At 40.2% G+C, this 288358-nt stretch overlaps 4 protein-coding genes across 4 annotated transcripts; 3 read left to right on the plus strand and 1 right to left on the minus strand.

Moving 5' to 3' along the window:
* Window positions 1-13929: 13929 nt before the first annotated feature.
* On the plus strand, window positions 13930-167277 carry ADCY1 (adenylate cyclase 1). The gene is made up of 20 exons (XM_075705746.1): window positions 13930-14598; window positions 58985-59134; window positions 78346-78464; window positions 89988-90099; window positions 106016-106143; window positions 117289-117447; window positions 118900-119041; window positions 131976-132131; window positions 135872-136066; window positions 137525-137622; window positions 140080-140164; window positions 145218-145307; window positions 148210-148466; window positions 149088-149214; window positions 158325-158441; window positions 159581-159727; window positions 160115-160213; window positions 164218-164332; window positions 165947-166071; window positions 166939-167277. The coding sequence occupies exons 1-20, from the start codon at window positions 13930-13932 to the stop codon at window positions 167275-167277; spliced, it is 3429 nt and encodes a 1142-aa protein (XP_075561861.1).
* A 17224-nt stretch (window positions 167278-184501) lies between these two features.
* On the plus strand, window positions 184502-189679 carry CCDC201 (coiled-coil domain containing 201). The gene is made up of 3 exons (XM_075705020.1): window positions 184502-184508; window positions 188083-188651; window positions 189593-189679. The coding sequence occupies exons 1-3, from the start codon at window positions 184502-184504 to the stop codon at window positions 189677-189679; spliced, it is 663 nt and encodes a 220-aa protein (XP_075561135.1).
* A 12913-nt stretch (window positions 189680-202592) lies between these two features.
* On the plus strand, window positions 202593-208573 carry IGFBP1 (insulin like growth factor binding protein 1). Its single transcript, XM_075706203.1, has 4 exons — window positions 202593-202971; window positions 204642-204820; window positions 207144-207272; window positions 208442-208573. Exons 1-4 carry the CDS (start codon window positions 202593-202595, stop codon window positions 208571-208573), a joined length of 819 nt encoding a protein of 272 aa, XP_075562318.1.
* Window positions 208574-219618: 11045 nt separating this feature from the next.
* On the minus strand, window positions 219619-233271 carry IGFBP3 (insulin like growth factor binding protein 3). Its single transcript, XM_075706297.1, has 4 exons — window positions 232887-233271; window positions 228813-229042; window positions 226037-226156; window positions 219619-219744 (listed from the first exon to the last, which is right to left on the minus strand). Exons 1-4 carry the CDS (start codon window positions 233269-233271, stop codon window positions 219619-219621), a joined length of 861 nt encoding a protein of 286 aa, XP_075562412.1.
* Between the last annotated feature and the right edge of the window lie 55087 nt (window positions 233272-288358).

The raw sequence follows: 288358 nt of genomic DNA on the forward strand, positions 1-288358 counted from the left end.
TAACTGAAAGGCTCCTCAACTCATGTCCTCTATTATTGTCTCAGGAAAAATTATGTTTTACAATTAATCTAGCCAGATGAAGTTTACAAATACAAGAAAAAAGGAAGAGCAAGGTCTAATACTGAATACTACTTTTGGACAAATAGAAAAGGAAGTCCTTTTGGAGCAATCTACTTGACTCAGCATTTCTATATATATTCACATATCCCTCCACACAATTCTGCCATGGTTCAGTATCCCATGTATGCCTGTTTTTCTCACCCATGGACACAGGGTACAGAATTTGATATTATCTTTGCTGATTAGAATCATCAGCTGGAACACAGAATCACAAAGTCAGAGAATAGTTTGGGTTGGAAGGAACCATCAAAGATCATCTATCTCCTGCCATGGGCAGGAACATCTTTCACTAGATCAGGGTGATCAAAGCCATGTCCAAGACTGCATCTTGGTTGCAGTCTCCTGGGAGATGTGGTATGTACATATTATCACATAAACTGTGTTTACGGGCGTACTCTTCACTGGGTAAAAAACTGGTTGGGATGCCGAGCCCAGAGAGTAGTGATAAATGGAATTAAGTCCGGCTGGCAGCCGGTCACGACTGGTGTTCCCCAGGGCTCCATTTTGGGGCCAGTCTCATTTAATATCTTTATCAACAATCTGGATGAGGGGATTGAGTGCGCCCTCAGTAAGTTTGCAGATGACACCAAAATGGGTGGGAGTGTCAATCTGCTCGAGGGTAGGATGGCCCTGCAGAGGGACCTGGACAGGCTGGATTGATGGGCCGAGGCCAACTGGATGAGGTTTAACAAGGCCAAGTGCCTGGTCCTGCACTTGAGTCACAACAACCCCATGCAACGTTACAGGCTTGGGGAAGAGTGGCTGGAAAGCTGCCTGGCTGAAAAGGACCTGGGGGTGCTGGTTGACAGCCGGCTGAACATGATCCAGCAGTGTGCCCAGGTGGCCAAGAAGGCCAACAGCATCCTGGCTTGTATCAGGAATGCTGTGGCCAGCAGGAGCAGGGAGGTGATTGTCCCCCTGTACTCAGCACTGGTGAGGCCGCACCTCAAGTACTGTGTCCAGTTTTGGGCCCCTCAATACAAGAAAGACATTGAGGTGCTGGAGCATGTTCAGAGAAGGGCAACAAAGCTGGTGAAGGGTCTGGAGCACAGGCCTTATGAGGAGCAGCTGAGGGAACTGGGGTTGTTTAGCCTGGAGAAGAGGAGGCTGAGGGGAGACCTTATCACTCTCTACAACTACCTGGAAGGAGGTTGTAGTGAGGTGGGTGTTGGGCTCTTCTCCCAAGTAGCTAGTGATAGGATGAGAGGAAATGGGCTCCAGCTGCACCAGGGGAGGTTTAGATTGGATATTAGGAAAAATTTCTTCACGGAAGGGGTAGTCAAGCATTGGAACAGGCTGCCCAGAGAGGTGGTGGAGTCACCATCCCTGGAAGCGTTCAAAAAACAGGTAGACATGGCACTTTGGGACATGGTTTAGTGAGCATGGTGGTGTTGGGTTGATGATTGGACTGATGATCTTCGAGGTCCTTTCCAATCTTAATGATTCCTAGTTTTTATGTTCATTATAAATAATGCAGCCACCAAGCCAGGAAACATGAACTTGCTACTGTACCCTTAATTGGTTTAGTGGTGGACTTGGTAATGTTAGGTTAATGGTTGGACTGGATGACCTTAAAGGTCTTTTCCAACCTAAACGATTCTATGATTCTACACTGTAGGAGAAAAACTTGTTCCAAACTAGAAGTGACTAAGCTGATCTAGTCAAATTATGTTAAAAATTCAGTGAAGAAAAGACATCCTAGGTTCTTATTCTAATTATCTCTAAACCTGAGTTTAACCTGCTAACTCAAAATAAAGCCAAAGTGTCTAATCTTCACTGCTATTTTAACCAAGTTTATCTAGATGAAGATCACATAGCATTTCTCTTTTTTTAATGTGTCTACTAGAATACCCCTAGCCTACACTGTAGGTGTGCCAGCTTTTAAATATTTATGAAACTAATACCAGCTGAATTGCTTTGTATTATGACAGGCATAATAGCTTGTACTCATTACCATAAATGTATGCATAAAACTCCTTAGGTTAAAAGAAGTTCCCCTTGATGATAAATAGGTTTTGAAAATCTATTCAAAAGCCAGGTTGATCCATTTCAAATACTGAAATTTTAGAAGGGCATTTCATCTACTGCATGTAATTGAAATACTGTATAAGGTGAAGAGAAACATTAAATGTAAAGGGGTCTGTGAAGAGTTTTACTGAAATCATAAGGACACAATAATATGAGGCACACACAAGGATGCTACTGAACCAAAACAAATGCTGTTCAGATATGGTGGATGGATAGTATCTCATGCTATTCACATTTCCTTTCTTTTAATTGTTTGGTAGTTTAGTCATGTGAATGATTAAAGATGGGGGAAAAAATAATACCGTGAATCTGTAAGTTCCATAAATCACAATATATTTAAAAGAGGAAATAATACTTCTGTGCAAAATGCAAAGGCTACAAAATCAGATCATAACACATGATAACTTTTGAAAGCTATGCTATGGAATAATTTCCAGACAGAATATTTCAAAGTTTGTGAAGAAGGTCAGCTTGATAGTGCACAGTCTTCTTATTTCTCTGCTTATGCACACAAATACTCACACTCTAGGTCAGATCCCATGAGTGATCTAGGCAACCAAAATAAGAACCTAAACACAAATTACAGTTCTCAAATCTCCCATTCAACTGCTGCATAAAACTGGAGTGCTAAAATAATGTTTCCATACCTCTTTTCTTTTGGCATATTTTCTAGGGACCTGGGATTTTCACCTGTTTTCTCAGAACTACCCCAGTTTTGGCAGAGTTGAGGGTTTTTCTCTGTCACCCAAGTCAGGGGTATGCCTAACTAGCATCTCTAAAGTAATTGTTCCTTTAATTGTTCTGCAATCCCATGAGAAGCTTGCAATACATCTAACCCCTGCAGAATCAGGTGTATTAGAAAATGCAGTTATAATTTGTATTTTGCAATCATCAGATATGTTTCTTAGGGCAAATCTTACGTTATCCAATGGTCTTTTTCTTTGACAGACTGAATAATTTTTATTTTTATTTTTTAACATAATGTAGAAAATGGAGGACACAGTTCCTGCATGTAAAATATCCTGCCACTTGGAGTTGGGTTGCACCAGAGTGGTTTTCAGCCCCCTCCCCACACATATCACAGAATTGCAGCATCACAGAAGGGTTGAGATTGGAAGAGAACTCTGGAGGTCACTTAGTCCAACCCCATTGCTCCAGCAGGGCCACCTAGAGCTGGTTACCCAAGACCGTGTCTAGATGGCTTTTGATTATCTCTAAGGATGGCAACTCCACATTCTCTTTGGGCAACCTGTGGCAGTCCTCAGTCACCCTCACAATAAAAAAGTGTTTCCTGATGTTCAGAGGGAACCTCCTGTGTTTCAGTTTGTGCCCATTGCCTCTGGTCCTGTCACTGGGCACCACTGAAAAGACCCTGGCTCCCTCTTCTTTGCACCCTCCCTTCAGGTATTTATACATAAGATTCCACCTAAGCCTTCTCTTCTCCAGGCTGAACAGTCCCAGCTCTCTCAGCCTTTCCTCACAGAATAGATCTCCAGTCCCTTAATCATCTTTGTGGCTCTTCACTGGACTCTATTCTGTACATCCATATCTCTCTTGTACTATGGAGCCCAGAACTGGACACAGTACTCCAGGTGTGGCCTCACCGCTGCTGAGCAGAGGAAAAGGATTATCTCCCTTGACCTGCTGGCAGAACTTCTCCCACTGCATCCCAGGATACCACTAGCCTTCATTGCCACAAGGCCACATCACTGGCTTATGCTCAACTTGGTGTCCACCAGGACCCCGAAATCCATTTCTGCCAAGTTGCTTTCCAGCTGGGTGGCCCCCAGCATATACTGGTGTGTGAGATAGTGCATGGGATCCATGCACCATCAGGGATGGTACCTGAGTTTCCTACATCAGAAAGTGCTCTCATCACTTTTTGGATTATTGCTGCTACCTCTTCGCATCAGGTCCTTGGAGAAAGTCCCCTGGGGCTCTTGGGGAAAAAGAAAAATTACCTACAGGTGAGAATTTTGAATGCTTAGTCAATAAGGCATTTCTCTTCAGTATTTGCTTGGTGAGTAAGTCTGTCTTGTGGACATACAGACCTCCAGAAGCACCTTGCTGACTGCAGGGGCTGTTGCAAATGTCAGTCACACATGTATCTTGAATGTAAAGGCCCAAAAGTTACAAGCCAGGCATAAAACCGTGTAGAGCTGACAGAAAATATCCAGTCGACTTCCTTAACCTCTGGATTCAGCCCTGTAGGATATGTTTCTACTGAAATCAGTCACCCAGAATTTTTCTTAGGTGGTGGGATGAGCAGAGCTGCCCACCATGAGGCAGAATTCATCACTGGGCACCACAGAGTGGCACTTGTGGCTAAAGGGAGTGGGAGGTCCCCCCCAGCTTTTGGTGAGTTCGGTGCAGGTCCAAAGAGTATGTCGGTGCTGGATAAAACTCTAAAACCTACTCACAAAAATAAACACAGGTTTCATCACTGCAATGGTAGCTGAATATTCCTACAGATTTTTTATTCTAATGTTATTATTGCCTTGCCTTCCCTAAAATCCTTTGGAAATCCTTTAGGAAATCCTTTAGGAAAATGCATTTGCCCTTTAGCATCACCTGACACCTTTGGAGTAATCTTGCAGTGACCTTTCTCCCACTTAACCGGAATATTTAAACTGCCCAGACTACCACGTTGTCTGGCTAAGCAGGATTAGGGGAAGAAAAATAGCACTTAACCTTGTTTAGAGAAGTGAGATATATTTCAGACTAGAGGATGAGACCCAATCTATAATAGATGTAGTCAGGCTTGTACATACTCAGTCTAGAGTTAAAAACAACGGTAAGCTCTCCTTAGAGTAATGCATCTCTGCTTTAAAGTGCTATCAGCGCTGAGGAGGGGAAGCACTCTCAGGAATTAACTGCTAAGGTGCTACAGAAATAGCTGTACCAAATATACAATTAATTTTTTAGGCAAGCAGACCTATATTTAAACTAGTGTATTTTTTATGATTTTTGCAAACAAAACTTGTGAGAAAAAATGCCTACTTTTAAATAAAATTTAAGGATAATTTTTATTTTGTTTCAAAAAAATGAGGTGATCTTTATGAATCTCTTCCAACTGCAGATATTCTATGAGATTTTTAATTTCACCTGTAGGTTTTTAAAGAAAGAACCTAATTTTCAACTGTAATCTTGACTGATAAGCAAACAGGTTGTTGAGCAAATAAATGAAAACACAAAAAACAAAGGAAGACTGTGTGAAAGTATGAGATGTAGTGTTAGTAACATCACCATCTGACTACATAACTCTCAACTTGTCTCACATGAGGAAAAATGTAAAATGTTTCCTTTTTTTGTCTTTAGAAAAAAACAAGAAAAAAATCCTTCTTCTCTACATTTACAAACATACACACTCATATGCATACACACATGTGTGTACACACACATATATAGGAACCCCTGTAATATTTGGGGATGTTTTTAAGGCTGCTACTTTTATGTCAGCTCAGAAAATTATGTGTTTCCCCTAATCATTAATAAGAACAATAACATCTCTTAAAATTCCTTTTGAGTACGCAATCTCTTTTTTACACCTTCACGCACACAAACACATGGACAGCATATAAGCAGGAAGAAAGAATGAGACGAGAAAAGAATTAAGTTGCTTTACTAAGCTGAATTTCCAGTTCATCTATTTATAGTAACAGTGGGGCATAAGCTAAATACTATTATGCAGGTTTATGCAGTTGTTTAGGATGAAAGGGGAGCACAGGTGACAAAAAACAAATATAGCACTGAAGGCTACCGGAAATCTGTCTTAACGTTGAGCAATGGTCAGACTAAAGGAATAGTAAACACAGCACAACATAGAGTTGTCTTTTTACTTTTAACGCCCAGCAGTTGTTACCTTAAAGAGGGTAGCTCCATCTTGAGGGTTTAAACTCAAAATAGATCCAGTAACATATGTGCTGTTAATTTGACCTAATTAATTGTTGCTAGTTGCAGGACTTACATGAAGAATCTCGTTACATAGATGAGATATAAAATAGAGGGAATCTTGGCCCTTGGTGGAGATAAAGTGGAACAGCAGTTTAATATCTGATACATGCTGTTTCTGGGTACTCTGGTCTTTGCAAGGGGGTGTTAGAGGACGTGAATCTCTAGTAAGTGTCTTCTGCGACTTAGCCTTCTGTAACAAGCTTATCTTTCTATTTGAAAAGCATCATTAAGATTTTTATTTAAAATTCCACTGGTTTGGGGGATTGTTTCCTTGGGTTTATGAAAAAAGCAAAGGACTATATCTGTATTCACTTCAGTGATGAAGTGCAAGTACTAATTGGCAGGGAACACACTGTTTGTCTGTAGTATGCTATGTCTTGAAACTATTGTTAGCTTCATAGTTGTCATCAGAAAACACTAACATTAGTATAAAAGAGCAATTTTTTCCCGCAGTGGGAACGGACTACAAATATATCACTTTTTGTTGTTAAATTCATACTGTCAGTGTATTTTTCACTCTTTGACAGGAGGCTCTGCAAATGAAAATGTGCAGGCTTTTAGAACACTTACTCAAGAAAAACTCCCAAATGAAATCAGTGTGGAGTTCTGCCCAAATCAGAAGTCCAGAAGGGAGCCTCAGGTCTGGCACTTGAAGAAGCTATTTACGGAACTGCTAATGAGTGCACTGTGATGGAAAGTCATAGCAAAGCACATCCTGAATATTACCAAGAGTGAAAACTTCACATAACGAAAACATATATGGAATAAAAAAAAATCTTAAGCAACTGATAATCTTCATTTAAAACAAAAAAAACAAAAAAAAAGAAAAAAAGAAAAAAACCTGTTTACGAAACTTCCAGTTCATAAATAATACTACCATGATTTAGCATAACTGATCCAAGAATATGTGTGCAGTACAACTTAGAGATGAGCAAAATAGAAGGAGACTAGATCTGGTGAATATGAATTACTATTTAATGTATATTTTTTAAAAATGGATGTATCAGACATATGGCTAGGAGTGAACCGTGGAATTCAGCTATAATTTCTGTCTTTATTTTTGCTTACATCTTGGCTTTTCCTTTTCAAGAGATTCAAGGGATTACACTAAGCAAAATGCTTGTCCTTACACACACTCTGAAATACATCTGAACTACATTTCATTAGGCAAACAAGAACACTATAGGCTCTGAATGGAGACATGCTCTTACCTTAGAAAATGGCAATATGAATATAAAAAGGAACAGAAACCTTCCTTGGGAAATAGGCATGGTTATAACATCAGGGATAATACAGCTGCAGCGAATATGAAAACTTCCCTTGATTTCATGGAACAGGATCAGAGATGTGTAATGTTGTCAAACACTGCCAGCACCCTGATGCTACGCATTTGCAGAACTCCTAAAATGAGAATTGAATGCTTGGCATGGAAGCAAGAGGAATTAAAAATATTTTCTTCCAAGTGGTCTCAATTTTACTGAGTATGTTTTTACAGCCAAGGGATTTTTAAGAATGCCTTGGTCAATCAGATCACCCACATAACAGAAATTGCTACCAAATCTGCTAATTGGTTTGGGAAATCTTCATTGTCTTGTTGCATGGACAAGTACTGAGATGTTGGGGGAGAAGGGTTGGGTTTGTTTTCCTTTCTTTGTTTTTCTGAAAGAATTTGCAAAAGGAAACTCGTGGGAACTCAAAAATACTTGTATTTTGCCCGAGAACTGATCCACCTTTATATAATCGCATTTTTTGTGAGACTGTGGAGGTGGCTCAGAAAAAATCTGTAAACCAAGCTGACGAGGAAAGATAAAATAATAGCTTTACTGGAGCAAACAATCAAACACAACTGCTCAGGCTATATCCTGGCCTTGGATGAGAAAGTGATTCTGAAGATACCAATGTATTGAAAGATCTGCCTTACTGAAAGGAAAGAAGGGAAAAGGTTGTCAGCTGCTGCAGGCTAACGTGATATTTCTAGTCTCCAGACTGCAGTGCAAAGATCCCAAGGCAGACCTGAACAAGCTGTCTCCAGACCTGGTTACTGCAGAACCACATAAACACAGTATGAAGCCTGAGCTGGTAAGCTCTGACACAAGTGCAAGGCTGTATAACATGCAGCTACATGGGTTTCAGTAACTGACCTGGTACCTCTGCATGGAGCTTCGTAGCACCATGAGTGTGTACCAGAACATTGATAGCCAACTGAGAGTAGCTGCATCATACCCTCTTGCACACTATTCTCCACTGAAAAAGAGTAGGCTCTAACTTACACATCTAAAAGGAAATAATGAAAACAGATTGTGCAAGTGCTGTGTAGGTTTTGCAGGTGGTTTGTGATTTCTTGTTTTGCTGTTGGGTTTTTTAATCAGTATATATCATTGTTGTATACCCCTTGGCAAAGTATGCAGCAAAGTGTTTTGAAGAAGCTTTGAAACCTTTCCTGTGTCATTTCCATGCTGTTACCATCCACAAGCTCATGTTCCCTGAGGTAACAGGGAGGATGCAGTGGGGAGTGGTGACACAGAAGCGTGGCCAGATGGGGTGGGGTATTTGGGGAAGCTCCTGAGAACTGTGGCTTACTAGAGGTCATAAAAGAAACAGTCAATTAATTCCTCATAAAAATGCACCAAGCCCCTTTACTGAAATTTTGCCTATATAATAGTCTTTAGGTGACTCTAATTTTAGATAAAGAATAGATAAATCAGAGTTGATGCAGTACTGATGGAGGAAATGAATGACTTGTCAAAAGCTGGAAGGATCCAGCTGACCTGCTATAAATCCATGCTGGCTGAAAAGCACGTTGCTTGCTCACTGGAGAGATTAATTAGTATTAATATAGAAGTTCAGTAGGTCACAGAAGTCTCATGCTCTCCTGGAAGGCTTAGAATAGAAGAGAGGGGTAAAGGATTCAAATGCTCTTAATGTCTGTACTCTCTGCTCAGCAGAGGACTGGAGAAAACCCATCCCCATTCTCTGCTGGCAAATTAGCCACTTTAACTATATTATTTTTCAGTCAAATCTCCTAATTGCTTCAGCAGCAGTCTTGTCTGACAAGTGACTTGAGGTCAAGGTCATAATGTAATTTTTTTTTTTCCTCCAATAGATTACACAATTAAATAGACTTCTATACAGATAGAATTGTGATTAAAATAGTCTGAGTACAAAACCACTGTATGGCCCAAAGGAAACTGAGTGAGCAAAAGTGCTGCTGTTAGACCTGAGCAGAAACTAAGGCACAGGTTTTTCACTGAGTGACTAGTTATAGAACCTAAATTTACCCTTGAAGGACTCAGCTCTGCTCTGGGTGCCTTAGGTAATTGCTCATCTCTTAAAACTGGTTCTTGTATGAAGAACCAAGTTGTTTTGGAGAACAGTGTTGAGGTTAAACACTAATGTTTCCTAACAACTGGACCTGCTGTCACTGGGCAAAGTTTATTTCAGCTCTGTAGTAGAAACTCTCTAGTTAGGTGAATACGGACTTGCAGCTAAAGTTGTTTAAATGTGGAAGTGGTATATATCAGAACTATCTGTTTCATTTGTTCATCAGAATGTATGCAACATAAATCAAACTTTAAAAGCACAATTAATTTTAAGGAACAGTTATTATGATGCTCATGAGATCCATCAAACAGTATTTCAGTAGCCTTACAGAAATCTAGTCCATATTTCTTGAAACAGAAATGTGAATGGAGTCCCATATTGATTCCAAATGAAATCTGTGCATGACCTGGAAAAACATACTTTCACTTTTTTCAAACCTTGGCTTTCCTCAAAATCTAGAAAAAACGGTCAATATATTTCAGAGATCCATGAGAGGAGGAAAACACTCTGTTGAATTTTTATGTTTAAGCCTGGCCATTCCTACCATTTTCTGTAGGACCTCTTCTGTCCTGCCCACGTCACTGCTCTTCTCTCGCTAGACACATTTCTGTGGTGGTATTAACAAGCTGTGCCTGCTAGAATGAGTCTGCAGAAATTTCCCAGTAGCTTTATGCAGAGTCCTTACTCTTACTGTCAGAGGGGGTGAGAAGTAAAAAGATTTCTATCCCTGTCTCAGATGAGAATGGCATTCTGTTACAAGTAGGCAATACTAAATACGGATAAAAGATTAAGATCTTTGCAATTCTTACTCAGATAAAAATTAACCTAAGACAAAAATTCTATTGATGCCAAACTTTGATTATGCTTAATTCTAAAATTGTGATGAATCTGAAAAGCTCTAGTTCTATGAAAAGTATTGCTTCCAAAGATGATCTCCAGCCAATGCATCAGGCAGTGAATGCTTGAAACTGTTGGAGGTGAGGAGATACAAAAAGCAAGTACCAAGTTCAGTAAAGTAAAACAAGATGGACAGTGAAAAATAAGTATTAAATGGATAATCTATATGCACAAAGTAAATAAAAATAGATGTTCTGAAACTCTGAGTAGCCCTTTAATTCAAGACCACTCCTAATGTCCAGTACAAGGTAGAGAGACTTCTGCTTAGTGTAACCTAGATCCATATACTGCCCAACTCTCCATGAAGAAATGTTTTCCACTTCTGGTGACTCGAACAACCAAGTCAGCTTGCCTCTTAGGAAAAGGCTGAAAAAACAGATAGGTTTTGCAATGCAAAAGGTGATAAAGCCAGGCTCTAATCACCCTTTCCTGTCAACACTACATTTATTCCTAGAGTAGTTTCTAGTTACAAATGCAAGGGCATTCAACAGGAAGAGTTGGCTTGGATCTGGCCAACATCCAGAACTTTGAGGGTATTATGTATCAAAACCAACCACGTACCTTCTTAGAAATGAGCCAGAAGTGTACTACAGACCACAAAGTGGTGTTCATAGTTCACAAAACCCCCAACCAGGCTGCTGTCATCTGCAGCAGGTAAGTTTGGTCAGAAAATACAGCACTGTGTCAAGTGCATTCCAGCAGTTTTATTGCTGGTTATTTGCTTTAATAAGATGCCTGTTTCAGAGAAAGGTTCTGAGGTTCTTTCTTTGTCACATCAGGTAGTAAAACTGGGCTCTTCACTATGCAGGGTAAGGTAAAGTATTTGCCCTGTGATGTGAAAGTGTATAAAGGATGGAAGAGCTTCACTAATCACTGTGTGGCATTTCCATATTCCTGCAGTGTCTAAGGAAGATGAAGCTTCAAAAGTTCACTGCTTCCCCTTGACCTAATAAGAACAGAGATGTGTATGTCTCATACATATGGGCCTTCTCTGCTGTCTGTATGTACTAACTAACCCAACCTGAGGTTGTAAGATGCAGGAAAATAATCTGAACCACAGGGTGCCTTGTAGGGAATTATTCACCTTCCATTTTCCCAGCAGCAAGCTGAGAGCCAGAAGAAAGAAATCATAACTGCTAGCATGACAACCCTTTCAGTGGATTGCTCCTAGGGCTGGGCAGCTAGGTGCCACCTCTTATGCAGTGCGAGAAGTGAAATATTAATTTATCCCTCAGGATATATGAGCTCAGAAAAAAGCTGAGGACAGGTGAAAATATAACAGTGTTTATCTGTCTAATATATGCGTGACTGAAGTGAATTTAGGCACCAAAGTGAACAAGGAGATGAATTTTATTAGCTTTCCAAACATACTAGAGATACTGCAAAACAAAGGAAGCTTTTTTTCGTTAGATTTAATTTCATTTCAGCTAAATATCTCTTGCTGTTTCCAGCACTCGGGTCGGCAAATCCAACCCTTTTACTTTCTTCCTGAAGGACATTACAGAAATCTAAATACTGGCTATCTTTACAGTTCTGCAGTGTTTGAGGGCCTAAGTCACAGTCGAGGAAACCACCATGAGTGGCGTCACATCAACACAGAATAAGTAACAGTCATTGTCTCAAGTGTGAAGTTTTTTGAATCTGTAACACACAAATTCCAGCAATGTTGATTCATTCCCTTTTCCTAATGAGGTCTGTACAGGTTCAAAAGAATGACTGCATACTGAGTCTGGAGGGCTAAGACTAACATAAGATACTAAAATATTAACGTAAAAAACTATGTTGCTTTAGATCACATAGCAGAGATTTTTTTCAGAGCTACTTTACTATCCAGAAGTGAAGTACCAACATCGTTCACAGCTGTGGCACATCTTAAAGAATCCCTGCCTGCTGTTGATCTTAAGGCTCTTCAGCCCAAATCCAGAGCTCGAATCTGGCATCACTGACACAAAAATCAGCAATTAGATCTTCAACACACCCATGATAGTAGGACTCTGCTTTGATTCTGGAAAGTATTCCTGCACTACCTTTGAAAAGCCAAATGTTTGTATCTATTAAAGTCTTCTATTTCGACATTTTCCTAGCCCTGATTCTTACAAAAGCTTGATCCAAAGCCAAAAGAAACCTTGGAGTCCTTTCTCTAGTCTTTGGTGAGTTTGGTATCAGTCTCATAATCACAAAATTAGATGAAATGGCTACAGAAAATAATATTGTATTGTAGACTCTGGTGGCAGCTTGGTAATAGTGGTATGCGGTATCAGCATTATAGGCAGAACTGGAAGGTTTTTTTCAAAAACAACACACAGACTCGCAACTCAAGTTTTTGATGAGGCACTGAGTGCAATTTTGTGTGGGATGATCATTCATTCCTGTCACAAGAGTAGCCCTCCACAGCCACTGACTGATTGTACTCCCAGACAGGCAGAAGTGTGCACAGAAACGTGTTTTCTTGAAAATTTTCTCATTCGCTGCACTTTTCCCAACTGCTTCAGAGTCTCGGAGGCAAAAAGGGTAAAATCAGCATCTTTATTCAGGCAAGATGAGCCTTTCTGTCTCAAAGGAAGCAGGATTCGCCTATGTGTAGGAATTTACATATATTTACAGATGTATGTATATCTACATGCATTCCTATGTCTTTATATATAGATTTGGTATATTTATATGTGTTTAAAGAGGTGTAAAGGCGGGCGGGTCCCCCAGGGCAGCCAGGCAGCCGCCGCCGCGTGTGGCCGGGAGGCCGGCGGGCCCGGGCGCCCTGCGCGGGACGTGTCCGGCTTCCCGGGCCGCCGGCGCCTCCCGCCCCGGCCCCGGTGAGATGCTCCCCGCCCCGGCCCCGGTGAGATGCTCCCCGCCCCGGCCCCGGTGAGATGCTCCCCGCCCCGGCCCCGGTGAGATGCTCTCGGACGTGGGAAGGGGATCACCCTGCCCCTCCCTGCCCCCTGCCTTCTCTCCGGCCCCTCTGCCCCACTTTTCCTCCTCTTAGACCAGTCCCCTGGCTCGGTTTAATTTTTTTCCTTGTCGTGTTTTTTTTTTTTTTTTTAAATGTTGCCCACTCCCCGGGAGCCCGTTTGCCGCCCGCTCTCCGTAGCTCCTGCTCCTCCAAACAGCGGTGTCTGAAGGGAGACCCGCCTGTTGATTATCCCCCACTCCCCTTCTCTCCGCTTCCACCCACCCTCTGCCCCCACCCCTCCCTCCGCTTGATTTCAAACCTTTGGATGGTGTTTTGGTGTCATTAGGAGATTAACATCCCCGGAGCACCAGGGGAGGAGGAGGAGGAGGGTGGAGGGGGGAGAGAGAGAGAGAGAGACAGCAGGCAGGAAGGAAGGAAGGAAGGTTGGCATATTAACACGAGTGAGGCTCTCCTCCCGCCGTCCCAGCCATCCCCGGCTCCTTGGCGGCAGCGGAGGGGGGCGTTTGCCGGAGCCGCGGGTTGCGGCCGGCGGCTGGCGGGCTGCGCCCGGTGCCCGCGTCCGCGGAGCTGCGGCGGCGGGGGCTGCCGGCGGGCGTGCGGCCGCGGCTCCTGCTTGCAGCCCCCCTCTCTTTTATGAGCAGCGAGGCGGAGGAGCGGCAGCGGGGGACACCAGGAGGAGCATTTCTTCCCCGGGGTTTATGAATGGCACTGACATGGAGGAAATACCGTTTCAGAAAGTCAAGACCAAGAGGAAGAAATGCTGCCACTGCTGCTGCTCCCCGCCGGCTGCCGCGGCGGCGGGAGCGGGAGCCGGGCTGCGGGACCCCCCTCCCTTGCTGCTGCTGGATGCCATCGCCTGCGAGGACGAGTTTGACTGCAAGGAGCTGGAGGCTCTCTTCCAGAGCTACAACCTGAAGCTGGAGCAGACGTCCACCCTCAAGGCGCTGGCCGTCCTCATCGTGCTCACCGCCAGCCTGGCCCTGGTGGAGCTGCTCTCCGGCCCCAGCCTGACCATCTCTAAAGGCTCGCACCCGGTACACTGCATCATCTTCCTCTCCCTCTTCATCGTCACCAATGTCAAGTACCTGCAGGTCACCCAGCTGCAGCAGATCGTCAAGCTCACCTTGCTCTTCAGCTTCACCTTCTCCTTCCTCTGCTGCCCCTTCTCGCTCGGCGCCTACGGCATGGAGCCCCCCAGCGCCCCCGAGCAGGGCATGTGGCAGCTCATGCTGGTCACCTTCGTCTCCTACTCGCTGCTGCCCGTCCGGACCCTGCTGGCTATCGTCTTCGGGCTGGTGGTGTCCGTCTCCCACCTCATCGTCACCGCCACCTCCGTCAGTGCCAAGCGGCAGAGGCTCTGGAGGACGGTGAGAGAGGGCCGGGCCGGGCCGGGCCGGGCACTGCAGCGCTGCACAGCCGCGGGGTGCGTGCCCGGCGGGCGGGCGGGGAAGCGCGGAGCGGCGCGGAGCGCGCCCCGGGGAGCGGCGGAGGCTGCTCGCCGCCCCCGCCCAGCCAGCCGGGGTGGCGGCGGCGCCAGGCGGTGGCTGGGGAGTGCCCGGCGGATCCCCGGCGGGGAAGGGGCGAGCACGCACCTGTGCTTCAGGCGGTGTCTGCAATTCCCGAAAGTTTCCGGGAGGCCAGGGGGGATAGGGCGGCTCTTGGGAGACGGGACCTCTCGGCTTTGTCTCTCGAAGGAAAACTGAGGAGAGGTTCGGGGAGCCAGCGGTACCGTTTCCGCGCTGGGGCAGGTTCAGGGGCACCGCATGCACAGTCGGTGCAAATCCAGTGTGTATAAATAACACCGCTTGACTCGGTACAAACTTGGCATAGGCAATAAGCTGCGTGTGCTAATAACACTCGATCGAGCTGGTTCGTACCCGCGCTGTCTCTCTCAGCCGTGGACCCGTCGTGCCCACAGCCCATCTCAGGGGGGCTCTGCAGAAACGATCTGAAATCGGTGGGACACTCAAGGGGGGAAACCCACATCGCTGTTCTCGCAGCGAGCGAGGCATTCCCCCTTCAGCTTCCCCAGGGCAGCTGCTGCCCCCTCTCCACAGACATTACCTGCTATGTCAGTGAACTTCCTAGCGGTTCCCTTTCCCCTCTGAATTAATCCACCAAAACCTCCCTCTGCAGCAAGCACCTTTGGAAACGTGCTGCTGCACTCTTCCCCCTCCCCCGAGTAGCTATTTATAGCCCTGCAGGGCTTTCTCCGGCTCCCGTGGCCTGATGGGCCGCACTGGCAGGGGGAGGAGGAGGAGGAGATGCGCGTATGGGAAACGCTGGGGCTGCGAGTCGGGGTTTGCTGCTTAAGGCTCCGTTTTGTGGTGCTTCTGAACCACTGGGAAGAGAAATCGAAAAATTTGTGTCCTCCCTCGTATTGCATTGATTATGTCTGCCCTCAGGGGAAGCACGCGGGTTCTGGGGTCTAGATTGGTGTTAAACAACAATTTAATGCATAATTGAAGTACTTAGTACATTACTTCTGCTGATTCCTGGTATTGTTCTCCATGGCTGTGTAAGGCTGTGTAGTGATACTAGGATGCACACAGTTGGCGTGGGCATAAACACTGCCATAAACAGAATTGTACACCTTTGTGCCCAGAAGTGTGCATTCCTTCTTCCTCCTTAAATGCTCACACAGACACAGACACCCCAGCGTGACTTACGTGCACATAATGGAGATACACAGGGACAATCAAAAGAGTGGGGTTACTGAGACAAATAGGATTAATCATGGCTTCACTCTGCTGAGCTGGTGGACAAAATAAATTGTATATATTTTGAAGGGGAAGAGACAGATAAGCTGAGCTTTATGATTTACCCAGATAATCTGATGGTCTATTTTTAAATGTGTGATTTAGAATTTCCATGAGAGGAAGAGCTGATGAAATGCAGGAGCACTGAGAGGAGCTTTCCTTAAAAGCATCCAAAAGGATGCTAAAAACACTAGAATATTTGAGTAGGGCTGAAGATAGCTATTTTTACTGGAGTACCAATTAGTCCTTATGGGAGTCCAGCCTATCCTGGCTGCCCTGACACAGAGGCAGATTTTCCTTGATGCCAAGTTGCAGCTCAGTGTGGCACCTGCTGTTCTAGACAAACAACATAAAGAAACTGACAATAACGACAATAATGTTATCTAACCAAGGGCTTGAATGTGAAACATTCTGAAGAGAGGAAATCTGCTAACTTACTTCTTTCACATTAGTTTAACTCAGTTATTCAACAGGCAAGAAGCTGGCTTAAAAATACATAGAAATAGTTGACTAGCGGCTGATGTAACACACGTATGTTTCTTCTTCATCACCCTCTCCCCACCCCCCCCAAAGCAATTTCAGTAATTTGTATGCAGTCCCCAGAGCAGTATGCTTTGCTGATAACAGGAGGCAAAAACCAGCTCTGAGTCAAGCAAAATAACTGGTCTGTGAACTTGTGTCGCACAGAAATGCACACTGATTTGTTGCATATTTGCAAGCAAAAAGTCTTCTGATTTGAAGACTATCTCTGTGTATGGAAGGGACTTACAAAGACGCTGTTTTTTTCTTTTCCAAAGAACAATTTCACAATGGTTGGAAATTTAAAGCTGTATAAAGGCCACATCATCTGAATTTTATTTGCCTGGACTGAGAGTAGCCCAGCCTTTTTTGTAAAGGCTAGATAGAATGGATCCTTGCTCGCAGTCCGGATCTGCTTCCCAGCCACTGGATTTTATCATGACTGTCCCAGTGCTTGTAGACACAGCATTCAGTCAGCCTGTCAGGGAGGCTGGACTGCTCTATGCAGCAGAGCTGCAATAGCGTGAATGGCTGTTCTTTCTCCCAACCCCTTGCCCTCTAGCCCCAAGCAAACAGGTGAATTTAAATCTTTAAATAGAAATCTGCTGTATCCAGAAATGCAGAAGCACCTGCCACAACCATTGAGGCCAGTGTTCTATTAAAGAAGCCTCTGATTTTTGGGTGATTCAGGCAGGGAACCAATTTTATTTTTGTTTAGCCTGAGCTTAAGAGAGTGCAGATCTAGTAACTTCCTTGAAGTTAAACTGGGAAGTTAAACTGTCAGCAAGACCAAGCCTTTCGTGTTATTTCAAGTTCAACCCATTAAAAAACGGGCATAGCCAAGTTAAGGGGTTTGTTCTGAAGTGGGCTTTTGGATGCACATCTTCTATTCCATGCTATCTGAGGAATCACCACATGCAAATCTTTGAATGCCAAAAGCCTCACTGACTTCAACAGTGCTGAATCAGACCCTGAGTAGGTCCCATGGCATCCTTAAAATTTGCATTTGTATAAATGTACAAACACTTCAGCATATTAAAATCAATATCAGCTCGTTGTGGGAGGAGTTTGTTATGAGGTCTACACAGTAAAGCACATTTAATTTGCAAGTGATCGTTTTCTGACCGTACAGTGTTGTCTGCAGGTGGACTGTGGAGATCACAGGCTCACTTCTTCCCGCTCTCTCCTCCATTAGATGCCATGCCATGGCATGCCATGCCACATCATGTCAGAGTTGAGACACAGGTATGTGTAAAAGCAAGAGGAGAGGAGGAATGCAAGTGCAGGGAGGCAAAGAGAGCTGGGGGAGTAATGTGGCAGAACTTGAGCTTCATCTTTCCACCTAGTAGCTGTTTTTTCATCAAAAGAAAGATTCCAGTCTGCTAATCTGTCCTGCTCATTTCTTAGGAGAAATGTAGTATTAGATAAAATATAGACATGAGTAAGTGGAATATTAAAAATGCGCAAAGAACTTGTAGGCAACCTTGACCCCATTTGGACTAAGTTCATGGCAAAAGGCATACTGACTTCACAGCTGGTTTTCCATGTCTTATTTGACACTGTGATAAGGATGTAAATAGTGTATATAACCAATAGCATATTGGTCATGTTGGTCAGACCCTTTCACTTCCTTTGGAGTCATGAAACAAAACGCTTATGCCATATAATGTGACAAGGTATCTACAGGTGGCTGAACATGAAGTTTTAACAGCTTGGACTCTAGTCTTATTTTCCCCCCCCTACAGCTTCCAGATGTATGTTAGGTGCTTCAGAGCAGTTACAGAAATACAGAACCCCGCCCCAAGGAGCTTAGTCTAATTTTTGTTGTGATGCAGTGCGTGGGTGTGAGACACATTAAGGCCAGATGGGGTGAGGAAGGCAAAGGCTGCTTGCAGAAATTACTCATTGGTGGCATGTGCACAGTTTTATGACTTACTGTTAAATAACTTCTTTTGTCCCTCCAAATATTTCTGTCCCCTTGTTCTTTTAAAAAAATGTATGCTTATTTCCAGAAAAATCAAATGCAAATCATACACCAACAAAGTGCCCTCACACATCACAGAAATCTTTGTGAAAGAGCAAATCTTTTGTGAAAACCATAGTTCCAACATGAGTAACAAAGAGCAGAAGAAAGAAAGGTGCTATCATAAATTAGTGGGGGAAAAAAAAATTTCAGCAGTGTGGTGACATAAATGTTGTAGTATTTTTCTGGCTGTATTTGAAACTGGGTTTATACATGTACTTATTAATTTGTATGATTAGCACTTTTATTGATTCAGCAAGTACCAAAATTGTAGCAGGGAATGGGTAGACTATGAAAAGAATAATGTGGAGAAACTGGTAGCAGTTATTTAAAATAATTTATTTAATACTTACAATTTTATTTTATCTTAACTGTTTGCAGGTTAGTGTGAGAGTAGTCTGGAATATCACGAGGAATTATCATTATCATGCCAAAGTTAATCTTCTGCTAGTGTTTAAAATGTAATTAATGAACACATCACTGACAGAACTGTTAATCCCCACACCTTTGTCTCTCACACAGAAGGTAGAGTCTAGCAGCCTGCTAAAGAGGGTTGCAAGTCAAAGACAGCTCGGCTCCATTGTTGTTATTATTCGGCGCAGAGCTCAGGTTTTCTCCTTCATGCATATAAAGTACTGCTGAGGGACTGTACTAGTTCATTCTCTGTGGTGCTTTTCAAATATTAGTATCAAGAATATCTCTAGTATTGCAAACATACCTGTGCACTAATAATCTGTTTGAATTCACTGTTTTCCTCTCTTTCCAAGATTGGGACCACTGTTCTTAGAGATTCTCATTAAGTTGACATTTAGTCCATACTAAAAGATTGGTAAAACTTCCCCCCACCCCACCCCTAGTTAAAGTGGGATTTTAATCTTCATTTGTGGCATGGGGATTGCCAGGTATTGACCACAGTCCTTTTACCTAGGAGCTGAAGTATAGGATTTTCTATGGAGTGTAGACCTCGGTGTCTTTTTCCACATAGAGATTAATATGATCTTGGCTTCCTGAGTCTGCAAGCTGCTGACACTGCTACTCTTCATGGGTTTCCAAACAATAACAGCATGCTGATGGTTCTGCACGCTTGAGAAACAAGAAGCCTTTGGGAAACTGGCAAGAGTCATACAGACTTGGAGAAATAGTAAATAACACATAATTTATCTGATAAGTTTAGTTGTTTTTCTCCTATTTAACAGCTTGGGGAGAATGCAGCTTCCGTGCAATGACTGTGACCATATTCACAATTTTATAAGAATTTGATTTTTTTGGTAGCAGTTCTTTGCAATGATTTGTCATATGACCTTTGTATGGACACCTGTGGCTAGTGTATTACTGTTTGTATTGCAATAATACCTCTGGGTCCCCATGATGGACCAGATGCCTGTTAACTAGCCCAGTGAATAAATACATGCCAAAAGGACAGACTTTCTCTTTGGTTCCACCTCCTCCTCTTCCCATTCTGTACTTTTCCTTTGGAAAAAACTTCCCATGGAAATGTATATTGAATTTGCTAATGGTAAGCTCTGAATGACTTGTCAAACATCTAACATATCTTAGTCTTGTTATGCTCAAAATCTTGTTTATGGACAAAGAGGGAAGCATCTTACATAAAGTTAGGAATTTTTTTTTTTTTTTAGTGTAATTGAAATCTTAACTGGCTAATCAAAGAATTGTTAATAGGCTAGATGCCATTATTACCGAAGAAAAAATGGGCTTCTATGCAGAAAATGTTTTAATAATGATAAAGCAGCTAACACTGTTACATACTCACTTGGTTTCTACCCTCTTTCCTTGATGTCATGCTCACCCTTCCCCTGCTTCTCCAAGTCTTAAGGTTGGTGGTGTTACCTGTGCTGGCAGCATCTGGAGTCCTTCACTGGTAGGAAGGGGATGTTCATGTTAATGGTTTCTTCTTTGCTCTAGGGTCCACCTGGGGACATTTTTATAAGTTTGCTAACATGCATTTCTCTTTCTTTATTGGTCTACAGCTCCATGTTGCATCAAAATTTACTATATATGGTTCCTTTGATGTATGTCAGATACTTGTTCTTTGTTCTCTTTGTTACACCTAAACCCAGTTTTGTCCATCTTCAGGCCCGCATTTCTTTAACTGACCATTGTTGAGTCTTTGTTACAGCTATGCGTGTGTTGTCTTCACTACCAAGCCTATGCCCCATCTTTTGTAATCCCATGCCTGTACTCCTCTACACCATCTCCGTGTCTCCGCTTCTCAAGGCCTCTGCTATGTTTCCATAGGTCTATATTTCTGCATACTACATCATCATGTTATAGTCATAAAACTGTTGTGCTAGCATACAAAGATAAGCAAAAGACACAAATTAGCTGCAGACATCTGGTCAAGCAGAAAAAATCGCTGCTATGTCTAAATGAGGTAAAATAAAGTGCAGGGAGGTAAAAAAAAGTGTAGCCTGAGAAGCTAAACTTTTAGCCCAGAGCAAGCCTGACATGCCTCAGTCCAGAGGTCTTGCAAAATCAGTACAAAGCTTATGGTTTTCTATATAGCAATGGCAATACAGTAATAGCAATGGCAGTACAGTATTACAGGGCTACATGGTTGCAGTCCTTGATAATATGTGTGTAGTTTAGACTGTCTCCATGTGTCTTATTATTGCTTTCATTTTAATGCTCACAAAGTGGGCCAAATGGTGGCTTCGTTTCAAAATGGTAATTTTATTGTCTAGACCCTGGTTAACAGAAAAAACATCACATGTAATGTTAGTAATTGGAGACTGTACTTAATTTACATACTGACTGCATGAAAAAGCAGTTTTCATGTGTTTGTGCCGCTCTAAGCTCCGGGGTTCCCAATTTGTGTTTAAAGATCTTTGATATGGGATAAGTTATTGAGGGTTTATATTTCTTCCTCCCTGTCCCTCCCTGTCCCTCCCTTTCTCTCCCTTCCCCTCCCTTTCTCTCCCTTGTCCGTCCCGTCCCCGCCCCCCCCCCAGTAATTTTGGATATATTCAGTGCTAAACTCGTATCAGAAAATTTTGGGAATAGTTGTCCTTGATGTCCTTGATTTGCCATTTCTTCTGGATTCAAACTTCTAAATTTTTTTTTTCCATCTTGTTTTCCCCATATATTATTATAGTGCAGTGCCTTGCTGGACAGAACCAGTGTAATACAACATCTAGTTAGTGCAGGTTTCAATTTATTTTCATCTACTTTAAACACAGCCCTGAATGTCTGCATGTCTATATTAGATGGCCCTTACTAACTAGAGCAGAAATTTTCTTTCTAGCTTTTTCTTCTCTTATTCTGTCAGTTTAGAATCATTGCATTCTTACATGCTAAATTCTGCTGTTGCCATTTCAGAAAACATGCAGCTAGCATAAAATAATGGTTTCTGTCTATCACAGTTTTTGTCTTGTACTTTCTTAGATTCAAAAGGCCATATACTCCTGTCTTCCCTACAGGAATAAAGTAGTACAAAACATAACTAAATGAGGATGACATGTGTGGAAAGAGGGGGATGAGCCAGAATAGCATTGTTCCTTGTTGCTTGTAAGCTCTTGGTTGTGCTAATATGGAATAATTGTTAGAAAGTCTTTTTTATCAGTGTGGCAAAGGGATGGCATGGTTTCATGCAGGTTTCATGTTCTGATTAATTCATCATATGTTATAAGGAAATTTCATCTAGGACTTATAATGTTCATGGTTTACAACTCTTGAACACTGCTGACAGTAGGAAGTCAGGCAGTATTAATTCCTGCAAGACCTTTGGTATTGGGAAGGGGAGGAAACAGTGCAAGTGCAAGAAGCTGGTTCAAGCTTGGGGCTGAGCTCTGTCTTTGGCTTGCTATGATGGATGGGTCTGAGAGACCGTCAAAGAGTATAATGTAACCCATATGTTTTGCTTAAAAATTGCTGAAGTATGTAATTTCCTTTACGAATTTCTTCCTCTGGGAAACTTCTCATAGAAGAAATTGGCTTTGCTTCAAATTTTTAAGGTACGTACCTGGAGGAATTTGAGGAAACAACATAGTTACTACTCTGTCCACCTGTTTGTTCTGTATTTGGAATAACCAAAGACAATAGCATTACCTTTCATTTACTCAAGTGTAATTTGGGCGGAGCACTTTCCTTCAATGCAGGTTAATATATACAATTTAATTCATATAAATGTACGATAAATATAATACAGGAATATTTATTCTGTATTAACTTTGCACATGAGCTGATTCCTGAAAGAAATAAATTCACCAAAGACATTATATATACAGAAAAGGTGTCTTCTCCAGCAGGATTTGAAATAGTGAAAAAACTCAGAAATGTGGATCTAGTGTGGCTCTAAGGCAGGCAATAAAGTGTAAAAAAGATGTAAGAAATGTAGTTATTTCTTTAGTTGTGGTTCAGGAATAACAGAAGTCCATTCCCATCCAAAGATGCATGTTGCAAGAAATCATCTAAGTGTGGCTAATATGAAAATCGTTATAGAACCATATTCCACTATAACACCACCTTTCAGATGTTTGTTCTGGAGCAAGGTGTTTGTTATTGGATTCAGTAACAAGTCGTTGTGCATCGTCGTATACAACTTTATAGAAGTAAACATAACTAACTGTTCTTTACAGTGGTTAGCACATAAAATTAAGGGGTGCTTATAGCCAACCTGATAGTTTTTGCTTTTTGCATGGGTTGGTCATTCATACAGTACAATAGCAGAGAAATATTTTTTGATTTCCATAAATCTACTTATGATTCTTTCTTAGATGAAAGTAATTATCCACCCACACAAAATTAGGAAATGATACAATACTAATAAACACAGTTGTAAAAGAGATTTACATGAAATATATCCTTAATTTGAAGTATCACCAGCCTGAAAAAGAATATTGTGCTTGAGTAGAATTTGTGAAATTTGTTCATATGAAGTTCAGAATAGGCCTATGCCTTCTGAGTAAAGAATGTCTTTCTTTCTGTACAGAGTTTGAGTTAATCTGTATAAAATACAGTGTGGCAAAATGAAGCTTTGAGGTAAATTGATCAATGTTCATCCAAAGGTGAAGGATATAGGCCTGAGCCTCATTTCACTTTTAAAGACCAAAAACCATCTCACAGCGCTTTGGGGAGATTTACGTGATGTGCCAGAAATTCTTGCCTGTAATAATTTAATCCCAGAATGATTTAACTAAAAGGGCACACCATTTAATGTGAACTATGTAGGAAGTCAAGATCTGTTTGTTTACCTCATGACATGAAAGTAGTAATGGCGGTGGAAAGGAACCTCTCCTTTTGGGCAAACAGGGGCGTAAGAGAGAGCAGCTATATCAGTATCAAATTCCCACTGTTGTAGGTTGTCTCTGGAGTCTGCTCTGCAGACTCCTGGTCACTGCTGTCATGGCTGTCAAAGGTTTGGATGCTACTCCTCACCTGGGATTATGGATCACAGAGCTTAGATGCTGTGCTCTGGAAATTGAGGATGACCCTTCATGGATGTCCTGTGTGATTCCGGGTGCTGGGCTCTGCAACTGTTGTGCAGATGTCTGTGCTGATCCATGCTGGTTCAATGTAAATCAGCTGTAGCAAGTCTGTGGGAGTTGAAGAAGCCTAGTTTTTAAGTCCATGGTTGGATTAGCTATGATGAGTGCTCTATCTGTCATTCATCTGTGCTTTGAAATATAAGAAATAATGATGCTTTTCAAAACAGAGAAAAAAACTGTTATCTACATGTTCACTATGTGAGTTTCCTCTTCCCACCCCCAGTTGTGTAAATGACAGTGGTTAATGATAGCTGCTTGTGTTCCCCGAGATGGAAAGTTTACATTAGCCTATTTGGCCTTCTCCATGCAGCCCTCTCTCTATTTTAGGCAGCAGTAGATTGAGGACATCGCAGCCAAATTAATTTGCCTCATCTGTTAGTCAAAATAAACTGCTTTATCAGTAGTCCATTTCTTCTTGCTTACACTGGTAAAAAGATTAGTCTGATTTTTCCTTTTGAAGAGACCACAGCCTGAAGAGGGAATTCCTATTCTAAACTGCACTTCACAATATCGGTTAATACTAACACAATGGCTGAAACAGCTTTGGTAGGAGGGTAATGTGCTTTTCTACCTGAGAGCTCATGCTCTTCTTATAACAGCTTCTAGAATATCCTTCACTGAAAAGGATGATGATGATGTTTAAGAGGAGAGAGCAAACTTCATTTGCTGGGCTGTTAATAATTTCTATTGCTATTGCTGAATTCGAAATCTAGAAGAGGGTGGTTGATAGGATTGTTTGGCATGGCTTTTTTATCTCAACAGCATTATTTCTAAGCCTTATTTGATGTCTGACAGAAACATTAAGGGAATCGTGAATGCGTTCCTGAATACCCGCTGACTATTTAGTGCAAATAATGTGTATTTATTTGCTGGGCAATGTATAGGGTAAGCTATAGGATTTTCTTAACTTGTCTATGGGCAAAGGACATGAAAAATGCACCTTTCTTACTCATGGGTCTTAGGAAAAAAAGCTGAAAAATTTTACATTTGGTATTTACAGTTGGTATTTTACAGTTAGGATGAACACAAGTACTCAGATGGGCAATGACCACTTGCAGAGATATGAATTATCCTCTATCCTTAACGGATATTTTTGTAGCATTGCTAGTTTATCATCAGAGGACCTAATAACTTAAAAAAATATTTTGCTTGCTTGTTTTTTTTCTTTTTCTGCTGCTGCTTTTGTGGAACGAGTCCCTGTCAGTTTTGTGCTGACTACTGAAGTTCTTGGTGCAGTGACCTCTACTGAACTTCCCCCAAAAGAGAACATCAACCAGATGCAAAAGAGGGAACATTCTCCTGGGATGGGGATGACTGCAGAAAGGAGGTTGATCTTTCCTAATTTCCCTAAGGGTGCACAACATTCAGTCGTAGGACTTCATCTGTCTTGTCAGTCAGTCTATGCTCATGAACCTTAGTCCCAAATCTCTATGGCATCATTTGCAAAAGCCCCATTTCTCCAGCATGATCACATACTGAAGAACTGAGCTTGGCTACTGATCATAATGATTTTTTCTTCTCTTGGGCAAAGGATGTAATACCTAAACTAGGGAGAAATTGTCTTTCTTACAAAATGTCTTACATGACTCTGAAGTTGTCTTTTGAAGTTTACTTACTGTTGCTGGTCCTCTGTAAAGGTAAGGATTTGACACGTATATAATCCGTTATCTAACATTCTCAAAGAAATTCTCTTCACAAGGAGATATCAGGTGCTACCTTGGCTTCTTTTCCCTTGTGTATGATAGTTGCTGCCATTCCACTCATAAAAAAAGAAAAGACTGAAAAATCAAAGACTTGTAACTACTTTGTACAGGACAGTTGAAAACATTTTTCTGAAGTTGTAATTAAAAAAAAAAAGTAATCCTAAAGCTGATATATCAGGCACTGCTGAGTTACAGTAATCTTACTCTGCACAGTCCTAAATGTAGATGGTTTTATTCAATGGTACAAACCTTAGAAAAGAGATATATATGTATGTATTTCCTTATTGCAGCTAAAGGGTTTAAGAGTGGAGCTGTATGAGGGAAAGGTCTTTTCTTCCTTAGAGTCACAGTTCAAATTTAGATATCCAAAGTTCAAGTTTCTTTACTATCTAAAGTATATTTTGATGACCTACCAAAATGTGTAAGGAAGACTGATGCCGATAGTCCAGTTTCTGAGATACAAATGTGAGGTTTTATATAGCATCACTGTCAGTAACTCAGCAAGCCCAGCAAACTTAAAGTTGTTTTCTTACTCTGTAGGCAAACACGAGTGTTGTTTTGCTAAGATTACTTATGAGGTAATATGTGTGTCTTACATGGAATTGTAATGAAAGTTCACACGGCCTCTGCATCAGTGGTATTAACATGTATAACAACAGAATGTGAGGCAAACATCCTTGGGGTATTACAGAGTCTGCTGCTGTGTTTGACTTTTAACATGTTGGGTAAATACCATGATTCTTACTGTGGCAAAGGTCACATTGACCCTAAATCAGTCCCAAGGGAGAACCGAGGGCTTTGACTTGTCAGCAAATGACAGTGGTGCAACATTTAAGTAGACATTGGCTACAGCATGAGCTCATTCTGTGGCATACTGCAATGAATGCGAAGTATTCTGAGGGTGTGGGTTTTTTCCTTTAAGAAACCTTTAAGTCATCTGGAAACTACTGGGTACAGTAGTTCAAAAGCTGGCATGCAGCAAGCTGTCTTCGAGTAGCTGAAGAAGGGAAACCATTAGGGGTCAGGTTACTCATCCTCAGGAGAAATACTTCTCTCTCTAGCATGTGGAGATCTCACAGTTGTTTTCAGAGTTGCTTAAACTATCTTCTGTTGGAACGTTTCTAGGGATCAGTGTAGATGTCAATGGTCTACTGGTGGCCTAGATGTAATACAGTATCACTCTATTACATACCTATATGTAATATAATCAACAACTGTAGGTGTTGATTGGTATTATCAGTCTGTAGACTGAGCAGTTTCTGGGTTAAGTTCTTTTGAGGAGTTTCATGTGACAAAGGAGAACTATAGGGAAAATAGCATCTAGTTAGCTTTGTCAGTCTTTGTCCAGTAGGTACAATGCTTCATGCCGTATACCTCTCCTGGCCCTTCTTCAGGCATGAATTTCTAATCTGGCACACAATTCCCTGAGCGTTATGAAGAATGGAGGAAGGTTTTTTTCAAGATAAAATTACTGAGATGTAGACAGGTACTAGATGTCCTTTCAACAATTAAAAACACCAGAGGTTTGGTTCCATCTTCCATTTTATGGATTAATTTAGTCCTTATTAAACTGATGGACACAGAATACTGTCAGTGTCAGTCAAACATAATGCCAAAGACAAGAAGCAAACTGCTCTTTGCACCAGCCTGTTGATGATTACCTTGGGGTCTGAAGCACACCGTTCCAGCGTGGGGTGCTCCATGTACAAATCCTAACTCATGTTTGTGCCAGCTGTATAATGTATGCAAACAGAACAGGAACTCCAGCTGATACGTTTTCTCCTCTGACTCAAGGAAACTGCAACACAAGTCTTTGTATTCAGAAGAGGAGAGCCTTGGTGACACACCTTGGTGCATTCACTTTCTGTGCTATGGAGTCAATCCTTCCATTCTAGGTCAGTTGCGCCTGTGCCTTTGGTAAGGGCGGGTAGCACTCCATACTGTCCCACCTGAGGCATGCTTTTGGGAATCTGTCCGTCGAGCTTAGTTGCATGAGCTTACAAACTCTGTCACACAGCCAGGTTCACTTTGGCAATACAGCCTTCTCTGTTGTAGTCTCATCTCTGTGTGGATCATAAAGTGGCATAAAAATGCTAACAAACAGGTCAGATAACAGGAGAGTAACAAAGCCTGGTGATAACTGGTGATATCATCACATCTGCTGTTTATGTACTGAATAGTAAACCTGGAGACCATTAGCAGGTGTGATGATGTGTGATGCTCAAGTAATGCCCACTGAACAGGAATCAGAAATCTCTAGTATTGAAAGGCAGTGCCTAGACTTTGGTTGGATTCCAAGAACATGGTCTATCCAGAGACTAGTAGGAAGGAAGTCTCATAGATGAGTGATTAGGGTTAGACAATAAAAATGCCAGGTTTTTCTTTCTGGGTTTCCTAAAGCAGCTATTAATGGCCTATTTTTACTATCAGGCCATCATTTAAGTCATCATTACCACTGAAAAAAGTAATCCCATGGATGTGGGTGTGCACTTCTGTTCACCCATTTTCACCACCGAAACACAGTTGAAGCCCTGCACTGAATGGACTAGGGAGCTAATGAATGTTAGAACCAGCCTGGTAGGTTGGGCTCCTGGGTGGATGAGTTCGCTAGTCCTGTTCACACCTGCATGGGCTTCTGTGCTGGCATGAAGAGGCTGGGAACAGGAATGAGCAACCAGTGTGAAAAAAGAGGGCAGAAATGCTTTTTTTTTTACTGTTCTGTCAGTTTATGTCCTCGTGTTATAACAGCAGCCATGTTGTCTTCACTGCTGTGTGAACTTCAGTGGGAATAGCAATTAGCCCAATGACATCTTTTGTAAATGCAGCCTAACTTTTCACTTTATAGCTAATCATATGTGCATTAATTTAGATATGGATGTTTGGACAATACGTAAATCAGGTGATATGACTAAAGGTTGGGTTGATTTAGTATAGCCGCTAAAAGTGTTTTTCGTTGATGGATCCTGGAACAGCTTTCAGCATAGGTGCCAAACCTTTATATGCAATTTGTAAACATAAATTACTGTTAAGGACCGACAATCATATTTTCTTATATTTCAAAACCCCTTTAAAAGTAATTCCAGGATCCCCACTTAAGCCATTCATACAGAGGGACTAGTTTGTTAAATGGTGCCAAAAGAAGGAAGTGACTTTTAAAAATGGCTAGAAGTAAATAAAATTTGTTTAAAGACTTTGAATTCCTATAAGGTGCCATTTTAGGCATCTTTAAATGCCCCAAAACTTTAAAAATTGGCTTGGTGTCCATAAAGATGTTTAATATTTATAACTAGTAGAGTGGACTTAAGGAGTAAGTCATGGAACCCGTTAATTCTGGAGCAGGTAATGATGTGTCTGGTGTCACATATAGAAGATACTGTATGGGATTTTGATATGGAACAGCAACAGGCTTTGCATGTTAGCATAGAAATGTTATGTGAATATGTTATTTCTTTCAGAATGGACAGAAACCATTTTCTGTGCATACAAAACAGGCAGTTTCTATCTTATACTATTACTTTGGCTATATTTGGTTCTGAATACCTGATTTACAAAGCATCCACTGAAAAAAACCCTTAGTTTTGGTAGCAAAGATGATACCCTGTAATAATCTGTGCTTTTCAGCACTGCTGCATCCAGTCACAGTCAAGAGCAGAAGGAGATTCACAATATATTTAAATTTGTCTTGCAGTGTCTTTCAGGAAGAGGCCTTGCATAGTACTGTAGTTGCATGAATTCAAATAAAGATGTCTTGCAGCAAATGCACTGAAAACACAAAAGAGCGCTTGCTGAAAATTAATGATGCAGTGCTATAAAATACACTAGTTGTATATCCTGAAACCAGTCTCACTTTGCAGTAGTGTCTCAGGGAAGCACTGCTTGCTTAAGATGCTTCTTTTTCAATGACTGTTTTCTCATTGCAGCTGAGAAAACAGTAATGCAAAGCGAACAAGGGATTGCTCATGAACCTTACATATCAAATTCTAGGCTGAAATTCAGCTTGTCTTAGTATTATTTACCATTGATTTTATTGTAATGCCTACAGGTGTCAATTTTGATTAGCTTCTCAACTCACTGCTTGCTGTACAAGTGCACAAATAACAGGCAATCCATTGTGCTCTGCTAGACATGGCAAAGAACAGAAAAAAGACTAGAGATAGAGAAGCAAGATGATTTTCCAAAACTCAGAGGTCAATCAGAATAGATTGTGAGTCTCCTGACTCCAGCTGCAGTTGTCTGGGACAAGAATTTCATAAAGTAAAGACTTCATCTTAAGCATCATAAAGCCCTAAGGAATAGTTTAAAATATTTCCATTTACTCTGGGCTAAGCCATACTGTCATGTTTTCTTCTTTTCAATTACTTTGAGATGAACCTTTTCCTCTGGCCTGCATGACTGGGGGCAGGATGTTCATAAAAGAGTGAGGCGTTTCATGTTACAGTTAAATGGAGCATGTTTATGAGCCACTTAAACTTTTTTCCAATGTATTTGCCTCAGTGACTTTGTTATTAACTGCGTAAGATGCAGATGAAATGTTGGTTTTGTTTACCCAAAGCAATGACATGAATGTATGCAACCAAGAATAGCTATTCATCTATATAGTTTCCAATAATAGTTGGAATTGTTTCACTTCATTTTTTTTTCTCTTGGGCAAAGTGAAGCCACAAATATGTTTTTGAATAATTTTCCATCACGTTTTAGAAGAAACCAGACATAATTTGTACATTTTAATGGCTACTCATTATAATTCTCTATCCCAGATATAATGTTGAGATAAAGATGAATGGAGTTATGCCAGAGCATATCGTATTTTAATTCTGATAATGGTAAGAAACTAACACTAAGCAATGTGAAATCTGGAAAAACAAACATGGTCCTTAAATGCTGTTTTCTATAAAGATTATTTTATTTTCTGTCTGGCATTTCTAAAGAAATACTAACAGGCTTTCTGGAGGCAGTACAGTGGTTTACCTGTGGAGGATTTTGGCTTCTTTTGGTTCCATGACATAAGAGATAGATGAAAGGTATGTGTACTTTGCCAGGTTGAGAGGAAGCTTGAGGGAGTCAGTGGTTAGTTAAACAAAAAAAAAGACGGAAGCTGTCCTGTAATGCATTGCTAACTGACGATAGTAACCAGGAACAGCTTCACAATATTCTGAGTTAGAAAAATCTTGCCATGCACACTATGGACTTTTGCCTGTAGCTGTATGTTTGACAGCACATGGTTGAAGCATACTTTAGCAGAACAAATCAAAATGATCAAAGAATAGATAAAAAGTTTATGATGTGAGGAATATAAGTGGCTTTGTTTTATAAAGTATTGTGAAAAATATTCCCTCCTCTTGTCTGCTTTCACTTGTGAAACTTTCATGGTGCTTGTTTTTTGCTATTTGAGTATTACATTTGAATATTGCCAGTGCTAGTTAAAGTATACAATTGCCTACACAAAGATAGAGCAGATTTATTCTGAAAGTTATTGAAACAAGTATCCTGCCTGTTTTCTATTTTTTCTCTTTCCTCATTCAGTTTTTCCCTCCCAAAGGAAATGAGTCAGAGGACTCTTAATTTCTCGTTCTGTCTCTTCCTCGTTAGTGTTCTTGCACAGACCTCTCAGATTTTCCCTCAACTCATCTCTAAGTATCTCTATGACTAGGGGATGGTATCTTTTGTTCATATCTTTTCTAAATTATTTTATTACACAGGCCATAAATATAAATTTCTGCATCTTGTCCTCAACTCCTGCTTGTGCAAGACCTTCAAAAGATTAATTCATCTTGGTGCAGCTTCCATTCCTTACACTTTTCAAGAGCAGAAATTGATGCAGAAATGAGAAAAAAGGTATCTCTTTGACTGTTCTGCTTCATCCTAGAATAAGCAATTCACCCAGTGACTTCAGTGGTGGGTTTGCTGGAGTATGAGCATCTCCTCTGTAGACTTTTTCAGTATCTAAGTTCAGAAAACAGTAGGAAGTGTATTGGCTCTTTCTGCACAGGGTTTTGTACAACTTAAATTTGCAAACCTCTGACAGTAGCTGAAGGGTTGGGTTTTTTTCGAGTTCCTGGAAAAAATAAAGCTTTCCCTGCTCCTCAAATTAAGAGCATTTTGTCAGTTAAGTATTTGAACTGAACTCAAGTTTTCCTGCCTGCTTAATTTTAGCTTTCTGCATTTTACACTTTTTCTAAGGAGATCTCCTTTACTTTATGATTACAGAGTAGGTCCTAATCTGATGGAGGTTTCTGGATGCAACCTCAGGCTTATTACTGAACAGTGGTAAACAGAAAATGCTGACCATACTTAAACTGTTGATGTTCCTTTTTATGATTTTTTTTTTTTTGCCTTCGATTTGGTTAGAAGTTCTCTGTGTAACCCTGACCAGCAATTGTAACATCGTAAGCGTGTTGTTCTTGACTTTTTGTAAACACATCACAAAAGTACAACTTCATGGGTTTTTTTGGTTTGCTTCTTGAAAGATCATTTATCATCAGCCAGGGAAAAAAAATACACCACTCAACCCTCTTAAAGTGAAGTTTGCCTTATTTTTAATGAATGCCCACTGACAGTTCTCATCTTCTGAAGCTTTGATGCAAATGTTAAAAGCCTCTGGGACAATATAAATTGTGGCCCTTTACAAATATAGTTTCCAGGGCAACTAAAGGGCCTGCTGTTTCATAAACACTGTGCTTTCAAGCAGAAGCATTTGTCTGTCTGCTGGAAGATTATTTTACATTTAAAATCATATTCCCCCTGTGAAAAAATACCTCTATTGTCCTCATTCAGGTCTGGACTATTTGAAAATAAGGCATGGAAATATATTTACAACTGCACTTGTAAGTGAGGTTTGGGCTGTAAATATGGCTAGTGTCATATAAGAAAGCTGGCAGATTGCCTCATGTGCTGCAGCAGTATTCTTCCTCCACCACCCAGCCAGGGACTGAACTAACACGCAGCCCCCTCTCAATGCGGTGTGCTTTGCCGCTCCTGTCTGTTGGAAGATCACTGTTAAATCCCAGGTGAGGCTTTTATTGCCATTCAGGTGTGGAAAGGGTGATTTTTTTGGTTGACAGTATATATTTGGGTTGTGGCTATGAAAAAGTGTATACATTGCTATTGACTTCAACACATGTACTTCCTGTGTGAAAAAAGTGATTGTGTTAATGAGCTTGTTTCAGAAACTCCATATGCACTCATGTACCACTTGACTAACATCTTCCTTGAACAATTTAATCGTTTGCAATGACCAGCACCATTTTCAGCCTTTAGGCTCTGAATCAAATCCTTTGTTGTTGTTCTGCTTTTTTGTGATATACTACTCCATGTGATCACAGCATTACAAGCTTGGCTTTTGCATGCCCCATTTCTGTATCAATGTAGGACTAACAGACAGTATGTAAACCCTACCGTTCTTATATGGTGTAATCAATGTAGTATATGAACAGCTAATTAATTGACTTGGCTGGACTTAAATGACTTGTTGATAAACCAGAAGTCAAGTGTAAAATAAAGATATAAGAAATCATTTGAGTGCCCTTCTAATTGTGCTTTGGTAATGTATTTTCAGTATTTGCAGTGTGCTTAGTCTTTGTGAGATTTAGAGAACATGGTAAATACTGTGGTAATATTAGTTAATTTTTTTGTGCAGCTAAAGAGGTGTTTTAGGTTACAGTAATTTTGGAAAACGAAGCAGATCTTGTCCTCAGCTATATTTGCATAACTCTTCCTGATTTCTGCACCAAATGCGTTCATGCATATCCGGGTACTATACAAAACAATGACCTAGATTAGAAGCTTGTTTTAATTATGTATACTCAATTTAGTACATTTAAAAGAGTTACTCCATTATTTTACTAATTTTAAGTGAGATGAAGTCTTGTGCTTATTTGTTAAGACATCTGTTTCCAGTGAAGTTAGTTCACACAGGTTTAGAGACTCCATTATTTCCTATTTTTTTATCTATTTGCCTGTCCATCCATTTCTTTCTTTCTTTTGTTCTTTCTTTTTTGTTTCTTTTTTCCCCTTCATGCTTTTTTGTTATTCTTCTTTCATTCTTTTTCTTTCTCTCTCTTTCTCTTTCTTTCTCTTGTCCCCTCTTTCCTTCTCTCTTTCATTCCATCTTACTTTGATTCCCTCTTTCTCTCTTGCCATCTCCCCCCCCCCCCCCTTCTCTCTTTCTTAGGTGATAGGAGAAAGGAAATAAACGCTATTTATTTTCTTCATTTATTTTATTCCCTCAGGTACAAATGTTGACTTCTCTCTGTTCATTCAGATTGCTCAGATGATGATTAACAAAGACTAGCACACTGGAAAATCTGTAGAGAATGGTACAGGGTTAGAGCCTGTGACCTTCTGTAAGAATGTGTTCTGTGTCTGACTTCACCAGAGATTTTGACTAGAAAAGCCTAAGGAAAAGTAAAGCACCAGTTTCAAGATTTGCTCTTCTGGATTCTTGTCATCTTTCATGGATTGAAGTATTTTGACTTCTGAGGCTTGAAACAAATTCTTAGGGTTTTTTGCACAGAGCAGCAGTGACCTGCTCGGGTGTCATGACCAAACTGGTCAGTAAACGTAAAAACATTTAAGCATAAATTTGTAAACGTATCTTCTGCTCACTGTTATGAAGGCTAAATATCCCTTTAGAAATAATTTAAGACATGGTGGTGACTATATGATATATTGAATACTACATTATCCATATATTCTATGAGACTTGAACTGTGGGGCACAGGTCCTCACAAGTATTTATGTCTCAGAGCCCCTAGGTTGATTTTAGAGACAATTAGGCACGTAAATACATGTGTGGGTTTGAAACTAAGTCAACCTGTCGCTGACTGCTTTCAGCTGCCTCATAGTAATTTCTCCACAACCAGGCCTTTACTAGCAGACACCTTGAAAACCTTGGATGCTGATGGAGGCTCTGGTTCACATGGAAGCAAGTGCTAAGAATAGGCAGGAAATCACTTTTTTTACCAGTAGGGCTTAGTCTGATGGATGTGAACTCAGGAGTCACTTGCCATTTGTCATATTCCACATCAGGAGGGACACATAAAAGCTGTGAAGTACAAATGAATGCACATAGAACGGTTCAGTGTATCCCTATTACCTTGGGCATTTACTGGGCACAGCAAAGCAAAGGTGGTTAAACTCTCATAAATGGCTTTAAATGCCTTTCCTCTGCCAACGGAGGTCCGACTCTCCCTGTTCCATGACAGAACACCTTGGGCTTCCAGCTTGGGCCTGAGGTAGATATGCCTGATGACTTTTGCTGGAGAAGCTGTGTTACAATAATGCTCCAGCTGTGCCAGGAGTACTTGCTTAACACCTTTCAGGACTGCGTACTGAAAATGTCTTAGCTGTTGAATTCAATCTGGACTGAAACATCTGAAAAGTACCTAGTCATGCAACTCCCCATGATCTCAGTAGAATTAAACCTCTAGCTCTAGGAATTGGTTCTTGCAACTGGATAGAGCAGTGCAGGAAGAACTTTATAAGCCTGCGCTCTTGTTTTTTGTAGGAAGTTTGTGGCAGCTTCACAGGACTGAGTTCCTACTGCATGGCCATTTGAGTCACACTGTGGTCCCCATGGGCATCTGGGTTAGGTCAGTTGGTTAGAACATGGTGCTAATAACGCCAAGTTCACAGGTTCAATCCCTGTTTACTGCAGGGGGGTTGGGCTCGATGATCTCTCAAGGTCCCTTCCAACCCAAAGCATTCTATGATTCTATGATCTCGATGAGCACCACAGGTTGGTGATTCCCTAAATGTGCACATGAACACTGGCTGCGTGCTGCACAACTAGTCAGTTTGTGATTGGCCTTTGTTAATTATTAGACTGTAGTAAGACGTTGTGTTTCAAAGGTCAAGATAGGAACCACTAGTACCAAACAGACAATCAAAATTGCATACTAAAATGTGCAACTGTTTGCTCAGGCACTGGCATTAAAAACATAGTGATAGGTGCTTCATTAATTATGAGAGCCTATCCAAATAGGAGAGAGAGGTTTATTTATATGTTCCACAGTTAAGAATCAAACTTTATTCCCTGATCCAGAGTATACTTACCACCATAGCTCCAGTGACTTTAGCTTATATAAACTGAAAATCTATCCCCTGATGTTTTTTGCTTTGTTAATTCTGTGTTTGTTTATAACTATTTATCAAATAACCCCAGAATATATTCACCATCATTGAATTAGTACTCTGAAAATATTTTAGAAGAGGCATTTTAAGACTTTTCTTGTGGCCATATGCTCAGTAACAGGAATAATATAGTTTGCTATGATAAGATCATACACAGAGGAGAAAGAAAGATATGAACAGACAGAATCACACAGATAAGTGCTATCTGTGTTACCAGGAGGGATCATGGCTGGGCTATCATGTGGTTGTAACTGCACAGCTTAGGTTTTTGTTCTTAATCACACTTATGAGCACAAGCAATACACCATCAGGGCTGGGGATTTCCAGAGCATTAGCAATCACTGAAGACAGAGCATATGAGAAGCACATGCTAAGTTTTCATGCTAAGAAGTCTGACAAATCTGTGGGAACTGGAGGTCTGGATGAGTTAAGTTGGTATGAAGATGTTTTCCCTTTAGAAAAAGAATAAAAAATATTCTTAGAATTTTCATTGGCTCTACTTAAAAGCAGCATTATGGCCTGTATACTCCTGAAAGGGGAAGGTTTCTTAAGCTATGATACAGGAAAGGCAGCATGGCATGTAGGTTATCTTAGAATAGAGGCTGTTCTTTAGTTGCCTCCCACTCAACTGTCAGAGTATATAGCACCACCCCTCGTATTAGTAACCCCTATGAAAATGAATGCCATGCAGAGAAATAAAAGGGGAAGGGAGGGTCAGGCCGAGCTTAATCAGACAGGCAAATCAACGCCAAAAAACCTTCCACTCTCCTTTCTCCAATACCTCTTTAAGCACTTTTGCCCAGAAAACTAAAGTTAATAAAATAAATTTTAAAAAATCCCCCAGCAACATTGTGCATGAGGATTTTGTTGAACTGGGTGGTGTGTTAGTGCAAAACAGAAAGATGGTCCCTGATTCCTCCCAAATAACTGTATTATTATTGTGCTTGATAGTAAACAGTAAATATTCAGGCACTGAAGTAGGATAACAGATTATCATAGTAATCGTATCATTAATGCACCCATGTTGCCTTAAGGTACATGTATATACATTTTGAAAGAAGCTGATTTCAGGGAAGGTAAGGAACTGTCCCATCTGTTCAAAAGCTTCCTGTGCGTTCTGGAAAGAATTCTTTCTGCCTTTATTACCAGTCGCTGTGACACCATGTCCCTTACCTTCCTCTGAAGGTATGCTTTTGGTAGTGACCACTCCAGCAGAGCACTGCTAGTCTTGTTGAAGGGTTTGCTGCGTGTGTATGTCTACAGCAATGATCTCTTTCAGGAAAAGAGTTTCTTCTTGTGGCTCAAGGAATGGTCACACCTGTCTGTCATAAACACAGAGATTTATACAGCAGAAAGTGAGGTCAAATAGAGTGTAAAAGGATTGTAGCAGAGAGAGGGAAAGCTGAGCTCAAACTGAGAGTGGTATAAGGGAAGTATCCAAGAAACCAGCTGAATTAGAGGAGGACTGCAGCTCTGCTGTTTTTCTGCTTGGGCTGAAGTAAGCCTCACCTCAGGTATTTGCTCTGTGTACAACAACAAAGGGAGATCTTTACTCATTTCTTACAGAAGAGGAATCTCTCTGTGCTTTCTGTGTGTGTCAGTGTAGCTACTCTGGATACATGTCTGGATATCTAGACTTTTGTATCACAGTTACCTTCATGGAGATTATAGTCAAGAATATGGTACATTTAATTATCAAAGAAACTCTTCTTTTATGGCCTGTTACCTACTTAAAATTTTATGGTCGCTTCACTGTGTGCCTGGGGCACATTCAGTGATGTTCTTAGTAAAGCTTTTTCCTAGAGATTTTACTGATGCCCATACTGTTGGTAGCAGGTTTTGGAAATTGCTTCCCACTCCCTTATTTTTTTCTCTCTGTTCCCCTTTTCTCTACATGTAAAGTTAATCCAGGCCTTTGGATTATGTCAGGCTGTGGGAAACCATGCACTGTGATCTACAAGGGTAACAAAAATTAGATGCAGTTATAGTTCTGCATATCTGATAGTAAGAAATGACTGATTTAGTGATAATCTTGCCCATAATCATCACACAGTTACCACTCACTGGCCATTCAGTCCAGTAATTAAAATGAACTGGCATTCCCCTTCAAGACTGACCACACTGGTGCTGGTACCGTCAGGGAGAGTGGGGCAGAGCATGACTTGGATGGGCGTACTCTTTGCTGGGTAAAAAACTGGTTGGGTGTCCGAGCCCAGAGAGTAGTGGTGAACGGAGTTAAGTCCAGTTGGTGGCTGGTCACGACTGGTGTTCCCCAGGGCTCTGTTTAGGGGCCAGCCTTGTTTAATAACTTTATCAACAATCTGGATGAGGGGATTGAGTGCGCCCTCAGTAAGTTTGCAGATGACACCAAAATGGGTGGGAGTGTCAATCTGCTCGAGGGTAGGATGGCCCTGCAGAGGGACCTGGACAGGCTGGACCGATGGGCCGAGGCCAACTGGATGAGGTTCAACAAGGCCAAGTGCCCGGTCCTGCACTTTGGTCACAACAACCCCATGCAACGTTACAGGCTTGGGGAAGAGTGGCTGGAAAGCTGCCTGGCTGAAAAGGACCTGGGGGTGCTGGTTGACAGCCGGCTGAACGTGAGCCAGCAGTGTGCCCAGGTGGCCAAGAAGGCCAACAGCATCCTGGCTTGTATCAGGAATAGTGTGGCCAGCAGGACAAGGGAAGTGATTGTCCCCCTGTACTCAGAGCTGGTGAGGCCACACCTCAAGTACTGTGTCCAGTTTTGGGCCCCTCAATACAAGAAAGACATTGAGGTGCTGGAGCATGTTCAGAGAAGGGCAACGAAGCTGGTGAAGGTTCTGGAGCACAGGCCTTATGAGGAGCAGCTGAGGGAACTGGGGTTGTTTAGCCTGGAGAAGAGGAGGCTGAGGGGAGACCTTATCACTCTCTACAACTACCTGAAAGGAGGTTGTAGTGAGGTGGGTGTTGGGCTCTTCTCCCAAGTAGTTAGTGATAGGACAAGAGGAAATGGCCTCAAGCTGCGCCAGGGGAGGTTTAGATTGGATATTAGGAAACATTTCTTCACGGAAAGAGTAGTCAAGCATTGGAACAGGCTGCCCAGAGAGGTGGTGGAGTCACCATCCCTGGAAGTGTTCAAGAAACGGGTAGACGTGGCACTTTGGGACATGGTTTAGTCTAGTCTACCCTTAATTGTTTTAGTGTGGACTTGGTAATGTTAGATTAATGGTTGGACTGGATGATCTTAAAGGTCTTTTCCAACCTAAACGCTTCTATGATTCTATTCTATGATTCTATGACCATCAGACCCATGGTGCCAGGTTGCTCGCCACAGTTGTTGCTGCACCTCAGATGGAGGTCAATGGTGGGGCAGATACTGTCTGCGTCCTGTGGTGGCTCAGCTTGAAGGACTACCAAACCAGCTGTGAACGTGCTGTGAACATCACCTTTTTTTGCACTGTGGATTGTATTCTCTTCCAATTCACAAGAAGTCCTTGGAAGGGCCAACACCTAAGCACAAGAAACTCAAACTGGTGAGTCCACTGCAGACGATGGTGCAATGCTGCTCTCTTTACTCTGACTTGAAGTCCTCTGGTTTCCAGTGTTAGAAGCAAGGGTAGGACTTAGAGTCAGGGTTCATTTGAGTGAGCGGATAGTTGCTGTAAAAAAATTGGACCTTATTTAATGATAAGTACATCGTAAATCACTTGGCAATGGGTATATCTTGAGTAACTGTTTAAAGCAGAATTGCTTGAAAATTGTAAATTCACATTACTTCTGGTTCTAGTTTGGCATACACTGCCCTTATTCCACCTATTTTTTATTAATACTTAGTAAAGAAGCCTGTTGATGAAAATGTTAAATCCCTCTTGTAAACATTTAGGTCCTTTCTGATAATTAATACCATCTGCATTTGGGAGGTAGGAGGTTTGCATGTGTATTTCCAGGAAGGTGGGAGTCATTTGTAGGAGCGGAGAAGCATGATGTTCGCTCACAAAGTTACATGTGTCCATATTGCTGTGTGGGTTGGCTAAGCACTTAATTAGAAAAACAAATAAAGAATGTCAAGGGGTATTTTCTATGGAATTACATCAGAGCATTAGCATCTCTTGCTTGCTTGCTGTGAAATATTGCAACAGGCCAACAGCATCCTGACTTGTATCAGGAATAGTGTGGCCAGCAGGACAAAGGAAGTGATCGTCCCCCTGTACTTGGCACTAGTGAGGCTGCACCTTGAATACTGTGTTCAGTTTTGGGCCCCTCAGTACGAAGGACATTGAGTTGCTGGAGCGTGTCCAGAGAAGGGCAGCAAAGCTGGTGAAGGGTCTGGAGAACAAGTCTTATGAGGAGCAGCTGAGGGAACTGGGGTTGTTTAGCCTAGAGAAGAGGAGGCTGAAGGGAGACCTTGTCGCTCTCTACAGCTACCTGAAAGGAGGTTGTAGTGAGGTGGGTGTTGGGCTCTTCTCCCAAGTAGTTAGCGATAGGACAAGAGGAAATGGGCTCAAGCTGCGTCAGGGGAGGTTTAGATTGGATATTAGGAGAAATTTCTTTACTGAAAGAGTGGTCAAGCATTGGAACAGGCTGCCCAGAGAGGTGGTGGAGTCATCATCCCCGGAGGTGTTCAAAAAACATGTAGATGTGGCACTTTGGGACATGGTTTAGTGAGCATGGTGGTGTTGGGTTGATGATTGGACTGATGATCTTAAAGGTCCTTTCCAACCTTAATGATTCCTAGTTTTACTTTCATTAAAAATAATGCAGCCACCAAGCCAGGAAACATGAAATTGCTACTCTACCCTTAACTGGTTTAGTGGAGGACTTGGTAGTGTTAGGTTAATGGTTGGACTGGGTGATCTTAAAGGTCTTTTCCAACCAAAATGATTCTATGATTCTATGATTCTATTCTATGATTCTGTGATTGGCTACATGAAGTGAGAGTGAGCAATATGGCAGGGCAGCATGAAAATTTGGGTTGAGTTGTAATTAGAAGTAATCAAGGTCTATTGTGTTGATGTTTTATATTTTGTATGTTTTGATTTTATGATAATATTTGGGATTACTTTTTCAGACATTCTAAATTGGAATTAGGAACATATATGTGTAGATATATATACATATATAAAACATATATATAAAAAACATATAGAGATGTCACACATATATATATACACACACATGTATAATTTTGCAATGGATAATTTTGGAAATAAGTTTAAATTTAAACTCCTTTAAGTAGGTTAACGTATTCCAGTTATCTGATCAGTGGAATACAGTCACTGACCTACATTTGTGAGGAAATAATTTTTTCTGAAAATGCTGTTGTAGCTTCAAAACAGATCATTAATGGAACATATCTGGCAGCCTAATTTGCATTTTAGATAACTCAGAATTATTAATTATCATGTTATACCCAGGCAAACTTCTAATTTCTGCAGAGAAGTATCTAGGCCTTTACAGCTTGAAAGGAGATAGCCAAAACCAACTATGTAACAAGGGATAACTGTACGGGATGAAAGGGATTTGCTCTCCTATGGATTTCTTACTGGGCTATTTCGAATCTCTTGACAGGGTTACAGGGTTAGCCTCTTCTTTCTCCCTGGTCTATTTTTGGTTTTGGTCTTGGTCCTTTGCCATGTAGTGTCTCACAGTGGAGTTTTGGGATTCTTTCATATATTTGGATATATACATAAAATATCTCCACAGTGAAAACATCAGGTTGGCTGTATAAAACACTGTGAAAACAAACCTGTTTTTTTCAGAGCTAGTGTCTCACACCTCTTCATTGCAGTGCTTTGTGCAGTGACACACAGGCAGGGATGTGCCTAGCTGCCTGGTGTGCATCAGCCACTTTTCGCACCACCAGATTAACCAAGGTCCCTTTCCCATATCCCGTTGCTCTGTGAATGGCTTCTCTTTTAGGTGATGAGAACAGAAGCGACCTTGTATTTTTCCACAGATTATTCTTCCAACTTAATTATTGTGCAGAGTACGGCATGCCGCTGTTCCCAGCAATTGCTTGTGAGAGCCTGGAGAGTGCTCTGCCTGGCTCTGTTTGGTTCAGTCTGTCCCATGGGTCATTTGGTTTGGTTCATTTTTTCTCACTCAGCAGAACTGTTGAGCAGGGGCTGTGCAACACAGAAAACCAAATGGGACGACCTATCACTTGAGCTGCAAGATCCATTCAGTTTTGTCACCAGTGCTGTGGTGCCTGTGTCCTTCTTGGAGGCTAGGGTGAAAAAACTGTCTCATCCCATATCAGGAGTCAAGTGCATAATCATGTTTTGGATAAAGGCATAAATACAAAGTTCTTGCATGTATCCCTGGTCATATTTCATCATAGGTCCCATCAACTACTTTTAACTGCATGTGACAAAATAAAAGCTTGTTCAGTAGTTTCAATGCCACAGCTGGTGCGTTTCACATTAGCTTTCTTTAATGGTTCCAAGCTGTTGTGGTTTAACCCAGTAGGCAGCTAAACACCACACAGCCATTTGCTCACTCCCTGCCTCCCCAGTGGGATGGAGGAGAGAATTGGAAAAAAAAAAAGTAAAATTTGTGGGTTGAGATAAAGACAATTTAATAAGACAGAAAAGGAAGGGAAAATAATAATAATAGTAGTAGTAGTAGTAGTAGTAGTATACAAAATAAGTGATGCACAATGCAATTGCTCGCCACCCGCTGACTGATACCCAGATGGTTCCCGAGTTTGGGTCAGCTGTCTTGGCTGTGCCCCTTCCCAGTGTCTTGTGCACCTGGCAGAGCATGGGAAGCTGAAAAAGTCCTTGACTAGTGAAAGCACTACTTAGCAACAACTAAACCATCAGTGTGTTATCAACATTATTCTCATATTAAATCCAAAACACAGCACTATCCAGCTACTAGGGAGAAAATTAAACTCTATCCCAGCTGAAACCAGGACACAAGACAGGCTCTGTCTCACAGCACATCTGCATTCCTCGCCAGGTTTTCCAGGGTGCCATTGTGGGGTAAAAATTTCCAGAGCAAACTGCTGTTTGACAAAGAAAGCCAGTGGTGTGGAAAAAGGTGTGTTTTTTTTTAATAAAAGGAGTTGTGCAGCGGTTGAATTAAATATTGCTGAATTGGAACTGTATGACATATCTTTGCAAGAGACATTTGATATTTGTACTCCTCTCCTGGGGTGCTTACTTAAATTAAAAAAATATTATCAAAATACTGCACGATCCTTATAACCTTCAGCAACTGCTGAAAACATTGATTTTGAGCTTTGATCTTTTGTGAAGAATTACTCTGTCTGGGAACTGCAGGTTTGGCTGTCTCAGTTCTTAACTCTTCACGTGATCTCTGTGGTGGGTGGCCATCTGTTCACTAGGTACTGCAGTAGCTGGTTCATCCCTTGGTCTTCTGTTTGGTTCTGGTAGCCCTAGAAAGTCATAGCTGACTTGCCTTATTTCCTAGCTGGCTGCTACCAATACCATTTCCATCATCCATAATGGATGGTTGATTTGTGGTTCTTGAATTTTGGTTATCTGATTGGGTTTTTCAAATGAACACTAGCTAACTGGCAGTATTGCTTTTGTCCGTCTGTCTTTAGGCCTTAAAAGTAGGCAGGCTGTCTAATGCTTGTCTGCCTATCTATGCTTAGCGCATGGACATGAACATTTCTTTGTTTGCAGCTGTCTCTTTTACTTCTTTACGTGTGGGTTCATGATGGCAGACTTGATGGTAGTCTCTGTAGCTTTCAAATACTTGTGTCTGTAATTCCTGCACCTTTAATATTTTTTCACTGAACATGTAAACATCATCATGAATATTATATTATGGGCCACCTTTATTAGAATGGCACTTCATGTGTATATACATTACAACAATAATGGTATGAAATATTTAAGAGTCTATGAAAAAATAAAATATTACCTGGTACCTTTATTTCTTCTTTGGGCCCAACCATATTCTCCCTTGTAATCCAGTAATGAAATTTCCTCTGCTTTCAGCTGGGGGTAAAAAACCGCACAAAACAATCAAAAAAAACCCAACCGATTGAAAAACCTAACATCTTTTCTCTGAGCTTTCTTCCCTGAAGCATCTACCTTTTTTCAAGGAAATACTCTTCAGTTTTTCTCTCTTGTCCTCTAATTCTGTGCAATTTCCCAAAGCTTTCTGCTGTAGCCCTTGGCACCTTCATACTGCACCTCTGATAAAAACTGTTCTTTCTCCTTGTAGTGAACTATTTTGCTGCATATTTAGGACCTTTCAGGAGAGCCTTTAGCACCTTTCGGAGCATGGTTCCAGTGCAGCGGATGCCAAACTTTTCCAGTCCATAGACAACAAAGTGGCAGTAGGCAATTACTGTACTTAGTCCGTAGCTGGTCTCCGTTTGGAGGCTGGAGGTATTTACCCGCCATACCTCCTTCTACGTGGGCAGCATGGATGAGAGCTGTGTGGTTGTGGAACCAGTTCTCTAAGAAATCACTGTCAGGTTCAGAATGTGGGTTTATTATTGATCAAAGACAGCCTAGACTATTCTCCTGAAGTGGATGTTCTTGACAGAGCTGAGGCTTAGCAAAGAGTATTGGTTCCGTCTTACTGTTTTGTACCTCTTCTGTTAAATAACAGAAGTTGCTTGAAGTCCTTTTCTAGGTTCTTTTGCTGCTGTAACTAACTTAAATGCACTATGCATCTTCAAAGTCAGCACCTTCATAATTGTCACTAGCCTCCCTGTGGAAATAACCAGCGCCAATATTTTATGACTTAATACAAATATCTGTGGCATCTTGGTTTATTAATTTTGTTCAGCTAGAACAAGTTTCCATGCAGTGGTGCATTTCATGTTGCTTACTGTTGAAAAACATGTGATCTCTCAAGGGGCACAATTTTGAAAAATATGATTATTTGTAGAGAGTGGGTTATTTTTGGCCAGGTGAGTTCCCCGAGCCAGTTAAACATGTGACTGCTGGCACAGGATAGGAACAAGAGTCAGCAGAAGGGAAAGTAGCATCAGGGCAGTCTCTGCTTCAGCTGGCTCAAGCTGCCTTGGTGCCCCCTGCCTCCCACTCCCCATTTAATGCGTATGTAGTAGCACTAATGAGGACATAGTGCAGAGCTTACGGAGTCCATTCAAGCACTGAAACCAGAAGCAATATGGCCACAATAGCACAGCATTCTCTTAAAGGAGAGTTTCAAGTCTGTCAGGCAGAGAGACTGCACTGTTGTGGATAGACAGTTTTCAGAGCTCAGCTGGTGGTGTCTTTGCAGCACTGTGCTGTGCTCAGGAGACGTACAAGCACTAGTCAACCTTAGGACATGTGCCTTTGAAGGATATTAGGTGACTGGCTTTCTATTTGGACTGTGCAAAGAAGTCTTAACTCTCTAAATAAACTGACTTATTAAATTATGCAATGTCTTTTGCCAGAAAGTTGCATTGCTAGATGAAATTATTGATCCACTTGTATCCTACTCCTATCAGTAGTCTTGTCTTGACTCCTCAAAATGCTATGCCATATTGTGCATTCACTACTTACTAAAAAATACCCTGGGAACCGATGGTTTTCCCTGCCAGTAACTCAAAGGACTGCAGTGATGAGCTCTAAAACACAGAGTTGTTGCTGCATAATGTTGTATTACTGGAGACAGCAACAGATAGGTTTCATTAATTGTGCAATTGTACAGATGATAAGTTAGATTTTTACATATACTGGTCCATTCGAAAGCACGGTGAGACTTTACAGACTTAGAGGAATTATTTGGCCTACTGCATTGCTGAAAAGTCGCTGCTCGAGGTGAAACACAGTGGCTGCTTAACAGCTGGCAGATTCCTATAATAAGCTGAACCTACAGGGGTAATTTAGACAGACAAAAACACAATTACTTGGTATATTTCCTACACTGAACTAATTAGGCAGTGCCTTACACTGGAAAAATGTCTCACTCAATGTCCCTATCAGCACAGGTCTCTAAGAGTAGAATTGTATATAATTTATATAATCTGAACACAATTCCAAACATATATTAACATGTATAAAGTTATTTCTACAACTTTAATCTGAGTCCTTGCATGAGTTCTTGTACTTAATTATGACTATAAAAATAGACACTTTAGTTACTCAATATGAAAATCTGCCTATTTTAATGTTTTTTTTCAACCTGCAAAAGCAAGGCCATGTAGCAAATGCAACAGTACACAACACAGAATTTAAAATAAATTTCAAAATATTAGAGATATGTAGATAGGCTGGCAATAGTGACATAGCTGCAATAACTAAGTCTTTACATTACAGCGTGGAAGCCTAAGCTATTAAGGCAGAAAGCATGCTATCATTCTGACTTCCATGTCGATGTGCAAGTGAACCAGATTGTGTGAAGTGACTACTGGCAGAATGTAGTCCACTGATTATAGACTATGCATTTGGGAGTTTAGAGGTAGTCACAATAATTGCACTGGGGCCATTGTTATGTCTCAATGTAAAGAGTAGGGTTGTATCTCTAAAGTTGTCAGAACTTTGAATGAACGTCATGGATTTTCTCTCTTACTAGTGTTTTAGCTGGCATTTGGACTTACTGAAAAATATGGCTAGAAGTTGCTGGAGACCCCTAAATAAGAACAGAAGTAGTGTTCCTCTGATTGGTGCTTATGTTAGTTCAGATTAATTTTTAAGTAAAAATACCTACTGAGACAGACTTCATGTTCACAAGACATACCTTTCCTGTAAAAGCACTGTATTCACTTTTCCTTGACTGTGTTTTTTTCTGCAGATTCTGTTGTTTTTCATAGTTTTTGCCACTTTGCCCAATATAAAAGCAATAGTTTGGTAATGTCACACTGGAGTTCTGTAGCAATGGCTAGCAGAATAAGGCCTGGTCCTAGCAATCTGATCCCTCTCATTTAGGGATTTGTTTTAGAACCTGTTTTATGGATGATTCAAGCTAAGAGAGATTCCCTGATATGTTCCTTATAAAAAAACAATAGTCCCTCTGTCTGAAATCAAACACTACTGTAGATTTTCTGTTTGTTTTGTTTTGTGGGGGTTTCTTTTCCTCTTTTTTCTTTTTCCCCTGCAAGGGTATCTCTAGGTACTTTGTGCTTACCTGTACTTTGATGGTTACATTTTCAACCAGATGTTAAGAAAGAGGTCAGAAAAACGTTCAGGAGTGCTTTTCCTCATTTAGCTGCTTCAGGAAGCAGTCATTTATGGGATTTAAAAGTTTGCCTTAGTTTCATGGTCCAGTGTAACAGTTACTGAGTCTGCGTGGGAATGATGGGACTCTCCCTTTAGTCTATATTCTGCAGCAACAGCCTCTCTGAGAGCTCCCAAGTGAACCATACGCCCTCTTTGCATCCTCCTTAGGCTGTGATAGTATTGCTCTGTTAATATGCTTTCCCTACATAAGTGTGAAATTTTAATCCATGGAGATTCTGTTACATCTCAATACAGTTAATCACCTGGTTGCGCTGCATGCTTCCTTTAATGCACAGCACCACTCCAGTGACATCGCCTCTTGTTTTTTCCCCATGTATTTTGCACCTTGGAAATTCAGCGTTCCACTGATTATTTTCTTTCTAGTATCCTTCTAATACGGTATTTCTCATTCAGTATTCAGTTTCAATTCATCCCAGTTCCCCCTTCTGTATTGGCATAGAAGCACATACCCATTTGGTCTGACTACCTACTTTTTACGCTCTGTTTAGATGGGACTTGACTGGTTCAAGCTGTTCTTTGTTGTTTCTCCGTGCAGCTGTCCTTAGTCTAAGTAATCTTTTGTTACTTCACCTGCAAAGGATGTGTACTCTTGAACTGTGTGATCTTCCACCTTGTCAAAACTCCTCAGTTTTTAGTTTTGTTTTGACCCATTTTTTATTTCTATGAAGTTCATCCTGTTTGCAAAAACTCATCCTGTTCTAAAATTACTAATTCAACACCTCCATTTTTTTAAAGGTCTTCACTGAACTTCTGCTATCACCTCAACTTTCAGTGTTCTTTTAAGAAGCATTTCAGATTACTTCACTGAGGGAATTAGGATCAGATAACTGGTATTTAGTTCTGAAGGCAGGAGAACTTATCCCTAATGAATCTGTTTGTGTAAGTTAGGATTTCATACAAAAGAGTTGGTGAACAGCTAAGGTGGATACTTTATCAGAGCATTTGGGGCAATCACTCAAGAAATACTCAGCGCCTCAGAACCTGGCCAAGAAAATTTTTGAAGGATTTGACATAAAAGGGTTTTTTTCATTTTATTATTATCTTCACATCAGAAACATACGTAAAAAGAGTGTAATAATGATAACAGTAAAGCAAACTCTTCATTAGCATAATCTAATATGTACAATTCTTTACAGAGTCATAAAAATGAGTATAACTAGTATTATGCTGTTGTTGCAAGAATGTATGTTTCACATCTATTTTTATTCTTAAGTACAGAAAGAAGAGAAAAGGAGAAAAACTGAGAAGTTGTAGTGTACTGTGAAATTATATTTTCTTAATTACATTTCTGGTCTAAAAAAATTCTAAATATCTGCAGAGTTATTATGAAGCTTTAATTCAATACCACATATCTCATTTTAAATCCCCTCTTATAGACTTGTAATTTCTAGGATTGTTTCTGACATCATCCTATAATGATCTAGGAATTACTTATTTCAGGAGACTACTATTGTCAGGAGACATTAGAAAATACTAAAATGGTTGACAAGTTATTGAATAAATAGGTGATTAATATTTTAATCTTTCTGTAGGCAGCAAAGCTTTGCCATAAGCATCTGCCAGACTTTTGTGTATATTGTAGCTTACTATATACATATAGTATAATCAACAGTGCTATATTTGCTTTTATTATGAGCCCCTTTTATACACATTTATGCTTAGCATGATTCAGCACGTATCTCTGTGATGTAGGTGCCATCTTTTCCTGTACCTCTGCCATCTTTATGATACAACTCCTTTGAGACTTACAGGGTAGTGGATCATTTAAAAAAAAAAAAAAATCTCTATTTTTTGCTGTATTGGGGGGAAAAAAAGAAAAAGCCTGAATCTCTTGTCTGTGTTCTGGCAATGCATCTTGTGCCTTTAAGAGATTCCAGTGGAAAGTGGGCTAACTGGTGTTCAGTCCACAGGACCAAGCTGGAGCTGATCCAAAGTAACTTCTCCCAAAATGCACGTAGCGTGGGCATCCTGAGCACCAACTCTTTCCAGCTGCAAGTCCATACCTGTTGGGCATTTTTCTTGCTATTGGAAACAGTCAAATACAGTCCTTGATTTATCTTGCATCTTTGGGGTCAGACAAAGAACACACAGAGCCCGTTCCAGAATAAAGCAAAAATACAGCAGCATAGAAGACTACATGTCCTATTCCATACTCATTATTTCTTTATTCCTTTGTGCAAAAAAAGAGTGCAGTCAGCAAACCCTTAAGAGGGGATTTGTGTATATTTAAGAAAGATGTAGTGTGACATAATATGACATATTACAGTAGTTGCAATTGACTCTTATTATTTTTTTATCAGTGAACAGCTTGCTTTGGGGCTTAACATATTGTCTCCCCTGTCTCATTTGTTTTGAAGCAGAATAAGAAATTACTGATGTATTTTGTTTTTGTAATTTTCAGAATTCTCAATCACTCAGTTAAATCCCACTCTTGTCTTTTCCAGGGCATAAAATTCTGCTGTTTGCAATCTCTTATAATGTGTACATGGAAACAGCACCATTTCTCTTAAGATTGCACTTTCTTAATTTGATGGACAGCCTTAAGCTAACCAGAACTGACAAGACATTCAAAGCAGAAAATCGACCCACCAGACAATTTGTAGGAAGGAGGACTTTCATTGTTTAAATGAAAGTTGGGATGAGTATATTGGTAGCTATAGGAGAAAAAGAATCACAGGAAGGAACCTCATTCACAATTCAAAGAATAGCAGTCCATGTTCCTTACCTATCATCTCTTTCATTCAAAAAATCCCCCCAAAACAACCCCCCTCTAATGAGGCAGAACAAAATATGAAATTGGCAAAAGAAAAAAAAAAAATAGCAGTCTTCAAGATTGTGCTAAATTTTCTCTAAATTTGGCCCCCTTATTATTCTTCTGCTCTTCTTTTCTGCTCAGAGTAGTCATGTTTGAGTTCCACTTTTATAATTATTTTCCTTCTTTTTTTATTTTCCCTTTACCCCCATTTATTCCTCCTCTTCCAAAAACATACTTGATTTATGTCCTGTTATCTCTTACCCTCCTCCAGGTTTGCGATTTAACACTTCGATTTATTTCTGCAGTTCAGCTCAGTGTTTCTAAATGGTTGGCATTCACGATATTGTGACTTTTTTTCCCAAAATCTTTTTTTTTCGTGTTGTTCAAATGATGTTACATTAAAATAGAACCAGAAAACCTACACGCAACAAGAAGATCATATAACCCAAGAAGTTATTAGTCATGTGCTCTCATGATGTGTCTTTAAAAGCATCCTGTTGCTCACAAAATTGGCATATTGTTCTTTCTAAGGTCCTGATCCAGCAGTGAGGTTTGTATGAATCAGTTTGGAACAGTACCCGAATTCCCAACCATGGAATCATGCCTCCATTTTTTAGCACACTCAGACTATTTCTAATCATACAGCATACAGATTCTAACAACAAACTTGATTTTTAGGATCACTAACTGAAAATGAATAGAGTTTGGTCCTTTGGTCCTAAATCTTTACAGTTTCTTTGGCTTCTCTTGAAATCATTGACTGATGAATTCAATTATTAAATAGAACATTAAACAGAGGTATATCCTCTTGTTTCCCTACTAAGTCTCTCGAGTGCAAATGTGACTGGAAATATTTTTTTTAAATCTGCCATCAATTTCTTTTTTGATCAGTTGCTTAGTGACACACTGTATAGCTGGTTTCTATTTGCAAAAATAATTTTCAAAGTTGAACAAGAAAATGGCTAGCATTCTCTCTCTTCTGCTTAAATTGCTCCTTTGCAACTTTGACAGTATTAAAGCTCGCAAGTGCCAACGCTGACAGAAGGTACCATAGCTTAAATGACCCTGCAGAGTGAAAATCTTATTATCTGCAGAGACAGCTCTTGCAAGTTGTAAAGCACAATAAGAGAAAGTAAACAGGCTCCCTGTAATAGAACATAGTTTCCTCAAGGCGAACACTTTCATCTTTTCAGGACATTTGACCAGAAGTGACATCATTCACCAACCGCTTCAAATACCCACATGGAGAGGAAAAAAGGAGGAGAGAGATACAAGAGGACATTTGTCAGGTCTAGCAGGCAATCCTTCTGGTGGAAAGGGAAACCGACTGAGATCAGTTTAGTCCTAATGCAGTCATGTTTTCACTTAGCAGTACACAGGCAGCCAGAGCAACAGCATATGCACTTTTTCCTCTCTTTGTCTCCAGCTGCCTTCATTCATCTGGAAAAGGACCAGGTGTTTTGGCAGTGAGTGAGAATCAAGGCCTCACAGTTTAGTCATTCAATTTAATTTGCAGGTGACTTGTTAGAAGACTTCTGTATACTCCTTGACATTTTGGGGGCAAACTTTCATAGCGGCATAAAATAAATATGAGGTCCCTTGCTTGATATGAAAAATGTGTACCTGACACTGCTTGGGTCACCAAAAATGACTTGAATTTACGATATAGGACCTTAAGTAATGCATTTCAGCATGATTTCCTAACAATGAGTTCATTACAGTGTAATATTTGGATAGCTGCTTGAACTTAACCTATGTTTATTTGCTCATCTGGGATATGCCTGTGATCATACAGAACTGACATACGCTGACTTGGGAACCTGGTTGAATCTATGGCTGTCTCCCAGATCTTGAGAAAGTCCCCTGAAGTTAAATTCAAAAAAGGCACTTAGATGTTTTCAGCATGGGTGGTACATTTCCTAGGTTTTATGCACCCAACCTTCCAGGAGCAAAATTCAAGCTCTCTTTGGAAGTAGCCTGTGTACAGCACAGGAGAGCACCGTTTCAGTACCAAAGAGATGGTGCAGTGCCTGTGCAGCATGTGTAATAAGCCCTGGGGATAGTACTTCATCCCCAGCTGCACAGTTCCTAGGCTTGACAAGACCGAGCCTGAACTGCTGGAGAACAGAACCAGGACTTGGAAGACCCATGTTTTGTCACCAGCTCCATCACTGGCCAGCAGAATGAGCCCTCTGCCCCAGCACTGTTTATTGGCAAAGCTTTGTAGAGCACTTTCGAGTTTTTACAGAAAACACTTTGACAACTAAACTAAAGCTGACAAGTGAGAGATCCTGAGTGAAAAGCTGGAAGTGTGTTCCAGCTGCCAAAACATGCAGGAGCTCAGTGCATAGGTGTCAGTCTTCAGTAAGCCAGCTCCCATAAGAGGCACATTGTGGGGTATGTTTCATGGATGTAACCAAATCATGCCACAGGAGCATGAGACAACACTGAGTTCACTCAGCCGGTGGCACATAGCGGGCTGCAAAAGGGGCACAGCTGGGAGCCTGGGGAGGCTTCCTCCTGGGTTGTTACAGGAGCAATCTCAAAATGTGGCACCCCTTGCTGAACTGAAGCCACAGCCTCATTTTGTGTCTCTGTAGTGTATGAGCTGTACATTAGATAAGAAATGCTTCCTGTCTGCAGCAGCCAGGCGCCAGACTGAGGCTGCTACATGCTGTTTCACAGCCACACGCAGGACTCAAATGAAGAAAAATTGCATTTAAGATCTGAAGGTCCAGTCACCTGTCCAGTCACATTTAATTACTACAGCTTTAAAAAAAAAGTATTAAGATGTTCAGATGGATTCTTGTGGGGGAACAAGTACTGGAAAGGAACCATGTGTTGCATACAGCAAATGCAAACAAATTTTGGACAACAGAGTACTGTACTATGCTCTAATTGCACAACACGGCATTATACTAACTAACAGGAAAAGGGGAGAAAGCTGCAGATTTTTGGCTGATGTAGAACAGCTTCAGGGGCTGATCACCTGGAGTCCATCAAGCAAGTAAATAACAGGCACAAATAAATAGAAATAAATTCTATAGAAATCATTTCAAGTGGCTTTGGCAACATATTCTAAGTCTTTTGTGATAGATAGCAGCTATTCATAATGCTTGGGAACAATGCAATGTCCAAAAAACCCCAAACCATAACAACCCACCCCAAAAGCACAGAACTGAGGGTTTATTTGTTCTATAGTGACTTACAAAACACTGTAAAAGAATGCAACAGCTAAATCAGGAAAGAAACGTAAGTAACATTTGCCTCTCTCTTCTCAGCACAAAGAAATTTGTGGGATGTGTCATGTAAGCCAGTTAGCAAGAATATTTTGACTTTTTTCTGGGTAGCTCATTGTGTCAGCTTTCCACAGATGGAAGTGACTGAGACCATATTATTATGTTTAAGGTGTGTGTTCTGTTCTCCCAGTGCATGTTTCCAAGTTAAAAGGACATGTCCTTCTGCAAAAGATGCAACAAATGAACTTTTTAACACTAGGGAGCTCTATGGGTCTTGATGACTCTACTTTTGTAGGGGGCATTTTTTAGAAAGGTTTATGGCAGGTATTTTAAACAGTGGTTATAAACTGTCTTGTACTTTTGGTCAAACAGGTATGCAAACAGAGGGAGAGACACAGAGTGGATTTCTGCAATTACACATTGTGCCATGTACACTTCAAAAAAACTGGCTGTGGTTAATGGACATAGCATCCTAGATATCCAAAAAGTCTCTCTTCACTTGTATGGTTATAGACACCCCAGTGCTGCTGTCTTTTCCTCAGCGGTGCCATCTGCTCTCAATCAACACATTATCACTGAAACAACTAGTCACTAGTCCCCTCCTAGAATATGCTGTAGATTTAGGAGGGGTGCAAATGAAGACAGAAACCACAGAGAATAGCACAGCAGAACAATATTTTCTTAGTAAGTGGCATAAACCAGTTAGGCCAAAAACTAACAAAAATAAGAGAGGGGCATTTATTTAAAATGGGAAAATGTTTATTTAATCTGGAGAAAATTTGTTTGGCTGCCTTCTCTGGTAGGAGGGTGTGCTTTTTTGATGCAGTCAGGAACTAAGGGGAAGTTCTCTGCTCCTGTGTTATACCACTTCAGCAAACAGAGGGAGCAGATGTAGTAATTAAGTGTTCTCAAAAGGTCACAAAGTGAGTTGATTAAGTGAATTACTGAACTTAACAAAACCATGTCAGAATCAAGAGGCAATTGTGCATTCTCTTTTATGCAGTCTTGTGCTGTAAATAAAGCACTGCTCTAATGGTAACATTTTCTGTAACAGGAAAAAGATAAATGATTTTTGTTTAAACTTGTAAAAGGTCTTGTTCATGATATCAAAAATTTTCATAAACAGCACAGTCTTGCCTTGCTCTTCAAGAGTTCTAATGGTTGAAGCACTGACTCATTTTGGTAAGCTGTTCATGACTCTTTCCTTAGAGGCATGCCTCACAATAGATATTCATATTTTACAATAATGCATTTCATTGCCATATCTCAAAGTATTTTGACAGAATGAGTAAATGTTACATTGTCTGCATAACAGGAACAACAGTAGTGACACAGAAATTGCTTGCAGTAAAATTCAATTAAGAGAGAAAACTGGAAGTAGAATTCAGGCCCTCCATACCTCTCGTCTTACCAGGTATCTGAGGGTTAAGACATACATGAACTCCATTGGTCTTGTCTTTTCTGCAAATTTCAACCTTCCGCTGGAAATGCTGGCCATATTTCCTACATATCCCACTCTTCTCTACTTCATGGGATATTGTGAGAACTCATGCTGCTGAGACTAAATCAAATATTGATATTAGCCACTGAATTATAATCCTGGGAGTGGTAATGGTTGAAATCTGTTCTCAGTCCCATTCACACTACAAGCCCAGGTTTTAGAAAGCACAATGAAGTTCTGAGAGAGTCTCCTGAATTTTTCTTCTCTGGTAATTTGTATTTCTCATTTAGTCTACTTCAGTTGGGTATTTCAGTATCCATCCACATGAATGCTACTGTGTAAAAAAGTCTTTGAGTGATCCAGAAGTCATTTACATTTTTGTGAAATAGCCACATTTTTGTATGAGGCAATTTTGTGAGACACACAGAAAGCTACTCTGCAATAAAAACTAGCCTCAGGTTTGAACCATCTACTATGCAACTGTTTACCTGATAGCAGAATTAGTCTGCTGAGTAAGCTGAGTCCTCTCAAAAGGCAAATAATAACATGTAGAATAATTTTTCACCATTTATTTCAGAGAGAGCAAGTGCATGCATGAATGCAGACATGAGGATTCTTACTTTGAAGGAAAAAGAAGTGGAGAATAAAACCTATCTGAAATAGAGAGAAAAGTTTCGAGAGACTCTTCAAAGAGTCTCTCAACTAATCCCAAGGGATACTGAAGAAGTGGGAGATCATTCTGGGGAAAAAAAAGGAGATCTTGAATTGAACTCTTCACACCCTGCCTGTGTGTGTGCATGTTACCATGCTTCTTACCTCCAGAATTATTTGCTCACTCCTTGATGGGCATTGCTGTATTGTGCAATTTGGAGTTCCCTACCAAAATTAACTTGAGACCCAAGAAAGTCAATGGAGAAAAAAACAGGAGAGACAGAAATTTGGTTGAAATACCTGCTGGAGCTGCCAGTCCCCCTTCACTGACCAGGCAGCCCACAAGAACTAGCTCTCTGTATTGGAAGTCTGCCTTTGGTAACCCCCTCTAGAGCCAGCACAAGGAACCGTGCCAGAGTTCATCCAGTGATAGAAGTGTATCCTACTAAGAACTATACAAGCTTAAAACTCAGGATGTTGGTACTGAAGTGCAGCAGATATGCAGAATGCACAATATAAGATTCAGTGGTGACAATAAATTAAAAAAAATTTTTAAAAAAGGCTTTCACAACCTTGATGCCCTTTTTTCTTTCTGGCTGACCAGTAATCTCATTACAGAATGCGTGAATAACATTGTTTGAAAGAGGTTGCAGCACAAAAATGTCTTTAAGTAATTTTGTGTTGCATTAAATAAATTGTTTGGTAGTTCTGTAAATAGAAGGTGATGGTGAAGCCTGAAGAGCACTCTTTTTGCTACTAAGCAGTAGTATAGTGAATAATGTAGGAATGATTTAAAATTAAATTCCTTGATATTTCAGCAGTTCTGGATGCCTCAGTACCTCTTCAAAGATGCTTAGTTTTAACAGCAAGTCTCTCAATCTTTCCTGCAGTTACAGCACATAATGTGTTTAAGTTATATATGTATGTATGTGTGTATATAGAGGTACATAGTTACATATTGAAATGAAAGGGACCAGGAAACGGCATGCGTTTTAGAAACCTAGAGAGAGAGGTGTATGTAGTTTGCAATTGGGGAAAAAATAGTAATTAAGCAGAAAAGGGGCTGTGGAGGGAAGGAACTCTTACCTCAGGAGACAATCTGCCCTACTTTCTTTTCTCACATTTTGAAATCTATGAATCTTTTACTTGCTTTATCACTTTTCCTGATTCCCTGCAGGCCAGAGCTGACAGCTAAGCCTCCGTTTTATCTTAAACTGTTCAAAGCATGTCAGAAAATTACTTACCCTGCTGAGTCTGAAAGTGGCAGCATGATTCCAGGAACCCACCTACTGGTTACCCCCAGTCCAGGTGATCACCATTGCTTGAGTGAAATCATAATGATAGTCCCAGAACAGCTAGCAGATTGTTACAATATATGGTCTTTTACAGCTTCCAACTGAAGACCAGAAACTGAGTTGACTCTTTTTTTAATTTTCTCTCGAAGTAATTATTTATGTCTTGGGCCACTCTGATACCAGCACATAAAGATAGTATTAGTTTTTCACCCTGTGTTATTAACAGCTGTTTTGTATATTATGTGGACAGGGTCAAGCAGTTGCACTGTCTGTAACTGTCTTGACTGTTTATTCTGTGGGCTCTCTATACTGCCTTTGAATACGGCCTTTACAAATCCTTTCTATTTTTATCCCATTGCGCTTCTAAGAATTAGCTTTAAAATACACTCTTGTCACTACACTTCAGCATGATAAAATGCAGGGATAAGGTGAGTGCGGCCACATTCATGTCTCTAAAAATAGGATTCTACTGGAATTTCTACAGTAATTTCATTTTAGTAAGCTTTAACTTGTGCTGAAAATTTATATACTTCAAATAGTTCTCTGTGATGAAGCAAAATAAAGCAGGATAGGAATTGCAGACTGTTCATGCTCAGCTTGTATCATGAAATTATATGCTCGTGTACTGCTTTTCATCTTCAAAGTTTTACCATCTGTATTACCATCTCTGAAAAGTGACATGTAAGTAGCTGGCATATGAGATTCTTAGGTTGAATTTCTTCTGACTGATGACACCTGAACTTGCATTTTGCAGTTCTCAGGAGGAAGCTATAACACCATTCTTTGTTGGTGTTAGCACTTGTGAGCTGTTTCTTTTTGGATATCTGATAAGAAAGAAAACACTAATGCTAGGCACAGCTCCCTTTATTGTCACAGTGTATCTTTTGATTTTGCACTGATGAGAATGTTTGCAGGGAAGTTGGTGGTGGTGTCCTGTTAACTGGTAACCTGTTAACAACCAGGTATGAAAGTGAAAGTTAGAGGACTTGTGAATCCGTGAAGGTCTGGAGACCCACCCAGAATGAATCTTTCAGTTCTCCCCACTATACTGAGATCACAGGAGTTAGAGATGTGTACTACCATTAGTTACACACATCAGAAACTTTCTCATTTTTGTAGGGTGAAACATTTCCCAAAGGCTCTCCGAAATCAGCAGGGAGTTTCTGGATGTCATTTTGCATCTTTGCTTACCATATTGGCTGAATTCAAGCCTTCAACCCTAGTCCCATTAGTCAGTAAGCATTCCTGACAATGATGTCAGTGATTTTATTTCTTTTAAAATTTGACTGTGTTGTTGGCACAGCTGGACTCACTATGCAGTGCAAACAAGGGCAGTGGTCTCCAATTTACACTAGCTGATTATGCAACAACAGAGATGTACTAGCTTGAAATGTATACCTTGAATTAAGAAATAAATGTCAGTTATATGGCCTTTATGAACTATTTTAGGTGCACAGGAATTTAACATGAATCATGTTGCTTGCTGTAATGTCTTTCTTTGCTTTTATTATACCGAATCTTGGCCAATTTATGTGCCAATTGATTTCTGAAATTTTGGAATTTATGAGTCCCGTGAAACCTTATCGTGATGCTGTGGTAGTGACTAGTGTAAGTGTGGAGAATAAGACTGAAAAGATACCGGGTAACAGGCCTTATTGCCTCCTTGTTACACAAACATTGCACTGCAGAATTTACCATCTGAAGATGTTCCAGGCATCAGAGATGCAGTGAGAGACTTGGACAGGATTATCTTAGATAGGAAGGTTGTATGCAAGCCACTGTTGCATTATTTAGGTTAGTTAACTGACTTTATCACATATTATAAAAACGATAAAAAAACCCAGAAGGGCAATTGGGTCATTTATGTGTCCTTCATCAAAGCACAGTTCATAGAAGTAATTCCAAAATAATTCATTGTCCCCTCTTAGAGCATTGCGATGTGGTTTGGTTTGTGCCATCAAACAATCAACAGTATTTTGGATGATTTCTCCAAAAATACAGTATAGTCACTAATAGTATAGATACAGGAAGAGAAGCAGATTTTCCAAGTGCAAACTGCACAATATGAAAGCTTGGGGTACCCAGGCACACATTTTCATTTAGAGACAGATTTTGTCAGTGCTTTGCTTCTCAACTGTAAAAAGGGGACAATAATATCCCTACTTTATGAACACACAGGAAAACAATATCGGTCTTCCAGGCACCTCACAACTGAACAAATGATGAAGAATCTGCTCTCCTTATTAGATGGACAGATCTGCCAATGGGCTGATGAAAGAACCAATGCTGAATGAAAGTGATAAGCTACAGATCATTGTAAGAGAAATTAACTTCAGCAGATGCGAAGTTCTGTATTATGCAATATTGCTTGCCCAGACTTGTGGTAGCTGCTATAACTGTTTCGCTGCAGTTGGGTTGTGTGGGAAGGGGTATCAATGACATGGCTAGCGAGGCAGAATTTTTAAAGACGGTGCTTTTTTTTTTGTGCTTTTTTTTTTAAATTTTGCTGAGTAGAAATGTAAAATAAAAATCTGTATTTTAAAATACTCATTTGTTTTTCTTTCTTTCTTACAGCTTGTGGCCAATGCAATTCTTTTTGTCAGTGTAAATTTGTATGGTGTCTTTGTGAGGATTTTGACAGAAAGGGCTCAGAGGAAGGCGTTCCTTCAGGCCAGGAACTGCATTGAGGACAGGCTGAGGCTGGAGGATGAAAATGAAAAACAGGTCAGTTTCTAAGCCTTATTTCTTTCTCTCTGTTTCTTCTGAGATGACTGTAGTTATATGAACTGCAGGTCAGGACATTGCTGCTGAGTGCATGACAGGGCATGTATGTGTTTCCATTGCAAAGGAAGGGTGCTGTCTCCCCCCACCTGTTTCAGCTCTTCCTCCCCAGTGCATGCACACTCTTTGCTCTTCATCTGCAGCGCGCACAGAAGGCACAGGCTGACCCCACGGCTACTGTCAGTTCCAGCACCACAGGGGATGCATTTTAGGGCTGAGGCAAAGCTAACGTAATATTGCAATCTAAAATCCTGGGGTTTTTTTTCTGCATGGATGTTTTTGGGTGGGTGTTAGATATGCTGTAAATACTTCTCTTCTGGCTGTGTGTGCTATAACCTGTTTGCATTCATGACACCTATAAACGAAAGTCTATATTTTGGGGAGAGGGGGCTGCACTGATATACATTAATAACTGTGATAACCATCTATTCTTTTTCTCAAAAGCCACCTTAGTAGTTTGATGGTTTATTTCACACAATCTTCCAAGCAGATTTAGGAACAATGAGAAAAAACGCTATATTGTGGAGCTTGCTGTTGTTATTCACAGGTCTGAATCTTAAACCTAGTAAGATCTGTAAGGTTTGGACTATATTTTTCTTTCTTTCTAGGTGATAATAGAGGGTCATTCTGGAATACATAGGTATAACTCCATTGACCTGTGTGGAATGATGGTAACTTATGCCAATAAAGAACTTAAGCGGTATTCAGACCTTGCTATACAAAATTTTGGGGTCCTTAAAGCTTGTGTACCTCACAGTTTTACTTCCCTTCACTTGCAATTTCTCTAGCAAGTCTATTCCTGTGTGAAATAACGCAGGTCCTTAAGTACTTTCTGTTATGAATTGAGTGAATGCATTTTTATGACCTGAACATACTCTGCAATAAGTAGACAACTTCTTGGAACAACTGCATATCTTTGCTGGCTGTGTAACAATGGTATTAGGATCAAAGCCTTTAGGTTTCATTCTGGTCTTTTGTAATCCAAAGCCACAGATTTTCAAAGGCATAAATGTGCCGTAAGTGAATTTCCATGGGATTTAGGCAACCCTGCCATTTGTGCCTTTGAAAGCCCGCTTCTGTGATCCAACATGAAAATAATACTGATTTTTGTGTTTCTCTAGTTATCACATTAGCAACCTGTCTTATTTTATATTTTATCCATGCATATAGAAACACAAGAAAGCAAATTACACATAAGTACCATTATTATTGATAGTATACCTGGAGAATCCTGCAAATGTTTTTCCGATGCAGTATACAGGTCAGTGAAGAGAATGCACTTTTTTCCTACACTTGTGAAATTAACATTATGCAACAGTGTAAAACTCAATACAGTGGTGAAATATGCTAATTAGCTGTCAAAAGTACCACCAAAATACTTCCTGTGGCTGCTCTCACATTACATTAGAATACCTCTAAAACCAGGGTGAGAATTAAGACATGATTACAGGCCACAAAATTATTCTGCAGTTGCTGTGGGATAACATAGCCCAAGTTTCCAGCTGGGAACACTCAAGAGCATTTGAGAGGAAAAGAGACATTGCTGACCTAGTTCAATTTTTGTGATCATTCCTGTATTTTTGTTCTCTGAAGTACCAACATTACATGTTAAAAAGGACTGAATTTTTCATCAGACTTTCTTGTCTCATTCAAATGCTCTGACCTAAATACTGTAGCCCTTTTACATAGAGAATTGTAATCCAAAATGCTAAAACCTTTCCCTGGTATTTCTGTGCAAGTCTCTAATGGGAAAGGAAAGAACATGCTTTTGGCTTTTGAACATACACAGGCTTCTGGAGTTAAAGTGTTGACTCTGTGAAACAGATACCACAGCTGAAACTGTAAGTGAGATTTCTTCCTCTGTGTCCTATTTACAGTGATTCTCCTCATATGGGATTCATTTGTAGTAACAGTCCCATGTGATAATTTTGATAAATCTATTTTTATGAGCAAGAGCAAAGATCTCATGTTGTAGCATTTTTGGAGTCATCGTGCAGGAGTTTTCAAGTAGACTGTGAAAGTGTTGCTTGGGGAGAAGGGGAGCAGACGGGCTCTGTTTATTTTAAAATTCAGTGTAATGTTCACCTTGTTATCTGTTCTCTGTGGTCATAACAAGTAACTGGCCTTGATGCTGGCATCATCCATTTATGTTGCTGAATGTTAGACTACAGTTCCAGAGTAACACCAGATGTGAAGGCCAAGAACTAAGTAAGTTTTAGACCATGAGCAAATAATTCTAATCATTCACTTGGGATAAGCTGCTGCTTCTCATGTTGTCTATAAATCTCAGCACCAAGACCATCCTCTGCAGAGCAAGCAGTTAAGAATAAATATTGTGAGGTGGGTTCTGTTGCCTGGAACTGTGCTTGTTCTGTTCCTCTTAGTCAGAGCACCTGAGCACTTCCCCTTTATTCCCACTGCACCATCTCTCTGTGTCCATTAATTCCAGATCATCCTTTGCCCATACAGCAAGCAAGGCATTGTCACCCTGTTCCCTGGAGGACTCCCAGCATTAGATGTCCCTACTGATCCTGAGAGCAGCCTCTAAGCACTGCTTCACCCCTTCCCAAGTGAGCAAGAAAAAAGGGGCAATCAGGGATGGGGCAAGAGGGTTGTGTTCAGCGTAGAGGAAGAAGTAATCTGCTGCTGATTGAGTCTGCTTGCCATCTGATTCAGAGGGGAAACCAGTAAGGAAGTTGTGGCTTACCATGTATTAATTCCCAGCATGGCAGCTCCTGAAGTGGTGTCGTGCTCCAAGGAAGTGGTAGCATTGTAATTCTGAGGCCATCTTAATTTGAAGTGCAGCTGGACCACCGTATTTAAAGGCCTGTAGACTCCCATTTTCCACTTCTCTAGTCTCTCTTTCAGCATGCGTACAGTTTAGTTTTATCCTCCCCACAGTTTTGTGATGGTGAATTTCACTCTAATTATGTGCTCCGTGAAACAGAACTTCCTTTTATTTGTCGTAGACTTGTTGTCTGATGACTTGATTGAGTGCTCTCCAGCTCTTGTTTTGTGATAAAGTATGAGTAATCATTCTACAGTAACTTTTTCCATGCCACTCACAACACTGTAGACTTGTCTCATAACCCTGCTCATCTCTCCTTCCAAGCTGAAGAACTGTAGCCTGTTTAGTCTCCTGATGTGTGGAAGCTATTTCCTACCCCAATCTTGCCAACTTTGTAACAAATCTTACTCATGTTCCTCCCCCCCGACAATAAGAATATTTTAATGCATATTCATGCACTGGATTTGGAGATAAAGCGTATAACTTCCATCAGTGAAATGCACTTGTTGCAGCACAGGCTGATATGAAGAGTGCCTATTGTTTTCTTCTGAGGAAGGCTGGAAAAATGTTTGACTTCATGCAAACCTCCAAAGCCCACAAAACCAGCTTAGATATCTTCACTGATTTTTAATTGTGTAAGTACATGCAAATATGTTTGCAAAATAAAGACCATCTTTCAAGCACCTTCTTTATTTAGATCTTTCCTTCCCTCCTAAATGGTATTTTTGTACTTGCTTGCAACTACAACATGATGGTGGGAAAACAACTGGAGGACAGCAAAATCTCCAGAATGGGGGATTGGCTATCTTAAAAACTATTCATGAATTCACATTTAGCCTGTCAAACCATTGGGACTGGAGAAGTGTATTTAGTGGTGGCACCCATCCTTCATGAAATAGTTGTGTACTCCACTACAATGCATGAAATTTAAGTTTATTACAGGCTTTAACATAAGAAGCTGAAGGAAGCATTAAAAACTACAGGGAGTTAAGCACTGGGCTGAGACAGCGAGCTCTGTGGCTAGCTTCAGGGCTAGTCTAATTAGTTTTGCTGAGAGGTAGGGTTGTTCCCTTTGCTCATACACCACCATGCTACTGCAGTAATGCTGGTTCTGGGAGACAGACTAGCACCTCGATGTTGCTCTGCAGTGCTTCCATACATATTCACCGGATCATTTGAAGCTGGTTACATTCTCTTTATGCAATGCTGAATTGTGCATACAAAGGTCTGCATATATATGTGTATGCATTCCAAGTGTCTGCTGCATTTTTAGGGCAATATCCTTAACATTCCATATAGTAACTGGGACATCACTGAGTGAGAGATTTGATTAATAACTATTCATGGAAAATGAAACAGTGTCAGCGAAAGATACCACGTGTCTCAGTGCAGAATACTTTGAACTGCTGCTTAGAGCGTTTTCGATTCAAATTCCCTGCTGCGTTCAGATCCCCCTTCAAAACAATTTAATCTAGGTATTATACATTTTGGATATGTGTACTACCTCCTGTACCTTTGGGTAAAAGGATGGCACCCGTAGGCAGCCCTCCAGTGGTTTTGTCTGTTATGTTTAATTTCAAGCGTTTATGAAAAGAGGAGAAAAAATACAACATTATGTTTGAACAAAGCAAACCATGTTGGACTTTCATTTTGGTAATGGATAACAGGTTGCTGGGGTTTTTTTCTTCCAATTCAGCAACCAAACTGAAGAATTAGTTATTTACACAGCCTCAGGCAGAATTAATTTCTAGGGTGCCTGACAGCATGCTTATCAATGGATAATCAGGTTCTCCTCATGTTTCCCATAGTTTTTATTCTTGGAATCTTGCATCTTTTTTCATTGCAGTGCAGAAGAAAATACGAAATTTATCATTAAAACACAAGCCCTGTTTCCATAATCATTCGTACTGGCTCTGTGCATCAGCAAATCGCCCTGCAGCAAAAATTTCATCTGGATCATGTGTGGGCACAAAAACATGTTCTTGTCAAATTATCTAGTGTGCAACAGGGAGGTGATCCTGTTTTTACACAAATTGCAGGGCGAGAGATGATACCCGATCCTCTGCAAAAGTTAGCCAGTGAAATCTTTGAAAAACGTAGGTGGACTGACTAATTTTAGCTGACAGGGTAAGCCTGTACCACATTAGTGCTGTGTTCTGTGTTACAAGGAGGCTTAAAATTGAATTTATTGTGTCATCAAACCACAACCTTACATGGGAAACTCCACCTTCAAATATCTATTTGTTCTTTTCTAGGATCAGGGAAAAGAGAAAGTAAGGAGTGTTACAATTTCAGGCTCTCAGTTTGAACTGCTGGGCTTCACGCCCACTCATGCAGGCTGGCCAGCAATGCCTCTTAGCCAAATAGCAGCAGCAGCAGAGATGGGAACTTGTCTTGCTCTCTGCTTCATTTGCCACCTTTGGCGACTCGGATCCTTACACAGAGCTGAGATGAACTGTTGTCTATCTTTATCCTGCTACATGGCACCCCTGATCTGTCTTTCACCTTTCTGAGGTAAAAGGAGTTGTGAAGAGGCACGTTTCTCTCTCCCACACAGCAATAATTGCCCAGAAGCTTTCCACTGACAAGCATCTGTTAGTCCTCAGCCCTGCAATAGTCATGCATGTGTCTATCCTTAATACAGCAAACAATATACCTAAGGGCTACTCAGGTTAAATGCAAATCTTCAGGTGGAAGGCTTCAGCTTCTACCTGAAGCCATTAGGAACTGCTTGTTAGCCCTTGCAAGGCAGGGTATAGCAAACAAATAAATGTATTCTAATTTTACAGCTCTATTGCACCTCTTTTTATGCAGAATAAACATTACATCTGAATGCGGTTAGTGCCAGAAGCTGCGTTGTTTGGCATACCATTGGGATGATTCTTACCTAATTTTGGCCAAGTAAAAGTGAGGCTTGTAGATCTAACATTTTAACCTATAGGCAGTAATCCTTAGTAGTAATAGACACAGACAAATGTAGTTAGTCCCTTCTATCCTGAACACCTTGCTGAAAATTAGATGAGATTTTTCCCTGGGAGTGGTTACAGGGGGACACCTAAGCTTAGGTCTACGCAGCTGTATGATGAGAGGGAGAGGTGCCTTGCAACTGGACTTGAAATGTCAAAGTGTAGAAACTCAGTAACACAGCAGAAACTACACAGAGTTGTAAATCATACAAAGTATGTATATTTTAATTGTGTTCTAATTGTATTACTCTACCCACATGCCTTTAATTTGCAAAATGAAACGTATGGTATTATAGAAAAATATATAAAAGCCTTTAAAAACCCACACTTAAAACAGCAGGCCAGATTGGTACTATTACATAGAATCATAGAATCGTTTAGGATATTGGAAAAGACCTTTAAGATCATCCAGTACAACCATTAACCTAATATTACCAAGTCCACCACTAAACCAATTAAGGGTAAAGTAGCAAGTTCATGTTTCCTGGCTTGGTGGCTGCATTATTTTTAATGAAAGTAAAAACTAGGAATCATTAAGATTGGAAAGGACCTCGAAGATCATCAGTCCAATCATCAACCCAACACCACCATGCCCACTAAACCGTGTCCCAGAGTGCCATGTCTACATGTTTTTTGAACACCTCCAGGGATGGTGACTCCACCACCTCTCTGGGCAGCCTGTTCCAATGCTTGACTACCCCTTCCATGAAGAAATTTTTCCTAATATCCAATCTAAACCTCCCCTGGCGCAGCTTGAGCCCATTTCCTCTTGTCCTATCGCTAATTACTTGGGAGAAGAGCCCAACACCCACCTCACTACAACCTCCTTTCAGGTAGTTGTAGAGAGTGATAAGGTCTCCCTTCAGCCTCCACTTCTCTAGGCTAAACAACCCCAGTTCCCTCTCATAAGACTTGTTCTCCAGACCCTTCACCAGCTTTGTTGCCCTTCTCTGGACACGCTCCAGCACCTCAATGTCTTTCTTGTATTGAGGGGCCCAAAACTGGACACAGTATTCAAGGTGCGGCCTCACCAGTGCCGAGTAGAGGGGGACAATCAGCTCCCTGCTCCTGCTGGCCACACTATTCCTGATACAAGCCAGGATGCTGTTGACCTTCTTGGCCACCTGGGCACACTGCTGGCTCATGTTCAGCCAGCTGTCAACCAGCACCCCCAGGTCCTTTTCAGCCAGGCAGCTTTCCAGCCACTCTTCCCCAAGCCTGTAGCATTGCATGGGATTGTTGTGACCCAAGTGCAGGACCCAACACTTGGCCTTGTTGAACCTCATCCAGTTGGCCTCGGCCCATCGATCCAGCCTGTCCAGGTCCCTCTGCAGGGCCATCCTACCCTCGAGCAGATTGACACTCCCACCCATTTTGGTGTCATCTGCAAACTTACTGAGGGCGCACTCAATCCCCTTTTTATTTTATTCTTTTTTTTAAAAAAAAAAAAACAAAACACCAAAAGCTTGTGTCGAGGGCTGATTCTCAATAGATTGCAGCGAGGGAGCTGCTCTGCTACATATGAAACCCTGACCCAGAATCAGGTCATCTACAAACGATTTAGCGCCAGGTGCCCCACGATCATGCGGTATGTGACGGGGGAGAGGCGGCGCCACATCTGTCCACCCCTCTGGTCCCGACCACGAGCGGCGCTCCACACTGGGCCCGGTGGTGCTGCGGTATCGCTATGTCTAGGTGGGATTCAGACTTAGAGGCGTTCAGTCATAAGCCCGCAGATGGTTGGCTCGTGCCAGTGGCTCCTCCACCAAGTGCACGCACCAGGGGTCTGAACCTGCGGTTCCTCTTGTAGTGAGCAGGATTGCTATTGCAACAACACATCATCGGTAGGGTAAAACAAAACAATTTGGTTTAACTTTATTTCACCCCCTGAAAGCTTCCTGATGTCAATTAAGTCAGTTATCAGCCATTGCATTTTTTGACACAGGGTGTGAACTATGGCAACTGAACAGATTTTTAGAGAAGAAAATAGGACATATGAACTTTGCTTTTTAGTATAAGTCTGTGTAGTCACTCATGGTCTAACGGGGATGTCTTGGACTGCTGTTTTTTGCAGTTTGTTTTTTTCTCATAGATGTATGCATGACATATAGTCATATACCACCTACGTTAAGCTCTTATATGTTGTAATGGATGCTGGCTTACATTGAGTAGAGTTGACACATAAATATATAAGTTAAAAAATGGTAGTTGTGTCATTCTAAAACCTGTTGGTACTTTGGCTGTTAGGAGTTTTGAAATAAATATTGGGAAATTTTGACTATGTTCTGCTTCAAACAGCTGTCAATTAAATATGCTGGTGGTGTTTGACTGCGAATATTTCAGTTTATTTTTCCCATTTGCTCCGTGTATTTTCCATTAGAGACAATGGAGGAGGAGGGACAAATAAGAGCACACAAACCTGTCATTAGGTGATTAAAAATACACTACCGTACAGTTTTCAACAGGTAACATTGTGGATAACTGTTGCTAAGGCAAAGTATCTTAGGTAAGAACACTGGCTATAGTGCATCAGATCCTTAAGTTAAATAGTAAGACAGATACTTCCAAAGTGCTTTCTTATGGCTGATTTCTAAATTTAGAGCAATATCCATGACAGCAGTGCTGTGTAGACACTCATGCAATATTTTTCTGTGTTTTAGTAGGATGCCACAGTATAAAGTAATGCAATCTTAGGAGTGATTCCTGATGCTCTTTCCTCAGCAGTAGGAATTCATAGGGAGCTTTAAAATGTCATTAGGAAAGTTCTCTTACATGTATTTTTATGCTTGTCCACAGAATTGGTTTCACTTCTAGAAGTGTCTTAACTATAACAAAAAGCTAGCTAATGCTTTAACACAAGCTCTACACAACTTTCCCTGTGCCACTCTTCAAGTGCAAGGTGGTTCCACCATAGACCAGCAGCTCTGCCACATAGGTGCTTCATATTACAGCAGCTGGCCTAGCCACATGTGCAGTTTGCCAGATAGTTCCTGAATTGCTATGTTACTGCTTAAGCACAAATTATCTCCATGATCAGGATACTGAGCTGGGCACTTTGCTTTCATTCCAGTGTGTGACAGTATATGCTGTTGGAACACACGTACTGTCATAGACGTTTTGCCTATTCCTTTTGGTCAACCTTCTGTGAAGGAAAAGAGCTAGACCACATCCCATTAACTGGCAAAAAAATACATTCTAAGTTAAATTTTTTTTTCAGGTTTGCCATTCTAGAGTGAACTTCCGTCTGTCATGTAATCTAAATTCTTTCTAAGGTTTCAGTTCCCCATTACCTCTTCAATGTAAACTGATTTCATTTGGAGTGTAGCTTCCCTTCAGGCACATTTGATTAGGAATTTCCCAGTTTGACAAGGTAATAATGAACTAAATCTGAGTCACACTTTTTATTTTAAGTGAATGAATACACTCATTGCTTCCTAGCATGTTCATGGTTGGTCCTTGTTTTTCATCTTTGGAAGGCAATGAGATTTTCTGCTGATGGGTTAGGCTCGCTTCCCTGATCTGTGAAGACAAAATGAGGATAAGTAGCAAAGGGACAAAGGCTTTTAGATTTTTCTAATCTCGATTAGAAAAGTTTTAGATTTTTCAAAGCAAAGTATTATATCATAGTCTCCAGAGATTTTGGCATCTATTCCATTTTACTGTTTTGCGCTGTGATTTGCTTTCATACTGCTATATTAAAGGCATCTGTGGTTTTTGAAAAAGGAAATGCTAGCTGCTTACCACTTAATATGTCTTACTTAGGTTCTCAAATTACTGCTTCTGACTTGAGCTTCCTGGTTTTTTAAAATCCTTAGTCTGCTTACACCCACTACTGAGCTCAGTTTCTATCACAAGCAATCAAAAAGTTTATCTTTAATGAAGAGTTTTTGCTTGTTCCACCAACAGCAAAAATCTGTAATAAGAAAGTGCATATACTGATATTGAGTGGCTACTGCAGCTCTAAATGTATGTTGTGTCAGACAATAGCAATGTTGTGAAGCACCGGTACTAGTGCAGCAGTGTATCCTTAATGTTCCTCTGATTCTTCTGACTGTCAGCTGCAGAGTGTGTCTGCTCCAGCAGTGAGGAAAGAGGACTGGAGATGTCTGTGGCCTTTCTCCCCCCACTTCCCTACACTGGCCCCATTTCTCAGCAAGGTGCCAGAGCAGACCACAGCAGGTTTGCCACATATCTACGTGGAGCTGGTAGAGATATCTGGGTTTTGGAGGAGTGTGGTGAGGGAGGATGTCATATCTCATGGGGCAGAGGAAAAGCAGAGTGCCACAGTCCCAGTACCATCTCAAGCTGTAACATGTAGCATGTTCTTTGAGAAAAATCCCACTAGCTGGGGACTGGAGGATTAGTGAGGGCAGAAGAGGGGGATGCATCTACCTTGCTGAAGGTTGAGCGCTGTGACTTTCACTTCCTGAGGAATACACACTAGCCCAAGTATTCAGAGTTAAATTGGTGGAACAAACCAGACATGGCTGTGGACTGGAAGGAGATGAACCTGTAACTGTAGAGGAGACTTAGTACAGCAGGGGTAAGCCAGTGAAGCTCTGTCTGCTCTTTCATTTACCCTGGAAGGGGGTAGCATCGGGGAAGCTGATGCTACTTGTGATGCCGTCTTCCTAGCATCTTCAGAAGAAAAGAAGAGAGGGAGAGACAATGACAGGATTGTTGTCCCAGTCCTGTTTACAGCGGGACACATCGCTCTGTGCAGCACTTCAACCTCTAGCAAACCTGAGCTTACGTGTGTCTCAGCCGCAGGCTTGCCTAGGAATTGCATTAGCACTTCTGTGTTCCCTCTGATCACGACATTGGCAGATGATTGGTACTCTTTCTGGTCATTTTTAAGTCCCCTCTTTATTTGAATCAGAAAAGCCTTTTTACAAAGAAATTAAGTTTTTGGAACTTGTGCTTTAAGTGTGTCTTTTTGTTTTTAACATATATACTCAATGCATATGCATACTGTCAGTGCTGCTATGAGGTGATCATTTCACTGAAAGATGAAAATTGGCCTTCCTGACTCTGCAAGAGAATGGGCAAAATGTTTTCTTTCCACAAAGGAAGATTTAGAATGCTATGTTCAGTGGCTTTTCTGTGCCAAAAAAAGTTTCATCTTCATTGATATACCCTCAAGAACCTGCTTATTAAGGTCCTACTGGAGCTTGATAGATAGAAACAAGGACATTTATTAAACTAACATTTAATAAATAAGAAAAACTTCGAAAACTCCCATTTGACTTTTTTTTTGTTTTCCTAGCAGATATTTTCAAGTATACCTTACTACTGTTTTCCCTTACCCACTAACCTTGTCTAAATGTTTCCATGGTTGGTAGCATGTCTTCGCTGACCCATATATCTTTTGAACAGAACAGTGAACAAGACTAAAATAAGGAATTTGTGTTGAGAATATATGCTTTACCTCCTAACACCAATTCCTCAAGAGAAGAGCACCAAGTTGGAGTATATTTGAAATGTGTGTTTTAAGGATATGATTCCATAATTGCTGATCATTCTGTCACTGGTGGTTGCACCCAGGGAATTTTTCAGACCTCTCTTTACCTTCCCCCTGTTCATTGCAGAAAGGCAAAGAGTTTTGCCACTGCTTTGGTTTTTTCCGTCTTGTTTTGTTTTCCTCCATCTGTTTCTGCCTTCACTAAGCAGAAGAGACAAACAATGTGGTGTTCCACACCTAGTTTGAAGGGGTCACTTTGAAGAGAGAATCACTGCTGGAGTCGAGAAATACCTATCTCTAGCAGTGTACTGCAGAAATACTATTCCTTCTTCCCAGCCAAGTATAAGGAGGGTTTCAAGTTATCTGCTCTAGAGAATGGTCCGATTATATCTGTATGGCTACTTGCCTGCACTATAGTGAGGCAAAGATGTGGCACTCTGGGACATGATTTAATCTATTCTACCCTTGACTGGTTTATCCTCATAGCCTTTCTCTGTTCTTGTTCCTGTTTGGACAAGATTTGTGGAGCTGATCTCAAGTTATCCTACTAGCAATCTTCCAGTCCATTCTGGAATCACACTTGACTTTTTAGGGTAGTGTCACATAAATACTCCATAGTCATTCAGTGGTCAGTGGGTATCTGGGGCTTTTTTACATGCTTTTCCAACTTGTTTTATCTCATGTGTTTTTGTGGATGGTACCAAAAGGCACAATGTACTGCTGAGTTTTTCTCATTCTTCCCATTCCACTTCTTGTATACTGTCCTGTGAACTTTGTACCTTCGAGCAGTTTTATGGTCTCTTTATGCCCACTCTCCAGCCCGATGCTTCTGCACACCATGCTCCCCATTGCTCTCTCTGTTTTAGCCAAGACTTCATCCTCCCGTAATTCTTTTGCAAAGTCTTACCTTCTCCATCGTAACTAATAATCTTCCATGTGGAACCTATCAATGCCTCATTAAACACTATGCTGATGATATGTACTGCCTTTCCTTTATTTAAACAAAATTAAGAAGTTAACCATAGCAAGATGACAAACTGGACTCATCCTGAATCCATCTTGCAGTTAATACATAGTGTATTGATCATCTACCATAACTGTATGTTGTTAGCCATCCTCTTACTACTCAAAATCTGTGCATTAGATGGCATCTTTATGGATGGTCTTTTATGATTATGATTATAATAATGACTTACTGATAAATATTTTTCAAGAAATCTCAGGAACATTCTGAAACATTGCCACCTTGTGGCTTTTAAAAAATCACCATCTTTAACAACCTTTTTCTTATACTTAGTTGGAAGAAAGGGTGTAGCATAGTTTAATTTAAAATAATTCACTCATGAAATTTTCTGTCTTTGTTTTCCAGCTTACCAGAAGTGAATAAATGAATCTTAGTAGTTTTACACAAAGTTGTTCTTCCATGCAGCTAGGCTTCTTTTCTCTCTCACTTTTTGTTTTCCTTACAGGGAATTAACATGGCTGTGCAGTGTAATATAAGGATGACAGAGACCATAAACCCGCTAAGCAGTAGCTTTTAAAATTACGGAAGAATGAATTTATCAAGGTATAATTAGGTATCAGGTGGTAATATTTAGGATGCACTTTGGAATCCCAGCTGACTAAGTAGAAGCTGAATCTCAAAATTATATAGATGAATTGACTTTGCAGCAGTCTTATTAATATTTTATATGCATGCCTGATGCTTGTCTTCTCCAGGAAAAAAATGTTTTTTAAATATGGTGGCACTTTCCATTTAAGTATAGTAATAACAAAAGAAGATCTGTGGTAGACTGCAAAAATTGATGGGTTAGGTTTCATGTTTTGTATTGTAAAAAAACTTGTAGAGTACATGATCAAAATGCTCCTTTCTTTTGTGAGCTCCTTTTCCTGTTTGTCATCATTGTTGGAGTGTTACTGTAACAAACAAAAATATTAATATTTTATCAGCCAGGAAACAAAGGTGCCAAACCTGTTTTTTTTACCTGCTTCTTTTTTCTTTCTTTCTTTCTAATGAGAAATGCAAAAAGCAGTGGACCATGGGCCTGCAGTCTATCCTGAATAATGTGGTTCAGTGCCAGGGAGTGTGAGAAAGGACCAAGATCTGGAGTGCCATCCAGAGTTACTGCTTTCCCCAGCATGAGCTTGGGAACCTCTGAGCCCCATTTTGAGCAAGCTCCACAAGACAGAGCTCTCTGCCAAGCCAGACATAGGGTCCAGGCTCCCTGGTGGGTGAGGGCAGCAGTGCCAGCAGGCTGGCTGTAAGCAGCATTTCAGGAGGAACCCAGCAAAGCTGACTAAAAGAGGCTGAACATCGATTACAGTCCTGTTCTCATGGGATTGAAAAACATGCAAAGCAGTAAATTTTTCTGCATGGCCCTTCAGTAGGTCCAGACTGTAACATCATTCTCAAAATGTGTTCCACTAGATGTGCATATACAGTAACATGAGAGGAAAAGGAGCAATGAGATTCAAAGAACCAGAGGGCCCACAGCTTTGAGGTGGTGCTACAATTCCTCTGATTGCTTCTCTTCTGTATCTCAGAAAAATGGCAACTGTTTCCTTTGATAAAATAGTGTGCACTGAAAATAAGATTTCCATTTTGTTTTCTATTTACCTCATATGATAATCTACAGGAATACAATTTAGCATGGAGAAGCACAGCAAGTGCTTCCAGTTTATGGGTAGAAAGTTGTGAGGGGCCAACCAACTGCACAGCAGGCAATGGGAAAGAAAGGCGAGGATGCTGCCTGGGAACATTAAGACATTTTTCTGCATTTCAGTCTTCTTTTCTGATGAAGGGAGAGTAGGTTCATAAATGATTTACAACTTGCTGAAGGAATTTGAAAATGTATCACAGTCATTTCCCATACAGATGTCAAAATAAATCATTTTGTACAATAGGAATAGAATGTGGTATTGGACTGGGTAGTATAGTTTGGGGAGCTGCATGAAATGATTATAAATCAAGGTGAAAATTTCAAAGGGACTCTGAGAAAGTCGTAAGTGTTTGGAAGAAGCAGTAAAATAAGAAAGACAATGATTTTCAAAATGGGAAGGGAAGGGCATCTTCATTTGGAGACAGGTGCAAGAAATGTATTAGGAACCTGCACTGGGGACTCCCAAAAAAGCAGAGCCAGGGTGTGGGTGGGACAAGCTGTCCAGGCAAGGAATGGGGATGGGAGAAGGAGTTGTGCTGAGAAGCCTCCAAATTGGTGAAAGCTGAAGAGAGTGTTGGGGCAGAATAGAGCGTGCAGGTGATGGAAACTGTTGCTTCTGCAGTCTCTGTTGTCTGCTTGCTTCTTTCTGCTTCCCCTCTCAAGAAAGAGAAATCATACTACTGCTAGAGAGTGCTGAGCCTTGAGCTACCCTACTATTTCAGAAACCACACTTTTAAGGTGGCAGGACGGCTTCAGGCCTCCCCAGGAAGCCACAGGCTCTCTCCACTCCTGAGCCTTGTGGTGTTGTCCCCCTTGGTACACAACAGTCAGAAGGGACCTCTGGAGATCATCCAGTCCAACCACCCCATCAAAGCAGGACTGCCAGCAACACCAGGTCTGGTCAACAGTGGCTTTGTCTAGCCAAGCCTTGAATAACTGCAAGACTACTGAAGTTCTTCCACAGGTCCAACGCAGAGTGAGAATTGCAGTACAGGAGTATAGGGTTGAGAATGTTCAGAAAAAACAAGTAGTAATACAAGGCCTTTTTGACCACTAACAATGGGAAACAATTTTTTTTTTTTTCCTTTCTCTGCCTTTGCATATTTTCCTTCTTTGTAATGTGCATAATGGTGCTAGTTGTTGAACAGTGCCAAGGTAACACTAAGCAATTCCTAATTGACTTGGTATGCATCTTTTGACTTGCCTTGGAGTCAAATGAATGTTTGTTCCTTCTCTTATTTCTATCTTCATTGCTGTGGAGAAAGAAATCTGGATGTTTTTCTAAATCGAGTGTCCTTTTCAAAATTAACTAAGTCTTCATTAATGGTGCAGAAATCCTCATTAATGAGAATAAGACAGTTGGCAGAGGCAGCCCAGTTTGGCATTCCAAATCCCAGGCTAGGACTGGCAATTTAAAATACAAATTTAATGAAAATTGCTGTGAATGAAGGAGATATAGGTCCTCATCTGTCATTTTCTTTTCTTAGTGAGATTTGTGCAGGGAATGCAAAATCATTGACAGACAATTACAGTTGCTGAAAAGAATCTTTTTTTCAGCATGTGATTTCACTTTAGACCATGCTAATGCTGAGTGAAGATTTACAGCAGGAGGAGAGAGTACAAATTCCTAAAATAGCACATTGGTCATAAGGCCAAGATTTAATTTTCTGGGTAGAAACCAGCTGTAATAAGCCTAAACAGCATTGTGGATCAGGGAGAAAGGTGAAAATGTGGAAACATTTTTCTCTCTACTAGGTCCTGTTTTGGAATATGCCACATGTTGAGGCTACCTCAATACAACATCATTTGTCACCAACAAGGTCTGCAGCATGAGTGTTATTTTATTCTAGTCAAAGTTGTTGCTAATTGATTAGTGCTCGCTGTCTCACTCTTTCAATTTTTTTCTGTCACCACCCATCCCTGTCAGAGGCAACAATCACTCAAGCATGAATGTCACCACAAATGTGACCGGCCTTGCTTCAGTGCCGTCACTTGTTCCATTCGATGCACTATGCAGCCATGCACATCTAGTTTCCTTTTTAGTCTGGTTTTCAGATTATTTTTATAATCAGATCAGCTATACAGGAGCAAATCAAAAAATCAGACAAAGATGGTAGGGCTTGCTGGATAGAGATCCAGGCGGAGCCCTTTCCCAAACCTTCCAACAGCTGTATTTGGTGTACATGAATTCACTCTTGCAGCTCTGAACCTCTGAGTCCTTGATCATTCCATAGGCTGACCTGAAGGGCAATACTGCTTTGCTTGACATTTTTGCTTGAGATTTTGCCCAACGTAAAAGGGACTTAAATTTTTTCTAGAGAGCTAGATGCTGGTTTTCCTTTATTTTCAGTGCTTCAATACTTTCCATTGTGGGGTTGTTCCTTACATTTTCCAGTCTCTCCTCCAGTGACAATTCTTTACAGCCGCGATGCTTCTTCCCTTCTTGGTCTGAAAGGTCAGCAGTGGCTGCCCTTTGAGAAAGCCGTAAGTGAGTCTTTCTCTTTCCTCACTTGGTGAGTCTGAGGCTGCTAACCCTCTTTGTAAAGACTCTACAATTCTTCCTCAGTCATCCTTTTTTTTTTTTTTTTCTTCTCTAATGAAAAAAGCAAGCCATCACAATTTGATACAGGATTTTCATAAGCTCCCTTCAGTTCTTGTAATAGTCAAGCTAATGTGTGTGGGAATCACCATTTTGGTAGCCTCCCTTAATACATCTGACATGTGCAGGTTTCAGTGCTGTCCAGTGCTGCATCCTGCAGCTCTCCAATGCTATTCATGGTAATGATTGTTATTATTTCCCTGGCTTTTGTGTTGTTTGCCATGCACTGCAGAACTTATATGTGAGTTTTTTATTCACATCTTGTATTGTAATTGTGTTTACAGGCCATAAAGAACTATTCAGTCAACAGTGGTCTCTGTAAGAGTCTGTCAGTATTTTTGGTTGGTTGGTTGATTGTTCTAGTCTGACTTCTAGGAAACAGAAGCTGAAACTCCACTCTTTCTCCATAACAGCTTTGGAATTTACTTAACCATTTCAGCAAAATGGCAAAGATCTTGTTTAATATGCTCACTTAAAGAGAAGCTACAGTGAACACATTTAGTCCTTATCAGACATCATAAAATTGGTATCCAGGATAATACTTATGAAATTCCAGCATCTTTTGGAGTTTATACCATCTTAAGCACCAGAGAATTTAACTATCAGTCCAAACTTCTCTCTTGTGTGGATTCTCTATTGTCTGTAGGTGGTCAGCTCATTTTACAACCTCAGTATGTTTCAGTTAAAACAGTAAATCAACTGCAAGGCACAAATAGTGGGCGATAGAGCTTCGTAAGGTCCACTGTTGATGAAACTATTTGTTTTGGATTTTAACCCAAATTTTGGGTTACCCAAATATAATTCTGCTGCAGAGATATAACCATGCTTAATTCAATTAACATAAAAATTATAGTAATTAACCATTTTCTACCAAGATGTGAGACTGTTTGGTTAATCTGAAATTGATATATGCATGAACTGTCAACAAATATTTTATTCCATCATATTCTTTGCAATATTCTTAGTATAAATATGACAACAATAGGAAATAGACTAAGTTAATGATCCTTAGCCTCAAGTCCACATGAACTACCACAAACATATGAAGGAGCTTTAGTCTAAAGTAAGTACCAGGGCATTTCTGCAAAGTTTAATTTATTCCTTGGTGACAAAAATATTCAATGTATCTTCTTCCAGAAGAAACTAAAATTAGAAACCCTTTGAGTATTATTTGGTGGTTTTGGCTGGTGAATGTGTGCATGTGAGCAACACAAAGCACTTGCCTGTGCAGATACCCTCTTCTCAGTGTTAATTGTTGCTTCTTATTTATTTAACATCATTTAAATAAAAGGAGGATGTGGTCTGCACAAGATCTGCACTTCTGTGATGTCTCGCAGCTGCCATTATGGTGGGTCTCGATCATCAGATAACAGAATGACAGAATAGTTGAGGTGGGAAGGGAACTCTGGACGTCATCTGGTCCAACCACCCTGGTTTCCAGGATGAGCAGCTCCATCACTTTTCCAGGACTCAAGGTGAAACTGACTGGCCTGTAGTTCCCTGGGTCCTCCTTCTTGCCCTTCTTGAAGACAGGAGTGACAGTTTCTTTCCTGCAGTCTTCAGGCACTTCTCCCAGTCACCATGTTTGATCAAAGATTACCGAGAGTGGCTTTGCAATGACATCTGCCAGCTCCCTCAGTGCTTGTGGGTGCGTCCCATCAGGGCCCATAGACTTATGTATGTCTAGTTTGCTTAAATATTCCCTGACCTGCTCTTCCACCAAGGGTACGTCTTACTTGCTACAGCCTTTCCCTGTGTTCTCTGGAACCTGGGATTCCTGAGTCAGATGAGATGTGATTATGTGAATTCGTTCTTCAGACTGTTGCCATGACTGAAGCTAGCAGGTCTGATGGATAAGCTTGGAACTGCATTTTAAATTGAAAGTGTTTTTTATGTGAAAACAACATAAGTAGGTATCTAAGGACACCTTACAACACCTACGAACACCTGCTGCAAGTTTTCCAGGTGGTACCTGTGAATGCGGCAGAATATGTGGAAAAACTACATAAGCCTTTATAGTCAATACTGACAAGATCCAAAACATTAGAGGTCCTTTTTATGCAGGTCAGTGACCTATGCTAAAAATCTGTGGATATGGCAAGAAGAGATGTGTTTAACCAGGGGTTTGTACTGATGCATTCCGTTACTGAGCTGACTGGAACAGACATTGCCCACTGGATACGAAGCCATTAAAGCTATACCTTTATTACTGTTCTGCTGATTCAGACTGTGGATAAATCTATCATCCATTCTCACTGCTTAATAACCAGCTGTCACAGTCCTTGTAATGTAACACTTTCATTATATTGAGAAATAGGACACACAAAAGGATAGCAAATGATCCTGGGAAGTCTTTCCCAGACAGATAAATGCTACTAACAATAAAATAAGTTATTATTAGCATTGTGATGTTAATGAAAATTATGGACAATTATCTGGTCTTGAAGCTGGCTCTTCCCTTTCTGTATAGTTTTTTGCGTTTTTTTCTGCAGAAGACTTAAAAAAGACACCCACACCGGCTGCAGACGTTCGAGAGAAATGGTTCATACTATTTATGCAGTGGAAATTCTCAGGAAACAGACTAGATCAGGAAAAGATTGTCTAGTTTGCTAGTTTAAAACTTTTGAATAATGGTCACACACTATACCACAAAACTGATGTTGATTACATTTTCTTTTAGGAACGTCTCTTGATGAGTCTTTTGCCCAGGAATGTTGCAATGGAAATGAAGGAAGATTTCCTGAAGCCTCCTGAAAGGATTTTCCACAAGATTTACATTCAAAGGCATGACAATGTTAGGTAAGATACATGTAGCCCATGAAATAATTTAAAGCAGAGAATATTTAGTACAAATACAGTGACGTGCAATTGCAGTCAGGTCTTAGAGGAAAAAACCAAGCAGTACAGTGAAGATTTGTTGTTTATGCAGAGGGGGAGAATGGGACCACTAGGAAGACTTAATAGTCTTCTCAGAAGAAAATGGTGAATCAATAAATGGCTTAGAATAGTAGTGCTGGGAGGCAGACAACTTTTTTCAAATGAATAGTCATTCTTTTTGTACTGTATTATGTTTTGGGTGAATAAAAGTATTTATTTTGCATGGTAACTTTTACACATTTATATTTTCCTGATAGTAGGAGGGATTACTTTTAATGCAATAGATTTTCTGGGTAATAGCATGGACATACAGAAAGAATGTGTGATGTAAACTTAAAAATTATGTATCTGTCCCCATCATATGAGCATTCCTCCTCAGAGGTTATTGACTGAGGCTCAATTCTACTTCTTGCTCTTGTTCAGTAACAGGCTGTTGTGCAAGTGCCCTTGTTTATACTGGTTGTTGTTAAAGTGTATTCTCATTTGCTATTCTTCTCTGCCCCCCCCCAACAAATTCCTTAAAGGCCTTGACTGAATGGTGTTGTTTTATGATACTGTGATCAAAGATTACCGAGAGTGGATTTGAAATGACATCTGCCAGCTCCCTCAGTGCTTGTGGGTGCGTCTTGTGGGTAGCGTCTAGCTACTTTTTCTGCAAGTGCCTTGCTTCCACACCAAAAAAAGGGTCAGAGGTTTACTTGGTGCCGCCCTTGCACTAAGCAGGGTGCAGGCTTAATAAGTGATGCTGCAGAGCTGCCTTGATTTGCACCATGTACTCATGTGGCAAAGGAGTAAACTCCCTTAGCACCTTCTCCTCTCCCTCATCCACTGGTAAGTTCCTTCTCTTGGGGTTCAGTCTATCTCCAATGGAGACGACTCTAATATTTGCAAGGACCACTTCCTAGTGACTAAGCTGTTGCAACTAATAGCATTTATGTCAGTGAGGGAATCAGAGATGGCTGTGATGGGAGTGTTTAGAAGACTGACAAATTAGGTCAGTTCTACACTGTAAAATTAAACATTACTGAATTTATTCATTAGCAGCTCACTTCTTGCTAATGGTTAAATCTAACATAAAGTTGATCATCATCACTATGTGTAGCAAACTCTTGGTCTTTAACAATCAATTTAAAGTTAGCTCTAAGTGTACCCCAGAGCTAATGCTGTGAAGTTAGCATTGTTGGTTACAGTCTTTGATGGTTCTCAATTGCCAAAGTCAGGCTTGAGAGTTCCTGAAGGAGAGAATTCAAGATCAAAGTGGGCTGTCTTCCTTCTTCTCCAATTTTCCTTGTTTATGCCTCATGCTTTTATGCTGTTGTTCCCCCACGAACACCATTCGTCTTTTTTTCTTTTTCTTGCCCATCTTCTATCTTTGGATGATGTCCTGTCTATTTGTAGTCACTTATGCTTATCTTGTCTGCTGCCTGCCAGATTTTTGTTGCTTGGGTGCCTTCTACTATATTTCTTTGTCCCTTTGGTGATCACATTGCTTATATACTTATAAAAATTGTGTCTACTTATGCCATCACAAGTGCTATGAAATACATGTATACTACTTTGGTTGCACTTATATTCAGGTTCAAGGCAAGCCAACGATAATTATATCCTGATTAGTACGCTTATATCTTGTATGTGTCACAGGTCTGCATTAGTTACAGTGTGGCTAGTCTTCTTGAATGGCATTGCTTTGCAGCTGGACTGGTTGATTATCATGCTTCTGAGTTCTCTCTTGTGCTTAGATCTTTTTGAAGTATCTCGGGAGTACCCTTTTTTTTTTTTCTACATGAAATGGTGTTTCACATAACCACTAAGGCTGCTGTGGCTTACTCACTGCTTCTATGTGGAGCTCATAAAAGATTTTGAACCTGAGTACCCTGTCTGGAGAGGTGAATGAGTTCTCTGACATTAAGAGGGTACTTTTGGGGCAAATGGAAGCAAAGTAAGATGGTCTCATTTTAATGTCAAAGGAAAGATCCTCAGGGAAGAGAACTGAAAACAGGAGACCTCCCCTCACCATCTGTACTATAAGAAACTGTATTACCTTTTATATCAGCAGTGCAACTACTGTATTAAAATAAAAAGATAAAGGGGGGCATAGTGTCCCAGTGAATACCCAGCAAGCTGTTGCTAGCAGGTCCTGGTAGGCCAGAGTTTCACCGCAGGAGCTGTGTGACTGCAGATCTGAACGACATGGGGGACCTCCCTGCAGGTGCCACTCTGACACCAGTGTGGAGGACAGCACTACAGCATCCCTCCGGGAAGTGCTGCTGTTGGTCAGTGCCAATAATAAGATGTGTGCTTTATCTTTTTAAGGAGATGAAAACAACTTTTTTTTCTTTTGAGTAGTGGCAGTTCAGTGCTACACCAGGCAGACCTAAGAGACCACTCCCCTATTCTCACCACTTGTCCTCTTCAAACCAAGCATTCTGTAAAACACCACTATTAAAACAAACAAACAAACAAAAAGCCCCTCTATTGTCCTAAATTCCTGGAGATTTTAACCCCAAAGCTGCACAGTGGAAAATAGAAAACGAGCTGCACTTTTTACCTTTCCTATTCTAACACTGTCTTTTTCTCCCAGCAAATATCTGGAAGTGTCAGAGCATTATCCTCCAGAAAGGATAGGCTGGAGGAGGTAGGCATGCAAGTAGTAACTGCATGATTTTTCCATTCCTCACCTATTAAAAAAAAAACAAACAAAAAACCCCAACAACAAAAAACCTCACCAGCAAAAAACCCCATCTGTTTCAGTCTTCTAAATATCTGCCTGAAAAAAACAGGGTCTTTAAGCACTAGATCTTGTATGTGAAAAATAAGGGATTCATACAGCTACCTTCTTTACCTTCTCCCAGAAAAACACAGGGGGATACATTACAGTGGATATATGTATACACCCCTGTAAGAAGAGAATGATGGACAGGGAAAAGATACTGGCATATTTCAGATATACCATGGCAACAGCCCTGGTTTATCAATTAGTTGGTAAGTATTTTACCAACTATCAAATAGTTGTTTAATGGCTGCCTTCAGAAGGGAATGGAAACATGCCTCTCCATGTTGAGGGCAGAGCCCTCAGTGTTGTGTTACGCTTCGATGAGCTCTTCCCAGATCTGTAGTAAAGACAGGAATTTATTTTGCTCACAGATAACTCTCTTCAGTTAGAAATCACTTCAGACCTCCACCTTAGTACCCAAGATTTTATTTTTCTTTCTGCAGCACAAAGCACTAAATTCCTTCAACAACAATTGAAGATTTCTGTGGGGAGGGGGGGCTAGTTTAAAACTTACTTTATATTTCTATTTGAGACTGTTCTAAGGGCATTAATGAATACGGCCCATAAAAGAACACTGAATAGATGGCTTCCTATGCAGAACTACAGTGCCATCAAAGGAACTTGCAGGGGCCCTGGGGAACTGTAGTCGTTTGTTGGCAAAAACCCTTTTCTCCTCCAAAATGCTCACATTCAGCAAATAAAAAGTTCCTGCTAAGACAGACACGTGCAAGCTTCGTAACTTGGGGAAGATCTGTTATATAACTTTACTGAAAGTGTCAGAAGGGCAGAAGGCGGCTGAAAGCTTGAACCCTCAAATGTTCCTCCAATTGCAGAGCTTGAACTTTTATAATTTAGTTCCAATAGAAGCAGATCCTTTGCACAATGCTCATGCTTACTGCTTGAGCTTTGCAGAAACAAATACTGACAGTCCACAGTCTGAAATGTTGTTTGGCTACTTGAGATAATTTCTTTCCTTGTTCTGTAACTCTTTATTTTTCATTTAGCTTTTATATTTTTAAATTAATTGCTCTGAATATTTTGTTTATGTCAACTTTTTATCACCTTTATTTGCATTTTTTCCCCTTCCTTTTATTTGGCTTCTCCTAATGCAGTTTTGTGGTGGTTCTGCTATTTTTTTTGCATTATTTGAAGATTAAGTGAAAGATACAGAAAGAACTGCTTTTTTTCTCCTCTCTCACAATCCATTAACTGTTAACTTTTGAAGAGCATCAAAGCTCTCTGTTCAGAAGCAGTTTCGTATCAAAAGAGAAAGATCACTAGGCCCAAATTCACCTTACTTTTGGAAGTGAGATAATGGTACAAGAAAAGGTTATTACCCATTCCAACCCCCTGTACATATTTGTGCCTGTGCAAAAAGGAACAAGAACTCTTTCCCGGGCAAGTTATATTATTTCCTGTGTACACTGTGTAAAGGGTAGTGGTTAGAAGAGAATATATTTATCTATGGAACCTTCCCAAAGAAGAGGTCAAAAGGAATTGTCACAAGTTGATGAAAATCAGTCCTTTGCCAACAAATTCTTAACTCTACAGATATGCTGCTGCTTTTCCTATTTTTTGTGTGGAATACCTGAATATTACCCAATAATCTTGAAGGAGATATGACTTTTTTTGTCAAAGAGGAAGAAATGAGGCTTTTTGTGTATCTGTTACCTCATGAAGTTTTTGAGCAGAATTGCTGTAAAGTAGGAAATGAGTGCATGTGTTTTAAATGGAAACAAACAACTTAATGCAAATGCAATATGCAAAACAAGACATGCACATCCAAAATTATTATAGTGTGAACCCAGTAAAGACACTAAAGTCAAGCATCAGGAATGTAAAATAATTGCAACCAGTATAATATTGATGCTTCATGAGAAGGAAATAGTCCATATACAGTTCAGGAGCCATTTCAACACAGTATAGGTGTTATCTTACTGGGGTGACCCCAGCCAAGGTTACAATGAAGGATGTGAGGACCAGATGTCAGCTTATATGTGAAGACTCCCCAACAGAACAGCTCTTCTGTGATGCTCAGGAGTATTGTTTGTAATATACAAGAGACAGCTCTTTCCTAAGATTAGGATAAGTAATGTAGGATTTATATTTCTATTTCTTATCCCTTGTCTGGCCCTACAGGGTTGAGGAATTTACAAATTATATATATATGTACAGTGGCTACACTACTCCTGGCTGAATTTCTTCCTGCAGCTGTAAGTCAATTAAGTAATTTCAAGTTGTGTTTCAGCTACAATATATGCCCTGTATGGAGCCCTCGACACCTTTTGTTGTTTGTCTCTTTTGAAATGGACTTTTCCCACTCCATCAGATACTAATGAAACTGTTTCAACACACGCATGGATGAGGATATGACTGACTTGGTCTGTTAACAGACAACTCACTGTGCTCTGTAACTGAAATAATGTTCAAGAGAGAAACAAAGTGAACACTGAACTGCTACCAATTTGTTGAGCCTCTGGTACAGCAATTTCATTTAGCCTAATTTTTACAAGTGTAAAATAAAACTGGCTGCTTTGTAAGAAGAGGTATTAATTTCAGGCAACACACTGCCTAATTCAAAGCTACCAATAAAAAGATTCCTCGTGGCCATTTAGAGGCTGTTGTGACCCAGTCTGAGGCCAGAGCACAGTCTGCAGCTATTTATACGCAAATATTTCTGATCTGTCCTGTCTTCTAGAAAGCATGAGAACTCAAAAAATTTTTTAATTTAACTTACCCATTCCAAAGTTTTAAAAAGCCATGATCATGATGCCTATGGTCAGGCTTTTGTATGTAGGCTTTCTGAGCTCGTAAGACTTCACAGTCAACTAATTTTCATTAATTATTATTTTGTAAAAAAAACCCTCCCTTTGTTTTTAGTTTTAACAGCCCTCTTTAATTTGTGTCTTCATCACTGCAGTGAGTTATAGAAAAAAAATATTAATAATTTTCTCTTATCGTTGATCTTTAAGGAAAAAAAACCCCACCCTACAGGTTCCTTTCTGAGGCAGCATGTGCCATTAAAATATCATTCTTATTGTAAGTTGTACTCTAATTAAACAAATGACCCAAGTGGAAGGAAAAAACAGGGCATACAACCCCTCCTTATTTTGCTTATTATTTGTTTATACAAGTGGCTCCACTGAAATCAGCAGGACTATTCAAGTGCACAACGCACATGAATGAATGCTGTTAAAAGTGAACATTTACCACCTGCAAGCTCCTAAATGTCTTGTGTAACTTGGCAGTATTTCTCCTTCTGAACTTCCCATAGAGTGACATAGAAAAGGATTGCTCTGTCAATACTCACAGTTGGGAAGCAGCTTAAATCTCTTCAACCAAGCCACAGGCTTTCTACGCTGGGTTTTAGCAGGTGCAGCAGCTTCCTGCAGTGCTGCGGGAGGGCTGCAGAGTCACCGGGCAGGTGCTGGCTATGCCTGCCTGCAGGGATCACAGGGGAGGAAACAGGAATACAGAACGTCCTGGAGGGGTGACTCAGGGCTTGTCAACACAGAAATGGTCCAGATAGTCAAGGAGTATGAGATAATGAGGTATGTAACTTGTAGGTCTGTGCTGAACCAGCTCAACTCCTTGTTTGTGACAGAGATGAGAGAAATGGCTGTTTATAATGCTTTCTTTCTTGAGGTTGCTCACTGCAGTGTGGCTTTGCTTTTATTCAGAATTTTTACACCAGAAGCAGTTAGAAATAGCTATTTGCATATCAAATCAAATACTCCAGGTAACTTTAAAAAAAGTCCATAGGAAACCTCCATTAAAAATAGAATCATGGAATCATAGAATGGTTTGGGTTGGAAGGGTTGCAGATCATCTAGTCCAATCCCCTGTCATGGTCAGGGACATCTTCCACTAGATCAGGTTGCTAAAAACCCTCAACAACCTGATCTTGAATATTTCCAGGGATGGGGCATCCACAGCTTCTCTGGGAAACCTGTTCCACCCTCATAGTAAAGAATTTCTTCCTTGTGTCAAGTCTAAATCTACGCTCTTTTAGGTTAAAACTGTTACTCCTTGTCCTGTCACTACAGACCCTGGAAAAAGTCTCTCTTCATGTTTCTTATAAGCCCCATTTATATACTGAAAGGCCGCAGTAAAGTCTCTCTGGAGCCTTCTCTTCTCCAGGCTGAACAATCCCAACTCTCTCAGCCTTTTTTCACAGGAGAGGTGTTCCAGCCCTCTGATCATTTTTGTGGCCCTCATCTGGACCCGCTCTATCAAGTCCATGTCTTTCTTGGCCTGGGGGCCCTAGAGCTGGATGCAGAGCTTACCCACAGGAAATGTTCTGTAGCAAACTAAACTCCTTTAAATAAATTTATTGAGAAGTTTGGTGATTTTTGCAGTTGCAAATAACTTCTTGAAATTATGTATATTTTGAAATGTTTTGGACATAATGGTTGTAAGTTCATTTAGTATTATTGGTAAATAAACCAAGCCATTTAGTATAACATATTATATTTGGTAGCTTTCTGTTAGAAATAAGCTAATTTTCCTCTCAAATGTAGAAAGGTGTCTATGTAAATGTTAGAAAGGCAGGCTGTGTTTTCAGTGGAGAGTATTTAAGCTACACTCTAACAATCACTACATTTTAAAAAAATGTTAAAACTAAAATATTATTACACAAAACCCCAAATAGTTTAAAGCTTATTTTACTAAATGAGAGTAAGACCAGTCAAAAGTTTCAGAAAATAGCCACAGAAAAGCTAGAGTCAAAACTGGGTTTTAGCCTTGCTCTAGGAGCTCTGCAAGAAGAAAGGCAATACTAACCCAGGTGCAGCTGCACCAACAAGCAGTTACTAGCCATGAGCAGAAGGTATTACAGGAGCAATGGGGGTTTTAAGTCATGGAAAGGATAACCATAGCTGTTACTTTGAGAGAGAAAACCAATAGCAAAAGTGTGCCAAATAAAGCCATCAGAAGGAAAGATTTCAAACTAGTCTCCTGCTGCTGCTGTCTTGCACTTTAGTAATACTCAGTATATGTTCCTCATCTTTTGTAAGCAAGTAGGCAGCGTTAGGAGCAAGCAAACCTCTAGCCCAGGACAGCACTGCTCCTGCAACACACTGGCGTCACGCAGACTTTAAAATCAAGAGCAGAATAGAAGTTTGACAAAGCACTGCTCAATAATTGATTATTTTTCCCCCTAGGATTTAATTAGAATATTGACATGCTGTTGTAACTTATGACACTAATAACTTGTCTGTCTAAAAGTCAGAGTGATTTAAGTTTTTACCAGATTAGACAAACTTCCTGATCCTGTGAACTTACTGGTAAAATCTTGGTATGACTGAAAACTACAGGACAAATGCTGATTATCTCAAAGAGATAATAGGATTGTAGAGTTTTTGGTATAGCCCACAAGCAAAGAGAATGATAGCTCCTTGGGGTCCCTTTGCTCAGTTGTGGGACAGAGGAGTAAGAGCATTGCTGAGCCCCTGGGCAATGAGGCAACACCAGGCTTAGCATTGTAATAACTACTTAGCCTTGCTAACCATCACATTTACACCACTTGTCATGGAGAGTGGTGTTTGAATCATGTGCAAGCTATGCTGTTGAACAACCAGAAGTAACCTTTGTCCTTTGTTTTCACTTTCTTTCCACTTTCATTTCTCTTCTTTCTTTAATAGTTGCAGTTTAATTGAGATTGGGTTTTTTGGTTTTTCACTGGAGTGCCCCAACGGCATTGTTAAGATTTCTGTGGAATTAAAGCAGGGAGAGTCATATCCCTGAATGGTATTTAAGAGAAACAATTGTTAATGGGTAGCTTCTCACTTCTTGTTTCTATATATGCTAATATATATTTTTTTAAATAAAATTACTTGGCAATCACTGTGAAGTGTTCCTTTGTACACCATACCATTATGAGGACTCTTTCATGCATAAATAAGGTAGCCCCAGTTTACTCTAGTTTAATCTTCTCTGAGGATGTGAACCTCCAGGGCAATTAGCAATTAAGTTACAGTGAACCAAGGCTACTTTGGTCTTGAATGAGTGCATCTACAGGAGTGATTAATGTGCCTTAACATTGAGGTCACTCTGTAGTTGCTTTGTCTTAACTTTTCCAAGTATATCAATGTTAGACATGGCCTATGTTTAAGACTCTCATTATTTTTGTGTGAATAATATATCCAAATCAAAGGAAAGGGAATTTCAGTGTTAATTTGTGTTTTGCTGAGAAACAAGTGGGGACTTAGACTTTGAAAATATTTTAATATATTTGAAAATAAGGTTTGGCCCTGGAAACACTAAAGGCGTATCACTGGAATTCTGGCACTGTACATCTTATTGTTTCTCTCTTTAGTACCCTCATAATTTTAATGGCTGTAGCAAGAATTATAATCTCTTTTCTGTTCTCACTCCCTGTGGCCGATTTTGCCACCTCCTTATAAAGGCTTCCTGTGTCCTTTACACTCCAAAAAAAACTGAGCAGGATGTAACAGGGGAAAAAAAGTTTATTGCATCAGATGGGTGATTTGACTCCATAGTCAAAACCCCATGTCTCAGACCAAGATGCTGCCCTAATTTGTTTTAGACATTGTACAATAAAGAATAAGTGTTGGCGCTGCCCCACAACACTCGTAGTCCAAGTCATAAAGGAAGAGGCAACAGGTGGGCACAGACAGGTGAAGAAGTGCAAGAGATAATATTGATCAGCGCACTAGCTAAAATAAAATGTACTGGCTAATGAGTTTCAATGTCATTTTTAGAGTATCAGAGCTCCATGTGTGTGAGAGGAAAAAATAAAAACAAAATGTAGAATGTGTGAAGGATGAGATGTAAAATGGCAGAGAAGCTAGCAGAAGCTGCTGTTATAAAATAACATCTACACTCCCCCTCCATACCAACTAAAACCTGGAAACTGCATGACATGTTGGTTTGCAACAATTGTAGTTGTTTTTTCCTGTGTCTTTTTCAACTGTATGAATTCTGATATGAATTTAGGTCATAAAGCAAATGAGTCTTAAAGTAAACTGTATGAAAGACCTTGATGCACATTTAAGTACATTTTAAAATCTTCAAGGACTTTAGGAGGATGGTTTGATATTAACTGATGAATTTCCAGAAAGACCATCCTAGGGCTGCCAAACAACAAGGATGTCAGTCCAGAATTAAGAGAATAAGTAGATCTTCATGGGCAAATATGCAGAGCACTTTGCTGGCGTTATTGTACTCTGTTAATGCCTTTTACCTTACCCATCACTTGGCTGGTTCACATTCATGATAGCAGAGTCACAAACCAGTAAAATTGACTAAATGCTGAATGTTTGATTTTAAGAAGCCTTTTTGTTGTGTTTAAACATCATAGGAATGGAATAGCTATTGTTTCCCTGAACCGGGGCCATCTTGAGCAATGTTCTCATAAAGCATGGTCAAAGGAGAAGAGAGTGGGGAGACTGCCCCAAGGATTAACATGACAACATAGAGGTTTTGTTTGTAGATTAAAGCCGTTGAATTTTGGATGAGTCGTTTTTGTGCTGGGATATGTTACCTAGCTTGCTCTGGTGGACAAGAAATTTTAGCAACTGGGTTAAATGAAATTATAGAAAACAGGGGCTGAGTCAGGAGTTGTATTTGCTCTTTTTTGTAGCTTCATGGGAGAGTTCAGACTTGATTATGGTGAACGGGAAACAGTAGACTTGTTAGTCCTGCTTTTCTAGCATCTGCTATTTTATCTACAGAGTGAAGGTTTGTTGAGAGAAAGAGGAGTACATAATGCTTAATTTAACTTACCATTTGGAAGCTAAGTTTTACGCTGTGTCACGTATACCTAGGACATGTAGCACGGAACTGTTTGTTAGCATTTGCATAAATAAAGACTTGTTTGACATTTATAGTCTGGGTGTTGGAGATAAATGCGTTAGGTTTCTGCAGCGGGCTCTGGGCCTCTGCCAACAGATGAAGCCATCAAAATAATTAAAAGGATCACAGCTCCATACTCTCAAGTTTCAGGATCTGCACAAGAAATTTTATTCTCTCTATCACAGTGGTATCTGTGCTTCTTTCAACTATATCCCCTTATCATCACAGATGTGTAGGGATTGTTAAGGCAGATTAAACTGTTGGACATCAAACCTTGCTAACATTGATGAAAGCTGGACACTTACCTGAGAGACACAGCACAGTACAGAGAAGGCTGGCCTGACACTGTGGATGCTAGCTCCTCATGAGGAGCAGTAAATCCACATCATGGAGCTACTGTACACAAGTTATTAACTGCTGTCTTCCAGTACTTAGTAAACCTCATGCAAGGTTTATCATTTTGGCTGTGGAACTCTACCAGTGCCAAACCTGCTTTTGAAACCAATCGAGCTGAGAAGATCTCAGCTGTAAAGAGGAGAAGCAATTATGCTTCTGGAGTGCTCATGGGGGAACTTCATAAATGAGGTGCTTTGCCATATGTACACCGGATGGGTATACAGGATAGGTATATAGGCACTGAAAGTGTCCCAGGGTTATCTGCAACAGTTGACAGCACCAGACTGTTGCCTGTTTGTCTGAAACTTTGACATTTTTGTTCCAACTAGCGCTTTATTGATAGCACTTCAAGGCTTGTTTGAGTTTGTGCTTTGGATCATATACATGCTATAAAAGAAGACAATGAGAATTTGAAGATGTCTTCTGTACTGATATCTCTGTGTCTTTCTCGTTCTTTACAGCATTTTGTTTGCAGACATTGTGGGCTTCACTAGTTTGGCATCACAGTGTACTGCCCAAGAGCTGGTGAAGCTGCTGAATGAGCTCTTTGGCAAATTTGATGAACTAGCCACAGTAAGTACAACATTCTTATTTCAATTTAATTTGTATTCCCTTCTGGAAAATGATGCATGAGCTACACATGTTCAAAATCTGTAATAGACTGATTTATCCCCACGTGTCACGAATTTTTATAGCTTCCATTTTTTATTAATATTCTGGAGAGAAAACAATATTTTAATTGTTTAGGAAAGCAGCTTAAGCTGCTATTTTCAAATATATTTTTCTTTCCCCTCCTTGGACGCCATTGGTGTTCTTCATTGGTTTTGTTTGCGCAGAATAGAGAAAATATTTCAATATTTACATTTCTGTCCTGCATGGAAAAAATCTGGATAATGGAAAATATGAATATTGGCAGTGTGGCGTAAACTACTTTCTGTGATAATAAGAAGCTACAGAGTAAAATTAGTTCTTCACAGAGAGCATTCCTTGTCACAGAAATGATGGTAGCTTTTCAGAGAGGCAAAATGGGATCCCTATCATAGCTGAGGCTTATGTTTTGGTCATTGCACTTACATTGTGCCAGATTCCCCAAGGAAAAAGAAAATGAGAGAAATGTTCCTTGCCTATAACTCCTAGCAGTCTAATGGTACCACAAGCTTTTGACAAGAAATGAGAGCAATGGAGGTGCCTGAAAAAGCCACACACCTTGTTTCAAATTACAATATGCTGAAAATGTGTTTTCCCCTTGAACAAAGCACAACTTCATCAAATCTATCTTGTTTGCCAGCCATGTCCTCAGAGCCTTCATTTCTGAGAAGTATCACCTGCACATAAATTATGCTCCTCCACTATCTAGCTACTTTGTCTTCAGACTCTGTGCAGCAGCCTAGAAAACATATTTCATTGGGTCCCCAACATAAACAGCAAACATAACAACAATAAAACATAAATGTATTTTTTCAGTCCAAACTCACTTCTTGACGTAGTCTTCCACATGAGACATCTGAAGCCTATGGACACTTTGCATCTATGGCTCCCTCTTGATAAACAGCTGTCAAGGACCCCAAGGAGAAAGAAATCTGCTCCACAAGATGACAGGGTTGAGGAAGACCTATTCTTAGCTAAATGGGTTATCATTTGCTCAAGTTCTGTGTCCTGATTTGCACTAGATCTTCTGTTCAAGTCAGAACAGAGGAACTATTGTGTATTCCCTTTTTCAAGAAAAACAGAAGATTAACTTAGATGCTGCGTAGAGATGCAACGGATGTGCTGGTTGTTGGTATGAATTTGTAACACACTCATAAGCCTTTGTGTAACCCATTCATCACTGGAACTACTGGCAGTGCCTCATAGAGAGCACAGGTCCCCAGCCCAGAGTACTTCAGAGATGTATGCTTTAGAAATAAAAGAGACTGCCATGTAGATGATCACTGGCAAGAGTGTAAATGGCTTAAAAAAGAGTTTAAATGGCTTAAAAAGTTCAAATAGGCTCCTTACTTTCATTTCATTACTGAATTTCATCCTTTAAATGTCAACCTGCCATCTAATAAGCTCTTTTAAAACTTAGAGTGATATAATTTGTGGAGTAGTCATAGCCATGAAACACAAGGCAATGTAATAACATGGGCATACTGTGACATAACACGAGATCCCACATGTGCACACAGAAATGCAGATGGCTGACATGTGACATGGCGTTAAAGCCAGGGAGATGGCTACTGCACCATGCTTGCTCCCTTAGCAGTGGCCAGGTGCAGCCAACTGGAGGTGTCAGTGACACCTGAAGCCAGGGTATCAGGCAGATGCCAGCTTTTGGTGCAGGGTCAGTTGTTTGTCAGGGAAGAAGCAGATCAGAGATAGCAGAAGAGCTAAAAAGCCTTAGCTTTTCTGTTCAGCCTGCATGCATTCTTCTTCCAAATTTGAAAATAAATCTCATGGCTTCTTTCAGCTATGTGAGGAAGATTTGTTATTTACTTGTTCTTCTAGTTCAGACTGTGCTGCATTGGGGTGTGATTAAGGACAGAACGTATGAGCTTTCCTTGGCGCCTTCTGATGTAGTAAAGGAAGACTTGTTATTGTGTCTCCTGCAGTCAGAAGAAATGTGCTGAAAAGTGTAATTTTTTGGAAGGATTCTGATTTTTTATTAAAACAACTTCTAGATATTCATTATTAGGACAAAACAGAGGACTGGGCTGATTTTAAAACAGTGCTATACTTTAGTATTCAGAATCATGAAGGAGGAAACTGCAGGGACTTTAAAGAAAAATGTATTGGTGATAGGTATGGTCCCTATGGCTACTAAAGTCTGATTTGTGAGTGTGCATGCTGTGTGCTGCTGCTTCTTAGGAAGCAATGTCAACTGAAAGGGGCAGTTTACGCCAACCCTTGTTAAAACAATTGTCCTGTCTTAAAACTCTAATGCTTAAAAAAAATCCCTGTCACCACTGTGGGAAGTGTAGTAAGTGTAAGGGAGTCTCATGAAAAGTCTTGGCATTTTGGCACACTGACACATTGTAGGAAAAGTGAGTCTTTGCTTTTTGACAGTATAGTTCTGAAGCTGACCAGAACCCCATGCTTCAGATAAACATAAAAAATTCTTTTTGAGAGATCTGGGACAATTTAGTCCTAAAGTTTGTCCTTCTGACATTTAGAAGCTGGTTTATGCTTTTTAGCATTAGATTTTTCTCTCTTTCTATATGGTGTGTGTTTGATTTTTTTGGTAAGGCAAATAGTTTTGCTCTTTCTGAAATGCTACGCCTTTTTTTAAATCAGAGTAGCTTCAAATATAGTTACAGCTCATGATAGGGAGTTCTGAAGGTGAACCTTATGTTTCAATTTGTTGTCATTCAACTCCTTTGAAAGTTTGCTTGTGCGTTCTGTTAATAGAGAGGGAAGAAAATTCTTACTCCCTACTGGAAATTATTTGTACTTTTATCATGTCCTTTCTTTTTTATTCACCTCTAGAGAAAACATGTTTTTCAAACACTTATCTTATACAGGATATTTTACCTTGTAAATCACTGAGTCTTTGAACTCTGTTAGGAGAATAGGTGATCAGAATACAGTACTTAAAATCCTGGCATGTTTTCTGTTTTCACAATAGCACTGTTTGGTTTCTTAAAGAAACAATCTTAGGTAGTCGTATTTTATATAGGACTTTGAGCCAACGTCAGTCACTTTGAAGAAAGGAAAGTGACTCTCAAAAATATAAAGCTAAACAAAAATGAGTGACAATATTAGTATCCTTGCGGGAGTGTAACTTCATCCTAGACAGACATCGGAGAATCCACATGGAGAGGCACTGTTATGAATGCCTCAGGGTTCATTTGTATGTCTGGTTACTGAAGTACTTGTAATGTCACAGTCTTTAGGCACCCTGACTTTCTGTATGCATTTTGGATAAGTTTGCCTATTCTGCAGAGGTTCCCTTGGGTTTCTACACAACAAGAGCAAGCCACCTTCCTGAACGTAATGCAGTTAGTTAAATTTCTCATAAGGCCTATGAATAGTTCAAATAGAAAGAATGATTTTGCATTAATTTCCATTGGATTTTATCTGCTGTTCAGGCTTAGTTTACTTACTTCAGGCTGTTACTTCTGAAGTTTCTCCGTTTCTTCCAGTTTTGGTTAAGCAGAGTAGCTTTGTGCAGTCTCAGATTTTGCCCTGATAGTCATTCTGCATTACATATTATCAATGAATGCTTTGAACAACTGATCCTTGCATAAGGTCTTCAGATGCCTTAGAATTCACCTTCAATACTATCGCTAGCTTCCAGTTAGTCATTCTTCAACTTACTTGTAAGAGTGACAAATTTTAATGAGATACAGTCATTTGCATCGTGTTGTTTTTATGTTCCCAAGTAATTCTTGGATGCATGACACTTAGGCTCAGTGCCTTGTTGCTTTAATACACTGTATATTTCAGTGCATTTTCTCTTCATGCGTTAGCCATGGCATGGATTTACTGTGAATGAGAGAGGTTCTCAAGTCTGCAGTTACCTAAGCAACGTCACAGAGAATTGCACATGCCCCTGCTCAGGTACTGTCATGCTCACAGCTCCACTATCATGTGATACAGTGCAGCTATATGCAAAATATTTTGCCTGTAATAAATCATCTTAATAGAAAAGAGGAGGCATTTCTCCAGCATCCTGCATCATAGTGAAACAGCTTTGCTTTTTAGAGAAGTTTTGATCTTCTTTAATTGTTCTTTTCTTTGATACATTTTTCTCACATATTTTCTGCATCTAATCTACGTGGCGAATTAATTGTTTGTGTTTACAGATTCAATTATTTCCCTTTCAACTTCCATGTAACTGCATCTTGGACTTCTAAGACTTTCCATTTACAGGTCGATAAGGACAAATGAAGTTTAGGCTCTGTTCAATGGACATCACTAGAAGAGGATTTTGATACTCTGAATGAAAGATCTTACTTGTTCGTGCCACTTTTGGCATCTCAACTATTAGCCTGACTGACACACACCACTTCCTTGTTCTTTCCATTTGCAGTTATGTATACCTTCAGGCTTTGTCAGTATTTGTAGTCTGAGCCTATTTTTTTCTTGCCATTTTAATTTAGTATCCTTTCCTGATTACCTTCTTAGCTTTTAACAATTTTTACTTTCCAAATTTCAGTGTTACTGAAGTGGCTTTTTGCACCTGTTCAGCCTCAAAGATATTGAACTTAGCAATGTAGCTGCTGAGCTTCTGTGTTGTTTTAACTGTGTCGAGCAGTCAATCCTTTGTGTGCTGTGAACTAGCTGTTCCTAGAAGCAATCACTTTAAGAAATTGATTCTATTGAATCTATAGAATGCTTTTAGTTTATATGAAGATAATTATGATGTATTTTTAAAATACAAAATAAACAAAGTTTTGTGGGCTGGTTAAGATGGGAAAGTTAGTGCTGGAAAACATAAATATAAACTTACAGCATGTAACCCTTCTTTATGGAAATTGGTAAGTGTGCACTAGAGGGGGACATGTACAAAGGCTAATTTTAAGGATACTTTTCTCCCCAGGTTTCCTTGATAGTGCAGACATAGGATGCCATTTGGGCAGATCATGCACGTAAGCTTGCATCCAGTTCTGAACAGCCATCTGGAGAGGTCTCCTAGAGAGACCTAAGGAAGGAAGCTTTCTTAAGTTAAAGTGGTCTTAATGAATATGCCTGCAACTCTATAGGATCAGGGACTAATGATGTGTGTATGGTGTGAAGCTAAAGTAAGTGTCTGTGGGACAGTTTTCCAGGAAGGAAGTTAATGTCACACACTTTAAGTATTGTAGGAACATATAAATGGGCAGGTACCACAGAGGTCAGATCTTGCCTAACCTGCTTTATGGTACTTTTTAGGTAAGAGGATGCTGTGCTTGGTATGCCAGTTCTCTGTCATAACTCTTGTCATGATTTGCATGCTTGTGGTAAATTACCAAATTCTTCCTGAGTTTGTATTCTGCAAATCTGAGATTTGCATCTTTGTATAGGACTGTGTTGGATTATTCTTATCAGCTTCAGATGCTTGCAGCGTGGGCGTTGGTACTGAAAGTAATTGTTTTGACTCCTTGTGCAGTTAGCATAGAGAAGGGTATTTCTGGAGTTCAGAGTGTATCATCCAAGGAGGATGTCTAATTGCACTCCAGAAGCTCCTGTTTCACTTCATTGTGGTAGCGTCTGTTTGACTGATAACCCAGGTGCATATTTTAGCTGTCTCATGTACTCTGCGTACACAGTCCTACCTGGAGTCCTTTGCCCATGTGCAGATCTGTTATGTGGGGCATAGCAGTGTATCAGGGCAACAGCCATCAGGACCTCTTCTCAGCCTCGGGGGGACCATGTCTCCTGCACTGGAGTCCAGAAACACTACCCTCAGAGCAGCCAGATTTGCTCTTCTCAAGCCAACTTTTTATCTTCTTGAAGTCTCTGGAAATCTTTTTGGAAACTACTTTCTTTATAGCCAGATGAATACAATATCGTGCTCGTTCTTCTCATGCCATCATTTTTCAGTAATTCTGCCAAGCGGAGGGGAATGGCCATTTCCAGCGATTAGGTCTTGAAGATTTCCTATGCTTTTTTGTTTGGAGCAGGACTAAATTTCATGCTTGTGTTGGTGCACAAATTTGACAGTTTTTTAAATCCTCTCTATTGTGTTGTTTCCAGAAGAATCTGGAAAAATATTCATTTTCTAAAATTTAGAGCTTAGTTTTCTCAACATTTTATGGTGTATTTGTTTCAGACTGGTTTCTCCTGGGATATCCTTCTTCATAAAAAGACAGTATCTTAAAGGATGCTTAATGAAAGGTGGGAAGGAGACAGGCATGCATATCAGTCATGATGATTGTGTAAAATATTCTTGCTAAGGTCCTTTTTCATTTCCAAGTAAATTAACATATATGACTGTTAAATAGATTCTCACTCTCCAGGACTAAAACCATTTGAAAGTCTAGTTTTGTAAAATTACTCTCCATGTGGAGTAGGGAAGGAATTTATTGTGAGAATGGGAATGGACAGAAAAGGTAGGCCAAGAACCAGTAAGGTTGTTGCAGGTCAACATGTATAATTGCCAGTAAAATTGAGGGAAAGCATTTGAAGCAAAATATCTTCCTTTTTGTAGCTATCCTGAATAATTCTACACTTGTTCATGCATGATATGGCTCCCATGATGGTAGATTTGTCATGACTTCACGAATACGTTACTAAATTACAAGCTTACATATGTTTACCTGGAGATGGCCAGCTTTCCTCAATCAGAGCCTACAAAGCCGTTTTCTTTGGTACTTCCTATACTGTAACCACGTTTGTTTTTCTTTCCTATTATTTCTGCCACTCTGTAGAAGCTCTTCTTGTTAAGTCTATACTAACTGTTACTGCTATGAGTATGTCTCCATTACCCTGCTAAATTGAACTCTATGGAGTATTGCAGTTAGCTCATTCTCAAGTTGTTTTTTTATGCTGGGACTAGCAGGTGGCAATAACTAGTGTAGATTGGTAAAGTTACTATTTACAGGCATTACTCCATTAAAAGGTTATCAAAATAGTTGTTTCAATTTTTAAACCCACAGTTCAAAACCTGGGTGAAAAGAAATATTAAAGTGTGTGCAGTAATTGACAGGATTCAATGAAATTTTCTAAGGGCTGGACAGTTTTCAAAAGCATATTATCCCTATTGGCAAACACTGCAATGTAATGGAGCTGGTTGTAATTTCCATGTCACTTAGTACACTCAGGATTTGACTATGAAGTTTATCTGATAAGCTGACTCCAATAATCTCTCACACGTTGTGGCCCACATTCAGCATAGTTATTAAAATAGATTTGGTTACTACACAGAGAAACCATGTTGGTAAATCTTTTTGTCTTACTGAAAAAAAATTTAAATGACAAGTGAAATTACTGTTTGTCATTAAGGAAAGTTGCAGATGGAGTGGGTAAGCTCTGCGTGCAGCTCTGGGGCCCCCAGCACAAGAAAGACATGGACTTGGTAGAGTGGGTCCAGATGAGGGCCACAAAAATGATCAGAGGGCTGGAACACCTCTCCTATGAAGAAAGGCTAAGAGAATGGGAGTGGTTCAGCCTGGAGAAGAGAAGGATCTAGGGAGACATTATTGCGGCCTTTCAATATATAAAGGAGGCTTATAAGAAAGTCAGCAAGAGACTTTTTACCAGATTCTATAGTGATAGGACAAGGGGCAAAGGTTTTAAACTGAAAGAGAGTAGATTTAGATGAGCTATAAGGAAGAAATTCTTTCTGATTAGGGTGGTAAGACACTGGAACAGGTTTCCCAGAGAAGTGGATACCCCATCTCTGGAAGTTTTCAAGATCAGGCTGGTGAGGGTTTTGAGCAGCCTAATCTAGTGGAAGATGTTTCTGCCTATGACAGAGGGGGTTGAAACTAGATGATCTTTAAAGGTCCTTTCCAACCCAAGCCATTCTATGGTTCTGTGATTCTATGATTTTCACAGATTTAGCTCTTAGAAGTTAGCCCAAGTAGGCTCACTTTTCATCGGCACAGAAAGAGGGCCCTTTCAAAGGGGATTCAAAGTAGGGTTCTAAGGAGTATTTTGCATGTGAATCTAAAACCATTTCTTCATCTTTTTCTGCACCTAGGTGCATCTTTTGTGGGTGCTGCTGCAGTCTAAGAGACTTTCAGTGGGTTGTCCTTCCCATGGAATGTTTTTGGTTTTGTTTTTCTCTAAAGCTCTTTGGTGCACCAAACACAATTATGGAGCTGAGGGAAAAAAATATAAAGATCTTTTATGTTTTGTTTAATTTTAGAAGGAAATTAAATATAATAGGAAAGTGTAAATATCAAAAATGTAAACTGATCTCTTACAAAGGATCTTTGCCTCTCACCATGCACTGAACTTAATATGGTATTGCTTGGTTGCGCTGTACAGCCTTCCGACTAACTCCATCCAATTCACTGCCTTTTCTTTTATGACCCTGAATGAGGGTGGCTTGTCCTTCACCATTTCAAAAGCCATCTGGATGTGTTCCTGGGCCACCACCTCTAAGTGGTCCTGCTTGAGCAGGGGGATTGGACCAGATGACCTCCAGAAGTCCCTTCCAACCTCAGCCATTCTGTGATTCTGTGATTTCCTTAACAGCAGAACACTGTACTGTGCCCTTCCAAAGGCGCTTGGAGCACTAAGGCATTCACTATACCTCCGTGTAAGGGAAGGAGTGGACTAGAAATGCCGGGAACAGGTATCCCAGATATCTTCTACCAGTCTGTGTTCAAATCTGTTGAAAGAGGGTGGCTCAAAACTGGTGTCTGGCCCATAACTGTCAGGCTGAGCCACCTTGCTTAGTGTATCAGTACAGAGGATGAATATTAAAATTTGCATTTATCATATATGCTGTGTATATATGCAAGAGAGTGTAGGTAAATTTGAAGAACTGTGTGTCTGTGCATGTTGTACATGCACAAATATATGTATGGTTGCATATATTTATATAGCATGATAGCCAAAACACAGGTTTTTCCCACTTCTGTTCCAATCTAATGGGCAAATTTAATGAAATTAAATAGAGATGTCATTCCAGCTTTAGAAGATGTAGTAGAAAATACTATTCTTTCTGCAAGTCTTTTTTGTGTCTCTGTACACATCTGTAATACAGATAAATTTATGTTAACTTGTAGAGTGATTCAAACCTTTCTAATGCAATTTTCTATTGAGATTAATAGCACTTTGGCATAAAGTGCTATAAATGTTAAATATGCTGCACGTGCTAAATACATTGAAAATAAACTACAGTGGTAACAGTGGTGAATCCTATCCTGTCCTCTCACAAGACCTCTTTGGCAGCAGAATGAAGTTCTAGGTTTGTGACGAGAGATGAATAGGGAATGCATTTTATTGCTATTTTACTTCTTTGGGGAGTTTTGGAGGTGCTTTGCATTTTTTTCCCCAATAGTCATTTTATACTGTAATAACTAAGAAAGGACTGTAACTGTGATGTGGTTAGTCTGGATTATTGTATTACGGCTTGTGTCCCTGAGGATTAGAGGGACAGCTGGTATAAATTAGTGTAGTTCCCCTAAAACCTATGATGCCATGCTGATTAATATGAACTGAAAATTTGATCCCCTTTGCCTACCTGATACAAACAGTTCAGCTCTGAGCACAGCAGGCTGCTCAGAGGAAGTTGTTGGAATGGGTCTTTCCAAAAGAAAATGACTGATAATCCAAGAAGGAAAGAAAACAAGAGGGAAAATATGAAGGGGTATAAAACACAAAAGTAATTCTGTGATGGGTTCTTTCCTCGGGGTCACTGATGCTTCTTTTGACTCATTGAATGTCTGTAAGGGAGAGTGACCATGCCCCTCTGTGGCACTGCCTGGCCCCAGTGATGAAGCTCTTGACAGCAGTGGCAGGGCCAGGAGAGTAGTGTATTTTCCTTCTTCAGCCTTCTTAGTTCATCACTATCCACCCAGAATTAATTCTACTCTCAGTGAAAACTGAGCCATCGGAGATTTGCATTCTGATGGTTTCCCTCTACCCAAGACATTTGAAAACATACCCAGATATGTGAAGAAAACATTTAGCTAACTGGTTTTTTCAGGGAGTAGGGCAATGGGTTTTTTCCCCTACAGAGTCAAACAGTTTCAGGCAGTGAATGGATGGGGGAGGCATGAAGGGGTTTTGTGCTACCTGTGCTGCCAGTGCATCTCCTTCCACTCCTGTGCTGCATGCAGTGTTGGTCTTGTACTAATTTGTAGTCCTGCAGGCACAATACCCAGAGGTCTCACTAATGCTGATGTCTGAGGTTTGGTGAGGATGCCAAAGCCTTCCGCTGAGAGAGTAAAGCCTTCAGTCTAAGTCCAGGCTTAATAGGTCTCCTTCCTTTTACCCCAACACTTAAATAGCTGAACCTGGACATGTGTTGGTTTGGGTTTTCTCTTTTTTCTTTTTTTTTAAGACTCGTAACTCTGCAATCACTAATCATCGTAGGTAGTGACCAAACTCTTGTTCACATTTTTCTAGCCTAAACAAAACTAAATGTTATTACTGCTCATGTCCAAGAACATTCTAGGAGAGCGTTAAGTCTGGTAGGGTCTGATTTAGGGGAAATGGGAATCACTGCTTATGCATTTTTTTGTAGGCCTAACTAATCTTTTCTCTTACTCTGCACAGTGTAACTAAATCCAAATTGGCTGAATATGGTAAAGAATCTTTTTATGTACCTTAGCTGATGCAGTTTTTAATAGTAGGAACAGCAAAAAAAATGTCTTTCTAATTTATGGGTAAATAAAATCCTTCCTTCTCATAGGCTGTGATTCCAGGAGGGTAGGACAGTAAAAGTCTGAAGACCACACCTGCAAATCAGGTTGTTAGCAGGCTTGCAGCAAAAGAAATGGATGTATATAGTAAGCATAAAATATATTGTAATTAAGTCACACAGGGTCAGACCTATACTTCGTGTTAATTCCACTGCAGTTAGTGGAATTACGAGAGAGAGAAGTTCAATATTTAGCTTTTAAAATCTTGCTTTTTAAAACTGTAGTCTATCTGACCTTCCTTTTCGGCTCACTTTGATAGGTGCTTACATACCACAGTGACACATGAGTATGTAGAAATATATAGATTGTTGCAGTGACAGAAGGAAAAGCAGGGACTCTCTTCTGCATTAACATCTGCCATCTCTAAAATAAATAAAAGCTTTAAAGAGGCTCTTCTCCTACCAGATAGTGTTACAAGAAACAAAAACAATGTTCTGAGCATCCCTGACTTTGGATCTGTTCATTTAACAATTAGTTACTTGGATAGACTATCCAAAAAAAAAAAAAAAAAACAAAGCAAAAAAACCCGGAAAAAACGCAGCAGCAACAATAAGAATTGTTGCAATCTGACATGTGAGAAAGATCCTCCTTTAAAATACTTTGCACTCATCCAGTACAATCTCTGTATTCAAGACAACACCTAGCTGTGTGCTTAGGTATTCTGCTGGGAGAGGTCTGAAAACGCCTTAGACTTTGTTATCTGAGACAATCTTTTTTGAGATTTATATATTTTTTACAAACTGTAAATTCTTTTCCCTTTACTTTTTTTTTTTTAAAAAAAAACCTTATCCTGAGTATACAAAACATTATTTGACTTATATAGTACAAGAATATGGAGTTAATGGTCCGAATTTCCAGTTTTGCAGTCTTATGTTGGCAGACTTCACTCTTGCTGCAAAATACATTTAAATAAAGAACTACAACAACAAAAAGCCGGAGTTGTTTGAAACAGAAGCCCCTCCCCCTGCCCCGTTCTACCTAACAGATCAGTAGAATGAACTGCTTTATAAAGTGCTTGTCTGAAAGTGTAAGGAAAGCTCTAAGCAACTGAAGTATCCTCTGCTTCCCGAGCTGGGCTTCCACTTAGCACTGACAAACCCTGTGACTGACAGTTGTGCCAGAGGGAATTCTGCAGATCCGCTTTGAAACATCTCAGTAAGGCACCGCAGGTGGGCAAGCTGCCTGGCTAATGCAGTGCTAGCAATCTCTGGTGCTTTTTATCATGTGCATAAAACCAAATTATCAGCTGTTTCTAAACAGACATTGCTTGTATCAACTGTGACTAGAATTTGTAACTATCACACTTGAATACATCACTGCCACAAATGTGAAAAATATTGCCGAGTCAAGGGCTTCTTTGGAAGTTGCTGAGGAAACAAAACAAAGAGAGGGAAAGGGTTTGTTTTGTTAATTTGCATATCAATCCTTAAAAAGATTGCTCTTACAAAGCTGCACTGTGTCTCCTTCCTGGAAGTCTGCCTCACATGTCGAGAAAAAGAAAACAAACAATTTTGCTAGAGATTACTGTATATTAATTGATTATTATAAATAAGGACAGTGAGGATAACATAAGGAACAGAGTGGTGGTTTCAAAAGCAGCAGGTGATTTAGCCATATGTCTTCCATCAAAATCAGTTTCTCTCCAGAAAATGCTGTAGTCCTTATTTTCTTTTTCTTTTATTTTTCTCCTGCACAAGCAATAAACTGACTCGGAAAAGTGGTAATGGATCAAGCTCTGTTCTGGTTTTTTTCTTTCTTAAACTATCTACCAGGCTGCTAGACTGTGCTGTGCCAGTCTGACAGTAATTTTGTATATCCCATTATAAAACGTGCAGTACTGCTGTATAGCACAGTAAGCTCTCTAAGAAAACCAAGTCATTAGAAATGAGCCATTTTGGAGATAGACACTGAATAGGAGAGAACACTGATTGATTAACACATATGTATTGTCCACCCCACATTACTGAAATGGCTTTTCTGAATAACTTTCGACAGGGTCAAATAGTTATTGCCTGGCCACAAATCATGCATACCAAATTTGAAGATGAAAAGGGCTTTATAGACGATTGTAAGGTGTGGGCCAAGACTGGATTTATTTTGGAAAGTAGGTTCCAGCTTTAACTACTGAGTACCCTCTACTGGTTCAAGATTTGCCCACAATTTAAAAAAAAAAAGGCTTATTTTGGCAGTATAATTTAGTGGTTTCTACTAAAAAACTTAGTGGTTTCTATTAAAAAACTTAGTGGTTTCTGTCCAAAAATCTTGAGTTGGAAGGCCTGTTTTGTGTCAGGACAGATTTTGAGGTCTGCATATTACTTTGTGTGCATCAGTAATTATTTCACTCATATAATACCATTTAGCCAAGGATCTCAAAATACCCAGTTAAAACTCTTAAGTAGAATTGGTGAGGCATTTTGTGGCTATAGGCTGCAGGAACACTCTAAGGCCTCGATGATTAACGCTTCTAGAATAATTATGCTCATATTCATTAAAATATATGGTAGCAATGATAAATAGTGGTATATTTAAAATCCTGCTGTATGGCAGAAGAAATGTTAAGTAGTCACTCTTAGAAAAGCCTGTTCTACTAGTTAAGCATACCCAGAAAGATAGCTCTCTTGATTCAAGATCTGATTTACTGCTTAATTTATAAAAAGAAGTAGACAAACCAGTTTTCCCAAACAGTGTTAGCATGACTTCTTCCATGCTTGAACAGAGGTAGTTCTCATTTTCCAATTTTTGTTCAATACTCAGAAACATTTACAAAGACAGGCATGGGAATGCCTACAGCTGGAAGAGTGTGTAATAACAAGCCCCGAATGCTGGTGTGTGATATGTGAGAGAGAAAGGGATCACTGTAGGCACAACTATCGCTTCTGAGCTGGAATATGGGTAATCATGTGGAGATTCATGTGATCAACTCAGGAGGGCTTTGATTCTTGTAGGTAGCTGAACCAGTATGATTAGATAATTTTTTTTCAGAAATTTTAAACTCCCCCACCAAGCCCCCCCCTTTTTTTTTCCCTTTCTGTGCCACTGAAGTCAAGTCTACATAGCACGCTGCTGGGGGAGCACTCAGATTTTTGTTAATCCTCTCTCATCATATTCACAACAGCTAATTTTGCACGGTGCTTACTGGCATAGTCACAGCTGTGTAAGTTGGACTCATTTAATCGGGTTATTTACTTTTCTGTGCCATATTCTAAATGGGTAGAAGTTGCCATAGTCTAGCTGCAAGGGATACCATCTGTATTGGGTTTGCGTGGCAACGTTTTGGTAGCGGGGCGGGGGTATGGGGGTGGCTTCTGTGAGAAGCTGCTAGAAGCTTCCACCATGTCCGATAGAGCCAATGCCACCCGGCTCCAAGACGGACCTGTTGCTGGCCAAGGCCGAACCAATCAGCGACGGTGGTAGTGCCTCTGGGATAACATATTTAAGAAGAGGGGGAAAGAAAGAACCTGGCACAAACTGCAGCTGGAATGAGGAGTGAAAATATGTGAGAGGAACAACTCTTGATGTCTGCATCAAGGTCAGCGAGGAAGGAGTGGGAGGAGGTGCTCCAGGCACCGGAGCAGAGATTCCCCTGCAGCCCGTGGTGAAGACCATGGTGAGGCGGGCTGTGCCCCTGCAGCCCATGGAGGTTAACAGTGGAGCAGATATCCACCTGCAGCCCGGGGAGGACCCCACGCCGGAGCAGGTAGAAGTGCCCGAAGGAGGCTGTGACCCTGTGGGAAGCCCATGCTGGAGCAGGCTCCTGGCAGGACCTGTGGCCCCATGGAGAAAGGAGCCCACGCTGGAGCAGGTTTGCTGGCAGGACTTGTGACCCCATGGGGGACCCACACTGGAGCAGTCTGCTCCTGAAGGACTGCACCCTGTGGAAGGGTCCTGCACTGGAGCAGTTCATGAAGAACTGCAGCCCGTGGGAAGGACTCACATTGGAGAAGTTTACAGAGGACTGTCTCCCATGGGAGGGACCCCATGCTGGAGCAGGGGAAGAGTGTGAGGAGTCCTCTCCCCTTGAGGAGGAAGGAGCGTCGGAAACATGTGATGAACTGACCACAACCCCCATTCCCCATCCCCCTGTGCCACCTGGGGGGAGGAGGTAGAGAAAATTGGGAGTGAAGTGGAGCCTGGGAAGAAGGGAGGGGTGGGGGAAAGTGTTTTAAGGTTTGGTTTTATTTCTCATTATCCTACTCTGGTTTGATTTGTAAAAAATTAAACCAATTTTCCCCAAGTCGAGTCTGTTTTGCCTGTGATGGTAATTGCTGAGTGACCTCCCTGTCCTTATCTTGACCCATGAGCTTTTCATTATGTTTTCTCTCCCCTGTCCAGTTGAGAAGGGGAGTGATAGAGCAGCTTTGGTGGGCACCTGGCTTCCAGCCAGGGGCAACCCACCACACCATCATCTCTTCATGTCTCCTCATAGCTTATTAGTTAAAGACACTTCTTCATTAAAGGCATTTTTTAATGTGGTCTTTGTTTAGGAATAAACTTTCTGCTGAGACCGATGTAGCAATCATCACATGCTATCATTGGCTATTCACAATGGGAGAGATTTAGCGAGATCTCTTTGGCTGTAGAAAGTAAACTGTATGCAAACGAGATAAATTCAATGGTAATGCAAACTGCCTGTATCTTCTGATCTGCAAGTGTGTCATATTTACACTGATCATGCTGTATTGTAAATCGTGATTTATGAATTGGTCATGCACAGATGTGTTACCTTTACAGATAAATACATCATCTTTCTTGGTAAGTTGGAACTGAATTTGAAATAAAAGCTTCTCAGAATAAAAACATTTCCTGGTATTCAGTGGTTGTTTGGCTTCAGTCCTTTGGTTCGGATTCATACACAAATGAAGTCTCACTGCAAATCTTGGATTCATACTGACCTAATGTGAGGGCAGGGGAATAATATTTGTTCAGAACTATAGTTTTAAGCAGTGTTACCTCATGTGCATTGAACAGTGTGGGGCTGATCTCCAGTATATATGTGTGTATTTATACAGAAATAAATAAATAAAAACAGATATGTGTCTGTCAGCTGTTCTGTATAGGGAACCCAGATTTCATGAACTGCAGATTACTTAATTTGACCACAAAAGGATTGCCTGAACGATTGCATAGTTTTGGAGAAGATTTTATCCTGTAAATATTGGAATATTTATATGAAAAGTAAAACTTTTCCCATTCTGTTTTTATTAAAGGAAAACCACTGCAGAAGAATAAAAATCCTAGGGGACTGTTACTACTGTGTATCAGGATTGACCCAGCCCAAAACAGATCATGCTCATTGCTGTGTTGAAATGGGACTGGATATGATTGACACCATCACGTAAGTACTGTGCACAATGAACCCGGACAGGAGTGCTACGACAACTTCTCGGTGGCATTCAGGAAGTGTGTTCTCAGAAAAACAGCAGTGTCTGCTAGCAGTGCCCACCTAGCAATTCAAACTGTTGCATTCAGGTCACAGTATACTGGTTTTAGGAAGGGTCATTGTAGACATCAATTTTCCACTCCATTTAATCACTGTGAGGAAAAAAGTGCATGAGTATGTAGAGACACATACATGTACTGATTAGGGGACAGAAAGATACTGGGAAATAAGAAGGTATTCCTATGTCCATTTGCCACAAAGAAAGGAGTCCAATTTCTTATTTTACAGGGATAAATACTGCTCATTTTGCACACCAGTATGTGTGCAACTCAAAGCCAGTCCTGATGTATGCATGTTGTATATGTGTTTGTATTCTCAAAATGATCACTTGCTGATTTCTCCTTTCTGTATGTCATGTTTAAATCCTTAATTTATTCTGCTTTTCAGAAATGTAATGTGAAATTCACTTTGCTGATCAGAAGAATTTTTTTATGCTGAGAGCTCTGCACTGATCATTATTTTTACTGAGGCAAAAAATGTGAATGTGAGAGAACTGTGAATGAACTTTTAGCGAGAGCTGAAGATCTATTTCATTACATAGGAGGGAAGGGATAAAGATGGGAAACGTCTTCACTACTGTATTGCTCTGTGTGTGTGTGCGTGCGTGTGCGTGTGTTCTACAGGGAGGCTATAGGAGGGAGTGCACACCTGTATTAATTCTGTATATAAATAAACACTGGTCAGCACAGTGCTGTTACCTTTGGAATGAGCTTGCACAAGTGTGTCACATTAGGGGCCTTAGCCTGTTCTATAGGGGAAAGTGTTTGGCCACTGTTTCTAGTAGCCAGTTATTCTTTCTCTCTGTTGTCAGCTGGGCTGTTGGGAATATGGCATTGACTCAAGTTTCTGCTTCCCCTCACTTAATCCCCAAGTTTTTGTATTGTTACAGAGAGAATACCTGCCTACTCTGTGAAGGTGAATAGACCACAGTGTAATCTCAATTTTAAACTATTAAATAAAGAAAAGAAATTACAGAATAAGTAAACATAAGGCTTATGAATTCAAGTTATGCATTTTTGATTTGGAACATTTCACCTTTTTATTGTTTCTAATAAAGCTTTTGCCACGTCGTATATTTCATGTCTCCCATTTGTATGTGAAGATGTTTATGTGCATATATGCACACAAAGAAGTTGTTTTTCCAAAACTAAATTGTGCTCATTTGTTGGGAGTCTTGGTGTTGTAGAAGAATGTATTATGATCCTCTCACAGAGTTCACTGTAAGTTTTGCTCAAGAGAGTTGGGTTTATCTCTAAGGAAGTAATGGCTAGTTGTTCAAACCTTGCTAATGCCTTAGGGGAACATGGACATCACCGCACATTGTTGTTGTTTCATATCAACCTTAAACTTTTCCATGAACCTCTGTTCATTGAGCTTTCTTTGCAGAGGACTTGAAAGCATAGAAAAAATGAGAGAAGTACTTAAAGCAGTTGAAGGCTGATTCTCATTTCTGGCTCAGTCTATGTGTTTTTACTATAATGTTCATTTATAAAATCTCTCAGAATGTGAAGAGCTGAGTAAATTAGTCCCTGTTCTCCCTCTCATTCAATGCAAGTTCGTCATCTTTGTAAAAATTTTAAAATTTATAAACACTTTGAAATCTGTGATAATATATGATAGTCTGTGATACTATAAAATCCTAAGAGAATATCCTAAGTCTGCAAATTATGTATATGTGCATTCTTCCAGCAGTCTATGGATACTCCATTTATAAGGAAGCCTTGGCCTTTAGAAGCATAGTTAGATATACAGGCCTTATACACATTTTCAGAGTCTTTTTTTTTTAAATCCCTGGAAAGCAGTAGCTGATGCTCTCATCCTCTTTTAAACCTAGCATTAATCTATAATTCATTAGTTGTGCTGTGTTTCATGTATACAAATAAGGTAGTGATGTAACTGTCTGGTCTTTCCTTTTTTGAATGTTTCCATTTTACTAATACTAGAAATTAAACATGTTTCCTTTTTATGTTGTCATTTATTGGGTGCTGTCATGATAATGTAAACTTGAAAAAGAAGTTGAATTAAAAAGGGAGGAATGAACTGGGGCTGTTCAGGCTGAAGAAGAGAAGACTCAGGGGGAATCTTACCAGTGCATACAGATACCTGTTGGGAGGGTGTAAAGAGGACAAAGCCAAACCTTACTCAGTGGCATCCAGTGTCAGGGCAAAAGGAAATGGGCACAGGCTGAAATACAAGAAATTCTATTTAAATATAAGAAAAATTTTTTTTACTGCAGAGATCATCAGATACTGGAGAGGTTGCACTGGAAGGTTATGGACTTTGCATCCTTGGAGAGATTTAAAACCCAGCTGGACACAGTCGTGGGCATCCTTCTGTAGCTGACCCTGCTCTGGGCAAGGGGGTTGGTCTAGATGGTTTCCAGAGGCCCCTTCCAGCATAAGCAACTCCATGATTCTAAGCGGATGGGCTGTAGTGTGTTATCTAGACATGTTTAGTCAGAGGCTGTGGTAGAAGATAACTGACAATTTCAACGTTTTATTTTTTAAACAATTCATAACTTCTAAGTCTTTAGAGTATGTAGTCAGTAGTCAGAGCATGATGAGAGGGCAAGATGGGGAAGAGGCAAGGTTATAAGAGAGTGCCAGATTTATTTGGGGTTGTTGAAAGGCTAGACACCTATTCTGCATCCCTTGTACATAAGCACAATAAATTAATCAATTTTTTCTTTTTTTTCAGTGAGGAATTAGTAGTGTGAGTAAGGACTGTAAGATCCAGGCTCAACGCATATTTCTTCTGTTAGTTAAATGTATTTGCCTGTTCTGCTTAAGTTAGGAAACAGGAAGATGGTACATTCCAAGTACCATTGCCCTTGATGGCTGTCCTGGTTTCAGCTGGGATAGAGTTAATTCCACCCCACCTCCCCTCCCCAGTAGCTGGTATAGTGCTGTGGTTTGGATTTAGTATGAGAATAATGTTGATAACACACTGATGTTTTAGTTGTTGCTAAGCAGTGCTTACACTAGTCAAGGACTTTTTCAGCTTCCCATGCTCTGCCAGGTGCCCAAGAAGCTGGGAGGGGGCACAGCCAAGACAGCTGATCCAAAATGGCCAAAGGGATATTCCATACCATATGATGTCATGCGCAGTGTATAAACTGGGGGGAGTTGGACCGGGGAGCAGGATCGCTGCTTGGGGACTGGCTGGGCATCAGTCAGCAGGTGGTGAGCAATTGCATTGTGCATCACTTATTTTGTATATTATTGTTGTTGTTATTATTATTATTACTATTATTCCTTCCTTTTCTGTCCTATTAAACTGTCTTTATCTCAACCCATGAATCTTACTTCTTTTTTTCCCGATTCTCTCTGCCATCCCACTGGGGATGGGGAGAGGGAGCGAACTGTGTGGTGTTTAGCTGCCTGCTGGGTTAAACTACAACAATGGCAGTACTGTTTTTTTCTTTTACTGCAAGCGGAGCATCATCTTTTCCGATATTGTTGGATTCTGGGTGAGGTTCTTTTGGTGACAGAAGCACACAGCTAAGCCAACTGCACAAAGAGCTCCAAACCAGGAAAATAGGTTCTGCTGAAGATTAGGAAAAAACTCTTCACTCCTTCACAGAGACCAAAGTTAGAAGACAGATTCTCCAGATTAATTTGTTTGAAAATATATTGAGCAAATGAAAAGGAGAAGTGAAGGGCTTATGATGGTAAAGCTGGAATGCAACATTTTATTTTCTGTTGGTATGTTTATTAGGTGATGTTGTTATCCATCCCATGAGATGCAGAGTCACTTTTGGTCTTAAAATGCCCCCTTTCATCCAGAGTTGGAAGCCAGCTGGTAGTCTTCTAAAAGTCTTTTCACTTTACTGCAGAAATCAGGTCTTGGCATTGGAAATTTATGCTTGGAAGTCATCATCCATTGTCAGGTTTCTCATGTTACCGGGCATAAATAAATAAGTAAAATCACTTGAATTGTGATTCAGCTGATGGAGCTGTGAAAACTATGGGTCCCAGAGATATGTACCACCAAGATGTCATTTTTCCAGGAAATCAAGGAACAGAAGCTTCTAGTGGCTGGTTGATGGATCTGTGATTTGGCTGAGCTGAATGTTATAATGAATTCATATAAATTTAAACTTTCTATTCTCTTCATGTTCTGTGTCACTTTTATTTAACTATCCTAGAATATGGTGTTGCATTACATTTAGATTGAAATTTTCAGGGTAATTTTCAAAGAATATTATAAAATACTTAAAATTTTCACACTTTCCTCTGCCTTCTACAAAGTATTTTTTTCAAGGGCACAGTTAAAGTCAGACCAGAATCACCAGAATCATTACTTCTCCCAAGTAACAAGCAATAGGACAAGAGGAAACGGCCTCAAGTTGTGCCAGGGGAGGTTTAGATTGGATATTAGGAAAAATTTTTTCATCGAGAGGGTTGTCAAGCATCGGAACAGGCTGCACAGGGAAGTGGTTGAGTCCCCATAGCTGGAGGTATTTAAAAGACATGTAGATGTGGTGCTTAGGGACATGGTTTAGTGGTGGACTTGGCAGTGCTAGGTTAATGGTTGGACTTGATGATCTTAAAGGTCTTTTCCAACCTAAATGATTCTATGATTCTATGATTATGGAGGGATCTTTTTTTTCTTAAAAATACCAACAAAACAGATAATGTTAAATTCTTTTTCTATTCTGAAAGAATTTCTGCTGCCAATGAGTTTTGTGTCAGTGCCTCAGTAGAGGCCACGTGTTTGTTCTACTTCAGAGTCACTTAAACCATCATGGCAGTATTTACGTGGGAGTTAAGTGTTGGATACCACTGGTCTTGCTTTCATCAGGTGAGTTTTAACTGTCAGATTTTCGTTAGTAATGTAATTAAAATTGTCATGTTCATTAGCGCCTCTAATGTGCCAGATGTTGTTGTAATGTGCCAGATGTTGTCCTCACCTCAGTTTTGAACAGTGTGTTAGGCCACGTATGCTCTTCACCTTACTTAAATTGCTTGTCTTTGAAGGTTCCACTCTATTTACTACAGTATTTTACTTTCTAAATAGATATATTTATTAGCTAATTGCCATGTAAAGAAGTTTTGCCCAGCTATCCAAGCTCTTCCCTCTCTCCCCCATAAACTGGCTAGAGTTCTGGTTTAAGCTAGCGTTACAGCAGCAATTTTATACATTCTTAATAATAGTTTGTCTTTCCTTACAGAGCACTTCATCAACTGATACAAATTATATTAAACAATTCTTTGGCTCAGTCACGAAACGTAGCCTTCTAGGAGATGAAATATGATGAAATGAGGGAGTTATTTAAATGCACTCAATAACATCATAGGGCAAGAAGCGAACTGTAATGTTTCCAATTAAAAATGAGGAGGGAATTTGGGTGAGCAGGATATAAATACTAGATTTAGGACTGGGACAGAATACAGGGGTTAACATTCATAAACTTGTCAAAGGTGTAATGGGATCTTATAATCATTCATGTTGTCACATAAACAGTACATTTTCACGATACTTGTTCCCTTGACATCTTACTAGGATGCCATCTTCGTACTCGGTCAGAGAGAATTGCACCACTAGCTGCATCACTGGCTATGTCTACATTAGCAGGTAGCATGGCACAGTAGGAGCACATCTGTAGATCACAGCAGGTGGTGGTGACTACTTCAGTTTAACCTATACATATTACTGGGAGAGGAGGGAGCAGGGTTACTTAGAATAAGTCTCACCTGCCTCCCTGTGTTGAATGTTCCTACTGCAAGTGGAGTTTGAAGAGGTCTGAAGGAAAGTGTCCATGAACCTTTGCTTCTTGAAATCTGGGCACGCCAGTAGGGTCTATCAGGAGATAGATTAGCTGTTCCCTGTGTCGCATAGGTGAGTTTATCCCATATGGATGACTCCACCTAATATGGATGACTCCATCAGTTATCCATGTAATATCTCACAAATGGAAGTTGGGCTTACTTTGCACCTGCACATCGTGTTGCTTCTTGGGTGCATGGGACATTGTGGAGGTTGATGCTTGAACTGTCTTCTTCCTATGGGTTTGGTCATCAGCTGACCAAAGGCACTGGGGAAAGGGAGACAAGCTACAGCAGACAGTTTGAGGAAGCCCAACTGAAATGTCAAGTTTTCCTGTGTGATCTTTTGTCTGAGGAGGAAGACAGAAACACTAACTTTCCTGATGTTGATACTTTTCCCCTGGTCCTCCAGAGGTCCAGGACCTGGGAAAGTTTGGGCTGGCAGGAGTCAGTTGACCTTGAATTCTGGGACTTGAAAATGCAGCAACTGCTGGAGAAAGCTGTCTACCATGAGCTGACTTCACCACCATTGGTGAAAGCTTAGTCAGCTTTCATCTCTGTTAAAGTGAGCCTCTTGACTGCTGAAGCCATCAGAACTTCACAGTCCAGGCTCTCTGCCTTAGGTCTCTGCTGCCATGCTCCAGGTGAGGAACGTACTGGAAGCATGCAACTCTGGTCAATATTAAAAAAAAACCAAAACACCACAAACAAACCAAAAAACCTGGACCTGACCTGGAGAAACAGCTGCCGAAAAGGGACAGAAAAGTTTTCAAACAGCAAAATTTAATTGCCTGAGAGGACTAACATGGCCCCTGCCTTGTGCAAAGACAAATCGGAGAGGGCAAGGGGGCCTCGCATACAGGTGTTACTTGGTACTCTAGATCATGGCCTGCAGCCTCTCCTCCCATGGCCTGCTGGGCTGACAGAGCAGTTCACAGAAAGATAGTCTTTGTCATTAACATCCAAGAACTAACCAATTCCTGGTGGTGTTGAAATGGAAGTGACACAGAAATATTTAGGGAGACGTGCAAAATTAAAGGGCACCCTTATCTTAGAACTGTGCATATATAAAAAGCAAATGTATGTAACTGAACCAAAAATCTTGTCTATGCCTTTAACCGGGAAACATCTATTTCTATGCAGATGTTTTTGGACCTGAAGAAAAGCCCTAAATAACTTATAAGAAATGGGATGCAGAGGTTTTTTTTTTTCCTTCAAATGCAGCACAAGTCTGGAGCTGTTCTGCAGATCATCTAAATGACTTTGATGGTTTGTAGCAGCACATGAAATATTTGTAGCTAAGGAGAGAACTAAAATTTAAAGGCTTGGTAGGATACTTAAGCTGTCAGGGTAGATGGTTATCTTATTAGTTACTTCCATAGACTCTGCATGCTTCTAGTTTAAAAAGAAAATGTTTTTCAATTCCCATTATTTCTGGGCCTACTTTTGTGATAACATTTGGAAGACTTTTGAGTATATTATATCTGAACCTAGGAAAGAATAAGTTATAATGAATAATTTATTTGCGAAACTTCTTTTCTTTTTCCTATTCATGGCTTGTTTGTGAAGTGCTGGTATTTTTTCAGAAATGTATTTATAATTTGAAATGCATCATTGGACACTTTTGTGATATTTTAGTGCAGAAACGTTGATGTTTGGGAATACGATTGTGGTATTGCTCTGATTTTATATTTGAAGCCTATTTTTTATATATTGCTTAACATTCCTCATTTTTGGTAATTCAGTGGGGTATATTTATGGAAATTAACTGCATAAAGGGCACACGGGTCTTCAGGGTAAATTTTAAAAGTTTTATGAACTTTTCATGAGCTTTTTTTCCTACTCAAATTTAATAATGGCGAAAGCACCCTTGAAACACACTGTAGTTTCTGGGGAAAATGTAGAAATGTGTTCTCAATTTAGATTTTTTACTAATTGACTATTTCTAGAAATCTTTTGTTCAAACCATACAGTATTTTCAGATTCTGCTGTATGGTTCATTATACAGTCCATCTTATTTGACAAGGAGTGTGATCAGCCATGTTGTATTTCTTTGTTCATTTCTTACCATTTACATTTTGTTATGCTATTCAAGTTCCTAAAAGCAGATGAAATTTCCCCCTCTCTCTCAAGCCAGTTGGGACAAAGCGAGGTCACAGGTCTGGAGTGGTCTTTATCAATGTTTAAATTTCACTGTCTTTCGACTTACATTTCGCCTAAGGTTTTATATACTGTTTTAAATGGGGAAGAAAAAAAAATCATTTGCAAACAGAGAAACTCACACACTTGCAGGTTCACCAGTGAAGATAATTACATAGGTACTTAGTTATGCAGAAGAACACAGAGAGGCAAGGAAGGTGTAATCCTGAAGGGCTTTGGCTTGCAGGGTATGGTCTTGGTATAAGGTCTGTCTGTTAATGTTGTTAATGGCCCAATACACATGCACAGGTGAAGATAGAAAGGTTAGGTTATCATTAGGTGGCTTATATTATTAGCTCCTTTCATTTCCTCAAGGCTTTGTCAAGCAGACAGTGTGCACAACAAGCCCTGTAATGCTCAAGTCCTTTTAGGACTCCTTGGAGTAATTTTTGAGGTTTGGCTGGGAACAGATACTGAATAAAGGAAAGCTGACTTGTAGTGAGTAGAAATAGGACAAGGAAATACTTAATCTTTCAGAAAGCTGTGCATAAGCCTTTCTGTGCTGTTGCATAAAATATGACTGAAAAATGTGGTATGCCCAGATCCCCTATGGGGACAAAAGAGATCTCCATGTTACTCACATTAGTGATGGCTGAGATAGTATATACTTCAGTACTTCATGGCTGCAGAGTTCCTTACTTAAATTGAGGCCAGGTATCTTGTGCTGCTCACCCCACATCTTGACCTAAGCTGCCCTTTCTGTTAATTGTATTTAAACAAGTACAACTATACAAGAGACAAATACAGTGACTACTCCTGAAATAGTTGAAAAGTCCTCCTAAAGACATCTCTGCCAAATCCAGTGTAGCTGGATGATACTTTAAAAAATATAGTGGTCAATGAAGATCAAGAGGAAATTATAGCCAGAGCCTCTGTTTAAGGTGTCCTATTAAATGCATTGGAAAATTTAAATTTAAAAACCTGATGAAAATCAAGTCTTAAACGGATTAGTCAGTTTATTTATTCACTGATAGTATCTCTTTTTGGACTGCAACTTAAGTGTGGAATGCCAGGTGTCTCTGTAACAGAAAAAGCTGCAAAGATTTATGCACAGTGTTATCTCTGCATGTAATGTGTAAAACTATTAGCTTCAAGGCTCCTTTTCAGTGTTCACAAGTCAGTGCAGGGTGCGAGTTATAGCATGTCCTGCATTCACAAAAATGAAGACTCCCTCCTTACTCTGGCACCAAAATTAAAAATGGTTTTAATAATGACTTTGCCAATTAATTCCTCCTTTGCCAGCTACACAATGAAAATCTCCGAAGGTTAGATTTAATTTCCAGGCGCAAGTCCATAGTTACAGCTGGTTTCTGTGCCACTCTTGCAAGAACTTTGGAAAGATATTAGTGTTTATAATCACTCTTCATCTGCTGTTCTTATTGGTTTCATCATTTTCTTTGTCCTGTACTCCTGTAACTGGGTAATTGAACTGATCAGAACATAGTAGAGTGGAGTCATTTGCCTTCTCAACTAGTACCTCTTCATAGCTCTTTACTCATAGAAATTGTAAGAGCATTTAAATATAAGTCTCTGCCCTTTCAGTCTCACCATAGGAAATTATGCTTAGCTGAGCATACCATAAAGGTAAAGTAATCTGTCTGATTACTAGCAGTTGCAACAGTTTTCTAGCAGTAGCATAGGGTGAAAATATCAGTTGAAAAAAAATCATGAAATATTAAATATCATCCAAGAAGACTGACAGTCTGAGACACTTAGGAAAAAAAATGTTAATTTTAAAAACTAACAGTATGTTTTCATTCAAGTGGAATTTTAATTAAATGGTGCATTTATAGAACAGCACAAATCTAAACTGTGACAACATAAATGAGACAATAACTTTTTTAAAAATTATTTTTAACCCTCTGTGCTGCATAGAGAGGAATTGTTGGGGTCCACACTCTGCTCTTTTTCCAGATTATATTATTTTAATTACAAATCAAATGTTTTACACTATTACCTTGAGATTAAGCTACTGCAAACAGAAGAAGTAAGGAAAAGAAAGTATTATCAGAAAAATAAATAGAAAAAGAAAAAGCAAGTATTATAACTCAAGTTTATATTTTACTCACAAGACCAATCTTTTCCTTAATGTTTAATATTAAACTCCTTCATGACGAAATTCAGGTAGCCCATATAGGATCAAGCATGATCTTTATATGAGTGAGTTATGGGGGTAAAAAAAGAATTAAGAGAGAGAAAAATCCACCAACCAATAAACCCAAGGCTAGGATAAAGAGAAATATTAACAGAGATTTTTGGTAAAAAGAAGGAGCCAGGTAGCCCATTTTAATACTGAGTTGAGAGCAGTCTGGAGTAACGGTAGAATTGAAACAGGTTTGCTTACTTACATGTCAGGTTAAAATTAAGCCTAATATTGTTTCAAAAATCTTCTTTTGATTCCACCCACATTGTGGTTGCTTGTCATCCTGCTGAAATAAATATGCATTGGGAAAAAGGAGCTTTTATGACAAAAAAAGTAAATATATGTGAGACACAAGCTAAAAAGGAAAGTGCAGGAGTTAAGCTGTCTGTCTCTGAGTTATTTGAGTTACAGCCAGAAAGTTATTTGTTTATCTCCCAGGAAAATATCTAAGTTTCTGTAGGACCGTGATAGCAAATACTGCAAAAGTAGCAAATAAAATCTAAAAGTTATAGTCTTAGGGAAGTGACAGAGCCATTTACTACACTTGCTCTATTGTGTGTGTGTCCCCTTCTTTTTTTTTTCTTTTTTTTTTGTTTTATTAATTGTAACAAAACATAACATTTTCTGGATTTCCTTGAAACCTGGAAAATTAAATTTTAATGTATTAGGTCAAGAAATTTAGAAATACTGATATTTTGGTTCAACAGTAATTAAAAGATGACCAAGAAAATTATTTCTTTGGAATTACAATTGGGGCTTGGAAACTAGTGAAGGAAAAGAACAGTACCTGAATATATAATTTGAGATATTTAAAAGATCCTGTCTATTCAGTCATGTATATATATGTTAACTTTGGGGGAAGGAGAGAAAAAGAAAATCAAGAGCAGTGTCATTGTCTGGAGACTCATATTCGGATGCTCTCTATTCCAGATCTGTTGCAGAAGCCACAGAGGTTGATCTCAACATGAGAGTTGGACTGCATACAGGCAGGGTGCTTTGTGGAGTCCTGGGTCTCCGAAAATGGCAATATGATGTCTGGTCAAATGATGTGACTTTAGCTAATGTAATGGAAGCTGGAGGACTGCCTGGGTAAGTCTGAGAAAGAACCATAGAAAAACAAACAGAAACCTGCGTGGGTGAAGAATTTATTTCCTTCTTTGAGACATTCGCAATGGAATTACTATTTGATAAGAAAGATTGTATTCTGTAAGAGCAATCAATGTATTATGTGATTTATCCTGTAGATTTCTCCAAATGAGCTTGATATTTATGTTAGTAAGAGGTTAGATTAGAAGCAAAACATTTCTAAATGAAATCCTTATTAGAAGCTGCCAGATATAAAGAGTAGGAATGAGGCAATGCTAGGAATGTAGGAATGATAGACTTTCACCATTTCAAGTAAAACTCTCTAGTTATTCCAGGAAATTTTTACCCTTGCACCTCTACACATGGGAGGGGGAGTGTGCCTTACTCCATTTACTTGGCAAGATTTCCAACTCCAGCAGTGTGCTATAGAAAAAAAATACCTGTTTATGGCCTCAAATTATCGATACCGTGTGTGCAAATGATATGGTAGCACATAAACCTGCAGCCAGCCCATGGGGCATGCCTGGAATTTCAAGTACTCCTTGGACAGCCTTGGACCCAATTTAAATGCACACAGTGCACTTTTGCAAAGGTGCATGGGTGTGTTCCTCTGTGTAACTCACATTTGGACTGGGACCTACCATCTTCTGTTGGATTTTTACAAGATCATGATTTGCTGAACAGGGGGACAATGCAACCTCTTAATTTTTGTGGTTGAGTGGATTTCTGTTTGTTACCTATGTCTGCCTTTTAGACCATTTTGGCCCTGTATATATATAAGGTAACCCTTCCTTACCTTAAGGGTTTCCAGCGAAAAAAATCTGAACACGTGTTTAATAGAGGAAAGCAGTAATAGCTTTTCAGATATCTTCTGTGAAGACATTTCAAATATAAGGGGTCTTTTGGGAGAAAATGTGAAGACAGTTTTCAGGATAAAAAACCTCACAAATAGCGTCAAAGATGGCTGTGCTGCCAAAACAAAGTGAATTAGAAAGCTGCTTACAAAACAGAGTGAGTAAATGAAACAAATCAGAGACGTGAAGGGGAACAGAAAAAGAAGTTTCTCCTTTATGCACAGGAGAGATTCAGAGTGTGAAGTCACAAGTTTCAAACAGCAGGATGTTTTCCCAAGCAGGGCGTGAGGTAAACACTTAAGAAAGCCACACAATGTGGAAGATGATGTGCAGACTTTCACTTTCTACAAATGAACAAATCTGCAAGTGTTTGGACAGTCAACAATTATCTTTCTGCTCAAGTTTAGAAAATGCATGTAATGGAAATATTTCTATGTTCTATTTGGCTGAAAAGACAAAACAATATTTTTACATCAAAAAAGGGGTTTTGCACCTAATTTCACCTCTTTATTATCTTCTGCACAGGAGTGTATTTCAATAGCAACTAGCTCATAATGTATCTTCTTTGCTTTAAACAACAATGTCCAATTTTTCTCTCCAGGAAAGTTCACATTACAAAGACCACCTTAGAGTGCCTAAATGGGGACTACGAGGTAGAACCAGGATATGGTCATGAAAGGAATAGTTTCTTGAAAAAGCATAATATTGAAACATATTTTATTGTGCCATCCCATCGTAGGAAGGTAAGCTCCACAAATTCTGTCTTATTCTGTGATATGTTTTCGTAATTTAACAACTGTTCTGTGATATCCTGAAAGCAGAGGCAATACTGGTATTTCTGATTTCTAAAGGCTCTTTACACACTCTTGAAATTAGATCTGATTTTGACTGAGGCAGGAATGCTAAAAAACCTAACCTTGAACGTTACATAGAGAAGATGATCAATTTACTTTTGAAGTTTAAAAATAAAACCTTTCTTCCCTTTACCCTCCAAAAAAGAAAATTGTTGTTTTGTTCAGATTCTGTAATCGTTCTATCACAAATTATATGATATGTTATTCCAAAAATGTAATTCACTCTTCCCTTCCTCCTCCCTTCAGAAGGGTTTTTCAGAATATTAATACTCACAGCTTGGCTGTTTTTCTTCTAGTTTTCTTCACTCTCTCATTCCCATATTCCCATGCCATTTTACTCATGCTTTCCTAACCCTTTCTACAACCACTTGTGATACTGGTGGCTCTTTTACTGGGCCTGGCGGATTCCCCAATGAATAGACACAGAAAAAGTAGTATTTACAGACATGTCATGACCACAGCAGAAAAGTTAGTGAAATGAATTCAGCAGTGATTGAACTAACATCCCCTGGAAGTCTGGAAAAGCTGTACAACAAGCCCTTTTATCCAGGTCAGAAGAAGAGGCTGTAGTCAACCATCCTGCTTTTGAATGTATATACAACTGTACCACAGTTCAGGTATTTATGCTGAAGCTGAGTAAATTTTCCAAGGTTATTGCAACAAATAATATATTCTCTGTCCGAAACATGCATGTTTTTTCTCCTGCTACATTGACCTGCTCATGACAAATCCAATGTTTTCTTTGCTTGCTTTGCCACCTCAGACTCCCACAATGATTTTGGTCATCCCTTTCTTATCTTAGCTGACCTTCCCTCCAAATTTTCTTAAGCTCCCCTGTCCCTTCAGCTTCTTCCTTTTGTCAGACCCCTGGAGATGTACTGGGGAAAGAGGAGTAAGTCAGCAGTGCTATTGAGGGACAATAACGTTTTCTGCTCTTTTCTTCTTTTTGGTGGAGAACAGGAAATGGGAAGTGTGGGAAGAATAAGATAAGAGAAGATTTTAGCTCATTTGAGCAGGAACTTAATTTCTTAGATGTTGCTCAGGATTTAGCCACCCCTGATGGAGGTGGATGTGACTCCTTGTTCTAGCCATATATTCAGGATAAGGAGAACAGAGGCCCAGCAGTGCGATGGTAATATCTTGAGTCTCAGCATGCAGTGAAGGTGGTGACAGTGGTTTTCCAACAGGTTCATTTATAGTCACACCTTTCTTCCTCAACCAGTTACTGAGTTTAGGGCAGCCTTTTGTTCTGCTATAAAATGTTTTGTGACTTCAGTAAGAGTCTTGGAAGTCCATAATCAACATTTAAGCACATTCAGTTTGTTCCCGCCTTTTCCACCTCAAATGAGGCTTATCTTAGGAGTTACCTGCCATAACATGTTTACAGGCCAAGAAGAAATTTATTGCTCTTTATCTCAGCCAGACAACTCAGGATACAGACTTTTGAACCCTTATCTTCTGAGACTCTGCCCAAACAAGTTTCATTCATGTGTTTGACCTTTAGAGGGAAAATGATAATGTCCAATTCTGAAAGTAAGTATAAAAACAATACAGATGAGGTTTTAAAGTGATGTCAAAGCTCGGTGCTTGAGGGTGTTAGCCAACGGGTGCTTGACAAAAATGTAAAGAGGAAAAACAGGTGATCTTGAATTCCATGCCCGCAGTTGGTTCCGTGGTCTGAATTTGATGACTCGGGGAGTTTTTATGGAAATGCTGGGGGTCCAGTCACCAGGGGAATTTGATTCTGGGAGTGAAAGCTACTGTTATTTTATCCCAGAAAGGCTGCTGCAAGGGTGTTTTTTTATGCACTTCCTCTAAAACATCTTGTTATTAGAGAGATGGAGTGTTCTCATCTGCTGCAAAAATCATGCAATCTCATGTTTTGTTATTCTGCTGGTATATATGATTAGATTCAGTTTTAGGTAGTGTGAAAGAAAACAGGTGGAAAAACAGCGGGCTAGATTCTGTTTTGGCAGTCAGTGAGAGATTTTTCTGGTGGCTTTCTTGAAACCAGAATTAGTTCCTAAGTTAATCAAACCCAATACAGAAGAAAAAGTAAGGGAGGGTTTAATTAAATTAGGTGTGTTGCTTATTGCTGCTAGATTTGTTTGTCTTGGTTTTCTGCTGTTTTCATTCCTACAGCTTTATGTGTAATTTCATTTCCTATGTTATTATGTATCAGGTTTCATTTCATATTGAGAGGAGAAATAGCTGAATTTCAGGAAATTGTTGATAGGTTGGTGCACAGAGGCAAGTAGAAAGAAAAGGGGATAAATATGGCTATTAAATATAGAAACTGTATTGTGTTAACTCCACTGCATAAACCAGTGATTGAGGAACAGAAGCTTGACATTCACATATTAAAGTAAACCAGGTCAATGCACGTTTAATGTGCAAGGATGAGAGCCTACTACTGTGTAAGCACACCTTTCTTCATCTTTGCAAGATTGCTGAGAAACTACTCGTGACTGCTGAGAAACAACCGATCGACCTGTCATCAGCTACATAAACCAAATGCCATCTTACCCATGGGTGTCACTGATGGGTTTGTGGAAGTGGCAGATGCTGTGGTACAGCTTGGCTAATGACATTAGGTCTCCAGCATGCATCAATGGCATGTCAGCCAAACTGGCAGAAAGAAACACTTCATGAATTTTACTGGTATTGACAGCTTCTCCACTGGGCTCACAGATTCATCAGCATGTCACTTCACTGTTTGTCACAGTACATCACAACCGTCCCCAGTCTTCGTACACTTGCATACCCATCATTGGACTATGAGCTACATGATAGTATGTTTACCCTCAAAATAAACACCTGCTGTCCCCTCCTACCCTGATTCAGCCATTAACTCTTCAGAGACCTAGAAACTGAAGACTACCCATGAAGCATAGACAAGACAGAGTTTCTTTAGGTGAATTCAGGTATCTGGTTGTTCAATATTGTATTCCTTCCTCCAGAGCCTCAGTAGCTGAAATGCAGACACATATTTTATTCTTTATGCATCATCTCTGACATTAATATGAACTGACTTTAGCAGGTATGATGCCAAGAGGAATGAAAATCAATGTTATGAGCAACAGATGGCCAAGAATCTGTTGAATTTGAAAGGTAAATAGGCCCACTTAGTTTTTTAAAATTATTTATTTATTTATTTAGAAGACACATCCCCCACATTCTTCCATATTTGGTCTGACAGGAAGATCTTTCATCACGAATATAGCCCAAAGTATGAGAATAACAAAAGTATGAGAATAACAGTATAAGACAACTCATTCATGTGCCAGTTACATTTTAAATGTGAGCAAATTATAAAGTATTCCCAGTTTTTTTAATCTTTTATTGAATCAGCTAACAACGACAATTTTGTGATCTGATCTGATTGCTAGTTTGACGTATAAGCTAATATGTGTGAGAGCACTTCTAAGTGGCCACTGAGGGAATTACTTTTCTTTTTGTTTTGTTACAATTTTGATTTTGGTAGAGATTATATTAGTCTATTATTGTTGTTGTTGTTGTTGTTATTATTATTAATAATAAGCAATAAATATGCATGTTTGACTGGATAACTTTCAGCTTCTAAACAGACTTAAATAATTAATCTGATTTCCAAAGGCATTCAGAAATTTTTTTATTTAAATAAAATTTTTTTGCTGGCCATCATAGTTAAAAACTTATGCAAGTATGCTTTTTAAATATAATACACCATGTTATAATGCCCTGACAAAGTTTCTAGTTCTGAAAATGCTAACACATTTCTTTTAAGTAAGGTTTAATTATGTCTTCATGATATTTTATATTGATACTAAAACTTACAGTGATGTGACCAAAATACTGCACTGGGATGAGATTTGAAAAGTTTGGTTAATGTAACTAGCCGCAAGTCTGATCACATACATTAATATCTTGGACTTGTAAAACAGGTCTGATCCAGTTAGAAAAACAGAAAAACAGATCTCTTTCTAATGTATTAACTATTCACAGGATGCATACTCTATGCTTTAGACACATGGACATTCTCTTAGTTTCAAAATGTCCTAGCTTTCTGAAGTATTGTAAATGTTACTGTACATGGATGATATTTCAGGAAAAAAAAAATCTACGCCAAATCTGTTAATCTCAGAGCCCCTTACAAGAACTTTATAACTCTGCTTAGACCCAGCTAAATAACTTTTTCCATTAATGATTTCTCGGTAATCTACCTGACTAATCCTGTTCTGAATTTCAAACTGCATGCTTAAAATTTAATTTAATTTTTTTTAATAGAGTGGATCTGGCTTTCATCAGAATCCTTTGTTCTTTCATTGTCAGCACTGACGCTAGTCAAAGTATCTTTGCCTCAGTTTTACAGCTGGCATAGCTGGCTCACAGAAGCACAGCAGAGGTAGTGAGTTTAGCTGGACTGTCTACTTCACTTCTATGGTTGCTCTAGAATGTATGATTCCCCTGCAGTGTAACACCTCCTAAGGTTTGACCACAACCTCATTGATAACCAGGTGGTTGGGTACTTGGGCTTACTTCTTTGTATTTGTTGCAGCAATTCACTCTCTGATGGCACCTCTCTAGTTTTGAAAAGGCTCATTAATTTCACCAGCTGAGAAAACAGCCCAGCACAGACAATTAAGCGAAATTCCTAAGGTACATTTACAGATAGCCAAGCAGTGGTCAGAAGTGAACAAGTCTTTGTGAAGGGAAAGATTTCTCAGAATGTGTTAGTTTTTGCATTTACAGAAGTGGGCCTGCCATCACTGTTACTCATTACCACCTTAAGGGAACCTGCTTCACTGAGTAATTTTGCCAAGTCCAGAGCTAAGGCAAAGACAAATAATGCTATAGACCATTAACAGGAAGCAATAGAGTTGTGTCCAGGAAGGGGGGTCATAAAAATTATAAAAATCCTAGGGAAACACTATAGATACAACTTATAAATGATTCCTATATATTCATAAGTGTCTCATGGATTTCACAACATACCTCAAATATTGTCAATAAATAGCTTCCAATAGATTGCTGATCACCATCTGCAAATTTTCAACTAATGTACTAGTGAGTTATTCACCAACTAATGGCATATTCAAAGATATTAGTTATCTTTTATTTGTGGGAATGTAAATCACATGGTATCTGCATCTACTGTTTGAATAGCGCACAGTGATGGACATTCATGAAAAGTCCATGAAAGTGAATACCACATCTGTTTGCCCTTTGAAAACTAGCTGTTTCTCTAAAAAGGCTGACACTTTTCTTTCCTACCTTAACATGTACGTACAAAGCCATACCAGGCAGCCTCAGAAAGTCCGTTCTGTACCTTGGACAGCCCTGCTCTATTATCTGAAGTAATGCTATGACCATCCTGAAAACCCCAGGTGAAAGGGTCTAACGTTTTTTTTCTGAATCCTTGTTTAGTTATCCAGCCTGAAGGAAGCAGATGCTGGTTAGAGGTACAACGCTCTGTCTTCTCCCTGGTTTGATGTGTTGAATCATGCCCTAAACATTCCAACGCAGGCGGCTAAAATGTCGATTTTATTTTTTTTCCAAAAAATAATTAGAGCCAAACCAAAATACCAGCAGTCTATTTGAAGAGAAGTTAAAGCAATAGTTGAGGAAGAGGAGAGCACTTTTTTCAGTCTTATGTTTTCAGGAAAACTCAGTTGAAAGCCTGAAGGTTCAAGAATACTCTCAATAAGCAAACACAGCTCAGGAGCATCCTTTGGAAAATAGTATTTGAAATGTAAAAACTCTTGCAAATGTCAGAAATATCTAGAGCAATTATCTATGCTACACACCTGTAGCATAATTTACTGTGAATGCAGATGGATTTAACAGCTCAAAAGGTTGATCAGTTAATTTGTTTGATTCATGATCGAATAGGCAGAAATTCAGCAACCTGAGATTCATTCTAACTTGCATGACAATAGCTGCTAGAAAAGTGGCAAAGGCTGTCACATCACTTTCATGTGTTGTTGTTTCACCTAGCATAAACAGATGTGATTTTAAACTTATTGCGTTGCAGTCCTGTCACCAAGGAGTAGCAGCAAAATAAACAAATTTTCTATCACTCTGCTTCTAGAAAAGGAAGTATTTTTTGACTTGGAGTACAACATCCTCCTTTACTGTTAATCAGCATAGCTTTGTTGCATGAAGCAGATGATCTGCCTTCTATGTTAAAATAAATTACTAGGCTCCATATCTTTCTACCACCAACCAATGAGTTTTTTCTGCTTATATCTTTCCTGTGGCTGATTTGATTTTTTCCCCCCACCGTGGCATGAACTCTGTGCAATATAGCAGAGAGAAAACAACATAGATTCATGATGGCTTTTTTGCTTTGTATAGATGAAATACAAAGTAACCACATGTGCTTGCCTATTGACTTTATTGATGAATCACTTTTGCCTGTGAATCGTTGTTAGCAACTATCACATTTTGCAAATATAACTGCTCATATACACTCTTGAGATGCTTTCTGTCATGTCTTAATAATACTTTCATCTAACTTTTTAAAGTGAAGCAATTTGATGTATATGATCCATGTATTACTAGGATTTTTGATAGCAGGTTGTTGGATTTTGTCTGACCTGATTAAAAGATGTCATCTTGGCATCATCATGTGAACAATAACAAAAGAAAAAGAAGCCTACAGTAGGAAAAAAGTAAACTGAGTGAAACAATAGGTCTAAAATGACTGCACTTAATTCTTTTGAATTTATTATTTCCATTCACATTGAAGTTCCATCTATATTTGCAGTAAATTTCCTTCTCTGCAAAGTTAATTTGATTTAATCACTCAGGTTAGGTCTACATGAACATGCCACGCTGTTCTCAGATTCTCTTTTTTTTTCCAAACATGTAAAATTTGTGTTTTCCACAGAGCACTTTTGGCCCAATAAATCCATCCATATGGCTAGCAGCTCCCTAGGATTTTTTTTGCATCTGACCTCTAAAAATATCCAGTTTACTTTGTCTCAAGAAAGTTTTCATGGTCATTGTAAGTTATCAGCTTTCTGGACTAATTCATTCTGAGGATATTTTTACTCAAGTGACCATATGCTTACCAGCCTTTGTGGAGTGCCAGCTCTGACTCCTAAAATCTATGCAGTAACAGAAGAGAGCTTTACAGTTAATGCAAGGCATGTGAAAACTTTTCCAACTACTCAGACAAATTCTCTCATTTGCAAGCGCACAGCAAGCAAAAATGTGTTTGACAAAATTGTTGTAATTTGAAATGCCCCAAGTTAGGCATCTGAATCCATAGGTGGGCACACACTTACGATTTCTGCTTTCAAATTGATGACTAACTGCAGCTACTGCAGCTGCCATGCCTAGGAGAGTCCAGGGTGGTCTTTGCTCTCAATGGCTGACAGCTCCTACCAAGGAACTTAACTAGAGATCTGAATGCGTAACTTGGGCATTTCAGGTTTTAACACCTCAGATATACCTTAGGAGATCAGATTTAACAAAGAGACACACAGCCTTTTGATGGAAGCTCTAGCTTGTGTCTGGACAGGGGCTGATCTGTGCCTGAGACGTTGCATTGCACAAGTTGTTGGAATATACGCACCCCAACACTGGAAGTAGACTGCTTGTGTTACTACCCAGCAGGCAGAGGAATGACGCTTGTGTTGCAGAGTGTTGCTCTACATCTTCAGGATTGTTTCTGCAGTTGCTGTGAAGCTGCTAGTGCATCATCGTCAATGTGGCAGCCTGCAGTTGGGCTGTCAATGATGGTGGAATTAGCTATGTGCTCTAACATCCTTCTCCTCTCTTCTTTTTCCTCCTCCAGAAATGGGGAATCTGTAGAAGGGAGAAACGTAGGGCAGTGGTATAAGATTTTCTCTGTTATTGATCTCCTAAGAGATTGTTTTAGTCTTCACAGTCGCTAAAACCTTTTTCTACATCTCTGTCAAGAAAGTGGCCACACCATTCTGAATGTCAAGAGTTTGTCTTATAGAAGCTGTATTATTTACTGGTAAAAATCACTAATATACTTTCCTGACAGGCAGCTGAGGTATGATAAGCAAAATGTATCATAAGGGCATTAGAAAAGGATGAAAAAGGAAATGTCTGATGATTTTAACTGTAAGAAGGAAAAAAAACAAATCAGATTTGCTCACCTGTCTCAGGACAAAATGGCTTGCAGATAGTAATGGAACAAATACTACTACCAAGAGGCATGGTCCTGCCTGCCTATAGATAGAAAGCACAGACAGACATAGTGCTACAGCATTTATGGTTTCTGTAAGTGTGTTTTGAATGTCATTAGTCTCTTCTTTCCCATGCCATTTTAAGCACTGCGGTTGAATATAGTCAGGGGAACAACAGTCTGCTGCTGTTTCTGAGAATCCCAGATAAGCACCAGTGAATCCCTTAGCAGAGTATTACATGAGATTCAAACACTGGGGTGTTTTCCCAGAATTTTAATCAGCACTTGTTTGTTTTCCGCGTACTTAAAGACACTCACAAAGCTGTAGATAGTCTGGCTGCTTCCAGAGTGCTCTGTTAGAAAATCCCAGCTCTTAACCTCATTTGCCAGCTGTGTTGCAGCAAACAACCCTTTCCTAAAATTATGAAGCAAATGAATAGTGAACAGAATAAGAGATGATCCCAAGGGTCACAAAGAAGTGTGAAAGTAAAATGCATTGACAAAATGAGCTGGAATAAGAATGCTGCAGTCCAGCTTTCCTGTAATGCTGGCCTGGAGCAAGTTCAGAGAAAAGGCAGAATGAAAGACATTGGGGTTGGGTTTTTTGTTTCGTTGGTGTTTTTTTTTTTTTTTTTTTAAGTGTGTTTTAACAGAACGTACTGCATTTCTTGGCTTTATCAGAGGCTTGCAGCAGAAGGTGAGATTACTTAAATATTCCACTCAGAAGTTCACTGTGTCAAAAGTGTTGTTCTGCTGTAAAAGTAATAATAAAAAAGTGACATGATTTATGAGATGAAAGTGGGAGAGAATTCCTTTGTATTTTTGATATTGTGTATATATAATAGTAGAATGGCAAATGCTCAGTCCCAGTGCAGAATCTATATGTCCTGCAAACACTAGATTAAAAAAAAAAAAAAGAAAGAAAAAGTTATATATAAAATTATACATGACCTGAGAACTGCCAAGTGTGCCCTACTTGTCTGTATTGCAATGTCCTTTGAGTGGTTAGGTTCTTGGTCAGCCATGAAGAACAGTAGCTGTATGTGTTCCACACGTTTTCATAGCATCACACAGTAGCTGAATTTGGAAGGGACCTTTGGAGGTCATGTGGTCGACAGGGCAGCAGGGCCTGCTTCGCAGTTAGATCCACTTTTGAAATTACACGGTGCTCGGGGCAACTCGTCTGAGTGAGTGCTGAGCATTTCCCTGGCTGGAGATTTGGCAGCTTCTCGGGGCAGCCTGCTCCTCAAGCTGCATCAGGGGAGGTTTAGATTAGATATTAGGAAAAATTTCTTCAAGGAAAGGGTAGTCAAGCATTGGAACAGGCTACCCAGAGAGGTGGTGGAGTCACTATCCCTGGGGGTGTTCAAAAAATGGGTAGATGTGACACTTTGGGACATGGTTTAGTGGGCATGGTGGTGTTGAGTTGATGGTTGGGCTGATGATCTTAAAGATCCTTTCCAACCTTAATGATTCCTAGTTTTTACTTTCATTAAAAAATAATCCAGCCACCAAGCCAGGAAACATGAAATTATTACTCTACCCTTAATTGGTTTAGTGGTGGACTTGGTAGTGTTAGGTTAATGGTTGGACTGGATGATCTTAAAGGTCTTTTCCAACCTAAATGATTGTATGGTTCTATGATTCTATGATCAATCCTCATGGTTAAAAATTCTGTTCTTTGTATTGAATAGGAATTCCCCTTGGTCCAGCCTATGTTCACTGCCTCTTGTGATTTTTCTGAGCATTTTTGGGATGAGTCTAGCTCTGTCTTCTAACTACTTAGGTGGCTGAAGACAGCAATTAGATCCCTCCTTAGACTTCCCTTCTTCCAGGTGAATGAACGGAATTCCCTCAGGTTCTTTTCATATGTTGTATACTTTAGAACCCTAATTGTTTTTGTGAACGTTTGCTGAACTCACTCCGGTTTGTCACTGTTTTTCTTGTACTGGGGAACCCAGAAGTAGACACACTGCTCCATTTTTTTCAATGACCTGAGTTGAAAAACTTCTATTTGACTCCAAGACAGCTGGAAAACTCCCCTGTATTTCCTACATACAAAGGGTATATATTATATATTATACATATATATATAGAGAGAGAAAGATTATCTGCTGATAAGATTTATAAACAACAAGAGCAGTTGATGATATGATCTAAAAATGTTCTACCTAGTTCTTTGAAGATATAGTCAGGAAACTGCATGAAAATATGTTTGAGGAAAAGTCATGCTGGTGGCAGGGCCACACTGCCTGAGCCAAACTGTATCTATTCCAAGTTTTCAAGTTGCAGGTTGTTCTCAGAAACACATCTATTATAAGTTTGCTTTGAGGAAAGTCTAAATTCTTCTCTTTTCATAGGACTTCAAATCCTTATAGGAGGATATAGTCATGCCCATGTGCTCACCTTTCTCAGTCATGCCTTCTTCAATCTTTTGCTAACAAAATGTTCTACGTATTCTTTGTCACTCTTGCACCTTTACTGTGGCATTTTCATAATGAAGGCTGTCAGGCAGCTTCTGTAGCTCTGTACTTATTTAAGAGCGTCTTTTCCAGCCAATCTAATGGAGACCTAAAACCACAGTTGTTGACCTAGTTAATGCAATGTCCACAGTAAAAGGTTTGAGCAAAGAAAGAGCTAATAATCTCTTGAGATATGGTCCACCTGTAAACTTCTGTGTATTCCCTTTTTATCTCTGTGCCTTAAAAAAATGAAGCAAAACGCAAAACTGGAGGGAGTTTCAAGGAAGTTGCTCATTTTTGTTGTATCAAAAGGTTGATAGGGAGACTGAGTAAAATATATAATACTTCTAGAGGAATTATGGCTAAATTAGGAAAATTTGTAAGTGGAGTACCTGTCCAAAAAGTACATTTTAGCTGTTGAGAATGGGAGCTCAAAAGCTGATCATATCTGCCATACTCAAGCCTAACATCTATCTACTTGGTGTCCTTAGGAATACCTAAAGGATGATTAGTATGTGAATATCCTTGTGCAGTATCTTCTATGCAGTTATTGCAATACAGCAGTAAGTCTTCTGCCAGAAAGCCGTCAAAAGAAAGGGTTCATATTGGGACTCTCTCTTCATGGAGACTTCTGTCAACCTATCACTTAAACAAGTGATTACACACTAGATACACTAGTGTCCTTTTAGATTCCAGCTGATGACCATGCAGTACAGTGCTGTTAATGCTGGCTGGCTTCAGTGAGACTTTCAGTGCCCAGTAAAGCACATGTGCATACCTAGGCACCTTTCCACATTTGAAACATCTCATATGTTTATAATGTAGCCATCTGCTAACAAAAAATGGCAACTATTTATACACAAGTAATTTTTGTGTTTCATAGCCACAGAGTAACTGACTAAACAGAGTATTGGTAGATCAATAGGATATACCCTTGATTCTCCAGAAAATGCAAGTACATAGCAGTATGCGTTAAACAGCATAGCAAACCAATACCTGAGATGTCATTCAGAATATAAGCAGTGTCACTTGCCCTGTGCCTCTAAATTTGGGTATCCATGAAAACATGCATTAAACAAATGCTTCCAGTTTACTTCCTTTTTCATTCCTTGAGCATTGAAGTAATGATGTAAACTGGTCTAGTAAATCATAGTATTGTAAAAACTGGACAGGAAATCCTCATTGCCCTTTGCGGGTTTTAGAGCATTTGAATGAAGTTTTTGGATTGTGATTTGCTCTGTCTTTTGTATGTAGGAACACTAGGGACCAAATCCTCTGTGCTGCTTTATTTTGCTGTTCCAGAAAAGATTAATTTCACAAGTTTAAATTCCCATACTGTGGTGGCATGGGGTCCTTCCACATGTCCCTTGAACACTGCTTTATACGTTCCACATGCCAGAAGCATGAATAAGATTGGTGTAAATACTGAGGGTAGAATAAAGGATCACTCTTATTCTGATCTGTGAAAGCATCTGAACATGTGCTAGGGGTTTACTAAAATCAGCAAGAGTTAAATACATGCTTAAGAGCTAACCAAGAAAATATTTGTCCTTGCTGGACTGGAAGCTCCGTGCTAAAAGGCATAGGTTATACCCAACCCTTTGAGAATATTTCTCTGTGGTATAACACTTCTTGCTTTGAAGAAATAAAATGTAAGATATAACCTCAGTGCCTCACAGCCTCCTTTTAGGGCATGTATATAAGTGTATCTTCAAAGCAAAAGCTATCCTCTTCTGATTTTAATGGGCTTACCAGTGGCTGAAATAACAAAATGAGGAAATAAGAAAAAGACTGAAATTGTATTTTTTAACATCAATTAATAAAAATGCTAATTTACTCCTTATTTTTTCCTGTATTTTTCCAGAATTTATTTTAAGGTTAAAGAAATACAAATATTGCCTCTTTTACGAGTTTGTCATTAATATGCTTTTTTTATAGTCTACATTTCTATGTAGAAAACAGTTCCTAAAATGTTAAGTATGTGTTTAAATACTGTCTGTTCAATAGATTCTCAGGTTAAGAAAAGATGAAGTAATCTTCATATGCATGATGATGCATATGTTTATCATATCATATACATATGTTTATCAAAATGCATTGCTTCTTGATTAGAATATTGCTTTGTTCTGACCACTAGATGGTGTAAATGTCTGCAGGTATGTATGTCCACATGCGAATGCAATGACACAGTTATAAATATTATTTTTCCGACCAACAGATATTTCCTGGACTAATTCTCTCAGACATTAAGCCTGCCAAAAGAATGAAGTTCAAGACAGTCTGCTACCTGCTTGTTCAGCTCATGCACTGTCGTAAGATGTTCAAAGCGGAGATCCCTTTCTCCAATGTTATGACGTGTGAAGATGATGATAAGGTAATCCATGTGGGCTCTTTGGGCATCGGTTCCAGAGCCACATAAAGCAGGCCTGCTCTGAGAACATATGGGGTGACCTAACCAACTGATAGAGGAGTTTCTGGTGTTCCTGCTGGAGCTAGAGCTATCTAATGGCCACCACCTTCTCACAGTAAAGACAAAACTTAATTATAACAGGCCTCAAATTTGGAGCTCCTCTTGAACAAGCCAGCACAGGTGGCCTATGTGGCTTCTATTAAGGGCTTCCTTCACAGGAGTTAGAGTTTCTGAGGCTTTCTCCGCAATTACCAAGAGTTGTTCTTTTGCATGATGAGTCCATCACAGTCTGCAGCTGATGGCAGCAGATGCAAAATAACAGAATAATTTTGTATCTCTAGGTGGTTCTCTAAAAAACGAAAGGCAACTGATTAGCCAAAAAGACCTCTTAGTCCCTAATACAAATCCTAAATACAAAAGTCCCTAATACTGCTTTCTTGAATGGTTTGTAATGCCATAACTCAAATTTGCTTTACATAGTAGTAGCCTGGTTTACTTCCTTTTCTGTGTGTGGATCTACCCAGAAATTTATGGAGGAAAAACTTGAAGAGTTGCTCATTCCATTTTCTTTGCCAGCAGGTGGCAATATTACATAGGTCACTCCACCAGTGCTCCAAAGCAGGGCGTTAGCACCATGCTCTAACCAGCTGAGCTAACCCGGCTGGTCCATGTGTGCATTGGAATCAGTAATCTTGACTGATTGCTCCACCTTTTTTTTTTTTTTTTAAATAATGTACATTTATTGATGATTCAGTCTAAATCTTACTTTCAGAAAGCATTCGTTTATATTTTGGATTTTATATGTGCTTGTGTTTCTTCTGTGGAAAAAGAGGAGAAAAGTCTGTTAGTTCCTTTAAAACACAGTTTCGGCGATGACTTTCAGAAACTCCAGATTTTACTTTGAAATTGGCCATGTACAAGGCCTTCCAACTGTGAATTAGTACTGTTCTTTGGGTATTTAAAAAAAGTAACCCACACATTCCTTTACAATACTTTACAATGCTTTACAATGTGTCTTGTGTATATGTATGTATAAATACGGTAGTATACGCAGCAAGTCCTGGTATGGGTTTGCTGGGGATCAGATGAAAATTTTCTCATGTCAGAACACTTGCAGTGAAGTTCTACAATGCTATCTTTAACTGAACCAGCTGTTCTGAGCTTTTGTACCTAATATGTAACATTTATTGTGGAGCATGATATATGACTTCTAATATAAATACACTGTGTTGCAATGCAGGGTTTCTTCAGAGGTATCAGTCCTCAAATCATGTAAAAGAAGCTATGGCCAAAAGGCTTTGAAGCCAGCCCATTACTGTAGCATGCATTTATTTATTTAATTTCTGAGAATTATAAATACTGGCTCTTGATCGCATGTAAGACATAATGTAAATCTACTGTGTGAAATAATAACAGAGATAAAAATAAGAGACCTAGTGAAAATAATTTTGCTTAAGCACACTAACTTTAACCCTATTTCAAAAAGGCAGAACAGATAATATAATTTATTCCACATATCAGAATAACTCCCATTTTCTACCATCATTCCAGATTTTATAACAAAGAAACATTTTCTTTTTCTTAAAAAATGGTTTTGCTCACCCCTATTATTATGTTATAGGCTTAAATTTGGATTATAAAAAAATCCCCAGAGATGCTGCACCGTAGGCAATACATGTGCTAAATAATTGTTGTTTATCTTTATGAAGAGCAAAATTGTATATTCCTGACAATATTCCTAAAAGCACTCAGTTTCCCTACAAATCTGTGGGTCAAATGTCTTCTGCAAGAGAACAACTTTATCTCTGTTTAGAAACATTTAGAATAGTTGTTTGGCTGGCAATTTAAGGCTTCTGTTATGGCTAACAGAACCCAGAAGATCGGATTTGAAAGCTCTAATCCATGTATGTCCACAAGATTATTTTTCATGTTGAAACAATTAGTTCTTACACCACAGACAACTTAACAAGTAATGGGATCTGATAGTTTGAAGAAAAATGTTTCAAGTAGCCTCACAATTGTTTGATGCTGGTATAACCTGGTCTCTACATATAAAGCCAGCAAAACAGGACTTGGAAAGTTATTTTATCTTTGCTAAGGTCCATTCTTCTTTACAATCAGAAAACTAAGGTATCAGTCAGCAGTTAACCCTTCCCAGCATTCATAAGTATTCAGGTGTAATATACATACAACATCTACTATGTAAGCTAATGGACTGCTGTAGTCCACTGTTTGTTCACTGATGAGGATCTCATGAGAACTACTTCTTGTGGAACAAGACAGGAAACTGCCATTCCTGCAGAATTACTTAAATAGCAATCACCACCTCTTTTCACCATCTGGTTTAAAAGGAAATTTTGTTGTACAGCCTTTAAAGCTTGGGCTCTTAAGTACCAACTGCTCTGAAGAGAGAAATTTTGTGTGCTTTTGTAACAGCTTGCTGACACAGTCTACTGATTATATCGTGAGCCAACGTTGTCCTTATCCCTGAGCAGATTTGTCATTTCAAAATGTTTCAAATTGTCTTCCTGAACTCTGCAGATGTTAGATGAAAAAGTATTCTTTTAACTGTATAAAAATAGTACAACTTGCCTGAGCTTGGTTGTCAAAACTCTTCTGGGAAGTAAGGCTTGACCCCTTTTGAGGTGAAGATTATATTCAGTTGATGTCTCTTCCTGCTTAGTGTGCTAACCATTAGGTGACTCTTTTTTGTTTTACAAGATTGGCCTAAATCTTTCTCACTCTGTGTTTAAAAAACGCCACATCTACAAGAATATTTTGTGAAGGCCCCAATCCTTTCAGTGTGCTGGGGCATGGGCAGTCATACTAGTACAGATCTAGCTATAATGGTTTAGATTACAGTGCCCGCAACTGAAGTGTAGCACCAGTGTGGCTGAGATGCTGCTCACCATCTTCTCCAGGCTCTCTGAAAAGTGAGCCAGACTGTCCAAAATCCCTTTCAGATACACTCTGTGATAAACCTTTTGCACTGAAAAGGACTATGAGCGATCATCTTGCCAGTTGTGCTATCTCAGCCATGGAGGAATTAACCCCATTGAGGCACAGGTTAGCTCTGGTAATTTATTGGACTGCTCCATCTGGATCTGCAAGTGCACTTAAGGCATACCCAAGAGGTCTTAACAAGAGAGCCACTTGGGTGAGTTAAAGATAGGAACACTTGAGATTTCAGACCATCTGAAGTCACATATGGTATTGTGCAAGAGGTTAAGGAAAATTATCTTTTCAAAATATATATTGTTACCTAGACAGTCTTGGACAGTAGGACTTTTCTTGTATCATGAAGAGCCTGGTTATCTTGTCTTCAACATGTCCAGGGATCCGTGTCTTCCATCAAGAAAAAAATTCTAATTATTTTTCTAGGTAAAGTCACACTGATTGGGATCAAACTGATTGTTTCCTCAGTGGCAGAGAAGTGTCAGGGCAGTATGTGATAAGAATTTCTGCAGATGAGGTTTGAAATCCTGGAATGCAGTGGGGAGTTTCTCATTGATTTTAATGAGATTGGGATTTCAGCTAAGGAGTTTTTAAAATATAGCAATCACAGGGAGATAAGATCTCTGTCTTCTGTAGTTGCTCTGCTTAATGAATTCCTCATCCTGGCTGTGAACTTGAGACAATATGAACAGCAATGAAAAATTTCAATGTTAATAAAATCTATGCTTCTTTCTTCATCTGTGCTACAGAGGAGAGCATTAAGGACAGCCTCTGAAAAACTCAGGAATCGTTCCTCTTTTTCTACCAATGTTGTATACAACACTCCAGGAACTCGAGTAAACAGATACATCAGCCGTTTGATAGAGGCCCGGCAAACTGAGTCTGAGATGGCTGACTTGAACTTCATTACCCTGAAGTATAAGCAAATTGAGCGTGAAAATAAAGTAAGGGATTTTAAAATTATTTTTACTGATTTCACTGACCATGAGCCAACTAGCATTGTTTTTTTATTTGTTTTTAGACAATATTTAAATTCTACTCACTATCTTTAAATAATCCTCTGGACTGTCTCTCAGTTAAGAGGGAGACATTATCTCCACCTTCTATGGAAGCACTTGGAGGGGGATTAAAAAAAAAAGATCAGTACCTTTCTACTCATCAAGATCCTCCCCCACAAAGTTACACAACCTATGTTTTGGCCTTCCTTTTGCTTCTCCAAACTGCCTGACCTGTGTCACCTGTTTGTCTTGTGGCAATGTGGCTGCCTACTAACTCATCTGCTCTTGAGAAGCATTAATGACAGGAGGATGCTTCCCTCTGCATATGTAGCCTGATAAGTATTGATCCCATCAATCCTGGAAAATATAAAAAAATCTTAAATCTCTGGGCAAGGTTGTGATATTATGCCAGTGTGACTGCGCTGAAAGCAGTGGACTTACTCCAGACTTAGAAGCATGCATATAAACTAACGAAGTAGAGCTGTTTGTTGCTAACTTGTATGGGTTCGGTTTGTAAATACAAATTGTTTTAATCGAAAAAAACCAAAAGCCTTTGGTTTAATGTGTTTGAAAAAGCAAAAGTGATATGATTTTGCATTCGTTTGGTAGCAGCATTTATTTTTCCACTGTAAGTCACTTCATAGTCTGAGATTTCATATCACTACTGTTTCAAGTCAGAAGGTTGTGTGCCACATTGGACTCAATTTTTTTTAAAGTCTTGAGCATTAACTTTGATTTCAAGTTTCCACAGTGATTTATTATTTAATTGTAATTGTTTTATTTCAAAATAAGAAAGTCTTTTGGTGTAAATGAGATTGAAATTTGGATCTTTCTGAGAAAACACTCATGCGTTTCCACCCCTGAAAAGTGTTCTGTTGTCAGGACTGTGGCTTAGTGGAATCAGGGACAGTAACTGCTCAAAACTGAGCCCATGTCTCTCATTAGCAGCTGCCTCCAGCCCACCCATTAGTGTCCTGTCCTGAGCAGCTGAGATAACAGGACCCTTTGAAGGCAGCACCAAGGTGGTTTTGGCCTTTTCTGGGGACGAATAAGTGGAGAGGAGGGAGTGCCACCTCCTCCTGGTTCAAAATGGCTGAATCCTTTTTCTCTGAAAGATAAACTTATGTCTGAGCCTAACCCAGATTTGACTAGTTACAGGGTGAAAGCTAAACAGCTAGGCCAACAGGAGCAGCTGAAACAGAAGGTTGTCAAGGAAAATGTTGTGTAGACTTGGCTCATCTTTTTTTTCATGTGAATTAGGCAATGATTATTTGTATATTTGTAGAATGGGTAGGGGCTTGTTTTATTTTAGGCTATAGTTCTTTCTTACTGAGAATGGACAAGTGTGGGTGGCTGGGTGTGTATAAAATGCTCACTGTCTTCATTTCTTCCTTTCTTTAACAGTACCACCAGCTTCAGGATGAGTACTTCACCAGTGCTGTAGTTCTCTCACTAATTCTAGCTGCCTTATTTGGCCTTGTCTACCTTCTAATAATACCACAGTAAGTTTCTGTCTTTTGCCATTATAATTTGAAGAGGAACATCTTCAAGCATCCTGCACAGGTTAAAACATTAATGTCTTTGGAATGGGAATCGTCACGCCAGTCAGTATCTTCTCAAACAGGAGATTCTCTGTTGGTATACCCGCAGTCTAACTGTTATTGCTTCCACTTGTCCAAAGGAGACACATTTTGCTATCTTATTTAAAACAATTTCTTCCCTGTTCTCTCTCTCTATTTTTTTTCTTTTGTAGAAGGATGCACTTAGAAGACAAAAACACTGAAATCTGCTAAATTTATTTAAAGCATTACAAACAAAGGTGTTACTGCAGCTTTTCTAAATGTATTTGTGCTGGCCTTCGATGAGGTACTTCAGGTATTGATAGCAACATAGATACAACTATACAGAGCTTAACAGGAACTAAGTGCTGAAGTATCCAATCAGCTTTTCAACCTAAATTTATAGCCTGAATTGAGGTTTTTGGTATCGATCCTATCACTACGCAAACTGCCTAGTGTGTAGTTTGGCCATTCCCACATGAGTTGCAGTCAGACCTTGGCTACACTAAAGCAGACATAACCAAATACTCATGATGTATTTGTGGAGTGTCTGATGTCTATTGTTGAGTGATATAGTTTAGTGATTACTTCAGATTTTGTCAATTCTATGTGAATGTTTACTAAATAAAAAAATAATTAGACTTCACTTTCAAATCTAGGGGTTCTAATAAGTAGATACAATTGTGTTCAAGGTATAAAAATGATTAGTAATAACCTTTTTCAGATGAGAATATCAAAACATACAAAATAAGCTTCACTCACCTTTACTAATTATTAGGATTTCAATGGGAATAGGACTGGCCACAGGATAAATGCTTTGAAAATCCCGTTTTGAATTCTGGTCTTTTCTATTCACAAATCCCCAGTCAGAATAATACTTACTCCTCTATTCTATTATTTCTAATTGAAAGTTTGAGAAAGACCTTTTTTACTTTAATAATAATCATCGTCATGTAAATTTGTTATATAATACCTTTCATCTGAAGAATTCAAAGTCACTTGCAAAAATCATCTAATTTCCAGACTAATGACCTCTGTTGACTAATTGGAGCATAGTTAAGAAGTTTTTCACCTACTTCTGAAGTAAAGCCCAGCTGCAGTATATGGCAATTTAGAACAAGGAGAGACAAAGAGTATTAGTGTAGTTGAAGCTAGAATGAATTTCCAGTAATCATATGGTATGGTAGTTGGTAACCTTTCCAAAAAGTACTGTCGTTTAAAAAACAGCTGGACAGAGATTCAGTTTAAGGTCTGATCTGACAGACACACAAGCTCTAGCAGAACGTGACCACTGAAGGCCATGAAGATGCACTGTTTCATCACTGGGTTAGAGAAGCCACGCACTGAATGGTCTTAAGTTCCCTCTTTCAGTGTCTGTTGGTGGTAGCTTCATACAACCAAATTACTAGTCTTCTTGGGCTCTTCGCTGCTGTGACACAGATGCAACCATGAGGTAGACTAAAACTTTGGCAGTATTGGAAAATTTCCCCTATCCACAGAACTTGGAGCTTTCAGTTGCTCTTTAGATTGCTAAAGCAGTTGTTAAGTATGACAGGAGAATGCAAAAGCCAAGACAAGAAGTGTAATCTGTTACTATAATGAGAGAAGTGATAATAATGGTGTTTGACATGTATCACAATATTCCAAGGAGGAGGTTCAGAATCTAGAGGAAAGAAAACATTGCAAGAAAGCTAGTTTCTGCGTAAGTACTCAGAAAGCAGTGGGCATGACATTCTCCCAATTCCTATGATCATCTGAGAAAAACAGCGTCTCGTCTAAAGACATATTTTATATCCCCAGATGGAGTTGGTGAAAGTAAGGCTATGTTCCTGTCAACCTAAGCTGTCCAATTATGGAGGCACACATGCAGCATAGCCACTAAAAGCCCTTATGAGGGAGTTGCTCTGTTTCTTTAGAACAAGGGATCACAGTCTGGTCTGATTTTATTTGACTTGATAAGTGACTGAGTTGACCTCTGATTTCTGAATCTTTGAGGAGAGATTAGAAGGGAAATGCATCTGGTAACTGTCACACAGCTGCCAAAGCCAAGTAATTGGGTTACACACACCACTTATAAGAGTCATCGCACTGAATATTCTGCATTAGCCTACAATTAGAAAGTGTTTCTCCTGACACACCATACAGTAGAATTTTCTAGATGCTTTGATCTTGCTGAGGTCAGAGTGGGCACCATATACAACAGCATTTACTGATTTCTCATTCTTGAGAGCAGTGCATTTCACTGTGAAATTTCCTCTGTGATGGCTAGTATTACAGCATGGGTGAGGGGGAGATCCTCCACCATTCATCCAACATACCATTTCAGAAGGACCCCTGTGCTGTTTGTTCTCATCTGCTACTGAGCTGTATTGCTTTACTTCTATTGTCTTTTGATTCTAGGAGTACCGTAGTTCTTGTTCTCCTGGTGTTCTGCATATGCTTCCTAGTGGCTTGTATTATGTACCTACATGTCACACGAGTACAAGTAAGTGATTTAAGATTTTATGACTATTCTTACTTTTGGTGGCTATGCTTTGTTTGTCCTTTGGAATATGAAGCCATCAGTGCATGCTTCACAGATTCATAGAGTCTGAAATCTATGTGCTTTTCAAGTTCATTGCTAAATAATGTATTAGGCACTTCAAAAACGAAGATGGTTCACCTGAAAGTAGACTTTTTACATGAATAATCATTACAGCAGTGTAGCATTCAGTGCCATTAATGCTGTGCTTTTTGTCTTTTTTGCTACTTCTTCCCTGAATACCTACCACTAGCTACTGAATCATTCCCGTGTTCAGATAAACAGCTGCTTTAACATGACTTTTTCTCCTTTCTGACTATGGAGCACACTGGTTCTCCCTTTCATTCTGACTGGTATCTGGGTGTAAAGTCCTGCTAACTTCCCCTCTGTTTTCAAAACTTTTCCTGCCAAAGCTGCAGCTGTTTTGATGGTCAAGCACAATGTTTTGCACATGCAACCCTTGGCCTTTTCAAAACCTTTAGTAATGATTAATTGTCCTGCATTACATTTCCACAACAGTAGTGATGCAGAAGGGCATTTGGTTGTTGTGGGAGAGAACTAGGTCTCCCAGATCAGAATAAAGCATCTACAGACTAATTTTCTGATGAAAGAAAGTGGCTTAATCTAAATTCAGTCTTTTCAGACAAATATCAGGAGAAAACACCTACACAGTTAGTCAGCTTTGTTGATTAGCAGACACTAATTTTTAGTTAAGAAAAAATGCCCTTTGGCAGGAGGAAAGTAATTATTTTCATGGAAACATAAGTAGTATATTAGCAGAGTATCTGGTACACAGCAGATCTTTATTTATAAACTTACACAATTATTTGGGAGTAATTTTGATGATCTCTTGTTTCATAAAGGCACAGTAGTTTATCATCTGTTGTTCTGGCTACGGACGGTAGAAACACAGGTGAAGTTTGTAGGAAATTGCTCCTCTTTATGCCATTTCCCTGGGGCTCGTGCAAACTTAAGGATTGTTCCAGCTGTTTTGGCAGTCAACAGAATTTCAGTTTTTCCAGGTTACTCTAGAGATTCAGTACCTTACAGGATTAAATCCAGTATTAGAAAAATAAAGAAATATAAAAACTCAGAATATTGCAGTTTGAAATTTTGTGGTGAAAATTTTTCCTATATAATAAATAAAAGATAATGAATATGTAATGTATAATGGCTATAGAACTGTAAACCGGTCATTCCCCTATTTTAGTCAGTCTTCTGGCATTATTTGCTATTTTACACTGGACAAGTGACTCAAGTTCTCCATGCTTTAGCACCAAATGCTTCACTCATAAGACCACTCTAATAATCATAGAATCGTATAGGTTGGAAAAGACCTTTAACAACATCCAGTCCAACCATTAACCTAACATTACCAAGTCCACCACTAAACCAATTAAGGGTAGAGTAATAATTTCATGTTTCCTGGTTTGATGGCTGCATTATTTTTAATGAAAGTAAAAACTAGGAATCATTAAGGTTGGAAAGGATCTCTAAGATCATCAGTCCAACACCACCATGCCCACTAAACCATGTCCCAAAGTGTCACATCTGCCTGTTTTTTGAACACTTCCAGGGATGGTGACTCCACCACCTCTCTGGGCAGCCTGTTCCAATGCTTGACTACCCTTTCTGTGAAGAAATTTTTCCTAATACCCAATCTAAACTTCCCCTGACGCAGTTTGAGGTCATTTCGTCTCATCCTATCGCTAACTACTTGGGAGAAGAGCCCAACACCCACCTCACTACAACCTCCTTCCAGGTAGTTGTAGAGAGCAATAAGGTCTCCCCTCAGCCTCCTCTTCTCCAGGCTAAACAATCCCAGTTCCCTCAGCCGCTCCTCATAAGGTTTTACTGTACCAGTCACCTAGCATTTTGGGGATCTGACAGTACTTATTTAGTTAATAAAAATTCCACAAATAAAAGAAAACAAAGAAAATGAAACCCAAAATGCTATGCTGTCATAAAACAGCAGATGCAATCTTAGAATGACCAAAAGTCGGAAGTATAAATCTGTTAAATGTCAGTCAGAGTTTTAATTAGACATGTCTCATACCTTACCTTTTAAAGGTTTATTTTCCTTTTTCACCCAATAGCCTAGCATGTCAACATTTAGAACATATATGTACCACACACAAAAAAAAAGTCGGTGCAAAGTGTCAGGACATATTGTCTTCAAATCTACATTTTGCTTTGTCACTATTAACCATGCACCATTGTCTTTGAACTATGGGGATTCTCTCTTTAACAAGCAGTAGATAGCTTATTTGGTTGCAAACTGAATTAATGGAATATATATATTTCCATCAAACAAAATTATTGTTTTGTATTTTATTTCTATGGATAAAAACACACAAGTTCCACCTCTTGTGTTCATAGGATTTTGATCTAGTTGGGTGGACAACTTGATGGGTGAAAAACCGTCTGGATGATTATACTCAGAGCATAGCAGTTTATGGTCGTACACTGCCTGGAATAAGTGGAGTACCACAGGAGTTTATCCTGGGACCTGTCCCGTTAAACATTTTTATCAATGACCTGGAGAAGGACATGGAGTATACTCATGTCAAGTTTTCAGGTGACTCCAATTTCAGGGTAACAGCCAACACACTGGCAGGATGACCGTTGAGGGGGACCTAGATAGGTTGGCAGAATGGGCCAACAGGAATCTTATGAAATATGGTATGGATAAACGCAAAGTCCAGGCCCTGAGAAGCAAGAACCCCCTGCAATGACACAGGCTGGGGACTGACCAGCTCTGCAGAAATGGCCCTGGGGGTCAAGGCAGACGGTACTTTTGGGCCCCTTGAGGTCCCTTCCAACCTGAACTGTATGATAATGATAAATAAATGCAGAAGTAGTCTATCTCTTTTTTTTCATACTGTAATTTTCGACACTGCTATATCCCCTCCCTTGAGACACAGCTTTTCAATGTGAGATTCTTACAATTTGAGGGTTTTGTTCTACAATATGCTCACTGTTTTATTAAAGGTGATATACCTTGGGTATCCCAATATATGTTATTGATGATGACTAATAGTTAAACTGGTTTCTGGTGTAGCCAATTAACTCAGGTCCATAATATGCTTATATAAATCTACTATTGATATTACGTTGGTTGTTCCCCATCTATATTTACATGGACTTAATCCATACTGAAGCCAGAATGTATTTGCAGATCACACATTTTTTGAAATTTTTTCTGTAATTGCTGTATTCTCATGTTTCACAGCCCAGATGAAGTTAATTCCCCTATAACTATCTCAAACTTTTAATTCATGGTCACACATACGGGGAAAATGTCTCTGCAGATGTGAAAGGAAAGGGAGGAGTTTCAATACATGATATCTATTGTGCCAAGGCCACAGAAGCCCCTCTCTATGGCTACTTTGCTGCCTGCTGGAAGCTATGCTTTTGATGTTGATGACACCCATGAAGTGAACAGCTTTTCTTCAGGACTGGTGACTTTTGTCCAAAAATTACGTGTTTGCTTGTTCCATTTGATCTTAACTCAAAACCAGCCTTGAAAAGTCTGAGCCTGCTCCTTTTAAAGGAAAAAAGGATTGTTCCCCCTTTAAATATGATCATTTCCTGGCATTGATTCTTGCCCCTTGAAGTCACCGGAAGAAGTCCTGTGGTGTCGTGGTTTAGCCCCAGCCAGCAACTAAGCACCACACAGCCGCTCGCTCACTCCCCCTACCCCGATGGGATGGGGGAGAGAATCGGAGGAGTAAGAGTGAGAAACACTCCTGGGTTGAGATAAGAACAGTTTAATAATTGAAATAAAATAAAGTAAAATAATAATAACAACAATATAATAATGATAATAATAATAACAATATACAAAGCAAGTGATGCACAATGCAATTGCTCACCACCCACTGACCGATACCCAGACAGTTTCCCGAGCAGCGATCGCTCCTCCCTGGCCAACCCCCCCCAGTTTATATACTGAGCATGACATCATATGGTATGGAATAGCCCTTTGGTCAGTTTGGATCAACTATCCTGGCTGTGCCCCCTCCCAGTTTCTTGTGTACCTGGCAGAGCATGGGAAGCTGAAAAGTCCTTGACTAGCATGAGCAGTACTTAGCAACAACTAAAAACATTAGTGTGTTATCAACATTCTTCTCCTACTAAATCGAAAACACAGCACTGTGCCTGCTACTAGGAAGAAAATTAACTCTATCCCAGCCAAAACCAGGACATGTGGTCTGAAAGATGTATCATTGATCCAGTAGATAATAGATGCCCCAAACATTCTTAATGCCATGGGAAAAGAAGGAAAGCAGCTTTCCCTGAAACTAGAGTAGATCTGTATGACTGGAACAAGCACAAGTACTAGAGCCTGACAGACTTATCCTTCCTCTCTCACCTTCTGTCACTGGCTTCATATATGCTCACAGCAGCAAGCACTTCACACTTCACAGTGATGGAATCAGAATAAAAATGGAGATGAGCAAGAGATTCACAGGAGTCCATTCCACCAAACATTTTTGTTCTCTTCTGCTCAAACATTTTTGTTCTTTTCTGCTCTGACAAATTCAATATTTTTAATGAGTCCTGATAATTAAAGCTACCCTGGCATTTAATGTGATTATTACAGCAGAAGACACAAATACCACTCCAAAATTCTATGCTACCACAGTATGTTCTCTTGGATCACTATTAGTAGCTGATAATGTGCAAGGCAAAAGATGCTTTGGGTATTTTCCTCATGGGAATAAAATCAAATGCCATCCTAATTTATTATTTGCATTATGAGCAGATATCCTACTAACCTTTCAGAGTTTTAATTATAGTGAGAAATAATGTATAGTAATAATAATTTCACATTTATTACCCCCAAAAATGCAATTACTATTAAAACACATGTACACAATAATAACTGCATGCTTGTTTCATAATTTGCAGTGCAGGCAATTCCATATCCCTTATTCACTACTAAAAAATAACCACCCCACTCTAAAAAGTACTTTTAAACCTTTATCTATAAATCTTTGTTTTTCTTCCTTAGTGTTTTCCAGGGTGCCTGACAATACAAATTCGTACCATTTTGTGTATTTTTATTGTGATCTTAATATACTCCGTGGCTCAAGGATGTGTGGTGAGTATTTAAGTCAAGTATAGAATAATTTAGCATTCTGTTTGAAGAACAACCTGCTACGGATCCATTAAACACATACCGTATTCATGCATTCCTACTCTTTTTATTAATCATACTTGCAGAACATGTTTCTTCCAAATTAAAGCCCTTTGGTATAATTTGGACTTTCACTGCCCTGAGTCAGGGTGTTGAATTAGGAATGGCAAAGCTATTAGCAAATTACACAGATAATACCTAGTCAACTCCTGTAGAAATTTTTATATCAAACCTTAGTATCACATAGTCTGCTGATGTAGTGTGCTTTATGAGAAAACTGTTTCTAAATGTTCAACTTGCTTACTAGTTCATTGGCTAATATTTTGTGAGAGACAAGGCATGGTGTCAAACATTACTTATTTCTATGTGGCAACTTACAGAACGTATTTCTGTATAATAATGGGGATACTGTTAGTCCAGACAGATCAGAAAAGATAATGAGGTCTTAAAATATGGACAGTATTGCATAACGAGAAGAGGTGCTTGCACTGTGCTACTTACATGATCCATTCGCATCTAATGTCTAGGAAGCTTCTCTTGTATGAAGTGAACTTGCTCAATACTTCTGAAAATTGAGCTTTTTTTACTGTAGATTAGCAGCTAGTTCTACATGGTGGACTTGAATGTCAAATGGGATTTAAACTTCCACCTGATTATTTGGCATGTAGTTGCCTTGTCAAATTCCTAGCATTCAATTTCAGCATTTTGGCTGCTAATGCTAATGAATTAAACATGTTAGGGTACCCAAAGGAAAGAATCCACACAAAAATAGCACACTAAACACAACTGGAAATGCTGAGAAGGCAGATGTCTCAAATCGTGCCTCTCTCTGGGATTTAGGCAATGAGTTCTGGCCAACAGGAAGACACTGATTTCATGAGCAATTCACAGTGCTAACTGAGACGCCAAGCCTTATTTTGTATTTTGTGTATTCACTCGTCCCTGGACCTGCCCTGAGAACATCTACCAAGCTGATCCCCATTAACTGAATGGGCAGAGGATCCCTTGTCTGTGAATTCCAATGTCCTGAGAGGTACCAAGAATTACTGATGTTCAGACATTTCTGGGAATTCCTGAACATCAGCTGTGTGAGTAACAAACAGCCCTAACAGCACAGAGATATATATGTGGTTCTTAATGTGCATATAAGCCCAAAATGCATAGAGATGTGCAGCACCTCCAGGCTAGCTAGCATCTCAGCAAGTTCTGTGTATCTGACTTTGGGACTGAGATGAATATTATGACAGCTGGAACCTTTGTGGATCATCCCCTGCAGATCTGACACTTACTTTGACCAAATGAAACAAGCACCATTGTTGTCACTTAATGATGATGAAAATGTGAAACAGACATCATAAGGCCTAAGGCAACACTGAACATCGGTGAAAGAAGGCAGATTAGAATACAGAAGTTCTGGCCTCCAACAAGGCAGCGATTATTCAGTTACAACCTAGAATAGGTCACAAATATAACTTTATCCTTTATCAAAGTAAAAATAGCCTGTAACCATTGAAATGCTTAGGAAAAATGTTTAATCAATAGAAATTATTAGTTCCTGCAAAGTAATGCCTCTAGAATTCTCAGCTAGCAGAGGAGCTAGGTGTTGAGGTTTCACTCTTTAGTTGTAGAGCAGATAGTGTTTTCCTGGATGGATTGCACATCATTTATGAAGCCCTCATGCATGCTTATGTTTTTGGATGAGTTTAGTATGATCAGCATTTTTAAGGCTGTTGAACAAAATCACATTAAACGGATTTTTCACTTCACTCTTTCTCATCTCATTTCATAATGTTAGCCATTATGAGTTTAACTCACATTTTATCTGTTATGTTTCATCTTTTTAAATGACTACAACCCCCTGTAAAATATATTGCTTAATCACCTTTCAGGTTGTCAGTTATTTTACAGCATGCTATAAAATTTCATTATCTGTGGTTAGGATGAAATAAAAAGGTCTAGTAACACACTTCAAAAGAGAAGCTTAAGTACAGGGCAGGGCTTATGTGGCAGTGCCTGTTAAAATCAATTTCACACTACCATCCCACTCTCCCCTTTTATGCTAACTCTTACCCTCTCCCTTCTTAAGGGGTGAAGGTTGGAGCGCAATTAAAACTGGAGCTGTAGGGACTTGCACTGTTTGCCAGAAATTCCTCCCTTCCTTGGGTAACAACTCTGAGATGTGCACATGGCATTGCCTTTGGAAGAAGCAGGTTAAATTTCCTCAAATTTCCCATAGGAAATTCACGAAAACATTTTTTATATTTCCCAGTCTAGGGAGGAAGTGGAACTCCTTGGATAACTGACATGGCAGGGATACGTAAAGATGAGGCCTTGTATTTAAATCATATGTGATAGCAGAAGTAGCTTTGAAGTGGACAAAAGATATTCATGTTTAGCTTTTCAATCAAAGATTAAAATATGATTTATTTTATATTTGATTAATTGAAATTGATACAATTTACATAGTCAATAAACCAAACACATTTCCTTCTGTGCTCTGTGCAAGAACCTTTCTCACCTGCATGGCCACATAAAATGTTCACTGAAGTTCCTTAATTTTGCAGGAATATGTTGGCCTGAGAACCTCTTGGTTTTGAGCACTGAGAGGGAAACTATTCAACTAAGCCCAGACTTTAATTGGTTGGCCTTACTGGCATCTAATGAACAAGGAGTGTCTCCCACCCAAAATTGAGTAAACTGTTACTGGAAAAGGAGAGAGATTTTATTAGAGCAGCAAGCTGGGTGGGAACTCCACAGCCGTATTTTCACAATTAGAAACGAACTACAGTCAGCCCCCATAGCAGCTGCATTCCTGTTTATTTTATATTTAACTTTCTCCCTTTCTCACCTCTCCTGTCTTTTCTAGGTTGGCTGTATGCCTTGGGTTTGGAATACCAATTCCAGTAGTTCAATAGTTATCATTTCTCCTGGTGGAACAAATAAAACAATGAATGAACTTCCATGTGACACAGCCCACTATGCTTTCCTTTCCTGTGTAGTGGGGACTCTCACCTTGGCAATATTTCTACGTGTATCTTCCTTGCCAAAAATGATTCTCCTGCTTTTTGTTACAATTTTGTACATAGTTATTCTGGAACTCAGTGGCTACAGAAAAGCAGTGGGGTAGGTATCTTGGAAAGTCAAAGCAATGGGTATTTGTGTATAGTCACAACATTGACTACTCATCTGTGAATTGTCCTCTAGCATTCAGTACTGCTTAGGGCTATATACTCAGTAGAGCATAAGAAATACTTAAGCCATCCTCTCCCCAGCAATTGCAGGATCTAGTAACATCCATCAACAGGAGATCAGGTTTTGGGAACTAGCAAGTGTTACCCTATTATTCTGTAGTTTTATACTAACATACCTCAGCTGAACACACTGCACTTTAATTATAATATGAAATAGAACACTATTAAAAATTTCACTTCCATATTTCAGCAGCCCTCCACCAATTCCAATTTCATTTAAGCTTTTGAACTTTTAAGTGTTTTTATATTTCCTAATTAAAAGCATGCACACACATTGCAATAATGCTTATCATAAAATCCTCAAGAAGTTGAATGTTGGTGTGATGCAATGATCAGATTTACTGTCACCCATCTCCCTGTCCATATGAGCCTCTTCAGAAAAGGCTAGTGATTAGGGGGTACCCACATGTTCTAAAGATCTGATATTAAAAATATGCAGTGTTAGGTATTAGAAAACCTGGAATAACCCATTTCCTTTCCTTTTATTTTTAAGGGGTGGCTCCTTTTATATGCGTGGCTATGAACCAATACTAGCCATTTTGCTATTTTCTTGTGCTTTGGCACTGCATTCCAGACAGGTGGACTTGAAGCTGCGTCTGGACTACCTCTGGGCTGTGCAGGTAAGTCATAGGACTTTTCTTTCTAGTATCCATGCACACAAAATGATAACCTGACTTTCTGAATTGGCTTGCGCATACTTTCAGAACAAGTTATTTGGACTAAGTTTCAAAAGTGTTCATGTCTGTTGGGGTTTACAGAGAAAAATTATTAGAGCTTTCTTTCCACAGACCTATAAAATTCATTTGCTCTGGAGAAGTAATTTTTGGTTTGTCTGTTTGTAGTTGTTCCATAACAGTACATCATTGATGAAGTAATATATTTATATCTAAGGTGCATTATGAATAGAGAAAATTTCAAACATGGGAAATTGACTGGTAGCAATATAAACTTGAGATAAAGAAACTAAATCCATGGGTTTTTTTCATATTATAATACAAAAAGGTGTGAAAATAAGTTGATGTTCAGGTAAACTTAAAAGAAGCAAACAAAACTGGTAAAAGGAAATACTTACACCTGTATCATGCAATGAAACTATGGAACTCTTTCCCAAAGGAAGATCAGAAATTTATTTAGATAGCAAGTACATGGCCTTTTTTTTGGAAATGTATGTCCTAACTATCATAATCACAGCAAAACCTATAGAAATTATATTAGCCATAAGCAGGGGAATCAGGAAATGTCTACCTCCTTTCACACCTCTCAGCAGTCCTATTCCCCACCCCCCAAAGTGTTTCACACTGGCCCCTGAGGGAAGGAGAAAGTTGAAGAAGATGTAAGTTTGTTTTGGTGGAATTTGGAAGTTGGCTTTCTGATAAATCTTATACTCTTACACTCTTGTAGTTCACAGAGGTCACATCCTGTTCTCACCTACACCCTGTTAACTGTGTTGTTAAGAGGACTGTATAAATTGTTGCAGTGCTTGCTTTTGCATGTAAGATCAAGACTGGAACACATGGGTTAAACACATCCCTGACTCTACTGTGTTACCTAGAATGGAGAAATCAGGAATGACTTAGCTCTATTATCTTGCACTCTTAAAGTTTTTCAACCTAACAGTTAAGCTCTGTTGGGATTATTTGTCTTGATGTCCAAGAACATGTCCACCTCCTTTATGATTTAAGTTTATCTTGTTCTATAATTTCTGTGGACTCTGTGCTGTTTAACTGAGTCAACAACGCGTGATCACTTCATTTAATTTTTGTCCTATGACCTGCAGTATTGATAGGCGCTGTGCCTGTCAGCCTCAGAAGTTTGTTTTGGACAAACTGATAATAGTTTCCACATACTGTGGTGCCAAATATATTTTTCAGGTGGAAAAAAAAAAAATCCCCTGATTTTGAAACTCAGAGAAACACATGAACACATGACTAGCTGTGTAGTGGCTATCTTTATATAGACTGGCAGATGGTGGAAGTATGTGAGTGCCATATGATCCATGAATACAAGACCTTCTGTAGGTTATTCCTAGCCATGAAATAGAGTAGCAAGCAGGAAGATACTGTTTTGCTATCCTGTGGCCTTTCAACAGGTCAAGAGTGAGTTCCAGCATCTTAAATGCTTTTCATCATTCCAGCTACTATGATTTGCACAGTGAATTGTGCATCCCTAAGGAATGTACTGCTTAAAGATACTTAGTTTTAAGTTGGCTTTTAATTAGCAATCAATTAGTTTTAAAAGTTCAAGTACAGGGAACTAATGGGATGCTTGCCTGCTGAAAGACCAGAACTGGACAATAGTAAAGGAAGAAATATAAACATTTTCTGTTTTCTTGGGGCCAGGTTTTACAGAAATTACCTAGCCATCTACCACTATTGTTAAAACCATTGTGCACTTACTTCAAAGGACAATAAGGGGAGTAAAGACATGTGGATGCCTATCAAATTTCAGTAATGTCCAGCGGCATCTTCAGGTACCATTTCAAAAAGTGCTTTCCATCTGAGAAGATCAAATGCCATTTTCAGATCTTTTCAATTGCAAATCAGGTACTTACATGGTACCATCTTGTCTGTGAGATTTGCATGATAATGATCAGAAAGGAAAAAAAATCATTGGAGGTAGAAAATTCAGAAATTAGGGATCAACATAAGTACCATACTTTGAAATCAGTATGCTGGGTAGATGCTTGGCCTCTTTGATGATCTGGGCATATACCCTTGTTGTTCTCGATTCCACGTGGAAGATCTATTCTCTGTACAGTAAATAATAGTGGGTAACATGTTGTAAGAAATGTTGTCCTGGTTTCCACTCTGTGTATTAGTTGTAAATTATATTGAATACAAGGGCTAATTAACAACATGCAGAAGTACCATCGTGATGGATGTTACAGAAGTGCTTATGGTGCTTACCTATTCAAATATATAAGTAAAAAAAACATTATCTTTTTATTTATGAGGCTCTTTGGCATAGTAAAAATCTGAGTGTTAACAGCTCTGGGAAGACCGTTGGTTGGAAATATCTGTATGTTAAAACTGCCATTGAATAGTTAGCAAACCCCAAGCTACTAATTGTTTAACAAACTTTAAGAGGAGACAGGGTAAAAGTCATCTTCCTGAGTGACAGTTTTCTCTAGATGTGGGACTGCAGGAGCCCTGTATGTGGTTAAATAACATTCTTGGTAATGTTTCTCTACAGACGCAATACGACTTACCATTGAACCATGTTGGCTTAACTTGGTTACATTCTTGGTAGCAGATGTTTTAGAAAGACCATTGACTTAGTGCACAGGGACTTTCTTGGAGATTTTCTTCTGTTTTACAGAGTGTGCTGGTTCTTTGTGCAAACACTGAATTGCATGAACCACTGCTGGAGTTGGAGACTCACATCTCCCGGTAGCCAGCTGCTGCTGTGTGAAAGATGTGCCAACATGGTACAACATGTATTTTTAGGAAGCTTCTCAGTTGTTGGCTTACAACTGGGAGAATTTCAGACTCAAGGGCTATTCTGGAAGTTATAAACACTTTGTTTGCATACTTTCAGTAAAGCTCATTGTGGGGCTAATCCTGTAAAAATGTTCTGATATGAATAAAACACTTGTGGCATAAGTTGCAATAAAAAGGATTTCATAGATATTTTCATTTACTTCATCATGAACAACAATCTAGTACTAACTAAATGATATTTTAAACACTGAACATATCCTGCAATTAATACAATTATTAATAAGAATATATAGATAGATGCTCAGTGGTCTATGCTAAGGTCTGAGGAAAACCCATTTCCTTAGATTTTGTCTGCCACATCAGGAAGAAAATGTGTTTTGAGGAAAAGCAGATTTCAAACAAGAAAGACAAATTTAGAAAAATGATACAGTTTCAAGAAAAGTTAATCTAATTTTCATGCATCTAGGTTACGTAACCAGAACAGAGATAATACAGTACGATTTATGTACATTATGTGGGAAAAAATAGATTATTCTGATTGATTATAAGTTGATGAAACATTTGTATTTGTACTTACTGTTCACACGTCAATGGTGTTACAAGTTCGTGTTGATTTTGCTAGGTTTTTTCCTGTGCCAAATTTAACCTTTCTGTATATCACAGTATTTCCGGAAAATATCTGTTGGGTTTTTTTTAAACAGGCAGTGGGAGAAGAATTTAATTTTCTACATAACATTGTTGAGTAACTCTGTGTGCCTCATATGACAATAACTGTGAATAGCAAATATAGGTACATTTTACTTATTTGTGACTGCTAACCACTTTTGCTTATGCAAATTATTCAACAAAACTGAGAAAAAAAAGGACAAATAAATACAAGCAATACATTTATGAAGAAGCTAAAACTGCCAAAAAAATGGGAGTTGCTCACTCACCCAGGATTTGTCAGGGGAGGAAAAGAAGAATAATACAATGATATGACTGATTGTTGCATTCTTTAGGGAATACTAGAATATCATTCAGGTGTCTTTTCTAATCTGTGACACTTGTAAGAAATACGTATTTTACAGTCGGGAAGCAAGACTTGCCAGGTGTACTTGCACTTCCTCTTGGAAGGTTAATGGTTTCTTCTCCCTTCTCAGTGTCTGTTTTGCCTGGGAAAGGGTGATGCCTACACATCCTTTTATCTCAGCTGCTCAAAGAGTAGGCACTAGGAGTTCATGAGTCACAAGGAGGAAAGAGTTTTCTTTGCAATCCCCTGAAGAGCAGAAAACAGGAAGCTGGAAAAAGGTCCAGAAAATATCAGTAATTGGTTTACTTCTGTCCCTGTTGAAGTAGCATGATGGGTCTCTTCCCTGTGGTTTTAGTGCCACCTTCAGGTACAAAGATGATGTTTCTGTGGCACCGGTGCCCAGCTTCTTTTTAGCTGTATCCTGAAACAGTGAATTTTCATGTGGTAACTCTTCAGTCAGTAACATTGCTACACCATTTTTATGCTTATTAAACAGTCACCTGATAGTTCAGGTGATACAACAGCTCAGACCACTTCCTGAACAGAGGATGTGTAACCAGTTACGAGCATTGTAAAAACTGTGGGATGCTGTGCAACTTTGTAAAATTAAATAGCTGTTAATTACATTGATGTCAAAAGCCACAGTACCAAAGAACATTTTAAATTTTGTCACCGAGTCTGAAGCAAAAACAAAGCCTGCTTTTAAAACTGCAGCTTTGCAAATACAGTTAAGTTCTGCAAAATGGCCTAGCTGCCACAAATACCAAACAGGTGTAAGTAAAAAGCAGAATGTGAAGAATTACGTTGTTCATGCCTATGTATTGTCTGTCTTGTTTATTTTCACAATAATCTGCCTTGTTTTTTGAGCCAGCAGCTATTGCATAAATATCATGCTGGCAGCTTTCCTTAATTAACCAATAGGAATAGGGGCAAATAGATGAAAGTTTGGATGCTATTTAGCTGTCTGGATAATATTTCCACCAGAAATGAAAATACCTGTGACCTGTGCTATTTTAATCCTCTTTCCCCAGCCCCAAGTATTTCTTCTCCTTTCTCAGTGTCTGTTTTGCCTGGGAAAGGGTGATGCCTACACATCCTTTTATCTCAGCTGCTCAAAGAGTAGGCACTAGGAGTTCATGAGTCACAAGGAGGAAAGAGTTTTCTTTGCAATCCCCTGAAGAGCAGAAAACAGGAAGCTGGAAAAAGGTCCAGAAAATATCAGTAATTGGTTTACTTCACTCCCCATAGAGTCGTGTGATGGGACAGTTTGAGAGTCCTCACTGGTGAATGTGACCAAGCCTGTCTTTACCTCATCTTCACTCCTTATGTTCCCTTGCAAGAGGCACAAGGACATCTTTCCTCTTTCCCCAGGCAGCTCATGAGGAGTTGCATATATGAGAGCTGTCTTAGGCAGTGCAGGGTAAGAGAATCACAGAATGATAGAAGCATTTAGGTTGGAAAAGACCTTCAAGTTCATTGAGTTCAACCATTAACCTAACACTACCAAGTCCATCACTAAACCATATACCTAAGTGCCACATCTACACGTCTTTTAAATACCTCCAGGGATGGGGACTCAACCATTTCCCCAGGCAGCCTGTTCCAGTGCTTAACAACCCTTTTGGTGAAGAAATTTTTCCTGATATCCAATGTAAACTTCCCTTCATGCAACTTGAGGCCATTTCCTCTCGTCCTATCACTTGTTAGTTGAAAGGATGGATACTCAAACTCTATGCAGTAGTAGCAGAGAAGGTACACTTCAGTTCAAATTCCTAAAAGATCACTTTAATAAAGGGAGGATGTTAGACATTTGGTATATCTGGATGGTGTCAGAGCAGTCCATGCAGAGACTCCAGCTAGGGTACCAGCAACAATATAGCAGTATTAACCCAGTGTGTGGTCTAAGCTAATATACCTTGCTTTTCAACACAACTAAGTAGCTCAGAAGGAGTGCTACGCTAATTCCATGAACATTCTGCTTCTAGATCTGGGGCTAGGTCAGGCAGAGCTAATGCATCTTATTCTTCATGGCACTGCATTGCGCCACATAGGCATTGCCAGTGCAAATGTGTCCCTGAACCACAGGGAGAGAGTGCACTCCGCTCTCCCTGTTGGCTAGGAAGTGCCTGACCTGAAATAGGCCAGGGCACAAAAAGCTAAGAGCACTTCACCTACATTCCTTTCATTCCGCTGTTTGCATAATTTGTCTCTATTTAGGGATTGCTACCATTACCCACCATGGTATTATTCAAGGGCCTTCCGTGGCCTTAATGGCTTTCATCTCATTTCTGGCAACTGAACCTTCTCAGAATCAAAACTGTAGTTAAAAGTTTTGCATCCAAAGAGGGGAGGAGGTGCTTGCTAGGTGCGTTGGAAATGTAGCATTCTGCTGTGTTTCTTAGCAATGGTGACATCCTCGATGCCTTTCCCTGCTCTTAGAGGATTCTGCCACCCCTTCAGTCATGACTTTGGTGGTTTGTTTTGAGCCACTAGCTATTCACTCAAGAGCTCAGTTCTCAGCCTCTTAATCATGGCTGTGGTCCCATCATTGTGAACATTGTCACACCCATACCTGCACACACAGTAGTGTCACTGTCATTTCTCTCCCAGTAGTTTCATGACCATATTGAGGGGAGACAGAAAGGAGGAGAAAAGCCATCACATGCCTTAAAGTTCTGTCAGAAGGGAACAACCAGAAAACCAACAGGCTAGTGTCGTCTCTCATTTATTTTATCTGGGTGTATTAGAATTGTCTTTTATTTCTATGCATCAAAGGCTGGACAGAAGTCCAGCAACATGACCAAGGTCACAAGGGTCTGCTTCAGTGCTGGCAGCTTTGTCCTTATTCAGTGGCTTGCCCTGACACCTTTGTTGTGAATCATACACAATGGTAGGACACACTACATACTGCTGAAGAACCTTCTCAGTCATGTCTTTCAAAATGAACACTTTGGTCCATGACTGGCCAAGGCAGAGGAATCTGATCACACATTTCTAGATCAGAAATGAACAGCAGCTGCCAGTGATTGAGAAACATCACTATCCATGCAATGCGTCCAATTGATTACTTCACTTACCTACTGCTGCTGGATTACTTTGACTTGTCCAGAAATCTCTACGCACTGGCCCAATGGTGTATTGCTCTTTAGGCTGCTATTCTGCCCCATATTGTATTGGCAGCTTAACTAAGAACCTTATACATTCCTAGGAAGAAAGTAACAAAAAAATCATATTCAAAAAATACAGGAAAGGAGAAGCAAGCCCCAAATGGACTTTTTATTCAGAGCATGAATTCAGTTTTGCAAATCTCTCTGTTGTTGTCAGAGTAAAATTTCCCATACGCCAGTATGATGTAAAAATGGAGTTGTAAGCTTGGTTTGGATTTTCAGCTGAAAAAAGCTTTTTATTTTTACTATTAGAACATTTAAATTCCAACAGTCAGACTAAACGCAAGAAGCCATTACGCATGTTTATATACAACAATAAGTCAGAGACAGAGTTATACCACCAAAACAGGGGAAGGACATTTTAAGAAAACAGCATATGAAATTTAAACAGCAAAAACAGTGTCAGGAAAACAGCTCACAAACAGGAAATAGATACTTGCTTAGAATAAAAATTTCAGGTACGTTTCTTGCAGAGCTTAACTGCTATTTAACATTTACTGGTATTTCACGTCTGGAATAAATTCTGATTCTTATTACACAAATTAGAGGAGGAGCTGAGAATTTATTTCAAAAGGAAATGATTCCTGAAGAAGTTATGTTTATAAAACCTGTTCTTTTTCAGCGTTCTTTCTACTTATAAAGAAATTTAAGAATTACGGAAGTAAACTGCAAGGCAAAGTGGACTGTGTGATTTGAATAAAAAGTTTGTTTCCTAAGTTTTGTCACAGAGAGCAAAAATCTGGCTTCCTGAAAAAGAAAATCACATGAAAATAATATTGTGAGACTATACAAAGGCAAGAGGTGACTGGTTTTCTCCTACTTAGACAGGACTGGATAATGAGAAAAGTATGTGGACTTTGTAATAGATCAGGATAGCAAATTCTAGATACAAAAGGGACACCAACAAAGATTATAGCAGATTCTTCAGTGGTTTATGTGATTGTAGTTTCTCAACAATGCCTGAGAATTTGGCCTTCCAGTCTTCTGCTGACTGCAACTAGATAAACAAAATCATACTGGGATCACAGCAGAAGATTTGTGTTACAGTTCTGTGAGTGTGATTGAAGAGCAAAGAATAAGCTGTGATTTCTGTGAGATTAATTATATGGTACTGATCAAATGTTTTCTAACTGAAATCAGAATGTGATGCCAAAAGTCACTCTAACAACAAGGAGCAAATTCCAGAGAAGTAATTTTGCAGAAGAGTCTACTAAGGAGTAGGCTGGAATTTGCAAACCTAGGAGTCCCAAATGAGATCCCTAGATATTCAGTATTTTTCCAATAAAGGGTCTGATTTTTAGAATTGTTTCCTAATGCATGATTCCTTCTAACTCCTGTGAGTCAAGACACTTGTAATAAGATACCAGTATCTTGGGTTAAGGACCTCAGCTGTGTTAACTCCTGGGCACTCTTTCTGAACGCTGACATTCACAGGAATGATAGAATTTCTGTTGCTCTTGTGCACAGAAATTTCTGTGTGCAGGAACTGTATATGTTTTCATGACAAATACTAGAGTAATTAAAACCAACTCGAGAAATGCTAATTATTTTTATATTATTTTTTTAAATTGCATATAATTCTTAAGGATGTTCAATTTTAAAACCTTTTTCTCCATTGAAGTTACAGTCTTACCAGGTCTGTAGCCATTTTACGGCAAAATGACGTAGGTTTGCTTTAAACACTGGTAATTCTCCAGGCTTCTCTTTTTTGAAAGGTGGATCAAATACTGTTGTCACTGTCTCCACCTACTTGGGAAGTAATTGGCCTCCAAGGCCAATGTGACTTAAGTGGGATTATTCTACTTTTTTACTGTGTGAAAATATCAAGGGCCTATTTAAAAGAACAGAGAACTACAGAAGACTCCAACACACTTACCTGATCAAGCCCTGAAAGTAGTCATCAGCCCAGAGACTTTAGCTTGAATTACTAAGGACTTAAAGGGATTTTGCCCCGATGTAAAAGCATGGTATAGGAGAACTGTTCCCACTCTACTTTGCAGGCATTATTTTGCTCAGCTTAATTTCAAAGGATGAATTAATAGAAGCTATTTGATGGCTTCAGCTAATTTTTTGCTTTTTGGAAAGATTTTTCTTTTCCTCTATCCCCACAGGCAGAAGAAGAGAGAGATGATATGGAGAGAGTCAAGCTGGATAATAAAAGAATTCTCTTCAACCTCTTGCCAGCACATGTTGCACAGCACTTTCTTATGTCTAATCCAAGAAATATGGTAAACCAAGATAAAATTTAAATACATGGTGATGTTGTATAGGTGTTACCTTGTGTGGCTTGGGTTATCTTTCAACTGTATGTTTTCAAGAGAGGCTTGAACTTATACAATTTCATTCATGTTAAAAGGAGTGTAAGAACTTGTGTTCAGGAATTAGATTGGGTTTATTTCTTTCACTGTAGTGTCCTCCTTCTCTAAAGAATTTTAATAAAAAGCAGGATACAGGAATGTTATGTCATTCAATGTCAATGCAGCCAAGTGTCTGCATGCAAATGACTTTTTTTTTTCAATCAATTTAGAATATTGGGATTTATCACAGTATTTCATGAGCTCAGTTTGGTTCTGAATGGTGAAGTATATGAACTGTCAGACACTTCCATATGAACCACTCTAGTTCTAGAAATACATTGCCATTATCAAACCCGTCCATTTGAAGTTAAAACCAGAGAATTGTAAACACCCAAGGAAGACACAGTAGCTTTTAACATCAAAGGCTGCAGTGATTAAATAAAGTGGTTCAGGAAGCCCTTACCAGAGTCCTTCCAGTGCAGCTGCAATACCTGCAGCACTAGAGCAGCCGTAATGATACTGCTCTTGAGAGTTTGGATCAATGTATTTGAAACACAGAAGAGTCGTTTTACTTTCTGTGAGCCCTCTGAATTCTTAAGCAGAAACCTTACCATGCAGAACAGCATTATATGTTATTATGAATAGAGGACTCTGCAACTCAGGGAAAGACATGAAGGAGCGAGGCTGGTTTTATGCTGCAGGGTAAATTGTTCCGTCTCCTGTTTTAGTTATAAAACAAAATTGAGAAAATGCAATTATATTTCTCATACAATAAAAGTTCAACAACTGTTAAGACTTTCTACAGAATTTTTACTCACTGCTTCCATGTCTAAACAGAGAAAAAGACTAATTTTTTTTAAATGGGTTTAATGGCTTAGGTATTAATTTGCTATTGTGTTTTTGAATGGAGAGATCCTTCAACAGTTTTTTAATAAGGCTGGCTTTCTCTCTACCAAAAATGATGGCTTTTGTCCTAGCTATTGCTTAGCAGTAGAATAGATATTATAATAGTGATGCCTGGTTTAGATTAATCTTTTAAAATAAAAATTATATCTGCTCATGAACTGCAGGACCTTTATTACCAGTCCTATTCACAAGTGGGAGTGATGTTTGCTTCCATCCCAAATTTCAATGATTTCTACATCGAATTGGACGGCAATAATATGGGAGTGGAATGTTTACGCCTGTTAAATGAAATTATTGCTGATTTTGATGAGGTAAGGTCTAAACACTTTGTCTTTTGACCGTATCAGTCCTACCAAATTACTATCAACGGAGACTATCTATAGCAACTCAGTGTATCTTGAATTGCCTAATAAAACAGTATTGTAAACTTCCTATTTAATTGTAGTTGGTGTCCACTGGACTTCTCCAAAGTGCCCAGTTTGTACTTTTAGGTACATGAGTCTGACCTCAAACTCCTCTAATATAGGAAGAGTATTAAAAGGCAAGTTAATGGTAGTTTTTTCAATGACCTCAAAGTGGGCAAGCCTCAACTTACCAAAAATAATATGGTTTAATCAACTTGCACATATTATCTGATAACTATGGTTACTTGTCTAAAATATTATGTAATATTTAACAGTTTTATGTTTTAAACAAAGCTTATGGACAAAGAATATTATAAGGACATAGAAAAGATCAAGACAATTGGAAGTACATATATGGCAGCTGTGGGACTCGTACCTACTTCAGGAACTAAGGTAAGATTTTACATGACGGTCATTTGTGGAGGAACCATTCTCCTTCAATTTCAGAGGAACATCAGAAACACAATTAACTCTGTGTGATTATAGGTAACTTGCATTACTTCTTTACAACAATTTAAATCTGAAATTCAAAGAACAACTGTAGCCTGAAAAGAAAAAGTTCTATCCTAGCAGTTGCTCATGTGGCTTCATTTGGGATTTCATTGTCTGCAGCTCTGGATTCTCTGCAAATTGGCATATGAAGCTCCTAAGCCAGAGTGGTAGTGTTTTAAACACGGTATCTTAGATGACCTTGTAAGATGCAGAGAAGGGGAGACTCTACGTGTAATGAATTGCTGCAAAACTAACACAAGAATATTAAAATGTTACTTTTTTTGCTTTTTTCTATTGAAATCCTACAATCAAAACAAACAGCCTCTCCCAGCCCCCAACATGGACAGGAACATAGTGCTAGGTACATTGCTGCACTTTACCCTGGTCCCTCCAAATCAGCTCTTCTTTGTCTCTTACTGCTAGCATTCCTTTCGCCCCTTTAATTAATTACTCAGCAATAAAAAAGTCAAAGTCATTTCAGACCCACTAGTTCTGGGGCACAGTTCTTCTTCTGTATCCTCATTACTACTCCTGAGTGTGTTTCTACCTTAAGTTTGTGTCTTGGGACAGAGATTTCCTAGATTTGCATGCAGCATCTGGAAAAGCAGAGAACCCTGTGAACAGTATACTGAGTACATCGTATACAGAGTACTATGCACATTAGTAATTATATTAATAAAATTAATATATGAAAATTAAGAAAATTAATAATATGAGGGATATAATTAAAATGAAAGCAATCCATACACCTAGTCTGCTCAGAATTTCCAGGCACCTCTCCCCTTTTCTGATATGCATGTACGTATGTTGTAGAGGTACATTCATGCATACAGTTTAGCACTGCAAAATAACACCAAGTTAGAGGGCAAAAGCAAAAAGGGCCAGAAGATGGCCTGTGAACTTTCTAGCAACAATTATCCTTGTTAAGTAAATAAAAAACAAGGCCACATTGAAATCAACTGTTAGAATCAGGTTGGAGTATATCACATGCAACTAATTTTCTGGTCTGCAGGGTATTTACAAGTGATGCCTTCCTTTGTATCATTCCTAGAAATCTACACATTACAAAAAGGTATTTTTGAAACTCTGTTTATGCTGAAATGTTTGACTCCTGGATCCTGAGACAGGCAAAAAAATTGATCCTTTGAATTTTGTTTGGTGTGATCTCAGGCAAACAAGCAACAGCATACTAGTGTGTCTGCTATAAATGCTCTTTGAACTATAATCCTGAAAACAAGTGTGTTATTGGGTAACTTTGACAGCATATGTTCCAAAACCTAAACATGTTTATCTCTTGTATTTTATAGTTGCTAATTGAAGGGTCAGCTGAGTTAGCCCTGTACTGAAGTTACCACTCTGAGCTTATGATAGTAATACATTTTAAATCACTGCAGAAGGTCTTGTACAGGACTCTGCCTTTCTCTGAAATCTTGGGGCAAATTTTGATCTTTTCTGTACAGGTTGAATTTATTTAACATTCTGTATTCCAGAAAACCTAAAGATCTTGTATGAAACAGCCAATATTACTTTAACTTGAGGTTTCAGCTCTTCTGTGATCTCTTCCCACTGCTCATGTGATGCAAATGAGTAGCAATTATTCTTTGGCAGTTTCCCACTAGGTCTTCAGCACGCAGCTATGTATTAGTAGTCCGATGATCCTGGGTAGCCCATCATGCGCAGACGATCACTGCCAGCTGTCCCACAGTCCCTGGGCTGCCCTATGGAGTCATATGTGTCCATGAGGCCGTAAGAGACTCAAGTGCTTCTGGTCTCCCCTCTGCCAGGAGTGTCCCAGCTTCATCAGAAAATCTGGCACAGCCTCTGATTGTGAGCCACCAATTTCATACTAGGATTTGCACATGAGCAGAAAGCAGTGGATGGGGTTAACTGTGCTCTTAACTGAGGATATTTACACACATAAGAACCCAGTACCCTGATGAAGTTAAATGTTTAAATCCCATACTTTACAGGACTGTTGTTTCTGCAGCTTGACTTCAGCAGGTGACTAATAAATGCACATTGCCTCTTTCAGAGTGGTTTTGTTGTGATGCTCTGGGCAGTCTTTCCAGTAACTATTCCTCTGATGTTTAAATAAATAATGGCTTGCCAGTTACGCCATCAGGGCAGCACACAAACCAAGCTTTTTGTAGATCTTTTGCACAATATAAGTTCATTTTGTGTGTGGAGGCCTTTGAAATTACGTCTGTGATTTCACCAGGGTCCTAACTTTGTGGTGTTCTTCAGTGCAGGTTCAAAAGAGTTTGCCAGTAATCCTTTTGAGAGGCATCTGTCACCTGCAACGCATCCAGTATTTGTCACCAGTCCTCTGTTCCGCAACCCTAAAGGGCATTGCAGGAAATCAAAGCATTCATCGTGTAGCAAAGAAAGGAAGGATAAGGAATACAAAGAAGATTAGAGGATTAAACAAAACTATAGACCCTTCCCTCCCTCCTCCAGACATTCAATTTTCTTCTCCTCTCTGTTGGAAGTGTAGCCATCAGCTCTTTAAACTTAAGTCTTGTTCTTCCTTCGTCTTGGTGAGGCTCGAAAAGAGTAGAGCTAGTTGACATTGCAAGAAGCAGAATGACAGAGACTCAGGCAGGTAAATAAAAATATCCTTCCTAAAAATTGGGAGTGGCCCAAGGATGACTTTCATAATTTTTTGTTAAAACTTTGCTCTAATTTTTGTAAATTTCCCAGCCACGTGAAGGAGCCCTTTCAAACTGAACCGAATAAAGCAAATAGAAACCTGTTTCTCAGGTTTCTCAGCCACTATCAAGTACTCCATTTATACAATCTCGCTATCATGACAAAAACCCAGGGAGCTCTCATCTCATGCCAGCTGCCACAGCCCTGTTGTGCAACACCCTACTGAAGCTAGACTGCCACTGACCCTGCATTTCTTTCACCATATCCTACCTTTAGTCCACTTTCACTTTGAAAATCTGTTCAAGAATTCATATTTATTATTCAAATAAGAGCACAATATAAGAGCAACCATACTGAGTCAGGTCAAAGGTCTGTTCTAGTAACCTATCTTTAACTAGCCAATGGTAGACCCTGGGGGAAGGGCATGAGTTATAGGACAAACATGCAAACCTCTCTTTTCCACTTTCTAATGATATGCTGATTAAGAAATTCTAGAGCTACAGATAATATCTCTTTACTACTTTGTAGCAAATATTTCTTCCATGAGTTTGGGTAATTATGTTTGAATCTAGCTAACTTTTGGAATCCACAATATCTTCTGAAAACGGTTCCACAGTTTAATTAGACTGAAGTTGTAAAATTACTTCTTATGCTTTCGGTTTTTTTTTACAAGTTGATACTTCAGCATTGCATTTGATGCTGTCTGGTTCTTTTGCTTTAGTTCATCTAAATACATTTTATAACAACTCATTTCAGCTTGCCTGGAAAGGAAAGGAAATAGGGGTGTTCTGCATCTCATAGGTTTAAACCTAGCAGGAATTTTGTCAATGGGAACAGCATGCACCCCATGGAGCTGGGAGCTAGCAAAAACCCCAAAGGGAGAAGAGGGCAGAAACTATAGTTATTAATAATCATCAGGCAAAGCAGTTTTGTAAGAAAGCAGGTTATATTCCCTGCCACGCTCACAACAAACATCTGCAGCTCTCTAGCAACAGAACCACTTTACCACGGGAACTTTGCTTTCCATTCTTCCCAGAAATCGAAAAGAGAGAGAGAAGGGGGGGGGGAAATCAGTACTTGAGAAAAGAATGCATGTGCTGTAGCCACCATCAAAAGTTTATTTTCACAAACAGCAAAATGGGTTAGATTCTTTTCCTAAGCTGTCCAGTCTGAGCTTTTCATTGTTTTTCACTTCGGTAGTTCACCTGCCTCTCAGTACCATACAAATCTAATCTGCAATACTATTTTGTTTCTAGGCTAAAAAATCAATTTATTCCCATCTGAGTACACTGGCAGATTTTGCAATAGAGATGTTTGACGTTCTTGATGAAATCAACTATCAGTCTTACAACGACTTTGTCCTGCGCGTTGGTAAGTCATGTTTCTACAATTATCACACAAGCAAAACATTGTTGTTTGTTGGCTTTCCCTGTGCTGTCTGCAAAGGATTATCTGTCATGCAGTCATGATTAAAACTGAAAAGCCTCCTTTAGCGGAAGTGTCACATCCATGTTTCTACATGGATCAGCAGGCTGGATGGTGAGCAGCAGTATTAAGGAATTATAAATGTGTCCAATTGTGTTTACTTAATCTACACACCTGCAAAAGGAAACTGCACCAATAACTTTATACAATATACAGTATTATTAGTGTACCCAGTCTTGGTACTGCTTTGCATTGCTAAACTGCTGAAAACTGGGTCTGACAGTACTTAGCTATTAAGTTGCATCTCCAAAAGCTTTGTTGGCATTAAAAGTGTGATGGGAGCTTTTTGTCCACAGATGCCAAATCACCTCAACCAGTCCTGTTTTCTCCAGCAAATCAAATCCTCTGGTCTTCACAACACAAACCTTCCCATGCAATCCTTTACATGTTATTACATGTCTTACCTCTCAGAGTCCTTTCTCCCAGCCTTCTTAGAGAGCAAGTTCCCCTCTTCCCTTCCTTCCCTGCATCCCGCTCCTCTCCAATGGTACTTCCACTGCTGTTCTCATTTCATTGCATATTCTAACACAGATAGTTTTCTCCAGCTTCTTTCTCTGTATATTTTCATGTCTGAATTGTGAGAATGGGCTGGACAAGGGGAAAAGTGAGGTTGCTAGCAGTGGAAGATTGAGAAAGACCAAAGACATCAAGGGTAGCAATATACCTCTTATATACATCTTTGCCCTCCTGTACATCCTAATAATTATAAACCCCTAATTCTCTTTGAACTCTGTTATAACTGGTCTTTCCAAGTTCACAATGGGGCAGAAGACAAATATCAAACCCCCATTCTTCTGCATAACTTGCCTGGGAAAGGCCTTGCATAGAACCTCATGCAGGGTTTAGCATCTGCAGCCCTGCATCAGGGCACTCAGGAGAAGGAACATCCTCTTCCATCTTCCAAAGTGTCGAAATCAGTGAGAGATGTAGAATCGAGCCCTGTGGCTTCCCAAAAAAGATGCTTGAGCAATTTTCACATACTCTTGTCTTCTTCCAGTGTCTCCCTGATCTGAATTGTCTAGTACTGACAACCAATGTGGCACGCTTCCCTTACCCCAATCCTCCTGTCTTCCAGGCCACTATTTCTGTTCCACTTGGAAAACTTCCATGAAGAGGCTTTATATGAGCAACTACAGTGGAAGTCATAGCAAACAATTAAAGATCTTTAACAGTTTGTCCTGAATTGTTCTACAGCTAAACTCTGCACTACCACTGCTTTTCTTCTTTTCTTAAAAAAAAACAAACAAAAAAAATCCATAGATGAGCCAAATTTTTATGTTGTCTGTCATATTGCATTTCCAGTAAGGTATCTCTGTGTATGTCTTTGTTTCTAAAGCTCTTACAAATACAGAAGTCCAGTTGGCATTAATTCAACACATATTATGTCTTATGACCAGAAGAATTCTAAGGCACCTGTGTGGAATCTATTTTGCAGGATTTATGTTTCCCTTGGATTATATGCTGTAGTCTTTGAAACCAAACTCATTGTTTTGATTTTAGGTATTAATGTTGGGCCGGTAGTGGCTGGAGTCATTGGAGCCAGAAGACCGCAGTATGATATCTGGGGGAACACTGTAAATGTTGCCAGCCGGATGGATAGTACTGGAGTGCAGGGGAAAATTCAGGTGAGTGCATTCTGAGACAATTTTGCAAACTTTACATACCTCCAATTTTATATGTGGTTACATTTTCAAGACCACTTAGAAAACACCTCACTTGATCTTGTGGTTCTTGTGAAAAGGGCAACATTCTCCAGATGATTCAAGCATCAGAGGTATAGTTGTTTTCCATTATATTCACTTCACTACTTGGAGGCAACGAAATCCTCAAATAAATCATTTCCCATCAGAAGAAACAGAGTTCTCTGCTGCCTTGCACACAGTTGGAGGCAAGCCTGGGAATGCTGACACTGTCCTCGTGCTGTAGGAATTTTGCCTGAATAAGGACTACAAGGAAAGGATCTACGTCCATTTGCATCATGCTGCATTTTATGTAGCTTTAAAAATTCCTTGGATACTTTGGATTGGAGAGACTACACAGACAGAGAACATTGTTGTTCTACTAGAGCTTGGCTAGAAGCTATGCTACACCTCTCAAAATCTCAATGAACTCTTGCAGTCCTTTATCCAAACTACCTGTCTAGTCTCCAGGGATCAAAAGTTCTTCTGGAGTAAATTAACATCACTGGAACTGATCCAGCTTACAACAGTGGGCAATTTGGTTACACATTTGTGTTGGACGGAGCTTAACCTGGCTGTGTAATTATTCAGCTCAAGACCAGAAGTTCTGCTTCTCAGATTCCAGTTTGGTCAGTGATTTTTAATTCCTTAAGAAAATTCTAAGTGAGCCCGAGAGCAGCAGTAGGTGCTAATTCATTCTGCTTATGCATATTTCATGACAGAGAAGTAAAATGGAGCAGGCTGGGCAGTTCTAGGATTAACCTTATATGAACAGGAAAAACTAATAGGTTTTTTTTTTTTTTCTGTCTTCAGGTGACAGAAGAAGTTCAGCGGATATTAAAAAGGTGCAGTTATGAATTTGTGTGCAGGGGTAAAGTCAGTGTAAAGGGAAAAGGCGAAATGTTGACCTATTTCCTGGAAGGAAAGGCTGATGGAAACAATTCACAAACACGGTCTTTAAACTTAGAGCGAAAAATGTACCCTTACGGGAGAGCAAACATTCAAACAAAACTGGGCACCAGCTGTCTGTCGGTATCCTCAGTTGCTAGCTTTACTGTAAAAGCTGGGCTTGGAGCAGGTCAAGCACCTGCCACTCACACAAATCAAACACTGCATTATCTTCCTTCTGTGCCAGCTGTGAAGGAGACATAGAGCAAAGGAGATTTGGTTGTGCCATTTGCAATGAATTTGGAGAGCAATGGTTGCCTGAATTTTTACCAAGAGGTCAGAGGTCATAGGCCATGGCACTAACCAAGGACCATTACAACCCAACCAAAGAGAACTTGGGGACTGTGTAACGAACTCTTGGAATGGAACATATAAGGGCTAGCAATTCTGTTAGGAAAAGTCAAAACCTGATTTTCTGGAAATGAGGAATATTTTCTTGGCATTTTTAAAAGGTAAATGAAAAAAAAAATGAGATAAACGTGCAAGCAATTATTTATGTGTGTGTGTGTATATATATGTTTTAATCTATATATGCACATATACAAAGTCCTGTGTAGTCTTAATAGAGATTTATAGAGATTAACATAAAAATATGTATTTATTTACACATCCACCTGCAATGACACAGCAAAGAGATTTCTCTTTCTGTCATAACCAGCATTGTTGGTTCTGGGATTAGCAAAGCTGCATTTAACCGTGGAGTGTGGGGCAGCTGGAGACTCTCCAGGGCTACAGCAAGAGTTAGAGAAACTGTGCTCCCAGTGCATGAGTTAAAGCAATGAGAACAGTGTTCATTGTGCTGTCAATGGCAGATTAACGAAGGCTGGATTCAGCTATTTGCTAAACCCTATGTATTTTTTAAAATTCTCCTTGCATGCTCCAAAAACTTGAAAAAAGTTCCAATTCAAACCATAACACTAGGTTATGAAGTAGGTAAACCACAGAGCTTAAAGGTTTGGCAGAAGAACAATATATATTCTTTCCATTAAAAAGAAAAAAAAAAGGATGGTAGAGTTTAGAAGTTGCTGCCTCTTCACAGGTCTGTCTCTGTGCAAGACAGAGGAGCACCCTGCAAGCACAGCAATATGCTTATGCAATATAGAAACATTCCTTTATGTATAGTGCTGATTTTATTGAAGAGCAGAAGGATGGTATTATTTCAGGCTTTTACAAACAGCACAGGTCCTGTGGCTCAGTTCCAGGATTTAGCTTTACCTTTCTAAACAGCTCAGAGAATAGTCTTGTACTGGTGACAAACATGCTGTTGCTAGCTTGCCAACATAGTCTTACGTCTTAACTGATTTTTAAATTTATGCCACAGTTTTATTATATCTTGATTCTACCCAGGCTCACTTTTCAAAGCTGTACAATTATAGAAAGCTATAATTCTGAGAAACAAGCACAGTCAAACTTTGCCCAAATGAGGAGCACATTGGTAAACGTGCCAGGAGAGAGGGGCCTGCTCTTAATCTGCATAAAAGGGAACATTTTGACTGCTTTTTTGTTTAATGCAACCCACATTGTATTGTTTGTGGTTTCATCTTGAAACACTGATCCGGATGTGAAGTGTGGAGTGCAGCTCTGTACTCGAGGTGGGGGCAGCTGGAGGTCATCCTGCTGAGTGACATGTGCTCTGTGGACAGGTGCCATACTGTCCTGATGGGGATGCACAAGCTAACCAGCCTCACTGCTTTCCAAAAGAGAAGCAAAACTTTACGTTGTCTGAAAACATGCAAAACTGCCTTTTAACTAACCCCCCCTGCCCAAAAAAAGCCCCAAAAAACATACCCAAAAAACCCACCCAAGACTGCAGAAGTTGTCCAGACTGTAAGTAGAAGTGGAAAACTTGCATGTACTACATGTCACATTTCCCTTTGGTGGGCCTATTTTGTTACTGATTTCAGTGGAAAGAAAACTCTGAGCAATTCTCCTGCAATCAGCTTTTGCTTTGGAGCGGTCACCGGTTGTGTTAAACACTTTTATGGACAAATACTGGGTCAACAGATGCAAATATCAACAAAAGAAATGCTGCAGGAGTTTCTGTTCTCCATGTAGCCATATCAGGTTGCTGTGGGACTCCAGTGGTGTTCAGCAGGTGTTCAGCATTTTAATTAATTTTTATGTACCCTGTCAGCTAGGTGCTTCAGTACAAAGCTAGCAAAATTAGTGACTAGAAAAAACTGAGAATTGCTTCCTAACTGTTCTAGATGTATGCACACTGGCTGATCTGTGGAACATCACTGCATTTCTTTATCTCCCTAACAGCTATCCAGTTCACACGTATTCTTCTACAATAATTTACTTCTGGTTTTGAGGCATTCAAAGCCATTTAAATAAATATATGTAGAGAATACAGATTTAAAAGAACAGGTATTTACATAATTAAACTGAATAAGTCGTATCCATGTAAAGTACACTGCATATTTATGTTTTCTAATAGGTTTGTAAGAACTACATCATCACACAGGTAAGTTAAATATTTAACCAAAATGGACAGCATTATGTGCAATAGCATTAATCACTCAGTTCCACTCACAAAGAGCCCAAGTTACATGATTTTTGAATCAGTGAATTTGGTATAATTTCACCATTAATAATAAAAAATTCTTTTTACATGTTGTATTATTAAAAGCATCTTCAGATCCTAGCAGTAGATCTGGTAGTACATGAACACATAGACCAAATACAGCCATTGACCCACACCAAAAGCTTACAATGAAATAATTTTGTTGTTACTTTTTTAATAGGTCCAAGATATAGGCATATTACCATTGTTTTAAACAGACAGTGAGCAGAAATTATTTGTCCCCTGTGCTAATATTTTTGGGACTGCTGTCATTCCCAGACTCATTCCCAGCCTAGTCCTGGAGTAATGTCAGTGGAAGATCATGTAGCAAGGTAAATTTGGATTATTTATTTTAATATTTTAAAAGATTAGCAGGTGCTAGTATAATTACTCCAAAGTTTTTCTAAGCCTGATACTCCTTTCCAACAGTCAAATGAGGCACGTGACTTGTAAGCATGTTTTCCATGTTGAATGGAAAGAACCAGACAGGCACAGTCCATCATCAGCTTCTCATTTGGCCCTTTTGCAGGAGGTGTGTGCCTTCGGAGCAGGTTGAGTGGACCAGGATGGCTTCTTGGTGCTGCAGCCAGTACAGCTTGCATGTGCTAGCTTACAGCATCAAAGACAGTGTATTTGGGGTCAGTTTCCAGACTTTGCTTGAGTCATACCGTTAACAGTTTTTGTATTTTTTTGTGGTTGTTGTTGCTGGTTTTACTATGGGGAAAACTATGTTTTTCTATGTAGTCCTGGACTGAGCAGTACAGAATCATGAAGAAAGTTCAGCCAAGGCACAAATTAGGAAAAAGCCATGTGAAAATGATAGGCAGTGTTCAGTAGGCATTCCAACAGGGAAAATGTTGAAATCATGATATAATGAAGCTATGCTCCTGCTTTTATGCTTTCCCTCCTTGTTCATATAATTTTTCCCCATCTTCCTTTTCTGTGTACATTTGTTTTATTTCAGCTCTCATGTGATAGCTTTAAATGACAGATTTAATCTCTCTGCTCTTCTGTGTTCTTTGATATGTTCAGTAAGTTTAACACATGGAAAGAGGTAGTAGTAATACTTCTGATAACCCCACAAATGCACATCTTCTGCCAAATGAGAGAAGCTTGTCATCAAATTTTTATTGGCAATTGGTTGAAGATAGTATGTGGCCCACTCCAATATCCCTGAAAATCATCAGAAGGATTTCCTTGGATTTCTGTGGGATTTGGGTTGTGTGCACCTTAATGCATGCAGTTGTATTTCCTATCTTGCATTTATTAATTTTCAGGTCAAGCTCTCTAACTTTTGCCTGGGTGACCTTGCTGTAGCCCCAGCAAGGAGTCAGTTCTGCCCCACAGTACCCAAAAGTCCCTCACATTTAACCGAGGATAGTAACTTGTTGCATTGTGGGCAGAATAGCCTCCTGCACTTCTGTTCACTGTTTTGTGCAGCTGTTAGCTTGAAACAATTAACAGATATGAGCCCTACAACAAAGTGATGCCATTTTGGCATGTCGATGTCTGTCAATAGCAAGCACAATATTTCACATCAGTTTGCACGTTTTCTCTTTCAGATAATAGTAATAATCAAAGTCTTTTGTTCTTTTTATAAAGAGATAAGTATCAGAGATCTTCAGACTTCACTATCTTGGGAGCTAATTTCAAAGTGTTCCTATGCTACCTTTATCTTTAAATGATTTTTTTAATTATTATTCTCTGCTGAGATTACAAACTGGCATTCAGTTGAATTACTGGCTAGATATTTCCAAACATTTTCCATTTGCATTGACTAGAAAGCTATTTTATCCAGCCTGTATAAAATGCATTGGTTTTTGTAGCTGCTTCCCGCTGTGGCAAGTCGCACTCCCTTGTCTTCACTAAAACACATGCAAATTCTCCCTTGCTTTCTCTAGGTGAGACTGAGAGCCAAAAGCTTCAGCCCATTAGGGCTGAATCTGCATCCTTTATGTACCCACAAGGCCTGCAGAAATCACCAGGAGTTTAGCACGCTTATGAAGGTCAGGAGTTGAGCTTCTGTAGGCCAAGTTCTGCTTTGGGTTACAGCGATGTCTCGCATCATTACTGAACTGAGTATTTTACAACACTGTAACCAAGAGTAGGTCATGCGCCTAAATCTCTTTCACGCTTTTGCCTATAATTTATCTGTAAGGCAAAAGAAAGTACTTGGGAGTCACTGTTTGAAGGGAAACAGTATATGACCTGTGCCATTTCAGTGCTTTGAGGAGTCTGAATACATTAGTAAGTAGCGTGAATCATTTTTCATGTGTTGAATTCCTGCTTGTAGCAGAAACAAAGCGTTTTCTTTACATCAGCAAGTCCAGATTCCGTATGTGTTCTGCCCAGGCAGGAGGACTATTTAGCCATAATGTTCTTTCAAGTTAGAGTTTTGTATTACAGTGAAAACCAACATTTTTTAATTTGTGATAAACCTGTATTATAATGCCTTATTTATTTTTAATCTGTACAGTGTTACAAAACAACAGAAAACATTGGCCTTTCATGTATTATTCACTTTAAAAGATGTATTGTATTATGAAATTTTGTAAATAGTTTTAGCTCAGACAGGTACTTGCATGTACACTTGTATAAAAAGAGGCAAAAAGGCACACTTTTAACAAATGTTAACGATTTTTGTAAGACATTTTACATGTGCATGGAGGTTATAAATCCTTTGGAAATGGATGTTCTTTTGCTTTTCCTTGCAATCTATTGCATGCCACTCATGCCTGACTTCAGTAAAACAAAACAAACCAGTAAGTTTTCCTAAATGTTTTTGACATATCACTTCTGGCACAGAGTTAGATCCACTAGTTGCATGTGCGTTCAGCAAAGCAAAATCAAAATGCAAACAGCAAATAAAGAAGAAAAATAATTTAATGATTGTGATCTGCCAACCTCAGTGTTCCAAGATCCATAATACAGTATATGAAAAGTGTTATCAACATCTATGCTGTCTTCGTAAGGTACCTTCTGGTCATTAGAAGCAATAAACTCTACTTACTGTAATATAAAAAGCAAGCAGATATTCTAGTTCATAATGGTGTAATATCTGACATTCAATGGGTATTCTCTGATACTGCATTTGATGTAGTATTGTCATCAAGAAGGACCAAGTGTCAAATCCATCATTGCTGTATGCAGGTGCAACACTATGGAAGGTAAAGGAGGTGAATTTGGCCCATTGACGTTACCCAGACTATATTTCTAATGTGGTAATAAGTTATTGTATGTGAAAATGCAAATAGATTGTTTTCCTAGATACATACATATGTATATATATGTATGTATATATATAAAAATTAATTTTGTTGCCTTATTTTTGTTAGTTTTTTTGACTCAGTTTCCGAATTTTCTATTGCTAAGCAGAAAGTATTTAACAGAACTATTAGGAGAAGGTTCACTGGGTTCTCTGGCTTTGAGCCATCTGGGTTCTGCGCTGACGCTAGTCCTGCTCCCACTAAAACCATGCTTGCAGGGATGCCTTCCTTAGGCATCACAGCCTAACCCACAACTTGAGGCCCATGTCAGTTAGTGACATAGGAATAAGAAATAACTATCCAATACTCTAGCTGATTTTTCTCATATTGCTACTGAACAAAACTTTAAATTCTGGAGGGATTTTGCTTATATCATTTTTAAAGTTTTCATGTCTGTGTCACTACAGCTTGGGACTACTTCTCAAATTACTTACATAATTGCTGTATGATAAGTGAGGAGTATTGTAGGAGCATAACACTGAGGTTGATGGCAGAGGGAAAAGGGTGTGGACTGTGAATACTTTCTACTATGGATTAATAAGGACTTCTTGTAGTTTACAGATTTGAGCTAGTTTTATCATAGGGCTTTGAAATCCATTCATTTGTTTGTTTAATCAGGTGACTGTGGGGTTAACTAAGCAGTACAGCTTCTGCAAGTATTTCTGTCATCATAAGTTAAGATGTAGATTCATACAAGATATCCCAGTTGCCTGCATGCAAGAACCACTACCTTGTACTGATGATTGGCTTTATACAGCAGTTAAGGGTTTCTAACAGTCATAAACTAACTCATCTCAAATTCAGTGGGTTTTACATGTCAGTGTGGCATAATTGTTGTGACTAATGACAATCTGGACTCTGCTTCTCTACCCCAACCCTGTTTATGATTGGCTTTTTCCAGAATTCTGTATAGGCTTTTTTTAGCTCTTCGTTCTTTTAATCCCATCTCTCACTGAGTTTTCAGGCCAAATCTAAATAATGAATAAATATGTAAATGTAAATAAATGGAAAAAAGTACACATAAGGGGGGGCTGCCTGTTTCTCTTTAATTACTCTTAAAAATGTCATGCTGCTTGGGTGGCCTGGTGTGACATAATCTGATCAGTGTAAGGACAAAAACAGGAAAAGAAGGGAAAAAAAAGCGCAAAGTTAGCAGGAGTACAAAATAACAAACTTTTCTATGAGATAGCAGTTGCTGAAAGGAAGAGGTGAAAAGCTAGTACTCCTGAAGTCAGTGGTAAAGCTCTCAGTGACATAGGACAGGTCTTGAGTATCTGAGCTGGCGGAGTACTCAACCAGATTCCTAGTGCAACAAAAATAAGGCTTGTGTTTAACTGCACGGCCAGATCTGTTTCTGAGTTTTCGTGTCTGTTCACATTCACAGTGTTCAAGATCTCTTGGTGAACTGCTTTCAGAATTTCAGAAGGAATTGTTAGAAATGGTTACGGGTTGTCACCTTTAATGCCTATTTTCTGATCATGAGGAAGCACCTTGAAATTTGAATTAGCATTGGTTAACGTACATAGCCTATGTGCTGAAAGGACTTGGTTTTGCTTGTGCCTTATCGCATGCTGGAGGATCTGCTTCTTTATATTAGGATCCCCGTTTTATGCCTTCTGTGGCATCAGACATGCATAAAACTGCATAAAACTGAAGGAACAAACAGTGCTGCATCACTGTGAAGCTTTTTTACTACTTCCTTTTCTACTTTGGTTTACTACCAGCACAGCTATGTGGGTGCAAGGAATGCTCCACGTGTTTATGGAGGGAGGCCATACACAGGTATATGTGGGTCCAAGATAAGAACAGATTTCCTAGAAAGTTCAACACACACACTCAGAGCTGAGTTCTGCAGAAAATCTGTCCAGATAGTTTGGAACTCCTTTGAAAAAAGCTGGCTGCCCTCCTCTTCAGAATAGGCTTACACAACACGTTGATTAAAAACATCCAGAATGCTTACCTGTGCTTGTGAATGCACAGCCATGTTTGCTAAATGTAGGTTAGACTTCTGGTGGTAAAACAGCTAACAGTTCTCGTTGTGAGCAAGGCTAAGGTGTGCTTTAATTACTGCGGTTGTGCACACTATCGTGTCTTACTTTCAAGTGCCTGACCTGCTGCTTTGATCCTAGACCTGTCAATGGTAGCATTAGTTATGAAAAATTTGAGCTGGCACATTGAAGTTATTTATCTGATTTCTCAAGTCTCTTACTCCTTAGCGCGCATGGGTGCAAAGGTTGTCTGTTCTTACATTTCAAATGCTATTCAAATGATAGATCAAGAATTTTCAATGAAATGTAGATGAAAATTAATGACCTGTGCCATTGCAAAATTGCGTCATGATAATTACATTTTTAAATTGTTACAGTAGAAATCCTTCACTTAGAATTCCTCCCTTTTTTACAGTAACATTACTAGGATTCAATTAAGAAAAAAGAAGTGATCGTGTAACTTGCTCCCACTTACAAGTACAATTGTCTGCACAAATTTAGACTTAGACAAAGCAAATGGTGAGTTTCTTTTCTGCATTCAAGCAGTTGGTTATTACACAGAGGTAGCTGTGGAAAATGTTACAGAATACAGTAAGAATGAAAGTAATGCTTTCAGAGTTACTGATCTAAAAACCAGAGTCCAAGAGCAGTACCATTTCTAGCGTAATTTAACCCAATACAAAGAATTCCAGACCAGTGATACTGTTTTCAGTAAAATTCTGACAGAAGTTAAAAACCTCTTCTTGGAGGTTCTTTTTCCATAATATACTTGTGTGTAGATTTGTCTGTGTGCAAATCATCGGTTTCTACACAGAATGTGGATAATGGTGCAAAACAGTAGTAATACACACATTTCACAGTTTCAAACAGATTCAGCCAAATCTGACGCATCTTTTAAAATCCCTGTCACTAAAACTTGTGCTGCGACTCACATCTGTCTGGATTTTATCCTGCTGATTAGTCCTTGTACTTTCTGCTGTCAGGGGGTTAATTTTTGTCCTTCTGGTATATGTCCATAGGTTCTGCTTAGAAATGAGGTGTTAAGTATTTTTCTGATCTTTTAATTGAAAAGATTTAAAAGTGTATGTGTTTCCTTCTTTTTATAATGAAATGTTCAGCAGCCTAAGGTAGGAAGCAAAAAACCACAAGGAGCGTATGTTCTACAATCAAAATTGGTCTGCTACACATGATGGCACAGTGTCTATTGTAGGCTTACCTCTAAGTTTAAACATCCTAGATATATTTAAATGTAATAAACACCATAGCACTAAGAGGAAAAGGAGCTAGGCATGCCTGCCTGCTTCTTGACACCACATAGTTTTTTGGACATAACAATGTGACCTGCAGCTTTTAAAACACTGCTTCTTAAGAAGTTGGTGCCCCTGCTGCCCTTGACTCGCCTTCAGTTGTTCAGTGCCATCACATATTTGTTGCAGGCAGTTACTGTCCAGTCAGGCCTGTTTACTATCTCCCTCTGTAGGTCCTCCATCACACGGTTGTCAAACTTCTTGTTTTTCAAAAAAGAGTATCTATTTTCAAAAAGCAGATTTTTCATATAATAGGTGTTTAGGGAAAAAGAAATAGCTCTGACATAATCTGGTTAGGAAGCAGTACATGTGACAGCATTGCAAGCACCAGCAGCTGGCAGCAAGCTGGGCAGCGAGGCTTAACCCTGCCAGCTGCAGGCAGAGCAGCGTCTCTCACGAGCAAGAAAAGACACAGATAAGCAAGAGTGGGGTAGCCTAATTCATGTTCCCTAGCAACTAAACACATGCAAACCCATTTCAAGGGCAGTCATGTAGTCTGTGTCTGGATGCCACTCTTTATTAAAAAATAAGAGCAAGGAAAGATAGAGTCTTGGGGTTTTATAAGGCTGGTTGAATTGAAGTATTCAGTAAGAAGACTGTGCAAAAGGAATCTTATCAGCTGCTTAACCTAAAGATGTTTGCAGCAAATTCTGCATTGCTTCTGAACTAACTTAAATATTCCGCTTAGACTTTGAAAAAAAAAATTATTTGCATCAGGTAGAGATATTCCATTCCTCAAAGGGAACACCAAATGTATTCTTCTCGCTAATTGGTTTATGAGTTTTCAGAAGATCTTTTCATCTGATTTACAGCCCAGTAAAGTTAATGGGAATATTAACTTCAATGATTGTTGAGTTGTTAGATCAGGCCTTATTCTAAGTTCTCTTCCTCTCCCACTGATGGGGTGTTGGCAGTGACTTCAAAGGGACCAGGAGGAGGCCTACTATATCACAATAGAAACATCTACATAGGTAAATAAAATGAATAGTCATAACTTTAAGGAATGACCTAGTCAGTCAAGATGTCATTTTTCCAACTATTGTAGCCCACTGAACCTATAAATATTTTTTATATCTATATAGCTATACACTATATATATATGTATGTATATACATAGAACAATACAATAACTTAACACTGGGTAACTTCTAATGATAGATTTGCATTAATAATACGGGTCTATTTTTATGTAAATAGAATATTGTAGAGTATCTTCCAGTCTTTTTCAGGATTGTTAAATTGAGAAGAGCAATTGAATATTTGTCCTATTTTTATGTTGAAAAGTGAATGGACTGAAATGTTAAATGTGAATGTAAATTTCTTATTGCAACTTTTATACTGAGTGTTTGCACTATTATAATTTCTGGAATCTAATTAAAAATAAAGGAAGAAAATTTGCTTGAATAAACAGCTGTTTGGGATTGTTGTTTTGTTTTGGGTTTTATTTTAAATCAGGTTGCATTCATTATTCTATACCAAGCTAGCTTTCAGAGGGTCTAACTACAGCTTCTCAGTTTTCAGGCTAAGAACATGCATCTAGAAATCCTGCAATTTTTCTTTCACAATTGCTTTGAACTAAAGAACCCTATGGGAATAATTCAGCTCCCTTATGAGTCTTGTTGACTTTCTGCATTAACCACAGTGAAAGCCAGCTTGGTGCTCCATCCATTGTGCAAGCAGAGAAAAGCAAACGTATAAATACTGACAAAATACTGGCCACATAAGCCAGAAGACGGGGAGGAGAAGCTCATCTCTCCCTTTTCACAAGCCAGAAATAATTGGTCAGCTTTAGCCAAGTGCAGATCATGTAGGCAGTTTATATTGTGCAAGATACAGAACCAACCTAAATGCAAAATGGCATAAGTTAACTTAAAATTGATTTGAAAACTGATAAAGTTATATCAGGTAACATGTCTCTCAAGAGACTCTGTAAGCTTGGGCACAGTACCAAAGTAATTTGATTGTACCACTTCCAAATCACAGCAGACTCCCATCTGGCCAGCTCAGAAGCGAAAGCAGAGGCGCTCAGGTCCGTCATGCTTGTCCATGCAGATATGCCCTGAGATAACTTGGAAATGCAGAGTCTCTTGTGATGGAAAACAGCCTGGGCTCAGATGCAAGGGTTTTTTTTTCCAAATGCTAGACTAAGGCTCCCCAGCTGTTTCTCTTGCAGGTTAGAGAGCACAGTGTGAGTTGTACAGAATTATTGTGATGACAGTGAGTGTGATGGAACTGTTCTTCATTTGCCCTTACACCAGTGAGAAGAAGTGTTTGAGGCCTTATGTAGCCATTTTTTGTCTTATCCTTCCCCTCTGAAAGACAGCGTCCCAGATCTTCATAAGTGTCAATTAGAATAGCTCTGCTAAAGTCAAAAGGACATAAATAAACTGAAAATCTGGCCTTCATCTTTCATTGGACCTATTCTGTCACATTGGTATTTTAAGTCTTTCTCTTAGTACTAAAATGTGCAGCCCTCCCTGTGTTGTTTTGGGGCATTTTATGTATATAAATACAGAGCTATATATACTTGTATATAAAATATGTACATACACATGCATATGTTAATCACATAGTGTACGTTCTGGATTAATGACCCAGGTCAGGTACTCGGAAACATTTTTCTGCCATGCCCCATTACACAGCTGAATCACTTCAGAGACATAATCACACAGTATGAGAATTCATTTTGCTTAAAGAATGAGGTAGTATCCGTGTTGCTTATATCCTCTGGTAACATTTTTGGACAAGAACACCAGTTCCAGATCTGGGTGGTTTATGCTATAGAAATGCAGCCCCTGAATGAGAAATTCCAGAGAGACTGCATTTCTATAGCATAAACCACCCAGGACTGGAACTGGTGGTGGTGTCCAAAAATGTTACCAGAGGATATTGTTGATTTGAAATAGGGGGAAGGGGAGAACAGAAAATGAGAACATTGTGTACATCGTCCAGACATTATTGGCGCATTGCCCTCGTATCTATGTCAAAGCCTTCCAGTTTTGCAGCCATTCCCTAGGGCAGTGGGTCACCTAATGCACTGTTCCTGCTGGCAGAACATGATGTTCAATGGAAGGAAACAATTACACAGGTACCAGTCATGGCCCATATTCTCGTTTGGGCCGTTCTGATGGGAAAAGAGCCATAGCTGGAAAGTGAGCCATGTAGTGGAAACTGTCTGTGACAATTCTGGCTCTCATTAAACCCACTGAACTGTGGAGAGAGCATTTGAGGATGGCGATCTTGAGGTATAGCCCGGCTACTTTGGAGTCCTGATCCAATCCTAAACATCCAGTCCTGTGCATATTATTTCTGCTATCAGCTGCAGCAGTAGTTTGTGCAGGTTTTCAGGCTCAAGGCTCAGAGAATAGAAACTGGCTTTTAATACTGCATTTATATGGGCCTCCCAGGCTTATGCTGTTTCTATACTTATAACCAGACATTGGTCCACTATTATTAGATTTAGCCATAGTGAGCTAGCAATGAAGAAGTAGGAGCTAGTGATGAAGAAGTCATCATGATTATTATGAATGTTTACTTTTTCATTTACTAGGCACAGTCTGAAGATGCCAGTGGGGGCTTTCATAGAGACAGTGTAACATATCAATTACTACACCACCACAGATGAAGCAGATGAGCTTCCTTATCACAAATGCTCTGCTTCACTAAGTCAGTGGGACTCCGATGACTTAGCATTCCCTCATCTTAGACCACCTGGGGATTCGTCTGTGCAATTCTAATATGACAAGAAAGAGCCATTGATATTCATCTGGCCTGACCTCCTGCACAGGACTACACTCAGTCTGGCCACGCTACTGCACTGCACAAACACAGCATTTTTTGTTTATTATTAGATGTAATAAAGTAAAGGAAATCCATCATTTTCTGGTCGCTGAGAGATTTGAAGTTAGACATTTATTTGGCATTGGCCGAACTGTGCTCATACTGTTGCCAAAGGTCATGAAAGCACCACCGACTGTTTTTCCCCAAACTCTATAGTTACTCTGTATGTTTATTGAACTTTGGCAATAATATTATGTGCTCCTCAGCAGCACTGCCAACATAATTAGAAAGGAGCAGTCATATCAGAAAACACACAGCAAGTTACTGAGGAAAGGTCCCAGTTGAATATTAACTCAGATTGACTTCTGGGGTGTAGAAACACGTAGAAAGTGTATAGGACACTGTCTAGTGAATAAACAACATGCAGATAGAACACATTGTGGCACTCTGGTAAGGCTGAAGTGGATAAGCATATAATGAAGAGGAGTCATTGACGTAATTACAAAGGCAGGTGGTGGCACATTGATTTTATCAAGGTCAGTGACCTCTACTGCTATTAAAGTGTACCTAGTTTCTTACTACTGAGGTAATTAGACTTTTTGAAGTCGAATATTGATCCGCCAGACCTTTGGATAAAAAAGATACTTTTCTCAATTTTCACAATGTTTTTAGAGTGGCTACTTGTATATTATAACTTTGTTTAACCAAGAGAGGCAACAATTCAATGTTTTATAATTAAGATAGTAGCATCTTTAAATATGTACAACCTAATCCTCCTCTCTGGTAGACACCAAGCACTGCATCTGAGGGCAGAGCTGGTCGACGCTGAGGGAGGATGTGGCACTGAACTTGTATAAGGATAAAGGTGTGTTCCTTAAGGCTTTTTGTTTACTCAGTTCTAACATTACATTACAGCAGAAAAAAAATTTGGCTGTTAGAATACTACTTGCAATTCCTTGCAATTGGTGGACCTAGGTGAAAATTTTATAACATCAACATCTAAATTAAAAGCATTTAAGAATATTTGCAATCGTTCAGAGACAAAGAGCCAAGTCTTACTGTTCCTCAAACTCTCACTAAAATGAATCATATGGAAGGTGATTTAGACATTTAAATAAGGGTTTGACTTTCTGAGCAGCCATGAAACCCAGTTAGTATATCAAGTTGTGGTTCTGAGTGTGCAAAATCAGATTTGTTGTCCAGCTGGACAGATCCAGTCACAGCAGAGGTACACTACCCAAAAATCTATAAATAAAATCTATAAAGAAATATATAACATGAAGCACACATCATGACTCAGTGTATTGCTAGTACAGAGCCATTTTTTTCTGATAGCTTATGAAACTCCCAAACCATCTGTCCAGGATTCCCTAAAGCCTTCCTCTCAGGCTGCTTATGAGATGCTCCTATGACAGGAGTTGGAGTGGGAATTACACCACACTTAGGTCTGTTCCTGGGCACTGTAGCCAAAGACGCTGACCTTGCCTCTGGCCAGAAAAAAGGTCATTGCCACACTGAAAAATGGGATATTCCAACAGTTGCAAAGATACCACTTCTGCACTAATGTCATAAATAATGCCATATTTTTCTCCAGTGATCATAAGATCATAATTCAACAGAGTTCTACCATGAGGAGTCTTCCAAAAGGTGAAAACTTTAAAGTTGCTGGAGAGCAAGGTCATAAATGTACATAAGTGCTTTTCAGGCACTGAAAAGCTTGTTTAGCAGACCACAAAGGATTCATACAGTCCTTGGTTTCTAAAGGTTTCAGCAAAGATTTTGCTGGTGAAAGAGCTGGAAGGCATGTCCTCTGAGGAGTGGCTGAGGATGCTGGGTTTATCTAGTTTGGAGAGAAGGAGGCTGAGGAGCGACCCCTGTGATCTCTACAGGTTCCTGAGGAGGGGATGTGGAGAGGGAGGTGCTGATCTGTTCTCCCTGGCATCCAGTGCGAGGACACGTAGGAATGGTTCAAAGCTGCAGCCGTCAGGGGAGGTTCAGACTGGGCATTGGGAAGCATCTCTTTACAGAGAGGGTGGTCAAACCATGGAACAGGCTTCTTAGAGAGGTGGTGGATGCCCCAAGCCTGTCAGTGTTTAAGAGGCATTTGGACAATGCCCTTAATAACATGCTTTAACTTTTGGTCTGCCTCGAAGTGGTCAAGCAGTAGGACTCGATGATCATTGTAGGTCCCTTCAACGGAAAAAAATATTCTCTTCTCTTCTCTTCTCTTCTCTTCTCTTCTCTTCTCTTCTCTTCTCTTCTCTTCTCTTCTCTTCTCTTCTCTTCTCTTCTCTTCTCTTCTCTTCTCTTCTCTCAAGTGTCTTCAAAACACATATATAAAATGACTGTCCCCCCATCACGAATATCGGGATTTTCAGTAGTACCCAGGCACATAATTCCTACTGAAATAAGTGGAAATAAAGTGCTAAGGTGCTTTTGAAAAGTCCCACTGCATTCTTCTGTGCAGCTTTATGTACCTAAAGAGGCTAAGTCCACACGGAGTGTTGGACTGTTGCCATTTCAATGTCTGTGGCTGCCCAAGAAGCCTACGATTCACTGGGACAGAGGCTCTGCTCCTTTTGCATGCCCCACTGTACCGTAATGCTGGAAAGACCAAGGGAGGCACTACGTCTGCAGAGGCTAGCTCATGATGAGGCTTCCTGCTGGTTTCAGCCTGCATGTCAACAAATGAAACGTTCCACTCCTGTTTCCACTGAGGAGTTCAGCCTGATCAGCTGTCTCAGAGTACTCCTGTTTGACTTGCCTATACACAAAACTCAGATACAGGAAGAATAGGTTATGGAAATTTGAATCAGATTTGCATTTTCATGGGGTTTCATCCATAAACAACTCATAATCTGGGTCTAAGTCTTCTAAATCATTTAGGAAATACAGTTTAATTTCCTTTCTTTCTTATTTTTATCGTTGTCTTGCCCATTCCTTTAACCTTTCTTCTAATTTATTCTTTCCACCTGGCTCTAAATTCAGGAAAGCATTTTCATTTTTATGTCCCTCTCTTAATTTCTTCTTCTTCTTTTTACCCTCCTTTTACTCCCTACCACCATTTGTATTCTTCTTCTGGCTCTTCTTTCTTCCTTCCTATTCTCCAAACAAGGGTTATCCCACCATGGGTTGTCAGACAGAGTAGAGTGCTGAGCTCCACTTACCAGCTCCTACTGCCTATTACATACTTCTTTGTGGAATAACCCTCTGCACCAAGAAAAACATCAGACTAGTTGCAAGACCAGGCAGAAGGCCTGATACTGTTCTGCCCAGGAAAAACTGCACCTAGCTCCTAACTGCTTGGACACTTTTGCAAGATTTTTGACTTCACAAACTAGAATTATATATCCAATTTAATATAGTATGTTAGGGAAGCATATGAGCTAAGGGCCAGTTCAGCATTCAAGTTCCCTTCAGGAAAACTATTTGGTGACATCATCAGAGTGGGAAATGAAGAAATTAATAGAGCAGCAACTGAAGAAGTGCACTCTCTCAGATTAGGCCAGAACACCAAGGGAAAAGGTGTCCCTTTATGTCCCTGTATGTATGTTATTCCTTGGTAAACTGAAAAATAATTCCTGTTTCCTCATCTTCCAGATGAGGCCTTCACAGACTCCCACATCTCTGAAGTGAGTTCATGCATTTGAACTGGGGTGAAAGGGCTGAAATTTGAACAAAACACTGTGCTGTTTTTGTTTTCCCCACTTTTGTTGGTTTTGGAAGTAAAAATATTAAGAATTAATGTTTTCCACAAGGGAATGCAGTAAAAACATTTAAATAATTTCCTATGTGGGTTTTGTATTTTTGGAACAAATTTAGAAAGGGAGATGAAGTTATCCCCTAAAATGAGATCAACAATAGAACCTTTCAAGCCATAAACATAAAGCAGTGGGAGGTTTGATATAACATATACGGAGGTGCAAAATAATATTGCTAGAATTGTGTGTCATCTTGCATCACACAGCAAAAGAGAGGAAGGTCTGTAAACATAGACAAAACAGCTGGATCCAGACCTATGGAGTTATTGCTCAAAAATATCAGGTAGACAATGCTGAGGAGGAAGATGGTCATATCAAGGAATGTAACTTTAGTGAAGGAGAAGGTGTGAGTGCAGGACACAGTATGTATCATTCTTTGAAAGGCACAAGAAGCCTTCAAGGTGCCACTCATGCCAGAGCTTGGACATTTCATGTCCAGGCTACAGATACACCAAGGCCAAGGTAGTATCATCACTGCAACTGGTCTGCTGAGCTCTGTATGCTTACATTAATTTTGGACTCTTTTCTGTCTGATCTCTGCATAGTTATGCCCTTCCTGTTCTCTGTAACATCCTGCCACCACTTCATAAAAAGCTAAATTTGTAGGACATAAGAGAAACCATGGCTATCAGTGAAAACAACTTGCAAATCTCCTAATTTATATCTTGAGAACATTTGGTAAGGAACTAGAGGAAACGGCAAGTAATGGCTTTGCAGGAAAGGGGAAGGTTATTTTTTAAGAGGTTTGCAGTAAAAGGCCATGGAAGGTAGGCATAAAGATGATGCCACTACAGACAGCACTGGTGGACTGTGAGATGCCACGAAAAGAATACACTAGAAAGTGGGGGCAAGCATGGCGAGGAGGGCAAAGCACAAGCTGGAAGCCAAGGCCAGGAGTTTCTGAAGAGGTCCAGTGAAATGATGTCAATTTTGCTCAGAACCACCAAAAAGCTTCTCGTGCAGCTTCATGCTGTGCAGCGTTGTTTGCATCACTGCCTCGCTGGGAGAGGCGATATTATGTCCCGCTGAACACAGCAGGACAGTGCAAACATTGCAACACTATGTCAAGACATCACTCTCCGCTCTGTGCTATATAAGGAACTGGCTTGCTGAGCTCTGCAAGGGACAGTATGGCTGACCTGGTGGGTTTGCTCACCAAGCCACAAGGCCACTAGTCTGAAAACTAACTACTAATATTCAAAATGAAGTAAGGGTTGGTCTAGCCTCTTCTATGTTTATAAAGGACTGAGAACTTCCCCCCACCACCACCACCACAAATATCTCAAAATAGTTTTTGTTTAGTTTTCAAAATATTCCTGTAGGAACCTCCCCTGGGAGTTTAGGAAATAAATAGCTTATCCTGGACAGACTATTTATTTCCAGGATGTTTACTCGTGCAATCCATGTGATTGTAAAGTGCCTCCATTTCTCAAGCTCTCTTTCAGTTCCTTAGGGACACATAATTTAAACCTAGCAACTTTCCTCATATACTGACAGACTGTTATTCCTAAATATTGAACTGGTAGCTCCAATTCTCTATTCATAGTGCAATTATTAATGTGGCAAGAGAGGGTGGTTTATGATTAGGTTTGAAATGCCCAGACTCCCTGGAACCACAAGTTCAAATCCCGGCAAGATCAGCCCTTCGCCCCTCTGTCTGCACTAGATGCACTCTACAACCTCAGGTCACCTGCATAAAGCCCTGAAATTAGGTCTGTCTGATCAGCTTAGATTTTAAAGGTCCACAGGTCATGCTTTGTCAAAAGGGGCTACCCCAAAATTTGTGCACATGCTCCCTCACACCTGTGCTTGCTCTACAGTGTTGTGGTAGCAGCTGTTTACTGCCACCCACCACAGAGCTGACTTGCAATTCAGCGGGGCTGGTGCAGTCAAGCTGGTTTTCTCTGTCAACAGGAATTATGGTCCTCCACCTGACCATTTCAGGCCAATGCAATTCTCATCTAAGAGCTGATATTTTGAAACCACTTGCTTCAAGATAAAATGCTGCCATTTCCACAGTTGTTAGCTGCAAACACTGTGAAATTCAGAATGCCATAAAATAATCTTCAGTTTATTCTCACTACCTATTTTTCTAAAAGAAGAGCTTTTTCATGGCAGATTTAACATTTGTTTTCTCATTTATATTTTGAGCAAAAGAAGCAGTGAGAAAATAAAATCGGGATAGGAACAGATATACTCCATCAACATATGTATGTCCATCAACATACATCCATCTTGTGACAGATCCTCAATGTGCCTTAAGCAGCCATGTGAAGCCAATTAACCACTAGATGTGTATTTGTGATTGAAATAGGCAGCAAGTAGCAGAGATTAAATAGCAATAAGCATAGCACATAGATAACTTGGCTAGCCCATTTTCCTATGATTAAGTCATCCTAGATTTCTATTTAGTAGTTTATTCAATGAACAGCACTGCTAAAACTCCTAAAAAATGGTAAATGTGTGATTTAGGGAGTGTCTGCAGCAAAGGATGTTGGGAGGCTTTCAGGGCTATAAGAAATAGCAGCTGATACTAGATTACCTGAGAAGCAGAGGAAGATATTGGAGGGGGCCTGGTAGGTCTGGTAAGGCTATTTTCTTTTTGTCAAAGTTGCTGCAAGATACATTCTCTATAGTAGACTCTGAATTCTTAAATGGTTTATCTTTCTCTGTTGTTTTTAGACTTTTCCCCTCCTTTATCTATAATGGTGTTATTAAAACAACTGAACAGAAAAAGCTTGTTGCTTGTATATATGTATCTTTAAAGCACAGAAAAGTGTGAAGGAAAAAAACATTTTGTTGTTTTTCTCAGAAGCTTTGGTTGAAAACATTCTTTAAAAACTAACTTTTATTTAAAGATATCTTTTAATTGACCATCTAAACTTTAATGAGTAAGGGGAAGGTATCAAAATGTATAGCTGAGGATGGGCTTGTGATGGGTTGGTGGTTGCAAACTCCTTGTTCCCTCTTTAAGTTTAACTATGCAAGCTTACTGCCTTTAATCTTCTATGATAAAGACTAAAGGAAGCCTGCCTGAACAGGAAGGGAAAAAGGCAGTGTTTGTAGGCTGAGTGCTGTTTTAATGTGTCACACAAGCGAGCACTGTAAGGAGTGAGAGGAGAAATGGGTATCCAAATAAAAGTGATAATGGGGTTTTCTTCCCTCCCTCCTCCCCTTTCTAAGGAGAAAAAAAAAACCACAAAACACCTGACTTGCTGTATTGAACAGTCAGTGCTCTACCTCTTGCTTCCTATTCTTTAGAAACACAAAGTGGATGTGAAACTCTACTTCAGACCCTACACAGGTGCAAAACATTGACAAGGAATGGAGAACTGATGCCTTTTACTTCAGTAAACATATCTCCCTGTCCTCCTGTACCCCACTTTGTCATCATGTATTGTCCCTCCCCAATCCCTGTCAAGGCCTTTGATCTATAGGGCTTAGAATATGGGCACTTAAAACATATTGCTCCCTTGATGAGCTTCATGCAATCAACCTGTGTGAAATACCTGACCTGCCTCATGAAAGTGAAGAGTTCAACAGTTACCGGAAGTACTTAACTGCTCATCTAATTAAGATATTTGTCTTAAATATACATTAAACTGGATATATTTATCTTTGACTTCTCCATGTATAAGAAATCAAGTTCTTTTTTGTTGGGGGGTTGGCAAGTGGGTAGGAAAAATGCTACTAACAAAACCAACCTTGCCATCATTGTAAATTCAGCTGAAAACAGACTTGCAGAGAACATAGTTGTCCTAGGATTGAAGTTTAGGATCAGCATAAAAAGCAAGTCAAATGTCAAATAAGTAAGAGGGAGTGAGAGGTTTGTGAGCCCCCTTTTAAGAAAATATGAGCAACAAAATGGCAACTGGAGTAAGAGATTCTTGCCTGAATCCAGAACTCCTCTGCACATCTCTCTAGAGCACTTGAATTTTTGCTGCACTATGGTAATACCTCTGGTATGGAACAGTTTTTATCTACCTACCCAATGTTAGCAGCTGCAACCCCAAAAGTAAATTAGTTGTATACTCTGAAGGAGAAAACACTCTTAATGATGTTGCAGTTAATGAGATTTGTTTAAAAAAAAAAAAAAGTCTAGCATATATGGAGTAAGTGTTGTATGCATGACAAGCTGCCTTCTAATGTTCTGTTTTCAATATGGGTCTTCTAAACCCCTGAAGAACACTGATCTATACAAAGGACAAATTCTATGTAAAGACAGAATGCAGACATAAAAAAAGGAACATCTTGTATTTGTTTTTGCAGCAGCTGAACACCTTATGTGGCATCTCTTGTTATGTGAGCAATGACACAATTTTCTACTCTTACTTTCTTAAGGCAATAAACCTGACTTCAGGATGTCAGAGGAAGAAGATTCTTTTCTGAATGTTAAAAGATCTCTGAAAAAGAGAATGGTGAAACACAGCACTCCAGTGGACTCAATGCTTTCAAGAACAATGCCATCTCTTATAGATCTGACAAATCAGTCAATCAAGGACCAAGATGCCAGTAAGAGAGTTTATGGATCTCCAGTGCCAAAATCAAATCTAAGTAGATCATTATCTCAAGTATCATTAGTACGTGTTGAAGCATACTTCCCTAATATGTCCCCAAAAAGGCTTTCAACAGTGTTTGACTCGCAAGAATTAAACAAAGACATAAGCCAAAGCTCTCGGGTTGCATTTTCTAGAAGGAGGCTTTCCACGGTGTTGGCCTCTGATGAGTCAAATGAAAAGCCAAGTGACAAGGTTGTCCCAAATGTGGAAACTCAAACTCCCACCAAAGCATCTGAGGAGGCTGCAGTAACTCCCAAGAGTGGACCTTCATGGCTTATTACTGGAATACCAGGGATAAAGGATATGCCAATAGTAAAAACCAGAAAGAAGAAAATTGATAAAGCTCTTGTGGTAATTGCTTTTCCTTAGTTATGAAACAACTAAGCTATACAATTTCCTACTAATGCTGAATATATACAGATCTTTCTAGTAATATGGGACTATTTTAATTACAGAAAAACTCCACAACTTTACCAGGGAGAACACATATTTATGTATTGGGTCATAACCTGCTAGATTCTGTGGTATCATTCCTAATCACAGACTGGATGGGATGCAGTCTTCCAAACCAGTACCTGCTTCAGCTTGTGAACTTGCATGACTAGTTTTGTACATGAGTGCAGAAGTACATTTTTTTTAAAATATATCTTTCTTTAGGATAAACTTAAGAATGGAAAGAAATCAGTGATTTGAATTATCAAGATTCTTAATGTTGGCAAGTTAACTAAAACTGGAGAAACAAATAATCTACTTCTTTCCTTGTTTAATCCAAATTGTACTGCTTTATAAAAAGAATGCTAATCATTGCAAATGGGGTCTTGTATGCAGCCCTTCAATTAGTGTAGGGTTTCCTGGGAAAAGCTTTGATTAATAGACCTTATGCAGGTCTTTATTTTTCTGTGCTGTGGAGCATGAGAACCTGATTTCCTAGAACTCTGATTATTGGCAAGGGCCCTGTGTAAAGCCCATAGAAAGGAAAGGGAGGCAGCAATGTTAGACTCTGAAGGCTGTCATGTCAGTGTGAAGCCATCAAATTTTGTTCTGGTTTGTTTTTTTCCCCTGTACCATACTGTTCATGGGTGTGCTGGAAACTCAGGAAAACTTGCTCACTCTGAGAGTAAAGGTAGCTTAAAACAAACTGAAAACTTCAGCCAAAATCCAGTTGGGTTCATAATGCCTTTGTGTATATGTTTTTTGAGTTTTCATTTGTTTTCGGTTGTTTTGTTTGTTTTTTAAAAGCAGGTAACATCTGAATGGATTAGGTTGACTTAATATTTTCTTTTCTATAACAGAGAAAGAAACAAAGAGAATGGTTGCTTCGTCAACTTAAAAACGTCGAGGAAGCAACTGAACATGAACTGACAATTGAAGAAGCTTGATTTGAACTACCTATGGAATTAGTGCTATCACATTCTTCTAGTGGGAATAGCTAGTTTCAATAAATCACACACTTGACTATAGTGCCTGTTAGACTTTCTCTTTCCTTCTGAAATTTTTTTCTTTGTCTGCTTTTGTGATTCTTTTTGCCCTTTAAATCTAGGAGAAGTGGGGTACAAATTAAGAAGTGCCTCTACATGAGAGCCAATGTTAATTTATAATGGCTGAAGGCCTGGAACAAAGAAGGGAGGGAGAATTTTGTGTAAGAATCATTCTTCATCCTGCCACAGCTCTTCCTGACCATATTTTGTGTAGTGTTCAAATCTTCTAGGGTTGCTAATGTTTCTTAAGTGACAAAGTCCTAGTGGCCACATAGAGTGCAATCCTGGTTAGCCAAAGGAGGGAGAATCTCCTCATCTAAAGAGTAATCAAAACTGATGCAATCAGGAATGTTTTTGCTGCTAGCTGGGGAGATGAGGAAATAGTGAGAGGCACCAAGGAGGGAGGCCAGCCTCTAGAGATTACTAATTAATGACACTTTGTTTTGAAGTTTTGGTTCAAAATGAGTTTGCCCCAGCCCTGGACTGTAAACGCACTTCACTGTTGCATTGGAGGTCCTTAATGCTCAGCTGTGTGCTGTGAGGGGGTATGGGGTTTCTGTTTTTCTCTGGAGTTGCTGCATGGGGGGGAAGAAGGATGTCTCCCTGACAGCTGTATTGGCAAAATGGCAATTTAGCTCACAGCAGCTCTTTCTGAAGCACCAGTCAAGACGTGACACAAAAAGCATAATGCTCATGTTAATTCCTACTGCTGTCACTTAATCTTTAGGCAGAGTTTAACACTTCTAAGTGATCTATGAGGTTTCAGCAGCAGGGACCCAGAACAGATTTACCACATGCACACACATATCCCTGCACTGTGTGGCTCTAGCACATGCACTTTCCTGGCTATACTGGTTTTGCAGCCCAGTCCCAGGCACTACCTAATTTCCCCAAAGGGGAGAGGTCCTGTTCAAAAGAAGCTGTAAATTAAGGTCAGAGGCAAGGGAAGCTTTTGCATTTCCTTCACACACACTGAAACTTGTGTTTCAATATCAAAAACAATAGCAGCTGTTATGCTCAAAAATGCAAAAATGGAGTTGTGGTTTTACAACTTCTCTCAGGATTTAAAAGGAATTAGAATGTTTTTGCTAATGATTCCTGAAGTGAAACTCTTCAGAGTTTCTCAGGAGAACAGCCTTGTCCTCAGACCTGGCTTTCTGCAGTAGCCAGGCAGTGGGGCAACGCTGCCCCTCAGGTCACTAGCCAAGGTATGCTCACTTGATTTGATGTTTAGTTAAGGTTTTGGTATTTGTTTGTGTGTGTTACCCAGGCTGCTTGTCTGGCCTCCACAGGTTCCTCTGGCAACCAGGGAACTCCTGGCTGATGTAGATCCCAAGCTGCTTTTGAGACAAAATAGGCATGGTTGCAGATGTGCTGCTATTCCCCTTGAGCTTGCAGGCATTTCATCAGCATCTATGATTTGTGCCAGGGGCTGAACTAAGATCAGGCAAGTGCAAAATTAGCGTAAAACCCTCCTCTACCCCAGGGACAAGCACAGATTAGTCTGGCCACATGACCCAATACTTAATCCAAATGACCCAGTTCTGTCTCTTGTTTATTTGTACCTTCCCAGATAGCCAGTTCCACTTGTTCCTTCTCAGGGTTCTCATCCTGGTCTCAGAAAGTCTTGATACTGCTTCTGCTTTTCTCTCTCCTAGTCACCTCTCACTCTTGGCTCCTGCCTAATCCCATCCAGTTCCTTGCTCTTCAAATGTCTCCATCTAATGTCTTCTCCAATCTGGCCTCTAGTGGCTTCCTTCCTTATAAAACACAGAATTCTTCTGTCTTCCATGCCTGCTCTTCACTCCTGGATTCCTTGCCCATCTGATACCTGATGGCAGTCTTCTGCCAAAACTCAGGCTCAGCTGTCATACCCCTAAGTGCCTTTGTCTACTTAGGTCGACCCCTCCGTGATGCTAGGCCAAGTGGAGAGGTCATGAAAGGCCAACTGGACCAAGTTCCATCCCTTAGCAGGCAGGGAGATAGCTGCTGGGAAAGTCCTTCCCGGGCCCTGCTTCGGGCTACATCAAATTCAAGAGGAATCTGGGGAATATGGCTGCTTAACATCTAAGAAGTCTTTGGGTTTGTGCCAACAGCAAGGCAAAACTTTCTAAGATTCAGAACACAGTAAATGCTGGGAAAATTTTCTAGAAAACAGGGCTGTGGCCCTGCCAAATTCATGGAACTAGTTGGTGCCAATAAAATCCCAGAGACTTTCCTCGGTAGAGGGAAACAAATTGCCCAGAGTGGGAACACAGAATTGACTTTGACTGGGTCTTTGCAAGTCCTGAAGCTGTATCAGGCAGAGATATGCACAAAACTAAGGGCTTTCGGGATTTCGGAAACCACTTCTACTTTCTCTCTTTGGAATGTTTAAAAAGAAATACAAAAGACTATATAGCATTTATCTCATAGTAATTTAGGTCCTTGTGAATTTGCAAAAGTCACAATAATGCTCTGATACTCTTTCATGAGAAAATATTAATAGAATTAATTGATGCTTCAGGGGTTTTCTGAAATGTGTCTGATAGTCTACATCAACAGTATTATTGTTAATTATAGGTTAGAATACCAAGGGACTTCAACCAGACCTATATAGTACTAAACTACATATTATCCCCTAGTGAAGGATGTTACCAAAGAAAGGCTTGTCTCTATTTTTTAAAAGCCAGGATGTTAGGGAGTATGAAGCTACATATATCAAACTACACATACAAAACTACATTCCTATTATTGTGCTTCACATATAAGTATATTCATTGGGGTGGAATAAAAAAAAAAAAGAACTAGTATTTCTTTTGTTTACAGGGTTTGCACTTTCATTTGTTTCTCCAGTAGACTCCCAAGTCTACTGAAGTTTAATGTTTAAGTTTAATTATACAGCTTGTTTTCTGTTCTAGTATACACATATACTCTGAAAAGAATAGGCTTTGAGAGAGGCAGTAGTAGTATGCAGTTTCAATGCTGTTTAATGTTCATCCTCTAGTGGCAACAATGGCAAATTGCTGTTTGGTTAGCAAGTCCCTTCATGTGCAAAGTTCCTTTATGCATATTTATATTGCAGTATCACCACAGTGTAAAAAAAAAAAAAAACTTAAAGGAAGCCACAGAGTCCAACACCTCCAAAAAATAGGCGCCTCTAATTACTAGTCACCTTAAGTATGGATTGCAGGTGCTGAGGCTGGAAAAGATTAGGGACTACAGACACCAGATTCTTATGAGAAGATAACCCCCAAGGCATCATGTTTTGTAAAATAAAAAGCCCTTTTTCTGCATGGATGAACATGAATCAGAGTTGCAACAGGTTCTTGAGCCTTACTCTTGTCCTGGCTTTCAAATGCGACACTGAACATGTTTGTAAGTTCAGAACAGCTTTCCCACTGAGGGTGCTCTTTTAGGGCAGTATTTTTCCTTTAGGAGCTAAGCTATGACCTTGACCTAGGGACCTGTTTTCAGTACACTTGTCTCTGAACGGATATTACACAATCTACCTGCTGATGGTGAGTAAGCATGATGTTGGATGGAGAAGAACAAAAACACTACCAAGAACAGAGGGAAGAGACAGAAATGTCTTCGCTCTGGATTTATGAGCTCAGCTTCGTTCCCACTGAAGCAATGGTAACACTCCTGTTGACAGAGCTGGGAGTGCTCAGCCCAGCTGTAGTGCTTCTGTAGGAAGCCAGATTGAAGAGAAAAAATTTTAGCACGCATATTTAACATATTTCAGATTTAAATAACAGAGAACTGGTAACGAGGTTACTTCTTCGCTGATCGTAGCTGAACAATTTTAGGATAAATAGGAAAAGAAGAAACTCCTAAATAAAATCAGATTTTTTCTTTTTCCTCTAAATCACAACACAGTTACATTCCTGCTACGAACAAAACCCTGAGTAATAAATCGCACAGCAGTGTCACTGACCTGTACTCCAGTGTGTTTTATTCTGTAAGACATACAAGCACAAAAGTCTCCTTTAGCTCCATCTGTCGTTGCAGTCCACAATGCCTTCAAAACAGCTCACACCTTAACACTTCTGACTTACTAGAAAAAAATGAACAAACATATTGAAGTTTTGACTGAGCCTAGCAGTACCTAGAAAAGTTGGACCAGTTGAAGCTATTGGGTAACATTTTCACATGTTATTAAAAACTAGACCTAGGCACAGATAGCAGGACCCCACCTAAGATGTAGCCCCCCCCCCCCCCCGAAAACCTCAGTTATGCTGCTCAGTCCTTGTGCTGCTATGTAGGTGCCTAATGCCCCTATACAATGAAATTTTGTTTGATAGTGCACTCAGTCCCAGTGGGCATGCAGACCCCATAGAGCTTGACAGTAGCTCCTGGTTGCCAGTCTCCCGGGTCTGCCCATGCGTGTGATCTCACAGTATTTTACATCAGTCTCACCTCTCCCCCTGTACTCGGCGCTGCCCCCCTGTACTCAACGCTGGTCAGGCCACACCTTGAATACTGTGTCCAGTTTTGGCCCCCTCAATACAAGAAAGACATTGAGGTCCTAGAGCATGTTCAGAGAAGGGCAACGAAGCTGGTGAAGGGTCTGGAGCACAGGTCTTATGAAGAGTGGCTGAGGGAACTGGGGTTGTTTAGTCTGGAGAAGAGGAGGCTGAGGAGTGACCTTATTGCTCTCTACAGCTACCTGAAAGGAGGTTGTAGTGAGGTGGGTGTTGGTCTCCTTTCCCAAGTAGTTAATGACACGAGGAGAGGAAATGGCCTCAAGCTGCGCCAGGGGAGGTTTAGGTTGGATATTAGGAAAAATTTCTTCACGGAAAGGGTAGTCAAGCATTGGAACAGGCTGCCCAGAGAGGTGATGGAGTCACCATCCCTGGAAGCGTTCAAAAAATGGGTAGACGTGGCACTCTGGGACATGGTTTAGTCTAGTCTACCCTTGATTGGTTTAGTGTGGACTTGGTAGTGTAGGTTAATGGTTGGACTGGATGATCTTAAAGGTCTTTTCCAACCTAAACAATTCTATGATTCTATGATTCTATTCTATGATTCTGTGTGAGCAGGAGATGCGTAGCAGACACTAGTCAGACAGGAGGTACATCTATCTGCCTTTAGTTTTGGCAGCCCACAGGATAAAACTCTGGGAAGTGAGAGACTGCATTTCAAATCCCCTTCTCATCTGAGACAGGACCCTTGAAACTAAGCATCCTAGGTCACAAGGCAGTAATCACCATCTCTAGACTTACTGTGGAGCCAGTTGTTACCTGTCAAATTTGTTCTACTTTGCCTAAGTATTCATTAAAAAAGAAGACTGAACTTGCATCATAGGTCAGCAGCTCACTGTCTTGCATCCATGGTATTTTATTGGGGGTGGGGTGGGGGTGTCTGTTTTAGTTCATTTTTATTGAAGAAATTGAAAGAAAAAGGGGGGAAAACACCCTTCATTACTCACAGGGAGCAAAAAAAGAAAGAAATCCATCACATCTTTTCTGCTTCTTACTGTTGCTGCCATTTTGATCCCTTTTGTTGTCCTCCATTTTGTCCTTTTGGCCTTTCCTAGCTCTACATGTCCTCTTCTAACTGGCTTCTGCTTTCAGCTCTTCATGTCATTGCAGGTTTGTCCCCTGTAGTGACCCTCTTCACTGGCAGATACTGTAAGCCTCCTGAAGCTTACATCTTATATCTTCTCCTAAAGAGGAGATGCCAGAAACAAAAAGGGAAAAGAAATATCTCATACCTTTAGGATAGGAAAACAAAGGTTCTCTTCCTAGAAATTGAATAATCCAACTTTGTAGTATGAAAAGCTGATATGAATTCAGATGTAGGAATGAAAGTATGGGCAGCACTGCTGACAAATTTACTGGGAGACGAACTGGATCCAAAAAAGCACTTACAGGATGCCTAGGTAAAAAGAGTTTCAAAGTATACTTCCCAGCCAAGAGAGCACCAAGCAATTTATTGCATCATACAGCATGCAATTAAATCAAGTTGGTGCTGTGTGAGAGTATTCATACAAAGGAGATGGGTGCTTTAGCACTTGTTGCTCCTCTCTAAGAAAAAAACCACGCAAAAACCAAAAACCTGCACAAACCATAGCTCAACAACAGCAACAGGTTTGCCACCATGGGAGGGAAGCCATTACAGTTAGACAGAAGTCTTACAATTGCAATCGAAATCTTTTAATTACAACACATATGCTAATATGCGTATGTGTTATAATTGTAACTGTGCTAGAGGGAAGAAAGAAGGGGCAGAACAGGGATGGAGGAGAAAGAAGTGCTGCTGTTTATTTTTGTCATGCTGGCCATGTCATGGTCAACCAGTCACTGATCATAATAACAACAGCAACAACAAAAATAAAATTACATTAAAGTCTTACTTTTATAGTTACAGATATAAGCATTTCTACAACAGCTCAATTAATCAGATTTCATGAGAGAAAGGCTTTTGAGACATCTAATAGTTCTTCTCTGTGTCTGTCTTAGTTTTTACAACTGACCCATCATCACAAAGCTGTGGGTCACTAGAAGTTTTATTCTTTTCCATGTGGCTTTGCAACAGAAGGCAAAATCAAGGTAGTTTATTGAATGCAGTCAAATTCCTATTTGTAAAGAGACGCGCTCTGCTTTCATCTGTAACGGAGAGTGCCTTGACAATGTAATCTTGGCTTTTTGCTTTGTTTCATTATACATTAATTATATTGATTTTTTTTTTTAATCCAGTAACCCTGTGTGATCTCTGTGTTTGATGGCAGAGATTATTTATACAGTAGGTCAGGCAAATATTCATGTGACATTCAATCTTATCTCCAGTGTGATTTTGATATAATAACAGGTTGGATTAACCCCTTCATGTCTCTATTTGCAAAATGAGCTCTCCTTCAAGGAGCCATAAAACTGCTGACAAGCAGAGTTAGCAGCTTCAGTTTTCTCTAAAACACTTGCTGAGGTGTATTCTCTCAAGAGTAGGTGCCACACAGGGTGACCTGCCTGAACAAGGGTGCTGTGTCTCACAGCTACTTTGTCTTCATGCTGTTTTCCTACCTCCTCCCTCAGGAAGCAAGCCCTGCCCCCCTCACACCAAAGGGTTCAGGTGTCCCAAGCAGAGGCTAACACCTCTGAGCGTCTTTGTTCCTCTGGACAGCATGAACTTCCCTATACCTCACTGTGGATCCCCTGCAAAGAGTTTGAAATAGTAAATACATGTAGATTAAGGCTGCAGTGAGCATCAAAAGCTTTCACACTTGATAACTATCAGCCACTAATTCAACGGTGGTGATGTCTGAATACCTCGGGCAACCCTGAATCCCAGCAGCAGCTTACCTGGTTTCAGCTCTCCGTGCAAGCCTCAAGCTCTCTAGAACTGACGGAAGTTCCACAGTCCTGTATCTCGTCCTCTGCAGAAACAGTAGAGGCTCTGAAACCTGAAAAAAAGTACTCTTGGTATTACTAGCAACAATATTATAATAATAATTAATAGCAATTATATTGCTGAAATCAGAAATGCCACAGGGCAAAAGGCAGGGACACATTTCTTGAAAAAAGCAGCTGGGCAAACTGTTTTATTTTTGTAAGAACCAGTGCAGAAGTGAATAACCTAAATGTGGAAAACAATTGTAAATGATCCAGAGAAATGTGCCTTCCTGTTTTAACAGCATATCATTTTGCTGTCAGTAACAGCCCTCTTGCTCTGTTGGTGAGAATTTCAGGCTGCTGCCTTCTGCTCTGCCTGCAGCCCAGACCCTGTTCCTGTAGCAGGCACAGTTCAGGCATGTTTGCCCCCCAGTTTTAGCTTCCCACTTCACAGGATGGATAACCAGAGAAAATGGACCTCTTGACTTATTGTGGTCTTGGTTCTATGACTTATTTCTATTTTTATTAGAATTTTTAAAAGGATAAAACGAATGGCATTTCAGATTCTAGTACTAACAGCCAAAGATACTCATGGAGGAGAAAAGCCTCCATGAAGCCTTAGAAGAGCAAGAATCTGAAACATCAGGGGCTCTTCCATTTTTGGGTTACCAGTAAGCTCCTTTAAAAATCCAGCCTCTCAACTGTGAAAGAGAATATCCACTGCTGCATTTGATGAGGTATAAACCAATTTAAATTAATTATTGTTAGCTGTTGTCCCATGGACACTTTTTCCCTAAGTTGTGTACCTGGCTGTGACTATGATGCCCCTGGTCCGGGGCTAGATCTCACTTTTTCTCCATCAGTACTGCCTACTTTTCTCCCTACTGCATGTGGAAAGGCTTGTTACCAGAAATACCATGTATTAGTTTGGGGAGGAACAGGGAGTTTCATGTGCATCCTGGCATTTAACCCATGTGACAGACCCAGACATTAAAGTGAGCAGTAGCTTTCTGTTACTGTCTCAAACTGTCCTTCACATGAGATGCCTTCATACGTATTTGAAAGCCCTATTATCTTTAAATTGCTTTTAGAGTAAGTCTCTGGGGAATTTACCTTTTCCTTTATCAGCATAAGATAGCAACCACTTAAGAAAGTAAACCTAACGGTGGTGAAGGCTGGAGACTCATGTCACCAGTGCCTACAGCCCTCAGGGACTGCGGTAAAGGGCGCATTACTTGGTTGCTGGTGCTCTTTTCTGTTACTGGGCCCACAGAGACACAGTGGCTGAAGAATACAAAGAGATTTAAACAGCTGATGCTAGTTTAGGTGCCTGGAGCCAGTGCTAAAGGGTTCATTTACGCTTTTCAAAATCACTGCTAAGCTGTAGCTCACTCTGGGAGGCACTGAAAAGCCTTCATTTCCATGGCTGGTCCCAGAGAATACCCCTACCTGGGGTTAGTAATGCTGACTACAGCAGAATGGGTGAAGCAGAAGCTTTTTTATACTAACTCTCCACACAGGAACTCACACTCTGCAGCATGCATTCAGCTTTACCTCTTGTCAAAGCGTTTCTGGATTAATTCTCCAGCTAGGCAAACTCACACTTGTGCCATCATTGCATGGAGCAGTTGGCACATGGTAGGATGACTAAAAGAGGACTTTAACCTGTCTTGCCAGAAGAGCTCAATAGTTCTTAGAAAATAATTATCTGGCTGGTCTAAGCATGCACAACATCGTTGTGAACAAGGTGCACAAACACTTTGGGTGCCACCAAGGAAATGAATTACTTTTTCCTCTCTTTCCTAGCTGTACTTGCCATGAGACAGCCTCTCTCACTTTTCTTCTCTTACTAGAGTTTCTGCAGTTTTAGGTTTAGGTATTTCTAAAATATTTTCCAAATTCTAGCAAAATTAATTGCTGGGAACAATAATAGCAAAAGTCAGTCTGCAAAAGTTAGAGACTATTAGTGCAACACAAACTTGGAACACCTCATTATCTGCATTCAGAATCTAATTCTAAAAGTCATGCTTACCCAATCAGAATAGAAAAATAATACCAGACGGCATATATGTCATTGCCACAAAGTGACAACAAACAATTAATAAATGCTTGAATCAAATTATTCATCAATAACCTAAGCTCCGTCAATTACTTGGACAAAAAATTCCTAATAATCCAGAGAACTAAAATAAAGCCTTTTTGATAGGGGACAAATGACAGAGAAAGGACTAGGGTTTTTTGTATTTCTGTCATAGGTGTTTCTCTTCATATGCTTGATGCCATGTATGTGTGTGTGTGTGTGTGTATCACACAGTAGTTTCGGATATTAAGCTTACAATTTAGGATTAGTTTCTTACCTAAAAAAATAGGATATTCCACTGGTTGGTTTGGGATTTTTTAAACGTATCCAGAGAATCAGTCCCAGTAAGAAATTATTTGGCAAGTCACTTGAATTTTTTGGTGATTAGAGGGTAAATTGTACACAAACTTATATAAAAGCTTATGTTCTGTGAGTTACTCCATGTGGCTTTAAAGAAAATAAAAATCTCAAACTTTATTTAACATGCAAAATGAGGTCATTGGCTAAGAATTATTGAGAAACCAATGGGAAGAGTCTCGTAGAAAAGTAACCTTTGCCTAGGATTCACTTTTGACAAGCGGTTCAAATTAGGGGAGAACACTTGGAACACCTAAAAATTACTGTCAAAAGTCTTCAGTAAACACAACTTTACATCACGCATGTTTTTAACCTCCTGACTCTTATCTGTTTGTGTTCTTTAAAGCAATGCCAGGGTCAGAGATGGAGATTGGTAGATGAGTTGTAGTATTACATCAAACAGAGCCTACATAAACATATACACTACTTTCACTTCATTGATGTCCCATGGCCTATACCAAAGCATTGCCTTGTTGATTGATACTGCCTTAAGGTATCATAACCAGTTCTAATGTACCTTCATTACATTTATATAAATGAAATATGAAGGGACTGATTTTTATGGGTCTACCTTTTGTGCAGAAGAACATCTGTTCACAAAGTCTGCTTCAGCAGAGTTTTAGGTTTCCTTGGTTTGATTTTACAAAAGACAGCAAGGGAAAAGGGGCTGGACCATCATTTAGAATTGACCTGCATAATCGTAAAGGAAACAAAACCAAACCACCTTCAAAATGTTTTATAATCTATGGGGTTTTTTGTTTATCTTTTGTTTATCTGACCGGATAAACTGAAAAATTCTGGCTTCTAAAAGGCTGCCAGTTGCTAGAAATTGCCTGGGCAGTTCAGATACTGCCAGCTGCCCCACAGCAAGGGAAAACATGCCAAAGACCTGAAAACACGATGGTGCTTTGGAAGAATGAGATTCTTCTGAAACTAATGGAAGTTTTGTGACATAGGCCTGTACATCAGACAAGGACTCTGTTCTTGCATTGTCTTTACCTAGTTACTTAAAAATGATGTGATGATTTTAAAAAATCCTTTTTAAAAGCATTTCACGTATATCAATAAAAGCTATTTCCTCTCAGTTTGTGTCCTGTTTTTTTAAAGACAGAAAAACTGCAGGCAGGACGGTGGCAGTCACTGTGGAGTACAGTCATTTCAGGGGCAAGTAGCTTATGTTAAGCAGTCAGTAGTAGAATGATCCTCAATTCTGTTCATACAAAGCTATCTAACACAGCAGAGAGACATACATAGATAAGTGAATGAATACATACATACACATATACAAATGCATATGAGCTCTTTGGGTCTTTGTCATTTTACAATTGGGTCTACTTTCCATTTGTAATTTTTTTTCATGTTTCTTCATGAAAGGGACTTTGTTGTGCATTGTTTTCTTTTTCTCTTTGAGGGAGGAAAGAAGACATTTCTGTATATTTTTCACCTCACATTGAATGATAACAGAATCGTGATTTTCTAAGACAGATGCACAAGAAAAAAATAGAAATTAAAGGGGGAAAAGAGCATTAAAGCTTGAAAAGTCCATCTGCAATGTAAAAATTGTCATGCCTTTGGTTTTCAGCCAAAGTTTGCTCCTAGTCAGACATGTGAAGGCCACAGAATTCTTTTAAAAATCTGTAAAATTAATTTTGTTTAAAATGCTTAAAAATGCTAGTGAGTTTCAAGGGCTGCCATCTTTTGTGTATCCAGATATAGATCCCTAAAACAACCTGAATTTAAAAAAAAAAAAAAAAAAATCAATGAAGTGGTTAAGTGAAAATGTCTCAAGTTGCAAAAGTCCGTAACCAATAAGAATACTTTTATGCACTGAGTTATGAATATAGGGAGTTAAAATGCACTACATTATAAAAAAAACCCCTTTGGCATCAATACCAGAAAAAGAAGAGTGAATAACAGAATGTTAAACAATGCTCTGCAGTTCTGTTTCAACCGTCTTTCACACAAGTGATGTATTTACAAAAGAGGAGAACTAAATGCAAAAAAAAACAACCAACAAAAATCGTGCTACATTAGATGACTTGACAGTGGAATTTGCTATTTCAAGCCCAGTACATACTGCAAATACCAGGACAAAATAATCTGTTCAGCACAGTGAAGTCTGAATACTTCTGCTTTTACTGTAGTGACAACCGCTGCATGCAAAGGAAAAAAAGATTTTTTTTTTTCCCCCAGGTGAAATATAAGGAGATGTATTGGGTAATATGACAGACAGAAAAGCAGGTATTTCATTTATTTCTGGCCTGCTTGACAAAGACTGTTTTCCCCCAAGTGCATGGTTTGAAGACTGACACTCCTCTCATCCCAGCAGCGGTAGCAAAACTGAGCCCAGGCGCGGGAGATCCCTACAGCTTCGGCTGCGCAGCCCCTCCCGGAGGTTAATGCAAGGACTCCTACGTGCATGTGTGCAGTGGTTACAGGATCCTGATGGCTTTATTACCCTTGGGGCCTCCTCTTTGGTATGTCAGTGTCCTCCTAACCTGCAGCCACATGATGAAAATTAAACAAGGCTTTGCTGCATTTGTTGCTGTGGAAATATGAAGTCAGTTGGTTGAGTTTCAGTGGGATTTCCCTCCTCCCCTTCCCCCCCCCCCCCTTTTTTTTTTTAAACATTTACATTTTTATCAAATGTCAAGAACAGGAGACAGGAGACATTTGTGACAGGCAAAAGGGGAGGGGATACCCCCCACTCACCCATTCCCCTCTGCCCGCTTCCCCTCCACCCCCACGACATTTTTCCTAGTTAACTGTGCTAGGGCAGAGAGGTGGGGGTGAGGGAATAAAAGCATTCCTGCATGTCTGGAGGAAAGAAAAAAGATAAAGGGGGAAAGTGAAAGGGGAGGGGAAGAGTGGTCAGGGACTTGAACCGCCAGTGAAATGATGCTTCTCCAGCCCTCCTGTTCAGATAATAGTTAACTCGGGGTTAAAGATTAATAGCCAGGCAAAGCACTGTATAAATGGCCCGGGCGAGCTGAATGTATGTGAACTGCCTGCCGCTCCTCAGCCTGCCGAGCTGCCCTCTCCGCGGTCCCTCCTCATCAGCGGCATGAGTAGCCTGCGGTCTCTGCTGCGCCGCTGCTGGCTGCCGTCCCTGCTGCTGCCGGCGCTCCTGGGCCCCCGCCTCGCCGCCGGGGCGGCCCTGCAGCCCATGCACTGCGCCCCGTGCACCCAGGAGAAGCTCGCCCTCTGCCCGCCCGTCGCGCCCGCCTGCCCGGAGACGGCCCGGCAGCCCGGTTGCGGCTGCTGCCAGACCTGCGCCCTGGGGCCGGGCCAGCCCTGCGGGGTCTACACGGCCCGCTGCCGTCAGGGGCTGCGCTGCCACGTCCCCGCGGGAGCGCCCCGGCCCCTCTCCGCCCTCATCCAGGGGCAGGGGACGTGCCTGCCCGCCAGCCAGGCCGGAGGGATGCGCACGGCGGAGGCGGCAGGTACCGTGGGACCGCGTCCCGCTCCGCGCCGGCGGGCCGGGGGGCTGCGCCGGGGAGCTGCGCCGGAGCCCCCGCCGAGGGGAAGGAGGGCGCGGCAGGCGGGGTGCGCCCGGGGCCGGCCAGGGCGCTGCGGGCGTGAGGAGCTCGGGAAAAATGAGCCGAGTGAGGCAGGCGTTCGGGAAGTCGGGAAGACGGGCTGCGTTTTCCAGGAAAACGCGCTCTGACCTGCGCGAGGGGAGACGCATCCTGGTGCGGAGCCAAGAGGTGTTCGCAGCAGGCTCTTACGCCACAGGCAGCAAGCAGGAAAACCCTAAAGCGTAGTGATGGGACGATGCACAGTAATCAGAGTAAGGTTTCTGGGAAGCTACAGACAGGTTTCCTTTCGTAGCAAAGAGTAACTAGAGTAGGACGAATGTTTTCTAGACTTCGTTTATGTCTCCAAAAGTCACGGTAGAGAATGAAAAGCCCTCAACAGGCTTTGTGCCTGGCTTCATTTCAAGAATAAAACGTATCTGAAGTAGCGCAGTGCTAGTCAAACTATCTCTGAGCAAAAAGACATCTCAAGCATCTTATGCTATGTGATGATCATGAACTTCTTCAGTGTTATTTCATTATTTTATAATTTGTTTATTATTTTCACCGCCGTTACTGCTATGTTCATGCAGTAGTGATTAAGGTAACTCAGCAGCATTACAAAAATAATTGTTGTTGACTCCAAATAACAATGGTCATTGGTGGCAGTAAGTGGTGTTTCTCATGTACTTGAGGTGGCCGGGAGGGGAAAGAAGCGACTAAACTGAGTGTTTAAGCCTTCTGCAGTTAAAAAGGTCTAGTATTTCATTGGATTTTATTCTTTCCTTGGTTTTATTCTTTCTTTCCCTCATCATTTTTTCCACCTTTCTTGAACACTGTCAAAGGGAAAAAACAGGTCATTTTTAGTCCATTGGCTGATTGTTTACAGCCTTGATCCAACAAGTTATTTAGAGTCATGTCAAACTTTTATCCCATGATAAGTCTCTGCAATTGCAAAGAGCTTCTGCTGCTTCCAGTGGGAGAGTTCACATGTGCTGAGTTAGGCACTGGCGTGTGGGCTATGATCAGGCAGATCCAAACAGTTTCTGCCATTCCCTGGTTATTTGATCCACTGCAGGCCAGTGTGAGCTGCTGCTGGCTCCTGTGAATTGCTACTGCCTTCTTACATGTGAGGCAAGCCATGGAACAAAGTACAGGATGCCATGGGATCAGGTCTGGACCAGCTCCTCTCCTGATTAAAAACTGAAACACATCATGCTGTCAAAAATCTCAATTCATTACAAGTTTAACTCCAGTCTTTCCTCATTTAGCAAAGTCTCTAAGACCCACTCTGGTCAAGAAAGTTTTTTCATTACTAACAGACTGGCTGCAGCTTCATCTTTGGGATTAGAGTGATTTTGAAGGATCATAAAATAACCAACTTGTTAGAGAACAGCTGATGTGTCCTCATATGAATTTGACAAAAGTTTCATTTGCTGTGCTGCACATGTAATTACTCCTGCAAAGAGCTACTGTAATGGCTCTGTCTTAGATATTACTTGTTGTTGACTCTTCTTCTTTTTCTTTACCTTTTTAACTTGGAGAAATAAATGCAAAAGTTCACTGAAGATGTTCACCTTAGTATCATTCCTTTCCAGACTCTATCGAACCTGAGGATATGCCTTTGGAAAGCACTGAAATGACACAGGATCAGCTGCTGAACTATCAGTTGATGTTTCCCATAGGCCAGGACAAATCTATCCCCTGGAATGCCATCACTGCATATGAAAACATGAAAGCAAAGAGACTATCTGAACTCAGGAAATGGAAAGAGCAGGTGGGTATTCTTGGCCAATCTTTCAGAGACCATTTCAGTAGATGCTGTTGATTCAGAACACAAAATGAAAATCTGCATTAAATTCTAGCAGCAACACTGGGATGTCAGTATTTTGGGTAGCCAGCAAACAGACTTTTGGAATGCCTTCATCAGATGCTTGAGGAACAGGTAAAATGGCAGGAGCGATAAAAACAGGCATGCATCAGATATGTCCTATACGGATGCCATGCAAAGGCTGAATCTGTCTCTTCATTTACTATCAGATTATAACATGGGCCCTTAATTTCCAGGAGCCCATATTAAAATCTTGGTCTCCTTTTGTGTTTTAGTTAAAAAATAAAAGGCATTTGCCAGTGGTCCAATGCTCAGTGAATTAAAAGGGAATCCTTACATGCAGTTATTGATGAAACACCAATGCAAACCAATACGTGTTTCCTTCTGATCACAAGGAAACGCTATTAAGTTAATGCATGTAAAAAGACAGAAAACTCTGTAATTAAAGTAAGCTTTGACGCTGAAAAATCACAGTGGGTAATGGGGGTGTGGGGCCTTTGCAAGCAGGTCCATGTTCCACTTGAGGGCACCAGAGAACCACAGTTAGACCAGTCCCAAGCAGCCAGCACACCCACAGCACGGAGATGAATTAGAATTGGGCACCACAGAAACACAGTTTTGTAATGGTCACAGGCAAAATGAAAAATAAAAAAGCAAAAACCTAATAACCACCACCCCACCCTAGGAAACCTCATTACACATCCAGAGCAGGACTTAATCACTGATTTAGTTTGAACTATTATACATAGGTGCTGTTAGTTCCAGCTCTGATTTTTAGGTTTCTGCGTTTCTCACCCAGAGCCACAGATAAACTCGTTGACTTGAATAGGATCACTTATGTGAGGAGCTGACATAGGGAGGTCTTGCAAAAGCAGAGGGTATGATTATTTTCACTCTAAAGTAAAAATATCTGTTCAGTCACTTCTCCTTCCCTTTCACTCATTTAAACATGTTAGGTACTATTTATATGCGGCAATTGTGACTTTGAAAAAGGAAGTGAGCAAATTGTGAAAATAGTGAATATTGCAAACAGTTCCTCATCTGCGGTTCCAGGCACTTTGAGTTTGGGTCTCAGAGTCACAGGGGTGCTCTCTATTCTGCTTTGGTAACAGCGCTGTCCTGTACAAAAGATAACAAACATTCAGATGTTTGTTCTTGCACCGTCTATATATGTCTTGCACCTATTCTCCATACATCAACAGAGCACAGGGCCATGGCAACCCAGAAAACATGGCTAGTCTCACGTACACCAGCCTCCTAACATGCACCTCCCCATAATAGGAGAGATTGTACCCTCTGAGCAGTAATGTGTTTACTTAGTACAGGTTAAATTTCCTTGTGTGGCAATTTAAGGACTTAAATCCTCATGTTTCTAAGGACAGAAAATACCTCAAAGAATAAAAACAAAGTCCTGAGACACCAGAGTTTTCTGGCTGTGCTCCTAGTGAAACAAGTAAAAACTACATGCAAAGCAGCCTGGTGCAGATTTCATGACTACTAAGTATTTTCAACTTTTTCTAGCTTTATACTGATCACTTTTTGCTTAGTTGGTTTCTTTGTGATTTTGTCGTGGTTTAGCCCCAGCCAGCAGCTAAGCACCACACAGCTGCTCGCTTACTCCCTCCTGGTGGGATGGGGAAGAGAATCAGAAGAGTAAAAGTGAGAAAACTCATAGGTTGAGATAAAGACAGCTTAATAGGTAAAGAAAAGCCACGCACACAAGCAAAGCAAAACAAGGAATTCATTCACGGCATCCCATCGGCAGGCAGGTGTTCAGCCATCTCCAGGAAAGCAGGGCTCCATCATGTGTAATGGTTACTTGGAAAGAAAAACGCCATCACCCCGAATGTTGCCCCTTCCTGCTTCTTCCCCCAGCTTTATATGCTGAACATGACATCATATGGTATGGAATACCCCTTTGGTCAGTTGGGGTCAGCTGTCCCAGCTGTGTCCCCTCCCAGCTTCTTGTGCACCCCCAGCCTGCTTGCTGGTGGGGTGGGGTGAGAAGCAGAAAAGGCCTTGACTGTGTGTAAGCATTGCTCAGCAGAATAGGAAAACATCTCTGTATCATCAACTCTGTTTTCAGCACAAATGCAAAACATAGCCCCATACTAGCTACTATGAAGAAAATTAACTCTATCCCAGCCAAAACCAGCACAATGACTAATAAGTATTTTCAGCTTTTTGCTAGTTTTATACTGATCACTTTTTGTTTAGCTGGTTTCTTTGTGATTTTGGTATTGACAACATTTGCATGGTATTCCTGCAGGGACCTTGTCAGAAGGAGCTCTACAGAGCCCTGTATAAATTGGCAAAGGCGCAGCAGAGAAGTGGAGGGGAGATTTACAAATTCTACTTGCCCAACTGCAACAAGAACGGATTTTACCACAGCAAACAGGTACGTGCCTTTTCCCCTGTCTGCTCACAGCAGCACTGCAACTTGCCTGACACAGCCAACTCTTTCATAGCCCTCTGCTCCCAAACTCACAAGTTTGCAGCTGCTGGAAAAGCAGGTTGTGAAAATGGGGATACTTAGTAGTGGGAGCAGATGGTTTGCTCCTCTTCTCTTAAAAGTGAGCCGCATGCTGTGGGCTGACAGCAATGGAGGCAGGAGTCTTTTCCATTCACAGAACAGGTGCACACAAGGCCTTCTCCAAAATCTTTTAACCCTGTCTGCTCCCAGGCCAAATCAAGATCCATGTACTTGATTTGTTAGCATATTCCCAGTTGACATTAATTTGTAATGTCCACCATACTGCCTGCAAAGCCCATCAAATATATAATAATCACTATGGAGAAAGGAGGCTCCCAGCTCCCAGGCAGTGAAAAATTTACACAGGCAGTGAAAAAACTCTCTGGAGCAAAATTAGCCTTCTGAAAGTAGAACGAAAATACTGATTTATGCTGCCTATGGATTATGTTATATGCTCATTTCCATTATAGCCTCAAAAAAAGCCATTGCAAGTTACACAGAGAGTAATCTGCAAACTAAAGCTCCAAACCTCAAGCCACACCCTTGTAACCACAGGTCATGCACGCAAATTTAGTAGGTCTGCATAAACCTGTGTCACCAAGACTCCTTGTTTTTGGGCATGGCACCACTGTGTGATTCACATACATTGTGACCTGGGATCTAATTAGGCACGCACAGAAATCTGTTTAACCCCCTCCCCAAGAAAAAAAACCACCCTATTTGCCTCTTTGCGTGAAGCGCCAGACCGTCCAGTCAGCTGTCACCCTACCAGCTTGTATATTCTGCCTTCCTTCAGTTTCTCATGCTGGATGATATTGCTGGTTTATACTGCTGTTTACCAAGAAGTGGGCAAACTGTTTTACATCTGAAGTTGCTGTTGTGGTAGCTGAGCTTGGGTCATGGCTCCCTAACCAAGCATGTTGGTCAGAGGCTTCGTCAGAGCAGGGACCACCACATTCAAAACAAGTCTGTGCACGGCAGGTCTCCACCTTCTGATCCTAGTTCTGTCCAACACCTCTACTTACAGTATCTCACAGGTAATCTTCTGCTCACAGTTACTTATCGTGGGTTTTGTTTTGCTGATAATATTCTAGTGTGAAACTTCACTGGATGGAGAGTCTGCTGGATGCTGGTGTGTCTATCCAAAAAATGGAAGAAGAATTCCTGGTTCTCCAGAAATTAAAGGAGACCCTGAATGCCAACAGTATCTCAGCTCACAAGAATAAAACTAAACACATTAATTCACACCAAGTTTTCTGTGGGGCCTGATCTAGTCAGGAGACATTTCAGTCAGGAGCCATTTCAGTAAGGTAGTTTGGTGCACCTGATTTTCAGCATTTGAGTAACCCCATGAAGTAGGTTTTTTACTGCACTGGGATTACTCAGATGCTGGAGTGACAGATATGAGCAACTGCAAGATCAAGTCCTACAGTCTTGTATATTTTGTTTGTATAATATTATAGATAACCTCATATGTAAAGCTGTTGAATTATTTATTTCACAGTACGTGTATTTTTGTCTCTGTGTGTTGTTACTAATTTATATCCTCAAACACTTCATAACTTTATATGTAAATACTTAATATTATTGCTCTTAAATGTATGCATCTTATGTTGGAGGAATGTTGCTACTTAAAACTTCCAATGGCATAACTCTATTGGGAAAATGGCTTGTAAACTTGCATTTTTGTACTATGTATTTATAGACATAAAACTGAATTTAAAAAAATAGCTTTCAGTAGAGAACATGCTAAGAAACTTATTTAAAACCTGTTTTGTTTATGTATCATGTTGCTTTTGCACCTCTGTTTCAATGTCAAGCTGTTTCTTAAAAAAGAAGGTCTAAACCTTGGTTATATACTGAAGCTCCTGATGGGACAGTATTTGTTTCTATTTTCTAAACATATGCACCGGATAAATAGCAAAACACAACAGGATATTCTGTGCCACCTTTGACAGGTGTAAGTTGTTCACATGTTGACATTGTCATGTTATTTAAGATGAGCTATTAAATAATGTCTTCTACACTGTCCCGGTCTCTTGCTTTCTGTATGTTCCTGTTCAGCAGTCTGACCTCGTCAGGACAGCGCAGCGGTGGGTGGGAGCATAGAAGAAAACATGCCTCTTGCAAATCTGCCTTCTGAACTCCTAGCTCCATTTTCCTGCAATGAGTTTTCTTCTTTTGCTCTCCCCACCCCGTTCCCCTTCTCCTGTCCTCTCCAATCCCAGCTGTGCTCTGCAAGCCTTTGCCTTGGGCAAAGCAGCAGCCTCCAAGGGAAGTTATTAAAAGGTTTTCTGGGTAGGAAAGCTGGATGCCTTTCTCCGCTCAAAAGCCCAAGGCAGCAGTATTAGTGCATTAAAAGATAACATCGAGACTAGAAAGAGCCATTTCCTGCACAGAAAGTTAGAGGTTATAAAAGGGAGGCTGGGGAAAAGCCCAGCCTTACTTTTTTTGCTGAAAGCAGAGAAGAGGGTCCCCTTGGCTTGGGATGCAATCTCCCTCCCTCCCGGTCATGTTCATTTGACTTAGTGGTTGCAGAGAAGAGAAGAGGCAACTGGCTGCCCTGCTGGCTTCAAGCTGGTTTTGTCCATGGAGAAACTGGCGTGGGACTTAGCAAGTCCCAGAGGTGGAAACAGGCTGCACCAACACTGCTTGAGAAAACAGCCTGAAAGAGAGTAATAACATTTTCTAAGAGCCTGGCAGGAGGGAAACTCGGCATAAAATCCTCCTGCCGTTTGTTGGCACAAGCTTTGGATTTTAAATGGGAGCAGGAAGCGGCTTGTAGAAACTGCAAAGCCAAAGCATGGAGATCTCTGCTCTCCATATCACGGTTCTTTAGCACATCACACGTGCTTGCTATGTTGGCTGTATTTGCATGTCAATGTCAGCAGATCCAACTGGGGTCTAATAAACTGCTCCAGAGTTAAAAGTATGGATAGACTACTGAGCTTCTTTGTAGAGTGTTTTGTGGTCTTCCCAAGGAAAGCACTGCAAAAGCAGTTGATGGCATTGGTATTATAAATAATTAACGTCTAACCTCCCTGTAATGAGCTACAGTGAGACCTGGCTAAAACTGTGTTACAACACTGCATTCACTGTGTCAAAATGCTTGGCAATCATTGTATTAAAATAATGAAGAAGCGACAAATTTGGGCAGAATCTTCTTTCATGGAGTCTACCCAGCACTGAACAACTGTCATGCAGCATTGCCAAGGGAAAATGGTGAACAAAGGAGGGGAAATCATATACTCATAGCTACAGCACACAGTTAAGAGCTCTTTGATTGCTCTCACCCCATTGACCTTGTGTAAAGGTTGATCTCTAAAGAGCAGAAATCGGTTATTTTTATTGGGATCGTTATATGTATAGGGGAAATTTTCATCACATTAGTAGTTATTAATAGCACAGTCTATTTGCAGTATAGCAATCCAGTGGACAGCTATTTCCAGTGTTTTGCAGGGTGGCAGGTTCTCATCCTAGCTGCAAGAAATTAGAGTTTTTAACAGGGACATGGTTTTAGGAGAGCTCTTTCCTTTAAATGTTAAGTACCAGGAGCAGAAGTTGCTTTGTACAGCATTCAGGCATGACAGGCTAATTTCTCAGAGGGGTTTAGCTCCTTGCCTCCCACTGAAAGCAACAGGGGATGGGTGCCTCCTTATCTGCAATCTGGCCTCTTGTGACATCTTGCCAGGACTCACCAGGACAGACTTCTGCTGAGCCTCACTGGGATGGGCTGACTTGGGCCAGACTTTTCCACATACTGGGATTAAGACTAATGCAAGGAGGGAAAGAAGGCAAATTTTATCTCCCCTATCACAGCGCTGCTAGGACTTTGGAGTACATTTAGGCCACAGATGTCACATGTTGTGATTTGTCCTGATTTTTATGATCAGCCTCAGTAACAGGGTGAAAAATCAAAGGTCTGTAGTTTGTTTTGGTTATTCTTTTCTGTTTGTGTTTTTTTGTTGTTGGGTTTTTTTTGGGGGGGGGTTGGCATGTGTCAGTGGGCAATCCTGGCTTCAGTGTGTGCCTGCTGCAGTGGTCCCACCTGTGCTGGCAAGCCAAGCCTAGTGGGAATGAATGGGGAAACAGGGAAGGTGCCACAGGATGCTCTTAGCAGCTCGGGTCACCTGGTGTGCAGCTGGATGTGTAAAGGGGATGTACTGTTCCTCGTTATTTCAGCTCCCTCCCTTCACGCCCTCTTGCACTCCTTCTACCCAACCTAAAAAAATTAATTGGTGGAAAGGTCTTAGGCGAGCATCTGTAAAGTTTTGTTCACGTTATCTGAGAACCCTACCTACCCAGTTTATGTTTCTTCCTGCCAAAATGCTGCCAGGTTTGCTGCAGCAGGGTTTGTTCCAGCCATGCCTTCTCCTGCCCCTGGCCTACTGCCAGCTGCAAAATGCTCATAGCACAGAGATGAGGTCACTGCCCTCTGCACTTCATTTTGTACCCTCCTTTTCCCCTAAAGCTGTCCAAGACAACCTACAGTCACCTGGTACTGGGCTCTGCTCATACTGAGTCAGTTCGGCTCTTCACTTTGGGGTACAGCAGAGACACATTCAGAGGTGAGGGGAGAGAAAGAAGGAGAGAAAGAAAATGGGGGTGGAGGGCAGCCAACACTAATACTGAAAGCTCATCACCATCTCTGTCACTCGTCTACCATAAGAACACTTAAGCAGGGAACAGCTTTCTACAGACCCAGCCCAAAACATGATCAGATACTAAGCACATCAAGATTTAGCCTTTTGCTTTCCAAAACCAATATATTCCTTTGACCTTGCACTTGCTAGTGAGAGTCCTAAACACATCACAAAATAAAAAAGCAAACAGAAAATGTGTCACACATAGCTTGCTTTCCCCAAAGGGAAGAAAAGTGGGATGGAAAGGAATGGCGCATGGCAGAGGCTTGTCACAGGATTTACTGCACTCCTGGAAACCACTCAGCTCCCATAGCGTCAGACACTACATGGGAGCCCCAACAAAATACTAAAACAGAGCAGTTTTTTTCTGAAAAGTCAGAACCAAAGATGTTTGTGCTTTACCAGCAGTCTAGCAGCACTGACTCTGCAGAATTAGAAATGTTATTTTTCTGCCCACATCCCTGCCTTGCTATTGCAGAACACCAATGTCTAATCCCCACCCAACCCATAATAATAATAATAATTAATAATAATAATAAAAAGTATATGTAAAAAAAAAAGATCCAAGTGACTCATTCCAAGCTAGACTCTCAGACCATGCTGCACGTCAAATGGACAAGTCCTATCTCTACCTTTAGACAACACCTTTGAAGTGGGTCTACTTTTCCTCAGCTATCACTTCACTGATAAACCACTAGCCTAAACAGCCTCCCCAGGCTGCACTGATGACAGGTCCCAGGCTTTCTATTTGCTGACACATTTTGTATTTATGGACCAACTATTTTATGCATTTGTTGTACATTGCATCAAGAATCAGGCAGGGATTCAGACCGAAACCACCACAGGAAACTGGAGTATGAGCATCTTAACAAACGCCTAATTATGTTTAGCACATTTGCCGCCTTTAAGACTTGGGTAGATGGTATATAGTGAGTAACAAGAGCAGAGCTGGGGCAAGCGGAAGGCTTCTCTTACTGACATGTCACCCTATATTACTTAGTCACATTTAGATAAAGGCAGGAGGGGACAAAGAAGGGAGAGGATCTGCTGGGAGCACAGCAAGTTAGTTCTGTATTACCAGAAAGTACCAAAAACAACAGCAGTGGAGCAGGAGCCCAGACATACCAGCACTTGCACTCTGAGTAATGAAAACAGCTCTGACGATAGCTCTGTCAACAAATAAGGGCTTTATTTTATTTTCCCTCCTTTCCACCTCCCTTGACCTACCTCCTCCCCCAGGGTGCAAAGTTCATCTGCAAGTAGGCTACTGCGAGGGCCCAGGGAGAGGGGCAACCTCCTGCGGGAAAGACATGGGAGCGAGGGTGCTTGTGGACGTTGAAGTAAGATAAAATGAACAAATCTAAACTTAGCCTGTTCCAGATCTTGGCTGTTTCATTTTGCAAAACTTTCTGCTCGCCTTTTTATACTCCATGTTGGATTATCACCTCTGAGTGGCAGTAGGGGCAGCCCAGCAGAGACAAGGGCACGCTGGGGAAGGCAGGGCTTCACACATGCTTGGCTCCTTGCTGCTTCCTTACAAACCAGGTTTCCCAGCAGGGACTGTGCCTGGCCAGCAGGCACAGCTGTTCCAGCAGAGCTTCCCTGCTGCAGTTCTGCCATGCAGAACACAGCACAGGCAATCTTCCTCTTGCTCTCAGTATCCTCCAACTGCTGTTAAGCTAACAAAGAGCCTCCCATTTGTGCCTGCGCTGAGGTTTTTAATTGCATAATTATGCCAGTGGTGACGTGTGACTTTTTTCTCTCTCGCTGACGGTGCTTTGTAGTTCAACAGGCTGATGTGTAGATGCTGAGGTTCCTTGGAAAAGCATCTTAGTGTGGGATGTCTCTGGAGGCCTAGAGCAAATGCTGGCTATATCATCATCTTCTTTCATATTTTCTTTTTGCCTGCAGCTTGTGTTTATTGCTGCTTCAGCAGCTGAGCCCTCACCATTTAGCCCCAGCAAGGGAACAGAAAAAGAAGAGCAGCAACATGTCGCTGGTAGCAGCTGTGGAAATGTATGGCAGGATCTGAGGGCTGAAGGTTGCATGTGGCACCCCTGTGATAAACCAATAATCAACTTTTCAAGCTCAGTCAGTTAGGTCTTTTCTACTAGGTGCAAGTTATGTGATATGTAGCAGATGTAGCAAACAAGTCTTCACCTTGAATATTCTGTGTGGCATAAGCAGGCAAAAATAGGCTCTGCTCTCCAGTTGCAGGGAGTGAGAGAAATGCACACTCAGCCTGGCTCTTATAAGCAAGTCCCTTCACTACCCCACTTTTGGAAGGTCTTACCACACATGGTTCTCGGAAGCAGTCCTTCTCAACAACATTTTCTTCAGCTTCACAGATTTTTCTGGGGGAAATCTCAGCTGCTCTCTGCAGCAATAACTTTGCTGCCTTTCTTTGCATCCCCACGCATGGAGAGAGTGGTGGGGTGAAATTAGCCATGACAGAGAAAGGCTCTTAAGGAATTTGGATAGGTCAGCAGAAGTGGAAAGCCAGGATACATATTGCAGCAGGACACGCATTCTGCAAGGATAAACTGAGATTTGCAGCATTACTCTTTGCTTCTGCTAATACCTGGTCTCCAGTTTTGTTCAGCTGGAACTTTCAATCTTGAAGTCATTTGCATTTTTAACGTATGTACAGGGCAAAGGCAAAAGCAAAGGTTTTTATAATGGGATTTTCTCTAAGGCTGGAGTATATGCTTCTACAGCTGCAAAATCTGAACTGGATAGAATGCAGAGTTTTAAACCCAAAACTTCTTCTGGTGAACAACAAATTTGCACTACTTAACATTTTACCAGGAAACTTCCTTTTCAGCAGATTTTGTCATTGATTTTGTCAATCAATGCGTTGTATAACATAGACAATTTCATGCACTGGAACTCCAGACACCAAGCTACCACATCCTGACAGGGTCATAGTATCACAGGATGGTTGAGGTTGGAAGGGATCTCTGGAGGTCATCTGGTCCAACCCCCTTTTGCTCAAGCAGGGCCACCTAGAGCCGGTTGCCCAGGACCATGTCCAGATGACTTTTGAATATCTCCAAGGAGGAAGACGCTAAAATCAAATGAAGGTTACATACTTTCCAGTTGGAAGAAGATACCCAGGTCCACTGGACATACCAAAACACTTCTTTCTAATGGCCTTAAACAAAATTAATTTTCCACACTTGCAGATGAAGGCATTACTGATACTGACCGCAAAAAGCTTGGCCTTGGAATACTCCGATACCTTTTTGGATCTTATTTTTGGATCTCTCAGAAAAAAAAAGAGGGAGTGAGGGAAGAAAAAGGGGTCCTTTCTAATGTAGGAAGCAAGCATATTCTTCTGACAGAAATTAATAGATGTGAAGAGTTCTTAATGGCTCAGCAGGACCACATACAAAACAGCTACCCATATAAACATTTCATTTTGAATACTAATATGCTTTGGCATGCAGGAAAATTGCTCAGCACTTTTCGTACTTTAAATATAATTCCTATTGCTAATTCGTAAAACCTCTGTGGAGCCATCCTTGCTCGTACAGTTTTAGAGAGTGACTAGAGATACCAAAAAATGATTTCCCAAAAGATTTGCAAAACCATTACTTAAATTTAGGGCTCAGTTCAATAAAGAATTACGCTGTGTTAAGGTTTCTGTGGAATTTAGTCATAAAAAGTTCAGACTGTACTAAAAACTAATTAATTCTGTGGTTTTGGTATTCATTGAAGTCTCCTTCCCCTGTGCACAAATAGCTAACATTATGCCCTGAAGGGCGTGCATGCCAAAAAGGTGGAAAAGGATATTCTGAGTTCGAAAGACTATAGCACAGTAGGTCTATTAAAAAGGCAACTTTCTCAAATAGTTTGAAAGATAATAGAGCTGCCTGCAGGCAGCTGTAACTTGCATTCTGGTCAATTATAGGCATTTATGCAACTCCTTCTTACACACTGGTTAAAATAAATACTTACCACATCAATCTGGGCTACATATGGTACCCATAGCATCTAGAGATGAAATATGCTCAAAAAGAAATTAGCAACTTTTGCAGTACATGCATTAAGCTTTTATAGTGTCTTCCCATGCAAACGTGTAAATAATGTTACCAGTTACAAGGATTCTTCTGAGACTTCATAACGTTCACCCAGATCACCCAAGATTCTTGAAAGAGCTTGTTAAAAATAAGAAAAAAGCTGAAAAATGTTCACTTAAAAAAATAAACCACCTGAGCTGAAGGAAGTGAAGGCACCAAAACAGGAGGTGTTTTTCTAATGCACTGGCTCCATTTCTGCTACCAAAAACAAAGTCCTCCACTCATCGCAGCTCTTAGCAGGAAACGTTTCTAACCTGTGCGTGAAGGGAGATCTTCCCCTGAACTGATACTGACCCATACATTTGCTTCATGCTGCCCACATTCTGCTGCTTCGATGTAGCCCACAAATATTTTTGTTTGAATTGCAGCCTGGCTCCCATAGCCATGAGAAAAATCTTTGAATGACAAGTAACTTGTGTATTGAATTGAACCCTTGTCTTCATAGAAATAGGAATGTTAAAAAAACAAAAAGGAAAAAGCCACCGAGTTTCTTCATTTTAAAGAGGGAATATTTTGGGGGGGCAATAATGTTATTTTGCATTTCATACCAAGAATGCCAGCTGCCAGGAACATCAGACAGACAATGGGAAGCATCCAGTACTAGTGCAAGCAACTGTGCTTGTAAGAAATATCTAAAAGGCACCTTCTGAAAAAGGGGGATCTTTAAATTACAGGTGAGATTTTTCTTTTTGCCTATTTTTGGCACATTATTGGTTTTAAAGACATCGGTTGGAAGCAAAATAACGAAAACTGACTTGCACAACCACACAATTCTTTTTTTTTCCCTTATGGCTGTAGGTCTTCTGTGTTACATACCAAAGACCATTAGTACCACAAAAGGAGCTGAATGCAATTTCTTAAATAATTCATGTGACAGATTGTTTGCTTGAATCAGTTTGCATTCCTTGAGATGTAGTATTTTTTTTTAAATAAAGTCGGTGCTCTGCACAGATTAGAGAATTTAGTATCACTTAAGGACCTTTACTAGCCAGCTGCTTCTATATTTATTTGTTTTTAATGATAGGGCAAAACATGGAAAGCTTAAAAACTTGACAAAATACACCAATCAGAAATACTGCCACAGAACTTTTCTTGCATTCTGACAAAATGTGGCTTGCAAGGCAGCTATCCACTGTTTTTGGTGAGAAGCCGCTTTTTCAGAAGGCTCAAGAGATAGCAATTAAAAAAAAAAAGGTGAAATACTAACTCACTTTCATGAATCTAACTCTTATTTTCATATCTATGGTTACATGCCCAAATATTGGTGTATATATAACTTTTTTCTTCCTTCTATGAAATTATTTGAAAGGAACTGGTTTACAACTTTAAAAAAGAAAAAAAAAAAAGCCCAGCATTTATTTTTTTGCCAAAAAATCTTTGCAGGCATTACACTTGCATTAGCAGTAAAAATATTGCAATAAATCTTCACCTCACAAAGCCTTCTGTAACCATGTCAGGAAATCTGTATTAGCCTGGAGTAAGCATCACTTCACATATACTTTTCCTACTCTAAGGTTAAAAAATTTGTTTTAATGATGATGTGAACTCATTTCATTAGATAGAAATTCAGAACATGTGCAGAATGCACACAGGGCTGTTCAGCTAATACATTTCAGGGTAAAACTTTAAACATCTGATTTACGGTGATTGGCTCGCTCAATCCTGGCAAGCTGCATATCCAAACCTTTCCATGTCAGAGTTTCAAGACATTTGCCATTGCTGGTAGGAACAAAGGTGGTTGTAATTTATGGTGCGGGAGAGAAACAGGCTCCTCAGCCCTGCAGTCTCCCCTCCATCAGCACAACCCCTGGCCCCATCAGCTGAAAATCCACTGCCCTCAGTCTCCATAGAGTTCCCAACCCAACAGGAAATTACAGTGTTGATGGTTTCTTTTTTCTACAGTGACATCAAACATTTATAGTGACACATATAAGAATATATTATATATTTATATAAATATATAAAATATTTATATAAAATATATAAATAAATACATATACAAAATATGGCATTACTTTCCAGAGAGATGTTACATTTCACAGGCCACCTTTCCTTATCCAGGTTTCACTGTCATACAGAATTTGTCATGAAGTTCAGTAAACAATCAGCCGCAAAAAAAAAGTTGCCAAAGTCTTCCTTATGTGAAAGCATCACATACCAGAACAAAACCAAATCACTTCTCTTCTGATTAAAAGGACATATAACGTCATGGCAGACAGTTGGTTTAAATATTTAAACCCAATGGTTCTTATTCTATGCTTAGATACAGGCAAATCATTTCTACCAAAGTCAAAGCAAGCAACAATCGTGTGTAGCATAAATGAAGCGCAGGGGTCTCAACACCTGGGTCCATGATCCCCCCATCTTGTCAGCGTTGTTTTAAAGACAATTTCTTCATAAAGAATATGTGCTTTGGTAGAGTGTACCAAGACAACACAGAATAGATACAGCTTTTCGAAATAAATAAGCAAATAGAAAGACTGGTACTGTAGTGACAATTTTTTGTCCATGAATATTCTGTGTTAGTGTGAGCAGGAAACGGAGGAAATGTAAGCCCTGTTGCACAAACTGAAGCAAAGGACAGACAGAAGAATGCTTTACCAAGAGCTTCAGTGCAACTCTTATTCTTTCCAGTGGCATAATTCAGTGATGGGTACATTAGAAAAAACAATAAAATAAAATAATTAAAAAAAAAAATTAAAAAAAGATTATCTTGGTATTCGTAGTTACGTCAAATAACAAACTTAATCTCTTCTGGAAACACTTCCTTCGCTCCACAAATTCATTCTATTATCTAGAATAGGTCAGTGTGTATGCATATGGATCCATACATATTTGTAAATCATTCCATACCCTTACTTTCTGTTTGCATACAGAAGTATACACTAGAATTATTGTGTAGTATTTGGTATTCACATGTTACATTTAAATAAAGTTTATTAAAAAACAATTATATTAAATACAGGCTAACAGAATATTCATAATATATTTTACAGAAAAAATAGCCATGTCTTTATTTTAGAAATATGTTTCTTTAAAAAGTTCTTTGAGATTTTTATAAAACTTTTTACCCGTGAAGTTTCCCGTCAGACCTGTAAAAAAAGCTTAACCTTTAAATCCTCGTGGGTTTTTTGTTTTGTTTTCTTTAATCCTTTTACAAGCTTACAATCTATAAATTCTTTAAAATAAAAAAACCAGTATCTTTCGGGATCAAATTGGTCACAGGCCGTTCTTTAAAAAGTCAGTGGAGATTCCCTGAATCCATTCTGAAGTGCCTTTTGTTTTTCCTCTCTCTCTGGGTATCAATAGTGCAGGTTTACGTGGGAATTCAGAGCTCCCTACACCTCCTATAGGAAGCCCGATGCGTGTCAGTGGCAGGGTGCAGCTGCAGCAGCGTCCGCGGAGGCTGTGACTCTCCACCTGCTGCAGGAGGCAGAGCTCGTTGTTCAATGCGCAATGCAGTCCACAGTCTTTGTCCAGCCCCTCCAAGGCCTCTGCGAGGTCCAGCGGCCACGCACAGATGCCAGAAGAGCTGGCACCCAGCCCTCATTTGCTTTCCAAGTTATAGCAGTGGACATCTCCTTTTCCCTTCCCATCATACCCAGGAAGCGGCTGTCCATATTTATCCACACACCAGCAGTAACCTCTCTTTCGGCCTTTGGATGGGCGACACTGAAAGAGAATGAAGGACCCAGTTAGCATTATTTTTGTTTTCTCTGCTTTTAGCATTATATAGCAGGGATTCCTGCTCATTTGATAGCTGCACTTCCATATCCTGGCCATACCTGCCAGAATCAAACAGAATATTACCACTACAAACTATTACAATAAAAGCTTACCTGCTCTGCCCGTCAACCCCTTTGGGTCTAATTACTCCATAATAAAACTGCTCTGAGAACTACGAGAAAACAGCCTTATGAAGTACTCGTTGTTATATTAGGCAGCACAGTTGCCCCCTTTGAATACCAGGACTACTTGTAACAGTACGGGCTGAAGACTGGGACCCGTCTTTGGAAAAGAAAGTTAAGATATTTGTTCTTCACTAAAGCACAGGTCTGGCAAAGACAGCCATTGCAGCAATAAACACCCTTGGCTTGCATGTGTTTGCTGGAGGAATTTCAATACTGTAGTTAACATTTATTAACAGATACATAATCCTTTTGTAATGGAGTTATCACTTCAACAACTGCTACGTGTACTAGAACTTTACATGTATATTTTCCTATAAGTAAGGCTGCTTATATACTAGTCTATAACCTATATCAGCTTTAGAAGTTGCCTGGTCAAATTTGCCAAGCAATGCTGACCAACCTGAAACTACCACTAGACAGGCAGTGACACTGAACTTCTTTAGAAATGGTGATGCAGTAAAAATGCATTATAAAGTCTAGTATGCACTAATGCTCTCCCCAAGGAACCAAGAATGGTAAAAACTAGACTAAAGAAGATGACATGCTGCAGGTTGCATTCAGTATGCAATCCTGGACACAGTTACATACTGCGAACCTCTGGGACCCTGAAAGGTTTTCACCCACTCAAAAGACGTTTCTCCAGGACACAGATTATCTCACTAGGTTTGCCATGGTCAACCTCCCTGCCAAGACATAGCCTCCATGTCAGCAAAATTTTTGAGATTTGGTGATACAGGATTCGCTGCAAATGCTAACAGAGGTGGCTGTTTAGTCAGGACAGGCTTACAAAGGAGGCAGTGACACAAACATACCTAGGTTTTCAAAGACTGAGGTTTCATCTGTTGCATTGCCAACATGAAGGAAGGTAGGCTAGACTGAAGCCACTTAAGGTCCTCAACACTGTAAAGGCTATTGCAAGCAGAGCAAATGCTGCATCTGAGATCACACTCACAGCAATTCAAGTATTTCAGAAGTTCAGGCTGGTACAAGTCAGGCAAACTTTCCCACTACCACTCAACTGCTTGTTCTCCAGAGTCTAATAGGCATGTCCCCATCTCCCACGTGAGTATGGCAGCGGCTCACAAAGCTAAGCGTCTTTTCCATGTGCAGGTACGCAAGAAAACATCAAGCAAGTGTTGGGCTTCACATGCTGCCCAAAGTGCCCGACCCTTTCCACATCTAGTTTAGAACCTCAGGCACAAGGGTGGTATTTCGGACAGAACTGTGAAAATGGATCGCACCTGGGACAGCTTGCACTAGCACAATGGACCCTGAGCCAACTAATGAACTAGGAACATGTGAAAGAGAGACGGGAACAGATCACACATTAGACACAAATTTCTGAACAAGTTTCCATCTTGTTTATTTGATTTTAGAGTAAATGAAGTAATGTTAATCACCGTAACTACAAATTCATCTACCCTTGTGATATATTTTTGACCAAAAAGCCCAATGCAGAAATAATACAGTGCCTTCTCTTCTCTGAATTTGCAGTCCTTCTGCATTAGCCCTATGCAAACAGACGGCAGCAGGATGACAAGATCAAGTTTGAAGTACATATCAGCTTATTTTAGGTGAGAGTGAAAAAGTTCAAACCTACTGAGAGAACAGCTACATTAATAATTTGCTAAACTACGTGGTTAGCTACATTTGAGTTCTAGTTACCTGTTTGACTGGTTTTCTGTACTGAATCTTTAAACGCAAGCTTTACAACTAATGTTTATTGTCTCAAAAGCCTGACTAGGGCTTGCATGTATTCTCCAGAATTTCCGTGAATGGCTGCTCAAAGTCCACTGACGTCAATGGGAAATTTTCCTTCAATTTTGGTGGCAACTGGACCGGACTCTAGCTTAAGTGGTATTAACATTTAGTGACCTAAATTCTTCATGCTCAAAATTGAGGAATTCATAAAAAACAGACCTTGTACAATTTGAATTTTACAGAAAAGGAAACTGAGGCAGCAGTTCTTGAGTTGTTTTTCCCAAGAGAGCAGGCACAGATGGAGCCTGAATTAGAGCACAGGGCTTCTGGCTGCCAGCCTGGTGCTCCAGCAATGAAACTACACTTCTGCTAATAATAGTAACACAGCCTCCCCTTTTAGAAGTACTATATGAAGTATGTTACACAACTCTCGCTGATTCATAGGCTTGCATCACTCCCAAAACAAATGATCAATTAAAGTTATCTCATGTTGTTGGGAGGTTTTCATTGCTTTTTACAGTTGCATAATCAATTTTTGGAATTAACTACAACATGAAGTTAGTCTGCAGGAACACCCTCCCTACTACTAGTATGTTTTTATTTCTTCTAGACAACCCATTTGGAAAATGAAACCCTTAGATCATTCTACAGCTGAAATAACGCTCTGTGAGGAAACAATTTACCTTTTCCAATCTGCGATTTTGTACTACCCGCTCAGCCATGCTGTCAGCAGTAAAGCACTTCTGATTCAAAAGTGATGCTTTTATCCTGAACCAGCTAACTTGCATTTGCATTCCCTAGAGAAGTGGTGGACGGTTCATAGGGGGAAAAAAAAAATATCTATAGATATTTGCTCTTCTGAATTTTGTACTCCACATACATTTCAAGGTTCTGCCCAGCTCTTCTGTATGACTTCAGAAGTCCAAAAAGCTGGAAAACTGCCCAAGCGGTGGAGCCAGTAATTACTTCTGATAGAAACACCAGCTGCCAGCTTCCATGCCACCTGCCCCTCTCCCTTCCACAAAGAAGTGCCACAGAGGCATTCGTGGGGCACAGCAAAGCATATGGTATCCCACTGAATTCCTGGTCAGCCCAGGGGTCTCCGTGGACCTACAACTGTGCTCTCCTGGAACAGACGGCAGACAGCATTGACATATACCTCGGGCCATTTTGGCTCCTGCCAAGCCCAGCTCTGTTTTCAGTGAAATGATGCCAGCTCACATTTAGGTAAGTATCTGGCTCCAGTATACAAATATGGGGCAATTCCAGTAATTGCCCCATATAATAATTCTAATTTCATCAAAACCTTTTCTTCCATGCTTGAGGCAGAAATGTGCCTGTATCAACCTATTCCACATAAATATACCTATATACCACAGTTGAATAGTACAACCTTACATGTGTGATTAAGACAAAGAATTCTAAATTTTAATGGGTCTGATTTTAAAAAAGTTTATATATAAACACAAGGTGTGAAATATTTTTCATGTTATACTCTGACGGATAAATTTATGTTCTTAAAATTGTTTCACATATGCAAATTACTCCCTACGGTTCTTCCTGAAAAAGTCAATTTCTAGATATCCACACATGTCTTGAAAAATAACTACTTTCAACTTGACTGGAAGAGCAGGTGACCAGGAATGCAGAATATACTAACATGTATGTATTCAGTGCCTCCTGAATGAGTTTTAATGGTTTCTGGATGATCATAATTTATCAGATTCCTACCATCACACGCCTACCTACATTCACATCCTAGGCAGTGGTTTTGGCAGCTGTTTCCGGAATTAAAAATGCCTAGCTCACACTCATTTGTTTGACGGATTTACTGTCTGTTTCCTAACCCATTATTCTGAATTTTGTAGTCACAACAGAATATAACTGAATTACCGATTGAATGCTTCTAATAATAGCAAAGAAGGAAATTAATAAAACAGTCTAGCATTCTTTTAATGAGATTAGACACCTGCTCACAATGCCTAAAATATCAGACTTACATGTTGATGCTCCAAAAAGAAAACACAATTGTCACATTGCCTTGCGGACAGAGAATTCAGTCTGGACAGGACTCATTCACTTCTCAAACTGATGCTTTTTTCTAGGAGTTAGTTCTACAAGGGCAACTCAAGTACATTATTTTTGGTTTGTATTTTGTTCGTGTGAGAAACAGCCTGCCTCTGTAAGCCCTCCCTGTGAAGGCCTGTTCCCAGGGTTGACTGAGGTTCATTTACAGGAGAAGCACTCCAACTGCATTTCACGTAGAATATTTACTCACATGGGCTCCATTTGTGGCATCTCCTACAAGATCCTGAGTTGTCTCAAACTACCATTGAAACTACCGGACCTGTGTAAATTGGCACAGTGCTTGACAAGGCTGGCCAAGTATGAAAGTGCCCCTTCATCCTCTATGTTTGCTGACTGGACGGGCTGTTGCACATAGCGCAGGAACCTTTCCTAAAGCAGTTTGAAAGTCTCCAGGCAGCACGGACACTACACAGAGGGTAGAAGCGTGTCTTTGCTCTGTACTAACACCTTATTCTCGTAAATCAACTCCTAGGAACAAAGACTAGGTAAGTGTATTACCTGTCTTTCCTTTTTTTTTTTTCCTCCGTATTTCCTTTTTTTCTGCCTCAGTGGCAGAACTATGACTGCACTTTAAAGTACAGTCATCCTTTAAAGTAAGGCACTTTAATACTTGCTTACTGTGGATCTGATTTACTACATACACACACCAGAGACTGCGTACAAACCACCACCTTTTTGCTGACAAAGCAAAAACCTCAGTCTGAAGACAGATGAAAGGAAGATCTACTGAACAAAGTAAATACCAATCTGTGGTCTTCTGTAACACCTAGAGAAGGAAAAGGGCTACCACTACACTTGTGTGCCTTGAACGCAGTTAAATGATGTGCTGTTCTAGAGTAGCTAAGCAAATGCTTTACGGCACAGGCACAGAACATAGTCCTAGCCTCACTCCGCATAGCAGTCCGACCTATTTTCTGAACAAACGCAGACCAAAATGTGAGCATTGCTCTCTGCTAGTTTACACACAGTGGGACATGAATGACACAGGCTTCTCAAAACTCCAGACAACAAACTCTATCCCTGTGTAGGAGTTGCCACCACCTGCTCAGGAAAAGCTGGGGAGCATAGACAAGCTCAGCAGCATGCACCAAAGTCAAACAGCATAGTCAATGCTCGGCTGATGGCAGAAGGGAAGGCTGGAAACCTCACCCCTATTGCAAACACCCCACCTGACACTGCCAGCTTAAAGCAGAGCTCCAGGGAACACCCAAAAATGAAAGACTTTTTCTAAGAAAGCTGGAAACAAAAAAAATTGAGATACCATTCCTAAAATAAGGTTGCCTGGTCAGAGTTTGGCCTCTCACTTCCAACCAAAGAATGGAATTAGGCTAGTAACACAGAGTCAGACGCTCGTTTGGTTACCAGAGATAGAGAGGCTGACTCGTGTAAACCCAAATGGGAGAGACAACATGGTCCGCAAACAAAATCTGTTCTTACAGAGCATTTGCCTTGAGGAAAACCTTGAAGAAACTTCTGAATTCAGGAGATTTTAGAATTATACCAAGAAACACATTGGAGGCAGGTCACTAACTAAATACTGGAATTAGATGGGATGTGCACACTAAGCAAGGAACTTGGCAGATCTTGCACTTCCCCAAGTTCCTGGATGAGCTTCAAGGGCAGCACTGAATGGAGTGAATGGAGGCTCAACCTGACACAATTAAAGCATAAATACCTGAAGTTTAGGTCTGCATTTGTCAAGAAAGGTTACAACCCCAGAACCAAAGAGGGCTGAGAAGCCATCCTTGCTGCAGAGTAACTACTAGATGTATCACTTTCATGATAACATGACCTGGATTTTGGAAGCTATCTGTGTAGCACATAAAGGACAGATATATGCCTTTCTCAAGTTGCTTTTTGTAATATGATCTAGTGCAGTTCTTCTAGGAACTCTCAAGCAGCTATTTACAATTCAGAGCATTGATCTATTGCAGTCATATGGTGACTGCAATATTTAGCTCTGTGGGTTATTACAGAGGCACTGCTTTTTTTAAACCAAAGGGCATAAGTATCTAGGACATCAGCCAACCCATGTGTGATTAGGTATGAAGTTTCTCAAATTAATCTGTTGTCATGACCAACAGAAAATAAAAACACTGTCCCCACTTGACAAGGTTCAGCACTATCAGATCAGGTCCTAAAACTAGAAATGAACTATTTCCTGTGAAAAATGATACATAATGCACCTTGCTGGCAAGGTTCTTCAGCAAAGATGCAGAAAAGGTGAAGTGCATTCATTGAAATGATCAAGACTCTGTACTTACTTGCTTCTTCTTGTAGAACCCCTTCTTGTCACAATTTGGAATATGAAAACCCCTGGGACTCAAGACATTCAGGATCTTTAGGTGGTTTAAAGTGTCTTCCATTTCTCTACGACAGGGACCCTGTTAACGAGCATGTTTAAGAAAACACAAATGAAACTTCATTCCCAAATGCTGTCTTTCACACAAGAGTTAATAAATCTTTAAAGGGCAAGAAGCACAAACCCCAAAAAAATCCATTAAAACAAAGGGATGGCTGGATATGTCAAAAGGCAGACCATTCACAGATAAAATTCTGACGTTCTGCTTCATTCACGATAAACTGGTTTCTAAGCACTGAAGGCCCTATGCTATGCTGAGGCACAGACTGGCATTTCCAGTTGAAATCACAGCCACATACACATACAGGAAGGCTTAACCAGTATGTAAATCAATCATATATCGCATAACTTAGGTTTGGAAAAGCTGACTTTGCACCAAGTGAGAAAAGAAGAAAGTAGACAACTGGAAATACACCGCTTGGTGGATTTTCCCTAAGGCCATTTGATTTGTGTGATTCTGCTGGATTTGAAAGCTTAAATGAAATGGATTTAATTGAAAACAAGTAGTTTGGCATAATATATATGTATATACATGTATATATAAAAATACTGCAACTTTGGACAACAATTTCCAATTTCAACTGGACCGAATGGATGCAGCCACGTAAAGGAATTGTTGCACACAACATTCTCATTTGCTAAGTATGTCACTTTTTGCCTCGCTTTCTCCATCTGCAAAAGGCTGACAACAATGTAGTAAGGATTAGCTCTAGGACAATGAGCCAAAAAGAACTTCCAGGTGCACCTTTAAGAGCATGTCTCAAACGCCAACTAATTATTTCTCACTGCAGCCCTTCAGGGTAGGGAGTAAAGCATTACGAGCCCCACTTCGCAGTCAGAAAACCAGGAGCGGAGGAGTTCACGTTTTGCCAGAGGCCAAGAAGGCAGTCAGTCAGTGTCAGCAGTGGGATCGGGATTCAAGAGTCACAGCCTACAAACTCTGTGCTTGGCTACACTCCTGTCTGGGCACATTACTGACTCAGTCCACCAGCCCACTTCTTCAGCAGAGACCCGAAAAAATTCCTTTCCATGGTTGCATGGGTTTAAAAAGTTTAAGTTGCTGTATCAACACAAAGACTCATTTGGTGCAATTTTTAATTAGTGAAGCAATGACATTTATACTTTCAAGTGGTAATATTAATAGTTTGTTCACGTAAAGTGCCTTTCATGTGAGTGTCTGAAAGCATACAGACTCCACAGTTCTAATGGAGTTTAAAATTGATTTTTTTGATTAGGAAAGACCTTCCTTGCTGCTTTCATATGTTTTCTTTCAGTATCAGCCTCACAAGCTCTAAACGTGCACTTTAAATTGCTGCTCTTACTGGCAGTTCCTTAAAAAACCGAAACTGCTCAGACACCCTGACTGCAAATCACACAAGTTCAAAGATTTGGTCCCAAGTTAGGCCTACAAAAAGATGAACAGCTTTTTTTTTAATTATTATTTTGAAGTAGGCTTCCAAAGTCAGAGAGATCAATATCAAAAGCTAATATGCAGACAGAACTAGCAGGGCATTTGCTGACAAAGGCACCTGTCCCCGGTGGACTTATTTCTGGTTCCTACAGACACCAGCAGCCTTGGTAAATCGGTGGGCTCACAAGGCCCAACTACCACGTAAGTGAAATGTTCATCCTAGTTAAGACCAGGACCCTATTTCCTCAGAGCCACCAAAGTTCATTCTTTTACTGTAAGCAGTTTACTTCACATTTTTGGGAGGAGGACATGCTGGAAGGCAGATACTGAAGTGTTTTTACTAGACAGCTGGACATCAGTGACAAACTAAACATGCAGCTTCACCACCCTTGCTGTGTTAACTGGGAGGCCATGCTCTCTTCAGACACAACTTTCCACCTCATACAGGTTTCAAAACCTTCTTTTGCAGATGGGAAGCCATGTCTGGTTTCAGGACGACTGTTTTGATGAAACACCAAAGTACATCCAGACTTATTTTTTAGGCCATCTGGCACAGGCACAAGGATAACCACCATGTTATCAGCCAGGATGTCCAAGAAGAGGAATTGTTCTCCCTTAGATACACCACACTCCAGCTGCCCTGCAAATCCACTGAGCAGAGTCCGTAGGAAGCAACAGCAGCTCGTGCCCGTGAGCCTCTGCATTTAGGTAGTAGCACCAAACAATGAAGGCAAGCGGAGGCAGTGTTCAGCGCATCATACAATGAATGACTGATCGTTTCCTAATCCTCAACCCAGCCTAAGTTTATCTCTCTTGATTTGCACCGTGAAGTGTGAACACAGTGCCACTACACTAAATGTGAAACATCTTTTTTCCATTATTGCAACCCAATAATGCTGCTTGCAACCAGATTTAATGATGACACTATTAAACCTGTCCCAAGTCCGCTCACACAAATGTGTGATAATTACAGGGAGGAACAAGAACTTTTGATCCATAAGAAATGATTTAGTGAAAATCATACTCGTATCAACGTAAACATCATTGCGTTAAGCCTCCGTGTTTTCTGAATGTGATCTGCTCGCTCTGCTGATTGTCTGCATTTGCAGATCCAATAGTTTTACCAGTTAAACAGCCAGAATGCCTTAAATGGCTGCAGTTACCACCATTTAGTTATTTAGTTCGTATGCACCACATGCATATACATACACACGCACATGCACACTCACGTGCCGGAAAATGCCTTTCCATTTACAAAAGTACTTACGTATTCAGTCTCTTGTTTGGATTCAGAAGAGAAATTCAGTGTATCCGTACTCTGTGAATCATATTCCACTTTATAGCGCTGTGTATTTTTGGCTTGCACTTTCCTGATGATATCTATTTTGATGTGCGGTGGATGCGATTTGGAATCTGGCACCCTGTGAGAGTTTGGGATGGCCTGATTTTCTATGCTGCTGGTACTCCGGTCTTCCTCCTCTGAATCACTGGAATTTCCTTCGAGAAGAACAAATAGAGTGAAGAAACAATGTTAATCAACTGCCAGCTGCGTCTGGAAGGGCAACAAGCCACTAGATTAGTCTACGTGCTTAGCTTTCCTTTACAAAATAGCGATACACCAGAAGATGAACAACCTAGCATTCCGCACGCATCAGCACCTTTGTTGCCAAGCGATGACTGTTCTAACTGAAGCACCCCCTTGGTCCCCGCAGCCTTGCGAGGCACCCCTCCCCTCCGCACTGCCCAACAGCCAGCTACCTCCACCTCGCTGCAAGCCGCCGCCGCCCCGCTTCCTCGCCCCTCGGTGTCCGCGGCAGTTTCGCCCGCTGGCAGGAGGGGGCAGGCCTGCGCTGCCGGCGGAGCCGCCGCCGCCGCCGCCGCCGCCGCGGGAGCGGGAGCGGAGCCCGCAGCGGCCCCAGCGGCGCCGGGGGCGCGGAGCCTGCCCCTCCGCGGCTGCTGACCCACGGCTGATTTAATCGCCTTCAGTTAAACGCGGCCGGCTTGGGTAACTTATGGGCTGTAGTGCGACTCTGTCTTCCCCAGGAACGTGTTTTGTTGTTTTTTTTTTTAAAAGAGGCGTTAATACAATAAATTCTACCACGCTGAGTTTCATGGTTCTAGTTAGCTATTTTTAAGGTTTTCTTTCTTAATTTTATTCAACATACAGAACAGGAAAGAAAAAAAAATAGCACGTTTTCATTCTTCTGCTATTAAAATCACAAACATTTCAAGGTGTACAAAATACATTTTATCGGTAACGGACAAAAAAATCCCATTCATTCTGTAATGGTGTCAAAGGGCAAACATCTGCTTTCATTACGAGCTTCAACAATATTTTCTCTTTAAACTACCATCCACAGAAATACAGGAGAAGCACATTTTTCCAAAACACTGCATAAGCCCGGTGTTCTGTACCTTCTGAGGTATTTGTCTACACTGCACTCCTCCCCTCTCAGTAGACTCCTGCAGTGTAACTGTAACTAGCTGCATTTCCTCCAGGGAATTTTTCAAGTTTGAATATTCCTATCAGCTAAGTAGCGAAGTCCCAGTAGTTGCTGCCTTGGCTGCTGGCCACTTTTTTTTTTTTTTTTTAAGGAAATCATATTGGGAGTGCACAATGCTAACTGATGTGCAAGGAACATCCTGGAAATCTGTATTAAAATTGTACTCGATGGCTCACTGAAAAACCACAAAAGCCAAGAAATTCAGTGCTAAACCTGAAAGCCCCTGTTCACTTAGCCCATTGACTCGAAATATTTCAACACAGGCAGCACAGTGGCACTGCCAATACACAGGAACGGGGGGAGGAACACGAGGAGGAGGAGGGATCGGAGTTAACATCTTGGTACCAGTGGTTTTAGTGTAGCCACTGCTGGCAATGGACATAATTGACCAGGAAAATCCAACTCCCACTGCAAATGGATTAAGGAAGTTTAAGTCTTAAGTCTAAATTTCCTGGCTTTTGTGGGTTTAACTCAGACTCTCAGTGGTATTTGAACATATTTTTGGTGGTTTAATGTCCTGTTTTTAAACAGTGGTATTTTTTTTTCCACATTCTCAATGAAGTTTGCAAGAAATGACACAATAAAATGTTATAAGCCTGAAACTCCTAAATACAAAATACTACACCTACTAGGTTTTCTGCTATCAGTCCAGTTCATTAGTTTGCCTCCTCTACATAAAGTAAGTAGAAAATATTCTTAATGTGCATTAAATAATAACCAGGCTGGTCATTTCAGTTGAGATAGACCATTACGTTTCAGTAGCAGTTCTTTACACTTCAATTCAGAAGGGTCATATAATGCCACATTTTAAACTGTAAAGCATATTTGATTTAACTCAGTGTCACAAAACTTGGTGCCATGTTAGCTCTACACCCTCATAATAGAAACAAAACTGCTATGTGAGTTACTTGCTCCCTTTTAAAAAACAGATTAGAAGGGTTGCATATGCACACTACCACTTAACACTGTAGCGCCCAAAAAACCTGAACTGGAAAGCAAGTCAGTGACCTACTACAGTTGGTGTTAAGAAGCCACTGTAACGTACACCACCGCATACCAATTTCTAGCCATTTCTAGGAATGACCAGAAGTGTAGCACGTGATGCAGGACCTAGGTGTGTGTACGGGGGGATGATGTGACACTGCTCAGGGAGCGTGTGTACCAAGGAGTGTTGGATTAAGAGCTGAAAGTGGAGCGACCCCCATGAGGAGGTGAGCACTACAGATCGCTGAGGTTCTGTGTACTTCTTCCTCCTTGCACCCCGGGTTTACAGCCTTCATTCCCTAAATGTGAATGGTAAGGATCCTACTCTGAACTTTTTAAGGAAGCAAAGCTCCTACTGATTTCAAAATCAGAGTTCTCCCTCAGCCAAGAATGCAGAAACAGGAACTCAGTATTTTGACTATTTGGGCTGAAAATAGAAAAATTTTCAGCAAAGTGCAGCTCCGTCTTCCCCTTTCTCCTTCTCTAACAGTCACTGGTAAAAGCACCCCTCCATTAAAGAGCACCAACTCTCAAGTACGAAGGAGGTGCCCCTCATTTCATGTGAAGGATGAATATGCAGAGCCAAGTTCATGTGATGAAGGAAGCTGCTCCATGTTCCAATGAGATTCAAAACTTCAATGAGTACCTCTGAACTCTCCCTCATTCCAATGTCACAGCTTGGGAGCAGCACATCAATAATTATAGCAAGGCATCTCCTACTCTCATAGCAGCCAGTTAACTGGAGCACTGGTGCCACTTCCTCAGCTAAGGAGAGGCCAGCCAAAGAGTCCCTGCGACCTAGCAGAAAAACTCCTGGCTTTTTAAAAATGCAAACAGTGGAAAGCCTTTTGACACACTTTTCTATTAAATAAATGTTAACATACTTGCTGTTGGTTAGCAAACAGTTTAATGAAATGTTTGCATAGGGGGACTGTGCTTTCTTGATCTGAATCCCAAGTTTCCCTGTCTTAAGTTTCCAAATGTGCATGCTAACAGAACTTTTTCCAACCGTCCCTTCCTCTGCAAACAAAACAAAACCAGCTCTATGAACGTCTCATTTACAAGACATGTTAAGAGGTACGGGAAAGCTTCGTTTGACCAAAGATTTATTTGCAGTGCAGGCAAAAAAACAACGTCCTCTTAAATACTGCTGTGCAAACGCTTTGTTCTGAATAACCACCTTCCCGGGCCAGGGGAATATTTAACTCCTCCCCCCCCCCACTTTCCTCTCTCTCTTTGCTTAGCATTCCCCTGACTTAGCCAAGCTGCAGCGCAGGAGTCGGCCCACACTCTCCGGTTTTCTCGCACCCTCTTTCCAGGAACACTGGGGACAAATCGCGAGGATCTCACCCTCTCTCCATCCAGGCTCTGCAGCCTGGCAGCCCCACGCACCCGCAGAAGCAACATGCAATCCCTCCCCACCCCCTCGGTTTTTTTTTTTTTAAAAAGAGCAACTCTGCCTCGTTTGCGAGGAGCTACTTCTTAGCGTCGGTGTTGAAGAAAACAGATGTATACATAAGTAAGGTATAAGAGGTAAATCTTCCTTTCCCACGGCAAAAGCACCCCTCCTTCAAAACGATCGCAGCCTTGGCTACGTGGCTGCCCGAGGAGCCCCCCGCGGGCCGGCAGCCGGCCCGCAGCGCCGGGCGGCGAGGAGGGGCCTTGCCGGAGGCACAGCTCTGCAGCGAGCCTGCCCGCGCCTCCCCCGCTCCTGCTGCCTGCAACTCACTTTGTAACTTTAAAAAAGAAAAAGAAAAAAAAGGCAGGTAAACCGCGAGCAAGAAGAGAAGCGCGCACGAAGGCGATCCCTTTACGCCTCGTCGCCCCCCCGCCCCGAGGCGCAGCCCCCTTACCTGCAGCGTGCGGTCCCGACAAGAGGAAGGCCCGCAGCTTGCCGCCCGCCGTGGCGTTGGTGCAGAGCCCGCGGCCCTCCAGCAGCGCCTGCAGCGGCCGCGCCTCCTCCCGCCGCGGCTGGCAGCTGAGGCCGGCGCCGCAGCGCTCGGTGTAGATGCCGCAGGGCTGCCCCGGGCGCAGGGCGCAGGTGAGGCAGCAGCCGCAGCCCGGCTCCCGCACCCGCTCGGCGCAGTCGGGCTGCAGGGGCTTGCACTGCTGCAGCGCCCGCGCGTCGCAGGGCTCGCAGCGGACCACCGGCCCCGCCAGCGCCGCCGCCGCCCGCCGGACCAGCAACGCCAGCGCCGCCGCCGCCACTGCCCACAGCACGCCGGGCCGCGGCACCATGGCAACCGGCGGAGGGGGGGCCGCCGGGAGGCGCCCCCGCACAGCCCCGGCCGGGGAGCGGCACGGGCAGAGCCCGGCGCGGGCGCGCAGACGCCGCCGCTCGCCCGCGGGAGCGCGGCCGCCGCGGGCGGAGGGGAGCGGAGCAGCGCGGAGGAGCGCGGAGCGGCCCGCACAGCCGCCGCGGGGCTGCGGGGAGAGGCGCCACCAGCCGCTCGTACCCCGACCGGCGCGGGGAGGCGGGAGAGCCGCGCTGCCGGCACACGCACGCCGACCCTCTCTTCAGCCGCCTGCCCTTAATCGCATAAAGGTAGTAAGAGCTCGCTAGCAACAAAGGCAACTTTTTCCTTCTTTCCCCCCCCTCCTCCCTGCAGAGCGCCTGAATCACTTGGCTTGACACGAACTTTTTTTTTTTTTGGCCACACACAACACTGAGGAAAAAAAAAAATTACAAAATAAAACGCCTCGTAAAAGTAAAAAAAAAAAAAAAAATTAAAAAGCCAAGCCCAGACGGTCTGAAGAAAACTTGGTCCAAAAACGCTTCAGAAAAATAAAGGAGGAGGAAGGGCGGAGGTGAGGGGGACAAAAAAAAAAATCGAGAGGGGAAAAAAAATAAATTAAGAAAGCAAGGTTCCCTTCTTTTTATTCTCTTTGCCGCCTGCCATCCGCCTCCGCTCCCCGCCACTCCGCGCCCATCTGTCCCCTTATGCCGCCCGCCCCGCCCTATATAGCGCCGCGGCCGCCGGCCCGCCCCGCGCCATGAATAACGAGCGGCGCGGGGCGGCGGGGAGCGGCGGCCCTCGCCAAATCCAGGTTTCGGTCACGGAGGGCTGGGAGGGCCGTGCGGGGCGGGGCGGGGCGGGGGGGGGGGGGGGCGCGGCGCTGCCAGGGGTTTATGGGCACTTCTTAGAAATCAGCTGTAAGGGGTACGGCTGTGGGGAGAGGGGAACGTCGCGTGCCTTTTGTTTCAAGCAAAAGTGCTCTGTGTGTGTTTGTCCCCGTGTCCGTGTGTGTTTCCCTGGCACCGGGAAAGGAGACACGAGCAAAGCTCGCGCGGAGTGCCCTTTTTTGGACTCCTGTCTACAATCCTGTCTGCTTTGGGGCTGACTGAGAGCCCCGGCCATGGAGGAGGCGTGCCGTTGCTCACACACGCACACGCACGCACGCACGCAGGTTCAGGGCATACCTTGGGACCGGCTTCCAGCTCACATGACAGCTGCCTTTCCTGGGAAGATGGGGGGAAATGTATATGCGCGCACACACACGCGCGCACTTTGCACAGATGTTGCTCTGGGACAGGACTCGGTCCATGTGGTGCCCCAGCCTCGTGGATGTGCCTGCCCTAACTATCTTTTTAAAGTGTTTTCTGAACTCTTAAAACTTTTCTCTCTGTCCGTAAGAAAACAGTTTCCATTGCAATATCCTTGCAAATCTAGGAAAAAAAAACAAACCCAAAACCAACCTAAAAAACCCCAGCGAAACCCTACGTCGATTTTGCACAATGCATGTGTTGGTGTTCTGTTTGTAGCCGCTGCAAATTCCACCACCATTCTGCTTGGCTTATTTCACCCACCCCCCCACCCCCACCCCCGTTAACTTGGCTTAATTTTGATGGAGAAAATCTGAAGTGGCAATGCCAAAATTTGTGACCGTCCGTTCTGAAGCTCTCCTGCAAGCTGATGTGGAAGGGGATGGTGAGGTGTATACGTAGACATATATATGGTGTTTCAGCCATAGGAGCCTGCTCCTCATGCAAAATAAAACCAATAATGCTTGCAGATACTGGCTTATACAAATATATTCCGCCATGGGAATGATAAGAGCCAGACTACTGCTCTGTTTTCAACCCCTTCATCACTAACACTGAAGCTCAATTTCCAGTAATTCATCAGCTGTTCATGTGTCTAAATTCAAGTGGAAGAGTAGAATATATACGTGATCTATACATGAATATATACATGATACTGTGAATCTTGAAAACTGCACTTTTTACAAACCAGATCTTTTTAGATAATTAGAATCAACTATTCAGTTTCTTTTCTCTGTTCTTTATTCAGTAATGATACCTTTCAAATACCATCTTGAAAGGTGCACCATACATAGCAGGATAAAAAATATCTGATTTTATGTGTGAAGAATATGGTGTAAGAGTAGAGGCTTTTCCTCGGGAAATTAAAATTAAAGATGTGTTGGAAGAGAGATTAGCCTTGCTTAATGCCCCAATGTGTGACTGCCCCAAGACTTTTTCAGCCTTCTTTTGTCCTCTTGCTCATTTTGTTAATTGACCAAAAGAGGTCGCAGGTTGTCCAGGATTGAATTAGAGACTCAATTAATCTGTGCGAGCCCATCTACAAAGGGGGAATTGATGAAGCACAGTATACTGCATGCTTGGTTTCAGGGTTCGGGGCGGTGGGGGGAGTTGAGATTATTGAAAGCTTGCTGTTATCTTTTTATTTTTCTTTGGTTTTAATAACTGTTTCTAGGGGATGAAGTCTTTGGGTTTGTCTGGCAGTGTGTATCAGGAGAACTCATTAGGTCTAACAGAAAGAGGAGGCCTACTTCCTTTCTGCTCTAGCAGTAACACGGTAGGGTAGCAGTCTACACTGTATGTATACAGGCATCTTTTCAGTTCAGGTGAGCTTTTATAGCTTGCCACTTTCAAAACTGAAACAAAAATGCAGGGGAAATGCTGACAGCAGATAAGTAAAATGGGGCAAAGGGAATTAGGGGACGGAAGGAATGAAAGAGAGCAACCCTCTTCCTTCACCACAGTTGTACACCTCTTACTTACACACTAATACCAGTGTAACTTGTATTTCCGACTGTGGCATGGATGTTTTTATCAAGCTAACATTTGATTCCCACCATCAGAAAGACTTTTTTTTCCTTTCTCTTCTTTCTTTTATAACATTCCACAAACTTTGTGGTGCCCTGTCTTGAAGTCCTGTTAATACAAGGAGATATTTGCAATGTCACCAAATAAAAGTCGTCCACCTTTTTTCCTTTTTAAATACAAAATGGGTGAACTTAGTATATATTTTTACATATCATAAATCAAGTTTAATGCAATATCAAGGTACTTAGAACAAAAAGCACTCCAGATGAAAAATGAACACCGCCAAAGATGTGGCTGGATCACCTTTGCAGTAAGAGAGAAAGCCAGTAATGTGTCAAAGATCAGGTCAGCCTAGCAGCTTTTGCTAAACTGCAAACTGCTGTTTGCACTGTCTTAACCACTGGGCACTGCATTACAATGTCCTCGTTTCAGCTGGGATAGGGTTAATTTTCTTCCTAGTAACTGGTATAGCGCTGTGTTTTGGATTTAGTATGAGAAGAATGCTGATAACACACTGATGTTTCAGTTGTTGCTAAGTAGTGCTTACACTAGTCAAGGACTTTTTCAGCTTCCCATGCTCTGCCAGGTGCACAAGATGCTGGCAGGGGGCACAGCCAAGACACCTGATCCAAACTGGCCAAAGGGATATTCCATACCGTATGATGTCATGGTCAGTATATAAACTGGGGGGAGTTGGCCGGGGGGCAGCGATTGCTGCTCGGAGACTGACTGGATGTTGGTAGGCGGGTGGTGAGCGGTTGCATCACTTGTTTTTCCTGGGTTTTGTTTCTCTCTCTTTCTCTCATTGTTTTCCTTTTAATTACAATTTATTATTATTATTATTATTATTATTATTATTATTATTGTTATTATTATTATTATTATTATTTTCTACTTTATTTTAATTATTAAACTATTCTTATCTCAACCCATGAATTTTCTTACTTTTACCCTTCCAATTCTCTCCCCCATCCCACCGGGGGGAGGGTGAGTAAGCGGCTGTGTGGTGCTTGGTTGCCAACTGGGGCTAAACCACAACTATATGAATGACAGAATTTGGTTCAAAGCCCTATTTGACAATCAGAAGATGGATACCAATGTATCTGGAAAGCCAGATAAGGAATTTATAAAGAAAAAAAGGAAAAACCTCAACACACACCTATAGCTAACAGCTGAATTATACTTACGGACCAAACCTTAGTAATCTTGATGGAACTCTTCTATGTGGACAAGGCCAAAGGCTAAATATGCAAAGTGGCAATGTTTATAAAACTGTACCAAATCTGAACTTCCACATTTACTGTTTATTCTAGAGGCTTTGCAATTTTTTTCCTGTTTATTCAGTTTTACTGGGAGAAGAGGGAGAGACAAAAGTCATGTAGGGTTATACTGAACCCCTGCAGTCAGTTCTAGATGATGGAGAGCAGAAGAGGAAAAACTGAAAGGCACTGTGCTTCAGAGAATCTCATGTCCTCCTCCCATTGCTCTAGAGAGTGAAAGTGTAATTTATGGAAGCACAAAAAGGATGCACTTTATTTCCCATTCCACTTCTTCCTCCTGCCTCCTTCATATTCAGCTTGCTCTCTCTGGTGCATTATCTGAACTCATACCTTTTGTATACTTGTTTATTGGTAGCTGTGTTTGCTACAGGGACAAGACGTGGGAACTAGAGCTGTGGTTGAAGTAGCTCTACTTTCTGCTGTATGGTCACATTACATTTTGGAGCAATTCAGACTTTTTAGTGTAGTCCCATTGTACTGCATATGGTTACACTACCCAAAATTTAACTCTCAAGAATGTGAGCTTCCCTATATAGTGCCATTTTAAAACCTGTGTAATTTTGCAACTCTTTTCCTTTTTCAGACCGAAAGAGAACCTTCACAGAAATCTAAAGATATATAGCTCATCTTGGGTTGAAGGCTAAACCCACATTTGCAAAGCATCCTTTGATTTGGGTCTCTCTGCTTTTCTTTTTGCAGACTTTGGAGTTTTATGTACAATAAACTTCTGAAGTCAGCAGAAAGTAGGATTTCCTCAATATGTTCTTGTTTTTTCAGAGGAAGAATACTCAGATTTACAATGAAGTCAGTTGATATGATATGTACTTTAAATTTAATTTCTAGATCACTGTTTTCACAAAGGCAAGGATTAAGATCTCAGCATTATTTGTCACCTGTCTGTAAAAATATAGTTTAATGAAAATCTCCTGCAGACCTGCTCCTGGTTCAGGGTAGACGTGAACATCTCAGCCGTTTTCCAGCTCCCCCTCTTAAGCTAAGCGTGCAGGCTTACAAAGTAGAAAACTGTACTGAATTCCTCACAAATGCCACCCTGTGCTGCTTGTCTAAAGATGGCAATCTGAACTCAGTATGACAGAACAAACACAAACTGAATTTGGAAGCAGATAAAAGTGGGAAAACAAAGGAGAAATTACAAATCCTTTGTTGGGAAGTCAACTGAATTGAGACATTTTACACATTAGCAAAGACTTTTCAGGATTTGTCTCTTTCTTCGCTATCATAGGCATACATAATGAAGGGACATATATTGGTGCTATTACAGAAACAGTTACAAACACTTCCCTTTACTAATTGAGACATTGTCGTGGTTTAACCCCAGCCAGCAACTCAGCACCACGCAGCCGCTTGCTCACTCCCCCTGCCCCGGTGGGATGGGGGAGAGAATCGGAAGAGTAAGAGTGAGAAACACTCCTGGGTTGAGATAAGAACAGTTTAATAATTGAAATAAAATAGTAAAATAGTAGTACTAATGATAACAATATAATAGTAACAACAACAACAACAACAACAACAACAACAACAACAACAACAACAACAACAATAATAATAATAATAATAATAATAATAATAATAATAATAATAATATACAAAGCAAGTGATGCACAATGCTCACCACCTGCCAACCAATACCCAGCCGGTTCTCGAGCAGCAATCTCTGCCCCCTGGCCAACCCCCCCCCCAGTTTATATAGTGAGCATGACGTCACATGGTATGGAATAGCCCTTTGGCCAGTTTGGATTAACTCTTCTGGCTGTGCCCCCTCGCAGTTTCTTGTGCACCTGGCAGAGCCTGGGAAGCTGAAAAGTCCTTGACTAGCATAAGCAGTACTTGGCAACAACTAAAACATCAGTGTGTTATCAGCATTCTTCTCATCCTAAATCCAAAACATAGCACTATGCCAGCTACTAGGAAGAAAATTAACTCTATCCCAGCTGAATTAACTCTATCCCAGGACATACGTCTTGTTAACCGTAATAGAAGAAAGGAAGATAGCTGATAGGTTTCCTATTACAAAGCTCTTATCCAGAGAGGTGTTCATCTCTTTTATATACTAGTTAAGACATTATATAGCATGTCATGGCAATAAAATTCTTATGGAATTTAAAGACAACGGGGATTAAGAGGGAAGAGGAAATTAAGGAAAAAATCTAGCTCTCAGGACTTCTTCATAAGAAGAGAAGAGATTGCTGCTGGACCAGATGTTTCCTACACCCACACCACAGCCAGCATTGTGGATATTGTGCAAGTTCCAAAATGCAGGTGTCATGAGAGGTAAAAGGAGAAATGCTGCTGCTTCAAAAGTGTACAGTCTGGTGGAGCTAGATTTACTGACACCCTTGAACTTCTGTCTGCGAGTGAAAAAAAAAAAAAACCCATAATAAAAAAATCCTATCCTACCTTAAAATCTCAGTGAGGTGTTGAACCGGAAAGGTAAGTGAATTTGGATTACTGGAAGCAGACTGCAGCTGAGACTGGAGTGCATGGGGAACTGACCTTCTTTATGTGTATTTGATTTTGAATGAACACATTAAGTTTTAGGTTATTCTATAAATTAGTGGGTCATGAACATACCTCATGTTAAGATGGATTTACATACAATCAGAGTCAGAAGACAAAACGTATAAGAAAATATGTGAGAAATTTAGCAGTAATTTTAATGCCTGCAAATCTAGATGCCTTGTTACATGTGGCCTTCAGAAAAAGTCACAAAGAAAAGAAAGACACTTAAAAACTTTGCAGGATGTAAGTTGAGCAAGAAAAATACCAAGTTCTAAAATCGTCTGTCACAGACTGGTGTTAGAGCCAAAAGCATATGCTGTGAGTTCTGTTGAGAAGTTTCCCCTTACCAAAAGCATGAAGTTTTCTGGGGCAATCTGTGTGCAAAAAGAGGTAGATAGGTTTAAGTCCATTGTTTTAATTACCCAAGTTAAAATCACACAAGTCTCAACCATTTCCAGCTGAGAATGGCATCTCTAACATCCTATATATTGCGCTAGCCATTGAACTATTGATTAATTGGCAGTATTTGTCATACCTTCTCTCTTTGCAACTCTACTTTTTTGTTTTGCTTTATCTTGGTTATCAGACTATGCATCTTATCTCAACATTGGGCAGCATGGTATACCCAAAGCCTCTTTGGCCTCACAGGAGCGAAGGTCCTCTCTTCTGTTGATCACACTGGGCAGGTCCCAGGTCTATATGAATGTCTACTGTTATGTATCTCAACCCTCTGGGTGCTAATGCCTAAGGAAGTGATAGGCTACGATCTTGTAATAACCAATTATTATGCACATAATTTTTACCAGTAACTCAGGTATGCAGATAATATCAGGAAAACCACACATATTAATTACCATCAGTTCCCACTCTACTTCAGTTTACCCACCTATTGCATTTCTTTGACTAGGATTTTAATCTCTCGGAAGACAGCAGTGTTCATACTTTCCTTTTATGAGCAACTCATAATTTTGAGTACCTCTGCTAATTAATTAAATAATTTTGATGTCCACCATGAGAATGCTGACAGCAAGTAGTAAATGCTGACCAAGTAATAAATTTCTGATCAGCAGACCCCTTTTAAAATGTCTCAAATGTCAATTCCAAATCAACGGTCTTTTTTTTTTTTTTCAGTGTGGGCCCATATTTTTAAGATGACTTCAGGATTAATGTTCTCTTGGACATTCAGGGCATACTTTCAGGAAAAGATACTAGTTTGCAGATTCTGACTCTTTAAGCACTTCATAGTGCTTATTGCACAATATATGCCAAACAGGCCTGTAAGGTTTTTCAGTCTGAAACCTATTTTCTTTACAATGGCATGCAACAAGAGTAGGGGCAGGACCATGCACAGAATTACAAAGGAGCAAAATCAGGGTACAAAAATTGTATCTTCCTGTAGGAAGAATAAGTTTGCTATACTTATTAGGATTAGTGTAGACACTTTAAAACGTAACAGAAAGTCTTACGGATAAGAGGTGCTTAACTTCTTGTTTCACAAGCAAGTTTTGTTTAATAGATGCTTTGTTGAATGCAAATATGTCATCAGTGGACACTTCAGCCTTTTCCCAAAGCAGAACAGGAATGACAAAATCAAAGCATGGCTGAGTTTAATACTTGCTGGAAAATTTTAATGGCTCCACAACAGTGAAGTATCTCTTGATGACAGAAGACTGGCACAGTGCAGTAGTATCACTATGAGTGATCTGATCCTAAATCCATCAAATATAATAGGAATCTCTGTCCTTTTAGGAGCCATTAGTTAGGGTTTTTAGCTGGAGTATAGCTTCCTGCATGAATTTGGCCATTGGATGTGGAAACTGCAGAAAGGGATCCTCAGATCTGCTACAGACTGAAAGGAAGAATTTTCCAGGAACACAACAGAAAAACACTTTTTTTTTTTTTTTTCTATTATAGTCACATTCTCAAGTCTGGGAAGCCATACCTAGAAAGAGAACAGAAATACATATGACGTATTTGCTGACGCATGCTTAGTATCCCATGCTGTCTGATGCTTCTTGTTGTTGTTCTGTTTTTCAAAATTCCATCTCCCTGAGAGTTAGTCAGAAAATTATCATGATTTTTTAAAAAAGATTGTAAATAGGCTGTTTCTAAATTTCAGCATAGTTATCTTTGCACAAAGCCTATCTCAGCAAATCACAAGAGTGTTGTATGTCTTAGTTTTGTCTCTGAGCCATAAACTTTGTCAGTTCTTAGGAGAATCTGGAAAGTCAAATCATGGCATACAAACAAACATTCTGCTTCTTCTGTGTACAGTAGTTTCTCAGAAGGATAAATGTCAAAAATTATGCTGGAAAGACATGTACATCTCCATGTTATATATGCGGGTGTGACCAGAAAACAAGGGGCTAAATCAAATCCTGTTCTTGCTGCTGAAGTAATTGGCAATATTCCTGATGACCTGGGAGCATTTGGGTCTGAACTAAGGAGCGGCCCTTTGATCCATGTGCATAAAGAGACATTAGGTCTAGTGGACTAGTCCAAAATACAGCCCTGAAGTGCACCCAGTGCAGAAGTAGGAGCTTCTGTACTCACTGCTTCAATTTACTGATCTGATAGCACTGCAACAAGCTACTTGTTCATGCAAATTTTTATAGGCACCTGGAGTTACAGCATAATCCCTTGGAAATTTTCTGTTGTTTATTAGAGGAAAAGGACTGTGGTCTGTATATTATTGAACATTATACTTAAAGTAACCTGAAAATGGGGGTACTTGAGGCTCACCCGCTAACATTCAGGAAGAGAGGAAATGGCCTCAAGTTGTGCCAGGAGAGCTTTTGATTGGATATTCGGAAAAAAATTCTTCACTGAAAAGGTTATCAAGCATTGGAACAGGCTGCCCAGGGAAGTGGCTGAGTCACCATCTCTGGAGGTATTTAAAAGACATGTGGACATGGTGCTTAGGGACATGGTTTAGTGGTGAACTTGGCAGTGCTAGGTTAACGGTTGGACTCAATGATCTTAAAGGTCTTTTCCAAACTAAATGATCTATGATGTCTGAAGAGAAGTCATTGTGGAGCACGTCTCTACAAATGAAACTACTAGCTGTCAGACAAAACAATCTTTCACAGGGAGTTAGTTTTAGGAAGGCACACTATGACAGTCAGATAATTTGTGGAAACCATTTCATCTTGTGCTCTCACTGGTTTAATTGTCCTTTCATAACATTGCTAAGAATTAAGAACTCCATTGAAATTAATGGAGCTAGAATGATGAAAAGTTGGCAGGAGGGGAAAGAGAGTGAAGCCCTGCGTATCAGAGCTCACTTTTTAGTAAATCTGGGAAAATAACACTTCACACAGAGATAAAGAGAATTAATATATCTCTCACCTCACTAGCTAGAAAATGTAAAGGACACGAGGCATTATTATTATATGTTGGTATTCAAAGCACAACCTGTTCAAGAAGTTGTTGTGTATGGGATGGTGGTTTTGAATCCAGAATTCAACTCTGAAGGAAGCTGTTCCAGAAGTCTCCCTTAGAAAACCATGAAATGATGGATGAAAATTGACAGAATCTGATGTAACTTCTCACATTGCCCAGCAGTTCCTCCCCCCACAAACAAGAAAAATTTCCCAGACTTGCAGAAAGATCAGTCTACCCCTGTCCTGATTGGCTTCTATATCTTAATCTCTTCTTTAGACTATTTCTGCACTAAGTCTTTGTTGAGTTCAGCCAGGCTGGTCAGAAGTATGATGACAGCAATTTTTACTGAGAGATATATAGTTTTAAATACTCACATATAGCTTTATTATCACAGGAGGACATGGAAAGGGTTATACTGACAAAGATAATAGTCCTATTTCTGCAGCTGTGTCCCTCCTGTGTGCATTTTGTATGACATACAACTGTTTCAGTCTACTAGAAAAGTGATTTCGAGCAGATGCTTCCTGAGCTTTCTGGACCCATCCACAATCAAACTTCCTAGCAAGAGTTTTTATTTTTCCAGACAGGAGCCAAAGATAAGGACTGCCTCTTTTCATGTTCCCGTTAAAAACTTTACTCTTCATTTTAGCCATCCTAATTAATTGCCTTAAATTGCTTCTAGTTCATAAATGCCTCTCTAAGGAAAACACCAGTATGACAATTATAGTCACTTTCTTCCATGGACTACATATACAACTGCATATTTTATCTCTATTCATATGAATAAAAAATAGATGCCCAATGTAGTTTTGAAAGGAATAAGCCATAGCAGCATTTTATAATTAATACAAAGGATAATTGGTCTACTGACAGACAAGGCTGCACCAGAACTTCTCAAACCCCAAATTATGAGAACAGTAAGTTCAAGAAAAAGCCTATTGCAGCCTTGCTGTTGATAGCACGTACCAACATACCTTAAGGCTTTCATTAATACTGCCAGTTTCATTCAGTATATACTCTCCCATAAAATCTTCATTGCTCCTTTATGGTCTCAGTGCTGCAGAAAATCAGCTTATCCGAACGCAGTGCATGACTTTAAACTATTTTTCTTCTTTACTATTGAAGTTTGTGTTATTTAGTATTTTAAGTTAAATCCGCTTAAGGACTGAATTGCCTTATAACAGTCTACACTAAGAATTTGCTCAGATGAGACTGGATTAATTTAAAGCCACTTTAGAGAGAGACTAGGTCATGTTTCCTAAGCTAGGTAACCTCTATATTAATCTAAGGACCTGACCCCCAAAATATTTATTATTATAGGAATAGCATGTTATTATATATAATAAAATAATAATTATATATAATAAAAATAGCTATATGGATAAATGAATGCAAATATAGGCATATATAACTATATTAAACTTGCCATCAGAAAATGTGGGTCATACAGTCATTCCCACATCTGTATGTGTGACCAAAAGAAGGAACTCAATGGAATGCTTTTAAAAACTATCTTTTTCATTATTCTCAATTAGATATAAACAAAAAGTGAAAATACGCCTAAACAAAACTGAGCAGTTTTGCTTTAATAATCCAACCAGAGGTCCAAAACCATCTTTGACCGAAAAAGATGAATAATAGCCATCAGCTTTTTTTCCAGACAACTGAACAGACTAGCAGCTCAAAAATCTGGAAATTATTAAACATATAAATAACCATCCCCCCTTTGGGATGTTAAAAATATTAAAAACAATGGAGAATCATTTGAACTAAGTCATCTGCTGTCCTATGTTGTGGGATCTGCAAGATGTGGCAATAACAGACGATATAAAAACACAAAGTTCTTAGAAGAAATCTACATTTGGAATTAATTTGTTAAACTGTGAATTTTGCGCTTTCAAAAGCAACAGCATCATGATTTTCAACTGTGCATTAAAAATATTCTAGTAGTAGTAGTAAGATGAAGGCAATCTTTTATGTATTCTGCAGACATTATTATTTCCATATGGTGGAATACCTTTCACGCTATTATGATATACTGTAATACTGATCGCTATGGTAACTGTGCCTACTTTAATTTATTGTATTACAAGCATCTAAACAACAGACACCTTTAAATAGCAAAGATCAGATCCCATAAATACTGTTCATACACTGCCATAGTTCAGTACAGAATAGAGAGAGGCTTACAGTACTCCAAGCAAATGGGAGCTGGTTCAAACTTTGCATATCATTTAATTCCATTGTTATAAAAGACCAACAATGAGCTGAAGCATAAGAAAGCAAATAATCCTTGCATTACTTGCAATGGAAAATACTGTTAACACTGAATGAAATGTAGCTGAAGCTGCTGAGTGTAGCAGTTACCCTTCATCGGGGTACACAGTAGGAGTAGTTAAATTTCCTTATTCAAGGAAACTGTTGAAGCAATAGGGAGCCACCGCCCAAAACACAGGCCACATGCATGGCTGGTCAGATGCTTAGCTGTGTGGGTGGAGGGATTTCTCTGGGAGCTGAACACAAACACAGGGGTTGGGCATTGCTGGAGCAGGGTTGTGCATGTGCTCCGAAGTGAAACAAGCAGCCTGAATACCACAGAAACAAGTGAAGTACCAGAGACAGCTAGGGGAAGCGCTCTAGATACAGTGAATAAAGGCCACTGAGGTTAATGGAAGGACAAACTCTTTCAAAATTATCTTTTCTGTATCTTTTCAGGAGTTAATGTAAAAATCCAAAGTAGTGAAAGACGTAGTTCCATGGGCCTCGGAAGTAAGAATTGTCAGCCAGCCAAAAACCCCCTAACCCACAAATCCATCCAGTCGTCTACCAAATAATCAGCTACTTGGGAGTGACTGATTTTAATGCCTTAAAGACAGCAAGCTTTTTTTTCTAGGGTCAGGGTATTTTTAAGGTATCTCCATAGGAGTTCAGCTACCTTTTATCGATTTCTGATAGTCAATTACAAATTTTGATAATTTATCCATTAATCTTCTGTTAAACTTTTATGAAGTCAGCCCCCACAAAGCATCGGTGCTTAAACATTTATTTGATGGGAGATCAGACTTGGCCAGGTTAAGGCTAAGCTGTGCCTTTCCCTTTTCTACTTAGCCAATGAAAGTGGATAATTTACAAAATGATATTTAGAAAATATTTCAGATCATATATACACAGCTCTGAAATTCATGCAAGTTAGTGGTTTTAGACTAGGTATTGACAGAAGAATATGTCATAAATTGAGGTGACTGGACAATTTTATGGCCAAGTTACATAAGGATCTTTCACCTTGAGTTGGCCAAATAAGATCCAATTTTAAACAGTCTCTGCTGCCTAAACATATCAATAGCTGTCAAAATACTGAATTATTTAGAAATTCTTAAATATTAATGCCACTCATTTCATACATTTTGGATCTGATAATGGCTGTTAGACTTTGGATATGACTGCAAGCAGCATTTCTGGAGATAATGATAATATTTTGGTTAGAGCATGGTGCTAATAATGCCAAGGTCACAGGTTCAGTCCCTGCTCACTGCAGGGGGGTTGGGCTCGATGATCTCTCAAGGTCCCTTCCAACCCAAAGCATTCTATGATTCTATGATTCTATGATTTTGTTAAGAAAAAACCTTGGACTTCTAACTATATGTACAGATTAAATTGGCTAGTAACCCTTATCACCTACATTATGTTTGAAACTACTACCCCACAAATAAAAAATAGTGAAAAGCCAGCATTTACTGTTTAGGCCAGATTATTTGTGATCAATGTAGTAAAGATGAAACCGTCACAGTTTCTTTGTTGGTTGTTTCCTTTCAATAGAATAGTAAAATGGTATTTGCAAAATTATCTTATTTGTGCCTTATTGTTGCTGCCACCACGAGCTCCGGAGCTCCTGCCCACAAACATCATTAGAAAAAGACAACTCACTCCACGGGCACAGTTTATACACCACTTTGTTGTGGTATTTGCACCAAAATTTGGCCCATCATATCTTTTATTTACAAATTGTATAGTCTTAAGTGTAGGATTATTTTCACAATAGACTGCCATGACTTCCATATTAACGAGAGAGATTTAAAAGTAGAGCATTTCGTTCAACCTAATCTTACCATCCTAGTTACGTGATATTGTAATAGTGCTATCATTATTATTTCTGTAATGATAACAGGAAGTTCTGAACTAGAACCAGGCAGCCTGGTTGTGTGGGTACATGTACAAACATAAGAAAAGAGACAGTCCTTGCCACAGGCATCCTACAAATAACAGAAGGAAGAGAATTAAAGAGGTTGCTCATGGTATGCTATATTCTGATTTCGAGTCCTCCAAACTCTAAATCAGAGACTAGATTTTGCGTACAGTAGTACAAAGGTTTTCTTCCGTGTATAAAACATTCACTTCTTCCTTAGCAAAGCCTTGGTTCCATGCCTACAGAGCAATTTGTCAGAATTCTGTGTCAGAAACACAGATGTAACTGTTTGTTCACACTGCAAAATGGATAAATGGGTCAGTGAAATGATCTTGCTCAATTAGATAGGGGGCATTAGACTATCTAGTCACTCAACTTCAGGTGAAGCAGCTATCCCCTTTACAGGGTGGTCTGCAATTGCTTCTGGCAGCACAGCTGCGGGGGGGAAGCAAACTGTGGTCCTGGGGCTGCTGGGGTAGGAACTTAATAAAGAGGCTTTGCTGCCACAGGAGCTGCAATGTTAAACTGCACCTTCAGTTTATATATATAAAATATATATATGTATGTATGTGTATATATATTTAAAAAAAACTCCCACACAGAGCGGAATTTTTCCGCTAGTGTAACTACAGTAGCTCTCTCAAAGACTTAACCTGAATCGACAAAAGCTGCCTTCTGTCAGCATGGCTATGACCAGACCAGGGGTCCTCCTTAACAAAACTGTGTCAGCCACAATGTGTGAAATTTTTCTATTAAACAAAAATACTATCTTCTTACACTAGCACAGTGTCATAGGCTAACTTCTGTTTGCAGAGTCTTGCTTTGACAGCCATAAAGCTATATTATTTGATGGCAGCATGGAGCCATATGGGGAATGAGTTGCTGGTCAACAAGGTTCAGATTTTAGTTAAGAAACATCTATGTAGTGAAAAGCTGACTGGCATCTTTGTTGGCATATCATAACACTGAACAAACACTGCATGCATACAGTGAGTTTTTTTCTCACTCTTAATGTGATCTCACATTAAAGACAAGGCCATTTAGTAGAGCAGAGCTGCTGCCATATGTTGTACTTGCCCTGTGCCACAAGGATCCCAAATTCCTACAGGATCCTTCCTGTATCACCCAGGCATAGGTGCTGTGGTGATCCCTTTCTTTTGTAAAGACAAGAGTCTCCACCAACAGTCTCAGACACCTCAAGGTATGAAGTAGGCCTATGTATTTTATTAAAATAAGTTAATAAAACAACAAAAAAACCAACAGCAAAACTGAGTGATTGCTTCTGTAACACCGTTATTCGGGGAACCACACAGAGGACTGCAACAGTGAGGTTACAGGGCTCATGACTCCTTGGGAGCTGAGGTGCTAAGCAATAAGCAAGACGAAAAGGAGGAGCACCAACAGGGCTGAGCAGGATACCTCACTCCTTCCTTGTGCTGCAGCCAGTGACAGTCTCACTCCACTACTTAACAGGAAGGGCTTGTTATTGAGGTTAAGACACAGTTCTTACTTACCTTAAGGAATCAAGAGAACTGGCCTCTGGCATGAAGTGAAAACTCCTGGGAAGCTTGTAATACCTGTGTTCTTTCAAAACTAAATATCCTGCTCCTGTCCCTAGGGCAACAGAGTTTCCCAGTACCTTTGTGGCACAAAAGATGATGCCAATCTCTTAGCTATATGAGTGCTAGTAAGTAAAACAGGCCAGAAACCATTTTCTGGCCTTGAGACTAACTAGTATGACAAGACTCACATCTGCAGTGCTAAGCTCTCTATCCCCTAAAACAAAGTAGCCACGTCCAGACTGCCCAGTACGTCTCCTTCAGGCCGCCACGCAACCACAGAGCTTCACTGGGATTACAGTTTCAGGAATGGTCCTAGCAGACAATTGCCTTACTGTCCCAGATAGGAGGGAGGCCAGTGAGCATTTTGTGTGTGGATGCTTCAGACTGCTCAGGCTTGGTTTGGGGGGGGGGGGGCGGGAATGACGATCAGCTTGTGCCACAGCCCTTACTAACAATTCGACAGTATCGAGCACTACAGGACAAGGCTTGTACTTGTGAACTGTCTCTGTTTAGTTTAACAATATAAACACAGACTTAGAGTCTTCTGCATGCAAAAGGGTTACATGGGTTCAAGGGCAGATCGGACAAGTACTTGGAATATAGGTCTACTGAGAGCTGCTAAATAGCCAAACCACATCAGCTACAGAAAATCCCCTGAGCTAAAACCAGCCAGAGATTAGGAGAACAGTCAGGAGATGTGTCATGTATGGTTGTCCTGTTCTCACTCTTTCTTGGGAATCAACTCAATGGCCAGTCTTAGAAACAGGGTAGACGGACCTTTGGTCCACACCGGTAAAGATATTTTCATGCTCTCAGGAGTCACAGAAGCAGTGAGTGCGGCACTGACCTCAGTTGCCCAAGATTTTCTCCTTATACATATGTGTAGTTACATGCATACGCATTTGATATCTTTTTCTTTTCGTTTAAGACCTCCTCCTCCTCCTCACTGAGGATACCGTGAAATGGCAGGAGAGCCATGCTGTCACTGCAGCTCCAGCAGTGGTCTTAGAGGGAGATGACCAGAACAAGGAACTTCGTACTCAGCTGCAGCCAGGTGTCCAAAATTTGAGCCTAATTGAGTTTCCTACACATTAATTAGGTAGAGAGTACATCAGGGTGTTTCACTTGTTTGCAATAACAGCTTTCCTTTGCGAGGTGCCTGATAAAATAACTTAAAATTGACATTAAGACAGGGAATTAAATGCTTGGATAACACTGAGAAACATGATATAAAAGTGGAGAGAGCGGAAGAATGAGGACCCACTTGAAAAATTTCGTGTTTTAGCAGTTTAATTTCCTCATGTCAAAATGCTATTCTTCCAGTCATTCCCCAAAGAAAATTGCAGTAACTGGCTATCTAACAAATGATTTGTGCGCCTTTCCTGCTTTGGTACCACTCAGGAGCCTTCAGAGATCCTTTCTCCCTGAAGAAGGAAAATGAATCCCAGCGAAAAGAATAGCAGCGGTATTGCCAGCCTCCTGCTGCCTTCCCTCCCTGAAGCGACAGTGCGAGGCAGACGGCCTTCGGGGAGGCCGTGGCAGCGCTACCGACGAGCGGCACTGCCTCCCCCCGCTCTCCAAGCGCAGCGGCAGCGCGGGCGGGGAGGGGGCATGCCCTGCCCTGCCCTGCCCTGCCCTGCCCTGCCCGGCCCGGCCCTGCCCTGCCCGGCCCGGCCGTGCCGAGCCCAGCCGAGCCGCCCTGTGCCGATCCGCGCGGTGCCGGCACACCAGGGTCCCGACCTTCCCCTTTTGTCCCCTTGTCCCCGTCTCGGGAGGCGGCTGGGAGCGGCGCCACCCACCTGGGTCAGCCCGACTGACCTCCTCCCGCGGCCGCCACCTCCCGGCCGCCCGGCCGCCCGGCCGCCCGCAGCCCCGGGCAGGGAGGCGTCGGGGGAGCCGCCGGGACGAGCGGTCACCGCCCGGCCCGGGCGGAGGGGCACAGAGGGCAGCGGGGCCTGGGCCGCTGCCAGCGGCCCGCGGCCACCACGGTGCTCGCCGGTGTGCCTTGTGGTTCAGTCCTGCCCGTTTCCACAGTTCGCGTTTGCCCATAAACCTGCTGTCCCCTCCACTGAGGTCATTAATAATCAGCTCCAGTGGAGAGCAGCCGGCGCATGGCTTGCCACATGCACAACTTATTTCCCTCCGCTTTGCGATTCCAACACAGGAGCGAGCAGCTTTCCTCCCAGAAATGTTGCTGCATCTTGCCGGATTTTGAGCTGTGGTGTGACCTTTGTGCCAAGCCACATGGTTTTTCAGGACATGTTTTTTAGCCTGAAAGATCCTGATTAATCTTCCCTTTGTACTGCTGGAAGCCTTTTGCTCTAAATGGAGCTACTCTTGATTTATAACCTGCCCTTGGAGAGAGAGGAGCAAGGCTGCACGCTGCCTTTCAGCAAGCATCCTGGTGGCCACCACGTCCTGCAGGTGTGGCATGCATTCACCCACAGGCTTGTTGAAACATGCACTTTCTATTTCTCTATGGCCAGTAAACTATTTATGAACGGTAAGTAAAAAAAAAAAAAAAAGCTGAGTTTTTGTGGGCAAGTTTGAATACAGTTTTGTTCTTCAAGGCACCACTAATCTTGACACAAGGTAAATGTCAATGAGGACAAAGATGTATCAATACCCATCCTTTACATGTTAGTGCTTACCTGGACACAGAATGAAGTACATGACAGTCACTCAATTGACCGCAGAAAGCTGCAGGTCTGAGTCCATCACGCAGCCTGGAACCTGTAAGTCCAGAGAGTCAACATACTTCTAGCCTGAAATTTATCACACAAAGCCATTCCCCCTTGGGGATGGGAGTAATAAAATTAATGACAAAGTACTTGTAAGACATCAATTACACTGTGTACAGTGGGTTTTGGACCCTTGTTTGGGGCTGCTAGTTGGGTTTCAGAGAGCGACGTTAATGCAGCACCTGGAAAAATGGTGGTACAGTGTCATTATTTAACTTCCACCTTTGGAAAAAAGCTCTGAGGTAAGGGCTAGAAATTTCTTAATGATATAAAGGCTTAATACAAAGACATTAACTCACATGGGTAAGGAATGTCACACAGAGCCATATTTGCCATTAGCTAGGAAAGCATTGTGTGCAAGGTAAAGTATAAACTATGTCAATGGAATAGTTACATCAACTAGAATATGAAACTAGAGTTCCTAAACTGCTGCTGAGATGCTGAGATGGAGCCTGCCTTCTGCTTTACGTAGATGGGCAGTGCACTTTCTTCATTATGTGACTAGCGAAATGTCCCTAACCACATCTGTTGCTGCCTCCCTGACTGACTATACCTCTCCTTGGCAAGAGCAGAATGCAGAAAGGCCTTCATCTTCCCAGACTGTTTACATGATGCTTCTGCTGACGACAAAGTAGCAACAACAAAATATAACTGTAGAACCAAAAGTGTGCTACTGTGTTGAGAAAGAAATTGAACAAGATCCAAAAAAATAACAAGTAACTTTTATAATAGTATTCTGTTAATAAACAAAACCAAAATACATTAAAGACTGGAAGCACACAAAGTTATTCACATTTGCCTATCAGAAGTTAGATCTGTTACTGTGTTATTTTAATAGTAGTTTACAAAGATTCACATTCTATCTCATACTTTAACATGGAAATATGTGCACATTTAAGTAACAGCTTTTCCAGTATTTGTGGAAATTATTTTTTTTGAAGTCTGTGTACATCCCTTTCACAGGAACAAGGTTCTTTCTCTTCAGTGAAAGAACAATTCCAAAGCTATACAGAACTGACCAGCAGCCAGCTCTCAGGCTATTTTCTGTGAGCCTTTCTGTGTATCCTTGCCTGCAGGATGGCTGACCTGGTAAGGAGGGCGTTAAGCTAGCAATGGTGGGGAGGGAGGAAGTTACCAGCAGCCCTGTGAGGGAGTGATGGACAGGTCTGATGAGCAAAGGGCCTGGAGTGAAGTGACAGGAAGAGATCACAAAATTAAGAAAACAGGGTTGAAGGAGGGCCACCTCCAGTGCTTGCGTGTAAGCAAAGAAGTGCCTGCAAGGCACCATTATGGAGAAGTGCCCAAAACCCTTTCTAGGAAATCAGCATGCTGGGGTGCCTCTCTGAAGCATCTGTACACTCATGCACACAGCATGGGGAATAAACATAATGAATTATAGATCTGTGCGCAGTTGCAGGACTATAATTTTTTGGGGATCACGGAGATGAGGTAGGGTGGCTCCCATGACTGGAGTGTTGCAGTGGAGGGATACAAACTGTTTAGGCCAGGAAGATGAGGAGGGGAAGTTTCCCTTAATGTGAGAGAACAGCTGGAGTGCATGGAGCTGTGATTCATTGATGAATGGGACAAGGGGACCTGATTACATAGGACGTGGAAAAAGCTGAGGTACTCAATGCCTTCTTTGCCTCCGACTTTATTAGGAAGACTGTTCTTCAGGAATCCCAGGCCCCAGAGACCAGGGGGAAAGACTGGAGCAAGGAAGACATATTCTTGGTGGAAGAGGATCAGGTCAGGGAGTACCTGAGCAAACTGGACATATGTAAGTCCATGGACTCTGATGGGATGCACCCACAAGCACTGAGGGAACTGGCTTTGTCATTGTGAGGCCACTCTTGATAATCTTTGATTGATTGTTGCAATTGGGAGAGGTGCCTGAGCACTGAAAAAAAGGAAATATCACTCCTATCTTCAAGAGGGGCAAGCAAGAGGACCCAGGGAACTACAGGCCAGTCAGTCTCACCTCAAGCCCTGGGAAGGTGATGGAGCAGCTAATCCTGGAAACCATTTCCGGGCCCATGAAGGACAAGAAAGTTGTTAGGAGTAGTCAGCATGGCTTCACCAGGGAGAAGTCATGCTTGACCAACCTGATAACCTTCTATGATGAAGTTACTAACCTGGTAGATTGTCCTGGTTTCGGCTGGCATAGAGTTAATTTTCTTCCTAGCAGCAGGCATAGTGCTGTGTTTTGGATTTAGTAGGAGAAGAATGTTGATAACATGCTGATGTTTTTAGTTGTTGCTGAGTACTGCTTATGCTAGTCAAGGACTTTTCAGCTTCCCATGCTCTGCCAGGCGCACAAGAAACTGGGAGGGGGCACAGCCAGAATAGTTGATCCAAACTGACCAAAGGGCTATTCCATACCATATGACGTCATGCTCAGTATATAAACTGGGGGGGGTGGCCAGGGAACAGCGATCGCTGCTCGGGAACTGTCTGGGTATCGGTCAGCGGGTGGTGAGCAATTGCATTGTGCATCACTTGCTTCGTGTATCATTATTATTATTATCATTATTATACTGTTACTATTAGCATTACTATTTTACTTTATTTCAATTATTAACCTGTTCTTATCTCAACCCAGGAGTGTTTCTCACTCTTACTCCTCCGATTCTCTCCCCCATCCCATCGGGGTAGGGGGAGTGAGCGAGCGGCTGCATGGTGCTTGGTTGCTGGCTGGGGCTAAACCACGACATAGATGAGGGGAAATCAGTGGATATTTTCTACCTGGATTCAGTAAGGCTTTCCACACTCTCCCATAAGATGCTCATAGAGAAGCTGTTGAAGTATGGGTTGGATGAGCAGACAGTGAGGTGGATTGAAAACTGTCTGAATGGCTGGGCTGAGAGCGTGGTGATCACTGGCTTGAAGACCAGTTGGAGGCCAGTAACTGGCAGTGTATCCCAGAGGTCCATACTGGGTCCAATCCTGTTTAACATCTTCATTAATGACCTGGATGATGGGGCAGGGCAGAGTGTACCCTCCACAAGTTTGCTGGTGACACAAAACTGTGAGGAGTGGCTGATACACCAGAGGGTTGTGCTGCCATGTGGAGGGACCTTGACAGGCTGGAGAAATGGGCTGGCAATAACCTCGTGAAATTCAACAAGGAGAAGTGCAGAGTCTTGCATCCGGCGAGGAACAACCCCATGCACCAGTATATGCTGGGGGCCACCCAGCTGGAAAGCAGCTTTGCAGAAAAGGACCTAGGGGTCCTGGTGGACACCAAGTTGGACATGAGCCAGCGATGTACCCTTGTGGCAAAGAAGGCTGATGGTATCCTGGGATGCCTTAGGCCAAGTAGTGCCAGCAGGTTGAAGGAGGTGATCCTTCCCCTCTACTCAGCACTGGTGAGGCCACACCTGGAGTACTGTGTCCAGTTCAGGGCTCCAGACTGGAGAGAGTACAGCAAAGGGCCACAAAGATGATTAATGGACTGGAGCATCTGTCTTATGAGGAAAGGCTGAGAGAGCTGGGACTGTTCAGCCTGGAGAAGAGAAGGCTTAGAGGGAATCTTATCAATGTATATAGATACCTGAAGGGAGAAGGTCAAAGAGGTCAGAGCCAGGCTCCCAGGAACCAGACCCAGTAATGCCCAGTGGCAGGACCAGAGGCAATGGGCACCAGCTGAAACATAGGAGGTTGCCTCTGAACATCAGGTAACACTTTTTTACTGTGAGGGTGACCACAGGTTGCCCAGGGAGGTTGTGGGGTCTCCCTCCTTGGAGATATTCAGAAGCATGTGGACATGGTCCTGGGCAACCTAGGTGGTCTTGCTTGAGCAGGGGGGTTGGACCAGATGACCTCCAGAGGTTCCTTCCAACCTCAGCCACTGTGTGATTCTCTGTGACCCCTGTGTACTTCCTGGTCAACACTAGAGACAGATTTCTTCTGAAAACAGAGCTGTTGGACTTCATAGTCTCTCTCTGAAAACAAAATTCTACCTGTTTTATTTTCCATGGTTAGCAATGGTCAGCAGCATTTTTTTATTATTATTATTCTGAACTTTTATTCTATGGCAAATGGTCAATAGTTCTTCATTATCTTCCCTTTGCACTTCCTTAATCCCAGTGCCATCTGGACCAAAGTATTCACCCAGTTCCTCTCTTATCCTGCACAGAACACTTCTGGCCTATGCATTGAAGGTATATGCTTTACTGCATACCATACCTATTTCTTTTGTCAAATCTAATCTACAGAAATTGATTCTGGCCTATCTTTAACCCCTGTATGACACTTTCATCAAAACTAAAGACTGCCAGGTGCAAGCAACTATTATGATCTGTCACAGTGAATCAAACAAAGCATAGCACTTTAATGGGCCAGACCACTATTTAGTGACTACAGAAAACAGTAAATAACAAAACATCTTTATTAATTTTGAAGGCAAGACATTTAATTAATCTTTGAGTCATATCTGAGATTTATGGTTTTCAAAACATTAAATAAAAAAAACCCAAAACCATACCAAGCCTCAGAAGCTACTTTACTCATTTCATAACAATAACTCAGAGGAGAAAGTGTAAACAGGTAAAGTATAATTGATACATCTTAGCTCTGACAGCCCAGGAGGTATGCAAAGCAGAGAGGTGTTCAAGGAGGCAGCCAAACAATTAAAGGAGAATATGCCAAGATAATCTGATTTAAAGGTGTATGGTGTAAATATTTCTATGTCCAACCTACATTATGCCATTTTTATGTGAAGGTCTTGAAACTGAATTGAACTGAATTTTGAATTTAATTGAAATTTATTGGAAGAGGAGGAATATTTCCATCTCTTTGAGAGTGTAATAGGGTGGGAGGGGAATGTCTAAATTTTTATCCACTTTGTAGGTGGCAGAAGAATGCAGACTTATTGATTAAATTAAAACAGAAAAAAAAATTATTATCTTTACTCAGCTCTGTTAGTGACATTTCCAGTCTAACTGGTAGCTAATACTAAGGCAGTTGCTATAAGCAGTCTTTAAATAAATTGCTAGCTCTTGGTTTTCTAATAGGTTTTTAAGCATTAGCTGAAACATTCCTGTAGTGATGAGAGGGAATATAGTAGCAGTGTTCTGATTTTGCACCATTTTTATATGGCAATACCTCCACTAACTCAACTGCCATATTTAGAGAGGGTAGATTCAGAGTTGTATTTCTTAGAGAAAAAAGAGATACAATCCCAAATTCCTTCAGAAATATTTAATTTATGACAGTAAATGTGGTGCACATTTGTCTTTTTCTCTCTAAATTCTGAACTAATGGCATTTTTTTACTAATAAATTATAAGAGTAAGTAAACACTTAGGCTGTTAATAAGTGTCCTGTTCTGGTCATAGCTTGTTCCTGCAGTAGTTGCTTATGACTGAAAATGCTAACTCTTACATCTGCTAGGGGAACAGCACTTACTAGGAGTAATTCACCTTAGTCAACATGAGCCAGAGCAAAGATGTATAACATACCAGTTATTTGAGCTAACTGGGCTCATTTTGGTGCAAGTGGACTAAGGAACACTTACGTGTTCCTCCTCCAGGGGCTGGGGAATCAGTAAACTACATGAAAACACCACTTAAAAGCAGCTGGAGAGAAATTATCGGCAGTAACCTCATCTGCTGATACCGCCGTAGCACTCTGCACAGCTGCCCACCGCCTTAAGTGAGACTTTCCAAAAGCGTGTAAGCGAGCTGGCTATCCGCTCCCCCCTACAGTCCCTTGACTCTTCTGCAGCAATCACCACTCACTGTGCTCAACTTCACAGTGGAGGTGACAACCCCTAAGAGCCAATGTGAGTGACATCGCTCCATGAAATTGCACTAATAAGGGGAGAACAGAAACAGAAATGTTTAAGGAACAGGTGTGTTCTAAATGGATTTTAATTATACCAATAAACCTGCAGTATGACGTTAACACTATTTACTGTAATTTGCTTTCACTTTTATTGTGCTGTACTTTTAATACTCTGTTCAGTGTGCTATGATTGTTTAAAGCAGAAAAAAATCTGTATAATCACTACAAGCTTTGTCTGTAGATAAGCCAGTAGGGCAACTTTTACATAATATGACACTGCACAACAACTACACCCTAAACAAAAGCATGCTCCCTGATAAGCATCTGTAAATGTGTGTGTATGTATACAGACCAGACTGCAATATTTGCAAACTTGGATACTTAAGCTTAAATATAAGCCCCTGAGAAAGAAGCCATATTTTTAAAAGTGCCTACTTCCTATTGCTTGAGAAATACGAACGTCAGGCTTTTAAGTAATGTAGGTAACTGAATTTGACATTTGGGTTCAGAGTTTTGAAAATATTCAGGCATGTAAAGGTGCAGATAGGCAGCTTGTGAATTCTTCCAGTGATCTGTCCAAATCTAAAGGTTTGTAAAAAATCTAATTGTGGGTTATATTCACATGCCAGAGATGCACTCAAGTCCTGCACTTAATCAGTGGATGGAGCAAGGTTCCTCTGGAGCGGGATGATCTCACACCCCAGGTGGATTACGAAGTCCTGAATACCAGTGTAGCAACTGTGTTCTTATGAGGTCCAATATCACTCCACATTTTCATCTGAGATACAGGGTTTCCTGTTCCCTTTCCAAACTACAGCTCTCTGATGTTATGTTTGCTGTATCATAAGATCCAATGAAGGGGCACATTGCCTTTGCTGCTTCAAAAAAGGGAAACAAAGACAGAAAATATACCTGCTCACCCTTTTTAAAGGCTTTCGATGATCAATTCAGAGTCAAATTTGAGAGCCACAAAGATCTAACCAACAGCAAAAACTGGGCATGGGGACTTTAATGGTATTTAAATAAGTTAATATGTTTATCTTTAGATTTATACACTTTCCCATGGCACCTAACCTTAATCTACACAAGTTAGAACATTTTAGCCAAATTTTATTTTCAGTTGGCAAGTATTTGCCATTTTTAGATACAGGTCTACCAGCTGAGGTAATTGGGATGAGCTGGTGTAGAAGTTTACATTAGCAATTGGCAACTTTCTTCCTAACTGTTTTCTTTGGAACACTGAACAGGAAAACAGGAGAAGATTGGCCTTTTTTCCTATGATTTATATGTGAAACTTCTAGGGTGTGGAAAAGCCGCAGAAAGGTCTTGAAATTTAAAATAAAGCAAATAGTGTGTTGTAATATATTTTACAAAAGATAATGCAAACCGCACATAAACATAAGGAGGATTTTTAAAAATATGTTCTTTGGCTGTGAACTTAGGGAACATTTAGAGTCAACCTGGGGGGATTAGAATAAGAATTTCTTTGTCTTTTCCCAAATAAACAAATTGTTTATTGTATTGAAAACAGACAGTAGAACATATACAGCCTTTTTGGTGGGTAAAGAGTCAAAAATGGGAATCTCCAGCTGTTAATTTTTTCCTCTGATCTCTTTCAGACATCCCATGTTTTCTTAGGCAATCTTCTGCAAATGTGGACCTGCATCTTCTGCCTTTGTTGCCCAGCCTCCCACGTGCTGATGAGATTCCAGCCGATCCCCACCCACATGATGCTAAACCTGTCGGTCAATGGTTGGTGGGTAACAGTTGCTCTTTCTCTACCTGGAGACATTGGATGGAAAACCTTGAATCCCTCCCATCTTAACTTGTGAAGCAGTAGGTTATACAGTCTATTCCCTGTTCTTACAAATCCCCAAAGCCTTTGCAGTTCAATAGCCAAAAACTTAGAAACATACATAAATAAGCCTTATTAGTCATAGGTGCTTACAACACTATCTTTGTTTTCCAAGGGAAAGAAAACAGCTTACTAGACTTTTAGCTGAAATGGAAGTAAGCCCAGGAAGCTAACTGAATATAATATCAAGGTAACTCAGCTATATAGTTAGAAATATATTAGTGATCTAGCAAAGATCAATCTTGCAGCCATATCAGTTCTCAAGAAAACTGAAACCAGTCAGATACCACTGAAAATCATTCTGCAGAAAGATTTCTTTTGGGGAAAAAAAATCCTGCACAATACCCTTAAGATTTAGAATATTTGTATTATTTATAATAGTAAGATTTAGAATATTTGTATTATTTGTAATATTTGTATTAGCAAAACCAAAGAACTTGGTCTATAAACTCAACCAATTTTTTTTTTCTTCATAGATTTGTATTTTTGTTCACTAAAACTATACTCTTTGCTCAAGTGTAGCAATAACACCAGCATTTTTCATATGTTTTAAGAGACATTTTTCATTCTTTAGCTAGTCCTAAATTACTCATGTTGATTGACTGGACAGGTCATATTGTTCATAAATGCTGATTAACAGCTACTGTCAAATACTGTTTCATGGCTGAATTTCACCTTTTTTCATTGCAGACACCAAAACATGCAATTTAGTTTTTTTTGAGAGCTGCCCTACTTTCAAGTTGGGTTGAAAACGTCCATTGCAACTCCTTTGCATTTGTTGTAAAAATTATTTGAGAGAATTAGTTGGACAGATGAATGTAGCTAAAATAGTCATACCCTCTTTCTAATAGCTAATAAAAACAGTAAGCAAAATATTTAATCTCTTATCCTTGATTTAACTTCAAAGATGAGAGCCTCCTCTTTGTTTTTAACAGCAAATGAGCTTTTAAGATGAGATTCTATAGACATAATTCATCCTAAAAATTTCCAGCTTAAAGGAATGTGTACATCTGAACAACTGTCCTGATTTGGTAACCTTTAACTACTAGCTAATTACAGACTTCCTCAAATTAGAAGTTATTACCCAAAATGAATACCGAGGTGACTTGTGTGAGACTGGCTTTTACCCAGTTACTGGCAGATATAGCCAAGTCAGAATACCAATTACCCTACCAACTGGTAGGCCAATTCACGAAGAAGGATGAAGGGACCTGGTGATAGGGTACTCACTTGAGCCTCAGTGACAGTGTACACAAAATGGGGTTGAGATGCTGCAGTTGTGTGAGTAAAGATCATTCATGTTAATGTAGTTTTACACTAATTCCTTGTCAGTACATTTCATATATCTTCTCCAAACAGATTCAGTAGGCAATAGAAATATTTGAATGTAAAATGTGTTTTAACAGAAGAAAGGTCTGTTATTTGTAGCTCCATACACAGCTGATACCAGATTGCTGTCTGCATCAGTTCCACTGTTCATGAACAAATGGAATACCTAATTTATTGATTTTACAGTTTTAAAAGAAAGTCTGCTTCAGTGCTCTGTGGAAAGGTACGAGTGATGGCAAATGTCAAGAATTTTAGAAACTTGTTTTGGATAATGTTACAACATTTGTCTCATGGGGAACCTAGTTCAGAGACTGGGTTAAAAGTTAACCTGAGACAAGTCTCATTTATGCTGGAATAATATTCCCAATATACTTATAGCACCATAAATACTTTGAAAGAGGGATGAATTTCCATTAGGGAAATAATAAAAATCTTTGCCCACACAGAGGAGGATAAATTTCAATCTCTCCTCTTTACCTTGTCTTTACAAGAGGTTGCCATTAAAGGGAAATGCGCACAACTTGTGCGTATCAATGCCAACCCACAGAAGCAGTAGTTGAAATCACAGATGAGCAGAATAACTTTAAGGTGTGAAAGCTCAAACCAGCTCCCCCTGCCCCTCATTCCCCTTGTGTAGCCTTCTGTCGGCTGCCAAGGTAGGAAGGGAAAGGGTGTGGAGGTGTCTTTGCTCTGTGCCCCTGGAGGCTGTCTGATAGCCAAGTTGCATTTACTCCTTTGCCTGTTACACTGTCGGGGCACAAGGGTGACTGAGCTGCTTCTGCTTTCTGCATTTGCTCTTCAGTCTGAAAATGTCAGAATCGTTAAATTGGCAGCACCAGCTTTTGCTGTTTGATCCAGAAATCTCGCAGTACTTGATGCCATACTTGAAATTGTCCATTCCTCTAGGCAAGTGATTAAATAGGACTCTCATTTTATTAAAAAGAGGAGAAAGGCAGAGCTATAGCTTTCATGGCTTGGTGTTGTATCCTGAAGGAATTCTGGATGCTCTGAAACTAAAGGCAAACAGCTCCAAGCTCTTCTTTTGCTTTTCAGCTTGCCTTAATCCCATAATGTGTCTGAAGAGTTTGACTCATGGGTTTTAAACATTTAAAATAAGGAATCTGGATAAGCATTTGCACTGAATGTGGAGAATGGATAGCAAAAAGGTAAATCAAAAGACAGCCAAGTTGTAATACTTATAAGAGACTGTGATAGAAAAGTCTTCAGTGACTTACTCTTTCCACTGTAGCAGCCACAGAAGGACTCCCTGCAACATGCCTCGAACACAAAGGCAGGATGAACAGCAGGAAAAACATGCCTATTTCTCCCTCTGCTGAAAGATGGAGACCTCTTGCTCTGCCCTGTCAAAAAGTGGGCAGACAGAACACAGCTGATACAGAGTGGCTAGAAAGCTGCACATCTTTCATATGTTCACAGAAATGTTCCTGGCGGCCCAAGGAAGGAATGTCATACCCAGAATGCAAAGATGCTCAGGAAAGCAAAGATAAATAGCAAAGGGTATGAAGTTGATATGCTTAAAGTGCTTTCAAATCTAGTGGTGAACTAAATTACCTCAGATTAAGGCACTTTCCTTCTGCGTTAGTGTGTCTATATAGTGGTTGAACACAAATTCAGTTATGTGCATTGACATCACAGCACAAGTTGATCCCTTTTATCTTTCCTGCATGCCCCACAGATGGTGTGTCCCTCCCAGGAGTGGTATGGATGCACCCAAGCTCTCTCTGCCTGTCCTAGCCTGAGATCTAGAAGTGGGAAAGTACATTGGAGAAGTATCAACACTGACTGAATGTGAGCCAATATGGGTCTGGATGCGGTTTAACTGTATTATCTTGGCACAGTGCCCGAATCCTCTGAAGCACTAGAGCTTTTAGTAACTTAGTGGTGCCATTGCAAAAAGATGGTGTGTGTCTCCTCATCAAAAAAAGCAATTTTCCTTTTGTCTGTCAAGAACTTGCTAGGAAGATACTAACTTGACTGACCCAATTTCTATGTCTAAATCCATCCTTTACTGTCACACAGAGCCCTTCAATAAGTTTCCATAGTCTGTCTTGGCTCAAGTGTGGTTCTTCTTTTCTCATCCCTGTTGTTTGAAAAAGAACTTCACAGCACTTGTAATTAGAAACTTAGATATCTAAGTATCCTAGCTTTTACTCATTTATTTATTTATTTGTTTGTTTGTTTGTTTATTTATTTATTTATTTATTTGAAATATCCCTCAGCCGGGTTAGCTCAGTTGGTTAGAGCATGGTGCTAATAATGCCAAGTTAACAGGTTCAATCCCTGCTTACTGCAGGGGGGTTGGGCTCGATGATCTCTCAAGGTCCCTTCCAACCCAAAGCATTCTATGATTCTATGATTCTGTTCCTCCCATAAGATGGATTCTTCATTATCCGTATCATTCCAATAGCCCTTTTCTGTCTCCATTCCAGTTTAAAATACATTTCTGTGAATACAAATGACTAGAACTATGTAAAATGTTCTAGCTAGCTCGTACCAATGCCTTGTATAATGTAGAAGGCAGCAGCACTTGTATTCAGTGAAATGATAGAGTCTGGACTTGTTTTTTTCTCTTTCTACAGCCATATCACACTGGCAAGCTCCCTGTCATCCTTTGGTTGACTATTTTATACTGTTTCATATGCTTCTCTTTCACCTCCAGCTGATAAACATCCAGTTTTTAGAAAATGCTTTTGTCAACAGTTGCTAAGTAGATGCCTGTGTGCTTTGTACTGTGCAAACCCATTGCTTCTGCTCTGTCTTAGAGGTCTCAGAAGTCATACTTTCTGTATAGTAAGTTAGTCCTCAGCAGTATCTTCATGTGGCGGTCAGGTAGAATCTCATGAGCGTACACCTTGTTCTCTCACTCATGACAACACTGTGCAGCATCAGTTCTAAGTCTGGTGGGTATGCAATGCCACTGGTGATAATTTCATCTTGGGGACTTCCTTCTCAATATATGCCTACTTTAGCCTTCTGCTTAGTTTTTGCCTCATCTATCTTCCAGTTCCTATATTAACACCCTTCCTGAACTCCTTAAACAATAATTTCCTGTGTGGTAAAGTACTGAATGATTTACCATAATCTACACTCTTAGAAACATGACATTTACTCTTATCTTACAAGAATGTTATCTTGCCAAATGTAAATTATGTCAGACTAACCTAGTATGCACCTCTGATAAAGAAAATCACATTACAGTTTAGCTCTCTTCCCATTTGCCTCCACGGCTCATTGTTCTTGACTTTAAAAATCTGTGCTAAGGACTCCTGTAGGGGTGACTAAACTGATGGGAATGCAGTCATCTAGATCACTTTGCCTGTTCCTTCCCAAAAACTTTCTGTAATTAGATATGCTATCTCCAGTCAGAGGGCAGGTTCTCTCATCTTACACCACACATTCCCAAACTGATAGAGTCATTAAAATGTGTGCTACTGAACTTTCAATTTCATGTGTGCTTCTTTTAGTGTTTTAGCTGGTCCTTTTTTCCCTCTGTCTCCTTCCTTCATTTCACCACAGTCAGCACTCCAAACTCTGCTTTTACTTTGAATATGGTAATGAAATTACCATTCCTACTCTCATTCCTGATTAGGTACCCTGTCATTAATCTTCATTTCTACCGAAAACGAAAGTATTAATTTACTATATATGACATTCCCTTATTCTTCTTTAATCATCCTTCTCTTCTCAGCCTGTCTTTCATTCCTTGTTCCTCTCTTGTATAGCTGGTGAAGACATAATTAGCATTTGTTTTTGTTTTCCTTCCCAGGTAAAGCTCAATTAGCCTTTTAACTAAATTTATTTATTTTTTTCCCTAACCTCAAGACAGAGCTCTCTTAGCTTATCACACTCTTTTTGTGCTCCAATTCTGTTTGTCCTTTTAACATCCTGTTTGATATATTTATCCATTTTAGTAGATCTGTAGGCCATTCCTAGCAATCTTTTTCTCCTTGCTTGGAAGTCTGGCTCTGGGTTAGCAGTGGCAATTAAGGCCTCATGTAATTCTGCTTGTGCTCAAATCCATAAGTTGCTCTTCCTAGTCAATCTCACCAATCTGGACCCAGTCAGAATTTCTTCCTATAAAACTGAAAATCTTTTTTTGTATGTCATATAGTCCAAAGTGATCTGATTCAATTGCTTCAGTCCAGTGTTGTCACCTACAACCAGGTCTTTTATAAGGTACTTGTTGTTTTCCAAAATTTAAGTTCAGTATGAAATCCTGTTAGCTCATTGTGGTGGGTTGATCCCAGCCAGCAGCTAAGCATCCACCCACTCCACATTATATAGTATGGAATATCCCTTTGGTCATTTTGCGTCAGCTGTGCTGGCTGTGTCCCCTCCTAGCCTCTTGCCCACCTCTTGCCCCACTTGTGTGGGGGTGCAGAGCAGGAAAAACAAAACCTTGATGCTGTGCAAGCACTGATCAGCAATAGCCAAAACACTGGTGTGTTACCAACATTGGTTTAGACACAAAGCCAAAACACAGCACCATATGGGCTGTTATGAAGGAAATTAACTCCATCCCAGCCAGAACCATTATATTCATTAACAGAGAAATGAATCAGCTGTCACATTCAACATTTATGATCCTAGCATGTTCATGTTTTTTAGAATTTCCATATCCCAGATCTGTCTGTTATGTGATACTCGTGGCTTCTGGTTTTGTAAGCTATATGTTCTTTAGGGATGACAAAGAAAAATATGGACAAGTGAAACCCTAAATGCCCCAAATCCCAAGGCAAATGTTAAAAATGAATATCTGGAGAGTTTTTAATATGTCAGTTTTCAAACCTATCTCATGGTGTTGAAAGGTCCTTGAATTTTAGACATATGACATTCCACAGGGGTTAACTTGACCCCACATCATCTCACATTTTATTTTATTTTATGGAAACTTTTTGGAGCACACTGCAGTCTGTACAAGGCTATTCAGTTGGACAGCAGCTTCTCCCTTTGATTCTGCAACTAGTGTAGATATAGTAGAGTTAGACATAACTATGATCATGGTGACTACTGCTTTTCCCCTATCATGAGCCATGGAGAATGTGCTTTGCAACATTGTGCTAAGAGCAGAAAGGATCTTTACCATCTTCCATTCCCCCAGATGAATATCTAAATCTCAAACCATTAGGTTGTCAATATTATTTTGGTAGTAAAAAGAATAAGGAGGATATTTATCTATAATGGCAAACTTACCAGTGACAGCTGTGTTAAGAAATATAACTCTTCACAGCTAAGAAGGACAGGGCATATCACTCACTTTACACCACAATTTAAAAATCTTTTGTTCTTTTGCTTTATATTTCTGTAAATCAGCATTGTGTATGCTGATTCATAAAAGTTTCATCTGTGTTACAAGTTTTTATCTTGTTTCCCTTTGTGATATATTACGTTGTGCTTCTTTTATTAAGGACATTACTCACATCTTGAAGGCCAAGGTTATCTGTGTCGGTCTGAATACTCAGAATTATCAGTAAATTTCTGTGTTTCCCTGATGTTCAGGGCCCTGCGCATGCTCCTGAATTGTGTAGGACCAAGAAAATGCGCTATAGCTTTGCAGTCTGAACCATTACTGTAATAGTTAAAGAGATGCCTTTGTAATACTAACATTAATGAGTCAGGAGCCTTTGTGTACACTGTCATTAAATTCTGTCATTATTTGTAAAGTTAAAATCCTTAAGCATTTTTTAAGATCTCACTGAAAATAATGTGGAAATTTTCCAGATCTTCATGGCATTCTTCTTTCTCTGTCACGTGCACTCACACATGCACATAGACTTAGTCAAGTTTCAAATATCCTCAGTAGCAATGAAACCAAATAGCAGTGACACATATACTGTTTTGTTTAGCTGTTCCTGTAGAAGAAAGAATACTATATAGACATGGAGTTCAAAACAGGAAATGCAGATGGTGCAAAGGCAAGTGGTACAATACTGTCATATGTTTGTGGGAAACAAACAAAAAAAATCAATCTTAAGACATCTGATGGTGGGAGTTCTGTGTTCTGTTGTCCTTAATTGCACTGAGTCTTAATGACGCTTGTGTCCTTAATCACGTTCCTCTCATTCCAAATCACCGCACTCATTTCAATTAGACTATTTTGGGATTCATTACTGGTCAGTATAAGGTGGAGTATTACAATTTGGCCCTAATTTAGTAACCATTTAGTTAAATGTATGCATTTTGAATGATAGCTATGGATCTTCTTTTCTAAGCCCACACTGATAATATGTCATTTCACAGTGATAAAATTAATTTCATTTCAGTTATAATATTCATTCAGGTCATACTCATTTGCAAACGTCCACTAGCAAAGCCATTCCTGATGTGGAAGTAGTGGAAAAGTAAAGCCCATTTGTTTCAATGAGTTAACACATTCTTGATGTGTAGCACTGCTTACTTGTAATAATATTTAATTTACTTGGTTTGGCAACATCTTGTCTACCAGTCAGAACCAGAATCTGGGTCTAGTTATAAAGAGGCTGATGTTCTTGCCTACTGCCACAGAGATGGGAGGTTCTGTGCTGCCATTGATTTTGAACTAGACCTCTCCAATAAATACGTTATGTGGAAGTCAGTACTGTATATAAGAGAAGAAGGAGATATTCTGTGTGACTCAATTACTGTGATAGATTATTATCCTATACCCAAGCACTTGTCTTAAAATTAAGAAAAATAGTTTCCAGGTATTCTCACTTAACTTCATGGTAGTGCTCTGGATCTTCTAAGTCATCTTGTATTTTGTATTTTGAGGGTATTTTTTGTTTCTAATTTTTAAGAAGTGGACTCCAGTCTTGTAACCGTAACTTGCCACTTGACCTTTGTCTTTGAACTTCATGCCAGCACTGTTTGACTTACAGGAACAGTGAAAAGAAAGTATAATCCATCATAGATGACAGCCATTTGTTTTAAATCAAAGTTCTCTAATTTTAGCAATAAGTCTAAATGTTGAAATAAACAAAACCAGTGATATTTTTGCTTAAAAGTGGTTAAGATACCACAAAGCTACCAAATTCACCAATCTTTCAGTCTCTGGAATACAGATTTCAAAGAGGGATGAGGCCAGATGACTTCGCACAATTCTCAGAGAGAGAACTCATTAGGGTCAAGACAAGTCTAAATATCACACTTGATCCACAGCCTGTTCAGAAGTAGAATTATGATGTTTACTGTTCTGTCCGCCACTATTTATCTTCCTACTTCAGAGCACATAACAATATAATAAAATAATAGACAATCTGTGTGAATAAATAACTTGGCATGTTGCTGTGCATTTTGGAAAGAAATTATAACTCCTTTAGAGTTTCCTAGCTATGATTTTTTGTTGTCATTTATTAATACTTTGCTTCTAGGCTAATCCACATGCAAATGGAACAATAAACAAAGAACCTTCTATGCCATGGGAGCATATTAAAGTAAGTCTTCAGAGAGTCATGTTCTACTGCTGGAGAAAACGGCCCTGAGTCAGCACTCCTTCCTCTCCTTTCCCCCCACCTTCCCTCCCTTCTTCATGCCGGCAGGAAATGAAAACTATTTCAGCATGTTATACAAAACATGTAGAATCAGTGTAATATTTCAGTCTTGCTGCATACCAGCCATGAAAGCTTATTGATAGCATCACCAGACATTTCCTAAGCTATTCAAAAATTATCACCTGTATTCCCCATTTTCAATCTGATGAGATGTTAGAAGGTCTTATGCTTTAAAAAAAAAAAAAAAAAAAAAAAGGCTGCTCTTTCCAGAAAGACAAGTTTGTCTGCTTTGGTTCTCTGAGAGTTGCCCACTAGTTTAACTTACATGCTCCCTTATGTTGCTTTTCTGTTAGAGTCTTTCCTGTATCCCAGAAGGTAGGAGAGTAAAGCAGATAGCATCTACTTTTGACTCAAAGGCCAGATTGAGAGGCAGTGTATAAAGTGGATGCAAGATCCATATCAGTGAGTGGATGCAAGGCTTAGGGATCCTTACCAAGCCCAAGCAAGTTTAAGCTAGTTTAATTTAAATGCTGAGCATGGCAGAAGAAGGTGCTGTACCAGGTTAGATTCCCTGGGACTAACTGAGGCCTGATCCAAAATTCAAAGGCTTAATAGCCTTTGAAGCAGATCTTAGATTCCCACCTGAATCTAATGATGTGGTTAGCTGCCAAAACTGGTGTGCTGTCATTGCTGGCTAATGTTTTCAGATGTGGTCAAGTAAATAGCTTGATTTCTAGAAATGTTCAGTATTCATTGCCCCTAAAGACTTAGTGACTGTGTGGCTATATAATATATATATAGGCTCTTCCAGCTTAGCACTCAAGCTTAAAAATTTTGTTCACACTGCATACTGTGTTCTCCTAAAAACAAGCAATGCTCAAGTATATGAATGAACTTTACACATAAGATTTATACGCACAATAACTCATTCAAACCTTTTTCTCCTCTCTTTTCACCTTCTCCTCTTGCTGATTCTAGACCCACTAATTGTTTTGGAGGTTGAAGATTTTTAAGCACAGGTGAAGACTAGCATGGATGACAGCACTGACAGCTTTCCACATGTCTCTACCAAGATATCACATCCTTGTGGTAAGAGAACAGTCAAGTTTCTCTGCCCATGTTACCCGGGGTCTTTGCTGAAATTGTCAACAAGGTTGCCAATTAGAAGCAATTGTGACATTTTGTTCATGTGTGTGATACCAGACCTGCTGACTAGGAGTTGCTGAAACCACCAGCTCATTTCACAATATTTAAACAGTAAATTACCATACCTAGCATTTTTGTCAACAAGCTGAGGGATTGATTGATTGGGTGTGTACATCCTGCATAGTGATTATTGTCAGCCATAACTCTTCAACCTGTAACAGGATGAAAGCTGCTTTTAGTTTATAAGGACATCAAGACACTTGCAGACAAAGTGTTCAGGTAAGATGGTGCTCACCTTGAGTGATCCACTTGTACTCTCTCAGACCTCCTGAGTACAATGAATAGTGATTATTGCACAGGCTGTGTGAAAAAAAGGCATGACAGGAAAGGAGTGGCGGAAAAAATAAGAAAAGTGCTGGCAGGCACAAAAGTGAGAATGAAAAACTCTGAAAGCTGACTTGTACTCTGCATGAAAAACATTCCTACCCTTTATTGTGCCTGTGAAAATGCAAGGGGATGGCAACAATGCTACATGGCAAAGGGTTAGTGCTTTTGGAATAGAAGGTAGTGTTAGAAAGAGCACATAAGTGTATCAAAGTATATGTCAGAGTAGAGAATTCTCAAATCCCTTGATACTGAGTTCTCTCACTACTGGTAGTGTATACACATTAAAATCAGTCAATATACTACATATATTATACTGATGATGCAGCAAAGAAGAGTCTACCATTTGGAGAGTTCTTTCTCAATCATTATTTGCTTTGTTGCACTCTGTCAGAGGCCTGACTGCTGACCAAAACCTGTCATCCTTAAGGACATTTGCAACACTGACAGTTTCTTCTCCTCAGTACACCCCTGGATGAAAGTAGCAAGCACGTACATTTGTTTCTACTGTTTTTTTTCCTCTCATTCTGGGCCACTAACTCTCTCTCAGTAAATACTTCATACCTCACTGTAGTTTTCTCTCCCTTTTCCTTAGCCATGCTGCAATGAAAAAAACTTTTAAGACCTATTTTTAACATATTTATTATGAAAATATGCTGATCTTTCACCATGCATTTGTAAGAATTGCTTGATTTTGCAACTCTTCACATCTGAAAACATAATGCCACCTCTAGTTCCTTCCATTTTTGCTTTATTTCAGTATAAATTACACAACTTCCTCTACAATGCAAGGGCATCTTCCCCACAATTTTCCTATTCCATTCTCAATTTTCTGCTTTTTTTTGGTGGCTCATATGATTGCCTACAGGGATTCACCACAGCCACAACATTATTCTGGAGCAAACTGACATCACAGAACTACACTTGAAACACTAGAGGTTGCTAAAGCCTGTGTTTACTCATTGAGTTTTCTCAAGTGAAACAACATAATAAATCTTACTGAATTGAAGTAATGGTAGGAAAATTCCTCCTACTCTAAACATACCTAAACTAGCACTAGAAAATTCATTCTCTGAATTCTCTTGCTCCTAGACTCTTAACAAAATGCACAACAAAAGGTCCTGCTCCAGTGTGTAAGCGCCATCTATGATAAATACAGGGCATCTAGGATACAGGAAATCAAGGACAAATGCAGGATCAAGGATTTCATCTTTAGGATCTATTTACACTTTTCCAGACACAGAAGTTTCTGATTTAAGAATAGGTGGTTGCCTTGTTTTAAAATACATGTTTTAAGAATACTGCCAGAAAAAAAAAGGGTATATCTAAATTTAAAAAAGTAATGTTATGTAAATTATCAATTTCATGCAAGAGCAGATAGATACATATACTGTATACACGAGATTGTGCCTCATGTCAGACAATATCTCCACAAGATACTTCTCCAGATGGCTTTTTGAATCTTATATTGTAGGCTTCTCATTGGGTTGAAGAGTAGCTCCTGTAAAAAATTGAGCTATTTAGTGGTGATTTAAGTATGTCTCCTAGTCTCATACGTGCAAGCCTTTAGCTAACAAAGGGCAGCCAACCACTTTCTATTACTATTCTTCTGATTAGCAAAATCAGTAGAAGTTGATTGCCTGACAAGGGGAGACTGTACTGAAGCACTAGCCATGACGATGGTAATCAATTTGCACAGCTGTGTGAGAATCCGAACTGGAGTAGTTTTGTTCTCTAGCATCCCAGCTCCTGGAGTCAAGTTATTATGCAAGGAACTCATATTATGTTCTCTTGAAAAAAAGACTGCTTAGCCAAAAAATTATAATGTGACACATACCTGCCATGCCCCTCAAAATGAAAAACAAATAGAAAGACACCCATATGGGTTATATTTAGTAACTGCGTGGTTTCATAGGCTTAATTTATAAGTAGTGAACACTTGGGGCTGCCAATCTGTGAATAGTCTTTGGAGGACCTGCTTGGGCCCCTTTCCAACCTCTCTTCCTGACAGGAATTTCTATGAGGGGGGTAGGGAGTTTATAATGAACTCGCCCTGACATCTGGGCTGGGGGAAGCTAACAGGCTGCCTTTGTTCCCAGCAATTGCAGTGGTTTCCAGTACACTCCAAAGTCCCTCAGAATATTCTTGTTTCAGGAAGGGAAAGCAAAACCATGAGAAGAGATCCTGAGTATGGTAGCAAAAGCTGGCCCCCACTTCCAGGAGGATACACATGCAGGGGAATGGCAGGGCCAGCTGGCTGGACAAGGCCCCCACTGTGGCAGGCAGGATGTCCCATGTGATGACATCAGATTGGAAGGTTGCCCAGCTTGCATAAGCCCATCACATAGATTCTGAGCAATAGCATGGCCTATATTTAGAGAGGGAGAATAATAGATGAGACATATGGTGCCTGATTCTCCTTCAACGTCAAGTCTACTTGTGTACATGAACAGACTCCCGTTGATCTCAATGGCTAAGACTCCTCTATTTCAGCACCAGTAGAATGACTGATTTTACAATGCTAATGGAAGTAAAGTTCAGCCTAAGTAAAAAGCATACAGTTTTGTTCTGTGTGCAACTGATGCTTTAAAAATAGCAGGGAAAAGATCAACTGTCTTAGCTTTCCCCTTCCTGCAAGGGCCTGTTAACACATTGTAAGCCTTTTCTGCTTAACTTACTAAGACGTCACTGAACTTCTCCAACAAAATTTATTTTATAAATAAACTTTGTTACTATGGCTGGTCAGAGTTGAGTCTTTGGTCAGAGACTAAAGCAAAGCTGTTTTGATGGGTTAGTCATTCTTTGCACTTTAAACCTACGTAGTTGGAGAAAGAAAATTTGAAAGCATCTTGGGCTGAGCGCAACTCCTTGTCTTACAAGAACTATGGAAAGCAGTGCAAGATTATTTACAATGCAAATGAAAATCAATTTGTGCCTGTTCCTTGGCCATTATAGGAAACAGACCCTGCTTTGTAATGCTGCTGATCTCTGTATAGTCATAAAACAGATTTATTTGCTTCTCATCTCCAGCAATTAACTGCTACAGATGTCAGACAATTATGCTGAATGAGAGTGTGTTGTGCCTTCGTTAGTTTTCTTCTTTTGTCTGAGATGCTGATTTTGAAAGCTGCCCAGTTATAGAAACCCCACTTAAAATGCCTAAGATCAGATACAAGCCCAGGGCAGCAACATGGTATGATATTGGAATAAATAAAGCATTTGTTGACTCATGACCCATCCAGATCAGAAGCCCTCAAGAGTGTTTTATGCTAAAATAAATAAATAGATCTCTGAAGTTAACTGATTGCTCCATGCAGAGCAGACTCAACACTTAGTGTAACATTTGCCTCAACAGCACAAAAGCAGGCAGAGAGCTGCCCTGCAGCTCTGCTCTTCCAGACAGAGGAGAATCCAAGCAGGGCTATGCCTACTCCCTACCACCTGCTCTTCCCACCTTCTCTGAAGAAGACATGTCAGCACAGGGCAGAAAGCACAGCCTTAGGCTTCTTTGAATTATACAGAGGGCTAAATAGTCCCCAGCTGGCCCAGGATCAGAGGAATGGACTTAAGTTGCTTAAAGCCACCTTTCTCACTGCTTACCAGATGCTTTTCAGGTGTGCAGAGGGTGAAATAGGTTTGGTAAAGAAGCTATCCTTAGACACAGCTTGGGATTCATTCTCTGACTCCTTATGTCATGAGGTACCTCCTGTGGCCTGGCTAACAAGGAAATCCAGTGACACTCTACATGTCTTAATATGTTCCCTTGCTAAGCCTTCAGCTGCTCTTCACTTCATGCTGCACTGATACCAGTTTTCAATTAGAGTGAGCCCAACATTCATAGTAGTGATTTTAATTTAACAAGACATAGGATAGTGGACATCTTAGGGCACAGTTCATACCTTCTTAATTTGGAAGACACCAAGAATAGGCTACACGCATTTGAAGCAAACAATGACAAACCATTTCCATCAAGTGTAGCTACCACAAAGTGGCCTTGTTTATCTTGCAGTTCTCCACACTCATACATTGTAAATATTGAAGCCTTTATGTGAATGCTACACTTCAGTGATGGAGGACCAGTCCCTTTGAGACAAGAAATCACTTTTCTAGGCATTGATTTCCAGGCTATGGCATAGAATGTCTCACTTGAAGTCCTTCGAGGGAGACTAGCTGCAAAGCATTTCCTATGGTGGCTGCAAGGAAAATGCAATGATTTTAGCAATTCACAATAGTTTCACCCACTTTGATATTGGTAAGTGTGGGAACTAAACTTTTTTAGGCTGTGGTGAATTACTGATGAAGTAATTTTGAGAGATCCTTATGTTGGATTCTGTTGCATGTAATGCAAACAGAAAATGCAATACAGAGGCACAGTTATGGTTTAAAGTTATTTAAAAGTTATTTAAAGTTATTTAAAAATTCTGAATCTGCTACTCTGAGTCCAGCAGAATTTATTTCTGAGTGGGCATGTCATTTCTGTATTGCTCTGTGAGTGAGCATTTATCTCAAGATTTTCAAGATGGTCTAGCCTTTTTACTTTTATTGCTATGAGATCACTGTCCTTAGATGTCTCTGCCTTCCCTGATGTACAGGCTTGGGACAATATACTTTCTGTTTCATCTGATCACTCTTTTACCTTGGAACTTTCTTTCCCTGTATGCAGATTTCCACAAAATCTGACAAATTGTCTCATCTATGTTAAACTACACCATAGCATCACTGATCAGTCAGAGCTGGCCCAAAAAGTGATTTTTTACCATTTTCTTCAGGCACTGTTTGCCATGATCTCACCTGGTCTGCGTAGGGGCGTTGGACCTGCTCCAATGATAGAAAGCATCCATGCAGGCGTCCTCAGTGAAAAGGAGCAATCCCATCTATCACAGACTCATTACCAAGCACAGAGAAAAGAGTAAGAATCTGAGGTCAGCCTAGAGGAACTACAGTCAGTGCCCTCTGCCTCCCAGGGAGCCTGGCTGCAGCCTGAGCTGGGAGATATCAGATACCAGGTAGATTCCTGAGTAGTATCTGAGACTGTTTTTTGTGTAATGACAATATATCTCTCCTAAGAAAGTAGAAAGCATGAGGACAATGGTCAGACTACTGTGTCTGAGTGGGCCAAAGTCAGAAAGTGGGTATGGGACAAGTAATTTTCTGAGAACACAGAATTCTTGAATTTGTGGAAACTACTCTGAATTTGAGGATCTGTGCTTCCCAAACTCACCCTGAAAGGCTGATACACATGGCCAACCTCCTCACACCAGTAGGCTTGTCTCCAGGTACCTCTATGCTCTGGGATGTGATGCATCTTCCAAACTCATACTTGAACCAGATGGTAGCAATTTTCAGAATGCAGATGCTGGCACTGACAATGAATCAGACATTTGTTATTCCAAAGAGATTTTTAATGAAAAGAGCAATGGCCTTTATCCATCTCCCTGGCAGCTTCCAGAAAAGAGGTAAGCATGAATCATACTTCTAATCTCAGCTGTTGCGTTAGGGATTAAAGAACTGAGCATGAGCCAGGGAAATAGCACCCCCTTTATGTTGTAACTACACAAGTCCGAGACTCCACTGCATCTGCAAATACCATGTGCAATAAAAGCGTCGGACTGCAGTTGTTTGGGTGTCCCTTGGCTTGAAGAGGAAATTTCGCTGACTGGAAATGGGATGGATTGGTTTCTTACTATCCAGTGTCATATCAGTCTGCCAAGAATTATCACCTTCAGCTGGCCAACTCACCATCCGAAGGAGCATGTCTACACATCCTGTCATCTCCAGTCACCTGCCTTCTCCACATTGTAAATTCTTATTCCCCAGGCACAGTGTTGGCTCCAAGTAACCTTTTAAAACCAGAAAGCCATCTTCCTTGGGAATCATCTCCACAAGGCAGCAGGGTTAACATTCCTATGCATAAACATAAGTAACAAAGAAAATAAATGAACTGAAGTGGACACAATATACTCTGGGATATGAGGCATTAGTCCCCTGATGAATGCTGGTTTGCATGGGAATTGTCATGCTAATTTGGAAAGGATATGATTTGGGGTTCACATGAAATCTGGGTCAAACTTGCACTGCCACAGATGGCAGAAATACTTAGATCCAGTGTTAAAGATCATAGAGCCACAGTCTTATTGTCAGCTCTTTGGAAATATGGAAATCTTTGAAAAGGAAACTAAACACAACACAGATGTCTTCATGTTGCAAGCCAAAAAAAAAAAAAAAAAGTTTGAGAAGTCTGACATTTTTAAAAAGAATGACTGTGTGTTCAAATATACAGCAGAAATACAGACAAACCAGCACACATAAACATGTCTTCACATGTTCATTGTTGCTAGCAGAGAGATCTTAAAGATACTGTCCTGGAGGATCTGCAGTATTTACAGCATATCTGATAGCTGGACTTGTGCCAATGGTGCTCACCTGGTGTATAAATAATACAATTTCCAAGACTAACAAAATTCTTCTTGACAAATAGGCACTTCAACTTCTAAGTTTGTGGCAATACTGTTTTTTAGTGTTCCTGATATGTAATTAAATGAACCAAATTGTTAAGTGTGTCATGTGCTAGGACAGTATACCTAGACAGAGTATTTTAGCAAGTTAATTAGATGGATGATAGGAAAGCATTATATACATTTGTTTTGCAGGAATACTTTATTCAAAACTATGTAAGAGCTGAATGGGTAGATTTTAATCTAGCATTTCAAATTCATTCTTCTCAGAGGGCAAAATTATGATATTCAGCTGTAGATAAAAAAGGAGTTTATGTGAAAGAGAAGCAGTAAAATTTGGACACTTAAGTAAGTCAGTGATATTCAAGTAGCTATGGACAAAGCCTTCAAGGCCTGTTTGGTACCAGACCAAATAAAATATCCAGACACTACCACTCCTGCTTCCCAGCAGTTCTCCTCTTTCCACAGCAGTCTCTCCCACTCCTTCCTATACCATCTTGCCTCTCTCCCTGTACTTAAGTAGAGGCAAGAGCAGCAAAGAGTTTGAGCTTGGTAACTGCCAAGATGTGGCACAAACACAATCAAAGGAGGCTCTGTGAGGTCCCTAAGCAGACCATGAGAGAATTGCCCTGGCAAAATCATCCTGAGCTTTCCATGGGTCCTCTCAACACAGTTTAGGAACTCCTAAATGCTTTTAAGTAATTTTAACTTGTGTGGGTAAAAATAGCACCTCTCTGGGCCAGATAGTGGATGGGTCTGCCTTCACGGTAGGGTTCCTCAGGTTGTAGGCATTCTTTATGTGGACAGGTAGAAAGCTTTGAGGGGTAAGGAACTGCTCGCTTTGAGTAAGTTTTTATCAGAAGCAGAAGAATGACTTTGTGCATCCTAGTTACTGATGCTTTCTATGCAATTCAAAGAAGTGCAGGCCTCCCAAAAATCCTTTGAAAGAAGTTTTAGAAAGCTGTGGTCTTTAACCTACAAAACACATCAGAAAACACTACAATAAGGTTAGATTACCATGAATACCTAGACTCAAGTTAGACAACCGGTTTCAATGTTTCCTCTTCAATACCCGTACCTCAAGAGTCCATAAAGTAACATGTCCAAATTCAGGCCTGTGCACCAAAATAAAATCTTCACCTTGCAAAAAAATGTACAACTTCCACTATGCACTTTCATGCCAAGGCAAGTTGGGGAGGTAGTAATGGCCTCTAATAGGCACTCCCTGAAACTGCTACATACTTTACCTTCAGCCAAGGAGCAGTCAGAAGATGTGACATTCTTTTTCTCTGGAAAACATCAGAGAATGTCAGAGAAATTACTTTCCATCTGATCCTCCTAATAACAGTAATTTGCTCGTTTGGCATCATAAGAAGAGTGAGCACAGGGGATCTTTGACAAAAGAGATAACCGTATCCCCACCATGAGGAGCACAGCCTGCAAGTCAGCACAATGCCGGCTGTGCAGAGCGGGGTGAGCACAGGGCTGGGGTGTGGACGCTGGAAGCTGGAATGCTGCGTGGAGCAGGTGGGCCCCTGGGAGCTTTAAAGTGAGTGGGAGGAAGGGGCTGACAGAAGATTTTTTGGGAGGCTTTTTTTGTTGGCTTGTTGTTGTTGTTGTTTGCCCTCCCCCAAGCCAACTGGGCAGCACAGAGCAAGATGCAAGCTTTGGAGTGTGTGTGAAGGGTGAAAAAGGAGCAGATAAAGAACAGGCTCCTGCCTCAGGTAGGAAAGGTGTTGGCACCCTGGGGAATATGAGAGAAAAAATGTAAACAAAAGGCACAGTTGTGCAAAGCCTTGGAACTGAAACAAGCATGTAGCTCATCTTTGATGCCTCAGGTAAGTGAAAACTGGTTCAAGATCTTAGTGCAATAACACCTTGCTCATGTTGTGCATGCTGGCCCTGTCTTACAGTCTTACCCAGATAGGCGCTGGGCCCTTTTGCTTTCTGGGAAGCCCATTAATATATAAGGAGCGAATATAAATGCGAATGACTGCTCACAAATCCCCTGTTACAGAGCTGTGGTCATTAATAACTAAGCGAGCATTGATGGGCTCAGCTAGAAGGAGGGCAAAGTTTTTCACATTGTTTTATATAACAAAAGGAGTATATTTCTCCAAAATTACTCTCTATAATTCTTGGCAACAGAATGCTTTTGAAAAATCGACCAATGAAGCTACAAGCTTGTTAAATATTACCTTTAAGCAATTTGTTGTCTTGATTGTCTTGCATGAGATCTGCTTTTTTGTCTTTCTTTTGCTTTATCTTAATGATCGGTTCTTCAAACAGCTAATGCAAAGATTATTCAGTGTTGTGTATGTAACTATAGTTAAAGCTTAAAAAACCTAGTAATCCTTTCATTCTCATCGTTTTAACTGAAATTTTGTCTTTCAGGGGAAGCTGAAAATAACCTTCAGAAAATGTCACAAATTACTACCCTCTTCTAAAACTCATCAGTGGGCTTGGTATCACACACCTATTTTGGCAATAACAGTACCTACTCCAGTTAAAAAGCCATAATTTACTCTAAATCTGACTTATTCAGAGCCAAATGGCACAACTGCAATTTTGAAAAAAAATTGCCTTTCATTGTATTTCAGTAGAACAAATGACAGATATAACAAAAAAAAAAAAAAAAGAAAAATGGATGAGCTAAGTAACTAGTTACAAAACTCAACAGATCTACTCTGCATTGAAAAATGGGCTAAAGATGCATGAAATATTGTTCTATGGGGAATATTTAAGGAAGTAAGCTTCTGTATTTGAAAAGATTTTGTTTTGAGAATAAAAAGAGGAAGAAAATATATATTATAGTCTATTATAGTCTTCAGGAAAATTATTTTAGTAATCACATTTCTTTTAGGATCATAAATAAGAAAAAGCCTTTATAATAATCCATTCATTTTATTACGTTGCTTCAAGGTAGAACATAGTTTTCAATTCTTTGTATACTGCAACTTCATGTACATTTAAGTCTGAATTCCCTGGGTTTAATCCTTCATTTGAGAATAACTTGGTGATTATAACTTAAGCTACAATAAAGATTATATATAATTCTTGTGGGGAAATGTATTCCTAATGACATAAAAGGAAGGTAGCCCATAAATACTACATGATGTCACTAGTACTGACTATAATTAAAGTGGAATACATTTCCCAGTTTTCTGTGCTCTGCACTTGTAGCTGTAATACTGAAACACAGGCTGATAGTTAATTTCTTTCTATCTTCAAAACACATAGCAGTATATGAGAAAAAAATTCTCTCCAACAGACAGCTAGGGATTACTGTGATATTTTTCCTAGTAACTTAGTTTTCATTAAAAAAACATAGTCTGTAGTGCTGATGTGTGCAAAATCTATTGTAACATAATTTCTGCTAAATAAGAATTAGTAAGAGAACATGTATCCTACATACTATTGCAGGAGACTATTTAGTCTCTTCTTAGGAATATAAAAAAGGTAGATCACATCTATTTAGGTCAAATAAGCACTTATATGTGCTGTCAGATATTTATAAAAACAATTCATTTGAAACACTACCTTTTTTATATAACAAACAGAAACCTTTCACACGAGAGAGTTATGGCGAGCTATATTCCTTTCATATCTGGACAAGCAGATATATTTTCCAGGGGCAATACCTGAGCCTGTGAAGATCCACATTTTAAAAAAACAGTTCCTAATATTTGTAATCCAGTGATTACCATTCTGGGTATATCATTCTGCATTTGGCAAGTTAACAATTTTTTCTTATCTAAAACTCAGGTAGATATCAAAAAGCCTTTATTTGTATGGGAGTTTCATAGCATGTAGAAAAATAAAGGCAGGAATTTTAAAATGTTACATGTGAACTGGATTTGCTTAATCAATATTCAGAACTGCCTGAAAATTAGTCCATAATGGTTAGGGTCTATGGACCACAAGTCCAGAAGTATCAGTCCAAGCACTTTCCATCAGGGATTATAAAGGCTTTGATATTTTGTTTTCCAAATAAAGGCAAAATTGCTTCATAATAATTGATAGCAATCTTTGGAGGGTATCAACACAAGTATGTAAATCACACATCAATATTAAATTTTGTTATACTTCTGCCAGAATGACATGTAGTCATAGTAAAACTTTAACTCTGTTAAAAAAGATCTGTTATACAAGAGAATCTCTCTCCTCTTTTTATCTTCCTATGCACCTCTCAAGGCTTCTGACTTACAAATTCAGAATGATACATTTTCAAAATTACTAATTTCATTCTGAAAGTGGCCAACTTGACAATGTCATTTTTGCCAAAGTTTTCAAACATTTTGTTTCTGTTCCAGCAGAGTAGAAACATTGGGAAACCTTGGAAGTAGTCACAAATTTGTATTTGTATCTAAGAGGGACACAGCCTATCAATGCAGAACTTTCCAGAAGCTGCTTTTTTAGAGCCTTTAGTTCTTACTTTTTATAGGCAACATTAGACATTCATTCAACAAGGTCCTCAAGGTGCCAAAAATGCATTTTAGTTACATGTAGCTTGCCCATGTGATATTTTGAACTAGTACAATTATGAGTCTCTTTGGTAGAGAAGCTGGTTAAGATGTGTGGGTTGTATAATTCTGGGAGGGTAGCATTTATTAAGTGATATAGAAAAAAGAAGCATTTTCAAACTTTTGACAAAAAATTTTCTTTAAGAGATGAGCGACTGAGAACTCTCCTGTACTTCTGCAAACTCCAGGGTTATCAAAAATACAAAGCTGACAGAGGCTGTTATTTCTAAAAGATTTGAGGAAAAATTAAATGGACAGAGCATATACTTGCTGTTCTACCAGGAAGCTTGGACCAGAGGAAATGAGCCTTGGGAAAGACACAACAAATAAAACCACAGACAGGTTTAGTGAAAATTGGTGAAACAATAATAACACATGAAGGCATGTGGCTCCAAGGATGCTAAAGAGGTGTAGGAAGAACAAAAGACAGACAGCAATTACAATCTGCTACGATTAAACTCACTTTGAGAAGACACAAAAGGAAAAAAAAATAATCCAAACCCCTGAGGAGTGCAAAGTAGGTCATCAGCTCAATTACATGTATGAGCTGAAAAGTGGAAGGGAGTTGCCAGAAATAAAAGGTAAGTAATTCTGATGGTGACTCAAGGGATGGGAATGGTAACCTATATATAGACAAAAGGATGGGACGATGCTTTTCTGATTGTTGTGATAAGGACATTCTAAAACCTCCAGGGAAATCAACCTAATTGTAGTCCATATAACAACATAAACCAATGCAATGGTATGAAAACAGATCAGTTCAGAGACATGGAAAGGAAAAATGAAGATGGAATTAATACAGGAAAACTTTTCAGCAGCACGTAGAGTGTAATGTGTGGGGGCAGACTGCTGTTTCTAGACATAAACCTGTGGATGTATGGGTGGGTTAGGAGAGAGATTGCCTTTGTGACAAGCATTAAATGATTTCTGCTAAAAGGAAAGTCTCACAGTTCCCAAATCGTTGGACATTTCTGGACATTATAAGATAAATTTCAGCTGAACAAAGGTGGTGAAGGAATGTAATCTTTTGATAACTAAAATAACCTGAGGTTGAGCAGAGGTTCGAGACCTCAGAGAGGCATAATTATTGAATTTTGCCTGAAATTCAGAAATATAATGAGACATGGACAGTTAAGAGCAGACCAGATGCAGGAAACATAAACATTGTAATCAAACTACTAGGTTTTTATGCACAGCAGTCAGGTTGCCTGTGCGTGTTGGCTAACATTCAGTATCTTCTAAATGCTGTATTTTCACCAAAAATTAAATTTGTGATTATTCAGGAAGCCTGATTTTGCTTTTTTTAATCATTACAAAGAAGATACTTCAGCATTGAAAGGCATGGAATTCTAGCATCTTAAAGTCAGTGCAAATTAAAGAATTGGAAAATAAGTTAAAAACTTACTGCAGTCCTGGGAGTGACTTTAATGACCCAGAAAAGCTGGAGACTGAGTAACATTAGTTTTAATATAACATATGTAGTTATGTTGTCTTACAATATCTGCTTTTGTAATGAACAGCTTCAATACAGTCCTGGCTGTACACAAACCACAGAAAAATTCAGAACAAAGTCTCTGGGGAAGGATCCCCCATTTCTGTAGTTTGCCTTTGACCCTTTTTACACGTGACCTCCTCTCTGAAAGTATACCTCCTGCAAATCATTGTTAGTTATTAATCAGTGCTCAGTTCTGAAGGCCCATTTGAATTAATATTTCCTTGTCCAGCAGGCAGTTTCAAGGCTAACCCTGCCATCATCTTTTGGAAAGTACTTCTCTGCATAGGGAGGGTCTTAAAATTAACATCCACTCCCACTCACTATAAAGGTTGGACCATACACAATTTGTATGTGCCTCTTTACAGAACAAATCAAACTTGGACTTTCCGTTTCATGAAATACCAGCATTTAGAAACTGGTTTCTGAGTTCCAATTTGAATGTTTCTTGTAAAAAGGAATTTTGGCAAAAAAATGTTATTTGCAATGTTTCAGTTTAGAAAAGATCTTTCAAATATGAAAATGCAATTTTCATTTCAATGAATATTTTGGTTACATATATAATGTATGTTAAGCTATGCCATATTACAGATGTCAAGTAGTATGTTTTAATAGTCAATCTATTCTATTTATTTTATAGTATTTTTACTTTGGAAAACATTAAGAACACCTTCTACTTAATATTAAAACATCTTTGCTTATTCTACTAAATGAGATTGTTTGTTGTTCATTTTGCAACTAAACAGTTCTATATGTTGTAATTTAAATGAAAAAGAACAGGCAGATGGCTTGTCATATCACCATACATTGTCACCATGTAAACACAGGAGAAAAATGAAGTCAAAGTAAAATACATTTTGCGACAGAGCATCATATAAAAAGTGATTTAACATTTTTTCCAAAACAAAAGAATCAAATGCGTATGTGAAGTTTCATCAAAATAGGTGTGAATTTCCTTAAAAAAGCTTATCTTTTCAAAATGTCTTGTCTGACAGAAAATTTGCATGAAATTTTTCCAACCAGTTTCAGTTGCTGACTTTAGGATATTTCCAGCATTCCAGCTTTCCAGACCAAGTATAAAACTGAAAGACTTGTGTCTTTTTAAAGGGAGGACAAATTTCATGTGACTAACACTGTAGTTTTACTGATGCGATTCCTTACTGTGAAACAGATTTGCATGCTTGCAGTCAAGCTCATGGGTTTGTGCATTGGTGTTATTAAGCACATGTAGGTTGGTGGTTTTTTTGCCTTTTTTTTTTTTTTTAACAGTATTTATGTCAGTGACAACATATGTTAAATTTTCAATTAAAATTTTAAATTTAATTTAAATTTTATTTTAAATTCCCACTTGTTTGAGAAACCCATAGAAAAAAAGTGAAATGGGAACCTCACTTAAATTGAAAGGAGCTTTTCTGTGGTCTGCAATGTGGGTTTACAGTTTCTCCTAGGTCTCTGGGGGAGGAAAAGGAAAAGAATGGCAGGAGTAGACATTCTCCAAAAGCCACAGATTAGCTAAAATGTTTTGAGTTTCAAGCAGGAGCTCTGCAGAAAGTTAAAAAGATACATGCTCCAGGTAGCTCCAGATAACTTTTTTCACTGTAGGTATTATTTCTGGATACATCAGCAAAGAAATCATTATAGGTTTCAATATATCAGATGACAGATTTATCATTTTAAAATTGAGGGGTTTTTGTTTTAGTGCCTAAACATCTGCCCTCAATGTGCTTGCACTGCTCACAGCATGGCAAAGTCCCAGAGCAGAGCTGTTCTAAAGTGTTTATGGTCTAAATGGCTGGTGCTGGTACAAGGTAAGAGAAAAGGTTGTAGCACAAAACCCAAGTGAATAATGTGGAAACTTAAACAGAATTTAAAAGCAAACGTATAAGCAACATTAAAGGCAAAACAAGGCAGAAGACAAGGAACTAAAGAGACAAGTGTAAATTGAAGCAAGGTAAGGGTGAAGAGACAGCATTAATCAAGGAGGGTAGGCTTTTGTAATCAGCCAGTCCATATGGGCAGGAAACGTCAGAGCTATAGAAAGTTCTCTAAATACTCGGAAAGCTTTGGACTTTTTTCCAGCTGCTCTCAGGGTGGCTCTTCCCTGCAGCCCCCTCAGTGAGATTGCATAGCAGGGGAGAAAAGGCATTTTTAATTACTGAGGAACCACAACAACAACAACAACAACAAGAAGGAAAAGCAAGAGGAGGTTTCTGTTCCTCAGCTCCGGAGAATTTGCTGAACACGAAAAGAGTTGTTAAACAATCTTTCCTTAGTGTAAGTCGAAGTTTAAGTCAAAGAAATGCTAAATCTGCACAGCTTCGGCTGAATTTTGCCTCTGTGCATCTGTTAAAAAATATGATAAATTTTATATTAAAGGAGAACCCTCTCCCCACTATTAATTAAGACATCTAACACCAATCACGAACCATAAAGAAACAGTGACAAACACGGTGTCCAGGTTCAAGCCATACAATATTTACTTCCATCACTGAATCCTGTTCTTAGTGGTACCACAGTCACAGCATTGACATTAGTGGCTTAGTGCAGGCTTGTAAAGCCCATTGTAACTGATGGGCACAAAATTTGGCCCGATGTTAACATAGTTCATCAGATATGAAGTGCTCAAATACCAGTAGTTCTGCACTCACCACTCCAAGCTCATGTTTCTTCTTGCAAGTGACAAGACCACAGAGTTCTTGTAATGTTAATATCTTACAGTATTTTAAAAGTGCAAAATTAGTTTGGGATCACTTCTTTGGAAACGTGAAATAATTCTAATAAACCTAATTGGTGGGGTCAAGTCACTCACCCACTAGTACCAAATTCACATCGCAAAGAAAGTAGCAAGGGTGGGGGAAAAAAACTATCTGAAGGAAAACAAGGAGATTGCAGCACTCAAATGAAATGCAGTAGAGGGCTTTGGGTGAAACAAATAAATCCTACCAGGCCAGCAGTGCCATTAGCATTCTTAATCTTGCTGAATGGCCCAGTGCTGATGTCTGAGGACAAGAAGTCTTCCCGTTGCAAACTGAGGGAAACCTTTCAGCAGAAATTCAGAAGACTCAGGAAACAGAACTGCAGCCAATGAATTGCCAGAAATTATTACTCCAGGGAAAGAATTTGCTTTATGTTTCTATGGAAATGGTTGTGGAAAAGCTGCTGTTGCATTATAATGAAAACCTAAGCCTGAAAGCTGCTGTTGAAGGGCACAGAGCTGGCGCTATGCACTGGAGTCTGAACCATTGCTGAAAGAGATACGAACTGCCTGGTCTGATGCTCCTGTGCAAGGCGGGTGCAGTACTCAGGCTGCGGTTCTGGCATCCTGAGCTTTTTCTGAACCACACTGTGTTCCTGGGAGCATGACTGATTCAGAGGGCTAGTCAGCTGGGGATTTGGATACTGCAGGATTTAATAGTGAGATTTCTTTCAAAAGAAGAAGAAAATAGCCTTTCTCTTCCTTTCCTGTCCTCCCTCCATCATTCAACGTTTTCTCAAAGTCAAGTAGTAGATTCAAGTAGTTCAAGTTGTAGAAATGGCATAGGTCTATTCAATCTTGTAACTTTATGGATGAATCTTCAGTTGGTATAAAATGGCAGAACTTGTTTCAACTTTTTAAGCTCCCAAAGAACACTTGTATCCTGATGTTCAAGAGCAGACATGCAGAGAAGAAACTTGAATTAAATCTTGCAATAAAAAGTGAGCTATCTTGACTCTTTCTAAGAGGACTTGAATAATTAAAACAGTTTGGCTACAACAGCTGATTCTTTCTAAAGGTATCCTCCTGGGAAAAGTCCCAAATCAGTTCTGCTTTAAAGAGCTGTGAAGTCCAAGAAAAAAATCAGGCTACCAGCAATGGGAGGGTAGAAAGGTAACAGTGAAAATTCAGAGTTGCTGGAACTCACTGGAAATCTAAAGATCTCGCTCCAGATTTCTCTCAGTTGTTCTACATTGTTTGCACTCCTTTAACCTGGTCAAAAACCTCCAGACCACAGCTGCACCAGGGAGTGCAGAGGCTGGTGGAAGAAGTGTGTGACCTACTATGTAGCAGAGGACTAGATCTGACCCATGAAGTCCTTTACAGTATGCTTGTGACAACAGTCATAATCCTAATATACATTGTCCTTTCAGGTTCTGTTTCTATGCAAGAAAAAAGTGCATATACACACACACACACACACATTTAGATACACATATGCATATACATATATGTGTGCACATGTGTATGTATGAATGTATAGATATGTGAAAGTCACTACAAAGGAAGCAGTGAAGGTATGTTGATCACAAACTCTTTTGACCGGGGCCCAGAAATCCAAGTCAAGAGAGCTTGCAGCTTGGTACCAGGGCTGCATGTGCTGGCATGTGGTTACATACTGCCTGCTGTTGATCTTTGGGTGTTAGTCAGGGCACCTCAGGCAATATCACAGGTCTTCTCTCCCTCGTACTCCCCCTGTGCTGAAGCCAAGGAGAAGGGCTTGTGCAGCCAAAAGCATAATTGACCCTCAGCAATCATCTGCCACAGGCAAGAACTCTAGAAGCACAATATAGCTTTTCTGTCCAAAGGCATAGACTAGCCCTATTCAGGTGCTACTTATTCAGGTTAACTGTAGAAGAAATAGAAGTTTTGCCTATTCCCTAGTCAAGGATAAATGCAAATGTCCCTGTATGAGGACCAGGTAAAAATTGCTGGAGAACCTTAATATTTAGCTAGGCAAGCAAAAAACCTTTTTCAATTTGTTTAAAGTACTTTAATGAATAATCCATACTGCTTGCTTCAGGAAAAATGTTTGAAGCCTAGTAAGCACATGTAAAAATATTTCCACATTTAATTTTTTTGAGGGGCATTAAATCAAAAATACCCCTTGGACAGCCATGCATAAGGAAACTTTTTGTTGATGTAAGAAGTACTATACTACTGTTTAAATAGAGTGATTTTAAAAAAACATAAGTGCATCTTGAACTTGAGAGCAAAAGACGGTGTATTAAAGTTGGGTATAATATAGCCTGCCATTATTCTAGCTTCTCCACACATCCTCTGCCAGTGCACTTCCTACGCAACAGCTTTGCTATTCCAGTCTTGGCTTATCCTTAGTGACAACTGCCAATTGTGCCAAACTATGCAGTTCACCTACAAGGCTTCAGCAAGTGAGATTAAAAAGTATCTATCTCCTCTCCCCAAGGAGAAGTGGGCAAAACTGGTTCCTGGGAGAAGGTGCACTTTACCATCTACCGTCCAGCAGTTTCTCCTTTTGTGAGGAGGCTGTTGTTTATCTGCCAGATTTAAAAGGGCAGTTGAATTTTTATCTGTGGTCATTAATCAGCTTCAGTCGCTGCTAGAATTTGGTGAAATGTTCTTGTTGAATCACTGATATGTTGAAAAACTCATACACTGAAGTTGTGGTGTGCTGGAATAATTTCACCAAAGACGCCCAAGTCAGATTTCTTCCGACAATTATAATGCAAGTTCAAATTTTCTGTAACAAGATACAGGGGATTATTTATTAAAAATAGAAAAGAATGCAGAGTTATGGAAATTCAGAGGGAATTTTTATATTTTGTGCCATTGCTGTTTTGTTTATATAGAAAATATTTCATTTCAAAAGCTGTTGTCAAGTAGCTTAGGCCTTGTATTTAGTGACATCTTGTCACTGCTTCAGTAGGAAACTTTAATTTCCTATAACTATTATGAATCCAAGAAAAATAGTTTTTCTTTGAATTTGAGCATTTCCTTTCAGCTTTTGCATTCCAAACATTTCAACTCAGGAATCAGTAAGTGAACTTTACTAGAAAAAAAAGCTGAGATTCTTAAAACTGAGTGATTAGTTGTAATTGGTAGAAGTTATGTGATTTGGCACCAACTGCGGCTAAAAATCCCTGATTAGTCTATTGCCTAGTATTGAAATTGGGTAGAATGCAAAAGTAGGAAACAAAAACTATAGATGTTAAAAAATTGAACCTTTTTTCCTATGGCAGTGATAGAAGGCCTGTGTGATTTATTATTGCTAGCAAAGCTAAAATATGCAGCAGCTTGCACAAATAGCATCTAAGCTGCTGCTGGAGAGGCCAGAACAGCTGCTTTATAGATATCTTGGTGCAAAAGATTAGGCTGGCAGTTAACATCGCA

The sequence above is a fragment of the Pelecanus crispus genome, chromosome 2 (genome assembly GCF_030463565.1).
Source record: "Pelecanus crispus isolate bPelCri1 chromosome 2, bPelCri1.pri, whole genome shotgun sequence".
Classification (NCBI taxonomy): Eukaryota; Metazoa; Chordata; class Aves; order Pelecaniformes; family Pelecanidae; genus Pelecanus; species Pelecanus crispus.

Excerpts from the sequence above, each read along its gene's own strand:
- IGFBP3 (XM_075706297.1), bottom strand. The coding sequence starts at position 233,271 with ATGGTGCCGCGGCCCGGCGTGCTGTGGGCAGTGGCGGCGGCGGCGCTG. Across the intron at positions 229,043-232,886 it reads GTCGGGACCGCACGCTGCAG|GAAATTCCAGTGATTCAGAG; the intron begins GTAAGGGGGCTG and ends TTCTTCTCGAAG. Across the intron at positions 219,745-226,036 it reads GGTTCTACAAGAAGAAGCAA|TGTCGCCCATCCAAAGGCCG; the intron begins GTAAGTACAGAG and ends ATTCTCTTTCAG.
- ADCY1 (XM_075705746.1), top strand. The coding sequence starts at position 13,930 with ATGAATGGCACTGACATGGAGGAAATACCGTTTCAGAAAGTCAAGACC. Across the intron at positions 132,132-135,871 it reads CGTGTGAAGATGATGATAAG|AGGAGAGCATTAAGGACAGC; the intron begins GTAATCCATGTG and ends TCTGTGCTACAG. Across the intron at positions 166,072-166,938 it reads GAGTGCAGGGGAAAATTCAG|GTGACAGAAGAAGTTCAGCG; the intron begins GTGAGTGCATTC and ends TTCTGTCTTCAG.
- IGFBP1 (XM_075706203.1), top strand. The coding sequence starts at position 202,593 with ATGAGTAGCCTGCGGTCTCTGCTGCGCCGCTGCTGGCTGCCGTCCCTG. Across the intron at positions 204,821-207,143 it reads TCAGGAAATGGAAAGAGCAG|GGACCTTGTCAGAAGGAGCT; the intron begins GTGGGTATTCTT and ends GTATTCCTGCAG. Across the intron at positions 207,273-208,441 it reads GATTTTACCACAGCAAACAG|TGTGAAACTTCACTGGATGG; the intron begins GTACGTGCCTTT and ends ATAATATTCTAG.
- CCDC201 (XM_075705020.1), top strand. Across the intron at positions 188,652-189,592 it reads AAATTGATAAAGCTCTTGTG|AGAAAGAAACAAAGAGAATG; the intron begins GTAATTGCTTTT and ends TTTCTATAACAG.